Source organism: Ahaetulla prasina, chromosome 5, assembly GCF_028640845.1.
Source record: "Ahaetulla prasina isolate Xishuangbanna chromosome 5, ASM2864084v1, whole genome shotgun sequence".
Classification (NCBI taxonomy): Eukaryota; Metazoa; Chordata; class Lepidosauria; order Squamata; family Colubridae; genus Ahaetulla; species Ahaetulla prasina.
The window spans coordinates 11,324,334-11,602,958 of NC_080543.1; the positions used below are offsets into that span (position 1 = coordinate 11,324,334).

The 278,625-nt window shown below is 42.5% G+C and overlaps 1 protein-coding gene across 5 annotated transcripts; it reads left to right on the top strand.

Moving 5' to 3' along the window:
• The first annotated feature begins 39,755 nt into the window (after positions 1-39,755).
• On the top strand, positions 39,756-243,035 carry TMEM135 (transmembrane protein 135). Of its 5 annotated transcripts, none has more exons than XM_058186948.1 (15): positions 39,758-40,050; positions 60,754-60,881; positions 62,821-62,913; positions 82,759-82,792; positions 112,834-112,899; positions 165,087-165,133; positions 210,335-210,376; positions 211,790-211,936; positions 217,085-217,154; positions 226,730-226,897; positions 232,314-232,377; positions 235,224-235,300; positions 237,620-237,718; positions 240,260-240,327; positions 242,802-243,035. In XM_058186948.1, the coding sequence occupies exons 1-15, from the start codon at positions 39,910-39,912 to the stop codon at positions 242,938-242,940; spliced, it is 1,383 nt and encodes a 460-aa protein (XP_058042931.1). In that variant the 5' UTR covers positions 39,758-39,909; the 3' UTR covers positions 242,941-243,035. The 5 variants fall into 5 exon arrangements, with proteins under 5 accessions (XP_058042934.1, XP_058042933.1, XP_058042931.1 ...); XM_058186952.1 differs by lacking the exon at positions 39,758-40,050 and adding an exon at positions 52,363-52,382; XM_058186951.1 differs by lacking the exon at positions 237,620-237,718 and having other exon boundaries at positions 39,756-40,050.
• Positions 243,036-278,625: the final 35,590 nt, after the last annotated feature.

Below are 278,625 nucleotides of genomic sequence, written 5' to 3' on the forward strand. Positions count from 1 at the left end.
GTCCTCTCGATTGCTACTAAAAGTATCAGTTTACTATTCATCATTATTTCTACCATATCATAGCTGACTCAGGATTCTGGGAATTGAAGTCCACGGGTCACGTTGCCATAGAAACCGGGTCTATTGCACCATGAGAAATGTTTTTCCCTATGGCTGATATCGCTGGCAGAAGTCCTTGGTCCAGCTTAGTTTTCCTCAATATGGTGCCTTGAAATAACTCACATATTTCCCAGTCTGTTCGCTGACCTCTCTCCTCAAGGCTGAACCAATATTTTTCTCTTCAGTCCATGGTGAAGAATGCTGCAAAACTCCCCTTCGGATTGCAATGTAGACAAACTGCAGGAAGGAAGGTAGACCTGAAATGGATCTCTTCATAAATTATCCTCTCTTGGGCATAGATACCTAACGTCCCTACTTGAAAGAACAACTTACTGAGACCTGAATTGCAGATCATTCTATGGATAGAGGAGAATATTTGTAGCACAGGGTTGAAATGAGGGCTCCTTGCTGCTCTCTAAGTGTCAGTGGTGGGATTCAGCCGGTTTGGACTGGTTCAGGCCAACTGGTAGCGGCGACCTGCAGGTGGGCCTGCCCACCCGCCCTGGCACTATGCCATCCTATTTAGCCACGTTTTCTAAGCCATATGCATGCGTGTGAGCTAGGTAACATCATCGGTCTTAGGGGTCTTAGATTTGCTCTCATTGTACATTCTAAGCAGGGGTGAGTTCAACTTACCTTTACTACCGGTTCGCAATCGGATTGCGAAGCAGCCTGCTGCTCTTTTAAGCCTTATGGGAGCGGCCAATCATCTCCTGGCCTTACTCCTGAGTTGTCCTTTTTGCTTTAGCTGCTCATGCCTTCGCTCATGCGAAGCATCTCTTTGCATGTGTGCATTAGGAACATGCTCCTCCTGTTCCTCTGCCTCTATGCTGTCTGCCTCTGGAGGCTCTGGAGTCCGCGGATCACTCCCAGATGGCCCTGGCCCCATCTCTGCCTCCGACGCAGAGCCCTCGTCCAGGCCTTCCCCTGACTCCAGGACTGGCCCATTGTCCTCCCCAGCCTCCTCACTCTTCGACTCCGCTGCCAGCTCTGTAGGCTGCTGGTGGACCACAACAGGTTCTTTGTATTTACCACCTGTGTATTAATTTTTACTACTATATTTCACATACCAAATTCCTGCCACCGTTCTACACATGTTTTAGCCCTCAGTCATCTTTATTGCTCTTCTCTGCACTCTTTGTAGAGTCACGGCATCTTTTTTTTTTATATTGTGTTGCAATGGGAAGTGTAAATTGTGAAATGGGCAGAGAAAAGAGTCATATGTTCCTGGAGCTGTTCTAGTTGCAGGTTCTACCAGCTAGTGGAGCTCCAGAGCTTGACTCAGCAGAGAAGTCAGTAAGTCTGAATAGAATAGAATAGAGCTGGAAGGGACTTTGGAGGTCTTCTAGTCCAGCCCCCTGCTCAAGCTGGAGAACTTATACCATCTCAGACAAGTGACTGTCCAGTCTCTTGTTAAAAACCTCCAGTGATCGAAGCCCACAATTTCTGGAGGCAAACTGTTACACTGGTTAATTGAATCTGGTTTCCCCATTAACTTTGTTGGTCAGAAAGTCACAAAAAGGGATCACATGTCCCCGGGATACTGCAACCGTCATAAATATGAGCCATTTGCCCAGCATCCTAATTTTGATTATGTGATCGCGGGGATGGTGCAATGGCTTGGGACCTGGGTACTTACGGGACCGCCTTCTGTTACCACACGCCTCCCACCGACCCGTACGCTCGCACAGAGAGGGCCTTCTCAGGGTGCCGTCCGCCAGACAATGTCGGCTGGCGGCCCCCAGAGGAAGATCCTTCTCTGTGGGGGCCCCCACTCTTTGGAACGAACTCCCCCCTGGTTTACGTCAAATTCCTGACCTTCGGACTTTTCGCCGCGAACTGAAAACATATTTGTTTGTTCGTGCGGGGCTTTCTTAAATTGTTTAATTTTAAATTTTAAATTTTCTCTCTGGTTTTAATTGGGGTTTTTAGATTTTTAATTCTTAATTATTTCGGCCATACTGTATAATAAGTTTTTAAATTGTATTTTAACTGTATATTGTTCTTTTTTATCCTGGCTGTACACCGCCCTGAGTCCTTCGGGAGAAGGGCGGTTTATAAATCCAATAAATAATAATAATAATAATAATAATCATAAGTGTGAAAAACGGTCATAAATCACTTTTTTCAGTGCTGTTGTAACTTTGAACGGTCACTAAATGAATGGTTGTAAGTTGCGGACTGCCTATATTTGAGTGACATGATAGAAAATGAGTGTGGGAGGCAGTGGTGAAATGTAAAATTTGTTACTGCCGGTTCTGTGGGGGTGGCTTGGCGATGGTGGGGTAATGTGACTAAGTGGGTGTGGCCAACTTTATTATTATTTTTTTACTTTTAAAAGCATTTTTTCTACAACCTTTTCAGCCAAAAATGTTGTAGAAAAATCCTTTTAAAGGGTTCGTACGATCCCAGCTGAGCCACGCGATCATCAGAGGCTTTTTTTTTTAACTTTTAAAAGCATATTTTCAGCCGAAGAAAAAATGCTTTTAAAAGTAAAAAAGAAAAAAAACCTCTGATGATCGCGTGACTCAGCTGGGCATGGGGGGGAGGCAGGGATTTTTGCTTCCGGTTCTCCGAACCACCCACCACCATCATTACCGGATCAGGCGATCCGGTCTGAACCCAGAGCATTTCACCCCTGAGGGTGGACTGGGAGGGTTAGTGGACTTGAGTGGCTGAATCCCTGCTATGGTAGCCATATTGCCGTATTTGGCATTTTCCAATTTTTCCCCCCCAAAGAGGCATTCTGGGATTTTTTCATGTGGTTATGTAGATACAGATTAACAGAGTTGGAAGGGACCTTGTAGGTCATCTAGTCCAACCCCCCGCCCAAGCAGGAGAGCCTACACCATTTCTGACAGATGGCAGTCCAGTCTCTTCTTGAAAGCCTCCAGTGATGAAGCTTCCACAATTTCTGAATGCAACTTCTGTTCCATGGGTTGATTGTTCTGTCAGAAAATTTCTCCTTATTTCTAGGTTGAATCTTTCCTTGTTCAGTTTCCATCCATTATTCCTTGTCTGACCTTCAGGTGCTTTGGAAAACAGGTTGACCCTCTCCTCTCTGTGGCAGCCCCTCAAATATTGGAAGACTGCTATCATGTCTCCCTGGTCCTTCCCTTCACTAGACTAGCCGTGCCCAGTTCCTGCAACCATTCATCATGTTCTAAGCTGTGTTTCTCAGTCTCGGTGTTTTTCCTTTAACTGGGGGAATTCTGGGAGTTGAAGTCCAATTGACATGATTGAGAAAGATTGCTGTAAGTATAATACACTTTATTTTCCCTCCACTTAGCAAGATTTGCAAATCTAGTCACGGTAGGCCAAATTAATTATTTATGGCCTAAGTTATGTTTAAAGTCCAATAAATTCAGACCTGTCAAGCAAGCCTGTGGCTTAGCGGGATGCATGAATTTTAAAAATAAGCAACTTACGGAAATCATTTTTCTCCGTCAGTTACCTTCAGCGTATATATTTTTTTAATTTGCATTTATATCCCGCCCTTCTCCGAAGACTCAGGGCGGCTTACACTATGTCAAGCAATAGTCTTCATCCATTTGTATATTATATACAAAGTCAACTTATTGCCCCCAACAATCTGGGTCCTCATTTTACCTACCTTATAAAGGATGGAAGGCTGAGTCAACCTTGGGCCTGGTGGGACTTGAACCTGCAGTAATTGCAAGCAGCTGCTGTTAATAACAGACTGCATTAGTCTGTTGAGCCACCAGAGGCCCTTATGCTGCAAAGTGTCACACTCAGAAGTTCTATGTGTACAAGGAAGTCTGTCCTATGTTTCATGAACTTACCTTGTTATTCTTCCATGTTTTTTTCCAGTGTGGGGCAAAACTGGCCTATAACAAACAATTGGGTCTCTTAATGGTTAAGGCCTTCACTTAGTGACTGTGACATTCAGTTATTAACCACTGCAAAAAAAAAAAAAAGGTCATAAGATTGGGTTGGTCATGCGGGTGATCTGTTTTATGACGGTAACGACTTACGACCGTAATAGGCCTGTTCCATTACGGTCATAAATCAAGGACTCACTGTATGCGTGGATTAACTGGATTATGGAACGGGTGTTCCTATATGGGTGAAAGTTTTTCTTATCTTCCTCTGCTGCATTTGGTTTTTGGTTCTTTTATCAATCGGTATAATAATAATAATAATAATAATAATAATAATAATAATAATAATAATAATAATAATAATAATAATAATAACAACAACAACAACAACAACAACAACAACAACAACAACAACAACAACAACAACTTTTATTGTCACTGCACAACATATGTACAATGAGATTGGTGGAGTTCCCACAGTGCACCCCACCCAACACAATACAACTCACAGTGAAGACAGAAAATCCTTCACCCAATAAATCATTGTCGTGTCCCACTCCTCCTCTGACAGCCGGGTCTGGGAAGTCTGTATCAAGCGTGGCCACGAAGCCTCTGCAGCTTTGCCAAATTCCTGTCAGAGTTCTTAGGGCAGGCAGGAATCCAAAGTGTGACTTCAGCAACCAGATAAGACTTTGCCTGACTCAAGGAATGCCAAAAAGCAGATCCTTTATATAGACCATGGTGTGTGGCTCCATGACTCAGCACTTATCCAGGCCTGCCCCTCCCTTCCTTTTGCTGACGTCGCCTCTCCATTCTCCGGAAGCAGGGATCTGTCCACGTTTTGTCCTCCTGCTCAGCTGCCGGCAATTCTAGCTCGTGGCTGGCTTCTTGCTCACACGCTGTAGGAGGGAGGTTTGTTTGCTCATTCTGTCCGGGCATGGTGCCAGGGCTGGGGGCTGGAGGCATGCCAGGCCATTCTTCTTCACTATCAGTCTCTGGCTCAGATAGCAGGAGATGGGAGGGGCCCGGCTGAGGAGAGGTGGCCAGGCGAGGCACAACAATCATATTAACAAAACACCCAGTCCTATTGCACCAGTGTGAACACGTTACACGTTGAGCAGACCCTGCAAGTCCATCGTACTACGTAGTTATGATGTCATTTCGCATTCAGAACTCTGACAGCCCACGGATAAAAGTTTAAGAAAAAAATTCAGTTTAAGAATCAATTTAAGCGTCACTTTAAGAAAAAAAATCTATTCGTTGCGGAAATACCGTATTTTTCGGAGTCTAAGACACTCCGGACTAATAACACGCACCTACTTTTTTTGGTGAGGAAAACCAAGAAAAAAAAATCTGCCTCTGCCTCCCAGCGATTTTTGACTCGTTGCAGCAAACAGCCTGCTATACTTTCGTTTTTGTTTTCAGCATAGCTTGATTAGAACACATACAAAAAATCTGCTCCCAGCAATTTACCTCCTTGCAGCGAGCAGCAGAGGCCATAATAGGCAATAGGCCATGGCCATCCCTGCAGCCTGAAACAGCTGAGAGTCAGGAGGCTGATCCAACAGACAATCAACTTGTGCTAATCAGGCTGTGCTGAAGCTGAAATGGGCTTCTTCTTCTTGCTGCTTGCTGCCAGGAGGTAAATTGCTGGGAGGCAGAGGCCAAAGGGTGGGTGAGCAGTGGGTGGGTGGGGCTACATTCGGTGTATAAGACCCATGTAAAGTTTCACTCACTTTTGGGTGGGGGGAGGGGGGAGGGGAGGGGGAAGGTGCATCTTATACTCCAAAAAATACGGTAACTCCCTTGCAAATCTCTGGCTGAACAATCCCATTTATCATTATCTTCCACAGCTTGACCCTTGAGAGGTTAATTGTATTTCCCCTAAGAGGAATTCAAACTGTCAGTTGATCTTCCTTTTTATGCTGCCTTGGACTGAACTTTATTTATAGGATCAAACAATTATCTGCATGGTTGCCCCATCCTTGATGAGCTTCCACGCATTGAAAGTTCTCGTCCCCATCACCGAACCTTAAAATAAAATGTTAACAAAACAACCCACAGTTACAATACTTTCCTAACAGGAGCCCTGCTAGGGGAAGAAAAAAAACCCAAAAATAAACGAAGGCGGTTGGGGAAGATAGGAACTCCTTCATGTGGTTAGGAATATCGCTTCTATAGTGCAGATAAAATACATGCTTAATTGCTTCTTTAAATAGATCAAAGCAGGAAAAAACAGGGACAGGGAGGTTAAGCTGCACAATATCAATGGCCAGGAAATGTGCCACAGCCGCCCTGGGCACATTTAATGCACAGGGGGTTGGGGGTGGGGGATGCTTGGCTATCTCCAAAGACTATGGCTAGAGCTCAAAGAGCTTGCTGGAATAATTGAGTGAGAGACAGGGAGATGATTGATGGCTGCTGATACGGCCTTCAATCTTTCCTTCTGGAACGTGCCAATAGCTTCATTTAGATCTTATCTATATCTAGCAGAATTGACTTTGGAGAGGGAGGGTGGGGGGCTCCCTCCCCCCCACCACTGTTGGAACTTCAAACCTAGGTTGTAAAATCCCCTTTTTTCGGGTCAGTTGTAACTTGGAATGGTTGCTAAGCATCCAGTCGTAAGCTGGGGACTACCTGTACCCACTTTTTAATCATGCAGAATAGAATAGAAATAGAAATAGAATAGGATTATTAGAATAGAATAGAATAGAATAGAATAGAATAGAATAGAATAGAATTATTAGAATAGAATAGAGTAGAATAGGATTATTAGAATAGAATAGAATAGAATAGAATAGAATAGAATAGAATAGAATAGAATTAGAATTATTAGAATAGAATTATTAGAATAGAATAGAGTAGAATAGAATTATTAGAATAGAATAGAAATAGAATTATTAGAATAGAGTAGAATAGAATAGAATTAGAATAGAACAGAATAATTAGAATAGAATAGAGTAGAATAGAATTATTAGAATAGAATTATTAGAATAGAAATAGAATAGAAATAGAAATAGAATAGAATTATTAGATTAGAATAGAAATAAAATGGAATATTAGAATAAAATAGAAATAGAAACAGAAGTAGAATTATTAGAATAGAATAGAAATAGAATTATTAGAATAGAATAGAATAGAATAGAATAATTAGAATAGAATAGAATTATTAGAATAGAATAATTAGAATAGAATAGAGTAGAATAGAATTATTAGAATTAGAATTATTAGAATAGAAATAGAATAGAAATAGAATTATTAGAATAGAATAGAAATAGAATAGAATAGAATAGAAATAGAATAGAATTATTAGAATAGAAATAGAATAGAATTATTAGAATAGAAATAGAATAGAATTATTAGAATAGAAACAGAAATAGAAGTAGACTGGAATAACAGAGTGGGAAGGGACTTTGGAGGTACATGGACAGGGTAGTCGATCTTTGTCCGTTTCTTTGGCTCACGTCAGCCTGGCATGGCCGGGAAGGGACAGATTTGATTTCACAGGAAACTTCAAAGAACACCGAGCCACTTTCAATTAAGTTTCGGTAAAACCAAACTCAAAGAATCGGCAGAAAAATCCTGGATTTTAGCATAGCTGCGATTCCAGACCTCCCATTCCCCAAATATAAGCAGCATCGATTAAGAAAGATTTCCGGTTCCTTCTGATCCTGCTGTCTAAAATACCTCCTCTAAATAATGTTTTGGTTCAGCCTTCCTTTTTTTAAAAAATTTTTTTAATTTTAAACCGTCTCATCTTTTACTATGTTATGTCTGTATAATTGGATTTGCTTCACATGCAACGGTCGATATTTTTAGCCAAGTGCAAAAGGGGGCACAACGTTGTTGCCCTTGGAATACTTGTGCAAGAAATTTAATCGGCGATAGGTTGCAGTTTAATTCAGTCCTTTGCATAAAGAGAAAATGTGCAAAAGCCTTACAGGTAGTCCTCGACTTACAACAATTCGCTTAGTGACTGTTTGAAGTTACAACATCACTTAGGACCATTTTTCACACTTAACGACCGTTGTAGCATCCCCAAGGTTCATGTGATTTACATTCTGATGCTTGACAATCGACTCGCATTTATGATGGTTGCAGTGTCCTAGAGTCGTGTGATCTCCTTTTGTGGCCTTCTCAAGGGTCCTTGAGTGGCTCAGACTGCTAATGCAGTCTGTTATTAACAGCAGCTGCCTGCAATTACTGCAGGTTCAAGCCCCACTAGGCCCAAGGTTGACTCAGCCTTCCATCCTTTATAAGGTAGGTAAAATGAGGACCCAGATTGTTGGGGGCAATAAGTTGACTTTGTATATAAATATACAAATAGGATGAAGACTATTGCTAACATAATGTAAGCCGCCCTGAGTCTTCGGAGAAGGGCGGGATATAAATGCAAAAAAATAAAAAAATAAAAAAAAAGCGAGATTCACTGAACAGCCGTGTTACTAATTTAACAACTGCAACTCGACTTACACTCACAATTGAGCCCAACATTTCTGTTGCTAAGTGAGACATTTGTTGAGTTTTTGCCCCATTTTCTGAACTCTCTTGTCACAGCTGTTAAGTGAATCACTGCAGTTATTATTAAGTTAGTAACACGGTTGTTAAGTGAATCCGGCTTTTCCATTGACTTGGCTTGGTTAAGAAGGTCGCAAAAGGGGATCACACGACCCCGGGACATTGTGACCGTCATAAATATGAACCAGTTGCCAAGCATTTGAATTTTGTTCACATGACCATGGGAATGTTGCAACGGTCATAAGTGTGAAAAACAGTCCTAAGCAGGGGTGGGATTCAAAAATTTTAGCAAGGGGTTCTCTGCCCGGTTGCTGGGTGGGCTTGGCCACAGTGGGCGTGGCCTAGTTGGTGTCCTGCACCACGGTGGGGAGGGGGGTGTTTTTGCCCTCCCTGGGTTCTGGAGACTTTCCTTGAGCCTCCAGGAGGGCAAAAACAGCCTCCCCAGGCTCCGTAGGCTCTCTGGGCCCATTTCTGGCCTTCCGAACTTCCAGTGGGCCTGTTTTTTATTTATTTATTTATTTATTTATTTATTTTGTCACAACAATATATGTAGGTATCATACAAAAAAGATTATATAGTATATAAACTCATATATGAGTAAATATAAGGAGGTATAAGCATATATATATATATATATATGTAGATCTTTGGTTATTCGGGTTTTCTCCCGTGTAAAATTGGAAGTGTCTTGGCGACGTTTCGACGAAGTCTCATTCGTCATCTTCAGGCTTCAGCTTCGTGCTTCTGGGAGCAAGAACAAGAACACAAGAACTCAGTCAAAAAAGAGGAACCAACTTCTTCCCTGGTCCAACACCTTAAAGCCACAGGACACGATATTGACTTTAAAAAGACCAGAACTATCGCCAAAACTGAACACTTTAACAACAGAATAATCAGAGAAGCCATCGAGATAGAAAAACGCCCACACAGCATGAACAAAAGAGATGATACCTCCCGCCTACCAGCCATTTGGAAACCTGCCCTTATTGACAAACGTGTCCCTAACACGAGGAATGACACCAGACCCACACTCACGAGGTCCACACAGGATGTCACCACCACACATCCACCCAGAAAGCAGACCCAAACCCACACTGATCATGAAGCACGATTAAGGACCAGAAGCCAGACTGCAGCTGCAACATTGGCCATTTCAAACCCCTCCAATCCATACATGCAGCAGACTGACACCCACTGTGAAGATGTGGCACGACCGCGAACACGAAGCCGGACAACAGCTGTGCAGCTCACCAGCTCAAATCCCCCTGCAGCTCAGACTAATCTGAGCACAACCAAGCCCCCACCCAAACAGGACACACCCCCATCCAATCAGAGCACAAAAACCCCATCCAATCAGAGCACAGCCAAGCTCCCACCCAATCAGTTCAAACCCCCACTAGCAGTTAAAAAGGAAGAAACAGCTGCAGTCACACATTGCTCCCAGAAGCACGAAGCTGAAGCCTGAAGATGACGAATGAAACTTCGTCGAAATGTCGCCAAGACACTTCCAATTTTACGCGGGAGAAAACCCGAATAACCAAAGATCTACATACAAACACCTGCGAAAACCTCAGAAAACAAATATATAGAAGAAGAAAAGAAGAAAAGAAAAACAATAGGACAGGAACGGTAGGCACGTTTGTGCGCTTATGCACGCCCCTTATGGTCCTCTTAGGAATGGGGTGAGGTCAATAGTAGAAAGTTTTTGGATAAAACTTTTAGGATTGTGGGAAGAGACAACAGAGTCAGGTAAAGTATTCCAAGCACTGATGATTCTGTTACAGAAGTCGTATTTTCTGCAATCCAGATTAAAGCGGTTGACATTAAGTTTAAATCTATTGGTTGCTCTTGTATTATTGCAATTAAAGCTGAAGTAGTCTTTAACAGGAAGGACATTACAATAGATGATTCTGTGAGTTAAGCTTAGGTCTTGTTGAAGGCGACCGAGTTCCAAGTTTTCTAAGCCTAGGATTTCAAGTCTGATGGGATAAGGTATTTTATTTTTTGCCCTCCCAGAATCTCTGCGTGCACCCTGCATTTACCTGCATCCAAAACGGGCCATGTGAGGACTCCCGGGAGGGGCGGGGCAGGGCCAGCCAGGAGTGGGATTTGGGGATTCTCTGAACTGCCCAGAATCTTAGCTAGAGATTCTCCCGAACCCCTGCAAACCCCCAGCAGCCCACCCCTGGTCCCAAGTGACTTTTTTCAGTGCTGTTGTAACTTTGAAAGGTCAGTAAACAGCCTGTCAGCGTTCCAGAAAACCCCTCCTGCGTTGTAAGTTGAGGAGTACTTGAATTGAGTTCCAAGAGCCCCGGATCGCTTGAACCGCGACCTGGGCGGCAAATAGGTTTGATATATTTGAAAGGGCTGTATCTCCCCCGTCCCTTATTTAATTTTGTTTAGAAACTGCATCCCTCCGAGAATTTTTCAGCTGCAGCAGGAATGGCTTTCCAGATATTTAACATTTCGAAATGGCTCGGAATGGCGTTTTCCCACCTTGAGGCACAGAAAAGCAAGAAAGCCGGCCAGTTTTGCAAGAGGAAATGATTTAATATTTTCGCTATGCAGATAATGACCCACACAGGAGATGTTTCCTGGCAGGAGCAGTTGGTGCGTGATGGAGAAGTCGTTGCCCTTCAACTGGCAGGAGACCACGGTTCGACAGAGAGCCACAATTCTTGCTCCCCGCAGCTGAAGGAGCTCAAAAATTGGATTATGTTGCCTGGATTCACAGACTCCTACTCTGGAAGTTCAAAAGACCGTGGTTGTAAATCTGTAGGATTGTCAGGTTGCCATTTTAAAAAAAACACAAAAAACCATCTCCAGTCCTTTGGCGGAGCCTTGCTTTGTAGATGTTAGCAGGTGAATCATATTTGCTTGGGTGGGTGGTAGAGTAGATAGGTGTATATTCCCCAGGTAAGTAGGTATCTAGGGAGATGCTCAGTCATCCAGGTCATAGTTGTCCCAAAGGTGCTTTTTCAAGAAAAAAAGAAGAACTTGTTGTGGTCCATCAGCAACCTACAGAGCTGGCAATGGAGTCGGACAGCGATGAAGCTGAGGTGAGGCCAGGGTCATCGGGGAGTGAGGTGCGGACTCCAGAGCCTCCAGGGACTGATAGTAGTGAGGCAGAGGAACAGGAGGAGCCTGTTCCTAATGCACGCATGGGAAGAGCTGCCAGAAGGTAAGAGCAGCTCAAGCAGAGAGGACAACTCGGGAGTAGGGCCAAGAGATGATTGGCCCCTCCCATAAGGCTTAAAACAGACCAGCACTGGCATTTGAGCTTTGCCGGAAAACAACATTGTAGCTGCGTCTTCTGCTCCGTTTTCTGCTTCGTATACATCTTTGTTTTTGTGGCTTCTGGATGTTTGCCAGGAAGGCCCTTTGGCAGTTTGCCTAATTGGACTAAGGTTTGTGAGGTAACTGAGGAATTTGTGTTGGGAGGCATTGGTTTTACTTCGACTTGATCGACTCTGGGAATGAAGTCATTCCCAGCTGTTCGAATAAAGTTTGTTTTTCCACGGACTAAGTTTGTTACTACCTACTTGGGCCTGGGTCACAACAGAACTGAACGACTGGGTTTTGATCATGTGACTACGGGGATGCTGTAATGGCCACAAGTGTGAAAAACGAACATCTATCCCAAAGGTGCTATTTCAGAAGGCAACTGGACTTCCTTGTTTTTCCTTTGAAGACATTTCGCTTCTCATCCAAGAAGCTTCTTCAGCTCCGACTGGATGGTGGGGAACGGAAGGATTCATCCAGGGGTAGGATTCAAAAATTTTAGCAACCGGTTCTCTGCCTGGTTGCTGGGTGGGCGTGGCCATGGTGGGCATGGCCTACTCAGACTCCTGCACCACAGCGTGGGGGAGCTTTTTGCTCTTCCCAGGCTCTGGAGGCTTTCCTTGAGCCTCTGGGAGGGTGAAAACGGCCCTCCGGAGGCCAGAAATGGGCCCGTTTCTGGATTTCCGGTACTTTCGGTACGCCCGTTTTTTGTCCTCCCCGGGCCCCGGAGGCTTTCCTTGAGGGCCAGTTTCCAGACTTCTGGGAGGCCAGTTTTTTGCCTTCCCAGAGCCTCTGTATGGGCCCTGCACTTACCTGGCATCCAAAATGGGCCGCATGTAAACTCCTAGGAGGGGTGTGATGGGGCCAGCCAGCCTTTGCAGCTATCCAGTTTGTCTGAATCTGTCCGAACCGGCTGAATCCCACCCCTGGGATTCATCCAGTTAGAGCTAAAGAAGCTTCTTGGATGACAAGCGAAACGTCTTCAAAGAAAAACCAGAAAGTCCAGTTGCTTCTTGAAACAGCACCTTTGGGACAAACCATGACCTGAATGACTGAGAATCTCCATAGATATATTCCTTTGTCCATTCATCCAAACCTCTGCATTTCATCACTGGACGTTGGCTAGGTAAGGAGTCCACATTTAAGTGGAATTAAATACAGGTAGTCCTTGAATTAAGACCACAATTGGGCGCAAAATTTATGTTGCTAAATAACAAATTTGTTAAGTGAGTTCTTCGGCCCCATGTTACAACCTTTGCTATCAATGCTATCTTTGACTCTTCTCAACCTGGTTGCACATCACATTTTTTTCCCCATGTCCCCTGAAGTTTGGCTGGCCTCCACCTTCAATAAAATTTGAAAACCTGGCGTATACCCCAAACCCTTGGAGAAGATGACTCTGCATTAGAAATTTGACTTAGTGCCAAGTTTACATTTTTCATGTTTTGATGTGTTTAGTTTTACAGTTTTAATCTGATTTTATATGTTGTTTTAACTTTTGATTGGGCCGCCCAGAGTTGATTAGAAGATGGGTGGCTATGTAAATGTTTTAAATGAATGAAGAATGATACCAGCATGAAGTTTCCTGACTCCACTGATGATCAGAACTTAGGTCATATCTGTTGTGACCGAGGCCCAAGTAGTGATTACCAAACAATTCAGTCCTGAACAAACTTATTTTATTAAAACAGTTGAGAACATTCTTTCTTAGCTTAGTCCAGAACAAATTCTTCATAAACAGTCCTGCAGCTTTAACACCAACCTTTGTTGTCTTTGGCAACCTGCCAAAGGCTTTTCTTGGCAAAACGCTCAGAAAGTTCAAGAGATGCTGACAAAATGCACTGGAATCAATGTTGCTTTTCCACAAAGAACCCAATGGCTCGTTGCTGCTCTTTTAAGCCTTATGGGAGGGGCCAATCATCTTCTGGCCTTACTCCCGAGTTGTTCTTTTTGCTTCAGCTGCTCTTGCCTTCTGGCAGCTCTTCGCATGCATCTACTAGGAACAGGCTCCTCCTGTTTCTCTGCCTCTCTGCTGTCCGCCTCTGGAGGCTCCGGAGTCCGTGCATTGCTCCCAGATGGTCCTGGCCCCATCTCTGCCTATAAAGCAAAGCTCTCGTCCGAGCCTTCCCCCGACTCCAGGACTGGCCCATTGTCTGCCCCAGCCTCCTCACTGTCCAACTCCACTGCTGGGTCTGCAGGCTGCTGGCAGATCACAATAGTATCACTTCTTGTTTGATTCACTGGAAAATGGAGCTGTTCTGGTCTTGCGTGCACAAAGCACATAAGCGAAGCAACTGTATAATGCTTTCATGTTTCTGGTTTCCCTCGGAATTATTTCTTCTTCTTCTTCTTCTTTTTTATTTGCATTTATATCCCGCCCTTCTCCAAAGACTCAGAGTGGCTTACACTATGTCAAGCAATAGTCTTCATCCATTTGTATATTATATACAAAGTCAACTTATTGCCCCCAACAATCTGGGTCCTCCTTTTACCTACCTTATAAAGGATGGAAGGCTGAGTCAACCTTGGGCCTGGTGGGGCTTGAACCTGCAGTAATTGCAAGCAGCTGCTGTTAATAACAGTCTGTCTTACCAGTCTGAGCCTTCTTCTTCTTCTCCTTCTCCTTCTCCTTCTCCTTCTCCTTCTCCTTCTCCTTCTCCTTCTCCTTCTCCTTCTCCTTCTTCTTCTTCCTGCAGGGTCTGCTTTTCATGGTATCATTGAACACCACTTTGCATGGTCAGCTGCGTCTCCAGAGTACAGGCCCATGGCTTGCATATCTTTGTTGATGGTGTCTTGCCATCTTTGTTTTGGCCTCCGCGAGGTTGCTGGGCATTGACTTCTAGCTGGTAGGCTGTCTTGGCCACGATGGAAGGTGCTGCTCTCTGGACATGTCCATACCAGCAGAGTCGGCTTCTCTCATCTTCCCTATAATTGGTGCCACACCAAAATGTTGTCGAATGTTGTCGAATGTTGTAATGTGCTCAAGAAGGGAGATGCCCGATATCCAATGGAACATTCGCATTTCCATTTCTGGTTTCTTTCTGTGTCGTGTCCCACTCCTCCGCTGACGGCCGGGTCAGGGAAATCCGAATCAGGTGTGCCTCTGCAGCTCTGCCAAAGTCCTAGCAAAGTCCTTAGGGCAGGCAGGAGACCAGAAAGTGACTTCAGCAAGATATGTTTAGACTTTGCCTGACTCAGAGAATGCCAGAAAGCAGATCCTTTATATAGGCCATGGGGTGTGGCTCCATGACTCAGCACTTATCCAGGCCTGCCCCTCCCTCCCTTCTGTTGCCTCCGCCTATCAAGTCTTCTGACGCGAGGGTCACTCCAGTCGGCAGCTGTTGGTAATAGACCTCCCTCAGGCTCACATGCTGTGGAGGAGGGGGGGGGTCTAGTTGCTCCGTTTGCCTGGGCATGGAGCCAGAGCTGGGGGCTGGAGGTATTTCTTCCTCTTCAGCCTGTCTGGGCATGGAGCCAGGGCTGGGGCCGGGAGGCATACTAGGGCATTCCTCAGCATTCGGAAGCAGATAAGAAGACCCCGGCTGTGGTGAGAGCGGGCAAGACACAACATTCTGTATGTATCAGCAGCCAATTCTAGAAAAGCAACTATCGGTCACGATACCGGAGCAGGAATGGGACCGACTGAGAATAAGATTGTCCATTTTCCTTTGTCCCTTGTCATCAATTATACCATGTTATTAACTTCAAGTAGTCCTCGACTCAGGACCACAATCGGGTCCAAAATTTACGTTGCCAAGCGAGACATTTGTGAAGTGAGTTTTGTTCCATATTACAACCTTTCTTCCCACAGTTGTTAAGGGAATCACCACAGTGGTTAAGTTAGTAACACGGTTGTTAAGTAAACTCTTCCATCAACTCGGCTTGTCAGAAGGGTCGCAAAAGGGGATGCTTCAACTGACATAAGTACATGCCAGTTGCCAAGCTTCTGAATTTTGATCACGTGACTACAGGAATGCTGCAACAGTTGAGTGTTTTACGCCTGACGTAGCCATGAAATCCAGCTGCATCACTTGAAGTCAGTCACTCCCTTTCAGTGGGGAAAATAGGAGGAGGAAGGTATACTGGATATGTTCTCCACCTTGAGGTACAAGTAGTCCTCGACCTACGACCACAAGTGAGCCCCAAATTTCTGTTGCTAAGTGAGACACATGTTGATTGAGTTTTGCCCCATTTTACAGCTTTTCTTGCTATATTTGTGAAGTGAATCACTGCGGTTGTTAAATGAATCACATGCTTGTTAAGTGAATGTGGCTTCCCCATTGACTTTGCATGTGAGAAGGTCACAAAAGGGGATCACATGACCCCGGGACCCTGCAAACGGCATCAATAGGAACCCGTTGCAAAGCATTTGAATTTTGAGCGCGTGACCATGGGGATTCTGCAAAGGTGGTAACCATGAAAAATGGTCATAAGTCACTTTTTTCAATGCTGTTGTAACTTTGCACGGTCACTAAATGAACTGTTGTACGTCGAGGATGACCCATGTGTGTAGAAATCTGTAAAAGGTGGGATCCAAATAAATAAACAAATACAGAAATTCAGAAAGACCATTCTTTAAGAATGTATGATTCTAAGTCCAGGACAACAAGACACATCTGTATAGGGTTCCTACTACATCTTTTTTAAAAAAATAAAATAAATCTTTAAACCAAAGAAATGACATCTTGATCATTCTCACCATAGGATCCAATTTATGATTAAGGAGGCCGCTGAATGGATCTCTGTGACCAGAGCACGATGATCTGTTTTCAGTGGACCCACCGGCTCAAAAAAATTAGAATATTCTAAGCCAGAGCAACAATACAAAATCTTGATTTGCAGAGTCAATTTTAAGAATGTAGGGTTGTCGTCCTTTCAACACTGTACTGTTCTTGGGGCCTTTAAGACTAGCCGAGGGGGCTTTAAATGTAGAAGGACAGGAAGTGAATATTTTCCTGGTATGGAAAGACGTGATCATAAAAAAACCGACACTGTTCTTTACGGCCACGGATTTGGGGGTGGGTAGGGTGCGAGATTCGCAAGGACGGTCTGGTGTGTGGGTCCAGTTAAAATAAACAGTCAAACAGTTGTTCATTTAATACCCAGCCGATCATGCGCCCCAAGAAAAGAAGCGTTTCATGGCTGAATGGTGTAACTCATGATGACATTAGAGGGATAAAGACAGTGGTGGGATTCAAGTCATTTAACAACCGGTTCTCTGCCCTAATGATTTCTTCCAACAACCAGTTTGCCAAACTGCTCAGAAAGTGAACAACCGGTTCTCCCGAAGTGGTGCGAACTGGCTGAATCCCACCACTGGATAAAGAAATTACCAGATGACTTAAGAGGGAAGCCATGCTTCAATGTATGGTAGCATAACATCAGCCTTTTGCATGTCAGATGCGGAGAATGGATGAAAGATGGCGCTTTAAATTCACAGGTAGATTCTGGCCAGTTTAACAAAACAATGCCGCTTTTAATCAGTGGTGGGATTCAAATAATTGAACAACCGGTTCTGTGTCCTCATGACCGGCTGGGTGGGCATGGCAAAAATGGGCCGCGGGGTGGACGCCCCCCCGTGCCCCGTTTTGGGCCTAGTAGTCCTCTCTGCAGCCTCCTGGGAGTGAAAATGCCCCATTTTGGGCCTAGCAGGTCATCTTAAAGCTTCCTGGGAGTGAAAACAGGCCATGGAGGGCACGCCGCACCTCCCCGTGCCCCATTTTGGGCCTAGCAGGCCTCTCTGCAGCCTCCTGGGAGTGAAAATGGGCCACATGGGAACTCCTGGAATGATCCCAAAAAATTATCACGTATGTATCCTAATATCCAAGCGAAATGTTGGAGGTGTGATTGTGATGACACTACATATTTTCATATTTGGTGGACTTGCAAGAAAATTAAGGCCTTTTGGATAAGAATTTGGTGGATTATTCAAAATGTATTGAAGAAGAAGATAAAGTTCCTGCCACAATTTTTCCTTTTGGGAATTATAACGGATTGTACAGGGATTGAGACTAAACTGATTCTGAATTTAATAACAGCAGCAAGACTGTTGATTGGACAATATTGGAAAAAAGAAGAGGTACCTACAATAGAAGAATGGATACTGAAAGTTATTAATTTGGCTGAGATGGCTAAAATCTCAGCTTTTTTAAAAGACAATACGCAGGAAAGATATTTAATTGAATGGAAAAAATGGATTGATTATCTACAAAACAGATATCAGATTAAGAAATATCAGATTGCCTTTGAATAATTAGAAAGTTATTTTATTTAATGGGGAGGGGGTTGGGAGATGAAAAGCTTTGGATGAGGTTAATTGGATTGGAAGGGAAAATTTTATTCTATGTTTGGTTTATGTATAACAATACCTTGTGATTGACCCGGAAGCCGGGGAAGGAGGGGAAGGGGTTTTGGGAGGAGGGGAAAAAAAGGGGTGAAAATGTCTTTGTTTTTTTTTAAACTTTTTCAATAAAAAAAAAAAAGAAAGAAAAAAAAAGAAAAGAAAAAATAATAAAAAAAAAAGAAAAAAAAAGGGAACTCCTGGAAGGGGCGGGGCGGGTGGAAAGGGATGGGGCCACCCAGCAATTTAAATACCGGTTCGCCCCGAACTGGCTGAATCCCACCACTGCCTTTAATCCATTCCCACACTTCCCTCACTGGATCTGTTCAACTGAGTTTTGTAGTGGTTGCGCATCATTGGAGTGGTGCAAAGAACCTGAGTATATATACTGCTCTTTCTTTCCCTAAAGGTTTATTACAGCTTGACACAATGGTCAGTTATGGGAGATTTCATGCTATACCCTATAATGGACATCTGCATTTGCAGAGGGGAAGAGGTAGAAGACCTGCCTCACATCCTATCTGATTGTTCCCTATATAAGAGGTACATCAATCTATATCAGGGATGTCAAACTCAAGGCCCATGGGGCCAGCCTGGAAACAGCAAAGGACCAACTTGGGGTGCCTCTGCCAGCGAAAACAGAGCTTGGGGGGGCTGTATGCGCCCCCCCCCAGGCTCTGTTTTCGCTGGCAGAGGGCTATCAAAACAAACTAAAAACTAAACAAAAGGAGAAACGTTTTCCCTTCTGCATTTGAGCATCCAAGAAGGGACAGGAAAGGAGAAAAGAAAAGACAAAGAAAAAGAAGGGACGATGGGAAGAGAGCAAGGAAGGAAAAAATAAGGAAAGAGGGGAAGGAAGAAGAAAGGAGAAGGAAGAGGGAAGGAAAAAGAAGAAAAGGAAGGAAGGAAGATTATTATTATGATTTACCGTTACCACCTTAAAGTGGCAACTGTAGTGTAACACATCCAGTTGGCAACAATTTGCTGAAAACTGAACATTTACAATTGATTAAATTTGTCCTATCACTGGAGTCTCATTGGGACATTTCCAGCGCTGGGTTTCTCATATTCTAATGAACGGTTTGCCATGCACGCGCACACTTGCTTTGCCTGTGCGCCTTCTGTGCATGCGCCTGGCCTTCCTTGCATGCACTTTGCTCACGTGAGCACCTTTTGCGCATGCGCCCGGCCTAGAAAATGTGGCCAAAGAGGACGGCATTACGCTGGGGCGGGTAGGCAGTTGCCGTTACCGGGCCCACTTGCAGTTGCCGCTACCAATTCGCTCGAACTGGCTGAATACCACCTCTGGACATTTCCATGGAGAAAAAAACGTCTGTTCAAATCTTTTCAGTGTTGTAATATTGAGAAAGTTGGTTTTCGTTCCCGTGTTACCTTGGGTTTTTGTGATTCTTGTCTTTGGCTGGAGTCCATTGTTTTGTACCACAAACAAAATGAAGAGCAACTGTCCGTTCAGTGTGCATTTTCCATGTTGCGTGGCATTTTCTTATGAGGAGCTGACTTTTAATTTCCATTTGGTGAATTGGGGAATGGTAGAAGAGATTAGGGAATAAGAAGAGAATGGATTCTTTCTCCTTTTCCGGATTGCTCTTCTTTCGCTATTTCAGAACTCCAAGGAAAACCCCCAAGAGAAACCACCTGTCATTCCTCCCTCCATCTATCCACCCACCTGATTTTATTCTTGCCTTTATTATTTTATAAGTAACTCAAGATGGCGAACATTCATGATATACATAATGTCAGGATTCCATCAAGCAAAACTCCAAGGCAGGTAGACTCCTCAAAGGATAGCTTTATTGGAAATATCATAGGTGTAATGTATTTGACTTTGGGAGGGAACTTGTGGAGGGAAAATAAATACACGTTGTTGATTGGCTGGTGCCTCAGCCCGAACAGTATATAAGGAGAGCTTCTCCTGTGGTTTATTTGCTGGGTTCACACCATACAATAAAGAGCTATTGTTTCACACGACCTGTCTCCTGCCTCCTCATTCACCCGAACCAACAATAGTGGCACAGATCTGGTGAAAACCGACTCCGAGTATTCCCATGGTTTTCACCTAATTAAAAGTTTTCCCTTAACCCCAGTCACATGGTCCAATCAAGGAGTTGTCTGGTAGTCTGATGACATCACTCCTCCTTCCTCTGGCCAGGTGTGAGAATGTCCTTGGTTCCCAAGAGGAAATATTTTATTTTGACTACACCACCCCAGCTATCTCTATTCCCCCCTCCCTATCCCTCAGCTCCAGTGTGGCAGCCTTGAGGCTCCAAGATGGCTTCGGTCAGGCCAGCTTCAGGGTTGACACATTCTTCCTCTTATTTTCTCCATGACAACAACCCTATGAAGTGGTTAGATTGAGAGTGAATGACTGGCCCAAAATCACCCAGATGCCTAAGGCTGGACTAGAATTCACTGTCTCCTGGTGATCGGCCCAAAATCACCCAAACAACTTTCATGCCTAAGGAGGGACTAAAACTCACAGGCTCTTAGAAACTGGCCCAAAGTCACCCAGCTGACTTTCATTCCTAAAATGGGACTAGAACCAGCGGTGTGCTTTCAATATTCTTACCACTGGTTCGTCACACATGTGTATGCTCGCTTTGCTTGCGCACATGCCTTCTGCGTATGCGCCTGACCTTCCGTGCATGCGCTTTACTCATGTATGTGCCTTCTGTGCATGCGCCTGGCCTAAAAAATGTGGCTAAATAGGATGGCATTACGCCTGCAATTGCCGCTACCAATTCACCCGAACCAGTCCAAACCGGCTGAATACCACCTCTGACTAGAACTCATCATCTCCTGATTTCAAGATCAGTTAACCACTACACCCATGATGGCAAACCTTTGTCGTGCCCGCGTGCCGGCCTGCATGCTGGCAGTGGCACGCAAAACCATCCCACGAGATATGCGCAGCCCTGCTGGTCTTTGCGTGCACGGGAGCGCCGATACCCAGAAGAACGGTGGTCCATCACACATGCGTGAGCCAGCGCCCAACACCTGGCTACTGGCATGGAAGCACACCCAATGAACAGCTGGCCATTGCGCATGCGCGCAACGTCAATCCAGAAGGCCGGGTGCCGGCCTGCACATGTGTGATGGAATGCAGCTCTTCTGGGTTCCGTTGCTCCTGTGTGTGCGACGGCTAGCTGATCGGCACGCTTGTGATCATAGGAACGCGGAATAGGAGCCAGCGAGGCCGCACATTCTTCGTGGGATGGTTTCGCGTGCCACTTCCAGCATGCATGCCATAGGTTCGCCGACACTGCACTACACCAAGATGCTACAAAGGAATATGCCAATAGGAGTTTCCTCCTATTTCTATTATTAGTGAGAAAGGTTTTTTTTTTTTTAATCAGGATTTCAAGCAACATGTTCATTCCCATTGCAGCCCTAATCCTTGGTTCAGTATGTTTTTATTTAGTTCATTTGGGACTCAGCTTTAAAAGGAGCTAATCACAGTACTTTCAGATATTAAGTATGGTATGCTAGAATTTTGGAACCCAACCCATCCCTCCCCCAAATTCAAATTTCATCTGAAAACGGTTGCGTGTTGACACATATCAGAATTCTGAACAGCCTCTTATTTCGAAAAAGAGTTTTATTTATGTCAGAAGACGATTCAAACATTTTTTAAGCCTGCCCAGGAGAATCGTGAATAATGCTGGTGGTGTACGTGAATTTCAGTGTTTGTTTTTCATATTTCTCACAGGAATGTTTAACTCTTCGGGGAGATAACTTTGCAGCCAAAATAATATGGGAAGTAGTAATTTAGATCCAGTATGCCAGAAAGTCAATTTCTTAGTTATTTTGGCCCCGTGGATACATCTCTGGGGTATTTTTTCTAAAGGAGCCTGGGAAAATTGTACACACAAATATGGAAGGATTGTGATTTGTAGACGGAGGCATAAAATGTGTTGCTCATTATCCCAAGCTGAGACCTGACTCTCTACGTAGTGGTAAAAGTGTTGGATTTAGGCCATTACTCTTCAACATTGGCAACTTTAAGATGGATGGACTTCAACTCCCAGAATTCCCCAGCCAACCATGCTTAAAGTCTTAAAGTTGCCAAGGTTGGATACCCCTGGTTTAGATTGTACCACTTCACTATGCAGTTGGGAAAACGCTAGCATTACTCATTACAATAAAATTATCTGTACAGCAATAGATGTTGGGAAGATTCTTCTGGTGAGGAGTCCTAGGGCTTTGATATTTGTTTATACTGATATATTTTATTCTCTCTGGATGGCATCTCTCCCTCGGATTCATTCCCATAGGTCCTTAATTATATAAGAAAGATGGGGAAATAAATAGATAAATAACGAAGGGCAGTGGTTCTTCTATTTAATTATTGGCAGGTAGGCAAAAGTATTTTATCAGTTTTCAGAAATGGGAAAAAAAGAGGGAGGCTTTTCACAATACCTTTGTTGAAAAGGATATACATTTATCATTGGAGAAAGTCCAGTTTTCTGCAAAACTACAGGATACTGCTGTGAATAACAATTCGGCCCTTATTTATTTTGGAAAAATGACATCTGGAAAACGGGATCGGTTCCAGCTTAATTCCCTTACCTTGAAATATCGTAGACACAGGGGTATTTTGAGATCATATTCTACTTTTAAAAGGGAGAGAAAAGAGCAAACAATATATAAGCTACTAGCTGTAAAAACTGCCTTCTGACCATGTGAAAAGTCTTTGGGGTTCAGCGCTGTTATTTGGAAGAAATTCATTCTCGTCCCCCCGCAAAGACCCCTTGAATATACAAGTTACTGGAGAACCACTACCCAATAGCGGAGTACAACAGCCAAATAGCACATATTTTTTCTCTTAATACTATACAGGTAGTCCTCGACTTGTGACCAAAATTGAGCCAAACATTTCCATTGCCAAGTGAGATTGTTGTCAAGTGAGCTTTGCCTTATTGTACAACCTTTCTTGCCAATGGTTGTTAAGCGAATCTCCGTTAAGTTTGTATCACGGTTGTTAATTGAATCTGGCTTCCCCATTGGCTCTGCTTGTGAGAAGGTCACAAAATGGGATCGCATGACCCCAGGACTCTGCAGCCGTCACAAATACATGCCAGTTGCCATGGTCACGTGACCATGGGGAAGCTGCAATGGTTGAAAAACACCCGTAAGTAACTTTTTTCAGTCCTGTTGTAACTTTGAATGGTCACTAAATGAAAGGTTGTAATCCAGGACTATCTGTATAAAGCCGGGGTAAGCAATCAGGAGCCCTTCAGATGTTTGAGACTTCCATAATTCTTATTTGCATAGCTAATGGTAAAAGATTGGAGAAACAAAGGTGAACCACATCTGGAATACACCTGGTTGTTTTCCTCTGGATAAAAATACCCGTCATCTTTCTTTAATCCTTTTGTCCAGATGTATCAGGGCGTTTCCTCCGAGAGTGTGTGCTTACACGTTCCACACGGGGGTGGGTTCTACTTACCTTCACTACTGGTTTGCATCGTGCCCGCGGGCGCACGCTCGCTCCGCATGCGCAGATTGCTTCTGATTACGTTTGGGTCAGTGGGCGGAGCCTCCTACCGGTTTTACGACCGGGTCTATAGAACCGGTGTGAACCGGGGGCAACCCACCACTAGTTCCACAGTTGACACTGTAGAAGCAATTATGTGTGGTTCAGGGATGAAATGTAAAATTTGTTACTACCGGTTCTGTGGGCATGGCTTGGTGGGGGTGGGGTAATGTGACTGGGTGAATGTGACCAACTTTTTTTTTTTTTTAACTTTTAAAAGCATTTTTTCTATAACCTTTTCGGCCAAAGAGGTTGTAAAAAAATGCTTTGAAAGGGTTCTGACGATCCCAGGTGAGTTGCCTGATTGCAACAGAATACCTTATGCCACTAGACTTCACATTTTGGGATTAGACAATTTAGAACTTCGCTGTCTTCAGTCAGACCTAAGCATAGCACATAAAATTATCTGCTACAATGTCCTACCTGTCAATGGCTACTTCAGCTTCAACCACAACAATACACGAGTGCACAATAAATAAAAACTTGGGGTAAACCGCGCTAAACTTGATTGCAGAGAATACGACTACAGCAACAATGCCTGGAATGTACTACCTGACTCTGTGGTTTCTTCCCCAAACCCCCAAAACTTTAACCTTAGACCGTCTACTGTCGACCTCACCCCATTCCTAAGAGGTTTCTAAGTGGCGTGTATAAACGCACCAACGTGCCTACCATCCCTGTCCCAATGTTCCCTTTTATATGTATTCATTTCATGTATTCATAATTATGTTTATACTTATATCTGTTACCTATTACATGCTTGATGAAATAAAATAAATAAATGAATGAATGAATAAATAAATAACTTATGTTCTGAATAACAGCTCCCTCCTACTGCATTAACAACATTGCAATGTTTTTATACAGGAAGTAGGGATTTCGTCTGATTTAGAGAAGTTTGAGCAATACTTTGGTGCATTTAATGATCAAGGACACAATTGCAGTAGCTGGGATTTCTGCTTTGTTGTGCTGGGGCACTTGTAAATACCCTAAAGTTTAAATGTAAGGCTCTGCTTTTCTGTTTTTTTCTTCATTAAAATGCAAGACATTAAGTACAGCAGGGCTGTCATATTCCCACCCCATGGGCTGGATGCGTCACGCACTGGTCATGCCCACACCCGGTTTAGTGAAGGGGAAAAAAGTCCCGATATGTCATGTGATGCCGCCATGATGATGTGAGTTTGTCAGCCCTTAAGTAGAGCATTGTATACATAGGAACGTTGTAATAGCCTAAACAAGAAGCTATCAGTGCTTAGATAATGAAGGAAAAAGGTAAAGTGGTATAATGTATATATGTACAGTAGAACGTCCGGTCACGACCGTAATTCGTTCCATGACTTTGGTTGCAACCTGATTTATTTATTTATTTATTTTATTTATTCGTATTTTTATACCGCCCTTCTCCGGAGACTCAGGGCGGTGTACAGCCAATAAAACGACAAAAATCCCAACAAATTTAAAATACACTATCAAATTTAAAAAACTGATTCAATCGCTGTAACTTAAAATACTAGCTAAAATTTATCAAAACTAAAACCTTGGTAAAAACCCTATTAAAACCCACTAAAACCCCCATACTAAAATCAATCAGGCCAGCCCCGCTTGGTGAAAAAAGAAAGTCTTGAGCTCGCGCTTAAAGGTCCGGAGATCAGGGTGGAGACGGAGTCCCACTGGCAGCTCATTCCATAAAGCCGGGGCCCCCACAGAGAAAGCCCTTCCCCTGGGGGCCGCCAGCCGACATTGACTAGCCGACGGCACCCTAAGAAGACCCTCCCTGTGGGCGCGCACTGGACATATTGGACAATGGGAAGTAACTGTCGGCAGCAGGCGGTCCCGTAAATATCCCGGTCCAATGCCATGGAGCGCTTTAAAGGTGATAACCAACACCTTGAAGGGCACCCGGAAGACCACCGGCAACCAATGCAGCCTGCGCAGGAGAGGTGTTACATGGGAGCTACGAGGAGCTCCCTCAATCCCCCGTGCGGCCGCATTCTGCACCAGTTGGAGCCTCCGGGTGCTCCTCAAGGGGAGCCCCATGTAGAGAGCATTGCAGTAATCCAGACAGGAAGTGACGAGGGCATGAGTGACCGTGCATAACGCGTCCCGGTCCAGGAAAGGGCGCAATTGGCGAATCAGGCGAACCTGATGAAAAGCTCCCCTGGCGACGGCTGTCAAGTGGTCTTCTAAAGACAGCCGTGCATCCAGGAGAACGCTTAAATTGCGCACCGATTCCCTGGGGGCTAATGATTCGCCCCCCACAGTCAGCGATGGAGTAAGCTGACTGTGCCAGGACACCGGCATCCACAGCCACTCCGTCTTGGATGGGTTGAGTCGGAGCCTGTTCGTCCCCATCCAGACCCGAACGGCCTCAAGACACCGAGTCATCACATCGACGGCTTCGTTGGGGTGGTTCGGGGTGGAGATGTACAATTGAGTGTCGTCAGCATACAGCTGACAGCTCACCCCGAAACCACGGATGATCTCTCCCAGCGGCTTCATATAGATGTTGAACAAGAGGAGCAAGAGAATCGACCCCTGCGGAACCCCACAAGTGAGTTGCCTAGGGGTTGATCTCTGTCCCCCTGTCAACACCGTCTGTGAGCGGTCGGAGAGATAGGAGGAAAACCACCCTCCAACCGCCGCAGCAGGATACCATGGTCGATGGTATCGAACGCCGCTGATAGATCTAACAGGACAAGAATAGAGGAACAACCTCTGTCCCGTGCCCTCCAGAGATCATCAACCAACGCGACCAAAGCCATCTGTGCTGTACCCAGGCCTGAAGCTGGACTGGCACGGGTCTAGATAAACAGTTTCCTCCAGGTACTAGGGGAGTTGCCAGGCCACCACACTCTCTACAACCTTCGCCAGAAAGTGAAGATTGGAGATTGGACGATAATTAGCTAAAATAGCTGGGTCCAGGGAAGGCTTCTTAAGGAGGGGCCTCACCACCGCCTCTTTCAAGGCGGCTGGGAAAACTCCTTCCCTCAGAGAAGCGCTGATAATTCCCTGGAGCCAGCCTCGTGTAACCTCCTGAGTGGCCAGTACTAACCAGGAGGGACACGGGTCCAATAAACATGTGGTGGCATTCAACCTCCCCAGTATCCTGTCCATGTCATCGGGAGTCATAGGATCAAACTCAGCCCAAACAATGTTCTCAAGACGTGCCCGCGTCATCCCGTCTGGATCTACCCAATCTGTGTCCAACCCATCCCGGATCTGAGCGATTTTATCATGCAGATAACTTCCAAATTCCTCAGCCCGACCTTGCATGGGGTCCTCCCGAGCCCCCTGAAACAGAAGGGAGCGAGTCGCTCTAAACAAGGCAGCTGGGCGGTTATCTGCCGATGCTATAAGGGCAGCCACGTATACTTGCTTTGCCGTCCTTATTGCCACTAGATAGGTCTGAATATGTGACCGTACTAGTGTTCAATCAGATTTGGAGCGGCTGGCCCTCCAGGCGCTCTCTAGGTGTCTTCTCCGGCGCTTCATCTCTCTCAGCTCCTCAGTAAACCAAGGAACTGGTCGAGAGCAGCGCCAGGTCAGAGGCCGCATCGGCATGACGTGATCCAAAGCCCCCGCCACCATTTCCCAGGCGGCGGCGAGTTCCTCGGCCGAGCCGTGGGCCAGCTCCTCAGGAAATGGCCCAAGCTCCGTCAGGAACCTACCTGGATCCATCAGGCGCCTGGGACGGAACCAGCGAACTCGCTCCGTCTCCCTGTGGTGAGGGTCTGCGGTCCGAAAGTCCAGGCGAAGGAGAGAATGATCTGTCCATGGCAGGGGAGTAATGACTAAATCCCCCACATCCAGATCATTCAGCCACTGTCCCGAGACAAAAATCAAGTCCAGCGTGTGTCCCCCAGTGTGTGTGGGACCATTCACTAACTGGGTCAGGTCCAAGGCTGCCATGGAGGCCATGAACTCCCGAGCTGACGACGATGACTCACCTACTGACGGCAGATTGAAATCCCCCATGACCATAAGCCTGGGGGTGAAACCATAAGCCATTTGATTGTGACCGGAAGCAAGACAGCCTGCACATGCGCGTTAAAAAAATAATAATTGGCACACAAGGGGAAATTGGCACAGAAAGGAAAATCGCTGCAGCTGTGTTTGATCGCCACCCAAGTTATTTGTTCGTGACCAGATGGAAAAATTTTGCGAAATTTTTGGTCGTCACCCAATTTGGTCGTGGTCAGAGGTTCTACTGTATATGTATAATGGGTTTGTGTCTGTGTATGTATGTGTGTGTGTGTGTGTGTGTGTGTGTGTGTATGTATCAGGGGTGAAATCCAGCAGGTTCTGACAGGTTCTGGAGAACCGGTAGCGGAAATTTTGAGTAGTTCGGAGAATCGGCAAATGCCACCTCTGGCGGATCCCAGAATGAGGTGGGAATGGAGATTTTGCAATATCCTTCCCCTTGGACTGAGGAGGGAATGGAGATTTTGCAGTATCCTTCCCCTGCCACACCCACCAAGCCGGTAGTAAAAAAATTTGAATTCCATTACTGGTATGTATTATATGTATATGTATACAGTATGTATATGTATATGTATATGTATATGTATATGTATATGTATATGTATGCATATATAATTTTTTTTTTTAGTAAAAAAGTTTTATTTCCATTTTCCAACAACCTATTCAATATACAGTCTCTTATTCAACATTAGTCATTAACTTTCATTTGTTACTTATTCGGACCTGCCCAGCTATACCACTTCCTTCCTTAACAAACCTTTCCTCCTCCCTTCTCTACTTTCTTCATCCTTCCTCTCCTTCGCTTTTCTACATCCTCTCCTCCTTCCCTACTCTTCTCTTCCACCCTTTCTAACCCTCTCTCTTTCCCCTTTCTTCTTCCTCTCCTTTCCCCCTTTTCTACCTCTCTTTCCTACTTACTTTCTTCCTTCACTCTCTCCTCTCCCTTTCCATTCCCTTCTGAAATGGCAGCTGAGCAGCCCCGATTTCATTTCAAATTATTTCTATTTCTTAATTACATATCTTCAATCATTCCTTTACATTGATCCTTCATCTCCCCTCTCCCCTTCCCTCCCTCCCCCTCCCACCCCCCGAGACTTCCCAGAACAAAGTACAGAGTATAAGATTAACAATCATAAATTAAAATACAACATGCATATATAATTTTTATTTATTTATATCTTGCCTTTATTATTTTATAGATAATTCAAGGTGCCAAACACACAAAATACTCTTTCAAGTCCTATTTTTCCCAAAACAAGGACCCTGTGAGGTCAGCTGTGCTGAGAGAGAACGATTGAGCCAGTTACCTGGCCAGGTTTCATGCCAAAGGTGGGGCCACAATATCCTGTCTCCTGGTTTCTAGTCTAGGTCCTTAATTACTAGACCAAACTGGTTCAACCTTAATTAATAACACAAGTTCCTGGATAAATTAATGTTGGGATTATGTAATGAAGATGGAGCAAAACACACCTATGCTCAATATACCATGCTCAATCCTTCCAAGTTTCTGTGTTTACAACTTTTATTGCTTTATCAATGTGTAAAATACAAAGAAAAATAAAAATAGGACATTAAAGGGGAGAAAAAGGAAAGGGGGAAATAAAATATGAGGTACAAGGGAAGAAAGAAAAAGACATTGACTTCCGACTCTTTTTAGCACAGTACAAGATACCAGCATTACCCCAACTTTTTCCTTTTACACATTAGTATATAACTAGCCGTTTCTTGAACAGCAAATCTATCTAATCAGCAAAACTACCGTAGTTTCATCCCCCCCCCCTGCACAAGCACAAAATTCAGAAGTGATATCCAAATAAAAAACATAAATATATTCTGTTATATATGTGAGCATATACATAATTTTATATTCATTGATTTATTTATTTTGCCATGTTTATGTAGTGCAGCGGTTCTCAATCTGTGGGTCGGGACCCCGTTGGGGGTCGAATGACGATTTGCCAGGGGTCGCCTAAGACCATCGGAAATATGGGAAGTATACATGCGAGTTGAAGAATCGCGCTCCAATGGTTGACTCCACAAGCCAGCTGCAGGTTCTTCAAATCGCTAGCCGAATTCGGCTTCAGGCGTGATCAATTAAAAAAGAGAGAAATCTTTGCTCTGATGTCTCGCTCTCAAGCCAGCTGCAATCACTCCCAATCGCTAGCCTAATCTGGTTTCAGGCGCCATAAACTTAATAGGGGAGGAGTCTCCACTTTAATGCCTCCGTCCTCAAGGCAATCGCAAGCAGTTCAGATCGCTAGCCAATATGGCTTCAGGCGCGATAAATTCAAAACGAAAACAATTTTACGGTTGGGGGTCGCCACATCGTGGGGAATTGTATTAAAGGGGTCGCAGCACTATAAAGGTTGAGAACCACTGATGTAGTGTATATTGGAGGTGGTGACCCTTTGAGAGCTGCATGCAACGAAATTTCATTTTAATGTATGCCAATTAGTCTACATTCAAAGTGACAATAAAGTTATTCTATTCTATTCTATTCTCCTCTTTGAACAGAACAATCAATTTAAACATTACTGCTTTATCTTCCTTGCTGTTGAAATAATATATATTTCTATTTGCACTTAATAATCTTTATATGTTTCTCCAGCATTAAGGATCTGTGGGTGCGTTTTGGTTACGTATGTCACTTGCGTGTACTATACACCACTTGTGACAGTTTTTGAATTGCCCTCCTTGTCATTTACAAATAATTACAGTCCAGAGCAGGGGTGTCAAACTCAAGGCCTGGGGCCCAGATCCGGCCCACGGGGTGCTTAGATCTAGCCCGCAGGGTCGCCCTAGAAATAGCGAAGGCCTGTCCCGCAGTGCCTCTGCCAGTGAAAATGGAGGGCCGTGTGCAGCACTCCTGAAGTCTGTTTTTGCTGGCAGAGGGCTGCAGGAGGCCGTCGCATCCAAAAACAGAACTCACGAGGTCCATTTTCACTGTGAGAGGGTTGCAGGAGGCTGTCATAAGCTGAAAATGGCGCCCGGGAGCCCGTTTTCACTCGGGCCATCATAGGCGCCCCCAACACGTGACACTGAGCTGGCCACATCCACCTTGGCCGCGCCCATCCCGGCCCTGTGAGATAAAACACAACCCTGTTGTGGCCCTCAATGAAATAGAGTTCAACATCCCTGGTCCAGAGGAACAGAGCTGCCAATCCAGTACGAAGAAAACATAGACAAAACATGAGACGGCTTAAAACTTAATAGCAGATCCTATCCGTGCTTATTCAAAATTAATCTCATCGGGTTGTGTATTGTACACAACGGCAGTCAAGAAACTACTTTATCAAATAGGGTTTCTAGTGAAATTGTCTTATTTACAGGTAGTCCTTGACTTATGATTCTAATGATGGGAACCTGCTCATTCTGGTCGTAAGTCATGATGGCTGTAAAGTGGATCACCCACCTGACCAACCTGATTTAATGACTTCTTTTGTGATGGTTTGTTTGCTATGGGCTAGCTTTGCTGAAAACTGGAAGGAACCTCCAGTTTTAGGCAAAAACGTTGTGAAGTTTGGTCACATAACCGTGGGATGCTGCAATGGCCTATAAATTGGCCTGGTTGCTGAGCACCCAAAATGTAGTCATATGACAGGCAGAACCATGTAATAAATAAGGAGTCCTTGGTGCTCTCTGAGCTTGCTTGTTTTCTTGCAGACGTTTCATTACCCAGCTAGGTAACATCATCAGTGTAGTAAGGAGTGCTGTTTGCTGTCAGTTTATATTCTGGTGGGTTTCCCTATCTGGGTGGGTGGGGGCAGTCTTAGAGATTCTTTGGTTGGTCTGTTTACTGATGGCTTCTTTGGCAGTTTCAAACCAACAACCAAGTAAACAATATGTTGTGGCCTGCCAGCGGATCTGGTAGCAGATTCGGACAGTGAGGAGGTTGGGGAGGAACATGGGTCAGTCCTGGAGTCTCGGGAAGGCTCTGATGAGGGCTCTGCATCTGAGGCAGAAAGGGGGTAAAGGCCATATGCCAGTTATCAGCTGCCTTCGGAATCAGACATCAGTGAGGCAGACGAACAGCTGCGGCTTGTTCCCGGTGTGCGCATGTGCAGAGTTGCCAGACGAAGGGAACAGCTAAAGAACAAGGGTCAACTTGGGAGTAAGGCCACAGATGGGTGATGAATGGCCCCTCCCAGAGGAAATAAAAGAGGAGCAAAAGGGGAGTGGAGTTTGGCGGAGACAATTCCTTCACTTAATTGGTTCGTGACTCTCGGAGACTTCTTGCCAAGTTTTGAAGATATCCGCCTGGCAGTTCTCCAAGCCAGATAAGGTCTGTGACTGTAAATTTTCCGTTGAAAGATTGCTGGATGTGAATGAGAGGAATTCACAGTAACTTAATAAAAGGGTTTTTTTGTTGGGACAAGGAGTCTGCTTCATGCTCTTGGGAAGCCTAGGTCAGAACACAATACCCCAATCAAGAAACTGTCGAAGAGTCATCAGTAAACAGCCCAGAGAAACTTGTTAAGTGAGTCTTGCCCTATTTTATGACTTTTCTTGCCACATTCGTTAAATGAATCACTTGCAGTTGTTAAATTGGTAACACGGTTGTTAAGTGAACCTGGCTTCCCCATTGACTTTGCTTGTCAGAAAGCCGCACAGGGGATCACGTGACTCCAGGACACTGAAACGGTCATAAATGTGAGTCAGTTGTCAAGCGTCCAAATGTAAATCACGTGACCCTGGGGATGCTAAAACGGGCGTAAGTGTGAAAAACAGTGATAAACTCACCTTTTTTTAGTGCCACTGCAACTTTGAATGGTCACTAAATGAACTGTTGTAAGTTGAGGACTACCTGTAATAAAATTCTATGCATGTGGAGCACATACAGAGGGCAGAAGGAATCAGAGTCTACTAACTAGTGGTGGGACTCAATTTTATTTTTTTTATTATTGAAAAAGTTTTAAAAAACAAAAACATTTTTTTCCCCTCCTCCCAGAAAACCCCTTCCCCCTCCTTGGCTTCCCGGGTCAATCACAAGGTATTGTTATACATAAACCAAACATAGAATAAAATTTTCCCTTCCAATCCAATTAACCTCATCCAAATCTTTTCATCTCCCAACCCCCTCCCCATTACATAAAATAATACTTCCTAATTATTCAAAGGCAATCTGATATTTCTTAATCTGATATCTGTTTTGTAGATAATCAATCCATTTTTTCCATTCAATAGGAGATGGATTCAATTTTTTTTACTATCGGTTCTGTGGGTGTCGCTTGGTGGGCATGGCATGGCTTGGCGGGCGTGGCAGGGGAAGGATACTGCAAAATCCCCATTCCCTCACGATCAGCTGGGACTCGGGAGGCGGAGAATAGATGGGGCGGGGCCAGTGGTGGGTTTCAAATTTATTTACTACCAGTTCTGTGGGTGTGGCTTGGTGGGCGTGGCAGGAGAAGGATACCGTAAAATTCCGTCCCCAATCCAGGGGAAGGTTACTGCAAAATCCCCATTTCCTCCCGATCAGCTGGGACTTGGGAGGCAGAGAATGGATGGGGGCGGGGCCAATCAGAATTTTTACTACCGGTTCTCCGAACTACTCAAAATTTCCACTACCGGTTCTCCAGAACTGATCAGAACCTGCTGAATACCACCTCTGCTACTAACCTTATATTGCAGCACATTATGGAAAGTGAGTATTGGGTTTTCTCACTAAAGGTAAGCCTCGACTTACGACCATTCATTTAGTGACTGTTTGAAATTGCAACAGCACTGAAAAAAAGTGAACTTATGACCGTTTTTTCACACAACCATTGCAGCATCCCCAGGTTCACGTGATCAAAATTCAAACGCTTGGCCACTGGCATGTATTTTATGACGGGTGCGGTGTCCCAAGGTCACATGATCCCCTTTTGTGACCTTCTGACAAGCAAAGTCAATGGAGAAAATCTGGGTTAGAAATCTTAAGTTTACACAAGCACAGAATTTAAGGGAAAATTTTTATAAGATGTTTTATAGATGGCACTTAGATCCCAAAAAATTATCATGTATGTATCCTAATATCCAAGCGAAATGTTGGAGGTGTGATTGTGATGACGCTACATATTTTCATATTTGGTGGACTTGCAAGAAAATTAAGGCCTTTTGGATAAGAATTTGGTGGATTATTCAAAATGTACTGAAGAAGAAGATAAAGTTCCTGCCACAATTTTTCCTTTTGGGAATTATAACGGATTGTACAGGGATTGAGACTAAACTGATTCTGAATTTAATAACAGCAGCAAGACTGTTGATTGGACAATACTGGAAGAAAGAAGAGGTACCTACAATAGAAGAATGGATACTGAAAGTCATTAATTTGGCTGAGATGGCTAAAATCTCAGCTTTTTTAAAAGACAATACGCAGGAAAGATATTTAATTGAATGGAAAAAATGGATTGATTATCTACAAAACAGATATCAGATTAAGAAATATCAGATTGCCTTTGAATAATTAGGAAGTTATTTTATGTAATGGGGAGGGGGTTGGGAGATGAAAAGCTTTGGATGAGGTTAATTGGATTGGAAGGGAAAATTTTATTCTATGTTTGGTTTATGTATAACAATACCTTGTGATTGACCCGGGAAGCCGGGGGGGGGGGAAGGGAGGCGGGAAGGGGGTTTTCTGGGAGGGAGGGGGGGAAATGTTTTTTGTTTTTTAAAAACTTTTTCAATTAAAAATAAATAAATGGAGAAGCCAGATTCACTTAACAACTGTGTTACTAACTTAATAACTGAAGTGATTCGCTTAACAGCTATGGCAAGAAAGGTCGTAAAATGGGGGGGGGGAGTCACTTAACAACTCTTCTTACCTAGCAACAGAAATTTTGGGCTCAATTGTGGTTGCAATTGACTACCTGTGTGTTAAGAAATACTGAGTAGGATAAAGTATGTTTGGGAACCCATCAATCCCTGTACTGAAACTATCCTACCGTTAAATCTTCTACAAGCCGCAACATTGCCTCAACTTGTTATGGAGGTGACTCTTGGGAGGGGCACCCAATTTATGTTGACATATTTTGCTGCCTGGCAAGGATGTGAAGAATGTACCTTAACACAGTCGCCTTAAGGAACAGCAATATTTAGAAGTTTGTTCTCATGAACAAAATCGCCAACCTAGCTTGCGCCAGTGTGTAAAAGTAGAGGTTACTCAGCATAGATTAACTCAGTGGTGAAATCAGTGGTGGGGATTCAGCCAGTTCGCACCACTTCGGGAGAACTGGTTGTTAATTTTCTGAGCAGTTTGGTGAACTGGTTGTTGGAAGAAATCATTAGGGCAGAGAACCGGTTGTTAAATTATTTGAATCCCACCACTGGGTGAAATCCTACCAGTTTTTTACTACCGGTTCTGTGGGCGTGGCTTGGTGGGTGCCGTGTGGCTTAGTGGGCATGGCTTAGTGGGCGTGGCAGGGGAAGGATATTGCAAAATCTCCATTCCCACTCCACTCTGGGGCCAACCAGAGGTGCTATTTGCCGGTTCTCCGAACTACTCAAAGTTTCTGCTACCGGTTCTCCAGAACCTGTCAGAACCTGCTGGATTTCACCCCTGGATTAACTTCAAGGTTAACATCAGACCAACAATCAAGTAAACAATACCCCAGTCGAGAAACTGCCAAAGAGCCATCAGTAAACAGCCCAAGGAAAGACCCTCTAAGACTGCCCCCACCAACACTGACAAGGCAAGTCACCAGAATATAAACTGACAGCAAAGAGCACTCCTTACTAACACTGATGATGTTACCTAGTTGGGTCATGGAATGTCTGCAAGAAAACAAGCAACCTCAGAGAGCACCAAGGATCCCAAAGCAAAAATTGTCTAACGGCTTCTTTAAGTTGTTACAAGCACCTGCTTAAATCATTAGTGATAATATCGATAAAGGAAATATATATATATATATGTGGCTCAGGGTTGAAATGAAAGGGTCTTTGGTGTTCTCTGAGCTTGGTTGTTTTCTTGCAGACATTTCATGACCAAACTAGGTAACATCATCAGTGCTGATAGGGAGTGGGATTTGATCTCAGTTTATATTCGAGTGGCTTGCCCTGCCAGTGTACCTGTCAAAGGCGCCCCCCACCCTAGCAATCGGCACTCAGGTGAGCAGAGATTAACACCAAGATTAACATCAGACCAGCAATAAAGAAATAAACAATATCCCAATCAAGCAACAGCTAAACAGCCTAACAGTAAACAGTCCAACCAAAGAACCTATAAGACTAACCCCACCAACACTGAAAGGGCAAACTGCTAGGATATAAACTGAGAGCAAAGCCCACTCCTTGCTAGCATGAATGATGTTACCTAGTCAGGTAATGAAACGTCTCCACAAAAACAAGCAAGCTCAGAGAGCACCAAGGACCCCTCGTTTTAACTCTGAACTACAAATATTCTCCTTTATGGGTAGGTTTACCCAGTTCAATCAAGGTGGTAACTAGAGCAACTGATGTGAGTATTTAAATAACCAGGGCGATTTGGATCTACTTGTCCGTCACTCTAAATCAGGGGTGTCAAACTCAAGGCCCGCGGGCTGGATCTGGACCACGGGGTGCTTAGATCAGATTCCGGATGCCCTGGAAACAGCTAAGGACTGGCCCGTGGTGCTTCTTGCCAGCGAAAATGGAGCTTATTTGCGCAAATAATTAAATAAAGTATTAATTTATTAAATAAATAAATAAATAAATGCTTCCTGTTTCTCTAATCCTTTGTGGTATTTTCTCCTCCACCGGAATAGGTGGGCGTCGTCCCATATCATCAGGACCACGCACGGCCCTCCCAGACCCTGTTTTCGGTCACAACGGCCACCTACAGCCCTCTGGGCCGGTCCAGGGCAAGGAAAACAAACTTAAAACAAAACAAAAGGAGAAATGTTTCCCCGTTTGCATTTCGGCATGCAAAAAAGGGACAGGAAAGGAGAAAGGGAAAGAGGAAAGGCAAAGAAAAAGAAGGAAAGATGGGAAGAGAGCAAGGAAGGAAAAACAAGGAAAGAGGGGAAGGAAGGAAGAAAGGGGAAGGAAGAGGGAAGGAAAAAAGAAGAAAAGGAAGGACAAATGGTTATCCAACATTTTCTTAAAAAATTTCCAGTGTTGGAGCATTCGCAACTCCTGGAGGCAAGTTGTATTATACAGATAGCCTTCAACTTACAATTTGCTTATTGACTGTTTAAAAGTCACAGCAGCACTGAAAAGTGACTTGTGACCTATGTGGTTCACTTATGACCACTGCAGCATCCCCATGGTCACACGATCAAAGTTTGGATGCTTGGCAGCTGGCCCGTAGCTATGACGGTTGCAGTGTCCTGGGGGTCGCGTGATCTCTTTTGGAGACCTTCCGACAAGCAAAAATCAACGGGGGAAGCTAGATTCACTCTGCAACCGTGCTATTATCTTAAAACAAGTGCAGGGATTCACTTCACAATTGTGGCAAGAAAGGTCATAAAATGAGACCAAACTCACGTAACCACTGTCTCGTTTAGCCAGAGACATTTTGGTCGTAAGTCGAGGACTAACTGTATTGTAAATTCTTCCCAGGAAAACTGCTGGAACCTGTCCAGGAAGTTGCCAAAGTCAACACTGATTGGAAGGCATGCATAAATCTTATTATGGTGCAATGATGGAGAACATTTTGCTTGGAAAATAAATCTGCCGTCACCGTATTTTAATTTGTATCCTTATGCTACCTTTCCCCAACATAGAACATGCTGGATACTTCTACTTACACATTTTATGTTCCCTGGTCTGTGATTCGGAACCCAGAAGATGTGAAAAATTGTTAGAAAGTGGCCAGACAGATCACAATACGTTAAAATAATTATAGGTAGTGCTTGCCTTACGACCACAATTGAGCCCAAAATGTATGTTGTGTGCAAGACAGTTGTTAAGTGAATTTTTTTGGCCCTATTTTATGACCTTTCTTGCCACAGTTGTTGTTAGTAACACGGTTGTTAAGTGAATCCAGCTTTCCCCATTGACTTTTGTCAGAAGGCCCCAAATCGGGATCACGTGATCCCAGGTCACTGCAACCATCATAAATACACACTTAGTTGCCAAGCATCCAAATTTTGACCTTGGGAATGCTGGAATGGTTGCGTGAAAAACAGTCACGTCACTTTTTTCAGTGCCTTTGTAACTCTGAGTCATTAAATGAATGGCTGTAAGTCGAGAACTAACTGTAGTTAAATTTTTATTATTATTAGATTTTTTTTATCACACCTTTTTGAAGCTTCAGGGCGATGAATTCTTCCTCCTCCTATTTTCTTCACAACAACCCTGTGAGGTGGGCTGGACTCAGAGAATGTGATTGGCCCAAAGTCACCCAACTGGTTTTGATGGCTAAAATGGGATTAGAACTCAGTTTTCTACTTTTTAGGCCTCACCTTAGAGGTGTGTTAGATATATTTGCCATATATGTATGTATGTGCGTGTGAGAGAGAGAGAGAGAGAGAGAGAGAGAGTGTGAGAGAGAGGTGGTGGTTCAGTGGCTAAGACACTGAGCTTGTCGATCAAAAGGTCGGCAGTTCAGTGGTTCGAATCCTGAGTGCCGCGTAACAGGGTGACCTCCCATTACTTGTCCCAGCTTCTGCCAACCTAGCAGTTCAAAAGCACGTAAAAAATAGAAAATAGGGACCTCATCTTACTGCTTGCACCAATAAAGGAGAATATTTGTAGCTCAGGGTTGATATGAGGGGTATAGACTCTCATCAGTGCACAGTAGCACTGATGAGAGTCTATAGACACCAGGTCAAAGGTGCTTCTCTTCACCTCTTTTTCTCCTCCTTCTCTTCTTCTCCTTCCCCTCTTCTTCTTTTTCTCCTCCTCCTTCTCTTCTCCTTCCCCTCTTCTTTTTCTCCTCCTCCTATTTCTCTTCTTCTCCTTCTCTTCGCCTTTTTCTCCTCCTCCTCTTCTTCTTTTTCTCCTCCTCCTTCTCTCCTCTTCTTCTTCTCCGTCCCTTCTTTTTCTCCTCTTCCTCTTCTTTTTCTCCTCCTATTTCTCTTCTTCTCCTTCTCTTCGCCTCTTTTTCTCCTCCTATTTCTCTTCTTCTCCTTCTCCTTCTCTTTGCCTTTCTCCTCCTCGTCTTCTCCTTCCCTCTTCTTCTTTTCTCCTCCTCTTCTCCTATTTCTCTTCTTCTCCTTCCCTAGTCTTCTTTTCTCCTCCTCCTCTCTCTTCTTCTCCTCCGTCCCTCTTCTTTTCTCCTCCTTCTTCTCCTTCTCTTCTCCTCTTTTCTCCTCCTCCTTCCTCCTCCTCCTCTTCTCTTCTCTCCTCTTCCTCCTCCTCCTCTTCTTCTTCTCCTCCTCCTCCTCCTCTTCTTCTCCTTCCCTCGTCTTCTTTTCTCCTCCTCCTTCTTCTTCTCCGTCCCTCTTCTTCTTCTCCTCCTCCTCTTCTTCTCCTCCTCCTCCTCTCTCCTCCTCCTCCTCTTCTCCTTCCCTAGTCTTCTTTTCTCCTCTTCTTCTTCTCCGTCCCTCTTCTTTCTCCTCCTCCTCCTCCTCTTCTTCTCCTTCCCCTCCTCCTCTTCTTTTTCTCCTCCTCCTCCTCCTCCTCCTCTTCTTATGCTTCCTTGCCGGCAGCATTTCCATTCCTCCCCCCCCCCCCCTTCCCACGTTCCTCGCGGGTAGAATTCATGCGAGTAGAATTCAGGGCAAGGTCAACCAGCTTCCCTCCCTCCCCTCGCTATGCCTCTCTCTCTCTTTTTTTTGGCGGCACCTTTTCCAAATTTGCTGCCGCCGTCCCAGGCTTGACAATGCAAACCCCCACACACACACCCCGCCGACGGCCGTAGCGGTTTTCGCAAAAAAAAAAAAAAAATAACCGCACAAAAAAGCCGCATCCACGTGCCGCTCCCGGGCAGGGCAGCGGTTAGGTGGCCTTGGAGGGGGGGCGGGGGGGGGCGGGGCGACGAGCCGGCGTTGAGAGCCGCTCGCGCCGGCTTCCCTTTTTTTTTTTCCCCCCCTCCCTCCGTCCCTCATTCCCCCCTCCCTTCCCTTCCTATCCCCTCCCCTCGCCCCTTCCAACCCGGCCGGGCAAAAGCCGGCTCGGGATTGGCTGAGCGGGCTCACGCGAGCCGGCAAAAGCCAGAGGGGCGGAGGGAGGAAAAAAAAGAGGTGGTTGATCTGGAGTAACCCCGGGCGGGCAGCCGCAGTTTGTCTTTCCTTGGCGCGCGCGCTCTCCCTCTCTCTCTCTCTCTCTCTCGAGCGCCGTCGTCAGTCCTGCTTCGGCCTCCCGGGGGGTGCGCGTGCGCGTGCGCGTGCGCGCGCGCCGTTCCCTCACAACGGCCCCCCCCCCTTCCCAGCTCCGGGTCCAGCCGCTGGGCCAAGATGGCGGCGCTGAGCAAATCCATCCCCCACAACTGCTACGAGATCGGGCACACCTGGCACCCCCACTGCGGGCGAGCCTTCGTGCACATCACCCAAGGGGCGTTTGGAGAGTCGCTCCGCATCTATGGGACCCTTTACCTGGTGAGAGCCTCACCCCCACCCCCCCTGGCTTGCCCCATCTCCTCACCCTCTGAAGTAGGATGGACGTGGAGTGGGAGAAGAGTGGGGTGGGGGGGGTTGGGGGTGTGTGGGGGGCCGGGAAGGCTGGGTGACAGGTGTGTGATCCCTGCCAGGGCAACCTAGGTGGCACCTGCACCTGGAAAGTGGGTTGGTTGTGGAGGTCAAGGGCAAACCCTTTAATATATATATATATTAAGGAATATATTTGTTTTCGTAGGTTACATATATATATGGAATTATATATATGGAATTACACACACACACAAACACATCATCGCTGATGCACCAAGACAAATTCTTTGTGTGTCCAATCACGCTTGGCCAATAAAAAAAAAAATTCTATTCCTATTCCTATTCCTATTCCTATTCCTATTCCTATTCCTATTCCTATTCCTATTCCTATTCCTATTCCTATTCCTATTCCTATTCCTATTCCTATTCTATTCTGAAGGATTTTAAAAAAAGACAGCTAACTGCCTGAAATGGTGTGTGTGTACGTGTGTGTGTATATATATGTATGTATGTAGGGTCTCCTGCTTGATCAGGGGGTTGGACTGGATGACCTCCAAGGTCCCTTCCAGCTCTATTCCTCTTCTCTTCTCTTCTCTTCTCTTCTCTTCTCTTCTCTTCTCTTCTCTTCTCTTCTCTTGTATTCTGAAGGATTTTAAAGAAGAGACTGGACAGCTAACTGCCTGAAATGGTGTGTGTGTGTGTATGTGTGTGTATGTATGTATGTATGTATGTATGTATGTATGTATGTATGTATATAGGGTCTCCTGCTTGAGCAGGGGGTTGGACTGGATGACCTCCAAGGTCACTTCCATCTCTATTCCTATTCTATTCTATTCTATTCTATTCTATTCTATTCTATTCTATTCTATTCTATTCTATTCTATTCTATTCTATTCTATTCTATTCTATTCTATTCTATTCTATTCTGAAGGATTTTAAAGAAAAGACTGGACAGCTAGCTGCCTGAAATGGGCTGTGCATATATGTATGTATGTATGTATGTATATGGGTCTCCTGCTTGAGCAGAGGGTTGGACTGATGACCTCCAAGGTCCCTTCCAGCTCTTCTTCTGATTGATTGAAGCCTTGATTGTCGTCTGAATGTGCCCCCCCCTCAATCCAGGTGTCTCAAGGGAGAGGCTTAAGTCTTATTGGGTTATTCCTGTTGGCTGATATTTCCTAAAAAAAAAGAAGAAGCCCATGATCACATCTAAGTAGAGACGGAAGAGATGGAATAAACTATATCCAATTCTGCGATTCTATGCTCTATAGCTCTGATATAGAATAGAATAGAATTCTTTATTGGCCAAGTGTGATTGGGCGCACAGGGAATTTGTCATATAATGGCATCTTTGCCAACGGGGTATATATTTTGCTGCATAACCTGCATAGGATCAGGTGGCTTGACGGATTGCTTTTTCCCAAGAACATCTGTTTGCCCCACAGCTGCCACACGGAGGGCATGCCCCCCCCCCCATTCTTTCTTTTAAGTCTTGTCATCTTAGGAGACTTGGGATATGTGTCTTTCCTGTGGTGGTCCCCGATACTGCATATGACAGGCCCTAACTTGCCTTGATTTTGGAAAAGCCCCCATGCATTAGGGATCAGTTGAGTGGGAATACCCCCCTTTCAGAGGTGTGCTTGGTTATGTGCTTGGTTATCATCTGATATGACATTTGATATGGCATTTTATGTTATACTGCTTGTTTGTTGTTAGTTGTATTCCTCTTATTCTTATATGTTTCTGTTTTACGCTGCCCAGAGTTTGAATTGGGTGGTCTCATAAATCAAGAAATAAAATTTGTCATACCTAGAAACTTAATTCAGGATATGGCTGGTTAATGTTATATTTAGTTGTTGAGATGCATTCTTGCTCTTTTCCTTAAAGGCACACTTTAAAAAAAACAAAAACACCTTATATTTAAGCTGTGCATGAGTCTACAGTTTCCAAGCCAAAAGAGGTACTTCTAAGTTTGCGGGGTTATGAAAATAACACCCCTCTATATCTGATTTAAAGGAAATGGGTCTTTTTTCCAGGATCACATGACAAGCAGCATAATCTTGAAAAAAGACACAGTTGCTTTAAGGAGTTGCAGACAGTACTGCATTTGTATCCTGGTGTCTTCTTTAGCATATTGGATTTGGAGTGCTGTAGAGTCCTTTTAGAGCAGCGGTCATCAACTGGTGGTCCATGGACCACTGGTGGTCCGTGAGAAAATTTTGGTGGTCCGCAGAAAAATTATTTGCATTTTTTATGTTGCACTAAATCAGGGGTCCTCAAACTACGGCCCCTGGGCCAGATACATGCAATGAACACTTGCGTTGCTGCAGAGAGTCTTCCCCTTTGGGGTCTTTTTGTGGGTGGGAGGAGGGGAGAAATTCTGACTTGGGGTCTGCTTCGACCATCTGGTGTGGGGCTTTGGGCGAAGGCTGGAGGGAAGCACCACTGGTGGCAAAGAGCCAGAGGGCCTTGTTCCAGTGGGACTGCATCATGGCCTGGAACTGGCTGACAATCTCAGCCCGCTGAATCTCCAGGCACTGGTACCTGACCTTGCACTCTTGCAGGTCTTCCCTCTGCTTGGAAAGTCTATGCTCGTAGTCCTCAGTGAGGTGCTTCTGCTGAGCCTCTTTCTTGGTCAGATCCAATTTGAACTGAGCCAGCTGTTTTCCCAACTCTTTCTCATGGTTGCTGCTTAGCTCCAACATCTGCTTCCTGTTGGGGCCCTAAGGAGCCTGGGTGGGCAGGAGAGGAGTGGGTGGGAGGGGTGAATAGAGACTGACGAGGTGGCCCTTGACGTGAGTGACATTGAGTTGGCCATGGCCACTCAGTCACATGACCATCTAGCCACGCCCAGCCAGCCAGTCATTAGGCAAATCATATTAGCGGTCCATGGAATTTAAAATTATGAATTTAGTAGTCCCTGAGGTCCTAAAGGTTGGTGACCCCTGTTTTAGAGCCAGATTGCCATAATAGTTAAAGTATGAGGCTAGAAGCTGTGGGAGACCTTGAGTTCTAGTCTTGCCTTGGACACAAAGCCAAATGGGATTGACCTTGGGCCAGTCACTTTCTGTAAACCCTGAGAAGGAGGCAATGTTAAACCACTTCTAAAAAACCTTGCCAAGAAAATTACAGAAACTTACCCAGGCAGTTTCTGAGAATTGGACAAGATTGAACAGAAGGGGGGGGGGAAAGAGAGAGTCCTATTATGCTTTTGTTTCACTTTTCCTTCAAGGATGTCAACATGATTTGGGGTTTCTAGGCGGAGTTGAACTTTTATTAAGCCCATAGCTATTCAGCTTCTATGAGATTACTACAGCAGATACTTGTGCTTCTTACTTGTGCAGAAGATATTGAGCAATGTGGGGTGTATGTACCAAACGTTTGAATTGAGAGGAGTAAAGTAGCTGTTTCTGTGAGATGGCCTGCTATTTATTAGACAAAACCACTGGTTATTGGAAGAAAACTTACTATTGAAAGAGTCAGTTTTGTGTAGTGGTTAAGGTGGTGGCTTAGAAACCAGGAGACTGAGTTCTAGTCTTCCCTTTAGGCATGTAAGCTGGGCCGTGATTTTGGGTTTGTTGTGCTCTCTCTCTCTCAGCCTAATTCAACTGGCAGGATTGTTGTAGGGAAAATAGGAGAAGGAAGGAGTATTAAGTACTGTATGTAAGAACCGTGGTGGCGCAGTGGTTAGAATGCAGTACTGCAGACTACTTCTGCTGACTGCCAGCTGCCAGCAGTTTGATCCTGACCAGCTCAAGGTTGACTCAGTTCTCATTTTACCAACCTTCCATCTTTCTAAGGTCGGTAAAATGAGGGCCCGCATTGTTGGGGGCAATATGCTGACTGCCAATTGCCTAGAGAAGGCTGTAAAAGCACTGTGATGCGGTATATAAATCTAAGGGTTATTGATAAGTACTTTTGCTATGTTCACCACCGGGAGTTATTTATAAAAACGATAAAGATGGGATAAAAATAAAATAAATAATAAACAAGACCTGGTTGATAATTAAGAAATAAAGGCGAATGTATCTCCGTTATGTCCCCAAGTTTATTCTTGGCTGCCTCCTCTAGACCTGTAAAATTCCTGGTAACCATTCCATTCCTATCTCTCAGTTTATCTTTGCCCAGTTCAGGGGATGTTCAAAGTTTAAAGGTATCATCAGCATCAATATTAGTTGTGTGCAAACTATATTCTATTTGGCTTCAGTTCATACAAGCAAGATTTGGTCTATAGTGAGGACAGAATGTAATAGTGAAGAAGGTAAATTGAGAAATAAATAGAATAGAATAGAATTTTTTTATTGGCCAAGTGTGATTGGACACACAAGGAATTTGTCTTGGTGCATATGCTCTCAGTGTACATAAAAGAAAAGATACGTTCATCAAGGTACAACATTTACAACACAATTGATGATCAATATATCAATATAAATCATAAGGATTGCCAGCAACAAGTTATAGTCATACAGTCATAAGTGGAAAGAGATTGGTGATGGGAACTATGAAACGATTAATAGTAGTGCAGATTCAGTAAATAGTCTGACAGTGTTGAGGGAATTATTTGTTTAGCAGAGTGATGGCCTTCGGGGAAAAAACTGTTCTTGTGTCTAGTTGTTCTGGTGTGCAGTGCTCTTTTGAGGGTAGGAGTTGAAACAGTTTATGTCCAGGATGCGAGGGATCTGCAAATATTTTCACGGCCCTCTTCTTGATTCGTGCAGTATACAGGTCCTCAATGGAAGGCAAGTTGGTAGCAATTATTTTTTCTGCAGTTCTAATTATCCTCTGAAGTCTGTGTTTTTCTTGTTGGGTTGCAGAACCGAACCAGACAGTTATAGAGGTGCAAATGACAGACTCAATAATTCCTCTGTAGAACTGGATCAGCAGCTCCTTGGGCAGTTTGAGCTTACTGAGTTGGCGCAGAAAGAACATTCTTTGTTGTCCTTTTTTAATGATGTTTTTGATGTTAGCTGTCCATTTGAGATCTTGCGATATGATAGAACCCAGAAATTTGAAGGTTTCTACTGTTGATACTGTGTTGTCAAGTATTGTGAGAGGTGGAAGTATGGAAGGGTTTTTCCTAAAGTCTACCACCATTTCTACGGTTTTGAGTGTGTTCAGTTCCAGATTGTTTTGGTTGCACCACAAGGCTAGTCGTTCGACCTCTCGTCTATATGCGGATTCGTCATTGTCTCGAATGAGACCAATCACTGTTGTGTCATCTGCGAACTTCAGTAGCTTAACAAATGGATCATTGGAGATGCAGTCATTGGTATACAGAGAGAAGAGAAGTGGGGAGAGCACACAGCCTGGGGGGGCCCCTGTGCTAATTGTACAGGTATTTGATGTGATCTTGCTTAGCTTCACCTGCTGCTTCCTGTTTGTTAGGAAGCTTGTGATCCACTTACAAGTCTGTTCCGGTACCTGTAGCTGGTTTAGCTTAGTTAGAAGAATGTCTGGAATGATGGTATTGAATGCTGAACTAAAGTCTACAAAAAGGACCCTTGCATAGGTCTTTGGAGACTCAAGATGTTGTAGGATGTAGTGCAGAGCCATATTAACAGCATCATCTGTTGATCTATTTGCTCGGTATGCAAATTGCAAGGGTCTAAAAGCGGATTCGTGATGGTTTTCAGGTAGGAAAGCACTAGCCTTTCAAAGGTTTTCATGACTACAGATGTTAGAGCATCTGGCCTGTAGACATTTAGTTCCTTGATGGTGGGCTTCTTGGGCACTGGGATGATGGTAGAGCGTTTGAAGCAAGAAGGAACATAGCACATCTCTAGTGATTTATTGAAAATATGGGTGAAGATGGGGGCCAATTGGTCAGCACAGACTTTTAAGCAAGAAGGAGTTATCTTGTCTGGGCCTGGCGCTTTTCCTGGCTTTTGTCTGTGAAATAGGTCCTGCACTTCCTTTTCTGTGATCACTAGGGGTTGTGAACCCAATGAAATGGGGTCAGTTGTCAGTTGTAGGAGGCTTGGCTGTTGTTGCTGTGTCTGAGATGGGGGTTGTGGAGATAGGTGGCTGTAGTTTCCTTTCAAACCTGCAGTAAAACTCATTCAGGTCATCTGCCAGTTGTTGATTACCTTCAGCCTGGGAAGGAGGTTTGCCATAGCCGGTGATATTTTTAAGAGTTTTCCACATGTTTGCTGGTTCATTTGCTGAAAATTGATTCTTTAGCTTTTCAGAGTAGCTTCTTTTTGCTGCTCTTATCTCCCTTGTTAGTGCATTTCTGGCCTGATTGTACAGCATTTTATCACCTTTTCTGTAGGCTTCCTCTTTGGAATGTCGTAGCTGCTTAAGTTTAGGTGTAAACCAAGGTTTGTTATTACTGTGTATTCGCAAGTTCCTTGTAGGTACACATAGGTACACATAGGTACACATAGGTACACATACTGTTGTTGTGTATGTGTTCAGATTATTAATTCCTGAATGATTTATTCTAACTAGGATCTGCTTCAGAATAATAAGCAAAAGCATTTTATTATTTCTTACCCGATCCTTTCGGCCATTGAAATGCTAAAAATGAACTTTGAATGTAATTTATAGAATCTCCTATTTAAAAAGCTACTTCCCACTGTAAAAAATTAAAGGACTCAATGCTCCAAATAAAACATCATACCAAGTAATAATGATTGATATTTTTGACTTAGTGGGTTGTGGGCTTACGGTTTATCAGCTAAAAAGTACAACTTAGGATATTATGCAAACTTGTCAATAAACTATGGTTTAGCACAATATGTGAACCCAACCAGGTTTGTGCATACATTGTGATGATCAGTTTTTGCCTATTATAATTTTTTTTACTGAACATTGCTGATAGTGTCTTGGTGATAGCCACAGGAGTAGGTCAAAAGTCCAGTTTAAAACGAATATTTTACATTGAAAGATTTCACATTGAATCCTTAAGCTCTTTAATATCCTAACAGAAGTGTTGCTAAGTCATGTAATTTATTTATTTAAAATATTTATATAGCCACCATCTTATAACCAACTCTGGGGAGGCTCCCAATCAAAAGTTAAAACAACACACCGAACCATATTACAAATTATAAAGCTAAACACATTAAAAACAACAAAAAACCTGGTGCCAAGTCAAATGTCTAATGCAGGGGTCAGCAACCTTGAACACTCAAAGAGCCACAAAGGTCTTAACTGGAAACCCCCATTCAATTCTGGAGCCGACTGGACGTCCAGTTCCCCCATTGTAGTCTCCTCCTAGTGTGGTGTCCTTTTTCCTCTGCTGACTGGACGTCCGATTCCCCCACCATAGAGTTTCCTCCTAGCGGGATATCCTTTTCTCTCTACCTGTCCTAACCGAAAGCCCTATCAATTGTGGAGCCGACCAGCAACAGGGAGCCGCAGCAGAGGGATGAAAGAGCCACATGCGGCTCCAGAGCTGCGGGTGGCTGACCCCTGGTCTAATGTGTAGTTGTTTAATTTTTTTTCTCAAGGTGGAGGCCTGCCAAATTTCAGGTGGCAGAGTGTTCCATAGAGCAGCCACAGAAAAAGGCAAGCTTCCTAGCTCCCAACAGATGGCAATATTTAGGGGAAGGATCTTATCTGATCTGGTGGGATGACTGGATGTCCTTAGGAAAACAAACCTGGCCCTGTGCGATACAGGACTTTAAAGATGATGCCCAGCACCTTGAATTGCAACCAGAAAGAAACGGGAAGCCAGTGTAACTTGTGCAACAAATGTGTTTCATGGGCAAACCTAGGGACCCCCATTATTGTGTGAGCTGCTGCATTCTGGACCTGTTGAAGTTTCCGGATAGACTTCAAGGGCAGATAAATGTAGAGTGCATTGCAGTAATTGCAATTGTTAGCTATATTGTTGTGGGCTTATAGGAATTGTAAAAAGAAGAATTGGAAAATAACACTTTATAACCCATAATTATATACACAGATATCTAGAAATAAGTTTCACCACACTTGGATGCACACTTGTATTAAGTCGTGTGGTTCATGAGTTATAATAGTTCTGTTTGTGCAAAATATCAGTGAAAAGCCCAGCAAGCTATACGAGATATGAATACAGACAATGGTTAAGGTTGGACAGCTTAGTAAGCTTCTTTCAATCATTATGGTCACCGGATTTCTCATTTTGCTAAGGTGTGGAGCCTAGCTTGCAAGTCGCAGTGGATGAATTTATGGAATACGTTTAGCTAAAACCAGACCTACTGCACTATGAGGAAGTGCAGCGTATGAGCCTAATCTTCAAGACTTAATCTTGAACAAGATTCTTAAAGTTGAATAAATATGTTGAGCTTATTTTAATTGTGGTTTGTGATTTATATTTTTAAGAGAATCAGCACTTTTGAAGAATAGAAAGGAAGCAGCCTAGATTTGTGATAGGAGCCTTTTCTCTTCGAAGGAGATGAAAATATTGTTGCACTGTCTCTTGAGAGAAAAGTATGTGTTGTGGGAGGTAAGAGGTTGTTGTTATGACCCATCACGACCCCATGGACAACTTTCCTCCAGGCCTTCCTGTCCTCTACCATCCCTCGGAATCCATTTAAGCTCACACTGACTGCTTCAGTGACTCCATCCAGCCACCTCGTTCTCTGTCGTCCCCTTCTTCTTTTGCCCTCAATCTTTCCCAGCATTAGGCTCTTCTCCAGTGAGTCCTTCCTTCTCCGTAGGTGGCCAAAGTATTTGAGTTTCCTCTTCAGGATCTGGCCTTCTAAAGAGAACTAAGGGTTGATCTCCTCTAGAACCGACTGGTTGGATCGCCTTGCAGTCCAAGGGATTTGCAGGAGTTCTTCTCCAGCACCAGAGTTCAAAGGCCTCAATTCTTTGGTGTTCTCAGCCTTTCTTATGGTCCAACTTTCACAGCCATACATTGCAACTGGGAAAACCATAGCCTTGACTATATACATACTTTTGTTGCTAGGGTGATGTCTCTGCTTTTTAGTATGTCTAGATTTGCCATAGCTTTCCTCCCCAGGAGCAAGCGTCTTTTAATTTCTTGGGTAGTTATTCTATTACAATTGTCTAAATATTAATTGAATAAATCAATTCAATCAGTTGAGTTTTCATATCTATATCTATATCTATATATCTATATCTATATCTATCTACCTACCTACCTACCTACTTATTTATCTTGCTACCTTGCTAACTATCTTGCTCTATCCATCCATCCATCCATCCATCCATCCTTCAGGGAGACCCTCTGGACAGTGTACAATATAATCAATATATAAACAACATATAAAATTGACATTCAATATTAAAATTAATTTAAGATATTTTAAAATTATAACAAAATTTCAAAATTTCAGGATAGTCATTTAGCATTAGACTAGACTAGACTAGAATAGAATTTAATTTAATTTTTTGTTAGCCAAGTGTGATTGGAGATACAAGGAATTTGTTTTGGCGCATATACTCTCAGTGTACATAAAAGAAAAGATACATTCAACCAGGTACAACACTTACAGCACTTAATGGTAGTCATAGGGCACAAATTTAACACTTAATGATACAACACTTAATGATAGTCATAGGGTACAAATAAGCAATCAGGAAACAATATCAATATAAATCGTAAGGATACAAGCAACAAAGTTACACTCATACAGTCATAAGTGGAAGGAGATGGGTGATGGAAACGATGTGAAGATTAATAGTAGTGCAGATTTAGTAAATAGTTTGACAGTGTTAAGGGAATTATTTGTTTAGCAGAGTGATGGCATTTGGGAAAATGTTCTTGTGTCTAGTTGTTCTGGTGTGCAGTGCTCTATAGTGTCATTTTGAGGGTAGGAGTTGAAACAGTTTATGTCCAGGATGTGAGGGGTCTGAAAGTATTTTCACAGCCCTCTTTTTGACTCGTACAGTATACGGGGCCTCAATGGAAGGCAGGTTGGTAGCCATTGCTTTTTTTACAGTTCTAATTATCCTTTGAAGTCTGTGTCTGTCTTGTTGGGTTGCAGAACCAAACCAGACAGTTGTGGAGGTGCAGATGACAGACTCAATAATTCCTCTGTAGAACTGGATGAGCAACTCCTTGGGCAGTTTGAGGTTTCTGAGTTGGCACAGAAAGAACAGTGCTTTTTTGATGAAGTTTTTGATGTTAGGTGTCCATTTTAGATCTTGCGATATGGTGGAACTTAGATATTTGAAGGTTTCTACTATTGATACTGTGTTGTCTAGTATTGTGAGAGGTGGAAGAATGGAAGTGTTTCTCCTAAAGTCTACCACGTTAGTTAATACAGGTGTGTGTGTTTTGTTTCCTCATGGGGCCAGCTAGCCCCACAGTTGCATGGTCCTCTGTGCCTCCCACCCAAGGCTGCAGAGCCAAGTTTTGATCTCTTTGTGGAAAAGCAAAAGAGTAGGGTATACTAAAGCCAGTCAACATTAAGGCTGATGTTAACCAGTTTATAGACAGGTACCTTCAGTAATCTTTTTGCAACAAATGAGATCAACAGGCGGGTGAAGTGACTTTTGTGACTCGACGTGCTGATAGGCTTGCACTAATCTCTTCTCTATCATGTGATCAAATCATGGAGAAATGGCTGTTGCGCATACATGTTACAATTGTGTTAAGACACATCCTGGAACTGTCAGGAATCTGCAACAGGAGTATCATTACATACTATATCGAAACTGATCTTATACTCAAATCTGACAGCCAGATCTCTTCAGTTGCTTCCTGTTAAAGGAGTCTTGTTACTCAAACCTGGCCATTAAAAAGTTTCTTCACTTAACTGAAAAATGTAACAGCAGAGATGATTGAGGTCTTTCGTAAATGGCTTTCGGAATGCCTGCGTGTCCACGTTGAAATTTAGCTATGTAAAATATTTTCACCGCATTAAAGTACAGTAGTTGGCTATACTTATATGAACGTAATCTGATCAGATTTACAAAAGTTATTTGCGAAAGATCAGTATTACCGATAGAAGAGAATTATTGAAGCTCAGGGCTGAATTGTGAGAATGTGCTGTCTCAACTTGGTGGTTTTCTTGTAGATGTTTCATGACCTAACTAGATAACATCAGTATTAGAAGGGAGTGGGGTTTGCTCTCTTTTATACACTGCTTAAAAAAAATAAAGGGAACACCTACACAACACAATGTACTGTATTTAATAAGAATATTTCATTCCTTCAGATCTAGGATGTCTTAAAGTATTTTTGTGTTCCCTTTACTGTATACTGTAAGGCATCCTAGATCTAAAGGAATGAAATATTCTTATTAAATTCAGTACATTGTGTCATGTGTATGTGTTCCCTTTATTTTTTTGAGCAGTATATATTAACAGCTTGCACTGTCAGTGTCGGTGGGAATGTTCCTGATTAGGCTATTGTTTACTGTTAGTATGCTTGTCTTGAGTTAGTAGTTCCATGTTTGGTGTATTCTTTACTTGATTACTGGTTTAGTTGTTGGTTACTTTTGGTGTTAATCTCTGCATAGCTAGATATTGATTCCTCATGAGATGTTTTGTTCTTTTTGTTTCTTTTTTTAAAAAATTGACTCTTTTGAATGGCATGTAGATGTTATTTATGTCTATATGCCTGTTGATGGTCGATTTATTTGAGTGCCAGGCTTCCGGGAATTCTCTAGCATTTTGGGGCTTGGCTTGATCTGGGATGCTCAGCATTTCCCAACTGAAACTGTGCTTAAGTCTGTCCATGGGTTGTGAAATTAAGGAGTTTTCATCATGTCTTCTATTCTGGTGATGTCTCTGCTTTTTAGTAAGCTATCTAGATCAGGAGTCTCCAACTTTGGTCCCTTTAAGACTTGTGGACTTCAACTCCCAGAGTTCCTCAGCCAGCTTTGCTGGCTGAGGGACTCTGGGAGTTGAAGTCCACAAGTCTTAAAGGGACCAAGGTTGGAGACCCCTGAACTAGATTTGCCGTAGCTTTCCTCCCCAGGAGCCAGTGTCTTTTAGTTTCTAAAAAATATTTAAAATTGTTAAAATATTTTAAGATAAAAATATTTTAAAAAGTGGTAGAAAACAGATAACATTTGGTTATAACTTTTGAAAATTTCTTGAAGTTTCTGTTAATATATGATGGATATGGCATGCAGTTCCTATCTAATTTTATTAGATGACGCACTATATGTGTTGGAATTATTAAGACTTTAAAAAAAATCAAGCAAATGGATCAGTTTGTATTCTTCCGTTTGCCCTAAGTTTTATTTATTTATTTATTCAATTTTTATTCTGTCTTTATTACTGAGGTAACTGAACGTGCAGTGATGATTTACAGATAGTCCTCGACAACAACAACAATTGAGCCCCAAATTTATGTCGCTAAGTGAGACATTTGTTAAGTGAGTTTTGCCCCATTTTTTGACCTTTCTTGTCACGGTTGTTAAGTGAATCACTGCAGTTGATAAGTTACTAACCTGGTTGTTAGGTGAATCTGGCTTCCCAACTGACTTTGCTTGTTACAGAAGGTCGCAAAAAGTGATCACATGACCCCAGGACACTGCAATGGTCATAAATATGAAGCAGTTGCCAAGCATCTGAATTTAGATCACATGACTGTGGGGATGCTGCAAAGGTTGTAACTTTCACAAACGGTCGTAAGTCACTTTTTTTTGGTGCCGTTGTAACTTTGAATGGTCACTAAATGAACTGTTGTAAGTTGAGGACTACCTGCATTTATTATCTTTCTTAAACCTATATGCCGCCCATTTTGGCAATTCTAGGCAGCTTACAAATAAAGATAACTAATACTTCATTGTCCTCATATTTCCCACAAAACAGTACCCCTATGAGGTGGGTTGGATTGAAAGAGGGTGAGCGGCCCATGCCCCAAAATCATGCAACCAACTTTCATGGCTAAGACAGGACTAGAACTTGGAGTCTCCCAGGTTGTCCCAAAGATCCTTTTTCAAGAGACAACTGGACTCGTTTTTTCTTTTGAAGATGTTTCGCTTTCATGAAACTTCAGCTCTTGACTGGATGGTGGGGAATGGAAGGATTTATATTCCTTGCAGACAGCTGGTCATCTGCATCCTTTTAGAAAGTCATTGAGGCCACCTGGAGGTTTATCTGTGTCCGCAGGGTCACTTAAGTAGTGTAAATGGTTCCTGTAGTCTGCAATTCCCCCCACCCCCCTTTAGCAATCCATTCCTACTCCCACAGCATTCCCAGGGTGTTCATCCCAAAGTGTATAGCTAAAAGTCTATGGAGATTCTCGGTCATCCAGGTCATGGTTGTCCCAAAGGTGCTTTTTCAGGAGGCAAACTGATATCAGGACTGATATTTCTCGGCAGTTAGTCTAAGATAGGACAGTCCAGCTGACTGAATGGAGAAATTTTGCAAGTAATCTTTAAAACGACAGCAAGCCTTTTGATCTGATTTGCAGGTAGTCCTTGAGCTTCAACAGTTCAGTTAGTGACTGTTCAAACTTACAGTGGCATTGAAAACTGGACTTTCCTTGTATCCTTATGATTTATATTGATATTGATTGTTTCCTGATCGCTTATTTGTACCCTATGACTATCATTAAGTGTTGTACCTTAGAATTCTTGATGAACGTATCTTTTCTTTTATGTACACTGAGCGCATATACACCAAGACAAATTCCTTGCTTGTCCAATCACACTTGGCTAATAAAAAATTCTATTCTATTCCATTCTATTCTATTCCATTCCATTCCATTCCATTCCATTCCATTCCATTCCATTCCATTCCATTCCATTCCATTCCATTCCATTCTATTCTAATATTCTATTCTATTCTATTCTTGTTTTTTCTTTGACGATACAAGGAATATAAATCCCTCCATTCCCCACCATCCAGTCAGAGCTGAAGAAGCTTCTTGGATGAGCAGTGAAACGTCTTCAAGGAAAAAACAAGAAAGTCCAGTTGCCTCCTGAAAAAGCATCTTTGGGACAATCATGACCTGGATGACTGAGAATCTCCATAGACAGTCTCCCGGGTTCTAACCTGATGCCTTAACCACAATTTCTTATTGTAAGAAAAAAAAAATTGCGGAAGGGCCTCTGGTGGCTCAACAGACTAAGCAGTCTGTTATTAACACAGCTGCTTGCAATTACTGCAAGTTCAAGTCCCACCAGGCCCAAGGTTGACTCAGCCTTCCATCCTTTATAAGGTAGGTAAAATGAGGACCCAGATTGTTGGGGGCAATAAAAGTTGACTTTGTATATAATATACAAATGGATGAAGACTATTGCTTAACACAATGTAAGCCGCCCTGAGTCTTCGGAGAAGGGCGGGATATAAATTCAAATTAAAAAAAAAATGAAGGCCACTCTACAAATGTTCAGAGAAAATGTTTTTCAGTGGTTGAGCTTGCATAATTAGCTGCTTTGTAGCCTGAATGTTTTATTCCATGTGATTATTACATCCAATTAAAAGACACTCAATTGCTGCAGGTGGAAATAGAATGGGGAAAAAAAAAGTTACCAAGTATATTTTTTTCCCTTCCTCTGGTTATGTAACGTGAAGGAAGATACTCAGTCTTATTAAATGCATTTGATATTTTGCTACCAAATATATATCAACAAGAATCCGGGTATCTATTGTTTGAACTTGTGTAACAACAAGCAACAGGTCTGTTCCTCTATGTTTACATAAGTGATTTGTTCAGAAAGCTAGTGGGTTAAACAGTGTAGGAACATAAATGCCCTTCTCCATTATCTTTGAATGGATAGGTCACGCACAAAGAAACAAAAGTGATAAATTAGCATGCATGTCGGGATATTCTAAGATGGGGAAGTAAACCCATCAACATTTTAAAACACCTTATAGGAAATAAAGCACCTTTGTACGTGCACGAAATGTAAAGTTTAACTGTGTGAGGCAAAAGCTTTTATTAAACTAATGAGAAATGGAAGCATTGTGCTAGCATGTTAAAACCCTCCCAACTGGGGTGGACTTCAAGAATTTTAGCAAGGGGTTCTCTACCCGGTTGCTGGGTGGGCGTGGCCATGGTGGGCATGGGTCACTTGGCCTCCTGCACTATGGCAGGGGGGACGTTTTTGCCCTCCCTGGGCTCTGGAGGCTTTTCTTGAGCCTCTGGGAGGGTGAAAACGGTCTCCCCAGACTCTGGAGGTCTTCTGGAGGCTGGAAATGGAGGCCCTTTGGAGGCCGGAACTTCTGGTAGGTTCGTATTTTAATAATATAATAATAATAATAATAATATTTTAATTTGTATACCGCCCTTCTCCCGAAGGACTCAGGGTGGTGAACAGGCAGATAAAATACAGACATACACAATAATTAAAACAACCCTTAAAAAACTGATTTAAATTAGCCCAAAAATTAAAATAATATAAACACCCCCATAAAATTACAAAAATTTAAAAACCCATCACATTCAATTAAAATTACAGATAAAAATCAAGCTAGTCCAGCCATCCGAAATAAATAGGTTTTAAGTTCGCGGCGAAAGGTCCTAAGGTCAGGTAGTTGTCGAAGCCCGAGGGGAAGTTCGTTCCACAGGGTCGGAGCCCCCACAGAGAAGGCCCTCCCCCTGGGGGCCACCAGTCGACACTGTTTGCCCTCACTGAACCTCCGTTCGTGCCTTGCACGGGCCGCGTGGGGACTTCTGATCAGAGCGGGGCAGGGTGAGGCAGGTGGGACCAGCCAGGAGTGGGATTTGGGGGGGGTTCTCCGAACTGCACAGAATCTTAGCTTGAGGTTCTCCCGAACCCCTGCGAACCCCCAGCAGCCCATCCCTGCCTCCCAGTGCTTGCATCTCTTTCTATAGAACAGAACTAATGAGCCTTGCTGAATAAATTTCTCTTCGCCTCTTTTCATTGGTTGTGGAATTGTTTCCTCCACAACAGCTAAAAGTGGTATTGGAAATCATTGTTGGTAACAAGTTGGAGAAACGGGAACTAAAAAAACGAGATCTTGGCTGCCTTAACAGTGGGATAGAATCAAGATCACGTGAAGTGTTAATACCACTTTATAATGCCTTTATAAGGCCACACTTGGAATACTGCATCCAGTTTTGGTCGCCACGATGTAAAAAAGATGTTGAGACTCTAGCAAGAGTGCAGAGAAGAGCAACCAAGATGATTAGGGGACTGGAGGATAAAACATATGAAGAACGGTTGCAGGAACTGGCTATGTCTAGTTTAATGAAAAGAAGGACTAGGGAAGACATGATAGCAGTCTTCCAATATCTCAGGGGCTGCCACAAAGAAGAGGGAGCCAAGCTATTCTCCAAAGCACTTGAGGGCAGGACGAGAAGCAATGGGTGGAAACTAATCAAGGAGAGAAGCAACTTAGAATTAAGGAGGAATTTCCTGACAGCAAGAACAATTAACCTGTGGATCAACTTGCCTCCAGAACACTGGACATTTTAAAGAAGAGATTGGACATTTGTCTGAAATGTTACAGTCATTTCCTGCTTGAGCAGGGGGTTGGACTAGAAGACCTTCAAGGTCCCTTCTAACTCTGTCATTCTGTTAGTCTGATATAGGGAACCTCCCCTTTTCCATTGCCGCATCTGCCCTGTGGAATGATCATTTCCCCCCTCCCCTGATACAGGTAGTTCTCGGTGTATAACAGTTCATTTAGTGACTGTTTGAAGTTGCAGTGACACTGAAAAAAGTGACTTGGGATCAGTCCTCACACTTACAACCATTGTAGCATCCCTACGGGTCACCTGATCAAAATTCGTGCGCTTGGTTTTCTATTGTTTCGAGGTTTACATTTTGTTGCCCAGACTTGCAGTGTTTTAAGTTGGATAGCCATGTAAGTTTCTTCAATAAAATAAATAAAAGCATTTTGTTCTGATTGAATAGTTTGCTAATTATTAAAAAAAATCAATTCAATTCATTAGAATTAAATCAAACATGATTATTCAATTTAAATAACTAAATTAATATGTCAGTTCCTGGCCAGCTTGTAAACCCTACAACTTGGGGATCTTGCAACAGCGTTGTTTTGGTGTCTTAAATGCAGTTGGTGAGATATTTACTTGTACGCTCTGATTGGGTTAAAATTGGCACTTGTAAAAAGAAGCGAGTGAAGCTGTCCAAGAATATTACAAACCGCTTTTAAACATGTTCAAACAACATTTGGGCATTCCCACACCATTACAAATTTCCCCACGGTTTGTTAAGGCTGCCGTTTGTAAATTGTTTCTTTCCAGAAGTTTCCACTCAAGCTTAACTCATCAAACATAATTGGGAAACGCCATGCTCCTGAGGGCTGCTATTCATTGTGCTAGGAAACAACCAAATAACAACAACAATACTTCATGGCACTCGAAATTACATTCTTGTAACAAATAGGTCCTAACTTGTTTTTTTTAATTTCTTTTTATTTGCATTTATATCCCGCCCTTCTCCGAAGACTCAGGGCGACTTACACTATGTCAAGCAATAGTCTTCATCCATCTGTATATTATATACAAAGTCAACTTATTGCCTCCAACAATCTGGGTCCTCATTTTACCTACCTTATAAAGGATGGAAGGCTGAGTCAATCTTGGGCCTGGTGGGGCTTGAACCTGCAGTAATTGCAAGCAGCTGCTGTTAATAACAGACTGTCTTACCAGTCTGAGCCACAGAGGCCCTAACTTGTTACCTCCCACTGTAGGGCGGTATACTTTCCTACACTCCCTCCCTCTCTAAGTAGCATAGGAAAGTTTAGTTGCAAGGGTGTAAAACAGCATCAAACTGGAGACTGAATATGGTCATCATAACTACCTTTGTAGAATAGTGTTTTTTGTGTATGTGTTGTGTACTTGTTTTTTAAATGTTTTAATTTGTAAACCAAGAATATAAATTTAATCAGTTAAATTACATCTTATAAAACAAGCCTGAAGAATGATACTTGTTTCGCTGATATAATAAGTTACACCTCTGAGGAAGTAGAAGAGGTGGAAGTTTAATGAAAAATGAAGCCCCCTTCTCCATTATTTATTTATTTTATTATTTATTTATTCGTATTTTTATACCGCCCTATCTCCCTAAGGACTCAGGGTGGTGTACAGCCATGTAAAAACACATAAATATACAAAGTAAAACATTCATCTAAAAAACTTATTATAAAGGCCAAATATTTAAAATAAACATATAAATAATAAAACCCAATTTAAAACCAAAATCTAAAATTTAGTCATTTAAAAATTTAAAACCCTAGTCCAGTCCTGCGCAAATGAATAGATGTGTCTTAAGCTCGTGGCGGAAGGTCCGAAGGTCAGGAAGTTGATGAAGTCCTGGGGGAAGCTTGTTCCAGAGGGTGGGAGCCCCCACAGAAAAGGCCCTTCCCCTGGGCGTCGCCAGTCTGCACTGCCTGGCCGACGGCACCCTGAGGAGTCCCTCCCTGTGAGAGCGCACGGGTCGGTGGGAGGCATTCGGTGGCAGCAGACGGTCCCGTAAGTAACCCGGCCCTATGCCATGGAGCGCTTTGAAGATCATTACCAGAACCTTGAAGCGCACCCGGAAAACCACAGGCAGCCAGTGCAGTCTGCGCAGGAGAGGTGTTACGTGGGAGCCACGAGGGGCTCCCTCTATCACCCGCGCAGCTGCATTCTGAACTACCTGGAGTCTCCGGGTGCTCCTCAAGGGGAGCCCCATGTAGAGAGCATTGCAGTAGTCCAGCAGAGATGTCACGAGAGCATGAGTGACCGTGCACAGGGCATCCCGGTCTAGAAAGGGGCACAACTGGCGAACCAGGCGAACCTGGTGAAAGGCTCTCCTGGAGACGGCCGTCAAATGGTCTTCAAAAGACAGCCGTCCATCCAGGAGAACGCCCAAATTGCGCACCCTCTCCATTGGGGCCAATGACTCACCCCCAACAGTCAGCCGCGGCTGCAGCTGACTGTACCGGGATGCCGGCATCCACAGCCACTCCGTCTTGGAGGGATTGAGCTTGAGCCTGTTTCTCCCCATCCAGACCCGTACGGCCTCCAGACACCGGGACAACACCTCGATAGCTTCGTTGGGGTGGTCCGGTGTGGAAAAGTACAGCTGAGTGTCATCAGCGTAAAGCTGGTACCTCACACCGAAACCACTGATGATCTCACCCAGCGGCTTCATATAGATGTTGAACAAGAGGGGCGAGAGAATCGACCCCTGAGGCACCCCACAAGTGAGGCGTCTCGGGGCCGACCTCTGCCCCCCCGTCAACACCGTCTGCGACCGATCGGAGAGATAGGAGGAGAACCACCGATAAACGGTGCCTCCCACTCCCAATCCCTCCAACCGGTGCAGCAGGATACCATGGTCGATGGTATCAAAATTATTTCTATACAGATAGGTTATTTACACAGATACCAAGTTAATTAATAAATTAGTATGCATGTCAGGATATTTTAGGATGGGGAAAATGACCAATCAGTGTTTTAAAAATATGTAAGGGAACAAATTTCCTTTGTATGAAAATGCAAAGGGAAAAGTTGGGCTGTCTAAAAGCTGGGAATTTGAGCCCTGCTGTGTTCAAAATGCCCCTTTGGAGTGTGCAGAAATTCGGATTGCCAAAATGTTTCACGTGCTTTGGAAGTTTTGAGGTTTAAATAATTTCTTTGAACTTGAAATGCAGGTAGTCCTCGAGTTACAACCCCAATTTGAGGCCAAGATTTATGTGGCTAAGTGAAAAACTGTGAAGTGAGTTTGCCCCATTTTACCATGTTTTTTACCACAGTCGTTAAGCGAATCATTGCATTTGTTAAACTAGCCATGGGGTGGTTAAGTGAATCTGGATTTCCCATCGATTTTGCTCGTCAGAGGATCGCAGAAGCTGGATCACATGACCCCGGGACACTGCAGTGGTCATAAATATGAGTCAGTTGCCAAGCATCTGAATTTTGATCATGTGACCATGGGAATGCTGCAGTGGTTGTAAGTGTGAAAAACAATCTTAAGCAGTGGTGAAATCCAATTTTTTTTACTACCGGTTCTGTGGGTGTGGCTTGGTGGGCATGGCAGGGGAAAGATACTGCAAAATCCCCATTCCCTCGCCACTCCTGGGAGAAGGATACTGCAAAATCTCCATTCCCACCCCCCTCTGGGGCCAGCCAGAGGTGGCATTTGCCGGTTCTCTGAACTACTCAAAATTTCCGCTACCGGTTCTCCAGAACCTGTCAGAACCTGCTGGATTTCACCCCTGGTCTTAACTCAGTTTTTTCAGTGCCGTTGTAACTTTAAACAGTCACTAAATGAACTGTCATAAGTCGAGGACCACCTGTATGTTAAAAAAGGTGATCAGAACCAGCCCGTTTTGAATGCAAACTGGCTTCCAGGTTCAACCCTTAGTTTGCATAGGAATTACCTGACCGGTTTGGACAAACGAAGGATTCTTGAAGCCTGATTTTCCCCACAGATATGGGTCTTGTAATTCAAGGAGAGATATAAAAGAGTAGGGGAATAGAAGAAATGGAAGCACACGAGTAACCATAATTAGTTCTAGTCCTGGCTGACCAAGTCACGTTTCTGCTTCATTGACCTCAATTGGCGCTGTTGGAAAATTGCTTTTCTTACTGAAGCCGTATTGCATGGAGAATCTGTCTCAGGTATGAAATGTGTGTCTCCCCCCCCCCCTCAATGGGGCAAGTTAACAGAATGAACATTAATCTTGGGACAGGTTTTACTTCCGTGTCGTTTACAGTTTTATTGATGTGGGTTTTTCTTCTTTGTAAGCAGGAGTTGGAAGGGTAAAACAAGTCACATTGAAATAAATAGTTTGAACTGGTGCGCCAATCTCTTTCAGATTGCTGCAATTCTCCGGAAACGAAAACTTGATTATTATTTGAACAAGCTGCTTCCTGAAATTCTCCAGTCAACATCCTTCCTCACAGCCAATGGAAGTCTTTACATTATGTTTTTCTGCATTTTAAGGTGATTTGATTATACATTTTTGGACTAAATCAATGGATGGTGAAATAACCTGGTGTCATCTTCCATCACACCCAGGCCTTTACTACAGGTAGTCCTCATCTTACAACCACGATTGAGCCCAAAATTTCCGGTCGTTAAGTGAAACATTTGTTAACTGAGTTTTCTCCCATTTTACGACCTTTCTGGTCATAGCTGTTAAGTGAATTCTGCCCCATCTTACGATTTATTATTTATTTATTTATTTATTATTTGAATTTATATCCCGCCCTTCTCCGAAGACTCAGGGTGGCTTACATGGTGTCAAGCAATAGTCTTCATCCATTTGTATATTATATACAAAGTCAACTTTTATTGCCCCCAACAATCTGGGTCCTCATTTTACCTACCTTATAAAGGATGGAAGGCTGAGTCAACCTTGGGCCTGGTGGGACTTGAACTTGCAGTAATTGCAAGCAGCTGCGTTAATAACAGACTGCTTAGTCTGTTGAGCCACCAGAGGCCCTAATCTTTCTTGCCCCAATTCTTAAGTGGATCACTTGCAGTTATTCAATTAGCGACACGGTTGCTAAGTGAATCTGGCTTCCCCAATGACTTTGCTTGTGAGAAGGTTGCCAGAGGTGGGATCACATAACCCTGCAACCGTCATAAATAGGAGCCAGTAGACAAGCATCTGAATTTTGATCACATGACTGTGGGGATGCTGTAATGGGTTGTAAGTGTGAAAAAATGGCCATACGTCACTTTGAGTGACGTAACTTTGAACGGTCACTTTTGTTGTAAATCGAGGACTACCTGTACTTACTGCCTGCCTTATAAAAAGATGATAGCGATTTTCTTATTTTGTACAGAATATTTGTTGCATTTTTATGTACAGTTCTTTATATTGATTGTTTCCCTGTTTTGGGAAATGTCACCCTGAACGGGGGTACATACATTTGAATAAATAATAATTTCATTGAATGCAAATGTAAACGTTTGGTCAGCTTAGAATTTTTTTCTAATATTTTTTTCTAATATGACCTATCACTATGCAAATGCACACGGTCCTTTGTATTTGTATTTGAATACTAAATACTAGCTTACTAAAAAGCAGAGACATCACCCTGCCAACAAAAGTGCGTATAGTCAAGGCTATGGTTTTCCCAGTTGCAATGGATGGCTGTGAAAGTTGGACCATAAGGAAGGCTGAGCGTCAAAGAATTGAGGCCTTTGAACTCTGGTGCTGGAGAAGAACTCCTGCAAGTCCCTTGGACTGCAAGGCGATCAAACCGGTCAGTCCTAGAGGAGATCAACCCTGATTGCTCCTTAGAAGGCCAAATCCTGAAGATGAAACTCAAATACTTTGGCCACCTAATGAGAAGGAAGGACTCACTGGAGAAGAGCCTAATGCTGGGAACAATTGAGGGCAAAAGAAGAAGGGAAGGGCAGAGAATGAGGTGGCTGGATGGAATCAGGACTCCAGAGGATGGTAGAGGACAAGAAGGCCTGGAGGAACATTGTCCATGGAGTCACGATGGGTTGGACACAAGTTTGCAACTAACAACAGCAGCAACAACAACAACAACAACAACAAGCCTTTGAAATATAAGGCAGTAAAATTGAGGTTCCTGCTGGAGGTGTTAGAACTATGAATGTTATGAGGTTCTTTGAAGTGTTGCGAAGAGCAGTCCTGATGGACCAAAGAGGAGGAAGAAAGCATACTTAGTACTTTCCCACTACAGCCTCCCACCTTGTTTCCTAACCTAATCCTCTGCAGACAGTTTTGGGAGGCACAAGTGACTGGCCAGGCAAAGGAAGGAATCTGAAAATCACGTCCCTAGCATCTTGATCCAAAGTATTTGCTGCCTGCGAATGTTTGTTTATTTATTTATTTCAGGAAATAGGACCTCCTTTTCCTTGTCACGTTGAATGTAACCAATCCTACCTTTAATTGTTTTAGGCGAATACTGGGAAAATTCTATTTTTGGACTCCTGGTTTCGGTGCTGCTCTACCGGCGTCCTACATAGCTATTCTTATTGAAAGGAAGAGCAGGTATGTGTTTTTGCACCTTTTACAAACAAACAGAATTGTTCGTTTATATAATGACGATGGTGATGTTATCCATTCCGTTGTGTCTGACTCTCGGCGATTCTGTAGGGCCAGGTCTCTCCACAACTCCTGATCTTGCACTGCTTCCCATAGTTGTTCTGTGCTCTGGCTGGTATCAGCTTTGATGGGTGTCCAGCCACCATGTCCTTTGGAGTCCTGGATTCCTTTTATGTCCATGTAATATACAGTATCTCCCACTGGGGTTGTGATTCAACTGTAGTAATCAGTGAACAGCTATAAAACAGCACTTAAAATAATCCAGAATCATCACACTCAGTATATGCCGCAACATTTTTAGAGTTCCCATGAAAATGTTTGTTTGTAGCTCAGGCTTGACACGAAGGGTCCTTGGTGGTCTCTGAGCTTGCTTGTTTTCTTGCAGACGTTTCATTATCTGAACTAGGTAACATCATCAGTGCTAGTAAGGAGTGGGCTTTGCTCTCAGTTCTTACTAGCACTGTTGATGTTACCTAGTTTGGATAATGAAACGCCTGCAAGAAAACAAGGAAGCTCAGAGACCACCAAGGACCCCAAATGTTTATCTGATTGTAAAATTCTAAAACCGTCAACTGTCTTAACTTTATTAAGAAGATTATTGGCTTCTGTTCTTGTTCTAGGTGGGACTTACTCCAATCAATTTTACTTTTAACTTATTCCAATCAATATTACAATTAATAAATAGATACTGCTGCAGGATTAGAGGGCGCATGATTGTGAATATCAGATGCTAGGACTTAATGATAGGCAGTTACCATCATGTCCTGTGTGTGGACTTCTCAGAAATTCAATTCATTTATGGCTGTAAGAAATAACAATATTGAGCCAGCTATATATATACATATACATTCATACATACATACATACATACATACATGCCTTGTTTTGCTCAGTTTGAGCCACAGTGCTTATCTTTATTAGTTTCTGCTCGTACAACTTTTCAGGATTCTTTCATAATGTCTCAAACTCTTTTCCAGTGCACAAGGATACACTCCACGCAATAAATATGTCAAGATGGTATTGCTGGAAAATAACAGTTAGAGAGATTACAGTTCTAAGGTTGGTCAATTTCAGGTTTAAACGTGTTAGAGGAGGAAGAGAGTTTATGAAGATAGTCACATTCCTAGAGTGGGAAGGGATAGATGATCAAAAGATACTCCTCCTTACTCTTATCTCTCCAGTTTAGATAATTTCCTGGAAGAGCCCTGGCCTTTTAAACAAACGCATTTGCATTTCCACGGCTGTACTTTTTGCCTTTTTGATGTGATGCATCGGCCTTTCTCCGCTATACATTTCACTGGCCCAGAAATCACTGACACCATCCTTCTTATCTCTGTATCCTGTTGCTCCATTTGTTCTCACCGCATAACTGAGGCCAGCCACCCACCCTTCTCCAATCACCTGCTTTTCCTAAAGACATTCTTTGGAATGAAGCCCTTTTGCCTTTCCTTTCCTGCTGGGCTCACGTTGTTCTCCGCTCTAGCCGCTCTTTACAACCGAAGGCGTCACAAGAGAGGGCAAAAGGGATTAGCCGAGAACAGGTGCTGTACTCAGGAAGCCCTGTGAGGTTCCTTGAAAGGAAACGGCCCTGCCAAGAAGCCTGGCATATAGGGATGGCCAAGAATTAAAGAGGGGAAAGTGGGGGGGGGGAGGCTATATTCCCGCCCACCCCCCCTTCTCTGTGAGTGCGATTTGTTCCTTGTTCTGTGGGTCTGTATCATCTGTCACTTGAAAAACATGTCTGCGAGCAGGAGGAGAGCTTCCCAAATTTGCTGCAACTGTAAATTGTCGGCAAATCAAGCGCATCATCACCTGAGGACAAATTAAATCCGAGCCCTCCCTTTTCATCAAAAGCGACTGCAGGGACTTGTGTCGACGCCCCGGTTCTTAACCCACCCTTCTCCCAGTCTTTATTTTGGAAGGCAAATCAGAGACGGGTTGTATCCCAAAATGACAATTGAGAAAAGATTTGGAGCTCCTATCCGAGTTCTGGAAAATAGGCTGTGATTGCTTGATTGGGCCCCTTCATTAAAAACTCTTGGTCTACATTCATAATAGAATAGAATTCTTTATTGGCCAAGTGTGATTAGACACACAAGGAATTTGTCTTGGTGCATACGCTCTCGGTGTACATAAAAAGAAAAGATATGTTCATCAAAGTACAACACTTACAACACTTAATGATAGTCATAGGGTACAAATTTAACACTTAATGATACAACACTTAATGATAGTCATAGGCTACAATTAAGCAATCAGGAAATGCAATAGGGAGGAATAACAGAATAACAGAGTTGGAAGGGACCTTAATGGTCTTCTCATCCAACCCTTTGCTCAAGTAGGAGAATCTATACCAGGAGTCCCCAACCTGTGGGCTGCAGCCCACTACTGGGCCGTGACCTCTTAGCCACCGGGCCGCCTTGAGAGGCTGGCCAGGGCACGTGTGTGTGTGTAGAGCCCCCCACTCGTGCTAGCATCAATGCGAGCATTGCGCGGGTGCTACCGTTGCAGCAAACGTTGCGTGCACACTCACTGCCCCATTTGTCTTGCATGCTAGCGGCCCTGTTCATGCATTCATGACCCAGTTTATCAAGACTGACACCCTCCTGCGGGCTTCCCCATTGACTTTGCTTGTCAGAAGCTGGCCGTGAAGGTTGCGAATGGGGATTGCAAAGAGCCATGGTGGTGTAGAATGCAGTATTGCAGGCTAACTCTGCCGAATGCCAGCAGTTCGATCCTGATCAGATTTAAGGTGGACTCAGCCTTCCATCCTTCCGAGGTCAGTAAGACGAGGGCCCGGATTGTTGGGGGGCAATCTGCTGACTCTGTAAACCTCTTAGAGTGGGCTGTAAAGCATCGTGAAGCAGTGTATAAGTTCTATTGCTATTACTATCCCGTGACCATGGCCTTCTGTGACCATTGTAATTGCGAGCCATTTGCCAAGCACCTGAGTTGCAACCACATGATTGTAGGGTGTACAACTGCATCTTCGAGGTAAGACCACAAGCCTCCTTGCTCAGGACTGTCCTGACGTTGAATGTTTGCTGAATAAGTGGTACCCGAACAAGGACTCTCTGTATTTAGGCAGTAGCAGAGAATAAATGATCTAAAAACTTTCAATAATTCCTTAACAATGCAAACACTAAAGGTGCTTTCTTATCTACCTTGATCTCTTTAAGTACAATGCATTTCCTCTGCGTGATGTTCCATTGTTGGAGCTTTGTATAACATAAGGCAGTGAAGATTGGAACTGGTTGCATTTGTCACGAACCAGGACCTCCATCTGATTGAAGAAGAAGCCAATTCAGAAGCTTTCCCTCAATTAGGTTGCAATGGTCCGGGCATTTATACAGGTAGTCCTCTATTTACGACCACAGTTAAGCCCAAATTTTACGTGCCTGAGCGAGACATTTGTTAAGTGAATTTTGCCCCGTTTTACCACCTTTCTTGCCATGGTTGTTAAGTGAATTGCTGCAGTGGTTAACTTAGCAACACAATTGTTAAGCAAATCAGTTTCCCCCATTGCCTTTGCATGTCAGAAGGTCGCAAAAGGTGATCACATGAGCCCTGGACACCGACCGCCACCATCACAAACAGGAGTCAGTTGCCAAGTTATTTTGATTTGGATCGCGTGACCGTAGCGATGCTACAGCGTTCGTAAGTGTGAAAAGCGGTCACAAGTCACTTTTTTCAGTGTCAGCGTAACTTTGAACGGTCACTAAATGAGCTGCCGTAAGTCGAGGGCTACCTGTAGTGCAGTTAAAAAGAAAGCGAATTTCCTAGCTGCTAAATCGGGGCGGTCAGGTATGGCAACTTTACGACCTGTGGACTTCAACTCTCAAAATTCCTGATCCAACCTTGCCGGCTCAGGAATTTGAAGTGCACAGGTCATAAAGTTGGCATAGTTTGCCACCCCTGCCTTAAATACTGATAAATTCTTGGTCTGAACACCTGCATGATCGGAGTTCTTGCGTCCTTGCTGTGCCTCCCCTCATATCAGAAATATTAAGGCTCCAAGCTTAATTATCCCCTTTCTCTCTTTGGCGTGAGCAGCTGAATGGTGACTACCTCTCCAAAGAGATACTTCACATTCCAAGTGTGCAGGCATCAAGTACAAGCTTAATGTAGCAAACAGAGCTTGGATTTGCACTGTTTATATTTGAAGTTGCCTTGCACTTTTTCTCCGTTATCAGCAGCAGCAAGGAAGGCATCAAAACAACTCACCTTCATTTGCAGGTGAATTTCTTCCAGGTTGGCTCCTAGTTTAGGACGCATCACCTAATGACACCAACCCCCTCCCCTTCAATTTTTGTTCAGGTTTTGCAGAGATTTTTTTTTAAATTTGCATTTATATCCTGCCCTTCTCCGAAGACTCAGGGTGGCTTACACTATGTTAGCAATAGTCTTCATTCTATTTGTATATTTATATACAAAGTCAACTTATTGCCCCCAACAATCTGGGTCCTCATTTTACCTACCTTATAAAGGATGGAAGGCTGAGTCAACCTTGGGCCTGGTGGGACTAGAACCTGCAGTAATTGCAGGCAGCTGCTGTTAATAACAGACTGCATTAGCAGCCTGAGCCACAGAGGCCCTTGTTCAGATAGTATTTCAGGTCTAGTTCAAAAGTGAAAAGTTTCAGTTTTGACTCCCTCATTTCAGCTGTGGGGATCCGCTAAATGTATTTTATTAAAAGGACCAATCAATGTTGAGGGTTAATCTTTGAATGGTTAAATCATCCATCCTTTAAAAAAAAAGAAACCCTGTTAAGAGTTTCTGAAAGACGAACGGTACTTGTTGAAATTACCCTGTTTCCCCAAAAATAAGACCCATTTGGAAAACAAGCCCTAGCATGATTTTTCAGGATGCTGTTAATATAAGCCCCTACTCCCAAATAAGCCCCAGTTAAGCTCGTCAAGCAGACAGAGGCATTTAGTACCATATTTCCTGAAAATAAGACCTAACCAGAAAATAAGCCCTAATGCATCTTTTGGGGCAAAAAAAATATAAGACCCGGTCTTATTTTCGGGGAAACACAGTAATTCCTGAAAAAAAACAGATATCCCTTTTCTTTTCTTCTGCTTCAAATGATTGAAGTCTTAATATTACTGTGTGATAGTTTTCAAGGTACAGTCGTGGATTGCTAGGGCTCTGTAAGTCAACTGCTTAAGTTGATGTCACTCTGTTGAGCAATTATTGTTTCATTCCGTAAGTAGAATTTGTATGGTTTTCGGCATTTGTGCCAAGGACAATTTGAACTTTGTTATTTCCACGTCTAAAACAGGAAAAAAAAAAAACCTTGTGAAAAAACACCACCACCTAAGTTCTTAAGCAGAAAGTAGAGCTTGGCAGCGAATTTTCATACTTTTATTTTTTTTTGAGAGAGAGTATTAGGACCTTTCTAAAGCTTTTCTGAAGGGCATTACTTCCTTCTCTATTTTTCCAACGTATTCTAGACTAAAAATGGCATAGCGTTTCTGTTTGAAATTCTGTTCAGCAGCGGAAAGTTTGTATGCCTTTTTGTCTCTGCCAGCATTTGCGGCATGTAGCTCTTGGTGCTTTCTTTGTTTCCCCACCTTTTCTATTTTGGGATCAGAAATAATTCTGGGAAGGAATTGGGCTCTTTTCTGCCTCATGAATTCTGAGTGGCAACCACAGAGCTAAAGGTGAAAAAGTAGAGAGGTTTGTGGCAAAGTTTTCTCAATAGCAATAGCGCCTAGACTTGTATATCGCTTTACAGTGCTTTACAGCCCTCTCTCAGCAGTTTACAGAGTCAGCCAATTGCCCCCAACAATTAGGGTCCTCATTTTACCCACCTCGGAAGGCTGGAAGGCTGAGTCAATTTTGAGCCCAGTGAGATTTGAACTGCCAAATTGCAGGCAGCTGGCAGCCAGCAAAAGTAGCCTGCAGTTCTGCACTGTAACCACTGCGCCACCAGGGCTCATAGTAGAAACATCCACTTGATTGATATCAATTATAAAAAATAGTCTGAAATATATTTTCCTCCAGGGCAATAGCCTAAATTAGACAGGTTATTTTTGAATTGTTATCCCCCTCCCCAATTTTGGAGTTCTTTGTAGGAAAATAAGAGTTATTACTAAAAAATAAGCGATATTACTGAGGGAATCCAGCTTAGATACTGAGGCAATCAGTGGAAAGTTCCTGGGATTTTAGCCCTGGATTTTAAAGAGTTCTTCTGTTGATATATAAGTTTGAACTTTCTCCCTTGGGATATCAATGACCAACCACCAAAGGAGGGTGTTTTGCTAAGGCTCTGTAAATATCCCATCCCACTGTCCTTTCAGTATGGAAGTTTGCGCTCTTGCTTAATAAAGCTCTTATCTACTCCACTCTTGAGCAGGAGTCTGTTTGTCTAATAGGAAAACTGTCCAGGCACATTCCTGGTTTTGTTACTCTGGCTGTAATTTATTAACTCTAAAGGGTAGCCTTTCTGGCATACCGCCAGCTGTTTTGATCTCAGAATCCCATCATCCAGAAGTTCATTATTGCCCAAGGAACATGGTAGCTGGGTTCCATTAAATCTGGAAACATTGGATTGGGGAAGGCTGTTCTAGAGAGTTATTTTTATGGAACAAGATACCTGGAGGATGGACTTCCTCCAAAAGTGTGGGTTGTGCTGAGAAATAGGACAAGGCTCTTATAAAGGATTTCTTGATAATTTTCACTGTTTTGCACTAACTTACTGAAACTTTAGGGGACACGGTGGCTCAGGGGCTAGGACGTTGAGTTTGTCGATCGAAGGTCGGCAGCTCAGCAGTTCGAATCCCTAGTGCTGCCGTGTAACGGGGTGAGCTCCCGTTACTTGTCCCAGCTTCTGCCAACCTAGCAGTTTCGAAAGCACGTAAAAATGCAAGTAGAAAAAATAGGGACCACCTTGGTGGGAAGGTAACACTGTTCCGTGCGTCTTTGGCATTGAGTCATGCCGGCCACATGACCACAGAGACGTCTTCGGACAGCGCTGGCTCTTTGGCTTTGAAACGGAGATGAGCACCGCCCTCTAGAATCGGCAACGATTAGCACGTATGTGCGAGGGGAACCTTTACCTTTACCTTACTGAAACTTTATAAAGAAAGACAACACGGAGTATGTACATTCAACTCTGTATGTCGTTCTGTGAATAAGTTTGTGAAATAGCCAGTCACTGTTGCAAAAGCTGTGAATTTATCATGTTAACATGTGTACTTATAGGGACGCGATGGCTCAGTGGCTAAGACGTTGAGCTTGGTGATTGAAAGGTCTGCAATTCAGCGGTTCTAATCCCTAGTGCTGCTGTGTAACGGGGTGAGCTCCCGTTACTTGTCCCAGCTTCTGCCAGCCTAGCAGTTCTAAAGCACATAAAAAATGCAAGTAGAAAAATAGGGACCACCTTTGGGAGGGAACAGCGTTCCGGGCACCTTTGGCATTTAATCATATTAGCATATTTAGGAGATGTCAATAATTATACTGTCATTTAGCTACTCCAAAGTTACGGTGGCTTATGTAGATTTGAAAGTTTCAACATAAGTTGCACTTTGGCAAAATGTTTGCTGTATATTTATGTTTGTGACACCTTGATATATTTATGTTTCACCGACTAGTTCTGTCTTGTTCTCTGGAGATCTTAATAATTCTTGGGTTGTTTCATCATGGATTTCTTTTAAGTTTGTAAAATGCATTCCCTACTTTCCATATTACGGTTTCTATTTATTTTTTTTGTGTGAAAGATGCAAGAATCTTTACTTCCACCGGAGGAGTCTGTCCTGTTTACTTAAGGCATGGTTGCTTGCATCCTGCCTTAAAATCGTCATCTCCTAAACTTAGTGCAGGGATCATTGTGTCCATGCCTTAACACTAACTTCTATAAAGGTAGTCCTTGACTTATGACCAGTTGCTTAGTAAAGTTATGACAGACCCTCCCCAAAGCTACTTATGGCCCAGTTTCAAAGTTATGGCTCAGCGGGGTGGGTCAAAAGAGACCCAAAGCTTGGTGGGACCCCAAGGGACAGCAAACAGAGCACAGGGTGGCTCGGGGGGGGGGAAGCTGGGGCAGGTGGGTCTGTGCCTGTGCTAGGCCTCCTCATCCCTGAGGCACCCCATGCTTTGCTTCGCCACCCATGCAGTCACTTAATGACCATCACAACTTGCGTCTATAATGGGAAGGCTCCCTTATGGTCAGATGTTGAGGTATGCCTCTATATGCCCCTTCCTTCACCAGCAAGTACGTTCTTATCAGTAGCATCAGTGCAGAGTATTCATCAGCGGCTCATCAGATAAATTACAAAAACCCTGTTCCTGGGCCAAAATGACAGGTACTTAACTTTTATAAGTCTCAAATGAGACAGAACATTTCAAAAGCTTTACAGTAGAAAAGGAAGGAAGATGAACTCAGGACAGAGATGAAGAAGAAAGAAGGGGAAGTATGGCTGGTCCGGGAATAGGACAGTTGACCTCAGCTGTCTGCTTCACCCTGCCTCCTCACCATAGTTGACCCATCACGGCCATCCCTCTCTGCCATTTCTCCAATTTGCACCTCCTCCACTGCCTCACCCAGGGAAATTCACCACGGGAGAAATCGTCCTAGCCGATTTGCCGCTTGGGACAATTAGCCACATGTCCCAGTGGTCCATCCATGCGCCAAGGGGTGGACCTCTATCTTCTTACTGGATGTAGCATACAGAGGGTGCCAGGTGGAGTGGGCAGCGGCCCCGAGCTTCAGGTGTTTTCATGGTGGGTTGGTGTGGGTGAAGTGGATAGGGCTAGGTCAGTAGTGGTATTCAGCCAGTTCAGGAGAACTAGTAGCGGCGGCTGCGGGAGGCTCCACCCACCCGCCCGGACGTCATCACGTCCCATTTTTGATGTTCTGCGCATGCGCAGAAGGTCCTGAGCATGCGCGGAGGAGGCACATGCACTCACATTTGCGAACCGGTAATGAAGGTAAGTGAATACCACCCTTGGGCTAGGTGGGCGTGGTTAACTGTCCTAGACCCGGCTGTTCCCTCCATTCTACTAAGAAATGTGATGTCTTAGGAGTCAACTGTTGCTGTTTTCTGTTCGTTCATTGTAAGAAATGTGCAGTTAGGAACTGGAGTTGTTATATCTCTAACTCTTTTGTTTTATCTTGAATCTATCCCCCACACGACCCCCCCAATAATTTTATTTGTTTTAAATAAGTTGTACCTCGTTCATGATTTCTTAGCTGTCTTGAGATACAAGGTTGCCACTAAAAAAAATTTGATTCGTGCTTTCACTCAACACTGTGAGCAAGTTCAGATGTGATGGTGGGCAGAATCAGAAAATTCATGGAATTTCAAGAGTTCACACGTTGCCTGTATCTTAAATTTGTTTTGGATTTTTTTTCACCTCATCCCCTTTTCCCCCATTTAAACAAGTCTGAACCAAAATGTAATCCATTGAATTATGAGTCCTGCCTTTGCACTACAGACACCCCTGAGAAAATTCAATATGTTATTTCTCATTTCAGGCATTAAAAAATGTAAATAAATGTCATTTTGATCCAGGAATAGGCTTTTTTCCCCGTAATTTGTCTGTCTGGTGAGCTATTGTTGAGCATTCTGTACTAAATAACAAATTAATAGATGCTATTGATAAAAAACACACTTGGTGGTGAAGGAAGATCTCTCTCTTTCTCTCTCTAAAATAGTATATCAGACATCAATATTCCCACAGTGGGAATCTGAGTTTTACTTTAAATGAAAATATTATTTTTTAATTAGTGCCTGATGACCTCTTGATGACCAGGAAATTAAACTTTTGTTTTAGTTTCTTATCTTTCCTCAGGAAGGAGAACAAGTGTTCCAAAACACAAGCACATTTTCCTAATTTATTGAGACAGTTAAACATGGTGTTTCTCGCAGTGAATAAAATGGTACAAAACCTCTTGGCTTTTGTAATAGCTAAGGGTATTTGGTGCCTTGGGGATAATAGCTATTACTAAAGCTATGCTAGAATGGGTTGACTGTGGAGGTGACAATACGATATTGTGTGCTTGGCAAAAAAGCAAACATCAGAATGGAAATACATATATATATATGGAATATATGTATGGATATATATATATATATAATGGAAATACCGTGTTTCCCTGAAAATAAGACCCTTCTTATATTTTTTGAACCCTGAAATAAGTGCTTGGCTTTATTTTCAGGGAGGTCTTATTTTTGGGGGGCACATGGATTAAGATGGGGCTCCTCTTGCTGTCTTACCTGATTTCCAGCTCTGTGTTTAAATATTTTTGGGGAGGGCTTATTTTTGGGGGGAGGCTTATTTTAGTGCATGCCCTGAAAAACCCGATTCGGCTTATTATCAGTGGATGTCTTATTTTTGGGGAAACAGGGTGTGTGTGTGTATACATACATACATACATACATGTATATACATACATACACACATATATAAACACACACACACATATACACACACTATATTTACATATACATATACACCCCCCCCCCCACCCTGAGACATACAAAACATATATATATGTTTAAATTTGAAGTGTCTTGGCTGACGTTTGAATCCCATTCGTCATCATCAGGCTAGGTGCTTACAGCTTCCTATTTGTAGGAGAAAATAGAAAATTTTCTGTAAGCACCTAGCCTGATGATGACGAATGGGATTTCGTCGAAACGTCGCCAAGACACTTCAAATTTTACGCGGGAGAAAACCCGAATAACCAAAGACCTATACACACACACACACACACACACACACACACACACACACACACACACACTACTATACCCACCTGGAAGCTTTCAAGAAAAGACTGGCCTGCCATCTGTCAGAAATGGTGTAGGACCTATGACACGCAGTGCCCTCACTGCGGACACATGAGCTGTCGCCCCAGTTCAGCTCCGCCATATATGCACACGCACCTCCCGCCGGCCAGCTGGTTTTCGCGTCTCTGCCGCGCATGTGCAGGGGGCGTGGTGTGTGCAGTGTGTGTGTGTGCGCATGTGCGGGAGCAGTGTGTATGCGGGGGGCTGCGTGTGCATGTGTGGGGTCGGGGCATGTGCAGGGATGCGCATGCATGTGAGGGTGGGGGTGGGGCGCATGCATGGGGGACAGGATGCATGTACGGGGGCCATGCGTGCATTGCATTTTGGGGGCTTGGACGTGCGCGCACTTTGGGCACTCAGTCCAGAAAAGGTTAACGAGTGGGTTGGACTAGATGACCTACAAGGTCCCTTCCAACTCTGTTAATCTCTCTCTCTGTGTTTTTGTGTGTGTGTGTGTGTGTGTGTGTGTGTGTGTATTTCATTTGAATGAAATCCACTCTCATGTTTTAGGTGTTTGACATTATCATTATTGGTGTGTTATCTGTGTGGAAGAACAAAGGATAAATGCCTGCATGTTACTGAAAAATACATGTGGGGAGCTTTCAATCAATTTGTCTTTTCTTTGAAATGCTCCCACTCACTGCCTAGAAGATGGTCAAAAGCCTTTGACCATTGAAGCAGTTTTCATAAAAGTCCGGGGAATTTTTAAATGATTGTTCATATACCAAAGATGTAGGAGTTTCTTTTCTCATCTTCAAAATATTTGGATTCTTCAGTTTTGTTCCAAAGAGAAAAAAGTCAGTTGCTTTCACAGATCAGGCTTATTATTGCCTCTTTGGTTTCTAACCTTCCTCAAATACCCTTTCGCCTTTGTTCATCAGTTTTGTACACTTTCACTTAAATATGGATGCATCTATTGGGATGTATTTAGGTGAAACGTCTGGGCGTATTTCCAGTCCTGTGTTGCACTTGCATTATAGCAATTTCTTTCTCCCCAGAAAGCAGTATCAAATAAAATATTTTGTGCTCCAGGAACCAGTAGAGACACAAAAGGAATAAAGACTAATTTAATTTAATTTAATTAAAAGCTAAAAACTAATTCAGTCTAAATTAAAACCGCAGCAGGGGGAAGGAACACTGCAGAGTGGCCAGTTCTGGGACAAAAGTCATTAGTCACATAATAACAAATTCAGATAACATAAATTTAATTAAAATGAGGCCAACCTGTAGTTTATTAAGAAAGAGGACTTTGATAGAAATAAGTAAGGCATGCAACCTTGATGCCACAACAGAAAGAAAAAGGATAAAGACCAAAAAATGATAACAAAAATCAAGACTCAAATTTCCTACATTGTTAATTATGTGATGTCAATTAGGGAAAGATAAAATTATAAATAAATATATGCACCGTAGCTGTACACTTGCTAGCTAACAAATGCATTACAGTTAACCGAGGAGACCATGAGAGATAGTTATACAACTGATGGGAGATGGAAATTGAGTCGGTCACCAGGACTACCCTGTTTTCCCCAAAATAAGACATCCCCTGATATATATATATATATATATATATTTATTTGCATTTATATCCCGCCCTTCTCCGAAGACTCAGGGCGGCTTACATTGTGTAAGGCAATAGTCTCATCCTATTTGTATATTTATATACAAAGTCAACTTATTGCCCCCAACAATCTGGGTCCTCATTTTACCTACCTTACAAAGGATGGAAGGCTGAGTCAACCTTGGGCCTGGTGGGACTAGAACCTGCAGTAATTGCAGGCAGCTGCTGTTAATAACAGACTGCATTAGCAGTCTGAGCCACAGAGGCCATATTAAGCCCAGTCGAGCTTTTGAGCACATGGCAATAATGCCAAGCGCTTATTTCAGGGTTCAAAAAAATACAAGACAGGGTCTTATTTTCGGGGAAACACAGTAGAGATTTACTCTTCCGAGCTTTCAGACTCGTGCTGGAGTTTGTCCTCAGGGAACTTCTCTCTACTGGAATAGGAGCTTTGGGCTGTTCTGTGAGTCATGTTTATGGGCTGCCTTCCTATTGGCTGTTTGGTGTGATGATGGCTGGCGATTGGCTGTCGTTTCCTTAGCCTGCCAGCCCTCGGCTCCTAAGTACCGTATTTTTCGGAGTATAAGAAGCACCTTCCCCCCCCCCAAAAGAGGGTGAAAATCTGGGTGCATCTTATTATCCGATTGTAGCCCCGCCCAGCTTCTCAAACCAAGGTTTCAGAGGCTGAAAAAAGTCCCAAACGCAGCTTAGAAAAAAAGCCCCAAACAGAGTTTCAGAAAAGAAGCTCCCAAACAGAGCTTCAGAGGCTTTTTTTCTGAAGCTCTTTTCGGAGGCTTTCAGAGGCAGAAAAAAGCTTTTTCTGAAATAGAGTTTCAGAGGCAGGAAAAAAAGGAAAAAAAAAAGCAAGGCACAGAGCTCACAACCAAGGAACCTGTTGCTAAAATTCACCTCTGGGAACAGCTGATTGTGGGTATTCCGGGAGGCCGATCCACCTGCTTTTTTCTTATTTTCCTCCCCAAAAACTAAGGTGCATCTTATACTCCAGTGCATCTTATACTCCGAAAAATACTGTATTTGATAGGCTGGTGGTAAGTCAGCACTGCTGTTGATTGACGAGGGGCCCACTTCCGAGGCTTCAATCATTTCCCTGGCCATCTTTGTACCTGCTCGGCCGACAACCTTAGTAGCTGCGAAATTAAATGTGTGTCCTTGTTCATTGCAATGTGAGGCTACCAAAGAGTTTGGGCCTCCTCGTCTGACCACTCGCTTGTATTCTTGCAATTAGCTTCATTGCTATTTGTCCTACATAGTCACAGGAGTAATCCATGCAGGGGATCCGGTAGATTACATTGGAAGTATCTCTTATCTCCAAATGCATTTACATTGCGTAATTTGCCCTCGTAGGATGGCCTCATTCACAAGATATACATCTATCAATTAGACAGTAACCCTGTAAATATTCTGTCAGTGTTATCCACAGCAAAGTTTGGTTTGTGCAAAATAATGGGCACACTAACAATATCAGGCAGATCAAGTTCATCTTTAAATAAAAAATTATGTACGATGCTAATAGGACTCTAATAGATGTAATTATACGTATCTGTAACAATACAGCATTGTCGAGTTTTTCCTAACATTTTCAAATGCAATACTTCAGCGCATTTTTGCCCTTACTTCATGTTTTGATAAACTCTACAACCCTTTTCAGTATTTCAGGGAGTCCTTATTTTGCTTCATTGCTAAAACGAATAGCTACCTTAAATAAGTCCTTTGTGGTATTCTACTTATAAGGTGGAGCCAACGTTGTGCAAAGTTGCTTTAGCTGTTTGAAATTGTTTCTTGAATTTGCTGATGGGGAATCTTTAAGCCGTATCTTGTGATATATATTTGTTTTCACTACAAGTAGTGTTCTTGGTCCAACGCTCTTCATACTATACATAAATGATCTCTGTGACCTCATCTCAAGTTATTGTGTTCTCTTTGCTGACGACGTCAAACTATTTAATAAAACTATTTTAATACCACTAACAATACTTCTACCCTTCAAGAAGACCTTGACTTAAGTTTCCGATTGGTCTAAAACTTGGCAACTCCAAATCTCAACCAGCAAATGCTCAGTCTTACATATTGGAAAAAGAATCCTATCAACAAGTACAAACTTGATGGTCATTACCTTACTGATGACCCCCACCCTGTCAAAGATCTTGGAGTTCTCATATCAAATGACCTAAATGCCAAAGCCCACTGCAACTACATAGCAAAAAAGGCTCTAAAAGTAGTAAACCTAATTTTACACAGCTTCTTTTCCAAAAACTCTACACTACTAACTAGAGCATACAAAACATTTGCCAAACCTATTCTTGAATACAGCTCATCAGTCTGGAACCCTCACCACATCTCTGACATTAATACAATAGAACGCGTCCAGAAATATTTTACTAGAAGAGTTCTTCACTCCTCCGAAAACAACAAAATACCTTATACCACCAGGCTTGAAATCCTGGGATTAGAAAATTTACAACTACGTCGACTTCGACATGACCTGTGTTTAACACACAAAATCATCTATTGCAATATCCTTCCTGTAAATGACTACTTCAGCTTCAACCTCAATATTACAAGAGCAAAAAATAGATTCAAGCTTAATGTCAACCGCTTCAAACTTGATTGCAGAAAATATGACTTCTGCAACAGAGTTGTTAATGCTTGGAACTCACTACCTGACTCTATAGTCTCTACTCAAAATCCCAAAATCTTCAACCAAAAACTGTCTACTATTGACCTCACCCCATTCCTAAGAGGACTATAAGGGGCGTGCATAAGAGCACAAAAGTGCCTACCGTTCCTGTCCTATAGTTTCCTTTCGTTATATCCAATTAATATAGCTAATGCATATTCTTTATATATATATATATATATGTAGATCTTTGGTTATTCGGGTTTTCTCCCGCGTAAAATTGGAAGTGTCTTGGCGACGTTTCGACGAAGTCTCATTCGTCATCTTCAGGCTTCAGCTTCGTGCTTCTGGGAGCAATTGTTCAGCAACAATTCTGTTGTTAAAGTGTTCAAACACTTTAACAACAGAATAATCAGAGAAGCCATTGAGATAGAAAAACGCCCACACAGCATGAACAAACGAGATGATACCTCCCGCCTACCAGCCATTTGGAAACCCGCCCTTATTGACAAACGAGTCCCTAACACGAGGAATGACACCAGACCCACACTCACGAGGTCCACACAGGATGTCACCACCACACATCCACCCAGAAAGCAGACCCAAACCCACACTGATCAGGAAGCACGACCAAGGACCAGAAGCCAGACCGCAGCTGCAACATTAGCCATTTCAAACCCCTCCAATCCATACATACAGCAGAAAGACACCCACTATGAAGATGTAGCACGACCACGAACACGAAGCCAAACAACAGCAGTGCAGCTCACCAGCTCAAATCCCCCTGCAAATCAGACTAATCTGAGCACAACCAAGCCCCCACCAACACAGGACACACCCCCAGCCAATCAGAGCACAAAAAAACCCCCATCCAATCAGAGCACAGCCAAGCTCCCACCCAATCAGTTCAAACCCCCACTAGAGTTAAAAAGGAAGAAACAGCTGCAATCCCACATTGCTCCCAGAAGCACGAAGCTGAAGCCTGAAGATGACGAATGAGACTTCGTCGAAACGTCGCCAAGACACTTCCAATTTTACACGGGAGAAAACCCGAACAACCAAAGACCTATATATATATATATATCTATATATATATATATATATATATATATATATATATATATATATATATATATATATATATGTTTTCTGAGGTTTTCGCGGGTGTTTGTCATCACACATTCGTCATCACACATTGCTCCCAGAAGCACGAAGCTGAAGCCTGAAGATGACGAATGAGACTTCGTCGAAACATCGCCAAGACACTTCCAATTTTACGCGGGAGAAAACCCGAATAACCAAAGACCTACATATATATATATATATATATATATATATATATATATAATATATTTATTCATGATATGTTTTACTTATGACAATGTTTATGTATACTGTTATGACAAAATTAAATAAATAAATAAAAAAAGTTCTTTCACTACGGCCTTACCACAAGGGTTCTGTTTAGACTGAAATTTCCCTATCCCCGTCTGCATTTTTAGTCCTCTTATTTTGAAGCTTAGCTGTTCTTGTTGGTTTTATGTGAACTTTTGCACCGGGGGTCTCTCTGTCAGACTTCAGTTGAGAGAAGGAAATAGTTGGGTGTGAGTGATTAAGCATAATCTAAACATCAACTGTAACGCTTTGTTATTTCAGACTTCCCTCCCACCATCCCCATCCTAGTTCCAGCTATGGAATTGTGAGCCAATCACTTAGGCAGCTGTCCAGAGGATAAATCAGGGATTTCTTGATTTGATTATGGGTTTGAGGTCGCCATAATTTTTTGTAGTGTTTGATTTAGTTGCGCAGGTTAACTTCTATATTTAATTTTTTTTAAATGACTGTGTTTATAGATTAGATTATATCTTCTGAAGGAGCCCTGTTGCAAACAGTTTTATGCAATTAAAGTTCATGTTAAAAAAAAAAAGAAAAGCCATATAAGCTGCCTCCTGTTGGAGCCAATATATACACAGATTTGTCCTTGTAATAGGTGCACTGTGAACAGTGTTTTTCTTTAGCAGAAATACAGTATGGGACGAATTCCTGCAGAAATACAATGCACAGTGACATGGACATTCACAGAACCAGAAGGAGCAAAATCATAATACAGGATTTGTAGGTGCTTACTTTTTGGTGTGCGCGTATGGCTCAGCGGTTAAAGACGCTGAACTTGTCAGCTGGAAAGCCAACAGCCTGGGTTCAAGACCCAAGCGCCGTGCAACGGGATAAGCTCCTGTTCCTTGCCCCAGCTCCTGCCCACCTGTGGGAAAGTAACAGGATTCCATGTGTCTTGGCATATTGTCATGCTGGCCACATGACCACGGCAATGTCTTCGACAAAGCTGGCTCCCTTGGCCAACAAGTGGAGATAAGCGCCATGCCCTAGTTGGACACAATTGGGCAGGGAAACCTTATTTCCTGGTACAATATATTTGCCCCCTTTTCTTTGATCAACTGTAAAGGTTTACAGTACTGCATTACTGTAAAGGAGCCGTGGTAGCACAGTGGTTACAATGCAGTACTGCAAGCAAATTCTACCGATTGCCAGCAGTTTGATTTTCACCCAACTCAGGGTTGACTTGGCCTTTCATCCTTCCAAGGTCAGTAAAATGACGACCCAGATTTTGGGGGGCAGTAGGCTGAGTCTGTAAACCGCTTAGAGGGGACCATAAAGCGCTGTGAAGTGCTATATAAGTCTAAGGGATATTGCTATTATCATATTCTACAATACATGAGTCATATTTTATGGGAGTGCATCTGTTTTAAGAACGTATTGGATATATTTGGTAATACATTTTAATAAATTGGACAACTTTGCAACTGTATCAAGATAAAAATTGTGAGCTAGGAACAAAAGAAGCTGCCTTACATTAAATGATGATTACTGGTTCTATATATGCCTGTTTTGTCTACGCAAGTTGATAGCAGCTTTTCAGATTTCCAATGGGAATTTTCCCAGCCCTATCCAGATTAACCTAAGGGCATTCTGTATGTGAAAACAAATGGTTGCCCAATCTCTTCTTGAAAACCTCTAGCGATGGAGCACCCACTGGTGGAGGCAAGAAGTGGACATGGCTAGTTTAGTGAAGAGAAGGACCAGGGGAGACATGATAGCAGTGTTCCCAATATTTGAGGGGCTGCCACAGAGAGAGGGGGGGTGGGTCAAGCTATTTTCCAAAGCACCAGAAGGCCGAACAAGGAATAATGGATGGAAACTGACCATTCAACCTAGAACTGAGGAGGAACTTTCTGACAGTGAGAACAATCAACCAGTGAAACAGAAGTTGCCTTCAGAAGTTGTGGGAGCTTCATCACTGGAGAATTTCAAGAAAAGATTGGACTGCCATTTGTCAGAAATGGTGTAGGGTCTCCTGCTTGAGTGGGAGGTTGAACTAGATGACTTATAACAGTGGTCACCAACTGATGGTCCACGAGAAAATTTTGGCGGTCCGCAGAATTTTTTTTTGCATTTTTAATATTGCACTAAATTGGGGATCCTCAAACAAAAGGCCTGGGACGGATAAGTGCCGTGAACATTTTTGTTGCTGCAGAGAGTCTCCCCCTTCGGGGTCTTTTTGTGTGGGTCAGAGGGGGGCAGAAATTCCAACTTGGGGTCTGTTTTGGCCTCCTGGTGTGGGACTTTGGGTGAAGGCTGGAGGGAAGCACCGCTGGTGGCGATGAGCCGGAGGGCCTTGTTCCAATGGGACTGCATCATGGCCAGAAACTGGCTGACCATCTCAGCCCGCGGAGCCTGCAGGTGCCGGTACTTGGCCTTGCACTCCCACAGGTCTTCCCTCTACTTGGAAAGCCTATGCTCGTAGTCCTCAGTGAGGTGCTTCTGCTGAGCCTCATTCTCAGTCAGATCCAATTTGAACTGATCTCTTTTGCCAGCTCTTTCTTGTGGTGGCTGCTTAGCTCCAACAACTGCTTGCCCTAAGGAGCCCGGGTGGGGAGGCGAGGAGTTGGCCACGCCCACCCAGTCACATGACCACCTACCCACGCCCACCCAGCTGGTCATTAGGTAGATCATATTAGTGGTCTGCAGGATTTAAAAATTATGAACTTAGTGGTCCTGGAGGTCCGAAAGGTTGGGGACCCCTGACCTATAAGGCCACTCCCAACTCTGTTAATCTGTTAATCTGAGGCAAGAAGGTGGCAAGAACAGTTTCTTTACTGTTATTCACCTATGGAAAGAATCTTGCCAGATGAAAAGCAATTATTTGCATAATTATAGCCACACTCTGTGAATAGCTAGGGAGGATCCGTCCTTGCCCTCTTCTGCCCACCAGACATTCCAGCTCTCTTGTCTCTTTGGCCACTGGGGAAGAGCCCTTCTCTCCTGTGATTCCAGACTACATTCCACCACAAATTGTTAGGCTTAGGTTAGGGTAAGATATTTACTGGGCATTCTTTAGGAAAGAATTAACGATAACAACAGCAAGTTTGATCACATCAACCAGCAGGTTTACTGTAGATAGCAGGGGTGTCAAACTGGCGGCCCATGGGCAGGATGCGTCATGCGCAGGCCACACCCACCCCAGCTCCGTGAAGGCAAAAGAACCGCTGCGACACCTCACGTGACAGCAATGTCATATGGCGAGTTTGACACTCGTGGTACTGTATCTAGTAATACCACTGAAGGAGCAGGATGGCATTTCCACTGCTTTGACGACTAACAGGATTTTCTTTTAAATATGACGGAATTCTTGAATGCATTGTGTTTTATATGATAATACTATGAGTTTTGAATGCCCTAATAATTACTCTTGTCTTTTTTTTTGTTTTGGTTTATAGGAGGGGGCTGCTTACAATTTACATGGCCAATTTGGTAAGTAATGCTATTATCATGCAGTATAAATAAGCATGAAAGTGATGTATGAATATATAGATAGACCAGTGGTTCTCAACCTTTATAATGCTGTGACCCCTTTAATACAATTCCCCACGATGTGGCGACCCCAACCGTAAAATTATTTTCGTTTTCAATTTATTGCGCCTGACGCCGTATTGGCTAGCGATCTGAACTGCTTGCGATTGTCTTGAGGACGGAGGCATTAAAGCGGAGACTCCTCCCCTATTAAGTTTATCGCGCCTGAAGCCAGATTAGGCTAGTGATTGGGGGTGATTGCAGCTGGCTTGAGAGGGAGACATCAGAGCAAAGATTTCTCTCTTTTAATTCATCGCGCCTGAAGCCAAATTCGGCTAGTGATTTGAAGAGCCTGCAGCTGGCTTGTGGAGTCAACCATTGGAGTGCTATTCTTTGACTCGCAAGTATACTTCCCATATTTCCAATGGTCTTAGGCGACCCCTGGCAAATCGTCATTCGACCCCCAATGGGGTCGCGACCCAAAGGTTGAGAAGCACTGATATAGACTGACTCCTCTTTTCATCCCATGAAATGTAGTCCTTTTGTTGGCTTAACTGATACCTAGAGGGCAAATCCACATTTCTTTTGGAGCTGAAAAGACAAATAAGATTTCTGGGCTGAAAAATATTATCATGTTGTATTAGTCTTCTTCAACCGATACCTTCCAGCCAGCCCTCCTGATCAGTGGTGGGTTTCAAATTTTTTTTTTACCAACGGTTCTGTGGGTATGGCTCGGTGGGCGTGGCATGGTTTGGTGGGTGTGGCAGGAAAAGGATACTGTAAAATCTCCATTCCCTCCCCACTCCAGGAGAAGGTTACTGCAAAATCCCCATTCCTTCCTGATCAGCTGGGACTCGGGAGGCAGAGTATAGATGGGGGCAGGGCCAGTCAAAATTTTTACTACCGGCTCTCCGAACTACTCAAAATTTCCGCTACCGGTTCTCCAGAACGGGTCAGAACCTGGTGAAATCCACCTCTGCTCCTGATCTAATGCAAATTCGATTTCTGGCAGCAGTAGGTTATTTAATTATCATTAAAGTTGTTGATAATAAATTTTGCTTGGAGGAAAAAATATATATAATGACTTGCATTAAAAGTCAATAATAAAAAACAGCAGAACTACCAGAGAGCTTAATCTTATGATTTATGATGATTTTATTATATGATTATGACCATGAGTTATCACTTCTTATTTGTATATACCCTGAGAGCTTTTGTACCGGAGACAAATTCCTTGTGTATCCAATCACACTTGGCCAATAAAAGAATTCTGTTCTGTTCTGTTCTGTTCCGTTCTGTTCCGTTCCGTTCTTAAAGTAAGGAAATTACTTTAGGTGTTCAGCAAGGTGGGAAACAGAGAAAAGAAGTTAGAATGAAGTGCATAGTAGGGTTGTTTAGGGCACGGGTCCCCAGCCTTTCAGATCTCAGGAACCACTAATTTCATAATTTTAGATCACGTGGACCACTAATATGATCTGCTTAATGGCCGGCTGGGTGGGTATGGCTAGGTAGTCATGTGACTGGGTGGCCATGACCAACCTGATGTCACTCATGTCGAGGGGCACCTCACCGGCTTCTACTCACCCCTCTCCTGCTACCCACTCCTCCTGTTGGAAGAAATATCCATCTGGGTTCAGTTCCAAGTGGGGACAAAGACACTGGAAACATGGAGGCTGCTTGGAAAGATGGTTTAATGGTGGTCAGGATCACATGGCTTGAGTTCCTGAACAGAAAAGAGCTGAGATTCTGTGTGCTCCCTGGCTTTATGCTTTTTCTGAGCTTTGAACTTTCTGGGGCACAGGAAGAGTATCCTGATTGGTTGTCAAACTCCCAGGTGGTCTAGGGGTCTTAGTTAACATTGTAGGTTGTCCCTCAAGCTTGCCTGAGCCTTGCCATGTGGTGAGTTTCTGTTCTATTATGTTGCAAATGATGGTCATTGACAAAGGTGGGGAGAATGAGTTTCTACCTCTGACCCATTGACAAAGGTGGGGGGAAATGAGTGAGCTTAGCTGAGGCTTTAATGGCCCATTGACAAAGGTGGGGGGGAGTCAGGAAGCTGCTTTGTCTTTAAAAACATGTTTCTCCATTTCTCATCCAGGGAAATATATTCTGCCTTTTAAATATTTTCTAAAATATTTCATTCTTCTAGGAGTGGGGTGGGTGCTAAATTCCTACACTCCCCTGCCTGCCCGAGCTCCTTAGGGCCCCAACAGGAAGCAGTTGTTGGAGTTAAAACAGCCACCATGAGAAAGGGTTGACTAAACAGCTGGCTCAGCTCAAATTGGATCTGACCGAGAAGGAGGCTCAGCAGAAGCACCTCACTGAGGACTAGGAGCATAGGCTTTCCAAGCAGAGGGAATACCTGCAGGAGTGCAAGGCCAGGTAGCGGCATCTGGAGGCTCAGCGAGCTGAGATGGTCAGCCAGTTCCAGGCCATGATACAGTCCCACTAGAACAAGGCCCTCCGGCTCTTCGCCACCAGCAGCATTTCCCACCAGCCTTCACCCAAAGCCCTGCACCAGGAGGCTGAAGCAGACCCCAACCTACACAAAAAGACCCTGAAGGGGGAGACTCTCTGCAGCAACACAAATGTTCATTGCATGTATCCGTCCCAGGGGCCATAGTTTGAGGACCCCTGATTTAGTGCAATATAAAAAATAATTTTTCTGCAGACCACCAGAATTTTCTCGCGGACCACCAGTGGTCCATGGACCACCAGTTGGTGACTGCTGGTTTAGGGTATACTTTACTTAGATCTACTTCCAGTAGGAACAGAAGAACCACAGGGCTGTGCTATAGAATTCTTAGAAAACAGACGGATTTGTGTGAGAAATCTGCAATTCACACAGGACAGCAAGGGGGTGGGTGGGTAAGAAGCTGGAAGCCTTTGAATGAAAAACAAGAAGTTTGGTTTAGATGTGACAGGAAGATAATCTTTGGATTCTGTGAGGGCATTGTGTGATTAGAATGTTATTAAAAATAACAGGAACAATAATTTTACGAAGTGGTGTAAAGTTAAAAATAATTGTCCCACACCCTGCCCCCATGAGTCATGTTTAAATATGCGTGTATAAACTGTTCATGGATAATTTACAGTAGTTAAGCAAAAAGCCTTAAGGATATGACTTTAACAACAAAGTTTCTTTTAGAGGGTTTTTTTTTTTGATTCCAAAGATGCCTTTATTTTATTACACACAAGGTACTGAGGCGGGGTGGAGGGGGGGAATGAGCACCAGCGATATTTGTATCCCCAGATTCTGGTTGTTCCCCCAATTTTGGAGCCCATCCAAGCTGTTTTTTCCTCCACAGAAGACCCTCTCTTGGAAAGATCCTCCCTAATTTCCCAAGAAGCATTAGGGAAGCCCCCTCCCCCCACATCTCCCTCAATATCCCCTCCCCAACCTCCAAGAGTCATGAAGTTAAACCAGGATCAACCTAGCCACCTTCCACTCAACACAGCTCGGAGCGAGCTTGTGCAGGGGGGTCTCCTTGCATGCGTGTGTGCAAAGGAATCTTCAACCTCAGCTGTTGAGGTTGAGAGTTTTTCAAATGTGGCTACCTTAACCGAGAAAATATTGAAAGTATTGCTTATATTATTAGTTGCGCTAATAATCTCAAATATATATATTTAATTGCCTCTGTTAGTTGACTAAAAATATCTAAATTCATAAATCCATTGAAGTAATATATTTATTAAGCAACTATTTTTTTATGAAACAAGTAGTCCTCACTTAATGACAGGACTGGAATTTCTGATGCTAAGTTTATAAAGCATGATGTTAATGTACATGGCACTCAGCAACAGCAATTCCAGCGGTCCCCCAGTTACCACTGTTAAGCAAAGACTGTACGGTTCATTAAGGGAGGCTCTTCAAGCGATCACGATTTCTAACTTCCCTCTGGCTTCTCCATTGACTTTGCTTGTGGGAAGCTGGCAGGGAACGTTGCAAATCAGAATCATGTGACTGCGAGACGCTACAATGGCTGGAAATTCGATATGGTTGGTGAGTGCCAAATCACAATCACATGATCAAGGGGGCACTGGGAAGACCAGAACTTTTGAGGATCGGTCATACCTACCACTTATTCAGATCTTTTGCAGATTTGAATGATTGCTGAGCAAGCAATTGTTAAATGAGGATTACCTGTAATATATTTTGGATTTCATAGCATCCTTCTTTAGATAAAATAGATTCATGTACCCACTGATGACTAGATAATTGATAAAGTTGTTAGGCATCTTGGGTAACTGACTGGGTTTTTTAAACATTGTTTTGTATTAATAAGGTAAAGGTTCCCATTGCATATATATGCTAGTCTTTCCCGTTCCCATTTCAGCTCATCTCCGTTTCAAAGCTGAAAATCCAGCGCTGTCCGAAGATGTCTCTGTGGTCATGTGACCAGCATGACTAAACGCCAAAGGTGCACGGAATGCTGTTACCTTCCCACCAAAGGTGGTCCCTATTTTTCTACTTGCATTTTTTACCTGCTTTCGAATTGCTAGGTTGGCAGAAGCTGGGACAAGTAGCAGGAGCTCACCCTGTTACATGGCACTAGGGATTCAAACTGCTGAAGTGCCGACCTTTCGATCAACAAGCTCAGCGTCTTAACCACTGAGCCACCCCATCCCTTTTTTGTATTAATATAATAACTTAAATTACTTTTGGCATTATTAGTCTAAAGACTTGAGTCTAGATTAGTCTTCCCCAACCTGAACCATCTTTAGGATTTGAGCTAATTTTCAGAATTTTCAATTGTTGCTGTGTTGGCTGGAGAATTTTTAGGGGAAAAATCCTGAGAAATTAAAGAAGGCTGTTCCAGTTGTTCTTTATTTATTTTTCAATTCCCTGCGTGACTCTTTCTTCCATGGATGAAGGAAACTTTTGATTGTTTAGCAACTAGACTGTGTATTTGCAGAAATGGAGGATCAACTGTTATTTATTTATTCTAACCTGGGAATGTGGGAAGGCTGTTAATGTGACATGTTAACAACACTACTGCATATCAAAAGATGAATCAATTTTTATTTATGTACCGTCTTTCCCCGAAAATAAGACCAGGTCTTATATTAATTCATGCTCCAAAAGACGCATTAGGGCTTATTTTCTGGTTAGGTCTTATTTTTGGGGAAATATGGTACTAAGTGCATCCATCTGGCTGACAATCTTAACTGGGGCTTATTTTGGGGGTAGGGCCTATATTACGAGCATCCTGAAAAATCGTGGTAAGACTTATTTTCCGGTTGGGTCTTATTTTCGCGGAAACAGAGTATTTATTTATTATGTTTATAAATGCAAGCCATTGAATATACCTAATACTTCTTCTTCCTCCTATTTTCCCCCTAACAACTGTGTTAGGACTATGTTAGGACTATGTTAAGGATGTTGAGATTCTAGAAAGAGTGCAGAGAAGAGCAACAAAGATGATTAGGGGACTGGAGGCTAAAACATATGAAGAACGGTTACAGGAACTCGGTATGCCTAGTTTAATGAAAAGAAGGACTGGGGAGACATGATAGCAGTGTTCCAATATCTCAGGGGTTGCCCCAAAGAAGAGGGAGTCAAACTATTCTCCAAAGCACCTGAGGGTAGAACAAGAAGCAGTGGGTGGAAACCAATCAAGGAGAGAAGCAACTTAGAACTAAGGAGAAATTTCCTGACGGTTAGAAGAATTAATCAGTGGAACAACTTGCCTGCAGAAGTTGTAAATGCTCGAACACTGGAAATTTTTAAGAAAATGTTGGCTAGCCATTTGTCTGAAATAGTGTAGGGTTTCCTACCTGGGCAGGGGGTTGGACTAGAAGACCTCCAAGGTCCCTTCCAACTCTGATATTATTATTATTATAACTACCCTATAAGATAAGTTGGGCCGAGACAGTGTGTCTCGTCCGAACTTACCCAGGTGGCTCTCATGCCTAAGGTGAGACTAGAACTCACTGTCTCCTAGTTTCTAGCCTAGTGCCTTAACCATGAAACCAAGCTTTCAATAAACATGTCCAAAGACCACCAAAAAAAAAAAAAATCAACATTTTTTTCTGTCCCCTCCTACTCCATCAAATCTTGACTGGTGAAAAATCCTTAGAAACAGTACTATTTTCTAAACATTGAATTAGCCAACAAAAATATTGCCTCAATTCTGATTTTGGATGTTGATGTGTTTCTCATAGGTTGCGTATCTGCTTTTCCATGTAATACTGAATAAAAAGTGATATTAAAATAAGTTGAGGTTTAGTTCTAAAATGGGAGGATTTTCCCCCGTTTATTATTACAATGGAATATATCTGCCCGTTATAACATAACAGTCTTAAAGTAAAATCTAAGTTTAATATAAGCACTGCAGGATGTTTATTTTTTAATTTGTTCAATATATATTTTTTGTTTCCTCTAGAAGCCCAAGAATGTATACATAATTCTTTTTCTTTCACTTTTTCTTGGCAATAGGAACCCACTGGGGCTGGTTGTGCTGAGTATGTTGTGCTGAGAGACAAAAATTGTCCCAAAGTTAGTTTATGAGCTTTCATAGTTACCTGAACCAGGCTTTCCCCATCTCCACATGCTCAAATACAATAAAATATAGACATGTAGTCTTTTACTCAAATGAATGATGAGACCATCATCATTATAAACAGGGGTGTCAAACTCGATTTCATTGAGGGCCGCATCAGGGTTGTGTTTGACATTGAGAGGCCGGGGTGAGCATAGCCAGGGTAGTTGTGACCAGCTTGACATCACTTGTGTCAGGGGCGCCTGTGGCTCGAGCGCTTTGCCAGCGAAAACAGGCTCCTAAGCTCCATTTCGGCTGCAACGGCCTCCTGCAGCTCTCTGTCAGCGAAAATGGAGCTTGGGGACGCACACGGTCCTTGCGAGCTCCCTTTTCGGCTGAAACAGCCTCCTGCAGCCCTCTGCCAGCGAAAATGGAGCTTGGGGGCGCACACAGTCCTTGCGAATTCCATTTTCGGCTGCAACAGCCTCCTGCAGCCCGCTGCCAGCGAAAATGGAGCTTGGGGGCACACACAGTCCTTGCGAGCTCCATTTTCGGCTGCAACAGCCTCCTGCAGCCCTCTGCCAGCGAAAATGGAGCTTGGGGGCACACACAGTCCTTGCGAGCTCCATTTTCGGCTGCAACAGCCTCCTGCAGCCCTCTGCCAGCGAAAATGGAGCTTGGGGGCACACACAGTCCTTGCGAGCTCCATTTTCGGCTGCAACAGCCTCCTGCAGCCCTCTGCCAGCGAAAATGGAGCTTGGGGGCACACACAGTCCTTGCGAGTTCCATTTTCGGCTGCAACAGCCTCCTGCAGCCCTCTGCCAGGGAAAACGGAACTCCCCAAGTGGAGTCGTCCCCCCCCTCCCAATTTTCACTGAAGGGGCACCGCGGGTTGGAGCTTCGCTGTTTCCAGGTTGGATCTAAGCTGGATGATTCTTAATATCTTTCTTTCATTTTTTGGGTGGTTGAGATCACTGAGAGTTACCTGGGCCAGCAGAGGTTCCTCATTTTTGAGGTAGATAGATGTCTTTTGGTCTTCGGTTTTAATAAAGCAGCCAATGATCTCACTAGGAGCCTGTACAAAAAGATATATGTAAACTAACACTAGATCTAACATAGGGAGGAATGTAGACTGTTAGCATCTCAACCAGTTGCAATCAATGAATCAACATTTCTGTAATACCGAGGAACTGAAAATGATAGTGGCTGGTACTGGACGCTGGACAAACGTTCACAAGTCTTTCCAAATCTATTTTGGATGGCACATGTTGGCGGCAAGACATTTTTAAGACGGCCAGAAAAGGGATGTATTGGTAACATATCTGTATATATTAGACGATCCATCTAAAGATATATTGAGATCAAAGAGAACCCCAGATTCCAGCTAGAGGAGAAAATGATACGTGATCACAGCAGTTATTTTTATCTGATAAGATAGGAAAAGTGGGCCTAAGATCACTCTTGAAAGTAAAAGAGACAGAAGGTAAAAAGCTGGCAAAAAAATATGGAGGAAGTACATCAAAGAATATCCCAAATATTTAATCCCAAGGGGAAAAAAAAATCAGTAGGTGGGAAAGAACAGCGCTGAAAACGTTGTGTGTCAGTGGTGTTATTCAGTGGAATAATTTGAGATGTCCACATTTCTTTATTAATCTTTGCTCTAGTTCCTAATTCGAAGCTTTCAAAGCAGTTAATAAAACACATAGAATAGGGATGTCAAACTCGATTTCATTGAGGGCCGCATCAGGGTTGTGTTTGACCTCGGGGTGGGGTGGGGGGCATGGCCAGGATGAGTATGGCCAGCTCGTGTCGAGGGTGCCTGCGGTGGCCCAAGCGCTCTGCCAGAGAAAACGGGCTCCTGAGCTCTGTTTTCGGCTGCGATGGCCTCCTGCAACCCTCTGCCAGCGAAAAGGGACCTCCCGAGCTCTGTTTATACTGGCAAAGGGCCGGTCCTTCACTGTTTCCAGGGTGACCCAGCCATCCAGATCTAAGCACCCCGTGGGCCGGATCCGGCCTCTGGGCTTTGAGTTTTGACACCCCTGGCATAAAATAATATTGAAACAAATGAACTGGGGATAAAGCTAACAGAGTGTCTGAAACAAAAATCTGTACCCCTGTTAGATATTAATGGGTTTAGCCTGGTTTGAAAATTTTGAGAGACAATTCTTTCAGAGTAAAGTTGTGGTCCCCATCTTTCTTACAATCTTTCTTAACAATAATAAAGTGTTCGCCAAGCATGGGGACAATTTTAAACAAATGTGTATCTGCTGCTTCTGCTTTTATCATTTACACAAAAGCATGTTTTCTCTTCTTTAGTTTTTTAAAAAATTTGTAACTTTAGAATGTTTTGATTTGCCTTGAGAAAACTTCATTTTGAATATGCTCTACGTTTCTGGGCCGGCCTGGTAGACCAGTTCTCCAGGCTGGGTAATGGTGCTGGGGGATTTCAGCTTGCTTTCACTTCACTTGGTAGCTCATGGCTGCCGTGACCGTTGTCCAAGTTATTGGCCCAACACATGCTGGGTTTGTTTTCTTCTTCCGTGTCTAGATCAAACTTTAAACTGCCAAAATGAAGCCACCTTCTTGGCTTTGTCGTTGGCCAAAAATAAGCCATCACTGGTACATGTTTCTGGTAGCAGCTGACATACCAGCAGATGGGCCGACCTCTGTGTCTCTCCACATTCACACAGCGTGTTGTTATCCTCTTAAGAGCCTCCACTTGAGTATATTGGTTTTACATTTAGGGACTCCAACTCTCAACCTATTCTGGGTCCTCCAGGTAGTATAAGGGAGGTCAGATCCTTCAGCTGTATGTATCCTCCTTTAATGTTATTCCTCGCTCGATGGTCTCTTTCCTCCATCTTTTAATTGGAGTTTGTTTTTGTATACTCTCCTGTGTTTGTTTTTGCCATGGAAATGACATTTGTTCCTAGCTCTGAGTCAACGGGCTTGGGGCATATGTCTGTTCAGAGGATGTTAAGGACCATTTTCTTAGTTCTCCCAGCATCTGCTGCTAGTTCTATCCTTAAGTGGGGCAATGACAGCGAGAGGATATATTTTCTCAATTCGTGTAGGTTTGAGACCACCTGTCACTAAGCATACACCTTCATTGATTGTGATGTCAACTTGTCTTGCGTATGCAGATGTGCCCCACATCTGGAGCAGCATACTCATCTGCAGCGATGTTCAAGGCCAATTGTTGGGGTTGGGTCATACATTAGAACTTGTTTTGCACCTCAGGGCAGTGGCGATGTGATGTTTGGTGCATCTTGTCATCTAGTCCCTTGTTGGGGATAGATTACCCCATGTTAACCTTGGAGTTTTCTGTGTCTGTTCCCCACAGCAGGGAGAAGGGGACCTATGCGATCAGTCTGTCCTAGCTGTTGATGGACCCTGTGTGGCTTCTGAGGAAGCTTCGGATAATTCCTGAAGCTCAAATGCCCTGTGGTTTTAGTTGCTGCTTGAAATGTGCAGGCAACAGTAGCTTTGGATCAGTTGACATCTAGGCAGACTTGGTGTGGTTGTTGATCCTGGAGGGTCCTTTGGTTCATGGAGGAGATTTAGGAAATGAAGTGGCTCGAGATGACTAGAAGGCCACCGGAGGAAGACAAAGAGTCCAAATTCTATTGAATCTGCTTTCTGGTGTACTGCTTTGAAGAGCAATTGTAACCATCAGCTAGTTCAGAGTACAGTGACATGTGCATTTTGGATGTGCCACAATACATCCATGTAACTTGTGTGTGCTGCACTGGCTCCACATAAACTCCAGAGTACCAGTTTAATGTGCCAGTTTAAAGTTGATGCTTTTGCCCATCTCAGCCAGGTGATCTCCTCGTTTAATGACAACGATTTCCTAGGTAATCTCATTTCATGACCACAATCCCAAAAAGTAGTCGGTAAGGTTCATTGTTTATAGAAAAGCTTTGATTGTGTCAATTACGTCAAGGTAAGGAATGTGCTCAGAAAAACGGGAATCCCACAAAACATCTTATTGTCTTCATGGGAAACTTAAATACGAGGCAGGAAGTCGGTCAGTCAACATGGTGAAACAGCTTGCGTCAAGGCGTATGTCAAGGCTGCATACTCTCCCGCTCCTCCCATTTACTCAACCTATGTGTGGAATATATTTCTAGCCTTAACCATAAAGTTAAATGTAATAACGGTAGTCTAGAACTTTAATTGGAAAGTTAATAACGATTTGCAGAGTTGCACTGAGAGAGAATAAATGTGTTCCAAATACATCCACATTGAGGATTTCAGTGAAATTAATTCAGTGAAATTAATTCTGCAAAATACTTCCCAAGCCAAACATCAAACTGTGTAAGAAAAGAGTAAATGGACAATACAATCACATCTGCTAAATTGTTAAGGAATGAATTTTGATTTACTGAAGTTCTAGCAACTATCAAGAAATTAGAACAGATTATAAAAGTCGGTGATTTCAAGTCATAAACAGGCATAGTAATTTGTGGCTAAAATGAATTGATCTTAGTTCACTAACTCCTTTTTTAAAAAAAATTCTTCCATTGAGCTACAATTTAGGTGAGCAATAAGTCACCTTGGTCTCTTTGATTTCACTCTCAACTATTTTGGTAACTTTGTAAGGAGCTCACCGATGCTGAAAACTTTCTTTAAAAAAATGAAATGCATATGTTTAAAGCAATCACAGAGCAAACATGTTTTACGTTAGCTTGAAAAGGCTCAGTGTGCTTCCTGAAAAGTCATTTCATTCTTTGAAAATTGATGCCATCATTGGTTAGCTATGTATATATTAAACATCTCATATTTTGTGGAATAAGCAGTTTGGAATAGAGCAAGGACAGTACTACCATGAACCGATACCCTTAAAATAAGAAAGATTTATGAAACATAAGCAAAAAAAAAAAATTACTCGATAATCCAGATTTTTTGGAGGGGAGGCTTGTAATATAAGCTAATTTGATTAACAGTGCATGGTATAATCAAATTACAGAAAACGAATAGCATTCCAATTGCCTTCTCAAAGGCCAGAGTCTAAGGTCGTTGCTGCCACTCCATAGTAAATCTTTCCGAGGCAAGTTTTAAGAATTAGGAGTTATGTGAACTCTTAACATTGCTGATGCGTTCAGTTTTAAAAAATCATACGCTAATAATGTTAGAGCCCTGCAGCTGGTGTACTTGTGGATTGACATGGCTAATTGGCATTGGCGTGTTAGCCCCAGGAAACCTCATCTGTCACTTCAGCCCGGAAATTCTGACAGGAGCCAGAGAAATTATTCAAGATTTTTCTCTCCTTTGTTCTCCTTTGCTTTCCCTTTAGCCTTCCTGGGACGCTTCTCAGATTTGTAATCTAAAAATGCTTGTTTTTCCGAGCGAGGTTCCTTTTGAGCGTTCATTTATTATTTTTTTCCTGCAGTGAATGAACGCGCGACATGCATGGGATGGAGAAGGAAGGAAAAGCAACGAGAAAGATACGACAAAGCTTTTTTTTTTTTTAAAGGATATATAATATGTGCCGTATCGAGCTGCGATACTCAGTGTGATTTTTTACGTCTGCGCAGTACTGTTGGAAGAAATATCCTTCTGGGTTCAGTTCCAAGTGGGAAGAAAGACACTGGAGACATGGATACTGCTTGGAAAGATGGTTTAATGCAGTGGTTCTCAACCTTTATAGTGCTGCGACCCCTTTAATACAATTCCCCACGATTGCCTTGAGGACGGAGACATTAAAGCGGAGACTCCTCCCCTATTAAGTTTATCGCGCCTGAAGCCAGATTAGGCTAGCGATTGGGAGATTGCAGCTGGCTTGAGAGGGAGACATCAAAGCAAAGATTTCTCTCTTTTTTAATTCATCGCGTCTGAAGCCGAATTCGGCTAGCGATTTGAAGAGCCTGCAGCTGGCTTGTGGAGTCAACCATTGGAGCGCGATTCTTCGACTCGCAAGTATACTTCCCATATTTCCGGTGGTCTTAGGCGACCCCTGGCAAATCGTCGTTCGACCCCCAATGGGGTCGCTACCCACAGGTTGAGAAGCGCCTTGGAGCCCCTAGGTGAAAAGGGCGATCACATGCTTCAAGATGTTGGGTGAAGAAAAAAAGGGCCGAGAAGCTGAGAGTGCCCTCGTTTTATGCCCTTTCTGGGCCCCACCCTAGAGTTTCCTGTTCCTGTGTAAGAAATGCATCCTGATTGGTTGTCAGACTCCCAGGGAGCGGGGGGGGGGGGTCTTAGCTAACTTTGTAGGCTGTCTCCCAGGCTTGGTTGGAGCCTTGCTGGCTGATACAATCTTCCCAGGTGCCATGTGGTGAGATCTGTTGCTAGATGGGTAGTGGGCTAATCCTATCTTTGTTATGTAGAATGGACTGGCTCAGGCCTTAATGGCCCATTAACAAAGGTGGGGGGCTGTGTTTCTGCCTCTCTTTTTGGGGAAATATTCTGCCCTTTTAAACATATGAAGAACGGTTGCAGGAACTCGGTATGTCTAGTTTAATGAAAAGAAGGACTAGGGGAGACATGATAGCTGTGTTCCAATATCTCAGGGGTTGCCACAAAGAAGAGGGAGTCGGGCTGTTCTCCAAAGCACCTGAGGGTAGAACAAGAAGCAATGGGTAGAAACTGATCAAGGAAAGAAGCAATTTAGAATTAAGGAGAAATTTCCTGACAGTTAGAACAATTAATCAGTGGAAGGACTTGCCTGCAGAAGTTGTGAATGCTCCAACACTGGAAATTTTTAAGAAAATGTTGGATAACCATCTGACTGAGATGGTGTAGGGTTTCCTGCCTGGGCAGGGGGTTGGACTAGAAGGCCTCCAAGGTCCCTTCCAACTCTGTTGTTATATTATATTATATTATATTAAATATTTCCTAGAATATTTTATTTTATTTTGTCACAACATTATATACAAGCACATACAATGAAAGGAAACAATAGGACAGGAATGGTAGGCACTTTTGTGCACTTATGCACACCCCTTATAGTCCTCTTAGGAATGGGGTGAGGTCAATGGTAGACAGTTTTTGGTTAAAGCTTTTGGGAGTTTGAGGAGAGACCACAGAGTCAGGTAGTGTGTTCCAAGCATTAACAACTCTGTTACAAAAGTCATATTTTCTGCAATCAAGATTGAAGTGGTTAACATTAAGTTTGAATCTGTTGTTTGCTCTTGTATTATTGCGATTGAAGCTGAAGTAGTCTTTAACAGGAAGGACATTGCAATAGATGATTCTGTGTGTTAAACATAAATATTCCAGTTTTCTAGGAGGGGTGGATGGTAACGTCCTACAGTATTATACTAGATTGTGGATTGAGAAGCAAAACATGCAGGATTTTCTGACCAACTTTAAATACATTTAAGGTGCGTTTGAGCAATGATTCAGGCGGATTAGGTACGTTTTGTAGTTTAATTTTGATGTGTCTCCTGTTGCATCATGGATATAGTCGGCTATGATGAGTTTCCCAAACAAGTAACAATTAAAGCTATAAAATAAAAATTGCAAGACATGTAGCAAAGCTATCACTTCTAGGTTTGCAAAAAAAACCCCTCCCCAAAACCAAGTACAAATCTTCAAAATTCTACAGTAAAGAAAACTAACATTTTTACCAATCATAGAGGTTCTGGCCAGATGGACCTCACTGAAAAAATAGTTGGGAAGTGACCTTCCTTGAGAGAACAAGGTAGCTTTTGTCTCGGATGTCACTGAAATGTGAATGCTTGACAATTTATTACTTGTAAATAAAGATAGCTCTTTAGCTAGTTTCTGAGTGGGAACTCCCAGCTTGAAATACTGACTGCTCTTTAGAAAGCCAGATCCTGAAGATGAAACTCAAATCCTTTGGGCACCTGATGAGAAGGAAGGACTCACTGGAGAAGAGCCTAATGCTGGGAAAGATTGAGGGCAAAAGAAGAAGGGGACGGCAGAGAACGAGGTGGCTGGATGGAGTCACTGAAGCAGTCGGTGTGAGCTTAAATGGATTCCAGAGGATGGTAGAGGACAGGAAGGCCTGGAGGAACGTTGTCCATGGGGTCGCAATGGGTCAGACACAACTTTGCAACTAACAACAACAAAGCTTGAAATAAGAAAAATTGAAGTGACAACCTTTCCATCTGTAATAAAATCTACCTGATGCATCTCTGTCGGATTTCCTGCTTTGAGTTTCCTTTTTTTTTAGCCAGTCTTCACTGGAATAAAACTGGTTCTAGCACATCTCTTCACTGATGATATTATCTCATTTTTCCTTCCCAACAAAGAGGCATACAATAGTTGGATTTCCTGCCTCCAGGGTAAAACTGCCAATTCCCTTGCTAGGAATGCAGTGTGCTATTGTAAAACCAGAATAGAAAATGTTCATTGAAAACAAATACATCTGTAAAGTTGATTGTGTATGCTTCTAACAAGATATGTATGCTTACAATAAGAGCAGGGGTGAAATGCTACCGGTTTGGACTGTTTCGGGTAATAAAAGCTAAAAAAAAAAGCTAAAAAAATGCTACCAATTCTGACGAACTGGTATTTTCGACGATCAACTGCGCCGCACGATTTATATTCGCTAGAAAGCAGGAAATCCTGCTTCCTAGTGTTGGAAGAAATATCCATCTGGGTTCAGTTCCAAGTGGGGACAAAGACACTGGAAACATGGAGACTGCTTGGAAAGATGGTTTAATGGTGGTCAGGATCACATGGCTTGAGTTCCTGAACAGAAAAGGGCTGAGATCCTGTGTGCTCCCTGGCTTTATGCTTTCTCTGAGCTTTGAATTTCCTGGGGCACAAGAAGAGTACCTTGATTGGTTGTCAGACTCCCAGGGGGTGGGGGTCTTAGCTAACAATGTAGGTTGTCTCTCAAGCTTGCTTGAGCCTTGCCATGTGGTGAGTTTCTGTTCTATTGTGTTGCAAATGATGGTCATTGACAAAGGTGGGGGGGATTGAGTGAGTTTGGCTGAAGCCTTAATTGCCCATTGACAAAGGTGGGGAGAATTAGTTTCTACCTCTGACCCATTGACAAAAGTGGGGGGTGGCAGGAAGTTGCAGGGAGCTGCTTTGTCTTTAAAACATGTTTCTCCATTTCTCATCCAGGGAAATATATTCAGCCTTTTTAATATTTTCTAAAATATTTCATTCTTCTAGGAGGGGGGTAGGTGCTAAATTCCTACACTAGCAAATTAAATGGTGCAGCACAGCTGTTCCCTCCCCCCTCGCTGTTCTACTTACCTTGGAAAAGGCTTCTTAAGCCTTCTTTTTCAGCACTGCGCAGTAGTGCATGCAGCAATGCGCATGCGTGTGATGCGCGCATTTGGTGCACATCGTGCATGTGCACACACAGCAAACCAATAGCAGACCTTGGAGGATTTCACCACTGAATAAGAGGTATAGTTCCTTCCCCCTTCGGATAAATTTTAGCGAGTTAATCTTCCACAAGTTTAGCATGGACCAACTTTCAGAATTGCCCTCTTGTTTAAAAAAAACACTTCAAAATTTATATTGCATTTTACTTAGTAGGTCAATTAATAATTCAAAATATGTAGTCCATGATGCTCTTTGAGTCAAGGGTTCTGTAGTTCAGCCCTATAGTCTCTTCTGCTGGTTATTTTAAAATATTTTTGACTGCAGCAGTTACAATCTCTTAAGTTAAACGCTCTTTAATTTTTAAATTTTTAAATTTAATTTTTAAATGTTGTACCTTGATGAACGTATCTTTTCTTTTATGTACACTGAGAGCATATGTACCAAGACAAATTCCTTGTGTGTCCAATCACACTTGGCCAATAAAAAATTCTATTCTATTCTATTCTATTCTATTCTATTCTATTCTATTCTATTCTATTCTATTCTATTCTATTCTATTCTATTCTATTCTATTCTCTTGAGATATAAGCCTGAATTTTGCTCCCACTTTTAACACAGCAAACATCAGTCTTCTCCCAGTGTGGTCCCAAGTCTCAGAAAAATGACGATTTAAGTAAGAAAGCTGATTTTTAAAAAGTGATTACAGAATACTGAAGTTGAACCCATGGGAATTCAGGCCTGTTATGTAAACGGCTTTTGGAATTGACAGATGGGGGAGGCTGACCATTTGAGATCTTGTATCTTCAGTGAGAAACTCCTTGGATCTTCATTAATGGTTAGTTGTGTGTGTGTGTGTGGGGGGGGGGGGAAGGCTGGCTCTACCAAAGATTGTAAGAGTCAAACTTGATGGAAGGCAGTTCAAGGAGTCTGGCATTGCAAAAGCTGAAAATAAACTTCCCTTTTACTTGTTCTTTAAAAGGAAGACTCATGTTCAAATAATTGTTATAATATTATTTTAGAAAATAATTTCGACTTGATTAAGAAACTAAGGTTTCTTAACCTTGGGTTGGGAGATAAAATTCAGAATTAGAATACAGTTGGGGGGAAGTTGTTACCTGTACTGGGGTTATGGTGGCCTCGCCCTTAAGATGTTGGGCTTGTCGACCCAAAAAGCAGGCAGTTCAAGACCTAAGTGCCCTGTGACGGGATGAGCTACCGTTAACTTCTCCCGGCTCCTGCTAACCTCGCAGCTTGAAAGCATGCAAATGCGAGTAGATAAATCGGTACCACTTTGGTGGGAAAGTAACAGTATTTTGTGCGCCTTGGCACATAACCATGGTGACCACATGGAAGTGTCTTTGGACAATGCTGGCTCCCTTGGCCAAGAAACAGAGATGAGTACTGCTCACTAGAGTCGGACACGGCTGGATAGGCAAAGTCTTTACCTTTATCTTTTTTTTACTGCCTGTATGTATTGCTAATGTTTTGACGTGGACGCAGTGGTGGGATTCAGCCAGTTCGCACCACTTCGGGAGAACCGGTTGTTAACTTTGTGAGCAGTTTGGCAAACTGGTTGTTAGAAGAAATCATTAGGGCAGAGAACCGGTTGTTAAATTACTTGAATCCCATCACTGCGTAGACGTCTATAAAATATATATATTTATTAGATCAGATTTGGTGCATAAAACAATCACAAATTGTTTAAAAATAATAAAGGTGGGATCTGAAAAAAAATAACAAAATAAATAATAAATTTGACATCAGTTTTGGTATCTGTGTTTTTCCTCTTACACATGCTTGTCGCTATGTCCAATATTTCTCCTTAAACGTTTTACTAAAATTGTTCAGAACCTCCGGAAGGCTTGGAGTTGTTTAGTTATTAAAGAACCTTAACTATGGATACAACATGCAGTTTCAAAGCACAGTTGAGATTGGTTCACAGTTATTCTATATTTTTGTTGCAGGCGAACACCATATCTTGTAAATATGAGATGTTCTTAAGCTTGAAAAATTAGGATTCAATGTTAAATGCAAATATAGCATGAGTTTGGTATGTAAGCTATCAAGACATCAGTGCAAGGATTAAAAAGTGTCTTTCTAGATGAGGAGGAAGACAGTGAGGACTATTTGCTTTTCTGATACAAAATAGTTGTTACCTTCTTAAACCTAAACTGGGTAATTTGCGGTGACAAAAAAAAAAAGAATAATAAATAAGAGAAATTTGTTGGGTCTTTTTCCTTATCCCAGGATCACACTGGCTGTCTTTGATAGATGTCTTAATCTTGTAATTATTGTAAAGCTTTCGGGAACCTTGTGATACTCTCATTGAAGGGTTAGCTAATTTTCTTTTGAAGGAATTCAATTAGGAGCTATTACAATGGCTTATTGCTTCAGGTTATGAAACCTTGGAGCTAAGTTGGCTAAGTAATTAAAAAAAATAATAGTTCATGAGGCAGCACTTTCCTTAGCTGTCAGTGTTTCAGTAGCTATCAGGATTATGCTTACTCCTGCATTTTTGGTGAAAGTCTTTTAACATGTGGCTTCAATTCAAGTTTTAATCAGAATGTGGAAGTCATTACCGAGACATCTGAAACTGAGGTAGCAATAAAAAATTATCACAAACAAGACAGCAGACACAAATTATTTTGTGTTTATTAATGGGTGGCCTTTTGGAAACTTCCCCCTCATCTTAATTGATTCCAGATATTTAAAAAAAAAATGAAATTGTTTTGATGGATATTCCACCCGTGTTAAATTTGAGCTGCCTCAGTGGGAATAAAGTTGTCAGCCATTAATGTTTGTCTTCAAAGATTTTGGTGATGATAATCAGGCTGGGGGATTTACCAGAGACTGTTTTCAAAACAAACAGACCTACTTACTTGCTGCTTTTCTTCTCCAGTACATTATTTTGCTTTAGTTTTTTCCCCCCACAACTGACCAGTTTTGCTTGATGAGTGGAGTAAAATCTAGAGGTAGATTTAACTAGAGCTAAATCAACTGGAAATAGATTACAGGGAGTCCTTGACATACGACAAAAATTCTGTTTCTAAGCAGACAGTTGTTAGTAGCAGTTAGCAATAGCATTTAGACTTCTATACCGCTTCACAGTGCTTTCGCAGCCCTCTCTAAGTAGTTTACAGAGTCAGCATATTGCCCCCAATGATTTGGGTCCTCATTTTACCCACCTCAGAAGGATGGAAGGCTGAGACAACCTTGAGCCTGGTGAGATTTGAACTACCAAATTGCAGGCACCCGGCAGTCAGCTGGCAGAATTAGAATAGAATAGAATAGAATAGAATTTTTTATTGGCCAAGTGTGATTGGACACACAAGGAATTTGTCTTGGTGCATATGCTCTCAGTGTACATAAAAGAAAAGATATGTTCATCAAGGTGCAACATTTACAACACAATTGATGATCAATATATCAATATAAATCATAAGGATTAGCAGCAACAAAGTTACAGTCATAAAGTCATAAGTGGAAAGAGATTGGTGATGGGAACGATGAGAAGATTAATAGGAGTGCAGATTTAGTAAATAGTTTGACAGTGTTGATGGAATTATTTGTTTAGCAGAGTGATGGCCTTCGGGAAAAAACTGTTCTTGTGTCTAGTTGTTCTGGTGTGCGGTGCTCTATAGCGTCGTTTTGAGGATAGGAATTGAAACAGTTTATGTCCAGGATGTGAGGGATCTGTAAATACTTTCATATTTCAATTAGCCTGCAATACTGCATTCTAACCACTGTGCCACTGTGGCTCATTAAATGATATTTGCTCCATTTTGCGACGTTTCTTGCCATAGTTGCTTTGTTACCATGGTCTTTTTTTTTTTTTTTTTGTATTTTGCATTTTCAGATGCCTTATGGGCTAATTGGTAAAATATTGTTATATATTACAGAATAGCTCATGCATAGTAGGTTCGCAGGACACGTTACTCAGGGGCTAGGACGTTGAGCTTGTCGATCGAAAGGTCGGCAGCTCGGCGGTTCGAATCCCTAGTGCTGCCATGTAACAGAGTGAGCACCCGTTACTTGTCCCAGCTTCTGCCAACCTAGCAGCTTCAAAAGCACATAAAAATGCAAGTAGAAAAAATAGGGACCACCTTTGGTGGGAAGGTAACAGCGTTCCATGCGCCTTTGGCGTTGAGTCATGCCAGCCACATGACTACAGAGACATCTTCGAATAGCGCTGGCTCTTCGGCTTTGAAACGGAAATGAGCACCGCCCCCTAGAGTCGGCAATGACTAGCACGTATGTGCGAGGGGTACCTTTATTTTTACCTTTAGTGGGTTCTACTAGGTCTGCCTTAGAAAAAAAACCAAGTTCTTTTGTTAAATTCTTGTTTGATTTTTTTTTTTAAACAGAAGAAAAAGAACAAGATAAAAGGGAAGAAAAGTGATGTAGAAATATAATATTAGTAAGTGGGCAAAGGAGATTACTAAGATTATGCAGTTCTCATTGTCATTGATAATGTCATCGATAAGAAATTAAGCTTAAAAGACAAAGCATGTTACTTTTAACAATATAAGAAAGGATTTGAATCCCTGGACTAAGTGCTGAAATTTTTTGGTTAAAAATACAAAAGAAAAAAACCTGTTAAAACATGATGGATAAATATTTAGTTTACAACTTCCCCTTCGTTATTCTTTCTGGCTGATGTACAATATTTATAAACCATTATTTTCTGAACGAAAAACCAGAAAGTCCAGTAGCCTCTTGAAAAAGCACATTTGAGACATTATTTTCTGTGTGTATTTCTAATTTCAGTTCTTTATTTCCTCTTTAAAACCATATTCTACATATCTGTATTTGATTTGTATATAATATATAGACTGTATGGAAGCTATTCTTGTTTAAATTTGGTTAAACATCTGAACATAGGCTTCGTTCTTTTTCACTTTGCCATTACTGGATAGTCTCTGCTAGTTTAATTTTCCAGTATAATATCATTGTTAACATATCTCTTTTCCAATTTTGTGCTAACATTATCCGTGCAGCTGTGAACATAAATCTTAGTAATTTGTGATATTTTTTGTTAGTATGTTTTGGAATTATGCCTAATGGGAAGAATTGTGGTTTTATTTGAAATTTGATTTCTAAAATTCTTCGAATAGTGCTGTGTATTTCTTTCCAGGACTTTTGAGGTTTTTTTAACATGTCTAAAAATGTTAAAATGTTCCTTCTGTCTCATTGCATTTATTTCTATATAATTTGGCTTTCTTGACAATTATTGGTGGAATTGTGTACCAGCTATAAAATGTTTTGTACACCTTTCTTCTTTAGTTGCAACCTATGTTGGGTTTAATAGATTTCTTCCATAGTTTCTTCCCATTATTCCCATTGTTGTATTACGATTCTTTCTTTAAATTTTGCATCCAAGTTATTATAAAGTTTATAATTCATTCCCTCTGTGTTGCATATCTGAGATGGCTGCCCAGCTCTTCTTAAAGACCCCCAGCTCTTCTTAAAGACCCAGAACTTCTAGAGGCAAGCTGTTTCACTGATCATTTGTTGTCACTGGCAGCAAATTAGTTGTTAATTCTTGGTTGGATTTCTCTTTGTTAAGGTGCATCCATTACTTTTAGTCTTGTCTTCAGGTACTTTGGAGAATAGGTTGATCCTCTCCTCTCTCTGACAACCTCTCAGATAATGGAAGACAGGTAGCATGTCACCTCTTCCTTACTCTAAAAAGGTAAATGTAAAGGTTTTCCTCGCACATATGTGTTAGTCGTTACTGAATTTAGGGGGCGGTGCTCGTCTCTGTTTCAAAACTGAAGAGCCAGCGCTGTCCGAAGACTTCTCTGTGGTCATGTGGCCGGTATGACTCAATGCCAAAGGCGCACGAAGCACTATTACCTTCCCACCAAAGTGGTCCCTATTTTTTCTACTTGCATTTTTTACGTGCTTTCGAACTGTAGGTTGGCAGAAGCTGGGACAAGTAACGGGAGCTCACCCCGTTACGCGGCACTAGGGATTCGAACCGCTGAACTGCTGACCTTTCGATCGACAAGCTCGGCGTCTTAGCCACTGAGCCACCAGATATCCCCAATTCCTTCAACCGTTCTTCATATGTTTTAGTCTCCAGCCCTTTAATCACCTTTGCTGCTCCTTTCTGCACTTTTTCCAAGTCTCGACATCTTTTTTGTATCGCAGTCACCAAAATTGGAAACAGTATTCCAAGTGTTGTCTTACCAAAGCGGTATAAAATGATATTAATACTTCACGTAATAGCAATAGCAATAGCATTTAGACTTATATACCACTTCACAGTGCTTTACAGTCCTCGCTAAGCGGTTTATAGAGTCAGCATATTGCCCCTAACAATGTGCGACCTGGTAATATCCCACTCTTAATGAAGCCAAGAATTGTGTTGACTTTTTTTTGCACCTGCCACGCACTGCTTGGTCATATTTAAATGATTGTCCACTAGGACCCCTAGATGCCTGTCACAGTTACTGCTCGTTGAACAGGTACCAACTATTCTACATCTGCTCATTTACTTTTTCTTGCCCAACTTTTGATTTATGCAAGCCATACAGAAGTTTAGGAAAGAGAAAGTTAACCAGTTTAGTATGCATTACATTTATAATTCTGTGTCATATGTATAATAACCAGAACAATGTTCTGTTGTGTAAAAATTTCTACCGCATTTAAAACATTTGCAAATACTTGAAATATTTTCATGGACTTTTTCAGTGTTTGTTCTTCTAAACCTTGCTATAAAGCTCCGTAGATTAAATTAAAAAAGAGGTCAGTTTTTCAAATAGGAAACACTTTTATAACTTATGAATGGGTTGCCTGACCCTTTAACTATTTTACCCAATTGACTGTAAATCTTTAGTTTCACTTTGAAGGTACTCCAAAGTAAATAATGCACCAACTAATTTGATATCAGATTACAGGCATCCTTTGTCAGAAATGATTCAGTTCCAATTAGCCATCAGTCTAGACAGAAGGCCGCAGTAACTGCAAGAAACGTGAAATAGTTTTTTAAGTTTTGTTGTTCTGCTTCTGATTAGTTTGGAGGCTTTTTAAGGCATGTGACTATTGAGATCAAACTTTGTTGGTCACCCAAATTGGATGCGATTGGTAATCCTTATTGTATGTACTGTGAAGTTGTAGTATATCACTGGTAGTTGGACAAGATGCATTTTTTTTGCACTTTGAAGTTATGTATAAATGACCTGGATGACTGAGAATCTATTTAGAAAGTTGTAAAATTGGTCTCCGTTCTCATAACTGCGTTCTCTTTTGTCCATGCATGTTTGTTTGTTTGTTTCTTTTCTCCCTTCTTGGAAACAAATGTGCATCTTTCATAGATATAGTATATACAGTGTTACGTTCCTATAGTTTATTTATCTGATCAATTTATATTTCCATCCATTTTATGTACGTGACTTATGTCTTCACAAGTGATACGCAAGTCTGACTATTTCAACTGCTGATACTTTTTTGGGGGGGAGAACCTTCCTTCAAATGATAATATCTAGTTATTTATTTGTTTTTAAAGAACTTCCCCAGTTTTTCACTCCACTTGGAAAAGCCTCAGCTTTCAATCTTTCTTTATCTTGATAACCTATAACATTTTGTGTCTTTCAGAGCTGTCATTTTAGCTTTTTTTATTTTAATAGACTCAGATAATAGAATTAGAGGTTCTAATGAGTTTGCAGATACTTGATTGAATTCATTCCATGCCTGATAGGAATCTGATCTCAACCAAATAATTGGCATACTGTCTTGAAAAATAATTGGCGTGCTGTTTAAATGGAATGAAGAAATGTTACACTGTCACCTGTTGGCATTTTGCATCTGGCATTTAATGAAGCAATATGCAGCCCTAGGTGAAAAATACACCCATTTCTATTGGATTTCATTACTGCTTATTTGGCTAATGACTTGGGCTGGGACCAGGAATGCATAATATGCACGGATCTTTTGGACTTGTGTGTGTTGTTTAAATTCAGTGATGTACTTTAGCGGAAGGGTGAGAATTGGACGATCTGGCTCCTATCCAGAATTTTTAACCAAAATTGCGATTACAATTGTCCTTAAGACCGCATTAAATCTATCCCTGCTTTTTCTTTGCAAGACATGTTGACAATTGTTTGAAAGGTATTTTTCTGACATTTGTAGGCATGAGGAATGGTTTTGGTTAATACTGGAAAACAGAGTATATGCCTCAATATATTGTTGAATTAATTAATGCCTAAAACAATATGCGACCAGCCCAGAATGGAAATGGAAATGGAAATGGGCTGGTCGCATAAGAAGAAGAACTGATGGCAGGTGGACCAAGGCAGTCATAGAATGGATTCCACTTGATTAAAAAGTGTCCATGAAAGAGACACAGTTGCGCAGTGGTTAGAGTGCAGTACTGCAGGCTGCTTCTGCTGACTGCCGGCTGACTGCAATTTGGCAGTTCGAATCTCACCAGGCTCAAGGTTGACTCAGCCTTCCATCCTTCCGAGGTCGGTAAAATGAGAACCCAGATTGTTGGGGGCAATAGGCTGACTCTCTGTAAACCGCTTAGAGAGGGCTGTAAAGCACTTGGAAGCGGTATATAAGTGCTTTTGCTATTGCTAAAACAAGATGGAGTGACTACATCAGCAAGTATCGCGGGCCCAATTGCCAAAGAAAGTTCAGGACCGTATAGGTTGGAAATATGAAGAAGATGCCTTCATCCTGCAGTGGATATACAAGGGCTAGAATGATGATGATTATGGATACTGACTATATGGTATTCTACAGTGCATTCTTTTTATATCAGGGGTCTCCAACCTTGGCCACTTTAAGACTTGTGGACTTCAACTCCCAGAATTCCCCAGCCAGCATGGGGAATGGCTGGCTGGGGAATTCTGGGAGTTGAAGTCCACAAGTCTTAAAGTGGCCAAGGTTGGAGACCCCTGCTCTATATAACACAGGACACAGTTCTCATTGAGCTCATCTCATGACAGCATTATGATTTCCTGCTACTGTCCCATAACCTCATACTTTCTATCACAGGTAGGAACAGTTCTGCTTCACTTTATTTTGCCGAAGTTGGGGAATGACCCAGATTGGTTTAGATTTAGGTGCTGGATGAAAACGTTTCACAGGCCAATCACTGCTTTCAGGGAATTGTTTTGCAATATTTTGTTTTTAAATAATCTCATTGGAGGTTATTCATTATTGTATCATTATTTTAGTTATAGCGCATATTTCATCGTAATTCCGATGCTCATTGGGGGAATCTTGGGGTAAGGTGGAAAGGTGGATACAAATAATGTTAAAATCGTTTTTGATGAGCAAACCTTGAAAAAAAAATGCCTTTGGCAAATCTTTAAGATGGAACGGGACAATGTTTTAGGGGAATTTTCTCATGCAATAGCACTCTTCTCAGGCACCTGTAGTATCTGCTATGAAGGGTAGACCTTTCCCCAAAAGCAAATATTAACGATACATCAGGAACCAAGGGATTTGTCTCACTTGAAAGAAATTCTTTCTTCAGCAGACATGCACTTTTGAATTATGCCGTTAGAATTGGCTAGGAAAGATTATTTTTAACTTTTAAGCTCTTATGACTTAATTTCCCCCCCTTGATACAGATTTGCAGAGCTGTTGAAAACTTGGGCCAGTATATTGTATTATTGCTACCAATATATAACAGTATATAACAATTACTACCAACCTGCCTTCCATTGAGGACCTGTATACTGCACGAGTCAAAAAGAGGTCTGTGAAAATATTTACAGACCCCTCACATCCTGGACATAAACTGTTTCAACTTCTACCCTCAAAACGATGCTACAGAGCACTGCACACCAGAACAACTAGACATAAGGACAGTTTTTCCCCGAATGCCATCACTCTGCTAAACAAATAATTCCCTCAACACTGTCAAACTATTGACTAAATCTGCACTACTATTAATCTTCTCATCGTTCCCATCATCCATCTCCTTCCACTGATGACTGTATGAATGTAACTTTGTTGCTTGTATCCTTATGATTTATATTGATATTGATTGTTTCCTGATTACTTATTTGTACCCTATGACCATCATTAATTGTTGTACCTTATGATTCTTGATGAATGTATCTTTTCTTTTATGTACACTGAGAGCGTATGCACCGAGACAAATTCTTTGTGTTTCCAATCACACTTGGCCAATAAAAAAATTCTATTCTATTCTATTCTATTCTATTCTATTCTATTCTATTCTATTCTATTCTATTCTATTCTATTCTATTCTATTCTATTCTATTCTATTCTATTCTACTCTACTCTACTCTACTCTACTCTACTCTACTCTACTCTACTAACATTTGAAAGAGATTTTTAGGGTTCTATTGCATGAATATTTCCAGGGCCATGTTTGTTTATTGCAATATTTTTCTTTAAACCCAATTATTATTTATTTTTAATCTCCCCAACTCCTAAATTGTTTTTATATATATATATATATATATATATATATATATATATATATATATATATATATATATATATATATATATATATATATATATATATATATATATATATATTTGTTTTCTGAAAATATATATATATTAGATCTTCTCTCAAAATCCATTCTTCTCATTTTTTTAAATGCAGTCATTTAATGTTTCTTTTAATACTGCCTTTCATTTGCCAAAAATCCCATCTTCTGTCTTATCTAATTACATAATCCTCTCTATTTTTTTTAAAAAAAGAAAGCTAACTATTGAGATGTTTTGGCTATGATAAGCCTCCTTCCTCCCCTCCTCCCCAAACTTTATTTTAAACAGAACACTTCAGAAATATACTTAATCTTCTTAGCATATGTGAATGGTGATTCTATCAAGAACTCCACTGTCCTGGGCTCTCCCAAGCTGTGAAACACTCTTTTATCTAAGAAGTTTTGACAACTGAGTTTTAGCTTATGTGAGTACAAGTATATTAAAGGAGTTCTCTTATCAGATGAAGAAGAAGGAAAGTTACATAGATCTTTGGTTCTCAATAGAAACAAAGGAAGCTTAGCGGTATTGACAGAATGCTTCAAAAATGTTGATAGGAAGAACTGATGAAAGGAATCAGTTTTGAAGAACACAAAAAGGTTGCATGAAGTTGTCCCCCTTTTAATCTTCAAGGGAATGTAGAATTAGGTCTTGAGACTGGCTTGCAACTTCTGGTGGGTCTAAATGAGAAAATAAATGAGGTCTCTGACTGGGCAGATGGACTCTTTATCTCACCCACAGCTGAAAGTACAAACGAATAAAAAAGGCATTGAGAGTTCCTGAAATGTAGGAGATAAGATACACATGTAATCCATAAGTTTTAAACCTTTTTTTTTTTGCTTTATGCAAAAAATAGGGTTATTATTATGATGCATTTAAAAACATATTTTCCCTACATATTTTAAACATTAACAAACCCACAGTATTCTTAAATGTACTATGAGTTTTTGTAACTCTAACTATTGAATTCTTTTGTATCCTGATCAAAGCCGTGTTTTGTTTGACCATTCTCTATATTGTTTTCATTAGTGTCAATAATGCTGAGAAAAGTATGGTCTTTGTTTGGAAATGTTGAATTTTCTCTTTCACATTTGAACTTTGTGCTGAATTAGCCGAGAGATAGATTTAAGGATGGTTTGTTTGTTTGTTTGTTTGTTTGTTTGTTTATCAATCATAAGATAACAGGTAAAAGTATAAACATAATTTGGATACATAAAAAGAGTAAGTAAAAAGGAATATTAGGACAGGGACGGTAGGCACGCAGGTGCACTTATGCATGCCCCTTACTATACTTATTTATACACTTACTCATACTTATTTATTATAAATGTAGTTAATTTATTTCCAAGATATTTAGCTTCTGCTTGGCACAGAAACGACCCTGGGAGGCTCACAATACAAAACAACGATTAAAAAAACAAACAAATGCAACTAATGCGCAAAAAGTGAGTTATGTCCACTTTCCCCCAAATTCTGGGGTAACATTCCAGGCCTTCTGGAAAAATCCTTGGTGTTGGGACTACATGAATCTATGGGGGAATCTCATTTCACAGAATAGACTTTGCACGATACATTCCTGGGCCCTGATAGGGAATCAAAGGGACCCAGAGTGTGCCATTTTGCCAGCTCTTGCTGAATGGGTAGAAACTTATGAGTGGTGGGTGATTCCTCAAGTAACCCAGTTCTATGCCATGTAGGGCTTCATAGCAGCACCTGAAAGCACACCAGCAGCTAATGCAGTTTTTATATTAGAATAGAATAACAGAGTTGGAAGGGACCTTGGAGGTCTTCTAGTCCAACCCCCTGCTTAGGCAGGAAACCCTATACCACCTCAGACAAATGGTTATCCAACATCTTCTTAAAAACTTTAAGGAGCATCCAGAACTTCTGCAGGCAAGTTGTTCCACTGATTAATTGTTCTAACTGTGAAGAAATTTCTCCTTAGTTCTAAGTTTCTTCTCTCCTTGATTAGTTTCTACCCATTGCTTCTTGTCCTGCCTTCAGGTGCTTTGGAGAATAGCTTGACTCCTCCTTCTTTGGGGCAGCCCCTGAGATATTGGAACATTGCTGTCATGTCTCCCCTAGTCCTTCTTTTCATTAAATTAGACATCCCCAGTTCCTGCAACCATTCTTCTTATGTTTTAGCCTCAAGTCCCCAAATCTTCTTGGTGGCTCTTCTCTGCACTCGGTTTAGAGCCTCAGCATCTTTTTTTACATCATGGTGACCAAAACTGGATGCATTATTCCAAGTGTGGGCTTACTAAGGCCTTATAAAGTGGTATTAACCCTTCATGTGATCTTGATTCTATCCCTCTGTTTATGCAGCCTAGAACTGTGTTGGCTTTTTTGGCAGCTGCTGCACATTTATTGATTATTTATTGATTAGCCCTTGCGGCATGTCTATCCTATCCATCAATCATCTATGCCAGGGATGTCCAAACTTGGCCCCTTGAAGAGTGGTGGACTTCAACTCCCAGAAATCCCCGAGCCAGCAACTTGCTCATATTTATAGCTCATGCTGGCTGGGGGAATTCTGGGAGTTGAAGTCCACCACTCTTCAAGGGGCCAAGTTTGGACACCCCTGATCTATGCCATTATACTCTGGACTGTTTGAAGTTACTGAATAGGCTTCCCATGAAGAGTGCATGGGAATAGTTGAGCAGAAAGATTAGGGCAAGGGTAAGTAGCTGAAAGGCCTGCTGGGGTATAGCTGCCACAGAAAATAAAGCTGTGCAAAGGCTTCGTTGGCCAAAGATGACAGGTAGTCTTTGAACAGGAGCTGTGATTCCCTTCTGCCCACCAGTCTTGAATGGGAAGAACAGTTCCATCCAAGGCTAAAAGTGGGAAATCCTTGGATCTGGACTGGGGGCAAGAGGCTGTTGCAGGGGTGAAATCCAGCAGGTTCTGACAGGTTCTGGAGAACCGGTAGCAGAAATTTTGAATAGTTCTGGAGGTTCTGGAGAACCGGCAAATACCACCTCTGGCTGGCCCCAGAGTGGGGTGGGAATGGAGATTTTGCAATATCCCTTCCCATGAGTCAGGTGCGAATGGAAATTTTGCAATATCCCTTCCCATGAGTCAGGTGGGAATGGAAATTTTGCAGTATCCTTCCCCTGGAGTCAGGTGGGAATGGAAATTTTGCAGTATCTTTCCCCAGGAGTGGGGAGAGAATGCGGATTTTGCAATATCCTTCCCCTGGAGTCGGGTGGGAATGGAAATTTTGCAATATCCTTACCCCAGGAGTGGGGAGGGAATGGGGATTTTGCAGTATCCTCCCCCTGCCACGCCCACCAAGCCACACCATGCCCACCAAGCCACGCTCACAGAACCGGTAGTAAAAAAAAACGGATTTCAACACTGGGATGTTGGGCTAATACCAAAGCCACGTGGCCTTAGAGGGATAATTGTGTGCATATGGATTGTCATGCATTTTTATCCTTGACAGCCCTTGTACCATCAACTCCATTATGTAAACCAGAGGTGTCCAACTCAAGGCCCTGGGGCCGGATCTGGCCCATGAGGTGCTTAGATCTGGTCTCCCCTGGCTGCCCTGGAAACAGCGAAGGGCTGGCCCGTGGTGCCTCTGCCAGTAAAAATGGAGCAGGGTATAAATATTATAGTAGTATGGATAGTAAGGATTTTTAAGGTTTATTAAAAGAGGAAATCCCATTGAATACCACAGTATTGGTGGGTTTTTTTAAAAAAAAATACAATAAATGCCCTGTGAATGTTGTAATTTCAAAAAGCAGAACATTTTATTTCAAATATTCTCTCTTTTTGCCTGCAGGCCACAGAAACACTATTCCGCATGGGAGTATCAAGAGGAACAATTACTCCTTTAAGACACGGAGAGGTAAAACTTTTCCCCCTCTGCATGTGTCGTATGGGTTTTAAAAGTGAACTTGGGTGAAGCAGGTGGATGAGGGCTGATGGAAATACCTGAAAAATAAAAATAGAAGCGGTCTTAATGATCGTCATCTCTGCCATTAATTAGTAGTTCAAGGGGGTGAGCATTACCCTTCTCTAGATTTTTTTAAAAAGAGAAAACGGCCCCCTCTTAAGAACGTAAGGATAGGGCTGCTTGCTCAGGCCTTTCTCTCAGAACAGCCACCTCACGCCTGCTCTCTGCAGTCGCTTCGGTACCAGTCTGCCGTGAACCCCAGTGGAGGAGGAGAGGGAGGGGGAACGCTTGCAGGACAGAATTAAGAAAGTGAAAGTGCCTATCCAAGACGGTGTTTCGAGGACACGTGCGAAGTTTGAAGAAATCTTCACTTCCATGTTTCTTCGGAGAAGAAACACAGCTGAGGCGCCGCAATCTGCTCTGCCGTGCTAATCAGCTGAGAAGGTAAAGGTAGGAAAATGGGACCCATCTGATTGTCGGGGCAAACCAGTTCGCTCCCAGCTGATCGTCGGAGCTACTGGTTCGCCTGAACCAGTAGAATCCCACCCCTGGCTGCAAGCCAGCCTGCAATCAGCGTGGCCATTTCTAAAACATCTTCTTTGAAATTGATGGGGGCGAGGACGGGGGACACCAGCAATGGGAAGTGCCTAAGTGGGGAAAAGCTTTCACTTGGCGTCTTGCCACGCAAATTTCAGTTCTGGCTTTGCATTATTCTATTTCACGTGGCTTTCAGAAAATCATAGTTTTCTCAACCCAACTGTGCTAAAGATCTTTTTTTTTTTTTACTTAGAAGCCTACTTTGGGGCAAGCCTGACACTTTCTGAACCCAGTATATTTTTTTTCCTGGTTGCTCATAAGCAGGAGATATAGATATATTCCTCTCCTGCCATTCTTTCTGTAGCAAACATTTGGAGGCATGTTATCTCCGCTCAAGATAACATGGAAATTTCAAAAGTAATAGCCCTTGATTCCCTAGTTCTGTGTTGATTTAGTCATTCCCTTTTTCAGGTAGTCCTTGATTTTAAAATCATTTGTTTAGTGACCGTTCGGAGTTAACAGCAACACTTAAAAAGAATGACTTGTGAATGGTCCTCACTTAATGACCGTTAACAGCATCCCTAAGATCAAAATTCGAGCAGTGAGAAACTGGCATGTATTTATGATGGTTGCGGCATCCTTGGGTCATGTGATCACCATATGTGACTTTCCCAGTCGCCTTTCGACAAGCAAAGTCAAAGGGGGAAGCTGGATTCGCTTAATGAACATCTGATTCCCCTAACAACTGCGGCGATTCGCTTAGCAGCTTTGGCGGAAAAGCTTGTAAAATGAGGGGGCGACTCATTTGGTGACTTAAAATACACCATTGAAGCCTTAACCGCCTTGCTTAGAAATGGAAAGCCTGGTTCCAATTGTGGTCCTAAGTCAAAGACTACCTGTAAAGCCTCATTGCATGGTAATGAACTTCGCAGATTAATTATGCAGGGTGTGAAGAATAGAATAGAATTTTTTATTGGCCAAGTGGGATTGGACACACAAGGAATTTTTCTTGGTGCATAAGCTCTCAGTGTACATAACAGAAAAGATACGTTCATCAAGTTACAACACTTATAACACTTAATGATAGTCATAGGGTACAGATTTAACACTTAATGATACAACACTTAATGATAGTCATAGGCTACAAATAAGCAATCAGGAAACAATCAATATCAATATAAATCGTAAGGATACCAGCAACAAAGTTAGAGTCATACAGTCGTAAGTGGAAGGAGATGGGTGATGGGAATTATGAGAAGATTAATAGTAGTGCAGATTCAGTAAATAGTTTGACAGTGTTGAGGGAATTATTTTTTTAGCAGAGTGATGGCCTTCGGGAAAAAAACTGTCCTTGTGTCTAGTTGTTCTGGTGTGCAGTGCTCTATAGCGTTGTTCTGAAGGCACAACAACAACAACAAAAATGAGTGTTCAGCAAACTGTGTCAGCATTCCAGACCCCCCCTCCCAAGTAAAAACTCTGAAGCAAGCATCTTTCAAAGTTCTATTTACTAGGATAGCTAAAGTGGCACAACTGGGAAAACCCAAATCTGAGAGGTCCTGGTTTTCCCTCAGTAAATCAAAACCCCCAAAACCATCCCTTGACTCCACAGTCGATCAATTGCTCCAGTCGCCAACCATCCCATCTCGAGACAGCCCTCTGACCAGTCCTTCTCCAGATGCCAGGATCAGCCTGACCTTGACCGACAGGAAGAATGCTATTATGTCTAAAGACAACCCCTCTACTAACCCCCCCCTTCCTACTTTCCCACACGTGAGAAAGTGGCGGTATGGAAGCTTCCGGCCTAGTATGGCTTCCAAAGCTGACAAACCGTAGGGCCGTCTCCGTCTCTAAAGATGGCGCTTCGTGGGCTGATGGTGAATTGAATGAATTATTTTGAAAGTAGTTCACTAGCTGGAGTACTGAAGGGGACCATTATTCTCCAGCATTTTTGTTATGGACCTGACCCTGTATAGCAGCTGATATTTATGAAAAAAAGGCCCGTTGCCCACTGAATCACTTTAGAGCGTTTGTGACTTTCATGTGGGATGCAAAGCAAAATGTTTAGTTTGGACTCTCAGAGAATACGTTGGCGTTCACACACTTCGAATTGCTAGACGTGAGGCAGTGGAGAGTTCGCTTGAGACTCCTGACTAGATATTTTTTGGTTGTGAATTCACCTTGGCTAGCTGGGTGACCTTGAGCCAGGTACTTTCTCAGCCCTGGAAAGGAGCCTTAGAAAGGAGTAGGGACACGGTGGCTCAGTGGCTAAGACGCTGAGCTTGTTGATCGAAAGGCTGGCAGTTCAACGGTTCGAATCCCTAGTGCTGCATAACGGGTTGAGCTCCCGTTACTTGTCCCAGCTTCTGCCAACCTAGCAGTTCGAAAGCGCGTAAAAAATGCAAGTAGAAAAATCGGGACCACCTTTGGTGGGAAGGGAACAGCGTTCCGTGCGCCTTTGGCGTTGAGTCATGCCGGTCACATGACCACGGAGACGTCTTCGGACAGTGCTGGCTCTTTGGCTTTGAAACAGAGATGAGCACCGCTCCCTAAAGTCGGGAACGACTAGCACATATGTGCGAGGGGAACCTTTACCTTTACAAAAGAGGCAGTGGCAAGTCACTTCTGAAAAACTTGCCAAGAAAACTGCAGGAATGTTTCCAGGCTGTCTCTGAAAATCAACCCTAATTGAACAGAGGAAATTATATATCTCCGTCTCTATCATCTATCTCTACAGACAAACACACACCCACACACCTCCCTGTGCATGCAGTCTTGTATTAACATTGTCAGTGGGAAATGATTTAACCCACTTAAAATGATTGTTTCTCTTGATATGTTAAACGGTCGTTTTGAGTGGATACTAAATAAAGAACAGCAAGACTGATCTTGAATTAACAACCGATCTTCACTTTGCGCTCACAATGAGCCGATTTGGAAGAAAATAGCACTCAAACCAAGCGAATCCGTAAGGGCTCTTCAGACCTGGGCGTGTTTCCAGCATTAGATGGATGTGGAGTTTTATAACACCGAATATTTTCTTTCCCTTGGTTCCTTCTCTCATCTTTTCCGTAGCACTGGGATGATCCAAGCTTCTTGGTCTCTCTGGCTGTATTTCTTTTAGCAAGCTTTTTGTATAAGGAGCCATCTTTTACACCTAATACGGTATTGTGTTTGCTCCTTTAAGCATGGATTACAGCATTATTGACAAGGTTTTGGCACGGGGTGTGGAAATGGGGCTGCCAGGCGTCATTCATCCAAGCAAGGCAGATCATTCTTGGAATGGCGATCCTGTTCAACAACATCTGCTGGATAATGAAAAATTACTTCAGGACATGTTACAGCCACGGAGTTGACGGATCTCCAAGAAGTCTAATCGCACCAGGGGAGATAATGAAATTTAAGAATATAATTGACCTCAGGGCTCAGCGCATTTGTTTCCTCTTCCTTACTAAACTATTTTCAGCGGGAATCCGTTTGATCTAGTGGTTTAGGCCAGGGGTCTCCAACCTTGGCAACTTTAAGCCTGGTGGACTGGCTGGGGCATTCTGGGAGTTGCAGTCCTCCAAGCTTAAAGTTGCCAAAGTTGGAGACCCCTGGTTTAGGCAGCAGGCTGGAAACCAGGAGGCTGTGAGTTCTAGTCCTTCCTTTGTCATTAAAGCCGAGGGACTTTGGTGGCCAGTCGCTCTCTCTTAGCTCAGCCCACCCCAAAGAGTGGTGGCTGTAGGGAAAATAGAAGGAGGAATAAGTATTAGTTATTTTTCACCGCTTATGAGTTATTTATAAAAATAATAATAAAGGCCGGATTAAAAGAAATCTTTTTTTTTTTAAAAAGGCTACTTTTTGGAAAAGATTTATATGATTCTGAGGTCATTTTTTTTTTAATCTGGCTGTTAGAGATCCCAGTGGAATCTGGCTGATTTTGTGATGGTTTTGTCAGTCTTCAAGAAAATGTAAGAGCACAATCTCATCCAAAAGGTAGAGGAGGGATACTAAGAGCCAGCTATACTGGACTTAATTCTTACTAACATGACGTATTTCTTCAGGGCAGTAGCTTGTGTTTAAACTCCTGTCTTTTTTTCATGCTCCAGTTTCCTTCTTTAAAAAAAAAAAAGTTTTGCAGTTCCTTTTTGATGGTCATCAAGGGAACGTGAAAGAGAAAAGAGTATAAATTGGCGTGGATATAATTCTGCAGACAAAGCTTCAGCGGTTCTGTTTTGGTGGACAAAGGCCATTGTGTTTCCTGTCTGAAATGGTAAAATTTTCAGGGGGGGAAATAAAATGGACAGGAACCATATGGCTTACTTGTTGCTAAGCGAAGGTTCCCTTATTTATTTATAAGAGCAGCCATAAGCTCCCTTGATCTCCCAAAGGCCCTGAAGTAACAAACCCTGACATACTAGGCTCCTTCCTTCCTTCCTTCCTTCCTTCCTTCCTTCCTTCCTTCCTTCCTTCCTTCCTTCCTTCCTTCCTTCCTTCCTTCCTTCCTTCCTCCCTCCCTCCCTCCCTCCCTCCCTCCCTTCCTTCCTTCCTCTTTCTTTCTTTCTCTCTCTCTCTCTCTCTCTCTCTCTCTCACTCTTTCTCCCTCCCTCCCTCTCCCTCTCTCTCTCTCTCTCTCTTTCTTTCTTTCTTTCTTTCTTTCTTTCTTTCTTTCTTTCTTTCTTTCTCCCTTCCCCTCCCTCCCCCTCCCTCCCTCCCTCCCTCCCTCCTCCTCCTTCCTTCCTTCCTTTCTTTCTTTCTCTCTCTCTCTCTCTCTCTCTCTTCCCCCCCCCAGTTAGCTGCAAGAAGGTTGGCGTATTTGTGATAAGTGATTGGGTGATTCTGTTAAATAATGACAACCTCAATAGTTTTCCAGTTCATTGGCTAGAAAAGGAGCAGGGCAAAACTGGAAGGTGTAAGGTATCCCTAAGAAGGGTGCAAATTGACCGTTGATGGAGGAAGTGATACTTGGTTGCTGGAGTAAGCAAAAGCCTGTTTCCCCAAACACCGAAGTTGGCCTTAAGAATCTTCCCAGGAACATTATCTTCTCAAAGGGAACATGACTCTCTTGTTTTCTAGAACAGGCACCCAATTCTGTCTGCGTTAGCATGGTGGGCTCACAACACATCTTAAAATGCCACTGTCTTCAGCCTGCAGGGAGACGAGTCTGGTTTATATCTTGGCTACAGCTGATAGCCATGTTTCTCTTGCTGCGGTATCTCTTGTTGTTAATGAAAACTCTTAATAGCTTTGGCACTGGTACCCGGATCAGATTGCTCGGGGCACTGAAACAACTGGGAGGTGGCCAGAGTTGATGCATTATTTCAGCAGCTATTTTGTGAATGAGTTTCTGCCAAATCCTACAATAGGTATCTATGCTTTGGGACTAATGTCCCCTACAAAGGCATCAACTCATCTCACAGGCAGGCCTCACCTGGTCAGACACCCCGATTCTCGCATAATTCTCCTGCTTTCAAACCTAACATATAGCCTGAACTTTCCTCTTCTTCTTCCCCATGTCTCCAAAATGTCCTTCCACAGATTTATTGGTCAGTAAGAGAAGCAAGTTCAGATAACTGCAAGGGCAACCTGCTTTAGTGGTTATCTTGCAGTAACAATTAAGGTTTCAACTTTTGGAACCGTCAGTACCCTAGCAACAGAAAATTATGCATTTTCTCCTGATGAAAAAAAAAAAGGGGGAGGCACGATGGCTCAGCAATTAAAGATGCTGAGCTTGTCCATTGGAAAGCTGACAGCCAGGGTTCGAGACCCAGAGTGCTGTGCGATGGATTGAGTTCCCGTTCCTTGCTCCTGCCCACTTAGCAGTTCGAAAGCATGCAAATGCGAGTAGTTAAATAGGTACCACTTCGGTAAGGAAGGTAACAGTGTTACATGCGCGTTTGACGTATAGCCACGTGAGCGTGGAAAATGTCTTCAGACAATTCTAGCTCCCTCAGACAAGAAATGGAGATGACACCTGTGCCCTAGACTTTACCTTTTACCTGATGAAAACAGGATCAGACTTAGAAGTACATGGGAAAATGCATAAATAAACCTTCAGGGTAGAAGTGCCCCATTCCTTATCTAAATGTCTCCTCGTATAATAAATTCAGATATTAATATGCATCTTCTAAGAACGTTATATGGCTGTGAAAGTTGGACCATAAGAAAGGTTGAATGCCAAAGAATTGAGGCCTTTGAACTATGATGCTGGAGAAGACTCCTGCGAGTCCCTTGGATTGCAAGACAGTCAAACTGGTCAGACCGGTCAAACTAGAGGAGATCAACCCTGACTGCTCTTTAAAAGGCCAGATCCTGAAGATAAACTCAAATCCTCTGGCCACCTAATGAGAAGGAAGGACTCACTGGAGAAGAGCCTCATGCTGGGAACGATTGAGGGCAAAAGAAGAAGGGGACGGCAGAGAACGAGGTGGCTGGATGGAGTCACTGAAGCTTAAATGGACTCCAGAGGATGGTAGAGGACAGGAAGGCCTGGAGGAACGTTGTCCATGGGGTCGCGATGGGTCGGACACGACTTCGCAACTAACACCAACAAAGAATTTTATTCTGCCTGCAGATTCTCCCAGGAAAAGGACCATGTATTTTTGAAAATCTTCCCAAGCCAGAATCTAACAACCCTATTTGAAAGTTGCAGATGGGAATGCTGTCTATCATTCTTTTAACACTTTTAAAACTTCACCACCAATTATCGCCACTTGATATTGAGCGGAGTTGAAGAAGACATCGAAATCTAAAAGTGCTTAAACTAGAGTACATTTTTTCCCCCCAAACCGTTTTGGATATCAATATATTCCTTTTTTTCTTGTGTCTTCTCTTCAAAACGCAGGAGAGGCATGTGAAGAAGGATTCATGCAGTTTAAACAGGCCTGTGGCAAGCAACCAGACTTGAAATCCTAGGCTTAGAAAACTTGGAACTCCGTCGCCTTCGACAAGACCTAAGTTTAACTCACAGAATCATCTATTGTAATGTCCTTCCTGTTAAAGACTACTTCAGCTTCAATTGCAATAATACAAGAGCAACCAATAGATTTAAACTTAATGTCAACCGCTTTAATCTAGATTGCAGAAAATATAACTTCTGTAACAGAATCATCAGTGCTTGGAATACTTTACCTGACTCTGTGGTCTCTTCTCATAATCCTAAAAGTTTTATCCAAGAACTTTCTACTATTGACCTCACCCCATTCCTAAGGGGACCATAAGGGGCGTGCATAAGCGCACAAACGTGCCTACCGTTCCTGTCCTATTGTTTTTTCTTTTCTTCTTCCTATATATATATATGCTTATACCTCCTAATATTTACTCATATATATGTTTATATACTATATAATCTTTTTGTATGATGTTGTGACAAAATAAATAAATAAATAAATAAAGGTACATGCTGATGATGGACACTCAGAGGAAAAAAAAAAGTATTTTTTAGTCATGTGAGATGACAGCATTACAATCCCAAATGGGAACGAATCGCAGTGTGCGTTTATGTTACCTGATTGAAAATGAGAAGATTTGCCACTATTGTGAGAGGAATATAGGACTGTATTTGAGTGTTTGCAGAAGAGAGTGAAGAAATAAAAACTGTGGATAATTCATTCCCAGTTTAGAGGGCAGAAAATAAAAACCAAACACTGAAATTCTTACGTCTTCTGAAATGTCTATGGTGTTGTCGTTAATTCCAGTCTTAATGCATTTTAAGACATGGGCAGAGATAATAAAATTAAAAACACTCATAAATTAAGTAGTGTTTTATAGAGCCCACTTCGTAGAAATAAATATACATGTCACCCTATCCCATCGTAAGAAACTAACCTGATAATCTTGAGCAAATGACTATGTTAAATTCATTTAGTGCCTTTTAAATTCATCTCTTACTTCAAAAAGTTAGTGTAGATTTAAAAGGTCTGCATTCCATGGTCAAAAGGTTGGACATAAATGTAAAAAAAAAAAGCCTTGGATTTTGGTGCATATAAATGAAAATATTTAAATACCCAAATCCACTGAGTTCCTTTTTACGCGATGCATAATATTAAAAGGATAATGATGATGCATTACTTTTTAAACAAGTTGTGCATTCTTTTGGCAAGGAGGTGATTCTTGATAGTGTTGAATTACTGTAATGTTTCTTATTTTTAATTTTTGACTTAGTACAATGAATTGAATTTGAGAAATCATCTCATGCTTGACAGAAAACTGTTTCTGCTTTGTCCAAATCAGACAGTGAAAGTATCTTAAAAGCTGATTCTGATTTAAACTTTTCAAATCTCTCTCTCTCTCTTTGTCTTTATCTCTCTCCCTTCCTCCCTCTTTCTTTTTCTCTTTTTCTTTCTTTCTCTCTCTCCCTCCCTCTCTCTCTCTTTCTTTTTTCTTTTCTTTTCTCTTTCTTTTCTTTTCTTCTTTCTTTTCTTTCTCTCTTTCTTTTCTTTCTCTCTCTCTTTCTTTTCTTTTCTTTTCTTTTCTTTTCTTTCTTTTCTTTCTTTTCTTTCTTTTCTATTTACTTTTCTTTCTTTCTTTCTCTTTCTCTCTCTTCTCTTTCTTTTCTTTTCTTTCCCCCCTCTCTCTTTCTCTTTCTCTTTCTCTTTCTCTCTTTCTTTTCTTTTCTTTTCTTTTCTTCTCTTTTCTTTTTTTTCCCCCTCTCTCTTTCTCTTTCTCTCTCTCTTTTCTTTTCTTTTCTTTTCTTTTATCCCCCCCTCTCTTTCTCTTTCTTTACCTTCAGGACATGGCATGCCCTAGTTACAGGCATATTACAGAGTTAAATGGTGATGTGATCCTAGATATCCGATCTCTTCACCCTTCTCCTTCACATCACAAAGATACCATTATTTCCGTGGGTTCAAAAGTTCTGTTCTCACGGGTAGCTCATCATCTCTAATTTCATTGCTGTTGTCTGACTACTTTGTTGTTGTGATAATTTGTGGAGAAGATAACAATTTTCCTTATGCGTTTCCTTTTTTATATATCCTGCCATTTTTTAAAATAATTAACTAACTATTGCTTAAGAATTGATAAATCTTTTAAAAAAAGAAAAAAAAAGAAAGGAAATGGAGTCGTTGAAGAAGCCGCACTGTTTTTTGCTTGTTTCAAAATCAAACGTTCACGGAAAACTGAGCACTATAAAGAATGGTTGATCAGACTGTATGAATACTTTCATAGACCTCAGTAACACTGTTAAATGTTCTTGAAAGTGCTGTGCTCTTCTAATTCTAAAAATTGTGTTTGTTCTTAAAGCTTTAAAATTGCAAATCTAAAACGATTCAAGCGCATAGTGTAAAATCCCTTTTAATTGCAAGTATTTACACTGCTGGATACTATTGTAAACTTCGGATTTTCTTTGAATAATTGCTTAGGTACCTAGTTGGGTCAAACTGCCACTCAATGGCGAGAATTCGCTGTTGCAGCATAACTGCAAACTTTTAATGCTTAAAAGGTGTAGGTTGCACAGAAAAAAAACCCCTAGGAATATTATTTTTCAAGATTAATGCCTTCTTCCACATGAATTGAAAACCACCATTAAGGGTTGAGGAAGCTATCCCCATAGATAGATAGATAGATAGATAGATAGAATTCAAGTGTGATTGGACACACAAGGAATTTGTCTTTGGTGCATATACTCTCAGTGTACATAAAAAGACAAGATATGTTCATCAAGAATCACAAGGTACAACACTTAATGATAGTCATAAGGTACAAATAAGCAATCAAATCATACTAGGAAGCAATCAATATAAATCGTAAGGATACAAGCAACAAAGTTACGGTCATACAGTCATAAGTGGGAAGAGACGGGTGATAGGAATGATGAGAAGATTAATAGTAATGCAGACTTAGTAAATAGCTTGACAGTGTCGAGGGAATTATTTGTTTAGCAGAGTGATGGCGTTCAAGAAGAAACTGTTCTTGTGTCTAGTTGTTCTGGTGTGCAGTGCTCTATAGCGTCATTTTGAGGGTAGGAGTTGAAACAGTTTATGTCCTGGATGCGAGGGGTTTGTAAATATTTTCACAGCCCTCTTTTTGACTCGTGCAGTATACAGGTTCTCAGTGGAAGGCAGGTTGGTAGCCATTGTTTTTTCTGCAGTTCTAATTATCCTCTGAAGTCTGTGTCTGTCTTGTTGGGTCGTAGAACCAAACCAGACAGTTCTGGAGGTGCAGATGACAGACTCAATAATCCCATGATTGGGACGCTGCAATGGTCATAAATATGAACCAGTTGCCAAGCATCTGAATTTTGATCACATGATCATAGGGATGCTGCACAGGTCGTAATTCTGAAAAAAGGTCATAAGTCATTTTTTTCAGTGCCTTTGTCATTTTGAACGGTCACTAAACGAACTGTTGTAAGGCCGAGGACTACCTGTGTTGTTTCGGTGTTCTATGATTTCTTTCTCTCTTTTAGAAATGTAACTCACATGTTTTGCTGATGGCATCCAGGTGTACCTTATCCTGGATGATGGAGGAGGAACTTCCTTCTCCTGTTGCCTTGCTGGGACTTTCAGTTGGATAGCTCCCCATTATTTTAAATCTAGAGAAGACTAAACTTTTTATTTATCTACCTGATTTGACCTCCTTTTCCATCTTCCTTTCTTTGTTTTGAAGACTGCTTCTTGTCTCTTTTGCTGGTGGTATGAATTCACAGAGAAATGTTACATAAATCTTTTCATTGATACCATTGGAAGCAGGGTGAAATCTACTCACTTTCCCTACCAGAAGTGCACGTGCCATGCGTCACGTATGCGCGTGGACCCTCTGTGCATGCGCAAACCCTTCTGTGCATGCTCAGAGGGTAAAAAACAGGTTACTTGCTGGTTAAAGCCAGGAAGGAACGATGACCAGGAGGATGGGTGGAGCCTTGCACTGCTATCGCTACCAGTTCTCCGAACCACCCATCGCTACCGGTTTGGCCGAACCGGTCCGAACCGGTAGCATTTCACCCCTGATTGGAAGAATGGTCATTTTTGATCATTTTTCATTGTTGAGACAACTAGTTCATACTTTTGTGATGTTTTCATCCAAGTCAACAATAAAACAAAAACAAAAACGGAGAGGAATTCAAGACTGGGACCCTTGCTCTTGTTTTATGAAGAACTGTTGCCGAGCATTCTTTAAATACTTTTTCCAAAGCAGCTATGATCTTTCTAATTGATGATCATTCTTCATATGCCTAATTAGCTTGCTCATCAGAATGCCATTCGAAAACCACTTTATATACACATGACTACAAAAATGTTGTAGACTGGAAATCCTTTTGAGGAGCTCATTTCAAATGCTCTTTTCTATGTTTTTTGACAACTTGCTGGAGCAGCCTGCGTGGTTTGCATTCCACTTGTCCAATAAAGCCAAGAAATAATGAGACGTTAATTGGCAGATGTGGAATTACAAGTCTGCGTTGGTTTGAGAATGGAAACTCTTGGCTTCTCCTCCTGCAGAAAAGCTGCTGGAAGTATTTCTTTGAGATTCGAATAATTCATCGTTGCATCCATGTGCTGGGAAATGCGGTGACCCCAAACACTGAAGTTGGAAGTAAATATATCTGAATGCTCTGGGGACGTTTTAAACTTGCAACAAACTTGGTCATCTGCAAGTACTCAACAGATTTGTATGTCAACATTTGGTTCTCCTCCTCCCAAAAATAAAACAAAATAAATAAAACCCCGTGTTCACTCTCAGAGCATTAAAATAGTATTAAAGACTCTAATAAACAATCAGATATTGTTGTAATTGTGCTCAGTATTGTCTATACAGGGAAGGCAACCTGGTACCTACTGGTTTAAAAACCTCTCCATTGTCTCTCTTAAGCGGGGCTAACGGGAATTTAGTTTAAAACATCTCTAGACACACCAATTGGGATAATGTCAGGGTTCCAAGTAACACACCCAACGGAATCAAAACTCCAAGGCAGGCATATTCCTCAAAGTATAGATTTATTAGGCATATCATATTGGCATGCCTAATATAAGGACGCAGTGGCTCAGTGGCTAAGATGTTGATCTTGTTGATTGAAAGGTCGGCAGTTCAGCGGTTCGAATCCCTAGTGCTGCGTAACGGGGGTGAGCTTCCGTTACTTGTCCCAGCTTCTGCCAACCGAGCAGTTCGAAAGCATGTAAAAAATGAAAGTAGAAAAATAGGGACCCCGTTTGGTGGGAAGGGAACAGCGTTCCGTGCGCCTTTGGCATTTAGTCATGCCAGCCACAAGACCACGGAGATGTCTTCAAACAGCACTGGCTCTTTGGTTTGTAACGGAGATGAGCACTGCCCCCTAGAATCAGGAACAACTAGCACATATGTGCGAGGGGAACCTTTACCTCAGGGGTGTCCAAACTTGGTCCCTTTAAGACTTTTGGACTTCAACTCCCAGAGTTCCTCAGCCAGCTTTGCTGGCTGAGGGACTCTGGGAGTTGAAGTCCAAAAGTCTTAAAGGGACCAAGTTTGGACACCCCTGCTTTACCTTTACCTATTGCCACGTCTGGGGAAACCCGACATTAAACACCTCCAGGTTTCCCCCTAATTAAAAGTAGGGTTTTCCTTTCCCTGCCCATGCAATCCATCACATGGTCCAATGATGTCACAATCCAAGGGTCAGTTGGTTCCAGATCCCACCTCCTGGCACCTGGTGGGAAAGTCCTTGGTTCTCAGAGGAAAGAGTTTTATTATGGATACAATCCCCCAGCTATCTCTACCTTCACCCTCCTGTTCCCACAGCTCGACTCATCTCCGTTGTGTCAACCCTGAAGATGCCAGGGGAAAATGGCTTTAGGGCTGACACAATACTTAGTCAACAATGGATAGTCGATTTGGTGTAATAGTTAAATGCACCTGGCTAGAAACTGGGAGATCATGCTTTCTAGCTCTGCTCCGAAGAAGAAGCCAGCTGGGTGATTGTTGTGGTCTGCCAGCAGCCTATGGAGCTGGCAATGGATTCGGACAGCGATGAGGCTGAGGTGAGGTCAGGGCCATCGGAAAGTGAGGTGCAGACTCCAGAGCCTCCAGAGATTGATAGTAGTGAGGCCGATGAACAGGAGGAGCCTGTTGCATGAGAAGAGCTGCCAGAAGGCAAGAGCAGCTCAAACAAAAAGAACAACTCGGGAGTAGGGCCAAGAAATGATTGGCCCCTCCCATAAGGCTTAAAACAGACCAGTAAAGGCATTTGGGCTTTGCCGGAAAACAATGTTGGTAGCTTTGTCTTTTGTTTCGTCTACGTCTTGCCTTTTTGTGTGTGTTCTGAACGTTTGCCAAGAAAGGCCTTTGGCAGTTTGCCTGATTGGACCAAGGTTTGCAATAGGACTGAGGAATTTGTGTTGGGAGGCATTTGTTTTAATTTGAGTTGAACAACGCTGGGAATGAAGTAATTCTCAGCTGTTCGAATAAAGTTTTTTTTTTCGCGGACTGAGTTTTCTACTACCTACTTGGGCCTGGGTCACAACAGTGACTTTGGGCAGCTCCTAGTACGTAGAAGAAGCCAATAGCAAACCATTCCCAAACCATATTCAAGAATATCCCAGGGACTTGCTCAGGCAATTACCAGGAATGACTCAAAGGCATCCCCTCCCCAAATTAACAACAATTGGTAGAAACCTCCTCAAGATTTAAGACCTGCAAACTTTTGAATGCCAATCACATTTGGTATTATTGAACAATGGATTTTTTTTTTCAAATGAACCCTTTTGATACATTGGCATACCATTAGCTACCTATCCCTTTGTAGAGAGTGAGGAAAATGACCCTGGCAGAGATACGCAAAAGTGGCTCAAACATTTTTTTAAGTCCACAACTTTCCAGATAACATTAAGGAAGTGACTCAGGCAGAGTTGCATGCAGATCGTACTATCCTACAGAAGGTCACTGAATTCTGGCCTGAATATTTTTCTTACTACCGTGTTTCCCTGAAAAAAAGACCCTGTCTTATATTTTTTTGAACCCTGAAATAAACGCTTGCCCTTATTGCCATGCACTCAAAAGCCCGATTGGGCTTATTATCAGGGGATGTCTTATTTTGGGGGAAACAGGGTATATTGAAATTAAGCCATTGGTGCTTCTCCTTGGAAACTATGACAACGCCATTCCACATTGCAGTGATTACTTATTCCTGTAGAAAATATATGTTAAGAAAGCAGCAAGAAATGTTGATTGTGGTATATTTGGTAAGGTCATTAAATAGCTTTTGTACTTTAATTCATGTACGTTGGGGGCTAAACTAAAATGCAGGTTCTCTTCCTTTTAACTTCAAGAATGCATCTGTTATAGTAATTTACACAAACATATGGCATTAATTAGCATCCTATATAGCAACACCATTTATTGCAACAGGTCTGCCTTTCTAATCTTTATGAATGAAAGAAATGTAACCATCAGACTCCTTGAAGGTAAAGGTAACTCGTACATATGTGCTAGTCATTCCCGATTTTAGAGGGTGGTGCTCTTCTCCGTTTCAAAGCCGAAGAGCCAGCGCTGTCCGAAGACATCTTCATGGTTATGTGGTCGGCATGACTAAACGCCAGAGGCACACGGAATGCTGTTACCTTCCCACCAAAGGTGGTCCCTATTTTTCTACTTGTATTTTTTATGTATTTTCAGAGGCTCATGGCGGTTTTCATGGAGCCTCCAGGAGGGCGAAAACGGCCTCCCCCAGCCCTCCGGAGACCCTCCGGAGGCTGTAAATGGCTCGTTTCTGGACTTCCGGTACTTCCGGGAGGCCCATTTTTCACCCTCCACAGGCTCCGGAGGTTTTCCTGGAGCCTCCAGTAGGGTGAAAACAGCCTCCCCTGACCCTCCAGAGGCCGGAAACAGCCTGTTTCCAGACATCTGGTACGCCCGTTTTTCGCCTTCCCAGAGCCTCCGCACAAGCCCTGTACTTACCTAGCATCCAAAACGGGCCGCATGGAGACTCCTGGGATGGGCTGGGTGGCATGGACATGTGTGCACATCTCCCGCATGCGTGACAGAGACCTGAAAATCAGCTGGCTGGTGGGAGGCATGCACGCATGCGTGGTGGAGCTGACCTAGACCCATCACAGGAATATACCATATTTTTCGGACTATAAGACCTCCGAAGTATAAGATGCACCTAGCTTTTGGGGAGGAAAACAAGAAAAAAAAATCTGCCTCTACCTCCCAGCAATTTGCCTCCTTGCAGCAAACAGCAAACAGCTTGGTCAGCTTCAGCACAATCTGATTTAGCACGAGCAGCTGATTGGCGATTGGATCGGCCTCCCGGAATACCTCCTATCAGCTGTTCCAGGCTGCAGGGATCGCCGCTGCCCATTGGCACTGTTGCCGGCCATCGGTACTGTTATCTATTACTGCCCCATTTTCGGCCTCCGTGCGTCCCATTTTCAGCCCGTTCCAGGTGGTGGGGAGAGGTGGCGGCAGTGGCGAACATGTATTGCGGCAGCTGATATTGTATCTTGATTTCATAAAGTTAATACATGGCTGCCAAGTGCCCTTGAAGGATTTTACAAGTTTGCCATCTCTTAGATGAATATGTTCTATTTCCTTTAGGTGTTCTGCCAGCTGGCAAGCTTAGATAGGTTTCACAGTTGGGAAACTTAAGTTTGCTTTAGGATTTGTTTTTTAGAATGACACCTGCCTCCACTTTCATTGTTTCGCCTCTGGAAGTAAGAATACAGTCCTACCTTTGTATATGTTACTGAAAAAAATAGGCCACATGTTGCTCAGAAGGTGGTTTTTCATTATGGATTCTAAAGTACCCTCTGTGCTCTGTTGCCATCTGTGGTTTCAAATCTCAAATCTCCATTTAGCTTTAACTAAGTTCATCTCTGTTTTCGTTCCATCTCTCTCTTTTTTTTTAACCACTACCAGTTCAGTCCATAAAAATGGGAGACTGAAAAATGTCCCCTAGTTAGCAGACTGGCTTGTCATCTTTCATAGTTGTGAGATGGAGTTAATTCTTCCAAAAGAGTTGAATTAATTGAAAAACTATTTGGAATCCATTTATTGCAATTCCATAACAGCTTATTTGAACCAATCAATGTCGTTTTCTGTTCTTAATGTCATGTTTAGTTTACTTTATTGTCATTGCACCCCGTACAACGAAATTAAATGCCATCTTCAGTGTACATTATACATAAAAAATAAAACAAAAACACACATCCTTCATACTCCATACAATTGAAAACTCCTGGTATTGCATTAATATTACACTATACAGTAGAATTAGTATAGTTACTGCTCTGGGATAGTTGTTTTTGAGCCTATTTGTCTTTGTTTTTATTGTCCTGTCCTGTACCATCTGCTAGATGGTAATAGTTAAAAAAGAAAAGAAAAGAAAAGAAAGGGTGCCTTGTGTGTCTAATCACACTTGGCCAATAAAGAATTCTATAAAAACTTCTCAGTAGGACTTTGCTACCTGCTAAATTTTTCCGCATCTAGAGCTGGATAGAATTGGCTGCCTTAAAATGGCTATACAGCCACCAAATCCTGCCCCTGTCTTCACCAGCCCATACACGACAGCGGCCTAGTTTTCATCCATGAAATACTAGACGGCTTGTTTCAGATATAATTTTAAATCAAAAGTATTTATCATGCTGGCTGGAAGAAGGGCATAATAGAATTCCTCAGCTCGAACCCCGAGCCACCCCGAGTCCCAAGGCAGGACATTGAAAACTATCTCCTCATTATCTGAAGATAATACTGTGCGAAAAGATGGCATTTCTCCCAGCTCTTCTTATGGGAATACGATAGCCCTGAATATTCATTTTTACCTTGCACCGATGCGAAGCGATGAAATACGTCAGCATCCAGCATGCATCAGTCAGATTTCTGGCTGTTGTAAGGCCATGTGCAGCCTGCCTGGCCTGGTCTTGCTTTTGACTCAGTTGTTTTCACTTTTTGGTAATTATTCCCTTTGGCCTATAAACTTTTAAGGTCCTCCCGAGGTCAGGTTATACTTGGGTGTTTTTTTTCTTTTTACCAAAAAAAAGAAAGAAAGAAAGAAAGAAAGAAATCTGCTACACACATGAAGAATTCTCTGATGTTTCCTGTTTCCGGCAAATGTTTTTTGGTGCTTGGCCATCTCAACTGCGGAGATTTATCGAAACAAAGAGCAAAGTTCAAAAATTATCTTCAGCCTCAGCCTGGGACTGCTGGACAGTTCCCCATTGTTTTAAATATTGTCTGAAAGATGCAGGGAAGGGTTTTGGCTTTGTTTTCCTTATAGGTTTGTCTGTTTCCTTTTGGCATCTGTTTTTTTCTTCTCGTGTTTTTTCAACGGAGCTGGGCTGGCAAGCCTGTTTCCAGTTACGCAGCATTTCTATTCAGTAGTGCGAAGAGGAAATTAGAACAGTTTGGGAATAATATTGTGAGTTAATTGCTGCTCGGAGCCCACATAGGCACAGTAAAACATTTTATTTAGTCAAACACATCTGCTTGGCGAGGATTTGTGCAACACTATCCCTATGAAACAGAACATCCCCTACACTTAGGAATTATTTATATATATATATATATATATATATATATATATATATATATATATATATATATATATATATATATATATATATATATATATATATATATATATGTCTTTGGTTGTTCGGGTTTTCTCCGTGTAAAATTGGAAGTGTCTTGGTAACGTTTGGACGAAGTCTCATTTGTCATCTTCAGGCTTCAGCTTCGTGCTTCTGGGAGTGATGTGTGATCACAGCTGTTTCTTCCTTTTAACTGCTAGTGGGGGTTTGAACTGATTGGGTGGGAGCTTGGCTGTGCTCTGATTGGATGGGGTTTTTTTCAGAAGCACGAAGCTGAAGCCTGAAGATGACGAATGAGACTTCGTCGAAACGTCGCCAAGACACTTCCAATTTTACACAGGAGAAAACCTGAACAACCAAAGACCTACATACAAACACCCATGAAACCTCAGAAAACATATATATATATATATATATATATATATATATATATATATAAATTTATATATATATAAATAAAGTGGTGGTACAGTGGTGATGAAAAAGTAATTTGATGACCAATCCTCACATTACCTTTCCAAGTCTGGAAAGCAAAGGAAAGCTGAAATTGGATCATAAGCGCAATCACAATTTTATTTTGCGACCACTTCACTTCACTTCAAAACCATGTTGCCAGTCTCAATTGTGGTTTGACGGCCACTCAATCCCAGGAGACACAGCTGCCTTAAAGAGTTCTAGACAAGTGCTACATCATCTCAATTTCTTAGCCAAGGGAGCCAGCGTTGCCTGAAGACCCGTCTGGGGTCATGTGGCCACCATGACTATATACGCCGAGATGCACGGAATGCTGTTACCTTCCCATTGAAATGGTACCTGTTGATCTACTTGTGTTTGCATGCTTTTGAATTGCTAGGTGGGCAGGAGCTGGGACAAGTAATGGGAACTCGCTTCATCGCACAGTTCGCGGGTTTCGAACCAGGACTGTCAGCTTTCCAGCTGACAAACTCAGCATCTTTAACCAATAAGCCATTGTGTCCCATTCTTTATCCATCTACACATCAAAAACTGTAATTGGCTATATGAAGACGAGACTCCTAAAAGTAAACATTGGCTGAAAAATCTGAAGACCATCTCCTCTGCTATAGATTGTAGCGCTAAAGCAACTATTATTTTATTTTATACATTAACTTGCTTAAAGAGTAGCTTCCCATTAAGGTCAGTTTCCATTCAATTTTTATACTTCAGAAATGAGATATGGAGAATGACAAATTTTGAAGCCTGGATCACCCAAGTTGATCTTAGTTCATCTGGGAGAATTACTTCTCTCCTTCTCGGAGATTACTCATGCTGAATTTGGCTTTCAACACATCATTTATACTGGGACAGTTGTTGAGTGACATCCAATAAGTGTGGGAAGTACTTGGAATGTCCCATATGAATTTTTTTATAGTTAGGGTGCAGTCAGTCTTGAACCTCTAGTGAGAAAGATGAGATCCTGAGGATGATTTACAATGTTGTGTTGGGGGTCTTGGCCTGAACGATGACATTCCCCTCCTCCCAAAACAAGGTTAAAGAAAATTGCCATTAAAGAAAAATTTTAAACTCAATGTCTTATGTCGTTGTTTCTCTATCTTGGTCACATGATGACGGGTGGACTTCAATTCCCAAAATTCCCCAGCCAGCCATGCTACCTGGGAAATTCTGGGACTTTGATTCTACTCATCTTCAAGTGTCCAAGGTTGAAAAACATTGACTTATGTCAAAGGAAGCCAAAAATCTAACTACACAAATAATTATGTTTGATATGAAAACTGTCAGAATCTGGACCATTTGAAATGCATAAGGTAAAGGTAAAGTTCCCCTCGCACACTAGGGGGTGGTGCTCATCTCCTTTTCAAAGTCAAAGAGCCAGCACTGTCCGAAGACGTCTCTGTGGTCATGTGGCCGGCATGACTAAACGCCAACGGCGCATGGAACGCTGTGACCTTCCCACCAAACGTGGTCCCTATTTTTCTACTTGCATTTTTTACGTGCTTTCGAACTGCTAGGTTGGCAGAAGCTGGGACAAGTAACGGAAGCTCACCCCTGTTACACGGCACTAGGGATTCGAACCGCTGAACTGCTGACCTTTTGATCAACAAGCTCAGTGTCTTAGCCACTGAGCCACCACGTCCCTCTATTTTTGAGTTTATGATATTTAAGGCATTTCTGGTATTATGAGTGAATGCTGAGTTCTTTGTGAATTAGAGACTGCAATTATTTTTTTTAAAAAAGGATTACAAATTCAGCAAGAATTGAATTTGATCAAAGCGGTCAAGAAGAATATAAATTTGACTGCCTTGAGTTTAGAGGATTTTAAGAAAACATTTTTAAACATAGGAATTGTTCAAATATTTTGGAGGGGAAGAGAAAGTTTTAGAATTTCGGTGCAAGGGTGTTGATTTTGTGATGGTGATTATGAATACTGAAGACTCACTTAGAGCTTTGCTTCCACTAATGAAGAATTCTATGTTTGAAGATTACTTACCGTAAAATGACCTTTCTTGAAACGTCATACCTAACAACACGATAATGTAATCGAACATGATCCAATGTTCAAGGGGTTGGACTAGAAGATCTCCAAGGTCCCTTCCAACTCTGTTATTGAGTTGATACAATGCAAAAAAGTATTTGATAAAAAAAATACATACTAGCTATATCTCTAGTATTACAATGGTGAAATTTGGTAAATTAATCAACTTTAGAAGGATCAGAATTAGATTTCTGAGCTAGCTTTTTTCAAATAGGCCTTGGAGCCTTTAACGCAGGAAATATAATGGAACTTTTGCTAAAATTATAATAGGGCCCTACTGTGATATTGGAGGGTTACCTTTCCAATTGTGCTCACTTATTTGGCTTAAGTATAAAGAAACTGAAGCTGAAATGTAAAGTCCAATGTTAAAGTTGAAAAAAAGGAAGTTAAACCTGGAATCGTCTTCTAGCCATAATTTAAAAACCAGGGTCTTGTCCTGCCCTCAGAAAATGGCTTAATACATTTTCAATCTGTTTAAAATATTTTAAAGGTATTAAGAGAGGAACACCGCTAGGTAAATACATGAATATGTAATAATATTTATTTTACAATTTCATTGTAACATTTTACAACATTATCCTCATAAACCTGTTGAGATTTTAAATTTATTTTTATGTGGCTGTTGATCAGAGATAAGCTTCCATATTTTTTGGAGTATAAGATGCTCCAGACTTTAAGACACACCTACCTTTTTTTGGGAGGAAAACAAGAAAAAAAATCTGCTTCTGCCTCCCAGCAATTTGCCTCCTTGCAGCAAACAGCAAACAGCCTGTTTCAGTTTCATTTTCAGCACAGCCTGATTAGCACAAGAAAAAAATATCTGCCACTGCCTCCCAGCAATTTTCCTCCCTGTAGCAAAGAGCAGAGGCTGAAAATGGGGGCACAGAGGTGGCAATAGGCAATGGCAATCCCTGCAGCCTGAAACAGCTGATCCAACTGACAATCAGCTGCTTGTGCTAATCAGGTTGTGCTGAAGCTGAAACTGAACCGGGTTGTTTGCTATTTGCTGTGAGGAGGCAAATTGCTGGGAGGCAGAGGCCAAAGGGTGCGGGCTGGTGGGTGGCCGGGGCTACATTCGATATATAACTCAAATTTTCATCCTATTTTAGGGAGGAAAAAGTGCATCTTATACTCCGAAAAATACAGTATTTGATTCATCTGCATCCTTTGCAAACATTTGCAAAGTTTCCTTGGAATAATTATCCTCAGATACTTCCAAAAAGTAAAACATGTATTTTAACAAAACAAAGGAAAAACAGAGCGTACAGGATCATTTATCAAAATGTCAGATGAAAACAGTATATTTTGGAATTACTAGTGATGTAATATATCTTGTTCAGCTTTGATTAGTGATAGTATATGGGCAGATTGAGGCTGGAAAGCAAACTAACCTGACAAAGGAACGGGAGGGTAGGGAATCTGTCAGAAAACTATGGGGAAATCATCACATTAGTACACATAAAAGCAGCTTCATATTTCTCGTTAGAGAAGTTAAAAGGAGGAATTTTGAAATCACATTGTTCGACCTCTGCAAGACGAGGCTATATACTGTCCAGAGCTAATAAAAGATAATCTCCATGATTAATTGTGTGGTAATGCAGAGAGCTGTTGTTTCTCATTTGAAAGGAATGCCTTAAACATTTAATGAGCGCCAATATTTTATGGCCAAGTCTTGCTATAGTGCGGCATCTACCACCCCTCCTCCTTTTCTAGCCACTTTGATTAGGAACGACTGGACTTTTGCAAATGCCAAGGGTCTGCCAATGTAAAGCGTAGGTTGCATTAACAGAGGGATAGAATCAAAATCTTATCAGAGAGGTGCCAGTACCCCTCTCTGTAAAGCCTTAGTAAGGTCATACCTGGAATACAGCAGCCAGTGTTGGTCACCACATTACAAGAAAGATGTAGAAACTTTGGAAAGAGTGTAGAGGAAAGCAACAAAGATCTTGGCTTTCATTTTTATTTTTTTTTAATAATTCTTTCGATCCTGAGGGCTTGCAAAGTGCAATCCCTAAATGTGAAAAGTTGTAATTGTTCTGAGGCTTCATAAATCCTGGGAGTTAATTTTATCCCATGGTGACAGCTAACGTCAGCTGTCCATTATAAAGTTTCCTGTCATGGGAAACGTGAGAGGTATTTTAAGTTTGTGCTAACTCTGCATTTTGGGATTTCCCTCGCTCTTCCTATACATTCTCAGGAAGCTGTTATTTAAAACAAAAAGTCTGTGGACTTCATGGCTTGATACAAGAATCTGGTTTATTTATAAGCTTACATAAAATACGTTTGGTGTTACAGATAATCCTCAACCTACAACTACAGTTGAGCCCAAAGCTTACGTTGCTAAGTGAGAAATTTGTTAAGTGAGTTTTACCTCATTTTATGACTTTTCTTGCCATGTTTGTCAAGTAAATCACTTCGGTTGTTAAATTAGTGACACGGTGGTTCAGTGAATCTGGCTTCCCCATTGACTTTGCAGGGGTCTCCAACCTTGGTAACTTTAAGACTTGTGGACTTCAACTCCCAGAATCCCTCAGCCGGAATTCTGGGAGTTGAAGTCCACAAGTCTTAAAGTTACCAAGGTTGGAGACCCCTGTGCTAGAAGGTTGCAAAAGTTGATCACACGACCCCAAGACACTGCAACCGTCATAAATGTGAGTCAGTTGTAAACCACGCGATCGTGGGGATGCTGCAGTGGTCGTAAGGTTGAAAAACGGTCATAAGTCACAGTGCCGTTGTAACTTTGAATGGTCGCTAAGTGAACTGTTGTTAGTCAAGGACTACCTGTATTTATTTAGGAGTGAAACCTCCCCCCCCCTCCTTATGTCCAGTGATGTAAGATCTATAGATTTGCCAGTACTTGGAAATGGCAGCAGTTCTTTCTTACATACAGATTTATTTGTTTAGCGTTTGGCAGGGGGTCAAACTCAAGACCTGGGGGCTCGCCCCGGTCCCCGAGGGGCTTAGATCTGTCCCTGGAAACAGTGAAGGACTGCCCTGCACTGCCACTGCCAGCGAAAATGGAGTCCGGGTGGGCCATGAGCAGCCTCCCTGAGCTCTGTTTTTGCTGGCAGAGGACTACAAGAGGCTGTTGTGGCCAAAAATGGAGGCCGGGCAGCCTTCTCACGGCCTCCCTGAGCTCCATTTTTGCTGGCAGAAGCCTGCAGGAGGCCGTCGCAGCCAAAAACGGAGCCTCGATGAGTGACATCGATCTGGCCACCTCCCTCTGGCCATTCAGTCCCCTAATCAGTCCCCTAATTATCTCATATTCTGGGATTATAATGTTTGAATGTACTGTGTAGTGCACAACAATTGAAGCTTTGGAGAAACTGAATGGTCTTCAGTAGAGGTTTTCTTTTCTTTTTTTCCCCACATGCCAAAAAAGGACCAAAAAAAATCAAAGTCTGTTAAATGAATATGAATCTCACCAGGAGTTGTTGGACTTTTAAAAGCAGTCCAACCCCCCCAAAAAAAGTTGTGATTGGCTGCCAAAAAAGCCAACACAGTTCTAGGCTGCGTAAACAGAGGGATAGAATCAAGATCACGTGAAGTGTTCATACCACTTTATAACGCCTTGGTAAGGCCACACTTGGAATATTGCATTCAGTTTTGGTCGCCACGATGTAAAAAAGATGCTGAGACTCTAGAAAGAGTGCAGAGAAGAGCAACAAAGATGATTAGGTGACTGGAGGCAAAAACATATGAAGAACGGTTGCAGGAAGTCGGTATGTCTAGTTTAATGAAAAGAAGGACTAGGGGAGACATGATAGCAATGTTCCAATATCTCAGGGGCTGCCATGAAGAAGAGGGAGTCAAGCTATTCTCCAGAGCGCCTGAGGGTAGGAAAAGAAGCAATGGGTGGAAACTAATCAAGGAGAGAAGCAACTTAAAACTAAGGAGAAATTTCCTGACAGTTAGAACAATTAATCAGTGGAACAACTTGCCTGCAGAAGTTGTAAATGCTCCAACACTGGAAGTTTTTAAGACGATGTTGGATGACCATTTGTCTGTAGTGGTTTAGGGTTTCCTGCCTAAGCAGGGGGTTGGACTAGAAGACCTCCAAGGTCCCTTCCAACTCTGTTATTATTATAGTATAGTATAGTATAGTATAGTATAGTATAGTATAGTATAGTATAGTATAGTATAGTATAGTATAGTATAGTATAGTATAGTATAGTATTGTATTGTATTGTATTGTATTGTATTGTATTGTACTGTATTACTAGCAGTGAAGGCTTCAGAACCGTAGCTTGGTTTTCTGAAAACAAGTATGTTTGTGTAAGTTCCTGCAATTATATTAAGTCAGAAGAAGGGCAAGCTCAATCAAGTTACTCCCGGATGTTGTTGTTCCAGGCTCTAATTCTGGGGTCTAGTTACCATCCAAACAACTCCACCACTGTTCTTGTGGTTTGTGATGTCATTGGGGCCCTTTGATGGAAATGTATGCTTCACTTGTTGTTATCCCGCAGTAGTTTAGGAGATTTTATTACATCATTTATTACCGTAACGAAAGGAAGAAAATGTAGCTTAATTTCTTAAAAGTAATGTTCTGATTTTCGTCTGCTCCCTCTCTTCCTAATATTAATTTAGCGTTAATCGCCTGGCAAACTAGAATTAGTTATTGACTGCTCCGCTGATAATTGCTTTTCCTTCCCTCCACGTCTCTCCGCTCGCTGAATTCAGAATTACGGGAAATGTTTTATTGCAGAAATTTAATTGTTCCAATTCATTCCTGCTTCTCATTCCCTACTGCCAGGGCATAAATGTGAGTTATGGTGCTGCATTAAAGAAAACACTTTGGGGTGTTTTTATAATTTTTCCTGTTACTTGGAAGGATGGGCGAGTTCTTAAGGAAGCAGGTGGCACGCTGAAAATTTAGCCTGCTGTCCCTAGTTGATTTTTCATGCCGTATACAGTATTTCCTGCTAATAACTTAGCGTACGATCTCTTTCATATGTCGTGCTATATTTTCCTTTCTTAATCATTTTTGAAATGATAGCCCTTATTAATCTCAAAGAAAGTGATATTCAGGTATGATCACAAACCTAAGACTAATTCCTGTGTTCGTTTGTCACTCATGACAATATAATTGATGGAGTGTTTGCAGATGTACAGATAAGAGCAATTCTCTAGGTTTTTTAGGTTTTGTCCTTCATGTGTGTGTGTGTATGTGTGTGTGTGGAGGGGGCTTGGTGACTTCCTTGACAAATTGACACATTTTTAAATTTAATTTGACCCTTAAAAGTTTGTGACCAGGTAAAGAGATCCCTGAAAGACATATTGATATAAATTTACATCTTCTTGCCATACACAATATTCACTAACCTGTTGGCAGTAATTTTTCATATATAATTTTTAAAATTTTTTTATTTTAAATACAAGTAATGCAAACAAACGAACATATACATCTAAATAAAAAAAACACATCATAAAACTTTTTAAGTTAAAAAAGTTAAAATGTTTTTTTTAAACATTGCAGCTATCTATATACTGTCAGCATTCTGTGGTTGGAGGTTAAGCAGCTTCCTAGGTATGACTGTGGATTGATTTGTGTAACACTTCATAGCATATTGTTAGAATCAGATGATCTGGTTATTATTTTAGATCTTGATTCTCTAGCATTTGGTAAGAAATTATCTGAACTAGATCCACTCCTTGATCTAAGCACCAGTGCCCCCACTTTCTCTTCTGCCCATCTGTCTGTCTGTCTGTCTGTCTGTCTGTCTGTCTGTCTGTCTGTCTGTCTGTCTGTCTGTCTGTCTATCTATCTATCTATCTATCTATCTATCTATCTATCTATCTATCTATCTATCTATCTATCTATCTATCTATCTCTCCCTCCCTCCCATATGGACATTTAGTGGATTGGGCAGGTAATAAATGTACATAAAGTACATTTCAAGTAAAGTAAAACAAAAAGATGGAGGGAGGGAGGGAGGGAGAGAGAGAGAGAGAGAGAGAGAAAGAGAGAGATATCTCCATTCATGAACATGGTTCAGTATGGTGGCTGTTTGCATCACCCATCACAACAATTAGACATGTTTTATTCTGCATGTCCAGCTACTGAAAGGTAGAAGAGTTTTGTTGTGGCTACTCGAAAGTTGCAAAGGAACATTAGCGTAACTGAGGCTCTCTCTCTCTAAAAGTCAAGCCACCTAATGCTAGTGGGGGAAAAAGAAATCTACAGTAAAATAGATTGTTTTGGCATGTAAAAGACTCATGAATTACATACATCTATACATATATGAATTCTGTTTGGGAGTTAATGCATGTGGCTTTGGTTATGAGTTCAAGGCTGTTGAATGCACAGCAGTTACTAAACAGAGTTTCTCTCTCTATATATATAGATCAAAAAATGTATACAGTGCTTGATGTTAGTCTATAAAATGGTATATTTTACTTCCTGGTAGGACCACAATGAAAAATATTTACCAAGCGTGCTCTATTTCCAGAGTGCTTAGAGTTTGGACCTGTTGATCTGTGTGCCCTTAAGGTGTGACTTGCACCTGAGTGCCGCCAAAACAACAGGGAAGCTTTTTTTCGTCATTCTGTGGTTATTTATTCTTTCTGTTTGTCTTTATCTGGATCAAGAGAAGTATACATATCGGCTTTAAGAATTGTCAAGTAGAATTGTATTCATAAAAAATCGATTTAGTACCTGAACCTGTACGTTTATGTAAGGGTAGCGAACCATAAAATCTAGGGATTTAATCAGATGTTTGCTTCTCCCGCCCTTCTCTAATGACAGGTGTTCTCCATTTTGGCTCAGTTGTGTTCTCTAATTGCCAGTTCTAATAATTTCACTCTGATCAGGCAACGTTGCTTTAACAAGAATCTACATAATCTCTTGTTTAATATCATGTATTAGTCATCCTTTTGATCTTATCTTGCTGCCGTTCACTTGGGGCTTGTTGGCAGATACGTTCAAGAGTATCTTAACAGCTGTGGTGGTGTAGGTGTAGTGGGCTTGGCTGGGAGCCCAATCTATGCTTGACAAATCGTTTTATTCCTTTCCCATAAAACATGCGGATTCAGGAGGCCGAGCAATCGGGGATTCCTATTAAATTACTTTGGGCCTGAAAAGCGATGACAAATATTTACCAGAGTGCATTACATTTCAGAAAGCTTAGGAGCCACACTTGAGATATTCCTTTATCAACACCCATCTAGTATTCAGGTGTCAATCCTTGGGAGTGAAAAATAGTTCATACTGTACACAGTACCTAAGCTTAATTAAGCTACTGAGCTATAATAACAATTTCTGTGATCTCAGGAGTAATCAAACTTAGTAGTCAGTTTATAGAGCTAACAAAAATCCACCCTTTTCTGGTATTCGTGCAATATAATTTCTCTATATCCCCCCCCCCCCAAATCCCACATTGTGCTATTTTGCCCCATCTATAAGGGGACAGTATGCCCCATCTATAAGGGGAAAGCATGGCACTTGGTCAGTATCCATGAACTTTATGGGGAATGGGTTTCCTTTTGATGATTAAGACCTGCTGCTTCATTTCTGGCAAAGGTGTTGCCAAAAGATAATCTGCAAAACTTTGAACTGGGCTGAGAAGCTGCCTAGCAATTGTGGAGGGATTTCAAAGTAAGTTTCATTGTAAGTCTGATGGGATTGTCCTCTCAGAAATTTGGCTGCTCATTTTGGACAAGTTGGAGACTTCGGACGTGGGAACCCCATGTAGAGAATGTCACAGTAGTCCAACAAATCATGGTCTACTGTTACCAAGACACCATGGCCCAAGGATTGTTGCAACTCTGTTGGACTGCTCTAGTGAGCTCTACCTCATTGGAGTTGACCTGGAGACTACAGCAGATACAAAATGCAGCAGGTGGGCTTCGACAGTACTTAGAGCCATGATGGCGAACCTTTGACGTTCCCACATGCTGGCCTGTGTGCTGGAAGTGGCATGCGAAACCATCCTGTGAGCTATGTGCGGCCTCGCTGGCCTTCGTGTGTGCGGGAGCGGCAGTACCTGGAAGAGTGGTGGTCCATCGCACATGCACGAGCTGGCACCCAAACACCCGGATACCGCCCTGGAAGCACACCCGACGAACAGCTGGCCCTCCCGCATGCATACAACGTCACGTCGGCATTTGCCGGCCTGTGCATTTGTGCCAGAACGCCACTCTTCTGGGTTGCGCTGCCCCCGCGTGCGCGATGCCCAGCTGATTGGTGCGTGTGTGATCACAGGAATGCGGAAGGGGAGCCAGTGAGGCCGCACATTCTACACGGGATGGTTTCACGTGCCGCTTCCAGCATGTGTGCCATAGGTTCGCCGACACTGACTTAGAGTGTAGCACTGGAATATAGCAAGTAACTGAACCGGATCTGGTGGTCCCATCACCAAAAGAGGACCTGTTGCAAAATCTCTTTCCTCGGGAGGTTCTTGAGATAAAGAATAGATGGAATGCCTTCTCAGTGGTGGCCCCTGCTTTGTGGGATACCATCATTTTAGAGATACTCATGATCCCAGTTTTGCTGGAGTTTCATAGCAGATGAAATCAGTCTTACGCCAGCATTTCATTTGGCCCTTATTTTTATTTTTTTTTGGGTGCCTATGATGCCCGTTGCTGATTTTTTTACAAGTTTGCGTAGTGTTTTCATTTTATATTTTTTTTGAATTTTGTGTGGTTTGCTCTTAACAGTTCTCCCCTCAAAGTATGCTTGTAGTGGAGTGGGCTATAAACATCACAGAATAAGTATTGGTACACAACTTGCTCCTGTTGTGGTCTGCCAGCAGCCTGCGGAGCTGGCAACGGAGTCAGACAGCGATGAGGCTGAGGTGGGGCCAGGGCCATCGGGGAGTGAGGTGTGGACTCCAGAGCCTCCAGAGACTGATAGTAGTGAGGCAGAGGAACAGGAGGAGCCTGTTCCTAATGCACGCATGAGGGGTCCTTGAGTGGCTCAGACTGCTAAGACAGTCTGTTATTAACACAGCTGCTTGCAATTACTGCAGGTTCTAGTCCCACCAGGCCCAAGGTTGACTCAGCCTTCCATCCTTTATAAGGTAGGTAAAATGAGGACCCAGATTGTTGGGGGCAATAAAAGTTGACTTTGTATATAATATACAAATGGATGAAGACTATTGCTTGACATAGTGTAAGCCGCCCTGAGTCTTCAGAGAAGGGCGGGATATAAATGCAAAAAAAAAAAAAAAAGAAGAGCTGCCAGAAGGCAAGAGCAGTTCAAGCAAAAAGGACAACTCGGGAGTAGGGCTAAGAGAAGATTGGCCCCTCCCATAAGGCTTAAAACAAACCAGCAACGGCGTTTGGGCTTTGCTGGAAAACAACATTGGTAGTTTCATCTTTTTCTTCGTCTACGTCTTGCATTTATTTTTGTGACTTCTGAACATTTGCCAAGAAAGGCCTTTGGCAGTTTGCCTAATCGGACCAAGGTTTGCGATAGGACTGAGGAATTTGTGTTGAGAGGAATTTGTTTTAATTTAGTTGAACTACGCTGGGAATGAAGTAATTCTCAGTTGTTTGAATAAAGTTTGTTTGTTTTTTTCACGGACGGAGTTTTCTACTTCCTACTTGGGCCTGGGTCACAACAGTTCCACATGGCCTCTGAATAATTTACAGGAATACATATAAAATCCATTAAGCCATTAAAACCTATTTCCCCAAATCCATCACCGTCCCACACAGCTTCCCAATTAATCCAGACAAAACTAACAAATAAACCATGTTAAATTTCCGTAGCATTTTCTGATTACGGGAACAATTGGTATGGATTGATTGGATATGTTAGAAGAGAAAACCATTTGCTCACAATGACCATGGTGTGTCTAAACCAGGGGTCTCCAACTTTGGCAACTTTAAACCTGGAGGACTTCAATTCCTAGCTGGCTGGGGAATTCTGGGAGTTGAAGTCCTCCAGGCTTAAAGTTGCCAAGGTTGGAGACCCCTGGTCTAAGCACTGGGCTAACTCCAGCAGAATGATGTTTCACTGTTAATCTAGCCATTGTCTATCCACTGCAGGATGAAGGCCTCTTCCTCATTTTTCCAACTAATACGGTCTTGAGCTTTCCTTTGCCAGTTGGGACCACAATACTTGCTGGTGTCGTCTTTCCATCTTGTTTTTAGGCCTCTTGCATGGACACTTTTTAATCAAGTGGAATCCATTTGATGGCTGCCTTGGTCCACCTGTGATCAGTTCTTCTCGCTATGTCACCAGCCCCATTCCCTTGACGGCATCGTATATTTTTCTTTGTTCTCTAATGAGGACATTGAATGGTAACAAATATAATATTTGTTCTTGCACGTAGGTCAGAAAAAAAAACCCCGTAATTAAGGAATTGGTGAGACCTCGCTGACGACAGTACATGTGAGAAATATCTGGACTGCTTCCTGAATATGAGTGAACTTGAGTGATGCAGCAGTTAAAAAATCATATAAAAATCATTGTTTTCTGATAATGTGAGGAAATGGATATCTAAAATATTGTCATAGCCAAGAAGAGGCAGACCTGTTCTTTAACAGCAGGATAAGGGTCAGTTGGTTGGCATTAAAAGAAAGAAGATTTAGGTCCGTGATGGCGAAACCATGGCACACGTGCACAAAGTGGAGCCATGCGGAGCCATGTCGCCTGGCACGCGCGGCATTGCCCGTTCCTCTTCCGGATTTCTGGCGCACATTCGCATGTGCCAATCAGCTGGCCTTTGTGCGTGCAGCAGTGCTGGAAACTGGAAGAGCTGATCTTCCATTTTCCAGCGTGAACATGCGCGCTGGCCAGCTGATTGGCGTGTGCGCATGTGCGGCAGTAACCAAAATACTTGCTGGCCAGCACGCATATGTGCGCCGAAAACCAAAAGTAACTTATCCGGTGCACGCATGCGCCTTGGGCAACTCCTCTTCTGGGTTGCGACCCTTATGAGTGCGCGTGCAAAGTGCTTCCTTTTCAATACTTGGTGCCGCCTGTGTGCACGTCCCCTTTTCGGCCGAAAAAGTTCGCCATCACTAATTTAGGCTAACTGTTAAGGTAAAATTTTCTGAAGTCAGAACTGCTAAGCAGTAGAACAGTGGTGGATTTTCACATAGGAAGCTTTCAAATTGTGACTGGATAGCTTCCAATTCCTACTTCGCATTTCTCATTTCGTCCGGGTTTCACGACAAAATTCACTTAACGAGTATTTTTGTCCTCCAGCTTCTTGCCGTTTTTTTTAAAAAAAGAAATTAAGCAATTTTAGCAATGTTCAGCTGAAGGTCAAGCTAGCCTTTCATGCAAAGGTCAAGAGGCGGCAGTGAATTGTCTCTTGAGTATCTCCTTTCCCTCAGCATGCTACGGGAACAGTATGAGAAATTCTGGACAGCAGCCTGCCCGTTGATCTTAAGAAGTCCAAAGAAGCTTCACAAATCTTACAGGGCAAGTGCTTGCTAACTACTGGCAACAGACACACAAAACATTTGATAGAATTCTGCAGCACTGGAAGAGCTTCCCGATAGTTGAGAAGATGCTAAAGGGAAAAAGTACTCGAGAATTTTGACTTGCGTGCAAATATGTTTCACAAGGGTATTTCTTTTCAGCTCTTTGAAAGTGAAGCTGAATGAATTTTGAAACCAAGTCCTGAATGCAAAGTACCTTCCTATCCTTTTAATACTATCCAGAGAACAGCAGCAAAAACATCAACAAATTAGGAATCAAGTTTACTATTTCCTTATCCAAATTTCAAGGCTGCTCGACTCCTTGAAGACCCGGGGAAATGAGATTTTTAAAAAGAGATCCTGGCCAACTGGTAGAAAACAGTTAAACCAGACATAATTAAATGTGGCTTCACAGCCACCATGTCTCAAAGCTGGGAAAACAATCAAGTTTTTACCCAAAGGTGCATATTCAGAAGGCAACTGGACTTTGAGACTCTGGAAAGAGTGCAGAGAAGAGCAACAAAGATGATTAGGGGACTGGAAGATAAAACATACGAAAAACAGTTGCAGGAACTGGGCATGTCTAGTTTAATGAAAAGAAGGACTAGGGGAGACGTGATAACAGTGTTCCAATATCTCAGGGGCTGCCACAAAGAAGGAGGAGTCAAGCTATTCTCCAAAACACCTGAGGGCAGGACGAGAAGCAATGGGTGGAAACTAATCAAGGAGAGAAGCAACTTAGAACTAAGGAGAAATTTCCTGACGGTTAGAACAATTAACCAGTGGAACAACTTGCCTCCATAAGTTGTAAATGCTCCATGTAAATGGAAGTTTTTAAGAAGATGTTGGATAACCATTTGTCTGAAGTGGTGTAGGGTTTCCTGCCTAAGCAGGGGGTTGGACTAGAAGACCTCCAAGGTCCCTTCCAACTCTGTTGTTCTGTTCTATTCTATTCTGTGTGGGCTGTGCTGTGCTGTGCTATTCTGTTCTGTGCTATTCTGTTCTGTTCTGCTCTGCTCTGCTCTGTTCTGTTCTGTTCTATTCCTATCCTACCCATCCCATCCCATCCTATCCTACATTGCATTGCATTGCATTGCATTGCATTGCATTGCATTCTTTGTTTTTCCTTGAAGACATTTTGCTTCTCTTCCAAGAAGTTTCTCCAGTTGCCTTTGAACTTAAGAAGCTTCTTGGAGGATAAGCGAAACATTTCCCAGGAAAATCAAAGTCCAGTTGCCTTTTGAAAGAGCACTTTTGGGGCAACCATGACCCAGATGACTGAAAATCTCTTAACAATGGTGTAACAAAGGTTTTTAGTGCGTTTCCTGAATGTCACGGAGTTGGGAACTACATGAATCTCTCGTGGGGGGTAATATTGTTCCATAGGACAGGCACTGCAACAGAGTAAGCATGTTTCCTGTCTCATATAATGACATTGTTTAATCAATGGAACTGGAGTGCATCCATTTTGCTAGATCATACTAGCCAGGCATTAAACAAAGCATCCCAATAATTGGGCTAATTAATATTAATTAGAATAGAATAGAATAGAATAGAATAGAATAGAATAGAATAGAATTTTTATTGGCCAAGTGTGATTGGACACACAAGGAATTTGTCTTGGTGCATACACTCTCAGTGTACATAAAAGAAAAGATACCTTCATCAAGGTACAACACTTACAAGACTTAATGATAGTCATAGGCTACAAATAAGCAATCAGGAAACAATATCAGTATAAATCTGGGCCTCTGTGGCTCAGACTGGTAAGACAGTCTGTTATTAACACAGCTGCCTGCAATTACTGCAGGTTCTAGTCCCACCAGGCCCAAGGTTGACTCAGCCTTCCATCCTTTATAAGGTAGGTAAAATGAGGACCCAGATGGTTGGGGGCAATAAGTTGACTTTATATATAAATATACAAATAGGATGAAGACTATTGCTAACATAGTGTAAGCCGCCCTGAGTCTTCGGAGAAGGGCGGGATATAAATGCAAATAAAAAAAAAATCGTAAGGATACAAGCAACAAGGTTACTGTCATCAGTGGAAGGAGATGGGTGATGGGAACGATGAGAAGATTAATAGTAGTGCAGGTTTAGTAAATAGTTTGACAGTGTTGAGGGAATTATTTGTTTAGCAGAGTGATGGCGCTCAGGAAAAAACTGTTTTTGAGTCTAGTTGTTCTGGTCTGCAGTGCTCTATAGCATCGTTTTGAGGGTAGGAGTTGAAACAGTTTATTAATTAATTAATTAATAATTAAGGGGCGTGCATAAGAGTACCAGCGTGCCTACCATCCCTGTCTTAATGTTCTCTTTAATTGTATTCATTTTATGTATTCAATTCATGCTTATCCTTATATATATTATCTAAAACTACTCAACAAATAAATAAATAAAAAATTACCTTTCAAATATATGGACATTGGTTTCCAGAATTCTCAGCCAAGTTCATTCCGGTGGTGGAATTCTGTAAAGTGAATTCCACACATGTCTGGCTAAGGAATTCTGGGAATTGAAGTCCACAAGTCTTAAAGGTGAACAAGGTTGGAGACCCCAGATGTAAAGAGTGTTGAGACTTGGGGGGGGACACATTGAAGTAGGTCCTCCCAATATGTGCCTGATTGTTGTGACCCAGGCCCCAGTAGGTAGTAGGAAACTCATTCAGTGTAAAAACAAACAAACTTTATTCGAACAGCTGAGAATTACTTCATTCCCAGCGTAGTTCAACTAAATTAAAGCAAATTCCTCCCAACACAAATTCCTCAGTCCTGTCGCAGACCTTGGTCGAATTAGGCAAACTGCCAAAAGCCTTTCTTGGCACAAGTTCAGAAGACACCGATATAAAATAAATGCAAGAAGACGAAGCTATCAACGTTGTTTTCCTGCAAAGCCCAAACGCCGTTGCTGGTTTGTTTTAAGCCTTATGGGAGGGGCCAATCATCTCTTGGTCCTACTCCCGAGTCATCCTCTTTGTTTGAGCTGCTCTTGCCTTCTGGCAGTTCTTTTCATGCGTGCATTAGGAACAGGCTCCTCCTGTTCCTCTGCCTCACTACTGTCAGCCTCTGGAGGCTCTGGAGTCTGCACATCATTCCCCGATGGCCCTGGCCGCACCTCTGCCTCCGATGCAGAGCCCTCATCCGGGCCCTCCCCAGTCTCCAGGACTGGCCCATGTTCTTCCTCAGCCTCATCACTGTCCGACTCAGTTGCCAGCTCCGCAGGCTGCTGGCGGACCACAAAACTGATAAGGATTAGGAAGTTTCTCTATATTACTTAGATCTGTCCCCAAATCGGTGCATTCCAGATGATGGACCTTACAGTTTGATACAAGAGGAGCTTAGATGTTTTGGCATGTCGTCCTCTGTTCTTTTTTTCCTGACATTATTGTGACATCCTGATTGAAGAATTTGACCTTTCTGGAAAGAGCAATGAGGAAAAAAAAAAAGGAAGACTTATGTGTAGGATGGGAATAACGTCCCAAAGGAATTGCAATTGTTTCTGGCAAAATCTGTAGACATTCTATTTTCTGTTTTGATGTCTGGTGGGGAACCATTTCTAAAGTAATTTAATTTTAAGAACATGAGTCAGGGCAATCGAGCAGAAAATTGTATTTTAGGAATGTCAATAGAAAGATCTCAAACCATATGCAAGTATTATCCACATGCAAAATCAGGCATACCAACACACAACTCTTGGAACTGCTGGTCTCAAAAGAATTGTAAACCTCCTAATTCTAAACCACCCAATGAAGCTCCTTGGGATGAGAAGTAAAACTTCTTCTTCTTCCTCAAGAAAAAAACAGTGCAGTTGCCTTTTGAAAGGGAATAAAAAGCACCTGTGGGACAAATATGGCCTGGTTGGTTGAGAATCTAAACCAGGGGTGAAATCCAGCAGGTTCTGACAGGTTCTGGAGAACCAGTAGCGTAAATTTTGAGTCATTCAGAGAACCGGCAAATACCACCTCTGGCTAGCTCCAGACTGGGGAGGGAATGGGGATTTTGCGGTATCTTTCACCTAGGAGTAGGGAGGGAATGTCCTTCCCCTGGAGTGGGGTGGGAATGGAGATTTTGCAATATCCTTTTCCCAGGAGTGGGGAGAGAATGGGAATTTTGCAGTATCCTTCCCCTGAAGTGAGGTGGGAATGGAGATTTCGCAATATCCTTCCCCCAGGAGTGGGGTGGAAATGGAGATTTTGCAATATCCTTCTCCCAGGAGTGGGGAGGGAATGGAGATTTTGCAATATCCTTCCCCCAGGAGTGGGGAGGGAATGGGGATTTTGCAGTATCCTTCCCCCAGGAGTGAGGTGGAAATGGAGATTTTGCAATATCCTTCCCCTGGAGTGGGGTGGAAATGGAGATTTTGCAATATCCTTCCCCCAGGAGTAGGGTGGGAATGGAGATTTTGCAATATCCTTCTCCCAGGAGTGGGGAGGGAATGGAGATTTTGCAGTATCCTTCCCCTGGAGTTAGGTGGGAATGGAGATTTTGCAATATCCTTCCTCCAGGAGTGGGGAGGGAATAGAGATTTTGCAATATCCTTCCCCCAAGAGTGGGGAGGGAATGGGAATTTTGCAGTATCCTTCCCCTGGAGTGAGGTGGAAATGGAGATTTTGCAATATCCTTCCCCTGGAGTGGGGTGGAAATGGAGATTTTGCAATATCCTTCTCCCAGGAGTGGGGAGGGAATGGGGATTTGGCAGTATCCTTCCCCTGGAGTGAGGTGGAAATGGAGATTTTGCAATATCCTTCCCCCAGGAGTGCGGTGGGAATGGGAATTTTGCAGTATCCTTCCCCCAGGAATGGGGAGGGAATGGAGATTTTGCAGTATCCTTCCCCACCACGCCCACCAAGCCACGCCCACAGAACCGGTAGTAAAAAAAATTTTTGGATTTCACCACTGAGCTAAACCTCATACTTTTTGCAAATAGTTGAATCACAGAAGGTTTATTGCTAATGCTTGTTCACAGTGTAGATCTCACAGTACAGATCTTAACCAGTGCAATGGTTTTGCCCCAACTTTGCATCTCCTACTTTACCTTTTCAACAGGCACTGTACGAGTACATTTCCCGTTTCCCCCTCGTTTTGTTGCTTGATTATAGGAAAAAAAATAAGCATTTCTACATTGGTTGTGCTTGTAAAAGACTGGGCACTGCTGTCTCTTGCTTCCTGCTCCTCAATTTTCATATCCAGGTCTCACTGCGCCTGTCAGTGATCTGCAAAGCAGCTGTTCAGTGATAAAACCAGAGCAGCTGCATAATAATATGCGGGGGGGGGGAGAAATTAAAAAACAAAACAAAACTCCAATAGCCTCATGTGCCCAGCAACTTACAAGTGTTCAATTTCCTGTTAGATTTTTTTAAAAATGTGCAATTGAAATGAAATTGTTCTTATGAGCACATGCTTATTTAGGTCTTAATTGATAATTATCAAAATGATGTGCCTAAATTTTTGGAAGTTACGGAAGAGCTTTGTTATTGAAGAGTCCAATGTACTTCCATTTGGATCTAATGTGTCTATGTGGCTTTGTTTATTGTACTTTAAATATTGAAAAAATTATCCCCAGGAAAATATCTTTATCCATTAATTTAAACATTTAATGTTTTTCCCAGATTAATATTGATATAACTGTAACTAATTTATTTTATTTATTTATTATTTATTTATTTTATTAATCATACTTTTATACCGCACCATCTCCCATAGGACTCAGGGCGGTTCACAGGCATATTAAGATAAGACAATATAATAAATAAGCAATATAAAACCCAATTAAAACTAAATATTATAATAGCCAAATCACTAAAACGGTAAAAACCTATTAAAAACCAATATATAATAGGGATACGGTGGCTCAGGGGCTAGGACGTTGAGCTTGTCGATCGAAAGGTTGGCAGTTCGGCGGTTCAAATCCCTAGTGCTGCCGTGTAACGGGGTGAGCTCCCATTCCTTGTCCCAGCTTCTGCCAACCTAGCAGTTCGAAAGCACGTAAAAATGCAAGTAGAAAAAATAGGGACCATCTTTGGTGGGAAGGTAACAGCGTTCCGTGCGCCTTTGGCGTTGAGTCATGCCAGCCACATGACCACGGAGACGTCTTCGGACAGCTCTTCGGCTTTGAAACGGAGATGAGCATCGCCCCCTAGAGTCAGCAACGACTAGCACGTATGTGCGAGGGGAACCTTTACCTTTAACTGTAACTAGTTGAAAATTTTCATGAATTTATGGAGAAGAATAAATGGTGTTAAAATGTATATACTAGGAGGGATTCATATGACTTAGATTCTTGAAACAGATTGCTATATCATTTGAGCAGCTTAGGCAAAGGTCTTATGCATCTAAACCAGGGGCCTCCAACCTTGTCAACTTTAAGACTTGTGGACTTCAACTCCCAGAATTCCTCAGCCAATTCTGGGAGTTGAAGTCCACAAATCTTAAAATTGACAAGGTTGGAGACCCCTGATCTAAACTGTGACTTTCCTATCATTTTTATTTTTATTTTTCTAGATTTTCAACTTTACCTTTAAGGCTATTTTTTATCCATTTATGAAATCCATTTTTCCCCCTTCAAAACGTTATGGGCAAAAATAGAAAGTTATTACCTCATTCCTATTATATCTTGGTTGTTAGGTCTTCTTTTGGACAAAATTCAGTTATATTTTTCAGCATTAAAAGATGTAGAACATATTTGTAAGATTTGAGAATGGAAATATGAAGTTGATCTCTGTCCATATAAAAAGTCAACACTTTGGAATATTCCCAATTTAGAAGTAAATGCTTTTGTGAAGGAAGAAGAAGAATGTGTATTGTCTAAATATGATGAATAATAGCTTATTCAATGACACATTTCTGAATTCTTCAACTTGGATTGATTCATTGAACCTTCTGAACATCCTAAATTACCTATTATATCGGAAAGTATTTTGGAATTCTAAACCTATGATTGATTTATTGAGATAGAAGAGGCGTATTATTAATTTATTTATGCTTTGCAAGGACTTTTAATGTATTGTTTTAATAAGTGCTGTGTTTTGAAATATGTTAACCTTTGATTAGCTAGGGTCATAATACACTAACATTCATTCATATTAGCTGTTAGACATGCTTTAAAGTGAGATTTATTCACAAAAAAATTATTTTTCCTGTTGGACACTTCAGTGGATATTTAAGAATGGCTGGTATTGAATCTTTTTGTGTCAGTGTATAATATAATTGACAAGATTCAACACATGGATTGTCTTATTTTGGTTTAATGTTCTCATCTTTAATACAATTTTGGGAAGATAAATAAGATTTAAAGAAGTTCGTATTAAATCTTAGAATTTATCAAGTTATGAATGTTGGACCTAAGATGCTTGAGGTATAGTTAAATAGTGTTGCATTATTAAAAATATTATCACTGCAGTATTAAAATCCGAGATTGAGTTCACTCTTAAGTCGGTGAATTGGCTTTTTATTCATATGATAAAGAATGGTCAGTATAACCATTTGTGGTCAAATTTACTTGGAGGTTTAAAAATAAAGCTGTTTTTACATATTTTACATATTTCTTCTCTTTTATTTATGATTTCCAAACAGTTCCTGGCGTCTTACATATTTATTGCAGTCTCTTATGTTTTTTCAATCTTGATTATTTTTATCTTGTAGATCGCTTATCTTTTTAATATATTGAACACATAAAATAAAATTAAAAGTTTTCATCAATTTCCATCCATTTTTAGTTCTGCTCCCCCTCTCATTCTTTTACATGAACAAGCTTATTTATGTATGAATCATACAGTACAAGAGCTTCTACTTGTTTAAGGAACATCTAGTAAAACAATCTGGGAAACGCTAACCATAAAGATAACTTAAAAGTAGGCACCAATAGTTCAAAATTCTTCCATTCTTTCCATTGGATAGAGCTATTTATACAGCTGGAAGATTTCTGTTTCAGAACTCCATTTTATTAGGTTTCAGACATCAATCAATTATAAATGGGTCACGGCAAGGGGGGAAAGAAGAAGTAAAATTCCAGTAGACCATTGGGTCATTTACAGCTCTGGTTCCTGGTGAATATACAGTGACGATTGTATGTGATATAAAACATACAATTTAAGCTTTTAAAGAACGTTCTGCTGGATCAGACAAATGGCTCCTCCAGTGTAGGAAACTTTTCCAACAATGCCTGATCGATCCTTTTACTAGGAGAAGCGGATATGAGTCCAAAAACAGCTGCCCACTCCGTTGTTCTCAAGACTCGGCTTCTTCATTGTTAAGGCTAACTGAATCCTATCTGTATGTTTATATTTGGGTATTTTACCAAGGGATTCTGTGTATGTAAATAATCAGTGTCTGAGCATTTTTACATTAGTTTTGTTTAAATTTTCAGGGTGTTTATTCTGAGGGGGATCAGATGAAAGCAGAACTGTAACTTTCCCACCACATAATAAGGCATTATATTCTTGCTGTTGTGTGGCAATTGTGTGTTGCTAATCCTATAGAAAAAAATAAGCATTTCTACATTGTTTGTGCTTGTAAAAGTATTGGGCACTGCTGTCTCTTGCTTCCTGCTCCTCAATTTTCATATCCAGATCTCACTGCGCCTGTCAGTGATCTGCAAAGCAGCTGTTCAGTGATAAAACCAGAGCAGCTGCATAATAATATGTGGGGGGGGGGAGAAATTAAAAAACAAAACAAAACTCCAATAGCCTCATGTGCCCAGCAACTTACAAGTGTTCAACTTCCTGTTAGATTTTTTTAATAATGTGCAATTGAAATGAAATTGTTCTTATGAGCACATGCTTATTTAGGTCTTAATTGATAATTATCAAAATGATGTGCCTAAATTTGTGGAAGTTACGGAAGAGCTTTGTTATTGAAGAGTCCAATGTACTCCCATTTGGATCTAATGTGTCTATGTGGCTTTGTTTATTGTACTTTAAATATTGGAAAAATTATCCCCAGGAAAATATCTTTATCCATTAATTTAAACATTTAATGTTTTTCCCAGATTAATATTGACATAATTCTAACTAATTTATTTTATTTATTTATTATTTATTTATTTTATTAATCATACTTTTATACTGCACCATTTCCCGTAGGACTCAGGGCGGTTCACAGGCATATTAAAATAAGACAATATAATAAATAAGCAATATAAAAGTCAATTAAAACTAAATATTATAATAGCCAAACCACTAAAACGGTAAAAAACGATTAAAAACCAATATATAATAGGGACACGGTGGCTCAGGGACTAGGACATTGAGCTTGTCGATCGAAAGGTCGGCAGTTCGGCGGTTCAAATCCCTAGTGCTGCCGTGTAACGGGGTGAGCTCCTGTTCCTTGTCCCAGCTTCTGCCAACCTAGCAGTTCGAAAGCACGTAAAAATGCAAGTAGAAAAAATAGGGACCACCTTTGGTGGGAAGGTAACAGTGTTCCGTGCGCCTTTGGCGTTGAGTCATGCCAGCCACATGACCACAGAGACGTCTTCGGACAGCGCTGGCTCTTCGGCTTTGAAATGGAGATGAGCACCGCTTCCTAGAGTCAGCAACGACTAGCACGTATGTGCGAGGGGAACCTTTACCTTTAACTGTAACTAGTTGAAAATTTTCATGAATTTATGGAGAAGAATAAATGGTGTTAAAATGTATATACTAGGAGGGATTCATATGACTTAGATTCTTGAAACAGATTGCTATATCATTTGAGCAGCTTAGGCAAAGGTCTTATGCATCTAAACCAGGGGCCTCCAACCTTGTCAACTTTAAGACTTGTGGACTTCAACTCCCAGAATTCCTCAGCCAATTCTGGGAGTTGAAGTCCACAAATCTTAAAATTGGCAGGGTTGGAGACCCCTGATCTAAACTGTGACTTTCCTATCATTTTTATTTTTATTTTTCTAGATTTTCAACTTTACCTTTAAGGCTATTTTTTATCCATTTATGAAATCCATTTTTTCCCCTTCAAAACGTTATGGGCAAAAATAGAAAGTTATTACCTCATTCCTATTATATCTTGGTTGTTAGGTCTTCTTTTGGACAAAATTCAGTTATTTTTTTCAGCATTAAAAGATGTAGAACATATTTGTAAGATTTGAGAATGGAAATATGAAGTTGATCTCTGTCCATATAAAAAGTCAACACTTTGGAATATTCCCAATTTAGAAGTAAATGCTTTTGTGAAGGAAGAAGAAGAATGTGTATTGTCTAAATATGATGAATAATAGCTTATTCAATAACAGCTGCCCACTCCGTTGTTCTCAAGACTCGGCTTCTTCATTGTTAAGGCTAACTGAATCCTATCTGTATGTTTATATTTGGGTATTTTACCAAGGGATTCTGTGTATGTAAATAATCAGTGTCTGAGCATTTTACATTAGTTTTGTTTAAATTTTCAGGGTGTTTATTCTGAGGGGATCAGATGAAAGCAGAACTGTAACTTTCCCACCACATAATAAGGCATTATATTCTTGCTGTTGTGTGGCAATTGTGTGTTGCTAATCCTATAGAAAAAAAAAAGGAATTTCAGTTTGATAGTGGTAAAAAGATATAACAGTACAGAATAACAGAGTTGGAAGGAACCTTGGAGGTCTTCTAGTCCAACCCCCTGCTCAAGCAAGAGATCTTATACCATTCCAGACAAATGGCTCCTCCAGTGTAGGAAACTTTTCCAACAATGCCTGATCGATCCTTTTACTAGGAGAAGCGGATATGAGTCCAAAAAACAGCTGCCCACTCCGTTGTTCTCAAGACTCGGCTTCTTCATTGTTAAGGCTAACTGAATCCTATCTGTATGTTTATATTTGGGTATTTTACCAAGGGATTCTGTGTATGTAAATAATCAGTGTCTGAGCATTTTTACATTAGTTTTGTTTAAATTTTCAGGGTGTTTATTCTGAGGGGGATCAGATGAAAGCAGAACTGTAACTTTCCCACCACATAATAAGGCATTATATTCTTGCTGTTGTGTGGCAATTGTGTGTTGCTAATCCTATAGAAAAAAAAAAGGAATTTCAGTTTGATAGTGGTAAAAAGATATAACAGAACAGAATAACAGAGTTGGAAGGAACCTTGGAGGTCTTCTAGTCCAACCCCCTGCTCAAGCAAGAGATCTTATACCATTCCAGACAAATGGCTCCTCCAGTGTAGGAAACTTTTCCAACAATGCCTGATCGATCCTTTTACTAGGAGAAGCGGATATGAGTCCAAAAACAGCTGCCCACTCCGTTGTTCTCAAGACTCGGCTTCTTCATTGTTAAGGCTAACTGAATCCTATCTGTATGTTTATATTTGGGTATTTTACCAAGGGATTCTGTGTATGTAAATAATCAGTGTCTGAGCATTTTTACATTAGTTTTGTTTAAATTTTCAGGGTGTTTATTCTGAGGGGGATCAGATGAAAGCAGAACTGTAACTTTCCCACCACATAATAAGGCATTATATTCTTGCTGTTGTGTGGCAATTGTGTGTTGCTAATCCTATAGAAAAAAAAAAGGAATTTCAGTTTGATAGTGGTAAAAAGATATAACAGAACAGAATAACAGAGTTGGAAGGGACCTTGGAGGTCTTCTAGTCCAACCCCCTGCTCAAGCAAGAGATCTTATACCATTCCAGACAAATGGCTCCTCCAGTGTAGGAAACTTTTCCAACAATGCCTGATCGATCCTTTTACTAGGAGAAGCGGGATATGAGTCCAAAAACAGCTGCCCACTCCGTTGTTCTCAAGACTCGGCTTCTTCATTGTTAAGGCTAACTGAATCCTATCTGTATGTTTATATTTGGGTATTTAAGAATGGCTGGTGTTGAATCTTTTTGTGTCAGTGTATAATATAATTGACAAGATTCAACACATGGATTGTCTTATTTTGGTTTAATGTTCTCATCTTTAATACAATTTTGGGAAGATAAATAAGATTTAAAGAAGTTAAGATGCTTGAGGTATAGTTAAATAGTGTTGCATTATTAAAAATATTATCACTGCAGTATTAAAATCCGAGATTGAGTTCACTCTTAAGTCGGTGAATTGGCTTTTGATTCGTATGATAAAGAATGGTCAGTATAACCATTTGTGGTCAAATTTACTTGGAGGTTTAAAAATAAAGCTGTTTTTACATATTTTACATATTTCTTCTCTTTTATTTATGATTTCCAAACAGTTCCTGGCATCTTACATATTTATTGCAGTCTCTTATGTTTTTTCAATCTTGATTATTTTTATCTTGTAGATCGCTTATCTTTTTAATATATTGAACACATAAAATAAAATTAAAAGTTTTCATCAATTTCCATCCATTTTTAGTTCTGCTCCCCCTCTCATTCTTTTACATGAACAAGCTTATTTATGTATGAATCATACAGTACAAGAGCTTCTACTTGTTTAAGGAACATCTAGTAAAACAATCTGGGAAACGCTAACCATAAAGATAACTTAAAAGTAGGCACCAATAGTTCAAAATTCTTCCATTCTTTCCATTGGATAGAGCTATTTATACAGCTGGAAGATTTCTGTTTCAGAACTCCATTTTATTAGGTTTCAGACATCAATCAATTATAAATGGGTCACGGCAAGGGGGGAAAGAAGAAGTAAAATTCCAGTAGACCATTGGGTCATTTACAGCTCTGGTTCCTGGTGAATATACAGTGACGATTGTATGTGATATAAAACATACAATTTAAGCTTTTAAAGAACGTTCTGCTGGATCAGACAAATGGCTCCTCCAGTGTAGGAAACTTTTCCAACAATGCCTGATCGATCCTTTTACTAGGAGAAGCGGGATATGAGTCCAAAAAACAGCTGCCCACTCCGTTGTTCTCAAGACTCGGCTTCTTCATTGTTAAGGCTAACTGAATCCTATCTGTATGTTTATATTTGGGTATTTTACCAAGGGATTCTGTGTATGTAAATAATCAGTGTCTGAGCATTTTTACATTAGTTTTGTTTAAATTTTCAGGGTGTTTATTCTGAGGGGGATCAGATGAAAGCAGAACTGTAACTTTCCCACCACATAATAAGGCATTATATTCTTGCTGTTGTGTGGCAATTGTGTGTTGCTAATCCTATAGAAAAAAAAAAGGAATTTCAGTTTGATAGTGGTAAAAAGATATAACAGAACAGAATAACAGAGTTGGAAGGGACCTTGGAGGTCTTCTAGTCCAACCCCCTGCTCAAGCAAGAGATCTTATACCATTTCCGACAAATGGCTGTTCAGTCTCTTCTTAAAAGCCTCCAGTGATGGAGCATCCACAACTTCTGAAGGCAAGCCGTTCCGCTGATTAATTGTTCTCACTGTCAGGACAGGTTTCCTCTGTCCATTGATGTCTAGGGGGCGATGCTGATCTCCGTTTCTTAGCCGAGGGAGCCAGAGTGGGCCAAACACAATTTTCGTGGTCATGTGGCCAGCATGACTATATGCCAAAGGCACATGGAACGCTGTTACCTTTCCACCGAAGTGGTACCTATTTATCTACTCGTATTTGCGTGCTTTCAAACTGCTAGGTGGGCAGGAGCTCACCCCGTCATGCGGTGCTGGGGTCTTGAACCAGGCTGCCAGCTTTCCAGCGGATGAGCTCATTGTCTTTAATTGCTGAGCCATCACACACACACACACACACACACACACACACACACACACACACACACGAACGATAGCAGCATATTCAGCTTTCAACAAATATGTATAATGGAGGAGGCCCAAAGTTGAGAAAGCCTTGATCTTGATGAGAAAAACATTTTGTAAGGGAAATTACCTCAGTAATAGAAAATGATGCAAATTAGTTTGGAAGAGTCGGGATTCTGAATGGCATTTACAAGTTTTTGTTCACTTATTATTACATTATTACCTTCACTTATTATTAGATTTTATTGGTCAACTGTGGATTAGAGCACTTTCAGTTCATTTTTTGGTTCACTTAATTTCTTCTTTATTTATAGGATCATGATAGCATTCTTGACATACGGTCTTTGTGTCACTCCTGTCTTTCCTGCTTAATGGACATTTGAGGGATGCTTCCAACTCTAGAGTTTGTTTTTGCTATTGTTGCTGTGAATACTGTTTATTAAATTTGTATATCATCCACTTCCCAATGACTTAGATCACGTAGGTAACAATAAAGGAAGACACAGTGAAAAGCCCTGTTACTTAGAAGGTGGATTAATAACAGGACCGTGGAAAGCTCAGATTAAGATTATTTACCAAAATCTTCTTTTCTGGGAACAGCAAAGCTGTAAGAGGATGTTGTCTCAGCAGAAGCCAACTGAAAAAATTATGTATGCTGATAAAATCTAATGTAATTGACAAATTCTCTGGAAGATCATTCTGGATAATCAAACAAGTACATATTTTTTGTACAGATTTCAGATTTTTTTGGGAAAAGAAAGCTGCCCAGAGAAATATCCTCTAAAGGATATATCCACTTTATCAGATTTTATTTTGCATGTTTTCTCATGTTTCAAATTTCAATACAAGTTGATGCAGTTGATGTACTAATTACATATTCATCATTTGTACACAATTCTATTACATAATAAAAGGTAAAGGTTCCCTTGCACATATGTGCTAGTCGTTCCCGACTCTAGGGGGAGGTGCTCATCTCCGTTTCTAAGCCGAAGAGCCAGCGCTGTCCGAAGAGCCAGCGCTGTCCAAAGACATCTCCGTGGTCATGTGGCCGGCATGACTAAACGCCAAAGGCGCACGGAACACTGTTCACTTCCCACCAAAGATGGTCCCTATTTTTCTACTTGCATTTTTTATGTACTTTTGAACTGCTAGGTTGGCAGAAGCTGGGACAAGTAACAGGAGCTCACCCTGTTACGCGGCACTAGGGATTCGAATCGCTGAGCTGCTGACCTTTCGATCGACAAGCTCAGCATCTTAGCCATTGAACGACCGCATCCTTTTATTACATCATAATAGAGTATAAATGAAAGACGGGGGGGAAGATTCCTAAATTCTAAATTGGAACACACTTGTTGAGTCCAGTTATGTCTCCATATGCTTTCAGATTATCATGTATAACCCAAGGGGAAAGAGGGTTAGGGTTTAACTTTGTAGAGAAATCTAGAAAGCCTGATTTCAAACATAGTACATGGCTCAGTATAAGTCAGATTCCTCTTCTATTTTTTCCAGTCTCTGGAGAAAAGCTTTCCAATTCTCTCTCATCATTTAATACAACTATATGATTATCCCCATTTACCATCCTTTTACACCCTGCAGTCTAAAGCTATCCCTCTGCCTCTGGAACATTGATGGTGATATTCTTTTTCTAAATGTGAATAATGATGTTTTCCCAAGAAATACAGTGGAACTAAAAAAAAAAACCAGAAATATTTTTAAATCCCATGTGCTGAATATATTTAGAAGTTAAAGGGGCCCTTTTAAAAGTAATAGAGGAAGAGACTGCTTGCCGAAATAAAGGCAAACAGGAAATAACAGGACAATGTGGAGGAAGTAGATTTCCCCCCCTACCTTCTCTCATAATACCAGAACATGGGAGTCAGTCAGTGAAATTAATTAGCACTTGATTATGGACAGTAAGAAAAACACACCTTTGAAAGGATCTGATGACCCTTTTGGCCCTGTTAAAAATATTTCAGATATGTTTGTCTAGTTATAGTGCAGTATAGCATGCTGGACAAGATGGGCTTTTGGCTTAATCTGTCAGGTTCCTATATTTTAAAGGTACTTTTCAGATAGGAATCCTAACCAGTGGTGGGTTTCTACCGTTCGCCCCGGTTCGGGCGAACCAGTAGTGGTGGTGGCGGGAGGCTCCGCCCACCCACCCAGACGTCATCACAGACGCTCTGCGTATGCAGGCGCTCACAGTTCCGAACCAGTAAGCGAAGGTATGTGGAACCCACCACTGATCCTAACATATAATTGACCTGGGTTCTACAATAGAATTTTATAGAGCCCAGACGATGCTATCTTTATTTGTGTGATTTTATTTGTGCTCTTCTACAACTTTTCTTTCTGCAGGAACAAAGCAGGTCTTAATAACTGCAGGGTTGCTTTTGATTATATCATGCAACCTGGGATCAGTTTGTCCTTGGTGTAAGTAAGCAACAACTAATCCCAATCTTAGGCTTGGAATTTGAAATATGGGTAAGGAAACCATAGAATCATGAAAAGGTGGAAAGGATCTTGAAGGTCATCTAATCTAATTCCTGCTAAATGCAAGAATCTACTTCTATGGTATCCCCAAGCAATGAAGATCCAGCCATCTAAGTAAAAATTCTGACAAGTAAGAGCCTACTCCATCCATGGGCAGGCTGTTCATTTGATAGGTCTTATTTAAGGAGATTATTTAAGGATATGACATATTAGGAACATATAAGAAATCTACTTTCTTATAATTTAACCCCAAAGTTTCTCATCCTGCCTTCTGGACAACAAGCCTTTCAGTTGTTTCTGTGTGGATAGCAAGAGATAATTATCAGTGGTCTTGTGGTTAAGGCTAGAACATGAGAGACTGTGAGTTCAAGTCCAAGCTTAGTGGTGAAAGCCAGCTTGGGTGACTTTGAGCCAGTCATTCACTCTCCGCTCAACCCAACTCACAATACTGTTGTGGGGAAACTACTGTGTTTCCCCGAAAATAAGACATCCCCTGATATTAAGCCCAATCGGGCTTTGGAGCGCATATGCTAAATAAGCCCCCCTGAAAATTAGCCCTCCCCAAAAATATTTAAACGCATGCGCAGCCGGTCCCAGCCATTTCCTCTGGTTAGGGTTAGGGAGACAGAGCTGGAAAACAGGTAAGACGGCAAGGGGAGCCCTATCTTGCTCCACACGCCCCAAAATAATAACACCTCCCTGAAAATAAGGTCAAGCGCTTATTTCAGGGTTCAAAAAAATATAAGATGGGGTCTTATTTTCGGAGAAACACGGGTAGGAGGAAGAGGCATGTTTGCTGTTTTTGAGTGATTTGTAAAAATAATAAAGGTGGACTGCAAATCAATAAACAAATCAATAAAGGATCTTAGGAACATTTCCATCATGTCATCGCTCATGTATGTCCCAGGAAAGCAGCACAGTTTTCTTAATGGACCATCCAGTTTGGCAGATTGCTGCTTTATCCTTCTCAGCATCTCTAAGAACACAGGTCTCTCTCAGCGCAGAGCTGAAATCTATGGCTGTGCAGTCTGTTGAGGTCTTGTCCTTAAACCCTGAGCAATCGCAGGTGTTGCATTCATCCATAATCAGAAATATTGATTAGGAGGCTCTCTGACACTCCAAAAAAGTGAGAGCTCATCTTGACAGGCCTTTCCTTCATGGTTTATCTATCTCTCCCTAATCTTTTGTTTTTTTAATATCTTTTTTTGGGAAGCTTCTTGATACTATGGACCCTCCGTAAGTCCTCTTCCATTTCTGTACCATTTCCCTGGGAAAGTAAGAGGGCTTGGTGTATCTTTGGTGACATATAGCGATGCTGGTCACGTGACCACGGAAATGTCTTCGAACTATGCTGGTTCCCTCAGCTTAGAATCAGATATGACTGGATAGGAGATATTAATTAAATGACTGGACAGGAGACATTAGTTAAAGATATTAGTAATCTTTAATTTTCAAGCTAAGCACCCAATGAAAAGAAAAAGGCTTTTTGGAGCTGGTAAGCATCAAACGTTAGATTTAAAATATTAATCCTATCAGCGATGGAGAAAGCAAGAAACGAATTTTTAAAATGTCATCTTTCTTTTTATGGACTATCAAAGTAGCACTAACAATTATAAACGCATTTGTTTTAGAGCAGCAATTAAAAATTAACACAAAGTTAGTTTTTGCCTTTCATAAAAAGGTGAAAGCGCTTACTGTGACCCCACAGTCTGTATTTAATCACATGCTCCCATGTTGACTGTTAATGATCAAAAAATGCCTTCCAGTCATTTGAACCGCTGCCAACATCACCCGCTGCTGAGATAAAATAAAATAATTAACTTGGACTGACATGCCGAAATACAAGTGTGTTAGTGTGGCTCTGCTAAAATTATGCCAGTAGTTAGCAATGGAAACACAGGGAAACGTAACAGGGGGTTGCAAGGAGTGTTTGCATGTGCAACTCAGGTCAGAGAGTACTCACAATTTGGCCACGTCTGTGGACTCTTGCTAATCGTTGCTTAATCTGCAATAAATCCAGACACAAGCGCCAGTGCAATAGATTGGTGGATGCAGGTGGATAGGAGGGAGAATAAAAACGAGTGAAAATCTGCCACTTTATAATGCCTCATAGCAGGGGTGCCAACTTGATTTCATTGAGGGCCGCATCAGGGTTGTGTTTGACCTCGGGGGGGCGATGCCAGCTCGGGCATTGCCAGCTCGATGTCATTCGTGTTGGAGGCACCTGTGGCAGTGGTGATAATCAGCCGGTTCTATCCGAACCGGTAGCAGCGGCTGTGGGATGCTCCGCCCATCTGCCCTGATATAATCACGCCCCATTTACCCATGTTTTTGACTCTCTCTGTATGTGCGGAAGGCCCTGTGCATGTGCGGAGGTGGCGCATGTGCTCACATTTGCCAATCGGTAGAGAAGGTAAGTGAATACCATCCCTGACCTGTGGTGGCCTGGACGGGGCTGGAGAGATCCTCCTGCAGCCCTCTGGCAGCGAAAACTGAGCGGCTCTCCCAGGCTCCATTTCCGCTGGCAGAGGCACCATGGGCTGGTCCTTCGCTGTTTCCAGGGCAGCCCCGCAGGCCAGATTTAAGCATCCTTTGGGCTGGATCTGGCCTGCAGGCTTTGAGTTTGACACCCCTGCCTGATGGTAAGACCACACTTGGAATACTGCATCAGTTTTGGTCTCCACAGTATATAGAAAAAGATGTTGAGACTCTGAAAAGAGCGCAGAGAAGAGCGACAAAGATAGCAATAGCACTTAGGCTTATGTACTGCTTCACAGTGCTTTCACAGCCCTCTCTAAGCAGTTTAGAATAGAATAGAATAGAATAGAATAGAATAGAATAGAATAGAATAGAATAGAAAGAATAGAATAGAATAGAATAGAATAGAATAGAATAGAATAGAATAGAATTTTTTATTGGCCAAGTGTGATTGGACACACAAGGAATTTGTCTTGGTGCATATGCTCTCAGTGTACATAAAAGAAAAGATACGTTCATCAAGAATCATAAGGTACAACAATTAATTATGGTCATAGGGTACAAATAAGCAACCAGGAAACAATCAATATCAATATAAATCGTAAGGATACAAGCAACAAAGTTACAGTCATACAGTCATAAGTGGAAAGAGACTGGTGATGGGAACGATGAGAAGATTAATAGCAGTGCAGATTCAGTAAATAGTCTGACAGTGTTGAGGGAATTATTTGTTTAGCAGAGTGATGGCCTTCGGGAAAAAACTGTTCTTGTGTCTAGTTGTTCTGATGTGCAGTGCTCTATAGCCTCGTTTTGAAGGTAGGAGTTGAAACAGTTTATGTCCAGGATGTGAGAGGTCTGTATATATTTTCCCAGCCTTCTTTTTGACTCGTGCAGTATACATGTCCTCAGTGGCAGGCAGGTTGCTAGCCATTGTTTTTTCTGAAGTTCTAATGATCCTCTGAAGTCTGTGCCAAAAGCTGGGGGAACACGGAGGGGTCACGTGCGCGTGTGCCCACATCCATAATTCAATGCATCCTGCCCGCCCACTTGCGATCCTGACGCGCCCCCCCCCCCCATGCAATCCCCGCTTTTGGCACGGTGGGCTCGGTAGGTCCATTTTCTGCCCTCCCCAGGCTCCAGAGCCTTTCTAGGAGCCTGGGGAGGGTGAAAACAGCCTTCCCCACCCGCCTTGAGGCCCTCCAGAGGTCAGAAACAGCCTGTTTCCTGACTTCCAGTGGGCCTGAAAGGCCTGAAAGTCAGCTGGCCGGCACACACATATGCACCGGAGTTGAGCTAGGGCAACGCTCGCGTGCCCACTGATACGGCTCCACGTGCCACCTGTGGCACCCATGCCATAGGTTCGCCATCACCAGCTTATACCCATAAAACAACAAAATGTACCTAAACTCATAATAATAGGCAATGCTTAAACAGTTGACTAATCCAGTGGCTGCCTTGCCGCCCCCAAATATGTGGCTAAAATATGTGGCTAACTATCCTCCCCTTATTCTTTGCAACTTTGCTCTTGACACTTTTCACTGTAAAGTTCACTTTTTATAATGTGCCTAATGAGGTCTCTGAATTATTTAAAACTTCCTGAAATCTGATCTTGGTTTGGAAGTACTTATTGGGATTAGCTGTCTAAATAATGTTTTTTTCCCCCCCACTTTTTATAGGTCTTTTTATTCTGCGTAACAGCTGCCCTGTTTATGTTCTTTTTCAGGTATGTTGCCAATACTTTTCTTACTTTATGTTAAAAGTTTATTTGAAATGGAAAGGGCTGTGCTTTTATATCTTCGCTCAAACAAAGAAGTTCCTATGCTGAAAGGAAAAAAAAAATAAACTCCTGAATTATAGTTACATTTCACTGCAAATTTAATTTTCTTGGGATTATATTATATAATACCATGTGCGAGAAAGTTCAGAAACATTGGGAGAGTGCCCAGTAAGGACTTAGTTATTCATTTGCTTTTAAAACAATGAAACATCCATTGTGTATGACCATTTCCTACTATTGCAGTTCCTTAGCCACCTATTCCTGATTCCAAAACCACTTATGGTTATTAATTTTAATACGACAGCCAGGAAAAAAATGCTCTGAAGAAAGAAACATTGTGATGGCATACCGTGATAGATACACATATAATCATATTTTTTTTTCTTGGTCTTCCATTTCAGAGAGTGGCATTTTACAAAGGCATTGTGTTTTTTCCCCCCCCTAACTTAATTTCTGCAAATAGAGGAAATTCTAACCCTGACAATAAAATAATGAGAATTAAAATAACGAGAGCCAGTTGGGTCTAATGCAGGGGTCCCCAACCTGTGGGCCACACGGCCCACTACCAGTACGTGGCCTATTGGCCACTGGGCTGCATGACTGGCTGCCCAGCATACATATGCATGCACCCCCTCCCTCAATTCCTGCTAGCGTGAGTGCTGTGCAGGCACTACCGATGTGAGCAGCGTATGGACACTACCGCCACCGCAAGAGCTGGACAGGTGCTAATGTTGCCACACGGGCGTTACTGTCACTGTGCAGGTGCTGCGGTCACCACCCTGTTTGCATTGCGCCTGCGCTCACAGCCCCATTCGCACTTGCGCATGCACATATAAAGCCCCCCCCTTTTTTAATTTGCATTTATATCCCGCCCTTCTCCGAAGACTCAGGGTGGCTTACACTATGTTAGCAATAGTCTTCATCCTATTTGTATATTTATATACAAAGTCAACTTATTGCCCTCAACAATCTGGGTCCTCATTTTACTTACCTTATAAAGGATGGAAGGCTGAATCAACCTTGGGCCTGGTGGGACTTGAACCTGCAGTAATTGCAAGCAGCTGTGTTAATAACAGACTGCCTTAGCAGCCTGAGCCACCATATAAAGGCCCTTGCCCCTCCCTCCCCCCCATCTGGGCTGCCAACCCAGAAAGGTTGGGGAACTCTGGTCTAGTGGATAAGGCACCAGGTTAGAAAACAGGAGACCATGAATTCAAGGCCTGCCTTAACCATGAAAACTAGCTGAGTTGCTTTGGACCAGTTCACTGTCTCTCAGCCAACCCACCTCACAGGGTTGTTGTTTTGGGTGCAAATAAGAGGAGGAAGGTATGTTGGATATGTTCACCACCTTAAGTTTATTTGTAGAACTAATAAAGGCAGGATACCTGGAACGCTCACATTGCAACACTGGTCAAAAGGGCCCAGCAGAGATTATACTACCTGAGACTTCTCAGGAAACAACAACTGAGTGAAAAACTGCTGGTGGCTGTCTACCGCTGCACCATAGAGAGTATTTTAAACTTACTGCATCTGTGTATGGTTTGCCAATTGCCCAGTGGCAAAATAGGACAGCTCTCCAGAGGGTCAACGTCATTGCCCAGAGGATCATTGGCTGCCCTCTCCCCTCTTTGGAAGAGCTTCATATGTCCCGCTGCCTTAAGAAAGTTCAAAACATCCTTAGAGACCCATCTCATCCTGGGCACCTTTTTTTGAACTATTACCATCTGGCAGACGGCATAGGATAATAAAAACAAATAGGACAAAACAGCTTCTATCCCAGAGCAATAACCATACTGAATTCTATAGTATATTGCAATATTGGGTTTTCAATTTCAATTATATAGAATGTAAAGGATGTATGTTTGTGTTTTTGTTGTTATAGTTATAATGTACACTGAAGACAGCATTTAACCCACAGGACTTAAATATCTGTCTGCTTCCCTTAATTTTTCAGAGAGTAAGCAGGTCCATCCAGCTTTTAAAATGCATTTTGCCAAATTAAATCTGCGGGGAGCTGATACCTTCCTTTACTTCTTTTTTTGCTTTCCAATCCATTAAATTTCATATAAAACTAGATATTACCACTCTGTTCTCTGAATGCCATTGGGGAGAATTTGCAGAAGATTGATGGGGAATAATGTGAAGGAAAGCCAGTGGGAATGAAGGGCCTGGTTATTCATCCTATTTTTGTCCTAGTTCACATTGGGTGACACTGGCTGTCAATCCAACCTGCCTTACGATGGCAGAATATGGGAAGAGGGAGTTCTGTGTATACCAGCTTGAGCTCCTGCAAAGAAAGATGGAATAGAAATCATTCAGTTAGACAAAGAATAAATAAATAAATGTTTGCCTTTTATGCATTTTAGTGTGGCTTTTGGAGTCAGCTGGGAAAGATACATAAATGGCCTGGAAGCATTAGCGATTTGCAGAGAGGAATAATCAATTAAGATGGATGAACCAAATTCTTCTACTTAATTATGTGGGTAATGGTTGGCGTTGTCATGTTTCCATCTTAATCTGTGAATATAAGAGTCTTTAAGGGGAAACTGGAGTATTACCAGGTCATCATTGTTGCAGTATTGTCTAGGTAGGACCTCATTACTGTGTCCCATCCCGGAACCAAACAGTGGTATTCAAAGAAAATGTAATACACTCTCTTCTCCATCCCCAGAGAAAGTGTTTAGCCGCTACATGCTTGCCCCAAGAGGCAATCCCCGTACTCCCTTAGTTTGAAAATACACCATTGTACGGCTATATATTAGACCAGGGGTGTCAAACTCGATTTCATTGAGGGTTGCATCAGGGTTGTGTTTGACCTTGGGGAGCCCGGGTGGGCATGGCCAGCTCGACATCACTCGTGTCAGGGGCGCCTGTGGTGGCCCGAGCGCTCTGCCAGCGAAAACGGGCTCCCAAGCTCCGTTTTCGGCTGCAATGGCATCCTGCAACCATCTCTGCCGGCAAAAACAGAGCTCAGGAGGGCCACCCTACCGAGCTCCATTTTTGCTGGCACAGACACTGCAGGCCAGTCCTTTGCTGTTTCGAGCGGGGTCCCAAGGGCCAGATCTAAGCACTCCATAGGCTGGATCTGGCTCCCAGGCCTTGAGTTTGACACCCCTTTATTAGACCAATGTTTCTTGACCGTAACATTCTAAGAATGTATGGACCTCAACTCTCTGGCTGTGGAATTCTGGGAATTGAAGTCCACATATCTTAGAGTTGTGTGGACTTAACTGTAATTATTCATGCTGGTTTCCTAAAAAGCAATGGCATAATAACCAATATTACAGTATGACGAGATTGAAAGGGATATTATTTGTTACCCTCCTGCTTTTGACATCAGCATTTCAATAGAGAAATGGGCTACCTTCTGCACCGAGATCCCTTTGAAAATGGATTGGAAGCTGCAGTTGATTCACAGTGCAATTGTTAATTATATAAGGCCACACCTGAAACATTGCATCCAGTTTTGGTCACCATGATGTAAAAAAGATGTGGAGACTCTAGAATGAGTGCAGAGAAGAGCAACAAAGATGATTAGGGAGCTGGAGGCTAAAACATATGAAGAACAGTTGCTGGAACTGGCTATGTCTAGTTTAATGAAAAGAAGGACTAGGGGAGACATGACAGCAGTGTTCTAATATCTCAGGGGCTGCCCCAAAGAAGAAGGAGTCAAGCTATTCTCCAAAGCACCTGAAAGCAGGACAAGAAGCAATGGGTGGAAACAAGGAGAGAAACAACTTAGAACTAAGGAGGAATTTCCTCACAACTAGAACAATTAAACAGCGGAACAACTTGCCTCCAGAAGTTGTGAATGCTCCAACACTGGATGTTTTTAAGAAGAGATTGGATAATCATTTGTCTGAAGTGGTGTAGGGTTTCCTGCCTAAGCAGGGGGTTGGACTAGAAGACCTCCAAGGTCCCTTCCAATTGTGTTATTCTATTCTAGTACACTTTGCAAAAGCACATGACACAAATGCTATGTGTCAGTCATTGGCTTTCAAGAGGCTTCCAGTAGAAATCAAAGCGTTGGTTTGAATTTATAATGCTACACGTTTTGAAAACTTTCTTAGACCTAGGACTATATTCTCCAGAATCAACTCAGCTTACATACTGGCTAATATTCCTTATCTTTCACATTGTAGTTGGGACCTGGGCGTGCTGCATTTCTATAGCAATGCCTAAGCTTTGGAACATTGCTATATTCATAACCTAGCTATATCACTTCAGTGAGCCAGTTCCCGGCCTTGAGATTTTGTTCCTGGATTTTTCTATTGTTGACTTTTTGTCGGGATGAGCGCAAAAAACAAAACAGAGCTTCTAAACTTTGGCAACTAAGTTAAGCAAATTGAGTAAACGTCTCCTAAACCTACTCATGGGATCCATGAAGAAGAAAAGCAGTCATAATTCTGTCTGCTTTTTCTTTGGCTTGCTTTCTTTTCACTTGGCTTGGTCACGATGATTGCATTGCTTGGACATTTGATCTTTGGCCTCTGGCAACTCTTTCTGTCTGTTTGGTTTAAACACTTTATTATGCAACTTTAAATCTGCACTTTAGGCTGTCGGTTGAATGGCTTAAATGAGCTTTATTATTATTATTAAAACAAAAACAGAAAATTAAAAATTGCACCAATAATGTATAATGTAATGAATGCATACTCTTTAAAAGCAATAAGGTAAGGAGATGGATAAATTAACGAAAGAAATAAAAGAAAAGGAAGAGACATAATATTATCAATTATAGAATAGAATAGAATAGAATAGAATAGAATAGAATTTTATTGGCCAAGTGTGATTGGACACACAAGGAATTTGTTAGAGAATAGGAAAAGTAAATAGGAATAGGTAAATAGGAATAGGAAAAGTAAATAGGAAATAGGAAATAAGTAAATAGGAATAGGAAAAGTAAATAGGAATAAATGATGGAGAAGAGAAGGTGACAAATGTATAAAATATTTTAAATGTAAATGAATAAAACTAGATATAAAGGGACGATAAAGATAATAAAAAAGGGGAAAAAGGCAAATATATAAAGTAGAAAGTATGTGGAACAAAACTGACATGTAAAAAGAAAACACATACTATGTTTTTGTGTTATGTATGTTTGTGTTGTGTTGTAAAATCAATCAAAAACTTTTTTAAAAAAAGTAATAAGATTAGATTATTCTGTTTTAAAATAAAAACACACAAACTGCCATATGTTGATTTGTATAGCTGATTCTTATTGGACTGGACTGGACTGGACTGGACTGGACTGGACTGGATTGGATTGGATTGGATTGGATTGGATTGGATTGGACTGGACTGGACTGGACTGGATTGGATTCAATTGGATTGGATTCAATTGGATTGGATTCGGGGGGGAGGAGAGGAGAGGACAGGAGAGGGTAGAATGCAGAAAAGATACAGAATAGAATAGAATGCAGAAAAAAATACAGAATAGAATAGAATAGAATAGAATAGAATCTTTATTGATTTAATCATTTGGCTGTATCAAAACTACAAAACTAATACAAATAAACAAGTAGATACAAATAAAAGAATAGGACACATTCATAGTAAGTTATTACCCCTTCATTTAGTATCAATCCGATTTAAATATTCTCTCTTCTTTGAAATGACCTTTGAAATAAAGGGTGTGGCTTTAGTAGTGATCAGCTGGTTTGTTCCCTGCAAAGAGTAAAACAGTTTCTCCTGGGTGCTCCATTATTTTTTTCAGTTTTAAAGTAAGTATGTAAATAAAGAATCTAAATAAGCAGCCCCTTCTTCAAAGTACAGTTTACAGTCGTATCTTCAACAACTGGTGCTCCACAAATCCAGTCTTTCATCAAACAGAACTCCAAGAAACCTCCCATGTGGTCCAAGTTGTTCAAAATGTGCTCTAGAAAAACCTCTTCTGAGATATAAAAAGAAAAAAAAAATAGTAGGTGCAGATAAGACAAAATAGAAAGAAAAATAGAAAAGACAGAACAAATAAGAACATAGTAAAAAAAAAAAGAAGGAATATATAAAGAAATGACTTCTTACCACTGTTTTGCAGTCCCCTTGCGAGGAGTAACTGCGTGGAGCACTTGTGGGCAATTTCAAGTCATCTCCTTTCTCAGAGAGGAATTATGAAGGGCCCGTCTGTTTACCAGCTCTACATTCCACTGAAGTTGTTGGTTTTGAAGTAGAGATGTCTTCAGTTCACCATTTCTTCCTTGGAAGTTGAGTACCTCATATGGATAAACTTGGAAGTTAGATTTATGTCTTACGTCTAATAAGAAATCATAATTGCTTGGCTCCGTAATATCCTACTCTGCCAGGCCCAAGATCTTCAGAATTGGAACATTTTAAGAGCTGAACGATTCTAAATTTGCAGCTTTTTGAAGTTCAAGCCAACTTTTCCTTGGATACCCTTCTTCAAAGTACAGTTTACAGTCGTATCTTCAACAACTGGTTCTCCACAAATCCAGTCTTTCATCAAACAGAAAATTAAAAATTGCACCAATAATGTATAATGTAATGAATGCATACTCTTTAAAAGCAATAAGGTAAGGAGATGGATAAATTAACGAAAGAAATAAAAGAAAAGGAAGAGACATAATATTATCAATTATAGAATAGAATAGAATAGAATAGAATAGAATTTTATTGGCCAAGTGTGATTGGACACACAAGGAATTTGTTAGAGAATAGGAAAAGTAAATAGGAATAGGAAAAGTAAATAGGAAATAGGAAATAAGTAAATAGGAATAGGAAAAGTAAATAGGAATTGTTAGAGAATAGGAAAAGTAAATAGGAATAAATGATGGAGAAGAGAAGGTGACAAATGTATAAAATATTGTAAATGAATAAAACTAGATATAAAGGGACGATAAAGATAATAAAAAAGGGGGGAAAGGCGAATATATAAAGTAGAAAGTATGTGGAACAAAACTGACATGTAAAAAGAAAACACATACTATGTTTTTGTGTTATGTATGTTTGTGTTGTGTTGTAAAATCAATCAAAAACTTTTTTTTAAAAAGTAATAAGATTAGGAGAGCTTATTCTGTTTTAAAATAAAAACACACAAACTGCCATATGTTGATTTGTATAGCTGATTCTTATTGTACTGGACTGGACTGGACTGGATTGGATTGTACTGGACTGGATTGGATTCAATTGGATTGGATTGGATTGGACTGGACTGGATTGGATTGTACTGGACTGGATTGGATTCAATTGGATTGGATTCGGGGGGGGGGGAGGAGAGGAGATGAGAGGGTAGAATGCAGAAAAGATACAGAATAGAATAGAATGCAGAAAAAAAATACAGAATAGAATAGAATAGAATAGAATAGAATAGAATAGAATAGAATCTTTATTGATTTAATCATTTGGCTGTATCAAAACTACAAAACTAATACAAATAAACAAGTAGATACAAATAAAAGAGTAGGACACATTCATAGTAAGTTATTACCCCTTCATTTAGTATCAATCCGATTTAAATATTCTCTCTTCTTTGAAATGACCTTTGAAATAAAGGGTGTGGCTTTAATAGTGATCAGCTGGTTTGTTCCCTGCAAAGAGTAAAACAGTTTCTCCTGGGTGCTTCATTATTTTTTTCAGTTTTAAAGTAAGTATCTAAATAAAGAATCTAAATAAGCAGCCCCTTCTTCAAAGTACAGTTTACAGTCGTATCTTCAACAACTGGTTCTCCACAAATCCAGTCTTTCATCAAACAGAACTCCAAGAAACCTCCCATGTGATCCAAGTTGTTCAAAATGTGCTCTAGAAAAACCTCTTCTGAGATATAAAAAAAAAACAAAAAACAAAAATAGTAGGTGCAGATAAGACAAAATAGAAAGAAAAATAGAAAAGACAGAACAAATAAGAACATAGTAAAAAAAAAAAGAAGGAATATATAAAGAAATGACTTCTTACCACTGTTTTGCAGTCCCCTTGCGAGGAGTAACTGCGTGGAGCACTTGTGGGCAATTTCAAGTCATCTCCTTTCTCAGAGAGGAATTACGAAGGGTGTTTACCGGCTCTTCATTCCACTGAAGTTGTTGGTTTTGAAGTAGAGATGTCTTCAGTTCACCATTTCTTCCTTGGAAGTTGAGTACCTCATATGGATAAACTTGGAAGTTAGATTTATGTCTTACGTCTAATAAGAAATCATAATTGCTTGGCTCCGTAATATCCTACTCTGCCAGGCCCAAGATCTTCAGAATTGGAACATTTAAGAGCTGAACGATTCTAAATTTGCAACTTTTTGAAGTTCAAGCCAACTTTTCCTTGGATACCCTTCTTCAACCTTTCACAATATGATATTTTCCAGTTGCGTTGGATTGCGGCGTCTTTCAATCAACCAGCAAATATAGCTCAGAAACAACTTTGCTTCTCTGGGTTTGTTATTCAAAATCAATAGTTACAGAGCTTAATCTGCATGTTAAAAACAGATTTAATCGTCAGTTGCCAAGTTCACAATATTCGTGCTCTAGCCCACCCACCAAGGATCTTTTAAGCCTTATGGAAGCCCTTTGCTCTCCCTTTCCCCAGCCTTGTATTGACGGGTTCACAAGATCTAGTAGCAACCTAATTTTATGCCTTTAAAAAAACTTTCTCCAGATTGACGTGCTCCAGATGTGTTGGAGTACAATTTTTATGGTCCCCACCCAGGATGAGCCTGTGCTTTCCAACACATCTGGAGGGCATCAGGATAAGGAAGGTCTATCTAGGAGGTTTCAGGGACTGCAAAGCGGTGGGATGGCCAGCCATATTGGAAATAAGCTTTAGAAAGGTTTGGTGGGAAATTGAATAAGATTGCTTGGAGGCAAAGTTGGAGAATATCTTCGGCATTAAATATTGATATCTTAGGAATGTACCAAAGAGTGTGGCTTTCAACCATGTGGAGGTTTTATATGTGTCTCATCTCTTTTGATCCATTGCATTTATCTCTAGCCAATCTTTCCAAATCTCGACCTCTCTGCCTATTTTGATTTAACTGGAGTAGGGAAAATTTAATAAGCGAAATCTCCCACGAAGACATTCACTGCTTTTCCATCATATCTATCGTCACCTTTACCAACTGTTCTCGTTTGCCGGAGACTGCTGATTTTGATAATTATTTGGTATTTTTTGTATCAAAGATCAGTTTTAACTGTTTACTAATTCTAGCTAGCATTTATCAGAATTATCTCCCCCCCACCCCATTTATAGAAGAGAGGGCTAGCCAAAGTGATCACTGGGCTTTCTAACACTGTCCTTCATTCTGATCCTTTTCACTCTTTCCTTCATTTATCCCACCTCCCTTCTTTCCTTCTTTTTAGTCAGAGGCCAATAAACAGTTTTCTTTCAATTTTGGGAAGGGAGCTGACTCTTGAAAACATGCTTATGTGTGATCTTCATTAAAAATGAAGTCTTCATTTGATCCTTTTGTTTGTCCTAATATCTGCCAAGTGTCTCTCCTTTCCTTTTTTTATTTAAAGTCCTTGAAAGAATAAATCCTTTTCAATTCACGCTTCCATCTTTCAGTAGATACTGCAATGCATCTGTTCCATTTGGGTTTTCAGGTCAGATAACCTACAGAGCAGGGACGTCAAACTCAAGGCCCCACGGGTCGGATCCTGCCCACGGTGTGCTTAGACTGGCCCGCTGTGGCTCTGCCAGTAAAAACACAGCTTGCAAGCTTCCCGAGCTCTGTTTTCACTGGCAAAGCACTCAGGCCACAGGTGCCCCTGACACGAGTGATGTCAAGCTGGCCACGCCCCCCCTGCCCCCCCAGGTCAAACACAACCGTGATGTGGCCCTCAATGAAATTGAGTTTGACACCCCTGCTATAGAGTTTGCATCAGGTTTGTGTTGTGTCATTGTGGTTAGCTCTATCTGCAACCTTTGCCATCTTGGACCCCCGATTGTTGCAAGCATGTTTGAGTTGCCGTAGCAATTTAAATGGTTTGAACCTTATTTATCTCACGCAATGTTCTATTTTCACTGAATAATAATAATAATAATAATAATAATAATAATAATAATAATAATAATAATAATAATAATAATAATAATAATAATAATAATTTAATTTTTATACCGCCCTTCTCCCGAAGGACTCAGGGCGGTTAACAGCCAGATAAAATACAATACAATACAATACAATAAAATCACTATTAAAAAACTTATTCAATATGGCCAATAAAATTAAATTATAAAATACATATTATAAAATAAAACCCTATTTAAAATCCAATTTAAAACCCCTTTTTATGCCAGTCCTGCTCGGAAGAATAAATACGTCTTCAGCTCGCGGCGAAAGGTCCGGAGGTCAGGAAATTGTCGAAGTCCTGGGGGAAGCTCATTCCAGAGGGTAGGCGCCCCCAAAGAGAAGGCTCTCCCCCTGGGAGTCGCCAGCCGACACTGTTTGGGTGACGGCACCCTGAGGAGACCCTCTCTATGGGAGCGCACCGGGCGGTGGGAGGCATGTGGTAACAGAAGGCGGTCCCGAAGATATCCTGGTCCTAAGCCATGGAGCGCTTTAAAGGTGGTAACAATGGCCTTGTTGTTGAGGTCTGCCAGCAGCCTGCGGAGCTGGCAACGGAGTCAGACAGCGATGAAGCTGAGGAAGAGCATGGGCCAGTCCTGGAGGTTGGGGAAGGCCCGGATGAGGACTCGGAGGCAGAGGTGGGGCCAGGGCCATCGGGGAGTGATGTGTGGACTCCAGAGTCTCCAGAGGCTGACAGTAGTGAGGCAGAGGAACAGGAGGAGCCTGTTCCTAATGCATGCATGAGAAGAGCTGCCAGAAGGCAAGAGCAGCTTAACCAGAGAGGACGACTCGGGAGTAAAGCCAAGAGATGATTAGCCCCTCCCATAAGGCTTAAAACAGACCAGCAATGGCGTTTGGACTTTGCCGGAAAACAACGTTGGTAGCTTAATCTTCTTGCATTTATTTTTATATTGGTGTCTTCTGAACGTTTGCCAAGAAAGGCCTTTGGCAGTTTGCCTAATTGGACTAAGGTTTGCAATAGGACTGAGGAATTTGTGTTGGGAGGAATTTGCTTTAATTTAGTTGAACTACCCTGAGAATGAAGTAATTCTCAGCTGTTCGAATAAAGTTTGTTTGCTTTTTCACTGACTGAGTTTCCTACTACCTACCTGGGCCTGGGTCACAACACTTGTTTTTTAATCTTTCCCCTTCTCAACAGGCATTCCTCAGGTCTCCCTGTTGGGCCTCCAATTATTCTTTTTGTACACTTTTCCTTTAATAACTTTGATTTTGTATTCTGAGTTTGATTGCCCCATGTATGTTGACCCCATTCACTTTTACTCATGTCTGGATGGTTGGTGCCATGTGGACCTGTGAGCAGGATGTCAGCGTGGATGTGAACTTGCCTTCTAATACCGAATGTGGGTGAGGCAAGAGAATATTGGTTTCCACCTGATCGTGTTCTTCACTTCCTTCCTCTGAAAGTTATGCATCTCCCCATTTGTGAGGAACGATAGATTTATGTAGCAAATACTGCTATTCATCCTATTTTCTACTTGCTTTATTTTGCTATGATTATTACTCCTTTATTATTTGTGTCTACTCTTTTTTCTTTTCTTTTTTTAATTTGAATTTATATCCCGCCCTTCTCCGAAGACTCAGGGCAGCTTACATTGTGTTAAGCAATAGTCTTCATCCATTTGTATATTATATACAAAGTCAACTTTTATTGCCCCCAACAATCTGGGTCCTCATTTTACCTACCTTATAAAGGATGGAAGGCTGAGTCAACCTTAGGCCTGGTGGGGCTTGAACTTGCAGTAATTGCAAGCAGCTGTGTTAATAACAGACTGCATTAGTCTGTTGAGCCACCAGAGGCCCAAGGTCTAACTCTCTTGGACTAGAGCAGGGCTGTCCAAAGTTTTTTTGGTGAGGGCCAAATACAGAAAAATAAGCAAAGGCCCGGGCCACACACTTTCCGTTGATTTCTTTAAAGAAATATTCATTTTCCCACCGTGTTTGAAATCTTCTACACTCACTTGCTATCTTGCGTTTCTTCGGTGCTGCCATTTCTGGTGACTCGTGGTAAATATTTTTCTTTGCTTAATTTTGTTTAGTGGAGAAGAACCTTTTCTGTGACTGGCTCCATCTAATGTTGAAACTGAGAAGTGCAACAGAGTTGAGCTCAAGCGCCATGTGCGGGCCATATTCAATTATATTTTCAGAATTTGCTGCAGGCCAATAAAAACTGACCCGCGGGCCGCAGTTTGGACACCCCTGGACTAGAGAGTTAGAAATGTTAATTTATCTGCACCTGAGGCTAGAGGCCTCAAGACCAGGGGTGAAATGTAAAATTTGTTACTACCGGGTCTGTGGGCGTGGCTTTGTGGTGGTGGTGGTAATGTGACTGGGTGGGTATGGCCAACTTTTTTTTTTTTTTTACTTTTAGAAGCATTTTTTTCTACAACCTCTTCCGCCGAAGAGGTGTAAAAAAATGCTTTTAAAAGGCTCCTCTGGCGATCCCAGCTGAGTTGCCTGATTGTCAGAACCTTTTAAAAGCATTTTAAAAAGGTCCTGGCCAAAGAGGTTGTAGAAAAAATGCTTTTAAAAGTCTCTGATGATCCCAGCTGAGCCGCATGGTCATCAGAGGCTTTTTTAAGAAACCTTTAAAACCATTTTTTTCGGCCAAAGAAAAAAAAATTAAAAGTAAAAAAAAAAAAAACACCGTCTGATGATCACGCAGCTCAGCTGGGCGGGGGGTGGGGGAGGGATTTTTGCTACCAGTTCTCCGAACCACCCGCTGCCATCGCTACCGGATTGCGTGATCCGGTCCGAACCGGGAACATTTCATCTCTGGCTGTATCCCTATATATGGAGATTAATGTTATGTTACATTAAATTATGATGTAATGTACTGGTTTTCAACGGCTGTTTTATGTTTGCACTATGCTTAGTTATAAACACAATAAACAAAATGACTACTGCTACATTTATCAACAGATTATGCCAAATCTTATTCATGGGCTTCTATTTTAGCTTCTTTACTGACACCAAGTGCACAAAGTTATTTTTTATATAATTTGCCAAAAAAAGAAGTGAGATCACCGTTTTCGTGACTGCCACTGGCAACAGTGCTAAAAACTCAGGCTTAGCTTTTGGGCTTTCAAACTGGAAGCCCTGATTGGTTATCAGATAACTGAGCCGTAAACGTCCAACTGAGTTTGTAATAAGAGTTTAATTTTTTAGGCTGGTTGTATTAAGACCCATGAGAAGGTTGATTGCGATATTCTTACATTTTTAAAGTTATTCCCATAATATATGCAGAATACATGTAGTCCTCGACTTACAACAGTTCATATAGTGACCGTTCGAAGTTACAGTGGTACTGGAGAAAGGGATTTAGGACCGTTTTTCACAGTTATGACCCCAGGATACTGGGGTCCAATGATGAAACTTCAGTCGCTTGGCAATTGGCTCATATTTATGACAGTTTCAGTGTCCCGGGGTCATGTGATGACCTTTTGTGACCTTCGGACAAGCAAAGTCATGGGGAAGCCAGATTCACTTAACGAACGGGTTACTAACTTATCAACTTCTCTAAAGGGCTGCCACAAAGAAGGGTGTGTGGGGGTCAAGCTGTTTTCCAAAGCACCTGAAGGCCACACAAGGAATAATGGATGGAAACTGACCAAGGAGAGATTCAACCTAGAAATCAGGAGAAATTTTCTGACAGTGAGAACAGTCAACCCATGGATCAGAAGTTGCCTTCAGAAGTTGTGGGAGCTTCATCACTGGAAGCTTTCAAGGAGAGATTGGACTGCCATGTGGTGGTGTGGACTAGATGACCTCCAAGGTCCCTTCCAACTCTGTTAATCTGTAACTTCAGTGATTCACTTAACAACTGTGGCAAGAAAGGTCATAAAATAGGGCAAAATGGCGGGGACGAGTCTTGTGGATATTACCTGGGTTGAGTTTGATCCTGTGACTCCTGATGACATGGACAGGTTGTTGGGCAGCCTGAATCCCACCACATGTTTATTGGACCCGTGTCCCTCCTGGTTGTACTGGCCACACGGGAGGTGACACGAGGCTGGCTCCTGGGAGTTACCAACGCTTCTTTGTTGGGGGGCTTTTTCCCCACCGCCTTGAAAGAGGCGGTGGTGAGGCCCCTCCTCAAGAAGCCTTCCCTGGACCCAGCTATATTGGCGAACTATCATCCAGTCTCCAACCTTCACTTTTTGGCGAAGGTTGTTGAGAGTGTGGTGGCATATCAGCTTCCCCGGCACCTGGAGGAATCTGTCTTTCTAGATCCATTCCAGTCCGGCTTCAGACCTGGATACAGCACTGAGACGGCTTTGGTCGCGTTGGTGGATGACCTCTGGAGGGCTCGGGATAGGGGATGTTCCTCTGTCCTGGTCCTGTTAGACCTCTCAGCGGCTTTTGATACCATCAACCATGGTATCCTGCTGCGGCGGTTGGAGGGATTGGGAGTGGGGGGCACCGTTTATCGGTGGTTCTCATCCTATCTCTCTGACCATTCGCAGACGGTGTTGGCAGGGGGGCAGAGATCGACTCCTAGGTGCCTCACTTGTGGGGTGCCTCAGGGGTCGGTTCTCTCGCCTCTCCTGTTCAACATCTACATGAAGCCGCTGGGTGAGGTTATCCGTGGTTTCGGGGTGGATTATCATCTGTACGCTGACGATATTCAGCTGTACTTTTCCACCCCGAACCACCCCAACGAAGTGGTCGAGGTGATGGTCCGGTGTCTTGAAGCCGTGCGGGTCTGGATGGGGAGGAACAGGCTCCAATTCAACCCTACCCAGACAGAGTGGCTGTGGGTTCCGGCGTCCCGGTACAGTCAGCTTACACCTTCGCTGACTGTTGGGGGTGAAGTATTGGCCCCCAGGGGAAGGGTGCGCAACTTGGGCGTTCTCCTGAACAATCGGCTGTCTTTAGAAGAACATCTGACGGCCGTCGTCAGGGGAGCATTTTATCAGGTTCGCCTGATCTGCCAGTTGCGCCCCTTCCTTGACCGGGACTCCTTGCGCACGGTCACTCATGCCCTCGTTACTTCTCGCCTGGACTATTGCAATGCTCTCTACATGGGGCTCCCCTTGAAGAGCACCAGGAGGCTCCAGCTAGTCCAGAATGCGGCTGCACGGGTAATAGAGGGAGCATCACGTTGCTCCCATATAACACCTATCCTGCGTGGCCTGCACTGGCTGCCGGTAGCCTTCCGGGTGCAATTCAAGGTGTTAGTGACCACCTTTAAAGCGCTCCATGGCTTAGGACTGGGCTATTTACGAGACCGCCTACTGCCACCGCTGGCCTCCCAACGACCTGTGTGCTCCCACAGAGTGGGCCTGCTCAGGGTGCCGTTGACCAAACAATGTCGGTTGGCGGCCCCCAGGGGGAGAGCCTTCTCTGTGGCAGCACCGGCCCTGTGGAACGAGTTACCTCCGGGGTTACGCCAACTCCCCGACTTCCGAACCTTCAAGCGGGAACTGAAGACCTTACTATTCAATCGTGCGGGACTTGCCTGAGTGCATTTTAATTATAATTTTAAATTTTAAGGGTTTTAATGTCGGTCTATGACCGTTTTAGTTAAATTAAGCCTATTTAATATTTTGTTTTAAATGTTTTAAATTTGTTATTTATATTACCGTATATACTCGAATATAAGCCGATCCGAGTATAAGCCGAGGTCCCCAATTTTACCCCAAAAACTGGGGTAAACTGGGGACTCGAGTATAAGCCGAGGGTGGGAAATGAGGCAGCTACCGGTCGGGGAAACCCTCCCTCCCTCAGCCGAGAAGGCTGGCGGCTCCCCCGCCCCGCCCTCTCACTGCACCGGCAGGGCTTCCCCGCACTAATGCAAAAGCCCGCCAAGTTTGCGCCATCCGGTATAATGTGAAAAAAAGAAAAAAAAAAAAACCTCGAGTATAAGCCGTATATACTCGAGTATAAGCCGAGGGGACGTTTTTCAGCACAAAAAACGTGCTGAAAAACTCGGCTTATACTCGAGTATATACGGTATGTATTATTTGTGTTTTTAAAAAAGGCTGTAAACCGCCCTGAGTCCTTCGGGAGAAGGGCGGTATAGAAATTAAATTATAAATAAATAAATAAAATAAAAACTCACTTAACAAATGACTCACTAAACAGCAGAAATGTTGAGCTCCATCACTGTAAGTTGAGAATTACCTCTACTGCACCTTAACTTCCTATCTGGTTTGTCCTAAATATTTTTGCTTCATCTTTACCCATCCTTGGAGTTTTGGAAGATATGATCACATGAACTCACCACCTTGTGAAACTCCTTAAAGCATAGACACCTTTTCTGCACCCTGAAGCTTTGACGTGATTCCGGTCGTAGATAACTGTTGTTTTAAAAATTGCAAACTGATGTGCTGTCGGCTCCCTCCAACATATATAGCAAATCACCTTTCTGGAATCAACTACGAAGAATTGGACAGCTTCTTGTATATGCTGAATGGTTCCAGTAAAATTTTTTATAGGCTAAATATTTCATTTTGTTAATGACACGAACTTAATACAGATCCATTGCCACATCGGGTTAAGACATCCAGCAATTTTCTTAAGTTGGGTGGACAATAGGCGAGATTAGTTACTATGGTGATAAATCCTTAGCAGTGATTCACAGTGGATGTGTCTGAATTTGTACTAAACCTTGGAAAGGAACCTGTAAAGCTAGAGTTGTCTATGGAAAGGAGTCATTAAGGATTACTTTCTAATGTATGCAAATAAGCGTACGCAAATAAGTACCGTATATACTCGAATATAAGCCGATCCGAGTATAAGCCGAGGTCCCCAATTTTACCCCAAAAACTGGGGTAAACTGGGGACTCGAGTATAAGCCGAGGGAGGGAAATGAGGCACCTACCGGTTGGGGAAAGCCTCCCTCCCTCAGCTGAGAAGGCTGGCGGCTCCCCCGCCCGCCTCTCACTGCACCGCAGGGCTTCCGTCCGCAAAATGTGAAAAAGAAAAAAACTCGAGTATAAGCCGATATACTCGAGTATAAGCCGAGGCTTAAAAAAAACTCGAGTATAAGCCATATAGACCCGAGTATAAGCCGAGGGGACGTTTTTCAGCACAAAAAACGTGCTGAAAAACTCGGCTTATACTCGAGTATATACGGTATATAAAAAGAACCGGGCATATGGAATTTAACTATGTAGTTTATAATGAAATATGTGGAGCCTCAGTTTTGCTAACGTTAAATATTACAATGTATTCCAAGATGACTCATTTGAGACTTGAGACTGAAAAAAGTCAAATCCACTTTTGTAAATATCTCGTTTTACTCATTTCGGATTTGCTCTCTGACTAATGAGTTTTTATAATTCTAATGGAATTTGAGATTGGGGTCCCATTTCATAAAGTATTTTAATGATAGCATAATTTCCTCTCCCCCCTTTCCTTTCCCTTATCCTCATGTCCTAAAGTTTTTGCAGGGAGTGTTTAATGAAACATGAGCCAAAGCAGTTAAATAGGACCAAATAACCTGTGGTTCAGGTAACACAATCTTTTATCCTCTTTTGTTTCCAAAACCACAATATCTACGCAGTCATCTTTCACCCTAGATGTTCTGTAGCCCCCCCACTTTCCCACTTAGCTCTGAACACTTATGTTTACTTTAAAAAAAAAAGAAACAAATGGGAAGATTTAGAGATTCAGATCCAGGAGTGAAATTCAGCAGGTTCTGACAGGTTCTGGAGAACCGGTAGCAGAGATTTTGAGTAGTTTGGAGAACCGGCAAATACTACCTCTGGCTGGTCCCAGAGTGGGGTGGGAATGGAGATTTTGCAATATCCTTCCCGCAGGAGTGGGGAGGGAATGGAGATTTTGCAGAAACCTTCCTCTGCCACGCCCACCAAGCCACACCCACAGAACTGGTACTAAAAAAAATTGGATTTCACCACTGATTCAGATACTTTTTAAACACAATTTCTTTTTTCTTCTACCGGGGGTATTTTAATTAGTCAAGTTGTATTCTCTTCCAGACTGGTACAACAAAATCTCTCCTTTATGAAAACCTAGTGTGAAAAAAATCTTGGCCTAGGGTGTTGCAAAAATCAACTTTGTTCCTTCAAGATCATGGCTGATAGTCAGATTTCTATCATGCAGTGTAAGAGATTGTGCTGATTTTTAAAAAAGGTAACAAACTGATGACACCTCAAACTATCGGCATTGTGATAGATGTTAAGTAAACATCAACATTCAGACAAATAGAAGAGAAAAATAGAATGTGATATAAAATAGATATCAGCAATATGATGTATGTTAAGTAAACATAAACACCAAGACAAATAGAAGAGAAAAATAGAATGTAAATAAAATAAATAGGAAACTATACTGTGTTTTTCCGAAAATAAGGCCCTGTCTTATATTTTTTTGAACCCTGAAATAAACGCTTGGCCTTGTTGCCATGCACTCAAAAGCCCAATTGGGCTTATTATCAGGGGAAGTCTTATTTTGGGGAAAACAGGATAGGAAAAAAAGAAAAGACTATAAGAAACAAATAAACAGCATCAGTGGAAAGAGTAAAACGATGTAAAAATAACAAGTAGAAATTATTTTACATCTAAAATAAAGAACATTAGCAGGGTTAATTTTAACGAAACGCCTCTAGTAATTGCAGTTAATAAAAGCGATGAAAGACCAATAGTATATTTCATCATATTGTGATGAAAAAAATTATTAGAAAGAAGTCAAGAGTTTAAATGAAATGCTTAAACATTTGATATTAGACTTTTAGGATTTAATAAGAAAAAGGAAAGGTAGTTGAAATGTGTTTGAATATTAGTAGCTTGGTGTTGGTAGTTGGGCTGCTGGTTTGAGCTCCAAGCTTGGCAAGTTGGATTGCAAACGTTTCGTCGCCATTCAAGGAGACATTGTCAGCCCGCTTTGAATTGTGCTCGTCTGTCAGAACACTGGACTTTCAATACTTTACATGAAGCAAGTTAGTGTGGATATTATTTGTTACTTCTGAGTCATGGTCTGATTGTTGATTAGCTGTTGTTACCGAGGCATGGTCTTTGGTTTTAAGTACCGTCTGTGTAATGTAAATTAGTGTTGTTCCGATACTTTTGAGTCGTGGTCTGGTTTTGGACTGTTTGATTGGCTGTTTGGCAGCTTCTCAGGAATTCTGGGAGTTGAAGTTCACAGGTCGTAAAAGGAACCGTAGTTGTCCACCTCTGACCTAGACTGTGCATTTAGTTTGTCAGCTGCTATTTGCTGTTTCTGTGGTGAGAAGATAGCCTGAAAATGTGAAAATGTGTGCAGGTATCCTTTTACCATCATACATAAATTTAGAATACCGCAAAGGTTGCTGAAGTGAAACTGGATGAAATTTAACTGCCCCAGTAATTCCATCAGCTATGTGAGCGAGAAGCACTTTTGATATTTCCAAGCCAAGATCCATTTTTGGAACATTTTATTATGCAACCTCTAATTTAATAAGCTTCCACTTTCCCTGTGGTGGCCTTGATATCAAAGCAATTGACATTTAGAGGCTGTTTTCTTACAACGTGTAAGTGCTACTGTGCATTTTTTTTTTAAAAAAAACTTAATAGGATGGAATGGAAGCATATTATATACATTTTATGGCACTTCAGTTTGAAACCCATCTGCCTCTTATTTTAAAAAAAATATTTCTGGAAAATCTAGCACGGAGATGCTTCAGCTGGGTTTATGATTTAGCTTGTTGGTAAAAGTTATTTCAGCTTGTTGATCCTTCTCCTTGGAGCCCTTTCAAAGAATGCTGCTGTTTCCTAGCTTATGTGTCCTCTCTGATGAAATTCTCACAAGACAAATATAACTGGAGTACAAAATCAGACTTGCAATGTTGGAAGGAACTTGAAGAATAGTTGGCCTCAAACTTTGCTTTATGGCCCTGTATATTCTGGGATTCGGTTCTGTAGGCCCTTCACAGCTGCATCACAGCCGCATTTGGTCTGGCCTGATTTGGCCTCATCTTTCTCAGTTGCAGGCTTTGCTTTTTAAGGGAGGCAGAGTAATAATAACAATAACAATAACAATAACAACAACAATAATAATAATAATAATAATAATACTTCTGTGAAAATGTTTGTCTTAAGAAATGGCAGAAATTGGTAATGTAAGAACATGATCTTTCTATAGCAGCTGCTTCTTTCTCTAAACTGCTGGAATTGAAAGGAAAAATTAAAAGCTCATGTATTGCTTGTATGTACACTGAGAGCTTATGCACCGGAGACAAATCCCCTGTGTGTCCTGTCACACTTGGGCAATAAAGATTCTGTTCCGTTCCGTCCCGTCCCATCCCATCCTGCCCCACCCGCCCTGCCCTGCCCCACTCCGCCCCACTCTACTCCACTCACAGGATTATACTTTGTGCATATGGATTGCAAATAACTGATCGTACTGTATTTGTTCGGAAAAGGAAACATACAACATTCTGCATAAGTGAGGGTATGCACAGATACCTGAGTTTAGTGCCCGGCACAAATTCAACCTGAAAAGCTAAGCAGAAAATACTACGTTCATGTTCTCATCACACCTCTCAAATGGTAACATGCAGCCTTAGACAGATGCAATAAATCTTGATTTGAGTCGCTCTTAAATATGTATTTTGTCACCCAATGTCCATAATTCTTGTGGGCAGCCATAGAGGGAGAAAGCCAGAGCCAAATGACAATAGAAGTATCACAATGGAAGCCCTACCCCTTTTTTTTATTTGTGCCATGATGCCATGGAATAGAATAGAATAGAATAGAATAGAATAGAATAGAATAGAATAGAATAGAATAGAACTTTTTTATTGGCCAAGTGTGATTGGACAGACAAGGAACTTGTCTTGGTGCATACACTCTCAGTGTACATAAAAGAAAAGATACCTTCATCAAGAATCATAAGGTACAACACTTAACGATAATCATAGGGTACATATAAGCAATCAGGAAACAATATCAACATAAATCACAAGGATGCAAGCAACAAAGTTACAGTCATACAGTCATAAGTGGAAGGAGATGGATGATGGGAATGATGAGAAGATTAATAGTGGTGCAGATTTAGTAAATAGTTTGACAGTGTTGAGGGAATTATTTGTTTAGCAGAGTGATGGCGTTTGGGAAAAAACTGTTCTTGTGTCTGGTTGTTCTGGTGTGCAGTGCTCTATAGCGTCGTTTTGAGGGTAGGAGTTGAAACAGTTTATGTCCAGGATGTGAGGGATCTGTAAATATTTTCACAGCCCTCTTCTTGATTCGTGCAGTATACAGGTTCTCAATGGAAGGCAGGTTGGTAGCCATTGTTTTTTCTGCAGTTCTAATTATCCTCTGAAGTCTGTGCCTGTCTTGTTGGGTTGCAGAAGAGTGGAGCTTGTGTTGTGCTATCTGGTGTGTCATTCTGATGATGCTGTTGGAGTCTGTTCCTACCTCTGGTAAATGCTAACTGTATCAGACCATTGTTTATACTCACAGAGAATCAATTTCACGTTTGGACAAAGTAAACAATAACAACAACATCAAAAACCCATGCCATGTGCATAGGGAAGATGTTACAAACATTCTGTCTATGATGCCGGGCAAATCTTCATTATAGCTCTCTTCTCTTAGATCAATGGTTAGATGCAGTCACAGTCAGGTTTCAAGTTTGTGTTTATTAATAACGTTTCTTAACTTCTAGTTCAATTTCCCTGGAGGAGGGCAGCATGCAAAAATAGTAGCACAAACACTGCCTTTAAATAACTGCAGCATTTGCATTCAGTGAGAACATGGAATGCAGTTTCTGCAACCAAAACCAAAAATACTAAACTGTGAGTTCCAGTCTCGCCTTAGGCATAAAAGCCAACTGGGTGAGTTTGGGCCAATCACCAGGAGATGGTGAGTTCTAGTCACGCCTTAGGCATGAAAACTGGCTGAATGACTTTGGGCCAATCACTAGGAGATTGTGAGTTCTAGTTGTTCTGACCTAGGCTTCCTTTATTTCCCTTGACACGCTGCCAAGGACCTAATTGGCAATTAACTTTGCAAGGCCACACGGAGCACAGAGTCAAAACGGAGCTTCAGAATTTAAACCGACCAGCACGAACAAAGTTGCTTCCTGCAAAGGCTCACGTGCCTTTGCTCCTCCTTTATGTCTTATGGGAGGGACCAATCATCTCCAAGCCTTACTCCCGAGTCGCCCCTTTTGTCTTAACTGTTTTTGCCTTCTGGCAGCTCTGCGCATGCGCGCACTGGGAACAGACTCCCCCTGCTCCTCTGCCTCGCTGACATTAGACTCTGGAGACTCCGGAGTCAGCACGTAACTCCCAGATGGCCCTGGACCCATCTCTGCCTCTGACGTAGAGTCCTTGTCCAAGCCTTCTCCAGACTCCAGGACTGGAGTCCATGTTTCTCCCCAACCTCCTCGCTGTCCGACTCTGCTGCCAGCTCCGCAGGCTGTCGGTGGACCACAGCACTAGTCCCACCTTAGCAATGAAAGCTGGCTGAATGACTTTGGGCCAGTCCTTCTCTCTGAGCCCAACCCACCTCACAGGATTGTTGTTATGGGAAAATCAGGAAGAGGAAGGAGTATTAAATCTGTTCACTGCCTTGAGTTATTTATAAAGTAATACAAGTTAAAAGAAACAAAATCAACACACAGACAGAGAGAAATGTAACTTCCTCCTTCTTTGGGAGAGACACCCTCCTGAAGCTAACTAGCCCTTGCTGGCCGTGCGTGGCTTTCATTTCCCTAGATAAAGTCCGCTGTGGCGATGTTGTCAGAGAGGAAATCAGTCCTGAATTAAAAGCAAGCTCTTCCATTCCCAATCATTATCTCTGACTTGGAACAGTGGTTGCATTTCCAATAGGCGGCTGATTCTTTGCATCTCAGGGAGGTGTTTGCTTGCAAGGTGAGCTGGCCGTAACAGGAGAAGCTTTTAAGGGCTAAAGTTTCGGGTGTCTCCATACACAGCCATCCCGGGGAAGAATGAGTGGGGCTGCTTGGTTTCCTTTTTAAGATTCCCTCTTTCCCTCACAAAGCCCTTTTTGTCCCTTTAGTGCATTATGGGAACCGGCCTTTGGCTGTTAATCATGTTTCTGTCATCCCCAGATACAAAATAATAGGCCTGGCCCCGGGGGAAGGGGGGAGAAATAGCTGGTTTGGTTCTCAGGCCTCTGAGGATAAGTTGCTTGGGGCTACAGCAGACCTCTGTGGTCCCAGTTGCCTGGAATGGTTAGGACTGGGTCACCAACAATGAGACACATTCCCGTTGCAGCTCTCAGTCTCTGAACTCTGCTGAGAACATGGCTGATGTTACAACGGTAACGATGGAAAGCATTTGAATTTAACAGATTTGGTTTCTTTTTCTTTTTTGCTCTCGGTGGCAATGCTACAGTTTAAAAACTAGACGTTCCCTATATGTGAAATGCCTTGTTGTTGTTAGTTGCAAAGTCGTATCCGACCCATTGCGACCCCATGGACAACGTTCCTCCAGGCCTTCCTGTCCTCTACCATCCTCTGGAGTCCATTTAAGCTCATGCCGACTGCTTCAGTGACTCCATCCAGCCACCTCGTTCTCTGCCGTCCCATTCTTCTTTTGCCCTCAGTCTTTCTCAGCATTAGATTCTTCTCCAGTGAGTCCTTCCTTCTCATTAGGTGGCCAAAGGATTTGAGTTTCATCTTCAGAATCTGGCTTTTCAAAGAGCAGTCAGGGTTGATCTCCTCTAGGACTGACCAGTTTGATCCCTTGCAGTCCAAGGGACTCGCAGGAGTCTTCTCCAGCACCAGAGTTCAAAGGCCTCAATTCTTTGGCGCTCAGCCTTCCTTATGATTCAGCTTTCACAGCCATACATTGCAACTTGGAAAACCATAGCCTTGACTATACGCACTTTTGTTGGCAGGGTGATGTCTCTGCTTTTTAGTATGCTGTCTAGATTTGCCATAGCTTTCCTCCCCAGGAGCAAGCATCTTTTAATTTCTTGGCTGCAATCCCCATCTGCGGTGATCTTGGAGCCCAGGAAAATAAAATCTGTCATTACCTCCATTTCTTACCTCCACCTATTTGCCAGGAATTGAGAGGGCCGGATGCCATGATCTTAGCTTTCTAAATGCTGAGTTTCAAGCCAACTTTTGCATTCTTCTTCTTCACCCGCATCAAGAGGCTCTTTAGTTCCTCTTCACTTTCTGCCATTAGAGTGGTATCATCTGCATATCTGAGATTGTTGATATTTCTCCCGGCAATCTTCTTTTAAATTAAATATCCAGTGCTGCTTTTTCAGGATCACTTTCGTAGGGCAAAAAGTTAGGATTGCAATTTCTAGCATCAATAGATCATGGCTTTATTACAGATAGTCCTCAACTTACAACTGTTCGTTTAGTAAAGTCTTTGAAGTTACAACGGCACTGAAAAAAGTAACTTAGACCATTTTTCACACTTATGACTGTTGAAGCCTCTCCATGATTCCTCGTGATCAAAATCCAGACCCTTGGCAACCGGCTCGTATTTATGACGGTTGCGGTTTCCCAGGGACACGCGATCCCCTTTGGCAATCTTCTGACAAGCAAAGTCAATGGGGAAGCCAGATTCACTTAACAACCGTGTTATTTAACTTAACAACTGCAGTGATTCACTTAAAGGTGGCAAGGAAGGTCATAAAATGCGACAAAACTCACTTAACAACTCTCTTGCTTAAGAATAGAAATTTTAGGCTCGGTTCTAATCGTAAATGGAGGATTACCTCTACATCTGTCATAGTTATGCTTAATCAAGTTAGGATTCAGCCTAATGTCCAAACTGCTTTAAAAACTATATCATATATGACAACATTGTTTTTCACCAACTCTAATTGTCAGTATTAATGCCATTTTAAATTTATTTATTTATTTATTTATTTATTTATTTATTTATTTATTTATTTATTTATTTATTTATTTATTTATTTAATCACATTTTTATACCGCCCTATCTCCCAAGGGACTCAGGGCAGTTTACAGCCTGATAAAACATACATATAAATACAAAATAAAACACCAGTTTAAAAAACTTATTAAATAAGGCCGAATATTAAAATTACAATAAGATAATAAAACCCCGTTAAAACCAAATTTAAAATTTAAAATTCTAGTCCAGTCCTGCACAGATAAATAGATGTGTCTTAAGCTCGTGGCGAAATTTACTGAAAGACAAAAGCTTTCTTTATCTTCTTTGCATATTTCTTTCAAAACATTTTGTTGCATTAATTAAAATTTGGCCATCATGATTTTGAAGTTCACATTAAAAGATAGGAGCCATAACTTTGATTAAAATATATATTTATTTTTAAATTTTTAAAAAAATCATATGCCACCCAGAATAGCTGAGTAGAGGGATGAGCAGCATACAAATTTAATTAGATAAGTAAAAAAAATGCACATAACTGCATGTATTTCATAACATTATAATGTGAGTTCTACCGAAATTTTAGATGCCACCCATTTTTGTTATCCAGTTATCTTGGAAATACAGCTTAAATCCACAGGTTTGCACATGTTTCAGAAAGCATTTGCAGGTTTTAAGAGATTACTAGAAATTAGTACTTGGGAAATATGTAGTATTTCAGGGCCACTGCTAAATACCTAGGATTCTGTTCCAGTGAGCTAATCTGTAAAAACCAGGGACGGAAAAGAACACCTATTTTGTGGTTAGATGTTTGTGGTTTCCTCTTTGGGCGTCTTGCCATGAGATAAGTAGAGTACAAGATTATTGGAGGGTGAATTATATGAAAACAGCTAGTGATATGAAGCAGACTGTTTCCCACACATCTTCAAATTTGCCAAGTGATTAATGGTCATCTTTTACATTGCTTCCCCCCCCCCCCCCCCGTTCCCATGCTGACATGTCGAGATGTATCAGTAGGTTTATTACAGCAACTAACCTTGCTATAATATTGGGATGGGGGAGTCTTAAGTACATTTGTAACATACCCCCCCTAAAAGCCCTCAGGAATACCGGATGACACAGTAAAATGTAGTGTTCCTTCTCCCCAATCGAAAACAATCCCAAGTATGCAAGTCCCTTAACCCTTTCAAAAGGTTCCAAACTTAGTTTTAGGAGGATTAAATTAGAAGCTCTCTAAATCAGGGGTAATAAGGGACTCGGTGGCTCAATGACTATGACGCTTAGCTTGTCGATCGAAAGGTCGGCAGTTCAGCGGTTTGAATCGCTATGGCCACGTAATGGTTTGAGCTCCTGTTACTTGTCCCAGCTTCTGCCAACCTAGCAGTTCGAAAGCAGGTAAAAAATGCAAGTAGAAAAATAGGGACCACCTTTGGTGGGAAGGCAACAGAGTTCCGTGCGCCTTTGGCACTGAGTCATGCCGGCCACATGACCACAGAGACGTCTTTAGACAGCGCTGGCTCTTTGGCTTTGAAACGGAGATGAGCACTGCCCCCTACAGTTGGGAACGACTAGCGCATATGTGTGCAAGGGGAACCTTTATCTTTACCTTAAATCAGGGGTCCCCCACCCCTGGGCCACGGGCCACTTCTGGGCTACGGCCTGTTCAAAAGAAGTGGGCAAGTGCCAGTCGTGCGAGTGGAGGGCAATTGTGCTCGCACGTGAAACTCTCTTCGCGTGTGTGAGTGGAGCTTCATGCGCAAGCGCAAGGACCGTACTATCCCTGCTCATGCATGAAGCTCCAGTCACACGAGTGGAGGGCGCTTTTGCTCATGCATGAAACTCTATTCGCGTGTGTACGTAGAACTTCATGCGTGAGCACAAGAACCATCCCCCCACTCATGTGTGAAGCTCATTTCGTGCAAGTGGAGGTTCCCCCCCCTCCCCGTGTGCAGAAATAGAGCTGTGAGCACGCCCGGGCGCCTGCCACTCTCACCCTCCATACCAGGTCGAACCGGGCCGCCATGCACCGCCACGCTGGAAAGATTGGGCACCACTGCTTTAAATGAACGAAATCAATGAAATGAACATAAGTTCAGTTTTTACTTTTTCACTATACTCACCGTTAGAACCTAGCACACAAAAAACCTCAGAAAACCTCAGAAAACATATATATATATATATATATATTCATATATATTCATATATATGAAAACCCTCTTCTCTATAGTTGTCTGTAGAGATCAGGCCCAAGAGACTTTTGGCTCATTCAGATGTTGTCTATATAAAACCTCTGATTGTGGTGAAATTTGGGGCAGAAGTAAGGTTTCTGATTGTGGTATCCAGGTTTGTGTTGTGTGTTTGTAAAGTAGGGGGATTAGTCCCGTGACAGCGGGGAAAAGGGTTTAACAACCATTTTATCAGCCTTCCAGGGACTGCTGTGAAGTTTGTGTTTTTTCAGCAGGAAAGAAGAAGCAAGATTTTAGTTCCTGCCAACCCTTTCACAAAATAGAGACCAGACTGTTGACTTTAAACTACACAGCTAAACAGCAGTGGAAAGTCTGGCTTCTAGATTACATTTTAAATTTCATTTCCATCGCCACTTTATTAAGTTATACGTGTGTTGTAATGTCTGACATTTCCCCCCCCCCTTCAGTCCCCCTGATGGGTTTGCTGTTTGAAGACAGAAATGAGATCTTTGATCAAGATAAGCTAATGCTGCGGCTACACAAAACATTGGATAGTTTATATAGGAGAAGCGTCATCCAGCATTTAACTCTGTTTTACTCTGTTGAGGATCAGAAAGCAATTTTGGGTGTGTGTGTGAAAAAGATTTTCTTTGCAAGGGTGCCAATTCATCTATTCCTGGACGTTACGCAGACCACCCTCATTTATTCTTTGGAGATATAAATGGATCCAGCAAAAAATTGGTTTATCTTCTTTCCATCCAGTTATACTTTTTTTTTTTTGAATCTGGATGCGCTAAAAATATGGTTTTCATTTCTTCTCCAGAATGTTCTTCTAAAGTTGACTACGTATTGGCTATAAAGTGATAGCTGGAATGAAAATCTCGAACAGTTCACTCGTCTGCAGTCATGAGCTCCCTCATTGGAATTTCCTTGGTTGTGCCGAGTGAAGATGAATATTCGTGCTTAAGATGCTTGGCTTGGAATTAAGTTTGATGTCGGGCAATGCTGTCTATAATTTGATTTATTTTGCCAGGAATACACACACACACACACACACACACACACACACACACACACACACACACACACACTGTCTTGGTGGTCTAGTATAAATTTACAGCATGTAGGTTCTGACGGGTTCTGGAGAACCAGTCGCGGAAATTTTGAGTTGTTCGGAGAACTGGCAAATACCATCTCTGACTGGCCCCAGAGTGGGGTGGGAATGGGGATTTTGCAGTATCCTTCCCCCTGGAGTGGGGAGGGAATGGGGATTTTGCAGTATCCTTCCCCTGCCATGCCTACTAAGCCAGGCCTACCAATCCACACCACACCCACCAAGCCACGCCCACAGAACCAGTAGTAAAAAAATTTGAATTTCACCACTGGTCTGTGGGAAAAAGGCCCCTTTTTGGAGTTCCAACTGGATCTAAACACCAGTATCTCTCTCTCCTTCTATCTCTCTCTCTCTCACCTGTCTGTCTGTCTGTCTATATCTATATCTATATTTGTTTTCTGAGGTTTTCGCGGGTGTTTGTATTTAGGTCTTTGGTTATTCGGGTTTTCTCCCGCGTAAAATTGGAAGTGTCTTGGCGACGTTTCGACGAAGTCTCATTCGTCATCTTCAGGCTTCAGCTTCGTGCTTCTTGCTCCCAGAAGCACGAAGCTGAAGCCTGAAGATGACGAATGAGACTTCGTCGAAACGTCGCCAAGACACTTCCAATTTTACGCGGGAGAAAACCCGAATAACCAAAGACCTACATATCTATATCTATATCTATATCTATATCTGTCTGTCCGTCCATCCATCCCACCAGTATGGACATTTAGTGAATTGGGCAGGTAATAAATGTACATAAAGTACATTTCAAGTAAGGTAAAATAAAAAGAGGGAGGGAGAGAGAGAGAGAGAGAGAGAGAGAGAGAAAGAATAGGCCTGCATGAATTGCTAGATTGTTAACAAATTCTATTTAGAATTGCAATATTACAAATCTAAACAGCCAAAGATAAATAGAGATAAACATCTACCGCTATTGAAGCACTTAAGGAAAATTTGAAAAGATATGATATAAACATTGTATTTATTTCATTATTACTCCTTTTTAAATTTAAATGTGATTTACACAATAGGAACAACCACTCACAGATAATTCAGGTTGCTTAACTCTTTTGAAAAGTAGTTCCTCCTACACAAAGTTTCCTAAGTATAGTATACAGTTGGTTTGCTCTTGTTAGTTGCGAAATCATGTCCGACCCATCGCGATCCCATGGACAACTTTCCTCCAGGCCTTCCTGTCCTCTACCATCCTCTGGAGTCCATTTAAACTCATGCCTACTGCTTCAGTGACTCCATCCAGCCACCTCATTCTCTGTCGTCCCCTTCTTCTTTTGCCCTCAATCTTTCAACAACAGTTGGTTACCGATTGCATAACTCGTACTGAAATTCCAATATCTCAGTTGTGCACATTGATGCTCTTTCTGAATTTTGACATTCATTTGCAACTGAATCCGTGATCTTTCAAAAGTTTTTGCCTGTCACGTTAGGCTAACCCTATCGCCAAGTAAATTGATATATGTTATCCATGCAATAGTGTTTATCTCCAAGGGTTAACTCTTCATGTTTACAATGTAAACAGACGGTTTTCTTTTTCTCACAAGTAATTTGGCATCCCAGTGTGTTTCTCGGGAGAACATCAGCAGTGAATTGTGCCTGTGTGCTTTCTCAACGACTGAAGTGTCTCTAGCAAATAATTACAAAGGTTTTCAGTGAAGGAGCCGTGTCTCTCTTTTGTGATTGATGTGAGGGTAAAAGGTTGTGACCTTTAGGGTTGAGGAGATTGTGGTGTGTGTAATAGGGCGGTGGTCTTATCAGCTGGTCCCATTCAATGTGTACTTTCCCCGTTGAGGCTGCAAAGCCAGTAAACATTGGTTACCTGGGATGTTAATGTTATCAGTGTGTGTGGGGGGGTTCTTTGTTTTTGTCCCTTGTTTGGATCTGGGCTTGAGCCTAATTCTTCCAAATCCCCCCCCTCTTTTTTTTTTTTTTTGACATCGGCTTTTTTTGTTAACGCCTGTGTGGCACTAGAGGATAGCATTGTGGCAAAACAGCATCACTTTATGTTTGATTTATTGTCTCTATCTAAGCTGGATTCCAGCTGCCCGACTCTCTTCGATTTGGGAAGCCTGCTTATGGGACAGAAGAGCAGAGCAAGATGTCTCAAAGGTGCTTTTTCAGAAGGCAGCTGGACTAGATTATAAAACATACATTCGACACAAAACTAGTTTTGTCCCGGAAGCGACTGCCTGTGAAGGCTCCTGGATTGGAGTTGAAAGGCGAAAACAGAAGCAGTACACTCAGTGGTGGGATTCACATTTTTTTTACTACCGGTTCTGTGGGCGTGGTTTGGTGGGCGTGGCATGGCTTGGTGGGCGTGGCAGGGGAAGGATACTGTAAAATCTCCATTCCCTCCCCACTCAAGGAGAAGGTTACTGTAAAATCCCCATTTCCTCCCGATCAGCTGGGACTCAGGAAGAAGAGAACAGATGGGGGCGGGGCCAGTCAGAATTTTTACTACCGGTTCTCTGAACTACTCAAAATTTCCGCTACTGGTTCTCCAGAACTGGTCAGAACCTGCTGAAACCCACCTCCATCCCATAATTGGGTAGACCAGGCTGCCCTGATAGACCAGTCTCACTGAAAAAACATTCAACTGGACTAGAGTCTTTTTCCTCCCATCTCCTTTGAGGAAGAATACATTTCGCTTCTCATCCAAGAAGCTTCATCAGTCCTAAACTGATGAAGCTTCTTAGATGAGTAGCGAAACGTCGTCATCTTTTTCAAAGGGGGGGGGGAAACAAACAAACCCTAGTCCAGTTGCCTTTTGAAAGAGCACTTTTGAGACAACCCTGACCTAGAAGACGGTGAATCTCCATAGATAGTAGCGCAAGATGGAGAAAAATAACTAAATGCCAATGAAAATTTGTTTTTTTTCTGACTGACGAACTTTTTTTAAAAAAAAAGAGAGAGAGAATATAGTCCTCGACTTATAAGAGTTCATTTAGTGACCGTTCAAAGTCACAACGGCACGGTTTTCCACATTTACCAACCATTGAAGCATCCCCATGGTCACGTGATCAAAAGTCAGATGCTTAGCAACTGAGTCATGTTTATGACCCCTACAGTGTCCCGGTGTCATGTGATCAACTTTTGAGACCTTCTGACCAGCACAATCAATGGGGGGGTGACCAGATTCCCTTAACAACCGGATTACTAACTTTAACGCCTGCAATGATTCCCGTAAAGGAGGAAAAAATCACTTAACAAATGTTTCATTTAGCCACAGAAATTTTGGGCTCAATTGGGGTCGTAAACTAAGGATTACCTGTAATGGACAGATTTGGATTACATTATAATTTGCATTCTTTTCGAACAGATTTTTGCAAGATCATCTTTAACGTTAGGTTGGATGGGATGGTGGTAGTTTTGGGGATATCCTGAAAAGTGGAATCTTTTGGGAAATTTCTCCTGTTTCTGTGTATTCTACTTCATTGGAGGACCATATGCAGCATAGCTGTCCTGAGGGCACTGTGTCATTTATCAACGTTGAATTACATTTCTTCTCCTAGTCCTAGTTTATTTCTGAATATGAGATGAGAACAAGCTGTCATTTTGTTTTTCAAGGGCAATAAAAATTTCCAAGCTGCCTTGGGCTTTTTTTTTCATGAGAACTTTCTATTGAACTGTCCTTTAAATTGTCCTCAATATTTAAAAAAAAAGAAACAAAAAAATAGCATCAAAGTAATTTTTGTACCGCCACTTTTAAGTTTCTCATTTTAAAACGTGCACACCTTTTGCTTAATGAAATGGTAAAATGTGTTACTTCAAGACTTAATTGAAGATATATGAGGGTAGGCAGATACATTTTGGTATCAAAGTAATAACGTAGTAAGTATATTGCCAGGAGTGCTGTTTCCAAAGAACGTTCCTAAATATAGCTGCTCACTTATTCAGAAATTTAAATGTCGATTTAGAAACAGACCCCTATTCACATGTCACAGTTGATTTGTAACATCCTAATCCATGTTATGAATCCCTTCGTTATTCTCAGCAGCTCAGATATAAAATCTGCAAAAATAAAATAAAGGGGTTATGTTACCTCAGAGAAATACACCCCTACTTGAGAATCCTATAACTTTGAAGAAAGAGGTTGAGTAACAGCACAATGTAGTGATGTTTGAGGCTTGAGGTTGGTTCGGATCTGTTCACCGCCAAAATAAATAAATAAATAAACTTTACTTTGTTCATCCTAATCAACATGATAGGGCTGTTGTGAGGATAAAAGCGGTAAGAGACACCTATTAGCTACCCTGAATTCTTTAAAGAAAGGAGGCTGGGATACAGGTGTAATAAATAGTACTGACAGAAGCGAATATTTTTAGGCCAGGGTTCAGTTGTGGAGTTCCTGGCGCCCTCTGAATTTGGGTGTTCTCTTGTAGATGTTTCATTACCAAACTAGATAACATCATCAGTACTACTAGGGAGTGGGATTTGCTCTCATTTTATATAGCAGTGGTGTCAAGATTTTGCAGCACATCCAACCAGCGCACAATTAAATGAACTTCAGCAGGATCCAATTATATATAAGAAACTTCTTTATATACAATACCGTACAGCAGAAGTCAGCATACAATATCAGGAACACAGAACCAATATTCATAGAAGCAAATCATTACAGAGTACAGAGATACAGAGGCCTCATTTTGTACAGAAACACCTAAGCCATAGAGGCCAAACCAACTCTTATATACAGTTCAGAAAGTCTAAGCCATGCCCAGACTCCAAATTGTCTCTTATGGCCCCATACAAGCAAATACTATGTTTCAGTTTCCAAACAGTCCCCATTGGCTGACTTGTTGCCATGCCTATCCAAAAAGTCTGTCAAGTCTATTCCAGTCTATGAACATTCATACTCTGACAAGTGGCTTGCCCTGTCAGCATTGGTAGTGATTGATCAAGGAACTATCAATTCAGACAAACAAGCTAAACAATAAACAGCAACCCAATCAAGGAACGACAAAGATCACTCCTACCGATACTGGCGGGACTGTGCCTAGTGCACGCATGCAAAGAGCTGAAAGAAGGCAAGAGCAGCTGAAGAAAAAAGGACAACTCGGGAGTAAGGCCAGAAGATGATTGGCCCCTCCCATAAGGCTTAAAAGAGCAGCAAAGGCTCTTGGGCTCTTTGTAGGAAAGCAACATTGCTACAATTGTTTCTTATCTCCTGTTTCTGAACTTGGTTGGGTTCTTGCCAAGAAAAGCCTTTGGCAGGGTGCCAAAGAAGAAAAGGTTTGTGATACGGCCAAAGGACTTTTTCTGAAGGACTTGTTTCGGAATTAATTTGGACTACGCTGAGAATGAAATAATTCTCAGCTGTTCTAATAAAATATATTTATTTAGAACTGATTGTGTCTGGTAATAACTATTTGGGCCTAGGTCACAACAGCATGGTGGTTTTCTCGAAAAACGGATATATTTCTCACATTTCATCACAAGCATAGCGAGAGGATTATTTTCTCTGTCAGTTTCCACATCTGTTTGGAGCCGTATCCCATGGCATATCATATTCTTTGGTTTATTTAATACTTTCATTTTCTTGGGTTTTATATTAACTATTAAAATAGTTCTCTTTCGATCTGAAGACTCTGAAAGCCACTAACAGTGTGTGTGTGTGTGTGTGTGTGTGTGTGTGTGTGTGTGTGTGTGTGTGTGTGTGTATACACATCTCTAAAAGAAAAAACAAGTATGGCAAAGATTTAAAATCAGCAGGAAGGAAGCTAGTGTGTCAGAATTTCATGCAGCCACAGGCCATTATAGCTGGAAATTATGTCTTACGTATTTAGAGAGTTCAGTTTAGGCAAGTCTCACCCAGGATAAACACAGTTCCTTCAGAAGCAGCGAAGCTTTGCGCGTAACCAAGTTTGCAGCTTGCTTTTTTTTTTTTAACTTTGGGGGCAAGAGGCAAGTGCCATGTTGGGTGGTTTTATCTTGTTCTCATCCCTGGTTCCTGACCTCCCTAAGGGCTCCCTCGGTACCTTTATTCAGTTCATTTGTCTGCTAGCTAACTCAAGGGGATTTAAAATGCTTCGAACTTGAATGAAAAACCATGGCTGAAGGACGTTTTTCACCCACGGATGTATTTCATATTTGATAGGTAATATCAGAAAATTTTCTTTCTGCTCCAGTGGAAGAAGGTTATTTCCAAATGAAGAATAAAGCACAGTAAAATGTGAAACAATTCCTTTCTTTCTTTCTTCTGTAAGCAGTTAGCACCAGTGGTGGGTGGCAATTTTTTTTACTACCGGTTCTGTGGGTGTGGCTTGGTGGGCGTGGCATGGCTTGGTGGGCGTGGCTTGGTGGGTATGGCAGGGGAAGGATACTGTAAAATTTCCATTCCTTTCCCAATCCAGGGGAAGGATACTGCAAAATCCCCATTTCCTCCTGATCAGCTGGGACTTGGGAGGCAGAGAATAGATGGGGGCGGGCCCAGTCAGCATTTTTACTACCGGTTCTCCGAACTACTCAAAATTTCCACTACTGGTTTTCCAGAACTGGTCAGAACCTGCTGAAACCCATCTCTAGTTAACACCCACCCTCTCCTACGAAAATGAGATATTTTAGGAAATATTAAAAGAGCAGAACATTTCCCCTAAAAGAGAGGCAAAAACTCAGCGGTTTGTGTCTTGGTCTGCTTGGTCTGTGGTTTCTTTTCAAATCTTAAAAAAGCTGGCAAGACTGATCATATTTTGAAGGGCTCTTAATTCGTCCTCTTCCACGATTTTTCCCCCCCCCCATTTAAAGGAGGATTGGAAAATCCAAGCAAATCACTCTTGATTGATTGTTTCCTGGTTCTTGCAATCGATGGTTTGTTTTGTCAGAAATGTTTATATAGAAACATTTAAAGCACGACAGGAAGGCGTTGGATATATTTTATGTCACAATCATTTCATTGCAAACGCAAAGAGCTAAGAAGGTTGCAGTAACCATCAGAAAACGAAAGATGGCTCTTATTTGATGTTTCTTACATTTAATAATTCTATTAAATTTGAGGAAGTTAGTGAACAATGTAATGCGTGCCTCCCGTCTCCTGTAAAGGTACTAGCAATAGAATAGAATAGAATAGAATAGAATTTTTATTGGCCAAGTGTGATTGGACACACAAGGAATTTGTCTTGGTGCATAGGCTCTCAGTGTACATAAAAGAAAAGATACGTTCATCAAGGTACAACATTTACAACACAATTGATGGTCAATATATCAATATAAATCATAAGGATTGCCAGCAACAAGTTATAGTCATACAGTCATAAGTGGAAAGAGATTGGTGATGGGAACTATGAGAAGATTAATAGTAGTGCAGATTCAGTAAATAGTTTGACAGTGTTGAGGGAATTATTTGTTTAGCAGAGTGATGGCCTTCGGGAAAAAAACTGTTCTTGTGTCTAGTTGTTCTGGTGTGCAGTGCTCTATAGCGTCGTTTTGAGGATAGGAGTTGAAACAGTTTATGTCCTGGATGTGAGGGGTCTGTAAATATGTTCACGGCCCTCTTCTTGATTCGTGCAGTATACAGGTCCTCAATGGAAGGCAGGTTGGTAGCCATTGTTTTTTCTGCAGTTCTAATTATCCTCTGAAGTCTGTGTTTTTCTTGTTGGGTTGCAGAACCGAACCAGACAGTTATAGAGGTGCAAATGACAGCCTGAAATGGCTTTGTGATGAGCCTGCTTCTTACTGAATCTTCCTGCATCCATACACAGACCCCACTTCTGAATGTCCACAATGTAAATCCAAAATGTCAACAGTTGACTTTCGTGTTATTTATTGAGATGGTTGATGAACTCTGACATTGTTTTTAATTTGCACCTCTTCTGCTGAGTGTTAAGGAAGCACTTGCCCTGATCTCGAAAGCATTCTAACAATATAGCTTTAGACTTGCTTAGTTTGTGCCTCTTTATTTAGGAAATTTAAATGCTGTTGCCTACTTCTTCAGCCACACTCTTGGCTGCAGAGCAAGTCGTCGCTATTAATTACAGTAAAAAAACAAAGCGTTCTGGCAGCTAAAACTTCATCTCTGAGATGTTTTTTTGAAGACATGGGAACAGGACCAAAATATCACAGAAAGCTCTTATACGGTTGTTCTTTTGACATTGAAATTTATTGTGGATTTCCCCATTCCCTCTCTCCTAATCAGAACAGAATGAAAAACGCTTGCAATGAATGTGAAAAAAGGACAGGCTTAGAGCTGCACTTTCCTGGAAAAAAAAATAACCATGATAACATCTTTCATACAAGAAAAGTTACATTTCACTTTTTATTTATTTATTTAATTTTGTCACAACAGTATACATAAACATTGTTATAAGTAAAAAAACATATCATGAAGAAAATCTATATATATATAAGTAAAGAATATGCATTAGCTATATTAATTTGATATAATGAAGGGAACAATAGGACAGGAACGGTAGGCACTACTGTGCTCTTATGCACGCCCCTTATAGTCCTCTTAGGAATGGGGTGAGGTCAATAGTAGACAGTTTTTGGTTGAAGATTTTGGGATTTTGAATAGAGACGATGGAGTCAGGTAATGAGTTCCAAGCATTAACAACTCTGTTGCAGAAGTCATATTTTCTGCAATCAAGTTTGAAGTGGTTGACATTAAGCTTGAATCTATTTTTTGCTTTTGTAATATTGCGATTGAAGCTGAAGTAGTCATTTATAGAGGTGCAAATGACAGCCTGAAATGGCTTTGTGATGAGCCTGCTTCTCGCTGAATCTTCCTGCATCCATACACAGACCCCACTTCTGAATGTCCACAATGTAAATCCAAAATGTCAACAGTTGACTTTCGTGTTATTTATTGAGATGGTTGATGAACTCTGACATTGTTTTTAATTTGCACCTCTTCTGCTGAGTGTTAAGGAAGCACTTGCCCTGATCTCGAAAGCATTCTAACAATATAGCTTTAGACTTGCTTAGTTTTGTGCCTCTTTATTTAGGAAATTTAAATGCTGTTGCCTACTTCTTCAGCCACACTCTTGGCTGCAGAGCAAGTCGTCGCTATTAATTACAGTAAAAAAACAAAGTGTTCTGGCAGCTAAAACTTCATCTCTGAGATGTTTTTTTGAAGACATGGGAACAGGACCAAAATATCACAGAAAGCTCTTATACGGTTGTTCTTTTGACATTGAAATTTATTGTGGATTTCCCCATTCCCTCTCTCCTAATCAGAACAGAATGAAAAACGCTTGCAATGAATGTGAAAAAAGGACAGGCTTAGAGCTGCACTTTCCTGGAAAAAAAAAATAACCATGATAACATCTTTCATACAAGAAAAGTTACATTTCACTTTTTATTTATTTATTTAATTTTGTCACAACAGTATACATAAACATTGTTATAAGTAAAAAAACATATCATGAAGAAAATCTATATATATATAAGTAAAGAATATGCATTAGCTATATTAATTTGATATAATGAAGGGAACAATAGGACAGGAACGGTAGGCACTACTGTGCTCTTATGCACGCCCCTTATAGTCCTCTTAGGAATGGGGTGAGGTCAATAGTAGACAGTTTTTGGTTGAAGATTTTGGGATTTTGAATAGAGACGATGGAGTCAGGTAATGAGTTCCAAGCATTAACAACTCTGTTGCAGAAGTCATATTTTCTGCAATCAAGTTTGAAATGGTTGACATTAAGCTTGAATCTATTTTTTGCTTTTGTAATATTGCGATTGAAGCTGAAGTAGTCATTTACAGGAAGGATATTGCAATAGATGATTTTGTGTGTTAAACACAGGTCATGTCGAAGTCGACGGAGTTGTAAGTTTTCTAATCCCAGGATTTCAAGCCTGGTGGTATAAGGTGTTTTGTTGTTACTTTGGTAACCGTTTCTTTAAAGTTACATCTCCTCTCCTAACGGTTGTAATTTTTCGCCGCTGCGTGTGATGCTTGTTCCCTACTCTAGTGATTAAGCCTCACCCGAGGATCTCTTAAGACAGTCAACCCTCTAAATGAGAATTTTTTGAAAGGTTTACAACAAGGCACATTTAAGGGGGGGGGAGGAATGGAAAAGCTAATTGGTGACATTTAGCCCTAACAAAGTGGTGTGGAGACCTCTCGCCTCGGCTCACAATGGGGGTGTGGAGAGAAGATTAGTACACCCACATTCACAACACAAGAGCAATTAGTTTTGGTCTGTGGCTAGACACAAAATGGGTAGATCTCCTTGGCACATTACCGGAGGCAAATATAGCTCCTGTAATCAGACATGTGCCTCTCCAGCAGCTGCAGATTGTACTCGTATACTTGTCTGTGTATCCTTTGAGTAAGGCGAGTTAGCGAGTCTCTTACAAGTTTCTTTCAACTCCCAACCCCACTCCCACTCCTCCAGTTATGGCTAAATTTAGACAAGATCCCCATTAGTCCTGTTAGCTGGTCACCACGGGGATATAGCTTTTTCCTGTATCTTTCTCCTTGCTTGGTCCGTTGGTGTTTGTTATAAATGTGCTCCTTGTCCTCCGTTCACATCTGGTATAATGTTACTCTTGGGAGAGGAAACAACTGTTCCTAAATGAAATAAAGAAGCATGGAGCTGGGTAATCTTCAGATAACATACAATTTTATAGTTGCAAAATCCTGCTTTTTTTTTTTTTAAAGCTTCATTTCATAAGCCAGTGATGGCGAGCCTTTTTTCGCCAAAAAAGGTTGTGTGGAAATGTTGCGTGCGTGTGCGTGCACTCATCAGGGCCACTCTCCTGAAAAGCCGAACTTCTGGGTTCCAGTGTGCATGCGCGCCTGATGATCAGCTGGCTGGTGCACATCCGCAAGCCTGTTTCCGGCACTGCTGGGGAAGGGATCGTGCTCCGGAAAAGTCGAACTTCTGGGTTCTGGCACGCATGTGCACCCGATAATCAGCTGGCCGGTGCGCATGTGCACACCAGTTTTTGGCACTGCTGCGCACGCGAAGGACAGCTGATTGTCGTGCATGCATGCGCGCCAGGAACCCAGAACACAAACAGGCAAGGTTGTGCATGCCGGGCGACATGGCTTTGCCTGCCACTTTGAGCACATGTGCCATAGGTTCGCCATCATGGTCATAGGCGGTACAGCCAGGATCAATGAAAACAAAAGCAAGGGACTGGAGCTGTTTTAGAAATATCTCTTAAGTCATTTCTAGGGTGAAAATCGTAAATCTTATTTATAGGTAGTCCTGACTTGAGATCAGAACAATTGAGGCCAAAATTTCAGTTGCTAAATGAGGCACTTGTTAAGTGAGTTTTGCTCCATTTTGCCACTTTCTTTGCCTCATTTGCGAAGGGAATCACCTGCAATTTTTTTTAGAATAGAATAGAATAGAATTTTTATTGGCCAAGTGTGATTGGACACACAAGGAATTTGTCTTGGTGCATATGCTCTCAGTGTACATAAAAGAAAAGATACGTTCATCAAGGTACAACATTTACAACACAATTGATGGTCAATATATCAATATAAATCATAAGGATTGCCAGCAACAAGTTATAGTCATACAGTCATAAGTGGAAAGAGATTGGTGATGGGAACTATGAAACGATTAATTAGTTGGTGCAGATTCAGTAAATAGTTTGACAGTGTTGAGGGAATTATTTGTTTAGCAGAGTGATGGCCTTCGGGAAAAAACTGTTCTTGTGTCTAGTTGTTCTGGTGTGCGGTGCTCTATAGCGTCGTTTTGAGGGTAGGAGTTGAAACAGTTTATGTCCAGGATGCGAGGGATCTGTAAATATTTTCATGGCCCTCTTCTTGATTCGTGCAGTATACAGGTCCTCAATGGAAGGCAGGTTGGTAGCAATTATTTTTTCTGCAGTTCTAATTATCCTCTGAAGTCTGTGTTTTTCTTGTTGGGTTGCAGAACCGAACCAAATTTGTGAAGTTAGTAACAGGGTTGCTAAGTGAATCTGGCTTCCCCATTGACTTTGCTTGTCAGAAGGTCGCAAAACGTGATCACGTGACCCTGGGAGAATGGAACCGTCATAAATATGACCCAGTTGTCAACTGTCTGAATTTTGATTATATGGCCATGGGGATGCTCCCAACGGTTGTAAGTGTGAAAAACAGTCATATGTCACTTCTTTCTCTCCATATGATTCTAATGTATGTTGCCTATTTGGCAGGTTTCTACAGGGGACGCGGTGGCTCAGTGGCTAAGATGCTGAGTTTGTCGACTGAAAGGTTGGCAGTTCAGCGGTTGAAACCCCTAGGGCTGCGTAACGGGGTGAGCTCCCATGACTTGTCCCAGCTTCTGCCAACCCTAGTAGTTCGAAAGCACGTAAAAAATGCAAGTAGAAAAATAGGAACCACCTTTGGTGGGAAAGTAACAGCGTTCTGTGCGCCTTTGGCGTTGAGTCATGCCAGCCACATGACCACGGAGACGTCTTCGGACAGAGCTGGCTCTTTGACTTTGAAAAGTAGATGAGCACTGCCCCCTAGAGTCGGGAACGACTAGCACATATGTGCGAGGGGAACCTTTACCTTTACGCATGTGGTTCATAAGCCAATTTCAGATTCATTTTTTTAAAAAAAGAATGTACTGCACACGAGCCATTCTGTCTTTTCCACAATTTGCCAACTGAGAATGCCATGAAACTGCTGGCAAATTAATTCGAATTTCTGTTAATTGCTGAGGATATGCCTGCATGACTTTCAGTAAGAAGAAAGCGGGTTTTGGCAGGATTTTAAAAGATGAGTGGATCCCCCTTAAGGTACCGATTTCTTCATCGATTTAGCAAGCCAGAATTGTTATTTTGCTGATTCAAAACCTTGCAAGGCCAAGCCATGATTTCAGCTTCGCTCTTAATTTTCCCAGCTGTTGGGAATTCCTTGAAATATAAAGGCATTCATCTATAGGCAGTTACAGACAAAGCAGTGTTTGTTAACTTAGCAATTGGCTGTGGAGTGAAACTTTTCGTCTTGATTCTACACTTAAAATAAACTCCAGCAGAAATGAGTTTCCCAGATGGGGTGGAAGAGCGATTCCCAACCTGGGAAATGCTAGATTGGAGAAGAAAACCGGAGAGGGGGTGTCGGCAGCCTCAAACCAACTTGACGGGCTCTTTGGGAAATGGAAAATGGTGATGGGTTTCACAGCAAATTATAGCCTGATAAATTACTATTTGCTCGGGGCTCCTACACAGGGGTGGGCTGCTGGGAGTTTGCAGGGGTTCGGGAGAACCTCTAGCTAAGATTCTGCGCAGTTCGGAGAACCCCCCCAAATTCCACTCCTGGCTGGCCCTACCCACCCCTCCCCTCCCAGGAGTCCCCACACGGTCCATTTTGGATGCAGGTAAGTGCAGAGGGCACGCAGAGGCTTAGGTAGGGCGAAAAATGGGCCTACCGGAAGGTTGGGGAGGCCCGTTTCTGGCCTCCAGAGGGCCTCCAAGGCCTGAGGAGGCCGTTTTTGCCCTCCCGGAGGCTCAAGAAAAGCCTCCAGAGCCCGGGGAGGGCAAAAACGCCCCCCCTCGCTGTGGTGAGGAGGCCGACTAGGCCACGCCCACCATGGCCGCACCCACCCAGTCACCGGGCAGAGAACCCCTTGCTAAAACTTTTGAAGCCCACCCCTGCTTCTACAGGCTATGTAACGAATTTTGCTTTCAATTCCACTGCCCTTGGAAAGAATTTAATCTATTCTTAGATATTCTTAATCTCTTAATAGGACTACAAATTCAAAGTGCCTTGGCTTGAGAGATACAGAATAAAAATACCTCCAGGGTTGATCTTTTTTGGATGCTCACTGACATTATGGGAGCAGGAACCTTTTGGACAGGTTTATTCTTCCCACATTTCTCACATTGTAACGGAAGAAATGTAAGTCTTAAAAAGCAACATCTGGGTTTAAAGTTTAAGGGGTATTCCCCTTACAAGACTATGTTCCACAAGCCAACTGTGGCTCAGCAGATGTCGTGGAACCGCAGCTCCCAACGTCCCTCAGCCATCATGGCCAATGAAATGAAATTGGAATTGAAACTCAGCAACATCAACAGGGCAAGTTCCTATCTCTCAACCATGTAAACTGGTTTGTGCAGAAATGTGTCTCGCTGTGCATCACAGCTGGGTTCAGGTTTAGAAGGATATACCCGAGGCAGACAGCCATTAAGATTGCTAGCAGTTTATCCTAGAGGGTACATGACTGGAACCAGTGCCAATCTCTATTAAAATGAGAACAATCTGGAGTACATAAACTTTCCCCCCCCCTCCTTATTCATAAGGAAAGTTAGATCCCTTTCGTTTTAGACAGAAGTTTCTTTGTTCCCTAAATATTGTTGTGTTTGTTTTTCGAGACCTTTCCCAAATCCATATTCTTTTTGTTTATATTATACATTATATATGTTATTATTATGATTTTATACCTATATATATATATATATATATATATATATATATATATATATATATATATATATATATATATGCGTGTAATAATAAATTAGCATCCTTTTTGTACACAGAGGCCGAAGATGGCTTTTTGTTTAGAAATTCCTTTCCAGATTTTAATGTTTGTCACATAAAAGACTTATTTAATTAATTATGAAAACTGCTGTTAATATTACACAATGGGGCAGATGCTGGTCCTTATCTGACTATTCATGCTGCCAGCAGACAAATCCCACAAGAAGGGTCAAAAACTGCACACTGCATGAACATATTCAAGTAACTTTTAAGTAACTGGAGCTCCCTCGGTTTCCAAAATGAAATTCAATGGTTTACGCCCGGGGTGGGGCGGTCTGCAACCTTAAACACTCAAAGAGCCATTTGGACCCGTTTCTCACAGAAAAGAAAACACCGGGAGCTACAAAGCCTGGGTGGGTGTGGCCAGCTCGACATCACTCACTTCCACCAGTCACATGACTCCCCTAGCCACGCCTTCCCGGTCAGTCTTTAGGGCAGTGAACCAGTTGTTAAAGAACATCGGGAGCCACAAAAAACAAAACCCTTTTGACATCTCTCTCTCTCTCCCTCCCCCCTCTCTCTCCCTCTCTCCCCCCCCCTCTCTCTGTATCTCTCTGTCTCTGCCCTGGCCGCTGCTCCATTCCCCGCAGTCGCCCTTCTCAGGCCAGGCAAGGAGTGACTGGGAGGGGAGGGTGAGGGGTGGGGCCAGCCAGTGGTGGGATGACCTGACGGAGCCACAGCAGAGGGCCCAAAGAGCTGCAGGTTGCTGATGACAGCCGGTTTACGCATTCAAAGACATTTAGGCCAGAAAATCCAAATGCATAGGTGTAGAATAGAGGTGGTACCTGACTCAATAGCAGTAACTGCAAGAGAGTTTTATTGGACAATCACTTAACTAAGAGCCAGCAGTGTGTTGCAGCCACCAAAAATGCCAATGCAACCAATCTTAGGTTGCAGTTAACAGAGGGATAGAATCAAGATCACGTGAGGTATTGGTACTTCTTTATAAAGCCTTAGTAAGATCCCACTTGGAATATTGCATCCAGTTTTGATCACCACAGTAAAAATAATAATGTTGAGATTCTAGAAAGAGTGCAGAGAAGAATAACAACAAAGATAATTAGGGGACTGGAGGCTAGAACATAAGAAGAGTTGCAGGAATTGGTTTTTCAGTGAAAAGAAGAACTAGGGGTGACATGATAGCAGTATTCCATTATCTAAGGGGCTGCCACAAAGAAGAGTGGGTGTCAACCAATTCTCCAAAGCACCCGAAGGCAGGACAAGAATCTAGAAATAAGGAGAAATTTCCTGAAATGAGTGGAAGGGCTTGCCTTCAGAAGCTGTGGTTTCTCCGTCATTGGAGGTTTTTAAGAAGAGGTTGGACAACCATTCGTCTGGAATGGCAGACGGTCTCCTGCTTGAACAGGAGTTGGACTAGAAGACCTCCAAGGCCTCTGCCAACTCCTGTTCTTTTCTGTTATTCTGATTTGTATTTACATTTGTATTCTTACCCTGGTAATTGTCAGGATGATTACTGGGGGTGCGTTGGGGCAGGGGTGAAATCTAAAAATTTCCCCTACCGGTTCTGTGGGCGTGGCTCAATGGGTGGGTGTGGCTTGGTGGTCAGGCATGGCCAATAATAATAAATAATAAAAATAATAAAGTATACAAAACCTGGGAGTGCACCAGTCTACCTTCTTTAAAAATAGAGGCACCGGTCTACTAATTGCCTTTTTTTGGGCAATCAGGTCGCGCAATCCAGTCCGAACCGGGAGCATTTAACCCCTGGTTAGGAGCCTTTTTTTTTTTAGGAGAACACTCACGTACTGTATATAAACAATATTTTTAATGTTTTGAAAATTCCCCTTTAAACTGTTGGCTCAGCCTACTTCCAAAATTTATTAGATAAAAAATTGAATTACCCCGTGTCTCTCAGGAAAAGTGGCCTTTAAAGAGGAAATCTGTATTTGAAGCATATTTCCAGCTCTCATAAATGGCGGCTAATATACTAATGTGTTAAACATCTCAAAAAAGAAAAAGAAAAAAGAAAAAAGAAAAGCTGCCTTCTGTAAATGTCCGTCTGTAATCTGTTTAAACGTTGGATTTATTAGTTTGATGCAGTTTTAAGATGAATTGCTGCCGATTAGAGACACCTGCTGGCAGAATATTGGAACTCTTTTTTTTTAATTTCTTTTTGTCACAACAGTATACACAAACAATTGTCATAGATAAAACAACATATTTTGAAGAAAATATATACATATATGTAATAAATATGCATCAACTATATCAATTTGATATGATGAAGGGAACAATAGGACAGGAACGGTAGGCACTTTTGTGCTCTTATGCACGCCTCTTTGGCAAATGTTGACATGAAAAATCAAAACACCCTTTTTTCAAAAGCTGGGCTTTTGTTAAAACTTGCTGAAGCTGCTAATGTCACTTGGAATGTTTTTTTTTCTTCTTCCTGTTTACATTACACGTGTTCTCGAAAAGCTATAACCGATCATGGAACCCTGCAGTAACTGCAGACATATTATCCTAAGCTGATTGACTGGAAGTCTGCGAGAAATAAACTGTAAAGGCTGCCGATGTTAGAAATTGCCTCCATGCTGAGGTGGTTATTCATTGGTTACTCATACCACAAATATGTGATTTTTATTTCAGAAACAAGGATGGTTTGAAAGGATTTACATTCTCCGCGCTGAAGTAAGTGAACCCAAACAAGTCGTCTTCTTTGTAGCCTGCCTGGCCAAACTCAGATGGAGTGAAAGTTTTTTTTTAAGTAAAGTTTTTTTTTATTTTTTACACACAAACAGCAACATGCAATGCATCTTTTCTGAACAGAATATCGGCCAGGTTACATGTTCATACCAATTGCGGGATGCTGCAGACAGCCATAAATGCACATGATTGCCAAGCGCCCAAAATGCGATCACGTGACCATAGGGGCGGGAGCATCAGAACTTTGACTCTGGCTCATAAACAGCCCTTGAGAGGTCGCTAAGTTTGAATAGTCACTGAAGCGACCGGCCATAAGTCAAGGACTATCTGCATTATATTCTGGCAATCCACTTTCTCTTGGTTATCTCATTTCTGTATTGGATGGCCACAATATATAAAGTTGTTATGACTTCATAGACATGTGATTAAAAAATAGACATTAGTATTTGTATATCTTTCATATATAGAGAAGTACCGTATTTTTCGCTCCATGAGATGCACTTTTTTGTCTCCCAAAAATGGGTGGAAATGTCTGTGCGTCTTATGGAGCGAATATTGCTGAAGCCTCTCCCACCCTCCGGCCCACACCCTTCAGCCATTTTTGGCCTCTGCTTGCCCCATTTTTGGCCTCCACGTTCCCCATTTTTGGACTCCACGTGCCCCATTTTTGGGATGCATGGTGGCCAAACAATGGGGGGTGTGGAGGCCAAAAACGAGACACACGGAGGATGAAAACGGTGTGTGGAGGCCAAAAATGGGAGTGTGTCTTATGGTCAGGTGTGTCTTATGGAGCGAAAAATACATTCTTTTTTTTAACTTTCCAGACTGTCCTGTTTTTATTTATTTATTTATTTATTTTTAGTTTGTTTTTTTTTATTTGCATTTATATCCCGCCCTTCTCCGAAGACTCAGGGCGGCTTACACTATGTCAAGCAATAGTCTTCATCCATTTGTATATGATATACAAAGTCAACTTATTGCCCCCAACAATCTGGGTCCTCATTTTACCTACCTTATAAAGGATGGAAGGCTGAGTCAACCTTGGGCCTGGTGGGACTTGAACCTGCAGTAATTGCAAGCAGCTGCTGTTAATAACAGACTGCATTAGCGGTCTGAGCCACTCAAGGACCCTGTTATCATCACTAATACATTTACAATAGAATATTAACTCTTATAATAAGCAGGTCTCCCTATTTTTGAAAAATAGCACATCATTTTGTGCGTATGTAAAGCTAACAAGTCAGGCAACAAGCTAATATGTTAAAAAACACCATAAAAGTTTAAAAACTGTAAATATCTATCCCGTCTTGTAATGTAATCGGAAGCAGTTGCAATGTACATTATAAAAGGAATCGTAGAGCTCAGGCAGCTAATAAGTGTGTTCTGTTTTCTGATCAGATTCATTGTAGGGAAAGAAGAAATTCCCACCCATTCGTATGTACCGGAAGGAGCTTTTGTAAAGAAAGAAATCAAAATAAAACACTGCGAAGATCTAACACAACAAAGGAATTTTATTGCTGCTACAAAAAAAATGGTGGACAATATGTGAGTATTGTAGTGCCTGTTTTCATTTGTACATTATCTTGCGCAATGGTAATGCTGCACTGCCTTTTATATATATATATATAGACACCAATATTTGTGCTGCTTACTTGAGATGTTTACATATCTCACTCTGCTTCTGTTTTATAGCAGTAGCACTTAGACTTATATACCGCTCCATAGTGTCTTACAGCACTGTCAGAGCAGTTTACAATGTCAGCATGTTGCCCCTAACAACCTGGGTCCTCATTTAACCGACCTTGGAAGGATGGAAGGCTGAGTCAACTTTGAGCCTGGTGAGATTCGAACTGCCAAATTGCAGGCAGGCAGCAGAAATAGCCTGCAGTACTGCACTCTAACCACTGCGCGACCACGGCTCCTGATAATGATTCGGGAGCTGGAGGATGGAAGGCTGAGTCAATCTTGGGCCGGTCAGGATCGAACTGCTGGCAGTGAGCAAAGGCAGCCTGCAATATTGCATTCTAACCACTGCGCCCCCACAATGAACACTTTCTATGCATACTTAACATGTTTCCATTTATTCATGTTTATTTCACATCTATTTTGGCTTTAGATGGAGAAGTTAGATTTTAGGTCAGGTGTTTTTCAATTAAAGGACCCAATTGGTCTTCTGTAAATTGAGAGCCAACTTGGTCTAGTCGTGGTTTAAGGCACCAGCAACCAGGAAAGTGTGAGTTCTAGTCCTGCCTTATACATGAAATTATGGCTGAATGACTTTGGGCAGTTACTCTTTCTCAGTCCCACTCACCCCACAAGGTTATTGTTGTTTTTTTTTATAGAGCATTTTTTTTAAATTTTCCATAATAATTCCCACAATTTGACCAGTGTACAATACAATCACTTATCCAATAATCAGTCCTATACTCAAATTATACTCAATCAGGGCTGCTCGACTGCCACTCCCCCCTTTAATCCTTTCTTCCCTTCTCATCCTTCTTAAACTTTCCCCACCACCTTCTCCTCGCTTTCCTACTTCCCCTCCTCTTTCCCACTTCTCACTACCATCCTTTCTAACCCTCTATCTTCTCCTTCTTCTCCTCCTCCTATCCTTTCTTCTCCCTCCCTTCTTTCCTCCCTACCCACCTGCCTACCTACTTTCTTCCTTCTTTACTCCTCTTTCCTTACCCTTTCCCTTCGGGAGTGTTTGCCGAGCAGTCCCGATCCACAAGGTTATTGTTGTGGGGAAAATAGGAAGAGGAAGGAGTACAGATAATCCTCAGTTTGTGACCACATTTGAGTTCCAATTTTCTATTGGTAAGCAAGACAATTAATTGTTAAGTGAGTTTTGTTCCATTTCACGACCTTCCTTGCCAGAATTGTTAAATGAAAAACTGCAGTTGTTAAGTTAGTAACATGGCTGTTAAGTGAATTAGGCTTCCTCATTGATTTTTGCTTGTCAGAAGGTCACAAAAGGTGACCATATAAAGCCCAGGACACTGCAACCATCATAAATAACATGCCAGTTGCCAAACATCCAAATTTTGATCACGTGACCATGGGGATGCTGCAATGGTTATAAGTGTGAAAAATGGTCATGACTCATAAGTCACTTTTTCCAGTGCCGTTGTAACTTTGAATGGTCACTAAGTCAAGCACTACCTGTATTAGGTATGTTTGCCACCGTAACTTACTTATACAAATAATAAAGGCAGGATTCAGTAAAACCTGCACTCCGGAGTAGAATGGAGGAGCTGAAGTAGAATGGCTCTAAAGTAAAATGCAGGACCAGCCGGTAATAATGATAATTCTCAATAATTATTCTTGCTAGTTTCCAGAGCAGAAGAGATAATACGTTAGATACATATTTACTGAATTTTCTTTACTGAATTTTTACTGTCTGAACTCTCAAGATTCTTGGTGCTTTTGCCCTATGAGTAATCTAAAGTTTTTCATGGCATATTTCCTTGAGTGAACCAGCCTGTGAAATTCTAGAAATGAAAGACCCAGTGGTCCATTTTTAGCAGGCATAGACTGAAGACCTCAATTTGGTACATGTCAATCCAGATAAAAGGTAAAGGTAAAGGTTTCTCTCGCACATATATGCTAGTCATTTCCGATTCTAGGGTGCGCTGCTCATCTCCGGTTCAAAGCCAAAGAGCCAGCGCTGTCCGAAGACGTCTCCGTGGTCATGTGGCCAGCATGACTTAATGCCAAAGGTGCACGGAACGCTATTATCTTCCCATCAAAGATGGTCCCTATTTTTCTACTTGCATTTTTTACATGCTTTCGAACTGCTAGGTTGGCAGAAGCTGGGACAAGTAACGGGAGCTCACCCCGTTACGCAGCACTAGGGATTCGAACCGCTGAACTGCCTATCTTTCAATCAACAAGTTCAGCGTCTTAGCCACTGAGCCACCGCAAAACTTTATTTAACAGCTAATCACCCAATGCATAACAAAAAGCTATCAGCACCCAGTCAGTAGTTCAATCAGTTCCATCAAGAAAACTTTTCACCGCAGGAACTTTAAAAAAAGAGCCTTGAACAGTCAGCAAACAAGGTGAATAAACCTCCTTTGGTATTTCTAATGTCCCATTTGCACATGTCCCCAAAAAAACCATTGAGTTCTTAATCTTAATCCTTTTATCATATTTCTCTCCCATGTGTTTCCTTTCAGATATAGCTAAGTCTAAACGTCTGTAACTCGATCATGTCCTCATTACCATTTTTTTGCTACACAAACTGACCTGATGGATGATTTATGACTAATATAAACTTTTTGCAGCACATAATTCAAAGCTTCCAAAAAAAATATTTGGCACAGTGTGAAGATTGAATAATGTTGTTTTGTGCTCCGACTGCAAATATTTGAGCACAAGAAAATTTAATTTCTAGAACCAGGATCAAATTGATTTCCTTGTAATTCCAGCTGATAGTGTCTAACAACTGGACAGCCCTCCCTGAAGTATTTATCATTTTCAATTCCTCTGCCAGTTTTCTGCCATAAAACTGCTGGAATCTCAGATTGACAGAATTTGTACCGTTATAACACTCATGGAAAGTGAAGTCCTACGAGCTTGGAAGAATATAAATTTGGCAGGCTTTACAGATTCTCTGCTGGATCGGGAAAGGCAATAATATACAATCTCCCAACTACCCTTTTTTTCTGTGATATTTTTTCAGGGAGGTGTATATAACATTGCCAAATGCATTCCTGGCTACCTGCAGATTGCAATTTTATTCCATAAAATTAACCTAGAAATGAGGATTGTGGTTACATGGTCTTTAGGGTGCAGCTCAGTGGTGAAATCCTCTGAGGTCTGCTACCAGTTTGCTATGTGCGCGCATGTGCGGTGCATGCCAAATGCACACTTCACGTGCATATGCAATTCAGGCGCTACCGCGCAGCACTAAAAAAGGAGACTTAAGAAGGTAAGTAGAACAGCGGGGGGAGGGGGGACAGCTGTGTCGCGTGATTTAGATTCGCTAGAAAGCAGTGAATAAAAATTGTGTGGCACAGCTGATCATCGGAAATACCGGTTCATCTGAACTGGTAGCATTTTTTTACCACCGGTTCATCTGAATCGGTAGCATTTTTTAACTACAGGTTTGTCTGAACCAATAGCATTTTTTTTTACTACCGGTTCACCTAAACCGGTTCAAACCGGTAGCATTTCGCCCCTGGTGCAGCTGCAAGATATCACTGACATATTTTTTTTCCTGTCCAAGATGATTGTGTTGTTCACAACAAGGTTCTGAGGTCTAAGTGAAGGCATGGGAGAAAACCCCAGGTTGTTTTTCTAGGGAAAAATGAACACATACATATTCATACATTCTTCCACTGCTATTTTTTTTAAAAAAAAGATGCAGACGGGATTGATGTTGTATAATTAGTAATAAGGCTGAAAGCTTAGTTTTCTGACACTGGATTGCTATCCGAAAGTATAATTAGAAAGTAAATAAGTAAGTAAATAAACGACAGGTAAGTCATTTGAAGTTACAGGGGCAGTGAAAAAAGTCACTTAACAATAGGTCCTCACACTTTTGACCATCGCAGCATCCTTACTGCCATGTGATCAAAATTCAGATGCTTCAGAGGCAACGGGCATGTGTTTATGACAGTTGCAGGCTTCTGGTCCGTTTCGAAGTTCACAAAGTCATTGGAAACCAGATTCCCCTTAAGAATTCTGTGATTCACTTTAAATAACCGCAGTGATTCACTTAACAATTGTGGCAATAAAGGTAAAACTTGATACCACTGACAAGCACGGATGATGTTACCTAGTGATCTGTCCCCCTCCACAGTCCGGGAGACATGAGCGATGACTTAATTAGCCGGCAACTATCAGCTCTGGCAGCAAACTAGCGAGCATCTGCCAAGTGTCTCTGTTATCTCTCTTGATGCTGATGAGTCAGCCAGGAAACCAGGAACAAACAGGACTTCAGCTCTAATTCTCCCTCTAAGCAGTTGATTTGCTTGCCACGAAGTTGCTCTTATTTCCTGTGGGGTGTGGCTCCATGACTCAGCACTTCCTAGGCCTGCCCCACCCTTGCTTCTGTTGTTCCCGCCTCTCCTGCCTGCGAAACCTAGGGTCCAGCCAGGCCTGATTGCCATCAGCCGGGTCTGGAGGCGTGGCCTGGAGGGGGAAAGAGTCAGGGGACGGAGGCCTCGTTATCTCCTCCACCTGGCCTGCCTCTGGCTCCTGGAGCTGAGCTAGGGAAGCCGGTGCTCCAGAGGTAAGTCCTGATGGCCCTTCCCCCTCACTTTCTGAGTCATTTTCTGGCAGGGCCCCCAGCTTGGGGGCGCAGACACAACACCTAGTTAGGGTAATGAAACATCTGCAAGAAAACAAGCAAGCTCAGAGAGCACCAAGGACCCTTCATCGTTTTTAATGCCAGTTCCTGGAGAACTGGGAGAAAGGATCTTGCTTATTTTCTGTCCTATTAATGGGTTTCTTTGCGATATCCCATTGTGGGCTCTAGAACAAAGCTTTTGCCCTTTATTATATAAAATACGCCACATTTTCAAAAACGTACAGTTACAGGTATCCACATCTGGGCACCATAAATAAAAACAAAGAATGAAGTACTGATAAGGAGAATACTTTGTATGCGTTGGAGAAAATAGAGCGTGTAGCTGTGGAATGCTGGCGAAATCTAGAGAGTCAACGTTGTTTTGTTTGCTTTTTCAGATGCAAAAATGGTCCCAGGCACAGATGCTGTAAGCACTACGAAGATAATTGCATCTCATATTGCATTAAAGTGAGTCAACACCAGCCCTTCCGCTCACAGATATAGATACCTAAAAATGAACAGGCAAATACAAGAAACAAAACGAAAGTTGCAATGGGGTTGTTCCTGCTCTTAATTCCCTAATCCGTGGTCTAGAAGTGGATATGGTGACCTAGAATGAATGTTAATCGCACGTGATTCTTGTCAGATAGTCTCTTGTGTCCTTGTCGCTTGAGATTATGTGGATGCCGCAGTTTTTAGTACACCATCGTTCAGTGATGGCTAACCTTTTTGCTGTCTTGTGCCAAAAGCCGGGGGAGCGCAGGGAGAGTCATGTGTGTGCATGCCCACACCCATAATTCAATGCGCCCCACCCCCCTGCACATGCGCGCGCAACACACACCCCCCATGTGCCCCCTGCTCTTGGCACACGATGGCACAGTGGGCCTGGTAGGCCCGTTTTTCGCCCTCCCCACGCTCCAGAGGCTTTCTTGGAGTCTGGGGAGGGCAAAAACGGCCTTCCCCACGCCCCCGGAGGCCCTCTGGAGGCAGGAAACAGCCCATTTCCTGACTTCCGGTGGGGCCAGAAGGCCCGAAAATTAGCTGGCCAGCGCATGCATGCGCGCTACAACTGAGCTAGGGCAACACTCACGTGCCCACTGATATGGTACCCCGTGCCACCTATGGCACGCGTGCCATAGGTTCGCCATCATGGCCATAGTTTATGGCAGATATAGACCAGGGGTGTCAAGCTCGATTTCATTGCGGGCCGCATCAGGTTTGTGTTTGACCTCGAGGGGGGGGGTGTCTTGGGAGTGTGTGGCCAGAGTGGATGCGGCCAGCTTGACATCACTCGTATCGGAGGCGCCACTGGGGGCCCAAGCGTTCTGCCAGCAAAAACAGAGCTTGTGAGGGCCGCACATGGACCTCCCGAGCTCCATTTTGGGCAGCGACGGCTTCCTGCAACCCTCTGCCAGTGAAGACGGAGCTCGGGAGGGTCACAGGCGGCCCCCTCCTGAGCTCCGTTTCCGCTGGCAGAGGCACTGTGGACCAGTCCTTCGCTGTTTCCAGGGCGACCCTACGGGCCAGATCTAAGCACCAGAGGGGGCCTGATTAGGCCCGCAGGCCTTGAGTTTGACACCCGTGCAATAGATAAAACATAGGCAGTCCTCTTTTTTTATGCCATGAATATCACTAGCCACCCATTTCCAATTATTTTTGCCTCCAATAAACCACACAGTGTTCAAATTCTGCTCCACTATTAATGAGAAAACTGCATCATCATAATACCCCCTGAACATATGGATCCACATATGGTCCCAGGTGGAAAAACGGATGAAATTTCTGCAACTCAGGATGTTGCAGAAAGGCCACCAAATACAGGCTCTGTATCATAGTGAATTAAACTGTGGCTTGCAAATCTCATTTTGGTATGTCAGTTATGTGTCACCTGCAGCATATGGGCAGAATACATGGACTAAAACTGCCTCTTGTATGATAATCATCTTGGATAAATGTGCACAGGATCTTTACCGGCTGTCTGCAATTCCCAGGGATGTGAGTGGGGTTTTGTTGTGCAGCACTTAATAGATGGCCCCGGGTTAAGGTGTCAGGCACCAGTTGTGCGCACAAATAAAAATGTTTACTTTCTTTTTTTACTTCTTTCTTTCTTCTCTATGAAAGTCTGATTCATTTGTATGTTAGCTGCTTAAGCATTCAACTTAAATTATTGCTTTGGTAAGCTTCGGTCAGCTCCATAGATGCTGAGAGATATGAATAAATTGGATTGCAATAAGGAGTTTTGATCAGCATGCCTATCTTGTATTTTATACAGGTAGTCCTTGACTTACGACCACTTACCTAGCAAATGTTCAAAGTGATAATGAACCCCCCAAAAAGATACTTATGAACTGGTTCCAAAGTTCTGAAGGACAACTCCCCCACTCTGTGATCATGTGACCACATTTCAGACCCTTAGCATGTGACCCACATTTATGCCTATTTGCAGCATCCCGTGGTCACATGACCAATTTACGACATTCCCCTCCCCCCCCTTGAACCAGGGTTTACTTTTTACTTCCGGCAAAAATGCCCCATAGCAAACAATAGGTTTTGCTTAACGACCATGATGTTCGCTTAATAACCACCACTAAAGCGTAAATACAGGTTGGCCACCTGTTAATGATCCACTTTACAACTGTCATGACGTATGACAATAATTGGCAGGTTCAGTGATGGTTGTAAGTTGAGGACTACCCTAATTCCGGGTGCCTTAGTGATGCCTTTCCAAAGAATTCTTTCTCCCAAGGACTGTCTCGTCTTCTTTTTAAGTTTTTCCTCCAAAAGAATAGGACACATTTTAACCAATGCAAGTTCTTCAACCTATATTAGAGCAGGGTATTCAACCTTGGCAACGTTAAGACTTGTGGACTTCAACTCCCAGAATTCCCCAGCCTGCATGGCTGGCTGGGGAATTCTGGGAGTTGAAGTCCACTGGTCTGAAAGTTGCCAAGATTGGACACCCCTATCTTTAGAGGTATACATTCAGGGGTGGGATTCAGCCGGTTCAGATGAACCGGTAGTTCCAATGATCAGCTGGCTCCGCCCCCGCCGTATCCTGTCCTGCATTTCCTTCTTTCTGGCTTAGCTGATTTGCGTGGCATAGCTGATTTCTGCGCCTTCACTGTTCTACTTACCGGGGCTGCCTTAGAAGGTAAGCAGCTGAGCTTCAAATGGCTGTATTTTGAATGCTGCGCATGCACGAAGCGCACGCTCAGCTAACTGGTTGTCAAACCAGTTACATCCCACCACTGTATATACATTGAGTAGAAATTTTATCCCTCATAACACTATAGCCAACGGACAAACAGAATGGGTTTTCCCAGCCTTTATTTATTTTGAGGTATTTGCTTGACTGTTGTGGAGAAAATACTGTATTGTTAGCAATTGCAATAATTGTATTTTTATTTTTATTTTTGAAGTAAAGCATCAGGAGCTATACACTAACAGATGCAGTGAACTAGCAGCTTCTGCAATTCTAGTTATAGCTATTTTTTGAATAACCAGCCTCCTTAAGCAAGCATCTTCAAGAGAGCGTTGCTTTAGCAAGCGGAATCGTTCCTTTGGCCCGGCTGTTGCCTTGCAGGTGGAAGAAATGGTCCATTAGTGTCAATGATAAGCTTTTAAAGTGATTGAAAAGCAAGGCCTGATGTGTCTTGACTAATTTAATTACCCCCAGAAACGATGTAACAGATCCCACTTACAACCGGTCCCCCATATTGGCTCAAATATTTGGAATGTGCCATCCTCAGCAGCTCAAGTTAGCAGCATCTATACAGCTGCATTGTCTTTCTCTGTGTTGGGGACAATTATTTTTTATTTTGAAGCCAACTTGTGACTGTAGCTTAAGGATCATGGGAGAAAATCCACAGTTGTTGCCTACAGGAAGAGCAGTCGTTGCCCAGGGGTATAAATTACCCTAACCCAGAATGTGATTAGTGTGTGTTTTCTTTCCATAACTGCACAAAAATTATTTTGGCTGGAATTTGACTGGGACAAGTGTGAACACCTGCTTCTACTTGAAATTTGGATTTTGAAAGTAATATTTATTGGGCAAACTGGCTTTTGAGAGGGAAAAAGTTTTATTTCCCCCTATTATTTCTTCCGTTCAGAATGAAGTGGATTTGGCTTTTCAACAGTAGGTTAAAAAAATAAAAATAAAACCAGCACATGGAAGACAAGATGCAACTCAGTAGCTTGCATGTTTCAACAGTGTGTTTGTTGTGTTTTTGCGCTGAGCAAAACTTTTCTACTTCCTGTGCGTCGGCTCTTATAGCAGATTGCAACCAGTTGCATACCAGTACGATCCAAATGTCTACTAATCCACACAAGAGGCTGTTGTTGGTTAGCTTTAGTTGCAACTTATGCGTTGACTTTGTTCACAATAGTCTCACGTAAGCGGGCTTAAATTTCATTGCCTAGACATATTTTCAGCAATTACTTCCCTCACGGCTACAAGCACACACTAGCCTCTTTAATCACACCCAAAATTCTTGTACCCTGACCCTGTAAAGTAATACACAGTAATCAGCACTATAAATAAATCATCAAGATTTTTTAAATGCTCCATTTAAAAATAGAAAACAACCTCCTTGAAAGTCAAGGAATTGAAAGGGTCATTGTAAATTTTCTCACAATAATCAACCAAGTCCTTTGGGGAAATCTTGAGCAGGACAAGAGAGTTATTCTAGTTAGTCATCCCCAGTCATTGATTCTGGAGTTTATCCCTAAAAGACTCAGTTCGTCTTTATCCTTGACAACTTTACTGCCAATCTGCGTAGTATAGATTGGTGGTAAACTTTGAGTTTCTAAGATGTCCATGCCAGTTGTTGTAGCAGGTGATGCCATCAGACATTCCTCTGTTTGTACACTTTCCTTATTAACTTGACTTGGAAGTGTTGTGAAGTACAGGATTAAAATTTCCGCATTAGCTGGAAATTGGATAGTCCTTCTTTGTCCCTGATTCTGGAGACCGCACCTGATAATTTCTCCTTTGAAGCTGTGGTTCCTTTTGGAGGCTGGTGTCCCTACAGTCTTGCCAGTTGCCCCCAGGATCATTTGCAACCTCTCTCTCTCTTTTTTTTTTTTGCTTTAGAAGACAAATCTTCTCATTTTTACTTCTTTTGAGAACCTAGAAGCCATGGTTAAGGGTCATCCGGAATGCCCCACTTTGCCTATCTCGATTTGAAAGTGGGGTGTTTAAAAGGAAACTTGTCAATTTATTATTTATTGGTTAAATTTATATGCTGGCCCCTTCTTGCTGTCAAGAGCGACTCTGGGCAGCTTAAAATGCAATAAAAATAGGTATAAAAATAACGATAAATATAGAATAGAATAGAATAGAATAGAATAGAATAGAATAGAATAGAATTCTTTATTAGCCAAGTGTGATTGGACCCACAAGGAATTTGTCTTGGTGCATATGCTCTCATTGTACATAAAAGAAAAGATACCTTCATCAAGAATTCTGTCACTTAATAATAGTCATAGGGTACAAATTTAACACTTAACGATACAACACTTAATGATAGTCATAGGGTACAAATAAGCAATCAGGAAACAATGTCAATATAAATCGTAAGGATACAAGCAACAAAGTTACAGTCATACAGTCATAAGTGGGAGGAGATGGGTAATGGGAACGATGAGAAGATTAATAGTAGTGCAGATTTAGTAAATAATTTGACAGTGTTGAGGGAATTATTTGTTTAGCAGAGTGATGGCATTCGGGGAAAAAACTGTTCTTGTGTCTAGTTGTTCTGGTTGTGCAGTGCTCTATAGCGTCCTTTTGAGGGTAGGAGTTGAGACAATTTATGTCCAGGATGCGAGGGATCTGTAAATATTTTCCCAGCCCTCTTTTTGACTCCTGCAGTATACAGGTCCTCAATGGAAGGCAGGTTGGTAGCCATTGTTTTTTCTGCAGTTCTAATGATCCTCTGAAGTCTGTGTCTGTCTTGTTGGGTTGCAGAACCAAACTAGACAGTTATGGAGGTGCAGATGACAGACTCAGTAATTCCTCTGTAGAACTGGATCAGTAGCTCCTTGGGCAGTTTGAGCTTTCTGAGTTGGCGCAGAAATAACATTCTTTGTTGTCCTTTTTTTGATGACGTTTCTGATGTTAGCTGTCCATTTGAGATCTTGCGATATGGTAGAACCTAGAAATTTGAAGGTTTCTACTCAAGGGTGGGGACCCTTGAGCCATGTTACTAACTTAACAGCTGCAGCAATTCTCTTTAACAACAGTGGCCAGAAAGGTCCTACAATGGGGCAAAATTCATTTAGCAACTGTTTTGCTTAGCAACAGAAATGTTGGGCTCCGTTGGGGTCATAAGTCGAAGACTACCCACCTTCTAAATGAATTTGTGGTCATCCAGTACATTTAGATAGAAAAATGTAACCCTGTCCAGACATGTCCAGTTCTAGGGGCGCTGCTCATTTCTGTTTCCTAGCCGAGGAGGCAGTTATAGATCGGAAGGAAATTAACTCTGCAAAAATATTAATTTCTTTAAACTCTTTTTACATTTTTACAACTTTTGGCTGCATTTTGGGAGTCCAAAAGAAATTTTCCTTGAGGTTAATGACTCTGAAATTGTTTTTGCCATTTTTCTTGGCTCAGTTTGGTAGCTTGAGTCATCTGGAGCTGTTTGCTTTCAGATAAGTTGTACTATGCTTGCTCTTGCACTTAGCCATGTTGGCGCTAGTTTGTGTGTGTGTGTATGTGTGTGTGTGTGTGTGTGTGTGTGTGTGTGTGTGTGTTTGTGTGTGTGATAGAGAGAAGGGTTTAGAAATCTGATTTGACAGCCTGAACAAAGGATTCCTACAGATTCCTGAGACTCACATTACATGAAGACGAAAGGAAATCGTCTTAGAAAAAGGACAGCAGCACAAATCTACAATGTTTTTCAAACCTGGCAACTTTTAAGATGCGCGGATTTCAATTTCCTAGAATTCCAGTCAGCAATTCATGGAGTTGAAGTCCACCCAATTTGCCAGGTTTTTAAATTCCTACTCTTTAACACAGGGGTCTCCAACCTTGGTCCCTTTAAGACTTGTGGACTTCAACTCCCAGAGTTGAAGCTTTGCTGGCTGAGGGACTCTGGGAGTTGAAGTCCACAAGTCTTAAAAGGGATGAGCATGGTGGCCAACTGCTCTTCCGGGTTCTGTTGCATGCATGCACGCCGGACAACTGCTCTCTTCCGGGTTCCATCACGTGTGCGCACGCCGGACAGCTGGTCTTCATACTGAGGCTTGGTCCATGCATGGGAATGATACTAAGGAGCAAAAGACTTGACTTTCTGTTTGAGTGAAACTAAGGCTCTTCAATTTGTCATTCAGAACTAGCTCTCTGCTTAAAAAGCCCTCCCCCCACTAAGGCGAAGCAGAGACAAATTGATTGATGGAGCTAATTTGTTTAGACAGATCGATTCACAAAACAAAGAGGAAACGGAACACTCTACTTTTAAGATGCCAAGGAAGGGTGTGGGATGAGTTAGTGAAATAAATCCTCAGGCGGCTTGTTTGTTTTTTGTTTTTTGTTTATCTTAAGTGCTACCAGCAGATCTACACAAGGCCACATGGGCATTACATGGTTGTAGATCGTGACCGGCTGCCCAAATTACTCCAAGAAAAGGAAATGCTCTATTAAAGGTCTATTAAAAATAAATAGCTGGAAATCAAGTAGTTCATTCTTCTCCTAGGAGTTTTTGAATGTTTGTAGAGCGATAGCCTAAGGATCTCTTGTGTAGAGCTGTCTAGGTTCAGAGCTACACAACAATGTCAGTTTCAAGTATCCCTTTGGGTCAATCAGTCAGCATCTTCAGGCCTAATTGGCTTCCTAAGATTTTTGTGAAGGTGTCCAAAGAGAAGAGCCAACAATCATTTGGAGATTTCTAGATGAAAAGTAATGTCAGCCAAGTGACTCTTCCTTTTCATATCCTGAAAATTGTGGAAAGACAACGTGGTTTCAAATCTGCGGTTTCCAAGCGAAATGAAAACTGTCCATCTCAAGTCTTGACATTAAAAGCCTGTTTTATAGTGAAGCTGAAATCAAACCATAACCATAATAACAGAGTTGGAATGGACCTTGGAGGTCTTCTAGTCCAACCCCCTGCCCAGGCAGGAAACCCTAAACCATCTCAGACAAATGGCTATCCAACATTTTCTTAAAAATTTCCAGTGTTGGAGCAAACCAAATCTTTATTCAACCATAGACCAACAAATAAAACACAAGAGTCACCCTTAATTAAGATAAAAGAAAACATAATAGTTTATTATCTAAAAAGGGTTAGAGGTAATACAGGTAGGTCTTTTGACTTCTAGGATCACAGTGGAGCCCAAAGTTTCCTTTGCTAAGCAAGACAGTTGCTAAATGAATTGTGCCTCATTTTACCATCTATTTTGCCACTCTTGTTAAGTGAATCAATGGTTGTCCAATCTCTTCTTAAAAACTTCCAGTATTGGAGCATCCACAACTTCTGGAAGCAAGTCGTTCCACTGATTCATTGCTCTCACTGTCAGGAAATTTCTCCTTAGTTCTAGGTTGCTTCTTTCCTTTGAGATTAATATTGAAAGAATTTATCGTGTTAATTCTTGGTGGGCAAGACAAAATAGAGTACCGAGGGATGTGGTTATTTATTTTACAACTAAAAAGGTAAGGTATGAAATTTTGCAAGACTTTTATAAAAATAAATTTCAAATATTGGGACCAGATATAAAAATGATGAAGGAAATTCCTCCTAAAATGTTAAGAAAGAGAAGAGAATTTGCTTTTTTAGTGGATGAGTTTAAGAAACATCAGATATATTTTAGATGGGAAGTTCCAATGGGTTTGTCAGTGAATTTTAGAGGCAGAAAGTATTTTCTTAATTCAGTTATGAAAGCGAGACATTTTTATATTAATGTTTTAAAGAGTGGGAATCCTTTGTTGTTAGATGCTAAGTTAATTGATTTGGAAATGATGGAAAATAGAATGGGAGAGGGGAGGAATGTTTAAGATGTGAATATGATGATTATGGTTAATTTTTGGAATTGATTTGTTTAGGATATAAATTATAGGATTTTTGTTATTTGCTATTTGTATGGTATAAATCTATGGGATGATATTATTTAATTGTGAAGGATGGAAAGTGAAATTTATGAATTTAGATAATGTGGATGTAATGATTTTAACTGTTATATTGTGGATGTAGTTTTAATTGACACATTTATAGATAGTAAAAGTTATGAAGTTAAGCTGGAAATATTATATTTGAGAGATTTTATTCGAAATGATATTTGATTGATGGAGTAGTATTGGAAGATTGGATATTAAATGTTATGACAATTGAAGAAATATATAAGTGATGAAAATTTGAATTTGAGAAGCTGGATTGTAATTTAAGAAATGGACTTATGAAATTTGAAGGAATATACAAGTGGGTGAAAAAAATTTGAATTTTAGAAGATGGACTAATTTTTAAAATGGACTGTAAGAAGAACGGACATTAAATGTTATGGCAATTGAAGAAATATATAAGTGATGAAAATTTGAGTTCGAGAAGATGGACTGTAATTTGAGAAATGGACTTATGAAATTTGAAGGAATATACAAGTGGGAAAAAAAATTTGAATTTGAGAAGATGGATTAATTTTAAAAATGGACTGTAAGAAGAAGTAATATGAGAATAGTTTGACTCCCTCTTCTTTGGGGCAACCCCTGAGATATTGGAACACTGCTATCATGTCTCCCCTAGTCCTTTTTTTTTAAATTAAACTAGACATAGCCAGTTCCAGCAAACGTTCTTCATATGTTTTAGCCTCCAGTCCCCTAATCATCTTGGTTACTCTTCTCTGCACTCTTTCTAGAATCTCCACATCTTTTTTACATCGCGACGACCACGACTGGATGCAGGGTTCCAAGTGTGGCCTTCCCAAGGCATTATTATAAAGTGGTGTTAACCCTTCACGTGATCTTGATTCCATCCTTCTGTTAACTATTCCTTGTGAGTGGAGTTCCTGAGGCTGTTTTTTTTCTCTCTCTCATGGCACCTTCTGAATATCTTTTCCAGGGTTTCATTAGGATGTTTAGCGTCGGATATTTGATCCAGTGTTGCCTTCGCATCCCCTCCGCGTTCCGACATCTGTTTACAAAACCATCTCGGCTTCTTTCGCTTTTCTACAACAAAGAAAACTTCCAGCTTGGCGCTTTCCTTGGGTCCTTTGTCAGCATATACAAAGTAAGTTTCGAAAGTGCTGAGAAATTAGAATGTGATTATGCTAAGCTCCTCATTTGGCCTCAGCAGCTGCTGCCGTTGCAACCCTGTAGCTAAAAGTGTCTTTATTGTTCTAGAGCAGAGTATCTCTCAAAGCTAAATTAAATGTGTTATTTGTGAGCAGTTTTGAAGTGGGGGGGGAATACGGAGGCACTAACCAACCTCATTTTTTAAAAAAAAAAAACCTAATATGGATAAAAGGCAGAATGCTCCTTAGTAAGCATTAGAGGGAAATTGGTGGGTTTCCGTCAGAAATTCGTAACCTCCCTAATAGGGGCAAGGTAGAAATTCACGTGATTTTGTTTTCTCTGACCTTAAGTCTTTATAACATTCCATTACTCATAAGCTAGGAGCGGAAAACAAGGGCAAATGAGCAGCAAAAATGTGAGGGTTAAAAAAAACCCGGTCGGTATTATCATGGAATGGAAGTTTGGAATGGAAGTTTGGTTTAGTGGGTATTATAAAACCACCTCTAATATTTTTAATTAACTTAAATTCTACCCTGTTTCCCCCAAAATAAGACATCCCCTGATAATAAGCCGAATCGGGCTTTTGAGCGCATGGCAATAAGGCCAAGCGCTTATTTCAGGGTTCAAAAAAATACAAGACAGAGTCTTATTTTCGGAGGAAACACGGTAATGAATTAATGTTATTACTTTGGTTAAAATTAATTTTTAAACAATCTATTTTATTTATTTATTTAGTTTTCTATCTATCAATCTATCGATCTATCTACCTACCGTGTTTCCCCAAAAATAAGACCTATCCCAAAAATAAGCCCTAGTTAAGCCCTAGTTAAGAAATTAGAAATCTAAATAGGTGGACTGTCTAAGGCAGGGGTGGGGAACTGTGGCCCTTTTACGACTTTTGGACTTCAACTCCCAGAATTCCTAAGCCAGGAACGGTAAAATGTCAGACTAGAAATCAATGAAGGGAATGCTTTCTACTCCTATAATGCTGTCTTCATGTAAAATACCTTTTGTATTTATTTATTTATTTATTTATTTATTTATTTATTTATTTATTTATTTATTTATTTATTTATTTATTTATTTATTTATTTATTATATTTGTATACCGCCCTTCTCCCGAAGGACTCAGGGCGGTTCACAGCCAATAAAAAACACAATACATAGAATACAAATTAAAAACTATATAAAAAACTGATTCAATAACGGCCTAAAAATTTAGATACAATTTAAAACCCCATTTAAAACCCCCAATTAAAACCCATAAATTAAAAAAACTAACCCAGTCCTGCGCAGATGAATAAATGCGTTTTAAGCTCGCGACGAAAGGTTCGGAGGTCCGGAAGTTGACGGAGTCCCGGGGGGAGTTCGTTCCAGAGGGCGGGAGCCCCCACAGAGAAGGCCCTTCCCCTGGGCGTCGCCAGACGACACTGTCGCGCCGACGGCACCCTGAGGAGTCCCTCTCTGTGAGAGCGCACGGGTCGGTGGGAGGTATTCGGTAGCAGTAGGCGGTCCCGTAAATAGCCCGGCCCTATGCCATGGAGTGCTTTGAAGACGTTCACCAGAACCTTGAAGCGCACCCGGAAGGCCACAGGTAGCCAGTGCAGTCTGCGCAGGATAGGTGTCACGCGGGAGCCACGAGGGGCTCCCTCTATCACCCGCGCAGCCGCATTCTGGACTAACTGAAGCCTCCGGATGCCCCTCAAGGGGAGCCCCATGTAGAGAGCATTGCAGTAATCCAGACGAGACGCCACGAGGGCGTGAGTGACTGTGCATAAGGCATCCCGGTCTAGAAAGGGGCGCAACTGGCGCACCAGGCGAACCTGGTGGAAAGCTCTCCTGGAGACGGCCGTCAGGTGGTCTTCAAAAGACAGCCGTTCATCCAGGAGAACGCCCAAGTTGCGCACCCTCTCCATCGGGGCCAATGACTCGCTCCCAACAGTCAGCCGTGGACTCAGCTGACTGTACCGGGATGCCGGCATCCACAGCCACTCCGTCTTGGAGGGATTGAGCTTGAGCCTGTTTCTCCCCATCCAGACCCGTACGGCTTCCAAACACCGGGACAGCACTTCGATAGCTTCATTGGGGTGGCCCGGTGTGGAAAAGTACAGCTGGGTGTCATCAGCGTACAGCTGGTACCTCACACCGAAGCCACTGATGATCTCACCCAGCGGCTTCATATAGATGTTGAACAGAAGGGGCGAGAGAATCGACCCCTGCGGCACCCCACAAGTGAGGCGCCGCAGAGTCGACCTCTGCCCCCCCGCCAACACCGTCTGCGACCGGTCGGAGAGATAGGAGGAGAACCACCGATAAACGGTGCCTCTCACTCCCAGTCCCCCCAACCGGCGCAGCAGGATACCATGGTCGATGGTATCAAAAGCCGCTGAGAGGTCTAATAGGACCAGGGCAGAGGAACAACCCCTATCCCTGGCCCTCCAGAGATCATCCACCAACGCGACCAAAGCCGTCTCAGTGCTGTAACCGGGCCGGAAGCCGGACTGGAACGGGTCTAGATAGACAGTTTCCTCCAGGTGGAGGAAACTGATATGCCACCATACTCTCTACAACCTTCGCCGCGAGCGGGTTGGAGACCGACGATAATTACCTAAAATAGCCGGGTCCAGGAAGGCTTCTTGAGGAGGGCCTCACCACCGCCTCTTTCAAGGCGGGAAAGACTCCTCCAACAAGGAAGCACTTGTAATCGCCTGAGCCAGCCTCGTGTCACCTCCTGAGTGGCCAGCACCAGCCAGGAGGGCACAGGTCCAGTAAACACGTGGTGGCATTCAATCTACCCAGCAACCTGTCCATGTCCTCGGGAGCCACAGGGTCAAACTCATCCCAGACAATATCACCAAGACCGCCCTCAGACGCCCCGTCCGAATCGCCACAATTTTGGTCCAGACCATCCCGAAGCTGAACGATTTTATCGTATAGATAACCGTTAAACTCCTCAGCACGTCCCTGCAACGGGTCATCCCGCTCCCCCTGGTGAAGGAGGGAGCGGGTCACCCGAAACAGGGCAGCTGGGCGGTTATCTGCCGACGCAATGAGGGAGGGGGCGGAGCAACGCCTTGCTTCCCTCAGTGCCACTAGGTAGGTCCTAGTATAGGATCTAACTAGTGTCCGATCAGCCTCTGAGCGGCTGGACCTCCAAGAACTCTCTAGGCGTCTTCTCCGGCGTTTCATCCCCCTCAGCTCCTCGGAGAACCAAGGAGCCGGTTGGGATCTGCGCCGGGTCAGAGGCCGCAGAGGCACGACACGGTCTAAAGCCCCAGCCGCAGCCCGTTCCCAGGCTGCGGCTAGTTCCTCTGCCGTGCCGTGAGCCAGACCCTCAGGAAGTGGCCCAAGCTCCGTCCGGAACCTCTCCGGGTCCATCAGGCGCCTGGGACGGTACCAACGTAATGGTTCCGTCTCCCTGCGGTGTTGGGTAGCGGTCAGAAGGTCTAGGCGAAGGAGCGAGTGATCTGACCATGACAAAGGTTCCGTGACTATATCTCTCAAGTCCAGATCCTTCAACCACCGACCAGAGATAAAAATCAGGTCCAGTTTTGTAGGCACTACATTAAACTTTTCTCCCTGAAGTACTAGGTCAGTGATGGCTAACCTTTTTCGGACCGAGTGTGAGAATGCGCTTATGCCCTTGAACCCCCCAAATGTAATGTGCGTGCTTCGCATGTGCCCCGTGCATGCGCGCACAGCCCCCTGCATGTGCCCCCCACCCCGTGCACGCATGGAAGAAACCCGAAGGCCAGCAGAGCTGAACTGGGGCAATGGCTCAGAGGCCATTGCAGAGGGCTATTGCAGAGGGCTATGCCTGCCACCTCTGGTACGTGCGCCATAGGTTCACCATCATAGTACTAGGCTGTTGTATCCAAGGAGTTTTTTACTAGTGGAGTACAGTACTAATATGACCCCCTTATCATCCAGGGCCTGCATTCTGTTGTACTGGGATATCACTTTTTATTGCTTATTTCTGTATTTACATCCCACTTTTGTTATTTTTATAAGTAATTCAAGGCAGCGAACGTACCTAATACTCCTTCCTTCTCCAGTTGCCACCCACAACAGCAACCCTGTGAGATGGATTGGGCTGAGGAGGAGCGACTGGCCCAGAGTCACCCACCTGGTTTTTCATGCCTAAGGCGGGACTAGAACTCACAGTCTCCTGTTCCAGTATTTTAACCACTGCACCAAACTTTCTTAGCTACCTGTCTAATGTTTATTTATTTATTTACATTTATTTCTCACGCGAAAATTACAAATTCGAACGAGCAAAATGAAAACCATTAAAACGTGACAAGGGCAATAGGCACATTAGTGCACTTACACGTGCCTCCTTAGGAAATATGGGGTGAGGTTCCACAGAAGTTAAATTAGAATTAAAATGGTGAAAGTCAGCTGAGACAACTGAATCCTGAATTCCAGACTTCGTCAATTCGGTTACAAAAATCAATTTTTTTGCAGTCAAGTTTAAAGCGATTTACCTTAACTTTTAAAGCGGTGTTACTGATAAAACTAAAACTATGTACAGTTTTATGTGCACTATCTAAACGTATTGGTGAAGCAAATTCTCCCTAATAGAAGTTTAAAGTAGATAAGAAATATACAGGCTTCTTTGTGTGAGGACGACTTTTAAGATAACAGTTTGCTAATTATTAAATAATTGAATAAATTCTGCCTAAGAAGGAAAGAACATATACATTTGCACGCACACCCCTATACCTTTGAATTTGCCTGAAGCGTTTCCTGTTGAAAAATGCCTGGCTAGGTGGCTCAGTGACTAAGACGCTGAGCTTGTCGATCAGAAAGGTCAGCAGTTTGGCTGTTCGAATCCCTAGTATAGGTCTCCTGCGTGATCAGGGGGTAGACTAGATCAGGGATCTCCAACCTTGACAACTTTAATTCTGGAGGACTTCAACTCCCAGAATTCCCCAAGGTTGGAGACCCCTGGACTAGATGACCTCCAAGGCAGGGGTGAAATCGAGCAGGTTCTAACAGGTTCTAGAGAACTGGTAGCGGAAATTTTGAGTAGTTCGGAGAACCGGCAAATACCACCTCTGGCTGGCCCCAGAGTGGGGTAGGAATGGAGATTTTGCAATATCCTTCCCCTGACACGCCTAACAAGCCACGCCCACAGAACTGGTAGGGAAAAAATTTGAATTTCACCCCTGCTCCAAGGTTCCTTCCAACTCTGTTGCTGTTACTGTAAACCTTTAACATATATCTAAATACAGTGTTTAGTTTATAAGTCATAGCACAAGGTAGCGATAAAATAGGGATCAAAGCTGAAGCCATAATCAGCAGTTTTCTTGCCTTGATTAAATTCTAAGTCTATTATTGGGATCTTTGCTACTAAATTATTGTATTGCAATGACAAAAATGTTGCCATGATTACCTTAAAAATGCAGGGTACAAGCTGTTTCCTGCGGTGGGTACGGAACCTGGACGATGAAGTACACGCACTCATTGCAGGTAAATCTACATTTCCTCTCAACAGTCTCCCTCAGATTCTCAAAGGTACCGTATTTTTCGGACTATAAGACGCACCGGAGTATAAGACGCACCAAGATTTCGAAAAGGAAAACCAGGGGGAAAAAAAGTTTTTGCCCTCCCTGGCTCCCAGGAGCGCTCTACCGGACTCCCAAACCCTCTTTGTGTCCTGTTTTTGCAAAAAACGGGCCTGCTTTTGGCGAAAATGGGACACCCGGGGCGGGATTTTGGGAGGCCAAAAATGGCTGTATACACTGAATATTTCCGCCCTCTTTTTTTGGGGGGGGGAGTGTGTCTTATACTCTGAAAAGTATGGTAGTACTTTCCATGCATCTCCCCAAGAGTAAAAGCCTTCTGATAATTTCCGGAGAATAATGTTGTGCACCTTATAGTGTGTCTATGAAGATTCTCAGTCATCCAGGTCATGGTTGTCCTCAAAGTGCCTTTTCAAGATGCAACTGGACTTTCTTTGTTATACTTTGAAGACATCCAAGAAGCTTCTCCAGCTCTGGCTGGACAGTGGGGAATGGAAGAATCCATCCAATCAGAGCTGAAGAAGCTTCTTGGATGAGAAATGAAACATCTTCAAAGAAAAAACAAGAAAGTCCAGTTGCCTCTTGAAAAAGCACCTTTGCGACATCTTATAGGGTTGAGCCAGGGGTGAAATCCAGCAGGTTCTGACAGGTTCTGAAGAACTGGTAGAGGAAATTTTGAGCAGTTCAGAAACCTGGCAAATACTACCTCTGTGTTCTCCTCCGCCTCCGTCCGAATGATGGCTTAATTAGCCGGCACTATCAGCTCTGGCAGCAAAAGAGCCAATGTCTGCCAAGAGCCCTCATTATCTTCCACGATGCTGGTGAGTCACAACCTTCAGCTCTAGTCAATCAGTGGATTTGCCTGTTACAAAGAGAGACAGCAGCTCTCGCTGCCTTTTATATCCTGTGGGGTGTGGCTCCATGACTCAGCACTTCCTAGGCCTGCCCCACCTTGCTTCTGTTGTTCCCGCCTCTCCTGCCTACGAAACCTAAGGTCCAGCCAGGCCTGATTACCATCAGCCGGGTCTGCAGGCGTGGCCTGGGGGGGGGAAGAGTCAGGGGATGGAGGCCTCATTATTTCTTCTACCAGGCCTGCTTCTGGCTCCTCGAGCTGAGCCAGGGAAGCCGGTGCTCCCGAGGTAAGTCCTGACGGCCCTTCCCCCTCGCTGTCCAAGTCACTTCCTGGAAGCAGGCCCGGCTCCAAGTCACTTTCTGGCACCAGGCCCGGCTCAGAGGGGGTGCAGACACAACACTCTGGCTGGCCCCAGCGTGGGTGGGAATGGAGATTTTGCAGTATCCTTCCCCCAGGAGTGGAGAGGGAATGGGGATTTTGCACTATCCTTCTCCCAGGAGTGGAGAGGGAATGGAGATTTTGCAGTATCCTTCCCCCAGGAGTGGAGAGGGAATGGGGATTTTGCACTATCCTTCTCCCAGGAGTGGGGAGGGAATGGGGATTTTACAGTATCCTCCCCCTGCCATGCCCACCAAGCCACACCATGCCCACCAAGCCACGCCCACAGAACCATTAGTAAAAAAAAAATCGGATTTTACCACTGGGTGGAACCTCCATAAATGATTGCAAGGAAGCCTTTATAAATGATTAATTCCTGTAATTAATCATTTCCTGTAATTCCACAAAGGTGGGTGTGTAGGCCATGTCTGGAACAGAATGTTTGCAGTATTGAAAATTCAGGTTTTTTTGGGAGGGACTGAGAATAATGTTAAAAGAGATTGTCAAAACTGAAGGAACCTCAGGAGAACTTGTAAAGGAACTAAAAGAAAGTTCGCGAAGAAAGAAGAAAGAAGAGACCTCGGAATGGCCTTGAATATATAAGTTCAGTAGCAGATCAGGGGAATGTACTGATCATTGTGATATCTTTACCCCTCCTCTTCTCATGGCGTTAAAAATCATGAATCAAGCTGAATGATAAAAGATGTAGGGCAAACCAAAGGAATTGCTTCTTCACACAGCAAATGACTCAAGTGTCACATTTCTTACCAGTGATGTGATATACATAATTTGCAAGTGGCTTCAAAATGGGAGTAGACCAGGGATCTGCAAACTTGGCTCTTTTAAGACTTGTGGACTTCAACTCCCAGCGTTCCTCAGCCAGCTTTGCTGGCTGAGTAACTCTGGGAGTTGAAGTCCACAAGTCTTAAAAGAGCCAAGTTTGCAGACCCCTAGAGTAGACAGATAGAGCATCAAGTTCTAAGTGACTTCTGACGGTCACGGGAATATATTAGCCTTCTCCAACATGATTCTGCGGAGCAAATTGGAAAGCTGATCTGTTTTACCTGAAGTAACTGAGCTCTTTATAAAACTTCAATGTGCAATGATCAGAGGTGGCATTCAGCCAGTTCGGACCGGTTCGCACGAACTGGTAGCGGAAATCGCGGTGCCCCCCCTCCCCCCTCCGGCTCTATGCTGTCCTATTTAGGCACGTTTTTGAGGCCAGGCGCATTTGCAGAAGGCCGCTGCGCCAGCCAAGCACACATGTGCTGAAGGCCGGGCACATGGGCAGATGTGGTACGTGCGCTCACATTTTCGGTGCCAGGCGAAGCGGTAGGTAAATTATGTGAATCCCATCTCTGGCAATGATATCTCAGTGACATCAAGTTGTTCACAAAGGTGAGACAGGATGAACTAGAGAAACTTTTCTCAATCCAGCTGGACTCCCTTTCTCTTCGTTTTTTTTTTTGGGGGGGGGGAACTGCTATAGTAGAATTTCATGTGGTCCAGTATCCAGAATTTGGCTAATTTGCTTTCTTTTTCTTCTTTTTTTAACCTCACAGGATCCCTAGCAGGATTGTCCATGATGTTTTACAGAAGCACAAGTATTTCAATGTACCTGGCTTCCAAACTAGTAGAGGTAGGCCTCTCTGTGCTGTCAGAATATCTTTTCCTCAGGAACGGCAGAGTTAGTTTCATCCAGTGATACTCCAGCTCAAGCTTCCAATAAAGAAGAATTTGTGCTTTCTGAGCTTGGTTTTTTCTTGCAGATGTTGTTGTGGTCCGCCAGCAGCCTGCGGACCTGGCAGCGGAGTTGGACAGTGAGGGGGCAGGGGAGGACAATGGGTCAGTCCTGGAGTCAGGGGAAGGCCCAGACAAGGGCTCTGTGTCAGAGGCAGAGATGGGGCCAGGACCATCTGGGAACGATGCACGGTGTCTATGGAGATTCTTAGTCATCCAGGTCATGGCTGTCTCTAAAGTGCTTTTGCAAAAGGCAACTGGACTTTCTTGGGTTTTTCCCTTGAAGACGGTTCACTTCTCATCCAAGAAGCTTCTTCAGTTCTGAATTCAATGGTGAAGAATGAAAGGATTTATATTGCTTGCAGTCGTCTGGCCATTCTATCTAGACCCGTTCCAGTCCGGCTTCCGGCCCGGTTACAGCACTGAGACGGCTTTGGTCACGTTGTTGGATGATCTCTGGAGGGCCAGGGATAGGGGTTGTTCCTCTGCCCTGGTCCTATTAGACCTCTCAGCGGCTTTCGATACCATCGACCATGGTATCCTGCTGCGCCGGTTGGAGGGATTGGGAGTGGGAGGCACCGTTTATCGGTGGTTCTCCTCCTATCTCTCCGACCGGTCGCAGACGGTGTTGACGGGCAGAGGTCACCGCGCGCCTCACTTGTGGGGTGCCGCGGGTCATTCTCTCGCCTTTCTGTTCAACATCTATATGAAGCCGCTGGGTGAGATCATCAGTGGCTTCGGTGTGAGGTACCAGCTGTACGCTGATGACACCCAGCTGTACTTTTCCACACCGGGCCACCCCAATGAAGCTATCGAAGTGCTGTCCCAGTGTTTGGAAGCCGTACGGGTCTGGATGGGGAGAAACAGGCTCAAGCTCAATCCCTCCAAGACGGAGTGGCTGTGGATGCCGGCATCCCGGTACAGTCAGCTGAGTCCACGGCTGACTGTTGGGAGCGAGTCATTGGCCCCGATGGAGAGGGTGCGCAACTTGGGCGTTCTCCTGGATGAACGGCTGTCTTTTGAGGACCACCTGACGGCCGTCTCCAGGAGAGCTTTCCACCAGGTTCGCCTGGTGCGCCAGTTGCGCCCCTTTCTAGACCGGGATGCCTTGTGCACAGTCACTCACGCCTTGTGACGCCCCGCCTGGATTACTGCAATGCTCTCTACATGGGGCTCCCCTTGAGGGGCATCCGGAGGCTACAGTTAGTCCAGAATGCAGCTGCGCGGGTGATAGAGGGAGCCCCTCGTGGCTCCCGTGTGACACCTATCCTGCGCAGGCTGCACTGGCTACCTGTGGCCTTCCGGGTGCGCTTCAAGGTGTTGGTGAACGTCTTTAAAGCGCTCCATGGTATTGGGCCGGGCTATTTACGGGACCGCCTGCTGTTACCGAATACCTCTCACCGACCCGTGCGCTCTCACAGAGAGGGACTCCTCAGGGTGCCGTCGGCGCGACAGTGTTGTCTGGCGACGCCCAGGGGAAGGGCCTTCTCTGTGGGGGCTCCCGCCCTCTGGAACGAACTCCCCCCAGGACTCCGTCAACTTCCGGACCTCCAAACCTTTCGTCCCGAGCTTAAAACTCACTTATTCATCTGCGCTGGACTGGGTTAGTTTTAAATTTATGGGTTTTTAATGGGTTTTTATCCTAAATTTTTTAATCTTGGCCAATTTAATAAGTTTTTTAATTGTATTTTAATTGTATTTATACTGTATCATTGTGTATTTTTACCTGGCTGTGAACCGCCCTGAGTCCTTCGGGAGAAGGGCGGTATAAAAATTTAAATAATAAATAAATAAAATAAATAATAAATATTCACCATCCACCTGTGGCTTTACTCCTGAGTCGACCCTTGTTCTTTAGCTGTTCCCCTCTCCTGGCAGCTCTGCGCATGTGCACACTGGGAACAGGCTCCAGCTGTTCTTCAGCCCCACTGATGTCCAACTCCAAAGGCAGCTGACAACTGTCAGATGGCCCTGGCCCCATCTCTGCCTCCGACGCAGAGCACTCATCAGAGCATTCCCCAGACTCCAGGACTGGCCCGTGTTCCTCCCCAACCTCCTCACTGTCTGAATCCACCACAGCTCTACTGGCTGCTGGCGGGCCACAACACTGTCATTTTTCTTGTGCCTAACTTTGCGTCATTGGTCTTTTTGGAAAAAAAATTCCATTCCCTTGCTTGCTTATTTTTTTTGTGTGGGTGTTTTCTTTTTAATTTTATAGACTATGTATTTCAAAGGCATTGAAGCTGGAAAGGTTCCTTATTTCCCTCATGCAGACAGTATAATCTACGCTGTATCCACCGCCATCTGCTTCCAAGCTGTAAGTTTTTGTTCTTTAGATTCAAACTCTTTTTGTTTACGTCTAATGTTGCTCATTAAGTAAAAGTAATAGGATGGAGGGCAGTTTGTCCTAGACATTCATTCATACAATAGCTGCTTGCCTCTATTTCACTTTTAAGAGGTTTGTTTATATTTTCAGGCTGCTAGAGAAGAAGAGATGATCAAACCTGCCATAGCTGGGGACATCTTCCAACAAACAACTTTACTGATATTTATGAGGAAAATATTTGTAGTTCAGGATTGAATTGAGAGGTCTTTCAATTTGGTGCTTTTTTTGCAGGCATTTCATTACCAGACTAGGTAATATTGTCAGTGCACAGGTGATATTATCTAATTATTTGGCAATGAAATGCCTGCAAGGAAACCACCAAGCGCAGAAAGCACTAAGGATTTCATAACCGCCGTGATCCACCATATCTGTTTGCATGATCACCTTGGGTGAGCTTATTCCACGTTATCGCCTAAAAATTTGGCACACAATTATAATTGGTTATTTTCATGTTACACAGCTCACACATTGTAAGGTAGCATATATCAGTGAATTTGGTAGAATTCGCTAGCATGTGGCTCAGTGGCTAAAACGCTGAGCTTGTCGATGAAAAAGGTCGGCAGTTCAGCGGTTCAAATCCCTAGTGCTGCATAACGGAATGAGCTCCCGTTACTTGTCCCAGCTTCTGCCAACATCGCAATTGGAAAGCATGTAAAAATGCAAGTAGAAAAAATAGGAACCACCTTTGGTGGGAAGGGAACAGTGTTCCGTGCGCCTTTGGCGTTGTCATGCTGGCCACATGACCATGGAATCATCATCAGACAGCACTGGCTCTTCTGCTTAGAAACAGAGATGAACACCGCCCCCTAGAGTCGGGAATGACTAGCATGTATGTGCGAGGGAACCTTTACCTATATATTTTATTCAGTGACAGTATGATTTAACATCCAAGAAGCAGTAACTAGCATAACAGTATATCCAGGCCAAGTGGTTGATCTTTGTGAGAGATGATAGATTAGTAGTATTTATAAGAGTGTCTTACCCCCCCCAGGGTTCTCAAGGGTGAGTTGGCCATAGCAAGTTGGCAGGAACGATATGGCCATGGCGAGTTGTGTAGGCCATTCATGTGATGCCCATGTTTATTGGCAAGCACTGGTACACAAGCTAGAATAGAATAGAATAGAATAGAATTTTATTGGCCAAGTGTGATTGGACACACAAGGAATTTGTCTTGATGCATATGCTCTCAGTGTACATAAAAGAAAAGATACGTTCATCAAGGTACAACATTTACAACACAATTGATGGTCAATATATCAATATAAATCGTAAGGATTGCCAGCAACAAGTTATAGTCATACAGTGGAAAGAGATTGGTGATGGGAACTATGAGACGATTAATAGTAGTGCAGATTCAGTACATAGTTTGACCGTGTTGATGGAATTATTTGTTTAGCAGAGTGATGGCCTTCGGGGAAAAACTGTTCTTGTGTCTAGTTGTTCTGGTGTGCAGTGCTCTATAGCGTCGTTTTGAGGGTAGGAATTGAAACAGTTTATGTCCAGGTTGCGAGGGGTCTGTAAATATTTTTAATATAAATATAAGCTCAGTGATCGCCTGTAGGCTTCTGAGTACAATTCAAGATGCACCTATAAAGTCCTTCATGGCCCAGGGCCTTATTATATGTGGGCAGCCATCTATCTTACCGGCTCAAGGTTGGCTCAGTCTTCCATCCTTTCGAGGTCTGTAAAATGAGGATCCAGATTGTTGGGGGCAATAGGCTGACTCTGTAAACCGCTTAGAGAGGGCTGGAAAGCATTGTAGAAGTGGTATATAAGTCTAAGCGCTATTGCTACCTCCCATTGTTTCTGCCTGCCTGGAGTGCGAGTGAGTGCACTCCAGATCTCTTCAACTAAATTTTGCTACCTTGAGGGACTAAGGAAGAATGCCTTTCCTGCTTTTAGCCCCTGCCTTCTGGAACATCGCATCACATCTGTCCCCTGCCTGAAATATGGATGGTGCCCATTCTCTTTGGGTTCTAGGAAGTCTTTAATAGCACTTAACAAGAGCACCCAGACTTATATACTGCTTCACAGTGCTTTACAACCCTCTCTAAGTGGTTTACAGAGTCAGCCTCTTGCCGCCAACAATCTGGGTCCTCATTTTATCCACCTCAAAAGGATGGAAGGCTGAGTCCACCTGGAGCCTGGAGAGATTTGATCTGCCAAACTGCTGGCAGCCAGTGATCAGCAGAAGTAGCCTGCAGTGTTGCACTCTAACCACTGCACCACCGTGGCTTTAAGATCTGACTCTGCTGCCAAGCTGGGTTTAATTGTTCAAATGATTTGTGCTGTTTATTGTTCTGATTGTTTTAGTCCCGGCTGCTTACTAACTTTTTTAATTGGGATTTTTTTGAGGAGGGGGGGGGCAGAATGTTGTAAGCTGTCCAGATTCTGATGGAGTAGGGCGACAATAGCAAAATATTGAATTGAATTCCCAAGTTAAAGCCAGAAAATTTTTTTTCTTCGTTTTAGGCTGTGATGGAAGTCCAGAACCTGAGACCTTCATACTGGAAATTCCTGTTGCGATTAACCAAAGGAAAGTGAGTAACTCTCAGTGGTTATGTGTCCATGGAAATTCTCAATCGTCCAAGTCATGGTTATCCCAAAGGTGCTTTTTCCAAAAGGCAACTGGAGTTCCTTGGAAGCTTCTTGGATGAGAAATGATACGTTTTCAAAGGAAAAAGAACAAACGAACAAGAAAAGTCCAGTCGCTTTTTGGGAAAAGCACCGTTGGGTCTCAATGATTACTATTATCCATTTGTAAGAAACATGGTAGGTACCAGAGTTTCTTTTTTAAGGAATTTTGAAGGCATTTTGTGTTAAATGATGAGATGGTCAATTACCGTATTTTTTGGAGTATAAGACACATTTACCCCCTCACAAAGAAGCTGAAAATTTGGGTGCGTCTTATACTCCGAATGTAGCCCCACCCACCCGCTGGCCCCCACTCTTTGACCTCTGCCTCCCCGCAATTTACTTCCTTGCAGCAAGCAGCAAACAGCCCATTTCAGCTTCAGCACAACCTGATTAGCACAAGCAGCTGATTGTCGGTTGGATTGGCCTCCGACCCTCAGCTGTTTCAGGCTGCAGAGATTGCCATTGCCTATTGCCACCCGGGGCCTCCGCTGCTTGCTGCAAGGAGGTAAATTGCTAGGAGGCAGATATTTTTTTTCTTGTGCTAATCACGCTGTGCTGAAACTGAAACTAAAGCAGGCTGTTTGCTGCAACAAGGCAAGCTGGGAGGCAGAGGCAGAGTTATTGTGAGTGTTTTATGAGTCTTATTTTCTTCTTTATGTCCTTTTGTTGTAAAATTTCTGTCTAGAATTTACAATTAGCTGGAATTTAAAAAACATTTCACTAACTTAATTAAAATGTTACCTGAAGAAAAACAAAGAGAGGGGGAAAAAGCTTTACATCTAACAGATTGTATTCTGATTCTGATTACAATACCAATCTAGGCAGAGAGAAAAACTTAAAACAGTTCCAAACCGGTAAAATTTCATATTATTTCCCATCTCCATGCACTAGCGCCTGTTGGCGAACCTATGGCACGTGTGCCAGAAGCGGCACGTGAAACCATCCTGTGCCAAATGCGCAGCCTCGCCGGCTCCTCATCGTGTTCCTGTGCTCAAACACGCACCGGTCAACTGGCCTTCACGCGCACGGTGCCGGCGGACCCCAGAAGTGTGACGGTCCATCGTGCATGCGTGAGCCGGCACCCGGCCTTCTGAGTTGGTGGCTCACGCATGCGCGATGGACCGCAGCACTTCCGGGGTCGCCAGCACCGCGTGCGCGACGGCCAGCTGACCGGTACACGTTTGAGCACTGGAACACAATGGGAGCCAGCGAGGCCGTGTATTCGGCACGGGACATTTTTACGTGCCACTTCTGGCACGCGCCCCGGCACACGGGACTGCCGAAGGTTCGTCATCACTGCACTAGCATATATCTTGTTTTCCTCCCCCAAAAAGGGGCCTCTGGTGGCTCAACAGACTAAGCAGTCTGTTATTAACACAGCTGCTTGCAATTATTGCAAGTTCAAGTCCCACCAGGCCCAAGGTTGACTCAGCCTTCCATCCTTTATAAGGTAGGTAAAATGAGGACCCAGATTGTTGGGGGCAATAAGTTGACTTTGTATATAAATATACAAATAGGATGAGACTATTGCTTAACATAGTGTAAGCTGCCCTGAGTCTTCGGAGAAAGGCGGGATATAAATTCAAATAAAAAAAAAAAAGGTAGGTGCATTTTATAATCCGGAGCGTCTTATACTCTGAAAAATACGGTAACATGATTTTTTTAAAAAAAATAAAAAGCATTCTAGGAATGTAAAGCTTATACCAAGACTGGGTTTTCTCTTAAGATTCCTAGTTTTGCTTGTGATCTTAGAGTTCCTTCAGAGTTTTCATGAGCAGAATTGTCCTTCAGTACATAAGATTTGTACTTGTGCCCAAAAACAGCAGTGATTCAGGCAAGGAGTGTCATTTTAATCACAATTTTAGTTTGCCTGTGTTTTTACTTTAACCTTCATTTGTCCCAAAGAGAAATAGAATAATATTTCTATTTTCTCGTCTACTTGGCTAACAGAAATAACATTCACTGAAAGTTGGTTAGTCTTATACAAAAAGTCTAATAAAAAGAGTTTGTTTGAAACATTGGAGGAAAAAAAATATATCGAACAGCTGAAATTTTTGAAGGCCTTTAACAGGTTCAGGAACATTTCAGTTGAGTTTATTTGAAAATATTTTTGCCATTTCTTATCATTTTACCATAGTAATATATAAACACAGTAGCATGTTTATTTTATTTCTCTTAAGATATCACTGCATGCTTCTTTTAATAAATGTATTAATTCATGATTTTTTTTTCCAGTGGGATGAACATAGTTTTAATTTCTTCAACTTTGCCGTAAAAAAAAAAGTTAAATTCATACCACGGAGTTCATAATCCTGTTTTCTGTTGCTTTATTCCCTGAGTTATACAGTACATTAATTTTGGATCTTTCATTTTCTAGATTTGCGGTCATGAACAGAAAAGTACTGGATGTATTTGGTACTGAAGCATCTATGACTTTTAAAGATTTCTGTCCAGAACTCGACCCAAGATACACAGTTTTGTCACCAGAGAGACCTATTCAAAAGTCTTGGAACTGATACATCCGTTTGTGATTATGTCTTACCCGGCTGTCCTAAAGAGTTAATCAACTTAACAGTCAAATAGATGGAAGACTGCTTGTGTTCCACATCAGTATTGTTTCAGTGAGTTATGTTATACAATCAAAATACTGAAACACCGTTGCAAAGGTGTGGATTAATTCTACTTCCCTTCTTAGATAGAAGCTCTGGATCACTGTGGCTGGTTGACACAACCTCGTAGATTTTTTTAAAAAAATTGCATTATATATCAACGGATTAATATATGAAAAATAATTTTTTTAAAAAATGCCCAGATGTGGTTTAAACCAGGGCTCTCCAACCTTGGCAACTTTAAGACTTGTGGACTTCAACTCCCAGAGTTCCTCAGCCAGCTTTGCAAAGAGTTGAAGTCCACAAGTTTTAAAGTTGCCAAGGTTGGAGACCCCTGGTTTAAAAAATACACATCCACAGTTCACTCTGACTCATTCCAAGTAGGTAGATTTTTTTTTTAAAAGAAAAATGATATTTTTACATTTAGAAATAAAAGATACGTAAAACGAATATATGTATATGTATGCTATAGTTGCAGATCAGATTCTAGTGGAAAAGATTTTCTTTTAGATGGATTTTTTTTTTTAAAAAAAAGAGATGATTACGGCTCTTGACAATTGTTTAAAAAGGCAATATCGGTACTTTATTTATACAGCTGCACTGTTTATATCCAACTTTGGCTTTGAATACTGCCTTCGGAGAGTATCCAAACCCACTCTCCAAACTCAGTTGCACAGTGAGAGGTTAAAAAAAAATGAGGGGGGTGGAGACCTACGTTTGGACCAGGGGTCTCCAACCTTGGTCCCTTTAAGACTTGTGGACTTCAACTCCCAGAGTCCCTCAGCCAGCAAAGCTGGCTGAGGAACTCGGGGAGTTGAAGTCCACAAATCTTAAAGGGACTAAGGCTGGAGACCCCTGGTTTGGACTTTTCAAAAGGGATGTAGCAGTTTCCAGTTTTGAAATTGAAGAAGGAAAAAAAAATGACACTGTTCTGACAACCTTCTACAGAAAGTGAATATGCCACTGAACACGCAGCTGTCTTAATTTTATAAACTTGAATGTTGCTTTTCCCGTAACATTTAAAGTGAACTCAAGATCTGACATTCAGTGGACGAAGTCAATCAGGGTCAATCATAGTTAAGACTATGGGTGATATCTAGTACTACAGATTGTGTTAACTGATTTTTCTGATCTGGCCCGCGACAATGTAAAAGCTGGTCATTGCACAAACCCACTTGCCTTGGTGGATTATCTGATTTCTGGTTTAACAGCCACCTTAGTATAGCTGCACGTGACGTAGGGAAGGACTTTTGAAGCATTTGAGAGATTAAAAGGGGGGAAAAAAAACTCTACTACTCAGATCTGTACCGATATCTTAAAAGCTGAAATGTCTGTGATCAAAAGTACCAGAAAAAGAGAGGTTGTTTGGAACTAGATTTAATTTCTCTAAACTGATCCCCCCACCTTCCCCATCTATTATACGATTTGAACAAGCACACAAATGAACCAGTATTATTTCACTCACTGTAATAATGATGCTGCTTTGACAGGACAGGAGAATAAAATTTTATTTTGAGCCTAAGGAATTTGTCAGAATTACCATTCAGACTAAAAGAATGGAAATGAAAGGAAAATGGAATAGGGAAAAAAATCTATATCATATCATACCGTAGAGCACCTCTCTCTTTCTAATGTGAAATAATATTTCAGTCATAATTTGCACTTGTGTTCCAGTTGTTGTTTGGACTAGCTGATTGTGTTTATTATCTTTATTGGAGGCTGAAATCATGCGTCAGTCTTTTAAGAGACTATTGATTATGCTTGTTCAGTATTATCTTTACTTTTTTCCCTCTGTAGACTTTACATCCAGTTTTGTCAAACCTTTTTGAATCCGCTTCTGGCCCTGGGGTGTGGATCAAAAAAGTTATTTAAATCAGACGGCTGCCCTAAAAAATTGTCACTGCCAATTGTGTGGTACAGGAAGTGATGCATTATCAATTGCTGGATGAGCAGAAAGTTGGAATGTCCCAGGTAGGGGTGAGTGGTGGATCTTCCTGATCAATAGCAATAGCACTCAGACTTATATACCGCTTCACAGTGCTTTACAGCCCTCTCTAAGCAGTTTACAGAGTCAGCCTACGGCCCCCAACAATCTGGGGCCTCATTTTCCTGACCTCGGAAGGATGGAAGGATGGATCAACCTTAAGACAGTCAGGATCGAACTGCAGTCAGCCGGCAGTCTTCAGAAGCACTGCATTCTAACCACTGCGCCACAGCGGCTCACAATATTCCTTATGAAAGGCAATAGAGCAAGTTCTTCATAAAAGTAAACTTAGAACTCACTGATCTATCCAACTCCCATCTCATGTGTTTGGCTGCGACTTTGAAATCTGCTGAAATAGTCTGAAGAACCCCAAGACTGGTACAACACAAATACCCCAAAAATATAAATAGTATAAGATGTGGGGCAGTTAGTTAATGCCTGGAAGAACGGAGAATATAGAATAATGGGGTTAGGAGGGACCTTGCTGGTTGGACTTGAAGAATAAATAAATAGAAGAAATGCCTGGTCAACGTTCATTTTTAATTCTGTCTCTCAGCCTCAGTATTTCTTTTATCTGAACATCCTAGTTTCTCGAAAGGAAAGGATTTTAAGAAATTAACTTGAAAGCCGGGAGAACTGAGATGGAATAGGATGGAGGTCATCTGCAGTCAGCATTGAGTATGAAAGAGCCGGAATGATATTCAAAAGTTTGAGCACTTTCCTTTTATTCTTTTTTTAAAAAAAATTATTATTATTCAGGACAGGATGGGAGATCTAACCTGTAAGGGTAGGAAAAAAAATGGGAATTTGGGAAGGGGGCCAAGTGCACAGGATTCCAATTGACTGGACTTGAGGAGATTTATGATGTACCACAGACACCCAAACTCTTTCAATGTTCATTGTTGTGTGATTGATTTAGTTAGATACCACTTTTATATCAGGCTGCCATTCCAAAGCTCTCCATGATGTAATAATAATAATAACAATAATAATAACAATAACAACAACAACTATTATTATTATTATTATTATTATTATTATTATTATTATTATTATTATTATTATTATTATTATTATTATTATTATTATTATTATTATTTAAACCTCCAAGGTACTTTAAACATTAAAAATTAAGTCATAAAACCACGAACCAATATTGATCCTCTTGGCCACAAAACTAAGACGATGGCCACGTATAAAAATAGGAATAAAAGAAGAGGCAAGTCATGAACTCAGCCCGCTCCAGAGGAGCTCAGTTTTTGGGGTTTTTTTTAACATCTTTCTAAAAGTCATCAGGGAGATCCAAACTCCACCGCTGAAAATCAGCGCCTTCTGGCTTCAATTCCAGCTCTCTCCTGGAAGTGAAGGACCACAAGGAGCTTCTCCCTAAATAATCTGGCCGGTTGGGCTGATTCATGTTGTAATCTATTTCCTAGTTACCTTCATTTTGAAAACTAATTCAAAACTTTTGAAAACTAACCAGGGGTGGGAAGTTTAGCAACCGGTTCTCTGCTTGATTGCTGGGTGGGCGTGACCATGGTGGGCGTGGCCTACTCAGCCTCTTGCACCATGGGGGGGCATTTTTGCCTCCCACCCTGACTGTGGAGGCTTTCCTCAAGCCTCCAGGAGGGCGAAAACAGCCTCCCCTGGGCTCCGGAGCCCTCCAGAGACCAGAAACGGGCCTGTTTTCGGACTTCCGGTACTTCCACTAGGCCCATTTTTTGCCCTCCCCAGGATCCAGAGGCTTTCCTTGAGTCTCTGGATGGGCGAAAATGGCCTCCCCTGGGCTCCAGAGGCTGGAAATGGGCTCATTTCTGGACTTCTGGTACTTCCGGTAGGCCCATTTTTCGCCTTCCCAGAGCTTCCACACAGGCCCTGCACTTACCTGGCATCCAAAACGGGCTGCGTGGAGACTCCTGGGAAGGGAGGGGAGGGGTGGGCAGGATCGGCCAATCCTTACAATAACCGGTTTGGTGAACCAGATTAAAATTATCATCCAGTTCACTCTAACTGGTCCGAACCAGCTGATTCCCACCCTTGAAACTAACCCCAAAAAGTCACTTTGGGTCACATAGCAGAAGGGAAGACAAATTTGAAAACACATGGGTATTCTGTGGAGGTATTTATTTCCTAGTTATCTTCATTTTGAAAACTTAATTTGTTTGGGAAATGCAAATAATGGACCTAAACTTTGCAAAGACTCAGTCTTTTTTTGCATTTTGGCTTAAGGTAGATCTTTGTATTCAAGCCTTTTTTTTGTTACGTTTCTTCATAATGAAGCTTACTACCTATATTTATTGTTGAGATCTTTTTCAGGTAGGCTCAAATTGCCGGTAGCCGATGTTGTGCAGCTTTTTTTTGAAATAGAATCACTTTAGAAATTCAATATCTCTACAACTGCAACTCGCAAAAGATTGATTTCTAAAACCCATTGATTATATCCAGTATCGCAGAAGTTTCATAGGGCTGTGTCAGATTATGTGGTAAGTGAAAACTGACTTTTAGAGAGACACTTGTGTCTGAAAGAACAAGTGCTTTCTCCGGGTGTGTTCCTTTCACTACGAAAAAAAAAAATTAACCCTACTCTGAGGAAAACACTGGAATAATAAAAAAAAGTTGAATTTTGCACATTGTGGCAAACTTTTGAGTGGGGAATAAATACTTTCTGTGCAATACACTTCGATGTTTCTGATCAAGGAGACAACCTGTCTATAAAAAGCTTTCACATTTCTGTTTGGCCTACTACCATGTTTTCCCGAAAATAAGACCCTGTCTTATATATATTTTTGAACCCTGAAATAAGTGCTTGGCCTTATTTTCGAGGAGGTCTTATTATTTTGGGGCGCATGGAGCAAGACGGGGCTCCTCTTGCCATCTTACCTGGAAATCTACCTAACCAGAGGAAATGGCGGGAATCGGCTGCGCATGCAGTTAAATATTTTCGGGAGGGCTTATTTTAGCGCATGCGCTCAACAGCCCGATTGGGCTTACTATCAGGGGATGTCTTATTTTAGGGGAAGCAGGGTACTATTTTCATTTATCTATGATCTTTAACAGGCCACTTTAAGCATGTTATGTGGAAGTAAAATTGCTAGGGATCATTCTTGTAAGAAGTGTTCATTTCCTTCACAAAGGAGCACAATTCCTCCATCAGGTGAGTGTCAGTGGTGGGATTCAGCCAGTTCTCTCCGGATCGCCTAAACTGGTAGCGGCGACTGCGGGAGGCTCCGCCCACCTGCCCGGATGTAATGCGCAACTACTGTGCATGCGCAGAAGGCCGTGTGCATGCGCAGAGGTGGTGCATGCGTGCAAAGCGTGCGCGCATGCGCTCATATTTGTGAATCGGTAGGTAGGTAAGTGAACCCCACCTCTGGTGAGTGTGCCTCCTCCTTGGAATTATGGAAGAGAAGACGAAGTCCCACTTTAAAAAAAAACCACTCTGTTTACTCCAACAATTAATTTTCCAAATAAATACACTTAGGAGTTAGGAGATAGCATACATGTCAGGTATCTGGACTTTCTTATGTAATTCACTGTCAAACCTTAAATAGTATGTATGTGCAGGAGGCACGTCTATCGATTGCTTAGTGATGATGGATTTTTGTGTAACTTGAAAGAACTGAAAACAAAAGGACTGAAGTTATTGTTTTGACTGGAACAGTTGGAAATAAACAGTGAGGCTCTGCAGTCTCTCAATCCTGATTATTTAAATATTTGCTGATTGCTCTTGAATTAATTTAATAAAGAGACATTTCTTTTCAAGAATCTCTTGTTAAGTTGGACTCTTTATGAAAACCTCATATTCCTGAATATTACTCTGGTGGGTACATTGGAAAATGGTTTTGGGGTGAGGAAATAACAGAATAAAAAAGAATTGGAAGGGATCTTGAAGGTTTTCTAGTCCAAACCCCTTCTCAGGCAGAAGACCAGAGGTGGTATTCAGCTGGTTTGGACCGGTTTGCCCGGGTCTGCGCCATCCTATTTAGGCACGTTTTTGAGGCTGGGTGCATGCGCAGAAGGCACATGTGCGAGCAAAGCCACATGCATTGAAGGCAGGCGCATGTGCGAACCGGGCGCGCACGAAGCGAGCGTCCGCGCGGAGAACCAGTAGTATCATAAAGTGAAACCCACCGTTGCAAAACACCCTACGACTTTGGTGATCATTTCTTTCCATCTACATACCCTTCCCCTTGTGGTGAACCTCTGAAGGAGCTCCACATATCTATATCGATATACCAAAGGCAAGAGGAATAGGGCACACCCCTGTTGAAAGTCAGAAGGAAAAGTCATGTGGTCTCTTACTTTCTTTCAGGGGTGAAATCCAGCAGGTTCTAACAGGTTCTGGAGAACCGGTAGCAGAAATTTTGAGCAGTTCGGAGAACCGGCAGATACTACCTCTGGCTGGCCCCAGAGTGGGGTGGGAATGGAGATTTTGCAATATCCTTCCCCTGGAGTGGAGTGGGAATTTATTTATTCATTTATTCAAATTGGAGATTTTGTAGCATCCTTCCCCTGCCACGCGCATCAAGCCACACCACACCCACCAAGCCACACCCACAGAACCGGTAGTAAAAAAAAAAATTGGATTTCACCACTGCTTTCTTTGAATCTAGAAAGGACACCAGTTGACGGTGACCCCTGAGATTTCAAGGGGAAATCAATTCCTATTAAGGCGGTTTTCAAGTTCCATTCCCCCCCCCCCAACAAAGCATAGTAGACACCATTAACAATTAAACGATGATGATGATGATAACGTTATCCATTCAGTCATGTCCGATTCTTGGCGACCCTACGGGCCAGGTCTTTCCACATCTTCCAGTCTTGCACTGGCTTCTTTGAGTTATTCTACGCTCCGGCTGGTGCCATCTTTGATAGTGTCCAATCATTGTGTCCTTTGGCGACCTGGTTTCCTTTTACCGCTAACGCTTCCAGACCAGGGGTCTCCAACCTTGATCCCTTTAAGAGTTGTGGACTTCAACTGCCTGTGATCTGCATTGCCTTTGTTATAACCCCCAAGTTACCACTCCCATCATGAGCACACCAAAATCAAATCAAATAGGTTTAGTTGTGTTACGGTTTGTGCGTAAATATCATCCCTGAGTTTCAGAGCTGAAAACCAAATCATTTTAAAAATCCAGGAAAAGAACAAAAAATGGAAGGATCCAGAGGCTGACCAGGAAATAAATGGGGTTTACATCTGAATAGACATTCCTATTAGGATATATTATGGATGATTCCAAAAGAGATGTACGCAAATTCTTACCCATTTTTGCCATTCCATTCCATTCCATCCCTTCCCTTTCTCTTTCCTTCCTTTCCTCCCTCCCTTTGTCTCTTCTCCCCTCTCTTCCTTTCCTCCCTCCCTTTGTCTCTCCTCTCCTCTCCTCTCCTCCTCTCCTTTCCTCCCTCCCTTTGTCTCTCCTCTCCTCTCCTCCTTTCCTCCCTCCCTTTGTCTCTCCTCTCCTCCTTTCCTCCCTCCCATTGTCTCTTCTCCCCTCCCTTTCCTTCCTCCCTTTGTCTCTCCTCCTCCCTTCCTCCCTCCCTTTGTCTCTCCTCCCCTCTCTTCCTTTCCTCCCTCCCTTGTCTCTTCTCCTCCTTTCCTCCCTCCTTTGTCTCTTCTCCCTCTCTTCCTTTCCTCCTCCCTTTGTCTCTCCTCCTCCCTCCTTTCCTCCCTCTCATTGTCTCTTCTCCTCCTTCCTTTTCTTCCTCCTTTGTCTCCTCCTCCCTTCCTCCCTCCCTTTGTCTCTCCTCCCTCTCTTCCTTTCCTCCTCCCTTTGTCTCTTCTCCTCCCTTCCTCCCTCCCTTTGTCTCTTCTCCTCTCTTCCTTTCCTCCCTCCCTTTGTCTCTCCTCTCCTCCCCTCCTTTCCTCCCTCTCATTGTCTCTTCTCCCCTCCCTTCCTTTTCTTCCTCCCTTTGTCTCTCCTCCTCCCTTCCTCCCTCCCTTTGTCTCTCCTCCCCTCTCTTCCTTTCCTCCCTCCCTTTGTCTCTTCTCCTCCCTTCCTCCCTCCCTTTGTCTCTTCTCCCCTCTCTTCCTTTCCTCCCTCCCTTTGTCTCTCCTCTCCTCCCCTCCTTTCCTCCCTCTCATTGTCTCTTCTCCTCCTTTCCTTCCTCCCTTGTCTCTCCTCCTCCCTTCCTCCCTCCCTTGTCTCTCCTCCCTCTCTTCCTTTCCTCCCTCCCTTGTCTCTTCTCCTCCCTTTCCTCCCTCCCTTTGTCTCTTCTCCCCTCTCTTCCTTTCCTCCCTCCCTTTGTCTCTCCTCTCCTCCCCTCCTTTCCTCCCTCTCATTGTCTCTTCTTCCCTCCCTTCCTTTTCTTCCTTCCTTTGTCTCTTCTTCCCCCTTTCCTTCCTCCCTTTGTCTCTCCTCCTCTCCTTTCCTCCCTCCCTTTGTCTCTTCTCCTCCCTTCCTCCCTCCCTTTGTCTCTTCTCCCCTCTCTTCCTTTCCTCCCTCCCTTTGTCTCTCCTCTCCTCCCCTCCTTTCCTCCCTCATTGTCTCTTCTCCCCTCCCTTCCTTTTCTTCCTCCCTTTGTCTCTCCTCCTCCCTTTCGTCCCTCCCTTTGTCTCTTTTCCCCTCCCTCCCTTTGTCTCTCCTCCCCTCCTTCCCCTCCCCTCCATTTCCTCCCTCCCCTCCTCTCCTCCCTTTCCTTCCCCTTGTACTGATATTTTCTTCTACTTTTATGGCATCTGTTCTGGCATAGCAACTGGGAACTTTTCTCTGCTTCCCCAGCCAACTAAGTTCAGCTAAGTTCAGCTAAAGTGTGTAGTGTGTTGCCCAAGTGAGTCGCTCATTGTTCTCTTTCAATGGGTGGAAACGTCTTGCCATCTAATCTCGGGCTGATTTCCTCTTAGTAAATGAGCTATCCAGACTGTAACTCCACTGGTACCAGATAAATTTTGGGGGAAATGCAGCAAGGGTGAAATTATACGACAAAATGCCTTTTGCAAATGGATTTTTTTAACAGTTTGCCCAACCGTTGGGAATTTCAGGAGAAACACGGCCTTGTACAATACAGCCCCTCGTACGCTCGGCTACGTTTTCTTTGAAGATCCCAGACCTCAATTTTTTTTATGAGTGGTTTTCCTGCCTGGCTTGAAAGGTGAGTTTGGGAAATCACTCTGGGAAACCTCACTCTGACAAGGACCTTGGAGCACTCATATCTAATGATCTTAAGTGCCAAAGCCCACTGTAACAACATCACCAAAAAGGCATTAAGGGTTGTAAACCTAATCTTGCGTAGCTTCTTCTCCGGTAATATTACACTACTAACTAGAGCATACAAAACATTTGCTAGACCAATTCTCGAATACAGCTCTTCTGGAACCCGCACTACATATCGGACATTAATACAATTGCATGTGTCCAGGAATACTTCACGAGAAGAGTCCTCCACTCCTCTGCTCGCAACAAAATACTTTATGTCACCAGACTTGAAATTTTGGGCTTAGAAAATTTAGAACTACACCACCTTCAGTCAGACCTAAGCATAGAATAGAATAGAATTTTTTTATTGGCCAAGTGTGATTGGACACACAAGGAATTTGTCTTGGTGCATATGCTCTCAGTGTACATAAAAGAAAATATACGTTCATCAAGATACAACATTTACAACACAATTGATGGTCAATATATCAATATAAATCGTAAGGATTGCCAGCAACAAAGTTACAGTCATACAGTCATAAGTGGAAAGAGATGGGTGATGGGAACTATGAGAAGATTAATAGTAGTGCAGATTCAGTAAATAGTCTGACAGTGTTGAGGGAATTATTTGTTTAGCAGAGTGATGGCCTTCGGGAAAAAACTGTTCTTGTGTCTAGTTGTTCTGTTGTGCAGTGCTCTATAGCGTCGTCTTGAGGGTAGGAGTTGAAACAGTTTATGTCCTGGATGTGAGGGATCTGTAAATATTTTCATAAAAAATATTTTTATAAAATCATAAAATCATCTGCTACAATAAAATCATCTCATAAAATACTCATAAAATCATCTGCTACAATGTCCTTAACCTGTCAATGACTACTTCAGTTTCTACCACAACAATACACGAGCACAAAATAGATACAAACTTAAGGTAAACCACTCCAAACTTGATTGCAGAAAATAAGACTTCAGCAACAGGGTGATCAGTGCCTGGAATGCACTACCTGACTTTGTGGTTTCACTCCCAAACCCTCAAAACTTTAACCTTAAAACTGTCTACTGTTGACCTCACCCCATTCCTAAGAAGTCTGTAAAGGGCGTGCGTAAGAGCACCAGCGTGCCTACCGTCCCTGTCCTAGTGTTTCCTTTAATTGTATTCATTTTATATATTCAGTTCATGCTTATACATATATATATTATCTAATACGTACTCAACAAATAAATAAATAAAAATAAAATTAATAAAATTCTGCAGAAATCACGGCTTATTGGAAGGCCCCGATTGGGTAAGGGGATAAACAGGCAAGGTTTAACGATCCCATTGCTATGAATGGGCTTACTGCAAATCAGTTTGTTCTAGTCACAGGGAAATTGAAAACAACAAAAAACAGGTGGTTTGGGTGGACTTGTTGAAGCTTGCCCTCCAGAATGATATTCAATCAGGGCCAGACATAAAGCTGACTCATCAGAAACCACAAAGACTAAAGACCTCTCATTGTTCACAACACACACTTGGAACAAGGTGCCTCCTCATCTCATTATATCTTTGATAAGGTGTAGGAAGTTAGCACCCACCCCTCTCCTAGGAAAATGAGATATTCTGGGAAATATTAAAAGGGCAGAATATTTCCCCTAAAAGGGAGGCAGAAACTCAGCCCCTCCCCCCCACCTTTGTCAATGGGCCATTAAGGCCTGGGCCAATCTATTCTACATAACAACACACACACACACACACACACACACACACACAATAATAATAATAATAATAATAATTATTATTATTATTATTATTATTATTATTATTATTATTATTATTATTATTATTATTATTATTATTATTATTTAATTTTTATACCGCCCTTCTCCCGAAGGACTCAGGGCGGTGAACAGGCAGATAAAATAATACAATATATTACAATAAAAACACTCTTTAAAAAACTTATTCAATATGGCCTAAAATTTAAAATACAATACAAAATATAAAATAAACCCCAATAAAATCCATATTTAAAAACCCTATTTAAACCAGTCCTGCTCGGAAGAATAGATACGTCTTCAGCTCACGGCGAAAGGTCCGGAGGTCAGGAAGTTGTCGAAGTCCTGGGGGAAGCTCATTCCAGAGGGTAGGTGCCCCCACAGAGAAGGCTCTCCCCCTGGGGGTCGCCAGCCTACACTGTTTGGCTGACGGCACCCTGAGAAGACTCTCTCTATGGGAGCGTACCGGCCGGTGGGAGGCATGTGGTAACAGAAGGCGGTCCCGAACAAAGAGCTACCTCCTTTAGGTAGAGCGATTAGTAGGAATTGCCCAAAGCCCTTTCATTACATCATCACCCAGCAAGAGTCAACCAAGCCTGGGAAACAAAAGACAACCTAAGAAGTTTCGCCTGCATGGCCCCATGGGAATCTGACAACCAATCAGAACGCAAGCTCAAATTCAAAGCCCAACAGAGGGTACAAAAGCTCTTAACCGTGAGGAAGGTGATCAGAATCTTACGTTCAACTGAACCTAGGTATCTCAGAATCCTTAAGGCTCTGTGGGTGGCTCTACTCATCCAATGCTGGTGCTAAAACACTAGAAAGTGTCTATGGAGATTCTCAATCCTCCAGGTTGTGGTTGTCCCAAAGGTGCTTTTCAAAAGGCAACAGGACTTTCTTGTTTGTTTGTTTTTCTCCTTGAAAAGGTTTCGCTTCTCATCCAAGAAGCTTCTTCAGTTCTAAGGTCTAGCAAACCATTCGATCATTAAACCAATCTGGCTTCCTGTTGTGACTCCAGCCCCCGAGCCTGTCCTCATGGAGGAGGCTGAGTCCAAGAGTGATGGGGAGGAGCCAACAAGGCCTTCCTCTCCAGGATCCTCCTCTCTGGCACCGCCCCAGGTTCCAGCTGCAGGCCAGGAGGAGGAGCTGACAAGGCCTCCCTCTCCTGGACCCTCCTCCTCCCTGGCAATGCCTCAGGTTCCAGCTGCTGAAGATCAATCCTGGATTTACCCAAGGCAGCGATGAAAAGATAAGTATGCGTAGCAAAGGAAGAGGTGTGGCAGGCCCAGAGATTGCTGAGTCACTGAGCCACACCCCACGGGATAAAAGCGGGTGGAGTTGCCATCTGGCCCTTGTGGCGGACAAAAAGCTACCAAGTGTGAACTGCAGATCGGTCCTTTGGGAGTTAAAAGGCCTGGACTGTGCAAAGGATTTTTCTGTGAGCTCTTGGCAACGGATTTTGGACACGTAGGCTTCTGTCTCCGTAAGAGATAAGGAACTCGGAACTTGGCAGGCCTTTGCACTGTCACTGCCAAGTCTGTCATCCACTACAGAAAGTCAGGTCTGTTGTAAATATAAAGGACTGTGGGACACGCGTCTCTGCATCTTCTCTGTGAGGTGGGGAGGGGGACAGAACACTTCCTGGATTGACTTTGCTTGTCAGAAGCCGGCTGGGACGATTGCAAGTAGCGATCACAGGACCTCAGGATGCAACCACCCAAATTTTGGCCTTGGGGATGCTGCGATGGTCAAAACTGTGAAGATTGGTTGCAAGTCTTTCTTCAGTGTGGTGTAACTTCAAACGTTCACTAAACGGATGGTTGTAAGTGGAGAACAGCCTGCACAAGAGAAAACAAGAAAGACTTTTGACTTTTGCTATTTCTCCTGCTTGTTTTACAGCGTTTCTCTCCTTATTTTTGTGGACTTTTCACAGACGCAGCTCAAATTCCATTTACCGCTTGCCACGAAACAGCTGGAGAAGTTCATTTCTCCACGCCAGTTAACAATTTCACTGTAATTTAGCGACTTTAACTCTTGGCAGAGCCTCCTACAGAAATTCTCCACATCTTTGTGTCTACAGGAAGTGTTTAATCCAGGCCCTCACTATTCCTCATTTTCCCTTCTGTTTCTAGCCAGACAGGAAAATGAGTCACGCTGTTCCCCCCACCCCTCAGGCTGAAGAGAAAGGCATAAGGGCAAGTTTTACTACAGGATTTTTGGCTGGGCTCTGAGAACCATCTTCCATCATAAAGCAGACAGCCTGGGAGGCCAAGAAGAGGGCAAGCCAGCCTAGCAAACCTCGGGGGTTACTCTGCCCTTAAACATCCAGACAACAAAAGGGCCAGTAGCTTCTCTTGTGATGTTAGTTAACTAAGACGATGATCTTCATTGTGAAGAGCAACTAATATGATTAAAAGCCTGGAGACGAAAACATATAAAGAACGGTTGAAGGATTTGGGTTTGGCTAGTCTAGTCTAGAGAATAGAAGGAATAGAGGGGACATGATAACAGTATTACTATTTTGAGGGGCTGCCACAAAGAAGGGGGGGTTCCATTTATTTTCCAAAGCAGCAGAGGACAGGACAAGAAACAATGGATGGATACTAACCAAGGAGAGAAGCAACATGGAACTGAGGAGAAACTTCCCAACACTGTGGACAATTAAGCAGTGGAATAGTTTGACTTCGGAAATTGTGGGTGCTTCTTCACTCGAGGTTTTTAAGAAGAGACTGGATAGCCGCTTGCCTGAAATGGTTATAGATATCTCCTGCTTGAGCAGGGGGCTGGGCTAGAAGACCTCCAAGGTCCCTTCCAGCTGTATTCTGATTCTGATGAAAAAATTACAAATGCAATGCCAACCATTGAAATCTCGGCAAAACAGAATAGAATAGAATAGAACAGAACAGAACAGAACAGAACAGAACAGAACAGAGCAGAGCAGAGCAGAACAGAACAGAACAGAATAGAATAGAATTCTTTATTGGCCCAGTGTGATTGGACACATAAGGAATTTGTCTTTGATGCATATGCTCTCAGTGTATATAAAGAAAAATAAAATAGAATACATTCATCAAGAATCATAAGATAAAACACTTAGTGATAGTCATAGGCTATTAATAAGCAATCAAATTGTACTAGGAAACAAATAAAACAATATAAGGGGCGTGCATAAGAGCACAAGCGTGCCTACCGTTCCTGTCCTATTGTTTTCTTTTGTTATATCCAATTAATATAGTTATAACATACTCATATATATATGCTTATATATTGTATAGTTATTACATGCTTATGCTTTTATATACTGTGGGACAAATAAATAAAAAAAATATAAATTGTAGAGATACAAGCAACATGGTTATACTCATAAGTGGGAAAAGATAGCTACAGTACTAGGAAGGATGAGAAGAAAAATAATAATACACTTTTAGTAAATAATTTGACAGCGTTATGGGAATTAGGCTGTTCTTGCAGGAACTCAACTGGCAAAATCTTGATTGAAAAAGGAGCTCTCAACATTTTAAAGATTAAAAATGTGAAAAAAGTGAAAATATTTACAGACCCCTCACGTCCTGGACATAAACTGTTTCAATTCCTACCCTCAAAACGACGCTATAGAGCACTGCACACCAGAACAACTAGACACAAGAACAGTTTTTTCCCGAAGGCCATCACTCTGCTAAACAAATAATTCCATCAACACTGGCAAACTATTTACTAAATCTGCACTACTATTAATCTCATCGTTCCCATCACCCATCTCTTTCCACTTATGACTGTATGACTGTAACTTTGTTGCTGGCAATCCTTATGATTTATATTGATATATTGACCATCATTTGTGTTGTAAATGTTGTACCTTGATGAACGTATCTTTTCTTTCATGTACACTGAGAGCATATGCACCAAGACAAATTCCTTGTGTGTCCAATCACACTTGGCCAATAAAAAATTCTATTCTATTCTATTCTATTCTATTCTATTCTATTCTATTCTATTCTATTCTATTCTATTCTATTCTATTCTAAAATGATGCTGAGTACAGATCCTGAAGAAACATGGCTGGCTGGGGAATTCTGGAAGTTGAAATCCACAGGTCTTAAAAGTTGCCAAGATTGGACACCCCTGGCTTAGAGAAAGGTCCCCGCCCATCTTGTTGAGCAGAAATGAAAACTGGGGGGGAAAGGCAGCCTTCACAATAATCTCAGCGATTCACAACCAACACAAAACTCATATGGAACTTAGGATGCTATTTAGACTTCAGCTGTCAGCCTTCTCTGCTTTTGAATAGCTGTCATATAAGCTAGGACATTGCAACCGTCATAAATATGAGCCAGTTGCCAAGGGTCTGAATTCTGATCACATGACCATGGGGAGGCTGCAACGGTTGTAAGCAGGGGTGAGGGTTCTACTTATCTTTGCTACCGGTTTGCAACGAGATTGCGCGTGCATGTTTGCTTCACTGGTGCGCGCACCAAACTTCTGCGCATGCGCAGACTGTCTATGACGACATCCAGGTGGGTGGGCGGAGCTTCCCCCCAGTTTTACTACCAGTTTTCAAGAACCGGACCAAACCGGACCAAACCGGAAGACAACCCACCACTAGGGGAGACATGATAGCTGTGTTCCAATATCTCAGGGGCTGCCACAAAGAAGAGGGAGTCGGGCTGTTCTCCAAAGCACCTGAGGGTAGAACAAGAAGCAATGGGTGGAAACTGATCAAGGAAAGAAGCAACTTAGAACTAAGGAGAAATTTCCTGACAGTTAGTGTAATGTATCTTTAAAAGTTTTGGAGGGAAAACTGAGCGGGAAAAAGCACGTTGCTGATTGGTTGAAGCCTCCGGCTAAACTGTATATAAAGAGGGGTTTTTCCGAGCACTGGTTGCTGGGTTCACCATATAGTAAAGAGCTGTTGTCACTATCCTGGTCTCCTGCCTTGTTATTGCCCGAATCTAACACTGGCGACGAAGGTGGGATCTCGAGGCAAAAGAGCGCCAGGAAAAGAGCTGAACTAACCAGGAATACGCGAACCCAGCAAATAAGGGGCGGAAAGCAGCGATGTCCAGCTACACACCGCCAGCGCCATTCGACCCAGCTAAGGAGAAATGAGGGTCATACATGGCTCGTTTCGAGTGTTTCCTCGAGGCGAACGAACTCCAAGGAGTCTCAGACAACAGGAAGCGAGCGTATTTCCTGAGCCACTGCGGTCCAGAGGTTTTCGACACCGCAGAGTCGCTGTCGGAGCCAACGCCGGTACAGTCGGTACCGTGGCAAACGCTGCAAACGGCACTTCGGGCACACTACGCACCAACGCCTCAAAATTGTGCAACGGTTCGAGTTGAGGCAGCGGTACAGAGAGAGGCGAGTCCATCAGCGTATACATGGCAGCCCTGAGGAAAGCCACGAACCATTGCGAGTACCGAGACTTGGAAGAGGCATTGCTTGAGCAGCTCATTTGTGGGGTCAGGGACATCCGTTTGCGACGGCGGCTGCTGTCTAAAAGCAACTTAACGCTGGCAAATGCCTTGGACGAAGCCAGGGCTCACGAGATGTCTACCCAAGCGGCGGAAACCCTACAAAAGCCGATCGCGCCAGCGGATGGTGCGAAATCAACCCCGGTCCACAACGAAGAGGTCCAGGCCGAGTCGGAGGGTGAGGAAGAGGAAGGGGTCTTCCACACCGGGAGGCCGGAGAAAGAAGACCGGGGCGAATGCGCAAGTTGCGGAGGGCAACACCAATGACAACAATGCAAGTTTAAGGATGCGACTTGTCGGCGGTGCGAAAGGAAGGGGCACATAGCGCAGGCCTGTCGAGCGCCCCAACCTTCCCGCCAAAAATTCAAACCGACCAATCAGAGCGCGGGAACGGCGAAGCGGCCCGTGATTGGTCAATTCAAAAAAGGCGCGAAGTTGAATCAGACTGCCGTGAGAGTGGGTCACGCATCAACACACCTAGAGAAAAAGATTTTCACGAAAACACACATTGAGGGGGTGCCGTGCCGAATGGAAGTGGACACCGGCTCATCGATCACGATCATGTCCTGGGATACTCTCGTGAAAGCCTTACCCGCCATCGCGAAGCGCAAACTGCAACCACAGAAGCTTAAGGTACAAGACTACCAAGGGAACCGCATCCCTGTTCGAGGGGTAACGTCCGTCCACGTCGAGTATGGACAATACAAGAAAACTCTGCCCATCACCATAGTTGATGGAACCCCGCCGAGCTTGTTGGGACTGGACTGGTTCCGAGCATTGGGCATGGGAGTAACTGGAATCTTCAGAAACGAAGTCGACCTCAAAGACGCACTAATGAAGGAGTTCGAGGACGTTTTCAAAGACTGCCTGGGCAAGTACACGGGGACCCCTATCTCCTTTAACTTAGACCCACAAGTTGCCCCTATTCGGTTAAAGGCTAGGAGGGTCCCGTTCGCCCTAAAGCCCAGGATTGACCTGGACAAGCTAGTAAACCAGGGAATTCTAGTGCCAGTTGACCATGCGAAGTGGGAGACACCTATAGTCACCCCAGTCAAACTGGACGGGTCGGTCCGGATTTGCGCTGACTACAAGGCAACGCTTAACAAAGCATTGCAAAAGAGTGCTTACCCCGTTCCGGTGGTACAGCACTTACTGCACTCATTGGGGCAAGGGCAGGTTTTTGCCAAGCTAGACTTGGCCCAAGCCTACCAACAGTTACCTGTAGATAGCAGCACAGCCGAAGCGCAGACAATTGTGACGCACAGGGGTGCCTTTAAATGCACCCGGTTACAGTTTGGGGTTAGTGTGGCCCCAGGGTTATTTCAGAACCTAATGGAGCGGCTATTGCAGGGACTACCCGGGGTGGTACCATACTTCGACGATGTATTGGTATCCGCGGAGAATCTAGAGGAATTAGGGGTAAGGCTGCGAAAAGTTTTGGGCATTTTCCGGTCTGCCGGTCTCAGAGTTAAACTGACCAAATGCCAGATCGGGGTTGAATCTGTGGAATTCCTGGGCTACCGAATAGACAGGGAAGGGATTCACCCCACTGAAAGCAAGGTACGGGCCATCAGGAAGGCCCCGGTCCCAAAAAACAAAATGGAGTTACAGGCATTCTTAGGTCTGGTCAATTTCTACGCGGTATTCTTAAAAAATAAGGCAACAATAGCCGAACCGCTTCACAAATTACTAGCAAAGACAGCTGTGTGGTCTTGGGGAAAGGCGGAAGCTAGGGCATTCGAAGGGGTAAAGAACCTCCTATCTAGTGATAGCCTCCTTATTCAATACAATGGCACGTTGCCATTAGTGTTAAGCTGCGATGCATCTCCCTACGGGGTGGGGGCTGTGCTCAGCCACAGGTTGCCAAATGGCACAGAAGCCCCTATTGCATATTACTCCCGAACAATGTCATCAGCTGAAAGGAATTATAGCCAGCTTGATAAGGAAGCCTTGGCTATAGTCTCCGGGGTAAAGAAATTCCATGAATATGTATTTGGTCGTGATTTCGAAATCATCACGGACCACAGACCTTTGCTAGGGCTGCTGGCAGGCGATCGCCCAACGCCCGTGGCACTTTCGCCCAGACTGACCCGATGGACTATCTTCCTAGCGCGTATTCTTACAAATTACTACACCGGCCAGGAAAGGAGTTAGGCATGCAGACACACTGAGCAGATGCCCGTTACCAGAGACTATCGAAGACCCCACTCCGGGGACACCCGTCCTACTAATTGACTCTTTGGACTCTGGGCCAGTCACCTCCAAGGAGGTGGCTCGGGCTTCGTACAAGGACATTACAATAAGGACTGTAATTGGTTGGGTAAAAAGAGGATGGCCCGCTGCGCCGGGCGAGCGTTTTAAAGAGTTTGTAAAGAAACGGGGGGAACTGTCGGCTCAAGGGGGGTGCCTGCTATGGGGGGATAGAGTGGTGATCCCGGAAAAATTAAGGGAAAAGGTATTGGAGCTCCTGCATGAGGGCCATCCAGGGATCGTGAGAATGAAGGGTTTAGCAAGGAGCTATGTGTGGTGGCCCTTAATGGACACGGAGATTGCTGAAAGGGTAGGCAAATGCCAGGCCTGCCAGGAGTCCAGACCACTACCCCCAACAGCCCCGATTTGGGAGTGGGAGAAACCCCAGGGTCCCTGGTCTAGGATCCATATCGATTTTGCCAGCCCCTTCCACGGCCAAACCTTTCTGGTAGTAGTCGATGCCTACTCCAAATGGCTGGAAATCATTCTCATGAAATCCATGACAGCCGAGGCCGTGATTTCAGTCCTACGGCACCTATTCGTAACCCACGGGTTGCCCGACACGTTAGTCTCCGATAACGGCCCGCAATTCATGGCAACCCAGTTTGAGGGGTACTTGGCAGAGGAGGGCATCCGGCATGTCCTCTCGGCGCCTTTCCACCCTGCGACGAACGGCCTTGCAGAACGTTTCGTTCGGAGCGCAAAGGAAGCGTTGTCCAGAATCAGGCCAGGCGATTGGCAAACAAAAATCGATACCTTCCTAGCAGTCCAACACAGAACCCCCTGTGTAACAACTGGCCGCAGCCCGGCAGAACTATTAATGGGTCGGAAGCTTAGGTGCCCACTAGACCGGTTAAACCCAAACTACACAACAGACGGTTACAAAGGGGCACACGGTAAAACAAGAGGGATGGCAGTAGGCGACTTAGTGTGGGCACACAACTACAGCGAGGGCCCGACCTGGGTAAAAGGAAAAATCCTAGAGATAACAGGACCAAAATCATATCTAGTAGAGATAGCGGATGGCCGGGTATGGAAGCGCCACATAGACCAAATAAGGAAAAGAATATCCAGCAGATCAGACACAGACGAAACAGGCCCTGACTACCCAATGTTTGAATCCACAGCTGACTCAAACCCGGGGCAAACGCGGGACTTATCTGAGTTCGATGAGGTCCAGCGACACCAACCGGCTCCTCCTGAAGACAGCAGGGACGACTCTGCAAATAATCCAGGGCCGGATGGCCTAGAGGAGGAGCTGAGAGGAACAAACAGTCCCTCCGGTCAGCTCGACTCACTCCCAGAAAATGAATTGCGCAGGTCCGAAAGAGTCAGGAGACGCCCAGTCTACTTGCGTGATTACATAGAAAAATAAGATGTTAATTTTATGTAAATATTGGTAAAATGTTTTCTGGGAGGGAAGGAGTGTAATGTATCTTTAAAAGTTTTGGAGGGAAAACTGAGCGGGAAAAAGCACGTTGCTGATTGGTTGAAGCCTCCGGCTAAACTGTATATAAAGAGGGGTTTTTCCGAGCACTGGTTGCTGGGTTCACCATATAGTAAAGAGCTGTTGTCACTATCCTGGTCTCCTGCCTCGTTATTGCCCAAATCTAACAGTTAGAATAATTAATAAGTGGAATGACTTGCCTGCAGAAGTTGTGAATGCTCCAACACTGGAAATTTTTAAGAAAATGTTGGATAACCATCTGACTGAGATGGTGTAGGGTTTCCTGCCTGGGCAGGGGGTTGGACTAGAAGGCCTCCAAGGTCCCTTCCAACTCTGATGTTATGTTATGTTATGTTATGTTATGGTTGTAAGTGAGAAAAATGGTCATTAGTCACATTTATCGGTGCCATTGTTACTTCAAACAGTCGCTAAATGAATTGTAAGTCGAGGACTACCTGTTCAAGTTAAACTCCTGGCTTTTATGCTTCTTTCCCCATAAACCCAACAAGACAGACATGGCATAATTAGAACTGCAGAAAAAACAATGGCTACCAACCTGCCTTCCATTGAGGACCTGTATACTGCACGAGTCAAAAAGAGGGCTGTGAAAATATTTACAGACCCCTCACATCCAGGACATAAACTGTTTCAACTCCTACCATCAAAACGACGCTACAGAGCTCTGCACACCAGAACAACTAGACACAAGGACAGTTTTTGAACAATCACCAAGCAAACTGTTGTAAATCCAGGGCTACCTGCAAATAAATAATCTAGTTAATTGAATAAAGAATTACGATCAACTGCTCAGCCCCACATGGTGGCGCTGTGTCTCCACAATGCTGTTTTCCTTCTTCCCTTTAAAAAAAATAATCTATTATATAGGGCTGACATTTCATCATGTAAAAGGATGCAAAATATAGATATACAAATGACTTGTGTGGCCTCAAATGATGAATTCTCCACGCAGTCGGTTCAACTGTTGAATTGTCAGTGATGGAGAGGGAATGGAAGAAAACCCCCAAAGCAAAGATCAGGAAGTGGGATGAGGAAGAGGAGGAGGAAGAGGAGGAAAAGGAGGAGGAGGAGGAGGAGGAGGAGGAGGAGGAGGAGGAGGAGGAGGAGGAGGAGGAGGAGGAGGAGGAGGAGGAGGAAATAATACAGAAGTCTGGCTCAGATTTTGACAGAATAACAGAGTTGGAAGGGACCTTGGAGGTCTTCTAGTTTAACCCCTTGCTCAGGCAGGAAACCCTACACCACTTCAGACAAATGGTTAACCAACATCCTCTTAAAAACTTCCAGTGTTGGAGCATTCACAACTTCTGGAGGCAAGTTGTTCCACTGATTAATTGTTCTGTCAGGATATTTGTTCTTAGTTCTAGGTTGCTTCTCTCCTTGATTAGTTTCCACCCATTGCTTCTTGTCCTGCCCTCAGGTGCCTTGGAGAATAGTTTGACTCCCTCTTCTTTGTGGCAATCCCTGAGATATTGGAACACTGCTATCATGTTTCCCCTAGTCCTTCTTTTCATTAAATTGGACATACCCAATTCTTGCAATTGTTCGTCATATGTTTTAGCCTCCAGCCCCCTAATCATCTTTGCTCTTCTCTATGCTCTTTTTAGAGTCTCCATATCTTTTTTACATCGCAACGATCTTGCATCTTTTTTTAAAGGAAGAGGACCTGTAAAATATTGTTTAGTGCAGGGGTCCCCAACCTTGGCACCTTTAAGCCTGGTGGACTTCAACTCTCAGAATTCCCCAGCCAGCTTTGCTGGCTGGGGTATTCTGGAAGTTGAAGTCCTCCAGGCTTAAAGTTGCCAAGGTTGGAGACTCCTGGTTTAGTGGGAATTCTATCATTTTCCATCCAATGAATTGCTCCAAGGTGAGCAAAAGTACACTTAAGATGATGCAACATTTAATTAACTTGAGGAATTCACCGCCACTTTATTGTGGGATGGGCAGTAATGAAATTAGTTTCAAAGGGATTAGGCCTCCCTGGAAGGCGTATTGCAGTGATAAAATAATGTATTTTGAGACAATTGCAAACTTGACAAGAGTAGGAAATTGGGAAGAAAAACTAAATACAATTCACAATAATTGCCTCCTGACAACCTAAGTTGAAGCAGTGAATGAGTCAACGGACATTTATCCACTTAGCCCTTTTATATTCATGAACAATATTTTATTTATATCTGAACATGATGTTCGGTATCAAAAGAGAACAGAAGATTTTAGCACGTTGTGCTGGTACCTTCCATTCTCCCAAAGCAGCCATTCATTCAGTTTCATTCAGTGAAAAAAGTAAGGTTCTACATTTAGGCCAAAAAAACAAAATGCACCGGTACCGTATATGTGGTACCTTGCTCAATAGTACTAACTGTGAGAGGGATCTTGGAGTCCTAGTGGACAACCATTTAGATATGAGCCAGCAGTGTGCGGCAGCTGCCAAAAAAGCCAACACAGTTCTGGGCTGCATAAACAGAGGGATGGAATCAAGATCACGTGAAGTGTTAATACCACTTTATAATGCCTTAGTAAGGCCACACTTGGAATATTGCATTCAGTTTTGGTCGCCACGATATAAAAAGGATGTTGAGACTCTAGAAAGAGTGCAGAGAAGAGCAACAAAGATGATTAGGGGACTGGAGGCTAAAACATATGAAGAACGGTTGCAGGAACTCGGTATGCCTAGTTTAATGAAAAGAAGGACTAGGGGAGACATGATAGCAGTGGAGTTTTACTTCCTGTTTTTCTACTGTACTGGTTCCTCAAGGAGCAATTCTACCAACGCTTGGGAACTAGAGAGAGTGCCACGTGGGTAGTAAGGGACGGTGGTGGGATTCAAATAATTCAACGACCGGTTCTCTGCCCTAATGACCCGCTGGTTGGGCGTGGCCATGGTGGGCGTGGCCAAGGGTGTGTGACAGGCAGCACTTGGCCTCCTGCACACACACCCCGGAGCAAAAACGGGCCATGGTGGGGGGGACACGCTACCCCCCCCCAGGCCCCGTTTTGGGCCTAGTAGGCCTCCCTGCAGCCTCCTGGGAGAAAAAACGGGCCACACGTGTGTGTGTGTGTGTGTGTGTGTGTGCTGCACCCTCCTATGGCCCATTTTGGGCCTAGTAAGCCTCCCTGCACTTACCTGGGAGCCAAAATGCGGCATGTGGGGACTCTTGGAAGGGGTGGTGAGGGGAGGGGCCAGCCAGCAATTTAACTACCGGTTTGTCCAAACCGGCCCAAACCAGCTGAATCCCACCACTGGTAAGCGGTCTGGAAGCTAAATCGAACAGCTAAGGGAACTGGGTATGTTTAGCTTAATAGAAGAGAAGGCTTAGGGTAGTTATGAGAGCATCTTCCAATATTTGAGGCGCTGAGGGTGGAGGTTCCTTCTCTGAGCTTATGGGTTCATTTCTGAGCATTACATTACCAGGCTGGGTAAAATCTTCAGCAGAGATGGCAGGGTCGGTGTTCTTCTGCGTATCAGGGCTTAGTGTAATCAGTAGGTCTTGTGATGGGGAAGCCATGTCAGGTGAAGGTTATATCAGATGACGGATCTTGTGAGGGTCAGGTGTGGGTCACGTCAGATGAGGGTCTTGTGATGGGCAGGTCACGTTAGGTGAGGATCACATCAGGTAAGTGGGTTGTGATGGGTCAGGTGAGGGTCTTGTGATGAGGGAGGTCACGTCAGGTGTGGGTCACATCAGGTGAGGGTCTTGTGATGGGGAGGTCACATGAGGTGAGAATCACATCAGGTGAGGATCTTGTGATGGGGGAGGCCACGTCAGGTGTGGGTCACATCAGGTGAGGGTCTTGTGATGGGGAGGTCACGTCAGGTGAGGATCACATCAGGTAAGTGGGTTGTGATGCGTCAGGTGAGGGTCTTGTGATGGGGGAGGTCACTATAACTGTAAATAAATTGGAGGGGAGCATGCAGGGGTGGGCTTCAGATCCTTTAGCAATGGGTTCGCTGCCCCGTTGCTAGATGGGCGTGGCCATGGTGGGTGTGGCCTAGTTGGCCGTTTGCACCACAGCAGGGGAGGTCATTTTTTGCCCTCCCCAGGCTCCGGAGGCTTTCCTTGAGCTTCCGGGAGGGTGAAAACTGCTTTTCCCGGGGTCTGGAGGCCCTCTGGAGGCTGCAAACAGGTCCATTTTTGGACTTCTAGAACCTCCAGTAGGCCCGTTTTTTGCCCTCCAAGACCCTCCGCACGGCCCCTGCACTTACCTGGAACAATGAATTGGCTGTGTGGAGACCAGTGGTGAATTTCAATTTTTTTTACTACCGGTTCTGTGGGCGTGGCATGGCTTGGTGGGCGTGGCTTGGGCGTGGCAGAGGAAGGATACTGCAAAATCCCCATTTCCTCCCAATCAGCTGGCTCGGGAGGCAGAGAATAGATGGGGGCGGGGCCAGTCAGAGGTGGTATTTGCCGGTTCTCTGAACTACTCAAAATTTCCGCTATTGGTTCTCCAGAACTGGTCAGAACCTGTTGAAACCCACCTCTGGTGGAAACTCCTGGGAGGGATGGGGCGTGGTGGGCCTGGCCAGCCAGGGGTGGCATTTGGGGGGGTTGCCAAACCCCGGCAATCCTTGGCTAGAGGATCGCCTGAACCCTGCCGAACCCCCAGGAGCCCACCCCTGGGAGCATGCCTTGACCTTAATTTCTTCAGACAGCAGGTTAGCTAAGACTTTGAACAGCACTGATCTGAAAAAATCTCCAAAAAACAAACAAACACCTATTTGTGATGCATTTCATTTTATTTTGAGCTTTATCCTTTTTCAAAAAATATCATAAGTGTTCCTCAGTTGACCAAGTACATTTTATCGGAGATCAGGCAGTTAGTGACTGCGGTTATTTTCCTCTTGGGAAAATCGGCATAATAAACACTACTGACTCTGCTAATAAAGAAGAATGAGAAGAGTAGAATTATTTGGTATGGAATCAGTCTTCCCACACCAATTGAGTCTAAACACCATCTGTTCTATTCCCCCCTCGCCTCCGTCTGAGCGATGGCTTAATTAGCCGGGACTATCAGCTCTGGCAGCAAACTAGCGAGCATTTGCCAAGTGTCTCTGTTATCTCCCTCGATGTTGATGAGTCACCCAGGAACAATTGCCTTATACACTGTAAGCCGCCCTGAGTCTTCGGAGAAGGGCGGGGTATAAATGTAAACAAAAAAAACAACAAAAAACAACAAAAAACAAACAAACAGTACTTCAGCTCTTAGTTAATCAGTTGATTTGCCTGCTACAAAGAGGCATAGCAGCCCTTGCTGCCTTTATATCCTGTGGGGTGTGGCTCCATGACTCAGCACTTCCTAGGCCTGCCCCACCCCTGCTTCTGTTGTTCCCACCTCTCCTGCCTACGAAACCTAGGGTCCAGCCAGGCCTGATTGCCATCAGCTGGGTCTGGAGTTGTGGCCTGGGGGGGAAAGAGTCAGGGGACGGAGGCCTCGTTATCTCCTCCACCTGGCCTGCCTCTGGCTCCTGGAGCTGAGCCAGGGAAGCCGGTGCTCCCGAGGTAATTCCTGATGGCCCTTCCCCCTCACTTTCCAAGTCACTTTTTGGCAGGAAGCCCGGCTCGGGGGGCACAGACACAACACCATCCTTTCTTTTGTTTCTTTGCCCGTATGTCGCATTGTAGGAAGTTAGCACCCACCCCTCTCCTAGGAAAATGAGATATTTAAGGTAATATGAAAAGGGCAGAATATTTCCCCTAAAAGGGAGGCAGAAACTCAGCTCCCCTCCCACCTTTGTCAATGGGCCACTAAGGCCTGGGCCAGTCTATTCTACATAACAAAGATCTACCTCCTGCAGGCAGAGCCATAGTAGGAATTGCCCAAAGAAGTGGTGAAATCCAATTTTTTTTACTACAGTTCTGTGGGCGTGGCTTGGTGAGCGTGGTGTAGCTTGGTGGGCGTGGCTTGGTGGGCGTTGCAGAGGAAAGCTACTGCAAGATCCCCATTTCCACCCCACTCCAGGAGAAGGATATTGCAACATCTCCATTCCCACCCCCCTCTGGGGCCAGCCACAGGTGGTATTTGCCGGTTCTCTGAACTACTTAAAATTTCCGCTATCGGTTCTCCAGAACCTGTCAGAACCTGCTGGATTTCACCCCTGACCCAAAGCCCTTTCATTACATCATCACCCAGCAAGACTCAACCAAGCCTGGGACTCAAAAGACAACCTACAAAGTTACCCCTGGATGGCTCCATGAGAGTCTGACAACCAATCAGAACACAAGCTCAAATTCAAAGCCCAACAGAGGACATAAAACCAAGGGACTCTCAGCATCTCTGCCCTTTTCTGCCCAGGATCTCAAGCCGTGTGATCCTGTTCATCAATAAACCTTCTTTCTAAGCAACTTCCATGAATTCAGTGTCTTTTTCCCCACTTGGAACTGAACCCAGATGGACATTTCTTCCCATACTATCAACATCAATCAATCAATCAGAATAGAGCTGAAAGGGACCTCGGAGGTCTTCTAGTCCAACCCCCCCCTCAAGCCATGTTACAACACATGCCACGTTACATTACAGCATTTGATTCTTGTTTGCTAAAATTAAAACATCTCTACCAAAAAGCTGACTGTGAGTGAGACATAGCAGGAAAGGAGCGAGACCTGTTGATTTCGAAGGAATTGGGTTGATTAATTTTCAAACATTGCTTCAGATAAATGACAGCGATTTCAACGTTAAGTCATACATAAAATCTGAATCTGAAATTTGAAAATATAAAAAGTCTTTAATTGTAATTATGGAATTCACTTAAAGCATTAGAAATGATATTACGTTATGAAGATTAACTAAGTTGTTTTTTCTTTATTGATTATGGTTTACTATAAAGAGTTATAAATTTATAAATAGTTGAATATTTTATGAATTGTTTTGAATTGCAAATCTATGAATGACTTTAATGTTTGATAAGTAGTATATATAACATTTTACAAATATTAATTTTGATAATGATTGATTTGGAAATAAAGGGTTTGATTTAGGAGGGGGAAAAGAGGGAAGTTGGTAAATGATTAGAATTCAGGGCGAAGAGTAAGATTAGATACACAACATAAATAAAGGAAAGAAAACAAAAATGAGAGAGAAAAGGAAAAAAAATACATTAATGTAAACATACAAAATGTGTTGGAAGAGAACTAAAAGTTGTATAAATCTGAAACCGGGCCAATATTCTGTTCTGAAAAAATGTATTGTATGTTTGTGTGTGTGTTAAAAAAATAAAAACTTTTTACAAAAAAAAAAAGTCATACATAAAATCACAGAGTAGGCATCCCTAGCTTGGGGAAGTGGGCAATGAATACATTTGGAAATGTGAGCACTCCTCTTCCAACTTCAATTTTTCATTGTCTATTTCATGCACACTCACAGAATATCAAATAACAGAGAAGGGACCCCAGAGGTCTTCTAGTCCAACCCCCTGCTCAGGCAAGAAACCCTTTACCATTTCAGACAAATAGGTGTCCAATCTCTTCTTAAAAATTTCCAGTGTTGGAGCACCCACAACTTCTGGAGGCAGGACGTTCCACCGATTAATTGTTCTCACTGTCAGGAAATTCCTCTTTAAATTCTAGGTTGCTTTTCTCCTTGATAAGTCAAACTAAACCTTCAGTTTCTAAGAATGATTTGGAAGATCAGCTAATAGGCTGAGAAAATCTAATGAGTGCCAAGGAAAATGTAATTGAATAGTAACATTCATGATATGTCCATACTTAATTTGATGGCTGCATGTTCCATTGCTTCCTATGTCAAAAAATGAAACTCATATCCGTGGGTAAAGTCATTGTCTTCTAAGCTTTTCAGTGTATGCAGAGTTTTCAAAACTCACAATTAAATCGTGGACTGAGATTCTGTGAAGGAACTCGCAACTGATGGAGAGGAGATTTTCCTTGATCCCCAAAAACAAAATGAAAAATTCATGGAAGGTTTCTTAGGACTATCTGCATGAGACAATTTTGATAATCAACTGGAGGAAACGATAGGTTGGAAAACTGCTTAGAAGAATCTTGAAAAGAGTAAGTAAGTAAAAAGGAATATTAGGACAGGGACGATAGGCACGCAGGTGCACTTATGCATGCCCCTTACAGACCTATTAGGAATGGGGTGAGGTCCCTTCCTGCTGGGAATACACAACACGAAATACAGTAAAGAAATAGGATACCTAATTCTACATATAATAACAGCTGCCAGAATAGCATACGCACAGAAGTGGAAAAACGAGAATATACCAATGGAGGAGGAAGTGATAAAGAAGATCTTGGACTGTGCCGAGATGGACAAATTAATGAAGGAATTAAAAGAAAAAGAAGAGTCGGAATATTATATAGCATGGAACAAATTGCATAATTGGCTAGAGACTAGAAATAGTAAATGATGAAAAAGGTGAAAAGCTTCTTTATACATGTATATAAAATGGCAATGTACGAAAGAAAACAAGGGAGAATGGGACAAAAAAGAAAAGTATAATTAAATGAAACGAGAGGGGGGATAAGGATGTAAATATGAGAAGAATAAGGAAACAAAGTGTTCTGTCTCCTTCCCCACTTCGGAGTAACGAGCTGGCCTTCAGCCAGTGGATTCACGGCTCTTATCAGTCCTGGCAGAGAAACCGCAACTGCCTGCCAAAGTTCAAACCAATGATTCACGTAGCAAGACTTTCAGCTCTTTTTGAAATGGTTCAGCTAAACTTTTGCTTCCCGTGGAGTGAGAGCAGTCCCAAAGCTCCTTATATATCCTGTGGGGTGGGGCAGGAGCCCCTTTCCTTTGATGACGCCACCTCTCTAATCTTCTGAAGCGCGGGTCAATCCAAGCTTGATTATTATTATTATCAGCTGGGTCTGAAGGCATAGCCTGGAGAAGGGAGGAATCAGGCCTCATTACGTCCGCTGACTGGCCTGGTTCTGGCTCCTGGAGCCAGGCCAAAGGAATTGGTGTTCCCGAGGTAAGCCTTACCGGCCCTTCCCCCTCACTCTCGGAGTCACTTTCGGGCATGGGGCCAGGTTCAAGGGCTGGAGTCACAACACAAAGCTGATGTAAAGAAGGAATATATGTTTTATGTCAATGTATGTTATGTATTGTTGGGGTTTTGTTTGTTCTTTTTTGTTAAAAAATAATAAAAATAATAAAAAAGGAATGGGGTGAGGTCAACAGTAGACAGTTTAAGCTTAAAGTTTTGGGGGTTTGGGGAAGAAACTACAGAGTCAGGTAGTGCATTCCAGGCATTAACCACTCTGTTGCCGAAGTCATATTTTCTGCAATCGAGTTTGGAGCGGTTTACCTTGAGTTTGTATCTATTGTTTGCTCGTGTATTGTTGTGGTTGAAGCTGAAGTAGTCATTGACAGGTAGGACATTGTGGTAGATAATTTTATGTACTATGCTTAGGTCAGACTGAATATGGTGTAGTTCTAAGTTGTCTAAGCCCAAAATTTGGAGTCTGGTGGCATAAGGTATTCTGTTGCGAGCAGAGGAGTGGAGGAATCTTCTTATGAAATATCTCTGGACTCTCTCAATTTTATTTATGTCCGACATGCAGTGCGGGTTCCAGACAGATGAGCTGTGTTCAAGAATTGGTCTAGCAAATGTTTTGTATGCTCTAGTTAGTAGTACAATATTACCAGAGAAGAAGCTACGCAAGATTAGGTTAACAACTCTTAGTGCCTTTTTGGCAATGTTGTTACAGTGGGCTCTGGCACTCAATCTTAATCTTAATAGTTCTTTCTTGGTTTTTGGAACCTGACATGCTCACTGTATTATGAAAACTCAGAAAATGACTACAGGTAGTCCTTGATTTACAACAGGTTGTTTACTGACCGTTCAAAGTTACAATGGCACTGAGAAAAATGACTTATGACCATTTTTCACTCTTACGATCATTGTCTCACCCCCAGGGTCACATGATCAAAATTCAGATGCTTGGCAATGGACTCATATTTATGACGGTTGCAGTGTCCCGAGGTCATGTGATCCCCTTTTGCGACCTTCTGACAAGCCAAATCAACAAGGAAACAACAGATTCACTTAACAACCAGGTTACTAACTTAACAACCACAATGATTCACTTAGCAACGTTGGCAAGAAAGGTTGTAAAATGGGGCAAAACTCACTTAACAAATGTCTCGCTTAGCAGTTGAAATTTTGGGCTCAGTTGTGGTCATACGTTGAGGGCTACCTGTCCTATCCTTACTTATTTGGGTTGTTGTATTGTTATGTGTTGAACAAACATAACCTCTGATGTCGTGTCCCCCTCCCCCACCGACGACTGGGTCTAGGAAGTCCGTATCAGGTGTGGCAACAAAGCCTCTGCCAAATTCCTCCGAGGTTTCTCAGGGCAGGCAGGAGTCCAAGGTGTGACTTCAGCAAATTAGATGAGACTTTGCTTGACTCAAAGTTGGAATGCCAAAAGCAGGTCCTTTATATAGGCTGTGGGGTGTGGCTCCATGACTCAGCATTTATCCAGGTCTGCCCCTCCCTTTCTTCTGCTGGCGTTGCCTCTCAGATCTCCGGAAGCGAGGATCCTCCCACTTTGAATTGTCTTCTGCTGTTTGAGAAAGGGAGGGGTCAGAAGGAGTAGGCCCGAGTAATTACAATCTGTGGCTGACTTCCACTGATGGCTGAGCCAAAGGAACACACGCCGTATGAGTGAGGTTTGTTGTTCATTCCTGACATCCTGTCTGGGCATGGGGCCAGGGCCGGGGGCTGGAGGCATGACAGGCTGTTCATCTTCATTATCAGACTCGGAGTCTGATAGCAGGCCTGGGATGAGACGGGAGGGGCCCGGCTGAGGAGAGGATGGAGGACGAGGCACAACAGCTGACTAGTCATAATTCCAATAGAACAGGGGTGTCAAACTCAAGGCCTGGGGCCCGGATCTGGCAGAGTGATTAGATCTGGCTCACAGGGCTATAATGGAAACAGTGAAGGACCAGCCCACGATGCCTCTGTCAGCAAAAATGGAACTCGAGAGGGCCACCCATGGCTTTCTCGAGCTCCATTTTCGCCGGCAGATATCAACTCGCAAAGCTTCCCTGGCCTGCTCTCAAGTTGCCATAGGCAAGGGGGATGGGAAACTGGCAAAGCAGCACAGCAGCCAAAATCAAAAGCATATTCCAGACATATCTCTTTCAAGGCTGTCTCCCAGGGTTACCCACAGCAGCCTAGGGTGGGGTGGGGTGAGTGAGCTCTACAACCCGCGAAATTGCTCTGTTGGCGAATGTGACTGATGACACACCCTATGGAGAAGGGGGAAACAGGGTTAAGCTTGAGCTATAAATTACATGGCTTCACTTGGAATGTGCCAACATGAAGCTCCTAATAAATAACTAGATTTCTTTTGAAGCTTGGCTCAAGGCTCATGACTTAATTAAGCATCCATCAGAAGGTTGCAGGACACCTTCGCAGCTGGAAATGGAGCTCAGGACCCTGTTTTCTCTGGCAGAGCCTCGGGCTACCATGGGCGCCCCCAACGTGAGTGACATCACCCTGGCCATGGCCACCCAGCCCCCTGAGGTCAAACACAACTCTGATGTGGCCCACAATGAAATCGAGTTGGACACCCCTGCAATAGAGCCTAAAACTCAATGGTACCTTTTTCCAGGTAACTCTGTTCCAAAAGTTCACTTTTGGTCTCATTTTAAGAAGGGGATGGAATTTAAATTAAAGATCATGGCAAAGTCCCGGGCTCATTTAAGACTTTAATAGGATCCATTCGTGTTTGATATCAAGGAGAATGGAACCAGACAAAGGTCTAAAGCTTTAATTTCACCCTTTTTGTAGTTTGGGATTTTATAATGGAACATTTACAATAAGTTTGAAAGCTGGTTAGAAGGTAATTTAAATCGGCATTCAGTCTAGCGTTTCCTCTCAGCCTGTTGTTATTGTTGCCCGTCTGTGATTGTTCAGTAAAAAGCACTGATGTGTGTAAAACCCAGTTGGAATATTATTGGCCTCCAAGATGAGTTCCATAGTCAGCTGCAGTGAGGCATTTTGAATTTTCTCAAACTTATTCTTGTTTTGTAAAAGAGGTTTGTTTTTTAAAAACATGGATATTTTCAGGAGGCTTAAGACTTTCGTTGAGGTTCTCCCACAATTGTGGTCCGCCGGCAGCCTGTGGAGCTGGCAGCTGAGTCAGACAGTGAGGAGGCCGGGGAGGAACATGGCCCAGTCCTGTAGTCTGCAGAAGGCTCGGACGAGGGCTCTGCGTTGGAGGCAGAGATGGGTACGGCACTGTCTAGAAGTTATGTGCTGACACTGGAGCCTCCAGAGTCTGACGTCAGTGAGGCAGAGGAACAGGGGGAGCCTGTTCCCAGTGCGCGCATGCACAGAGCTGCCAGAAGGCAAGAACAGTTAAGACAAAAGGGACGACTTGGGAGTAAGGCTTGGAGATGATTGGCTCTTCCCATAAGACATAAAGGAGGAGCAAAGGCACGTGAGCCTTTGCAGGAAGCAACTTTGTTTGTGCTGGTCAGTTTGTATTCTGAAGCTCCGTTTTGACTCTGTGCTCCGTGTGGCCTTGCAAAGCTAATTGCCAATTAGGTCTTTGGCAGCGTGTCAAGGGAGATAAAGGTGGTTGCTTATCAGCCTTATCCCGAAGGACTGTGGCAGACTTCTGTCGGACTCTTTACAAACTATTTGTGACTCATTATAGGCTGTGAATTTATTTATTTATTTAAATTTTTATACCACCCTTCTCCCGAAGGACTCAGGGCGGTTCACAGCCAAATAAAGCCACAATAATAAACATAATAAAACAGTAATTAAAAAACCTATCAAATATGGCCAATTTAAAATATATATAAAACAATAAAACCCAGTTAAAATTTAAAACCCCAATAATAACATATAAAATTCTAAAATCCTATGCCAGTCCTGCTCGAAGAAATAGGTACGTCTTCAGCTCGCGGCGAAAGGTCCAAAGGTCAGGAAGTTGACGAAGTCCCGGGGGAAGTTCATTCCAGAGGGTAGGAGTCCCCACAGAGAAGGCCCTTCCCCGACGGCACCCTGAGGAGTCCCTCTCTGTGAGAGCGCACGGGTCGGTGGGAGGCAAACGGAAGCAGCAGGCGATCCTGTAAATAACCCGGTCCTAAGCCATATAGCACTTTAAAGGTGGTAACTAACACCTTGAAGTGCACCCGATAGACCACAGGCAGCCAGTGCAGCTTGCGCAGGAGTGGCATTACATGGGAGCCACGAGCGGCCCCCTCTATCACCCGCGCAGCTGCATTCTGGACTAACTGGAGTCTCCGGGTGCTCTTCAAGGGGAGCCCCATGTAGAGAGCATTGCAGTAGTCCAAGCGAGAATGAAAAGAATTGACAGCCGTTGAAATAAAAAGAGGGTTTTGGGGGTTAATCGTGCACTTTTTACTGTCTCAGGAAGCCTAGGATGTTTTTGAGCTTGGAACTGGTAGAAATGCCACTGGGGATATCATGGATTCAATTGACACACATTTCCATGACAGGGAACCCTCGACGTACAACCACAATTGAGCCCAAAATTTCTGTTGATAAGCGAGACAGTTGTTAAGTGAGTTTCGCCCCATGTTACGACCTTTCTTGCCACACTTGCTAAGTGAATCAGTGCAGTTGTTAAGTTAGTCACCTGGCTGTTCAGCGTCTCTGGCTTCCTCGTTGAATTTGCATGTCCGAAGGTCTCCAAAGGTGATCACATGACCCCGGGACACTGCCACCGTCCTAAATAGATGATCATACGACTCTGAGAAAAGGGAATCAGCTGACAAAAGATGATCGTATAACTCTGGGACATTGTAATGGTCATAAATATGAGCCACAATCTGAATTTTGTTCACTGGGGAGGCTGCAACAGTCGTAAGAAGAGAGAAATGGTCACAAGTCACTTTTTCGCTCTTGTTGTAATTTTGAACAGTCACCAGATGAAAAATTGTAAGTTGAGGATTACCACTGTCTGTCTGTCTTTGTCTGTCTGCAATCTGTCTGTTTATCACCTGCCTATCATCTATCTGACTGTCTTTCCATCTATTTATCTGTCTGTCTATCTATCCATCTGTCTGTCTGTCTGTCTGCCTGCCTGTCTGTCTTTCTGTATATCCATATGTCTGTCTGTCTGTCTGTCTGTCTGTCTGTCTTTCTGTCTATCTATCTATCTATCTGTCTGTCTGTCTGTCTGTCTGTCTCTCCATCTATCTCTCTATCTCTCTATCTGTCTGTCTGTCTGTCTTTCTGTCTTTCTGTCTGTCTTTCTGTCTGTCTGTCTTTCTATCTATCTATCTATCTATCTATCTATCTATCTATCTATCTATCTATCTATCTATCTATCTATCTATCTATCTATCTATCTATCAATCATCGTTTGTCTGTCTGTCTGTCTGTCTATCCATCCATCCCTGTCTTTTTGTCTGTCTGTCTTTCCATCCATCCATCCATCCATCCATCCACCCACCCACCTACCTACCTATCTATCATCCGTCTGTCTGTCGGTCTGTCGGTCTGTCTGTCTCTCTCTCTCTCTGCAAGTATATCTTGAAACATTTAGCAGCTAAAACTTAATAGCATTTAGGAGGAACCAGACGCTTTCTAACAGTTAGAGCTATTGATAACATTTCTGCAACCGTGTTAGAGGTTTCTGAAGAATAGCCATCCAACAGTATCCGGGTCACAACAGCAATCAGAATTATTGACAATTGAGCGTATTCAACCCGGTTGCCATTGGCTGTGCAAGTGATATTTTAATAGAACAATCATGTACTATTAATAGTGCAATCATAATTTAATGGTCTAATCATGGCTAAACGAAAAAAAGAATGCCACATTACACCCAATTTTCTTGAAATTCTGTTTATGAAATGAAATTCAAAATTAATTTCTCTTTTGTCCAATTGGTAAGAAAAATGAGGAAGAATTTTTCTTGATTTGTTTATTATGTGCCATCAACTAGTTGTTGACTCTCAGTAACTGCATAGATAGGTTTTCTCCTTGAAGAGAATTCTACTGTATGATTCTAATTTGTACCTAAATGTAAAAGAGCAGATCATAAATGCTATATTTGTTTGTGGATGGAATCTTCAGGGGTGATTTGATAACGCCTGGAGGTCGGGGCACAATTAAACAATATTTTTATTAGAATAGAATAGAATAGAATAGAATAAAATAGAATAGAATAGAATAGAATAGAATAGAATTTTTTATTGGCCAAGTGTGATTGGACACACAAGGAATTTGTCATGGTGCATACGCTCTCAGTGTACATAAAAGAAAAGATACCTTCATCAAGGTACAACATTTACAACACAAATGTTAGTCGATATATCAATATAAATCATAAGGATTGCCAGCAACAAAGTTACAGTCATACAGTCATAAGTGGAAAGAGATTGGTGATTAGCATTCAGTCAACATTTTCTTGGAAAAGGCAAATGTGGGTCCAGTTCAAATGTCTGGGAAACAATTAGCTACTTCCGCTGGCATTCAAATGCTGGTCAAATTACAAGAGGATGTTCTGCCTTAGAAAAAAGAGCTGGAGAAAGAGAGTCTTGTCTTGTCTATGAAAAACCAAGAAACAGACACTGTTTCTA

Excerpts from the sequence above, each read along its gene's own strand:
- TMEM135 (XM_058186948.1), top strand. The coding sequence starts at position 39,910 with ATGGCGGCGCTGAGCAAATCCATCCCCCACAACTGCTACGAGATCGGG. Across the intron at positions 82,793-112,833 it reads CAATTTACATGGCCAATTTG|GCCACAGAAACACTATTCCG; the intron begins GTAAGTAATGCT and ends TTTTGCCTGCAG. Across the intron at positions 226,898-232,313 it reads CCTTTGTCAGCATATACAAA|GGTACAAGCTGTTTCCTGCG; the intron begins GTAAGTTTCGAA and ends TTAAAAATGCAG.